The sequence below is a fragment of the Rhinatrema bivittatum genome, chromosome 7, assembly GCF_901001135.1.
Source record: "Rhinatrema bivittatum chromosome 7, aRhiBiv1.1, whole genome shotgun sequence".
Lineage (NCBI taxonomy): Eukaryota > Metazoa > Chordata > Amphibia > Gymnophiona > Rhinatrematidae > Rhinatrema > Rhinatrema bivittatum.
In genome coordinates this window covers 22,883,988-23,172,345 of record NC_042621.1, presented here as the reverse complement: position 1 = coordinate 23,172,345, position 288,358 = coordinate 22,883,988, and positions in this window count along the sequence as shown.

The window sequence follows — 288,358 nt, the reverse complement described above, 5'->3', positions numbered from 1 at the left end:
GGGGTGTTGTGATCTTCCTGCACACAGTGCCCTATTCCTGATACTGGGGGTGTTGTGATCTTCCTGCACACAGTGCCCTATTCCTGATACCGGGGGTGTTGTGATCTTCTTGCACACATCCCGATATCAGGGATAGGGCACTGCATGCAGGAAGATCACAACACTCCTGGTATTAATAGGGATAGGGCACTGCATGCAGGAAGATCACAACACTCCTGGTATTAATAGGGATAGGGCACTGCATGCAGGAAGATCACAACACCCCTGGTATCAGGGATAGGGCACTGTGTGCAGGAAGATCACAATACCCCGGAGGAGTGAGGGTCAGGCAGCTCCCCCCTGTCTGTGAAGCCAGCCTCTCACTAGTAATGCAGGGAGGGAGCTGTCTCAGACTTCACCATCCTCCCCCCCCCCCCTTACCCACACACCATTCACTAGCTGGGACAAGGGGGAAGTCAGGAGTGAGGGTCAGGCAGCTCCCCCCTGTCTGTGAAGCCAGCCTCTCACTAGTAATGCAGGGAGGGAGCTGTCTCAGACTTCACCATCCTCCTCCCCCCCCCCCCACCCACACACCCTTCACTAGCTGGGACATGGGGGAAGTCAGGAGTGAGGGTCAGGCAGCTCCCCCCTGTCTGCGAAGCCAGCCTCTCACTAGTAATGCAGGGAGGGAGCTGTCTCAGACTTCACCATCCTCCCCCCCCCCTCACCCACACACCATTCACTAGCTGGGACATGGGGGAAGTCAGGAGTGAGGGTCAGGCAGCTCCCCCCTGTCTGTGAAGCCAGCCTCTCACTAGTAATGCAGGGAGGGAGCTGTCTCAGACTTCACCATCCTCCCCCCCCCCCCCTCACCCACACACCATTCACTAGCTGGGACATGGGGGAAGTCAGGAGTGAGGGTCAGGCAGCTCCCCCCTGTCTGTGAAGCCAGCCTCTCACTAGTAATGCAGGGAGGGAGCTGTCTCAGACTGGTATCAGGGTTAGGGCACTGTGTGCAGGAAGATCACAACACTCCTGGTATTAATAGGGATAGGGCACTGTAAGAGATGACTGTAGTAGATTGAATAAAGATCTGATGTTTCTGCTCTCCTCACACCAAACAAAAACAACACACAAGCAGAGAAGCCCTTCTTACAAAGCTGAGCTAATGAGTTAAGTAGGAGGAAAAGTAAACATACTGGTGCCAGTGTGGCTACTTAAAAAATACACTTACCAACAATCAATTACATATATTTGAACTGTGTACAGTTCCAGCCAGGACCACCTTTCTAAAATGCACAGTGATTGGCAAATTCAACATGCACTAGCATTTCAGGTGCCTGCTAACAAAAATAATAAACAAACAAGTTCTAGTCACGTGAGTGCTGATCATTACATTACTTTTTTTGTCAAGCTTCCAACTGTTTCCATTTCACATCCCCCCAACCATATTGGTAACATCAATAGATAAGAGCACAGCCAGCCAATAGGAATACATACATACATATTCATTCCTAAGTGACCTTTACTGACCTGGGAAGTGTGAACACTTTGTTTCATTTTCTGTTGGTGTTCGTTAGTTTCCAGTTCCATTTCCCATCCCCCCAACCATCACCTCAGTGGTAACCTTGGTAATATCAATAGATAAGAGGGCAGCCAGCCAATAGGAACACATATTCATTCCTAACTGACCTTCAGTGACCTGGAAAGTGTTTATTTGTATCATTTTCAGTTAGTGCGCACTAAATCGAGTTAGTGCGCACTAACGGGGAGTTAGTGCGCACTAACTCGAGTTAGTGCGCACTAACACGATTTAACGATTTTTAACGATAAATCGTTAGAATTTCTATTGTATCGTGTTCTATAACGATTTAAGACGATATAAACATTATCGGACGATAATTTTAATCGTTGAAAAACGATTCACATCCCTATTCTGTACACTTTCTTTTAACCTTTAACATTGCCATTGAGAATATGCTATATGAACCAAGGATAGACAACTGTAGCTAAAAAAAACAGCAGACAATGGAACTGTCTGAGTACGAAAGGCATTGTCCACTTGCAGTTAAATGTGGCTATTATGTGCTAGTTATTTATTTATTTATTTATTTTTAATTTTTAGTTATCCCAAACTTTGTAGGGCAAGCTGATAAAGCAAGGTCACCAGAAGCAGTAGTATGAATGAATAGAGAACATATATTGGAAAACTGGCTGTTCTTTATGTGCCAAATACAATACATTATAATTAGTATTGAAGGTCCCATAATGCATGTGGATTGGGTTGTTATATATATATCCTTCACTGTCCTCAGTATTTCGACTTGTAGGTAGGTGAATGCAACTTAGTTAGCCAATTTCCTTAATCTAGCTAGTCTTTCCTTCTTTCCATGGTAATAATAACTGAGACATATCTAGAACTTTGTACTTTATTTGCTAGCCTTCACCTTTATAGGTCAAGATTTTTTATGCCTGCCTTAATATGTCATGCCATTAGGCAAATCGGTGGCAAGTGAACTAACCATTTTTTTACATTAGCCCTACCTTTAGAAAACAATGGTCAGGATGACGATTTTAATTACACCTTTTTCATTTGCGTTAAGGCCGTGCAATATGGCTTTATCACTTTGCGGTTTTCGCAAATAGCTATTGACTCTCTGTGGCCAAGGCAGATATGGGCCATTATCGTATAAATGTCCTTACTGCTTGGCAAGGCCTCAGTTTCAATTGAAACTTGTAAAATTTTCACATTGCTATATTATCATCATGCTTCATTTTTTCAATATTATTTATTCATCTATAGCAAAAATGTTACAGAATATTCTTGACCTGATATGTGAGCAATATTCTGTCTTTGCTTGACTGAAACATGATTCACCAATATCTTCACAAGAATAACCTATTGTTTCTTTTCCTAAATTGGGAAGATGGGGTGGAGGTCTGATGATGGGTTACAAAAAAATCTTTGGGTCTTCAGCCCCTCACTGCCTCAAGTACTATTCCTTTTGAAGTCTTGATCGTGAAGTCTCAGTTGTTCAATCAATGGTTTAAATGCTTGATCATGAAGTCTCAGTTGTTTAAACAATGGTTTAAATGCTGCAACTACTATAATTCTTGGAGATTTTAAATCCCATATAGATGAATCCCCAATGTCCGCAACATGCAAAACTTTTATTTAGAGTCATTGAATGCATTAGGATGGGAGAAATTATATAGGGAATGACACATAAAGGTGGTCACACTCTTGATTTAATATTTTTGAATAGAAACATATTGAAATCCAACAATCGTAAATAAGATTTTGCTCACTTCCATGGTCTGATCATAAATTAATTTCAGTTATTGCTGAAATATGGTCACCATCACAATTCTCGTTAAATTCCATTCAAACCATAAGTAGGTGTAAAAGTATCGATATTGAGCAGTTAGACATCGAACTACCTGAATGCTTAGACCAAATTATGTATGAGAATGTTTCTCTGTTATGATCTGGAAAAGAATACGACGAGTGAGGTTATCAAATTTGTGGATGACACAAAATTATTCAGAGTAGTTAAATCACAAGCGGACTGTGATACATTACAGGAGGACCTTGCAAGACTGGAAAATTGGGCATCCAAATGGCAGATGAAATTTAATGTGGACAAGTGCAAGGTGTTGCATATAGGGAAAAATAACTCTTGCTGTAGTTACACGATGTTAGGTTCCATATTAGGAGCTACCACCCAGGAAAAAGATCTAGGCATCATAGTGCATAATACTTTTAAATCGTTGGCTCAGTGTACTGCAGCAGTCAAAAAAGCAAACAGAATGTTAGGAATTATTAGGAAGGGAATAAATAAAACGGAAAATGTCATAATGCCTCTATTTCGCTCCATGGTGAGACCGCATCTTGAATACTGTGTACACTTCTGGTCACCACATCTCAAAAAAGGTATAGTTGCGATGGAGAAGGTACAGAGAAGCGCAACCAAAATGATAAAGGGGATGGAACAGCTCCCCTATGAGGAAAGGCTGAAGAGGTTAGGACTGTTCATCTTGGAGAAGAGACGGCTGAGGGGGGATATGATAGAGGTCTTTAAGATCATGAGAGGTCTTGAACGAGTAGATGTGACTCGGTTATTTACACTTTTGAATAATAGAAGGTCTAGGGGGCATTCCATGAAGTTAGCAAGTAGAACATTTAAGACAAATTGGAGAAAATTCTTTTTCACTCAACACACAATAAAGCTCTGGAATTTGTTGCCAGAAGATGTTGTTAGTGCAGTTAGTGTAGCTGGGTTCAAAAAAGGTTTGGATAAATTCTTGGAGAAGAAGTCCATTAATGGCTATTAATCAAGTTTACTTAGGGAATAGCCACTGCTATTAATTGCATCAGTAGCATGGGTAATTGCCAGGTTCTTGTGGCCTGGTTTGGCCTCTGTTGGAAACAGGATGCTGGGCTTGATGGACCCTTGGTCTGACCTAGCATGGCGGTTTCTTATGTTCTTATGGGGAGGGGGAGAGAGAGAGAGAAGAGAGAGAGAGAGAGAGCCTATCTCTACCTGGGTAACATCAAGCTAGGTTGAGAGAGACCTTCGGAGTGAGTTTCCTCACTCCAAAGGTCTCAAATCTTCACAAGAGTGCACTGTTCTGTTCGTACGTCGCACTCTGAATGTCAAAGTAGCCCCTAACCCCTACACTAATACCTAAACCTCACCTCGAGTAGCTAGGTGGGCCTCATATAGAGGTGTAAATACCTACCTAGTATGCCTAGTATGAGGGCCTTATAGCTAGTCTCTCTCTCTCTCTCTCTCTATTCCAGTGGTTGAAGGAAGTTCACTTTTCCTATCGCATGCAATATTTAGTGCATTTTGATAAATCCAGGCCTATGTTATCAATTGTGCAGTGCAGCAGCGATGAAAAGTTGACTCATCAGGCTAAGTTTTGACTTGCACCTGACATACACCAAAACACTTTCTTTTTTTCTAGCTAAATGCTGCTGCTCAACACTTACTTTTGGATAACTCATGATCACTGAGAATCCCTTTTAGGCAGAAATATACAATTTATCCTTTTTTTAATTTAAATCTGGCTAAATGCCGCCTAAGCTTTTGAATGTGGACCTCATAATATTTAAAGCATTTCGATTCAGCAAACAAAACAAACCAAAATAAATATTAAACAAAGCAAACCTGAATAAACCAACCCTGAAAATGAGAATAAAACAAAATTATGTTTTTTCAGTGCATATTAATTTATTTAAAAAATTGTAACCTGCTGATCTACAATTCTCAGCAAGTAACAGTACAAGATTCATAATAAAATTTTTGACAGAACATGAAACAAATTAACATAAAACATCCCTCTTGATTCCTGTTACACTTATGTGTTGTGTAGCTATCTGGTACACAACACTTAAAGCAATCTTTTTTAAATTAAAGAATTGTTGTTTTGATATTGTTCTTGCTCCTATGGTATCCGCAGCGATTTTATTCATAATGCCTATATGGACTACTGATGGATTACTGATTGTGAATAGTTTTTCAATTTCCTAACACGCTAAGCCATTCTCTTGCATACAGTACTCAATAAGACAGTAACTTTCAAACCAACGCATACGCACATTTGTGCATGTGTGTCGGCCTGCGTCCAGGGATTCAGCTATTGTATAATTTGTGTGCATATATACACAAGTCATGAAATAACCTGGCCATGCACACATGCATCCAGTTTTAAGTGGGCATGCAAATCCTGCATCTACTGCATAAGTTGGGGATTTTAAAAGGGCGCCCACCTGTGCCATTCCTACATTTACCAGTTAATCCACCAGTTTGCCCAGCTAACATCTAGGTCCTACAACCCTCCCTGATTTGATAGCCTACACTCCCCCCAGTTACCCTAGACCCTTTAAACCCCTCAGAAATGGCTCAATCCTTTTATTTTATGACTTACATGCAATCCATAGCAGACATAAAGTTGCGTGGCAGGGGGCCTCAACACATACCGTAGTGTGTAAATATTTACATGTGCATCTCTTGGCCAGGACCAGAGATGCCCATGCCTCACCCATTCCCCACCCACACCCCACCCCTTTCTGGAAATTTTTGAGATGTACACACTACAACATTTGCATGCATATATGGGCGCTTTTAAAAATACGATCAGCGTGCATAAGCCCAAGTTCTTCATCCATGCCCTCATTGCTATGCATGCTGGGCTTTTAAAATCCACCTTTAAAGGAATAGTGTCAAATGTATTTAAATGTATACAATAAGCTGTAGATTTTTTGGAACATTATTAATATGTTACACTTTTAAAAAAGATTATTTGAGGCAGACCACCTCTCTGTTTAAATTCTATTATAAAATAAACTCTTCCTTGCAGACAGATTTGTTTGATTGTCAATCTTCCTATTGAAAATGCGTTCCCTTCACTCTAGCGAAGTGATGCACTTTTGTGAATATACACTAAAATTACAGCAGTAATTGCTCATTTTTAACGGATATTAAGAATATTACAAAATCTATATAATCCACACTTGCAGGGATTTTTCTTTAACTTGTGTGGCTGTTGCTCTGAGTACTGTAACTCATTCCCCATAGACAGTGACACATTTAAAGACAGGATTTACAAATAGTGTAAAAAAAAAGAAAAATCTAATTCCATATCAGTATTAAAAAAAAATCTGGATTACTTTTCATGGTATTGTGCAGTCAGCCATTTTGTGACTGCAGTTGTGCGGTCAAGTTTAGCCAGATAGTGCTGAAAATCCGCACTGACCTGTAAATCAAAAATATGTCCCAGGAGCACTTCTTGTTTTGGCCTTGTTCTTTTCTTTATTTCTTTTTTTTACTTTTATTTATAGACATTTCAACTAAATACAAGATAAATTTGTTACAGAATAAACTGTAAACAGCAAAAAATAGAAATATAAGAACAATTATATAACAAAGAGAAAAATATCCTTTATCAGTATCCCCCCTAATTTTATAGGAATTAGGGAAGAGATAGATACAAGACCAAATTGAGTGAAAACAAACAAGGAAAATAAAGGAAAAATATATGGTGATAGGAGAAAGCTTCCAATTCAAACATAGCATGCCATTACAATGAAGTTACAGACGATGACTAGCATGAGAATCTAAATATCATCATAATTCAGAAGGCTAAAAGTAGAAATATTTCACATTAGAGTGTTTCAAAATACATTTACAGAGATAGCAAAGAACAAATTGTTCACCAAGAGCTAAAGCTTCCTAGTGCATGTCAAGAAATCTCTTTCTTCACATTTGTGTAACTCTAGTAATATTTGGAAAGATCCAGAACTTTTGGCCAAAAAAATAAACTTTGTCTGTTATGGAAAAGAGATCTTAGGATTGAATCTTGATCGTGTGGAAACACACATTTGACCAAAAAGAGTCTCAAAGATTGAAACCTGAGCTTCTGTCATGGTTTCCAATAAAAACAGTCAAATCTATTTCTGTTCTTTGTCTCTGATGACCTGATATCTCATGAAAGTTAGTCGATAGATAATATGCTTAGTGATAGATGGTACAGCATCAACAGGAAATTTCAGAAATTATATATTTTTTTAAAAACTCCACAGGTGATATTAAATCCAAATCAGGAAAATGTAATATTCTTAAGATAATGAAGAGAATTTTCAATATTTTCTAATTTTTTTTCATTTTTCATTTACTATTTTGCTTTTAATTAAATTTACTTGTGCATTTTGTAAGATACCGTACATTTATCCACTCTTCCAATTCTTTCTTTTGAGTGGAAAGTGTAACTTTCATTATCTGAATATAAGAATTAATATCAGAGGTAACATCCACAAGGGAAGAAACTGATTTTTCCCAAGTTAACCAGAGTTGACCAAACCGAATATAAAGTCACAGTACTCAGTGTTTCCAATGCTACTTGGTAAATAGGTCATACAGCAGCTTCAAGCTGGAAGCCTGAAGATGGAATTTGCTTCCAAACTTAAAGGTTAATTTTCAAAGCCCAATGCATGGTGAAAAGCGAAGATATGTGTGTGACTGGACTGCCCATGCATTGTGCGGATCTTCAAAGGCCTGAGCCATGCTCCTATCTCCCGGTAAGGGCATTGTGAAGGAGCTTTTAAAAAGAGGTGGGCCAGAGGAGGGGTGTGGGTGAGCCAGGACAGTGCAATTAGGCAGTGTCCTGCACAAGCATGCACTGGGATCCGACGGGCCTTCCTTAACCTGCTGCTGCTATGGACCTCGAGTAAGTATAAAACAAAAAATTCTAGGTTAAGTTAGAGGGATTTTAGGGGTTGGAGCTAGTTGGGTAAAAGGGACGCAGGTTAGGCAGGGGGTTTAGGAAATCTGCTCCTTTACTGGAGCGCCCTGGGAAGGAACTGGAGAAAAGGCCTATTGCATCGCTGTACGAATCTACTAAAATCCCCCCCTACTTACGCATGTGATATAAAATCAGGCACGCATGTGTGTGCAGGTAGGAAAGTTTATAACATGCACATGTTTACAAGCACATGTTATAAAACCGGCCCATCCCTGTGTGCACAATGGCAACTGCGCACACATGGATGCCCATGCATGGGTCATACCTTTGCATAAATGCCCCCTGCTGGAATTGAGAACTGTACCCAGCAATTTATAAATGATCTGGAAAGGAATACTACGAGTGAGGTAACCAAATCAAATACACCACCTTACTTGGTACACATGCAGTATGAACTTTAGGTACAAATTCTGCAACCTTTCAAAAGGTAAATCAATATTTATATGCGACTGTTGACAAACAGTACACAAACCACATGGAAAATGCCCCTTTATACCAGAGATCGACTCTGCACAATTGCATACAAAATAGGAATGCACTACTTGGTCTCTAATACTAGGACCTTTCTGGAATGCTATTAATGGTCTCTCTGAAAAGGACAGGTGCAGTTGTAAAACATGCCAATTTTTATAAATACTCCTAACTACACGGTATATAGAGGGAGAGAAAGATAACAAACGTCCATTTTGGAGCTGGTTTAGCACGCTGGACCTTTAATAATGTTTATTATTCCAACGGGCTCTTTTCATAGCTCTCTTCAACACCGGTGGAGGATAACCTCCAACAAGAAATTTGATAAACCTCATGTTGGCCTTAATGTTATACTCCTGTACTGTTGAACATAGCTTTCTAAGGAATAAAAATTGGCCAAAGGGGTTACTGCCGTTTAACCATTACGAGATCATGCAGAGCTGATCTCTGGTGTAAAGGGACATTTTCCATGTGGTTTGTGTACTGTTTGTCAACAGTCACAAACAAATATTGATATACCGGTGCAATATGTATCCTATACAGCAACATCGGTATATGAAAGTTAAAAATAAATAATAATAAATAATAAATACCTATTAAAAGGTTGCAGAATTTGTAAACATACTACCTGTGTATCAGGTAAGGTGGAGTATTTGATTTGGTGTCCGTGCCAATTGATGTATAAAGGCAAGACTATGCACACGCTTAAAACGCATATAGACAAACGCAAATAGAAGTGCCATTAGTCCAACATTGGGCCTCATTTTCCAAGCCGCTCACACGCAAAAAGGGACCTTTCGCACGCGAAAAGTCCCTTATCGCATGTGATAACAGGATGGGGGTGGAGTAGGGGCGGAGTCAGCCCCGGAAGAGGAGGAGTCGGGGCGTCATCGGGGCCGACTCTGCGCCGACGCCGCAGACAGCGAAAAGGTAGGTGCATTTTCACTGCCTATTTCGCTCCCAATAGCTACACCTCCTATGGTGGCGCTACTGGGTGCGAAACCGGCAGTGATCGCACCGCGACGGTGCGATCGCTGCCGGCTAGTGCAGGCCGGCCCCCCGCCCCTCATCTTCTAAAGTATCGCAGGCCTGCGATACTTTAGAAAATGAGGCCCATTGTCTCTCTTTTTATCATTCATTTGAAGATTTGAGGTATACAGTTTTACAACAAATTAAGGGGTCGATTTTTAAAACCGTGTGCACATCCATGTGCATGCAGTTCCCGGTGTGAACACATGGATGTGCCGATTTTATAACATGTGTGTGCCAGCACATACATGTTATAAAATCAATGTCCGTGCACACATGCATGCCAGATTTTAACATCCGTGAGCACATGTGCAGGTGGACCTTGACTCACACGTGCAGGTGGACCGCGACTCGCACAATTATGCACGGCAACACCATCGGCCTTCTCCAGTGCCCTCCCAGTCCTCTCCAATTAAAGAGCAAATTGGGTAGGAACCCCTACCCCCCTGCCTAACCTTCCTTCCCTTTCCCCTCTCTACCCCAACCCCTAACACCTACCTAGATACACCAAATTTTTTTATTACAGTACTTACTGCTCCTCCAGAGCAGAAATATTTTCCATGCATTGGCCGGCTACTGGTGCACACTTCCCCAGGATGGCAGCTAATGGCCACTGTCCTGGCCGGCCTCTGTCCTGCCCGGCCTGTCCCTCCCTGCCCAGACCACACCCCCAGACTGCCCCTTTCTCAGGGCCTGGCATTTCTGCTCTTGGTACACTATCAAGTTAATTTTCAAAGGACTGTGTGCGTAAAAAACAGGGGTTACACACGTGGCCGGGACTGTTCTAAAATACGCACAGCATGCGCCAGGCCTGGCCACGTGCGTAACCCCTGTTTCTTACGCACACAGTCCTTTGAAAATTAACTTGATAGTGTACCAAGTGAGGTGGCGATTATAATCTATGTTTGCTTCAAGCTGAGCAATGTTGGATATTTTCTTTACAAAACGATCACCCAAAGGGTCTGAGCAAGGAGATTGATTGGTCTGTTTATATGTGAAATTGATGGCATTTTCAGTTGCATCTCGTTTTGGGGAGTGAATGGTTAAAAGTTTTGCCGAACATTTCTGATTGGTCTAGTGCAGGACACATATGGTGATTTAAATACTGTTGTGCGAGGGAGTGAGCTAGAGCATAGCATAACTGCCATCGTCTCTTAACATTTTCAAAGTTCTATTTTTCTCCCTTCTTTTCATTTCCTCAAGTCTTCCTTCCATGGTCCATTTTGTATCCCTCTTCCCTTTCAGATCTCCCAGTTCCCTAATGTTTGTCCTCATGATGATACAAGCAGAATATCAGATAAGGAAACGAACCGCCAATATTGTCTCTTTATATTTTTGAAATTTTCATAGTACTGTGTATACGTTTTATATAAGTTTACTTTTTAACAAAAACTATTCATAAATGGAGTGAAATGACCAATCATTTGATAACAATGCTGTTAGAAGTTCATGAACTATCAACAATATCATATATTTAGAAAATCATGTACTAATGATTTTGCTGTTTGTTTCTAGTTCTAGAAAAAAATCTTCACAATTGATGTTATGGAGTATTTTCTCCCAGGATGATTACATAGATTGTCATCACTTCCAGAACCATTTTTTGGAACAAATAACTTTCACTCAATTTATGAATAATTTTTGTTAAAAGGAGTTAATTTATATAAAAATTGTATAGAGTAATTATCAAACATTTTAAAATATTCAGAGATACTGTATTAGTGTGTTATCCTTTTATTGGTTTTGGAATTAACTGTATTTGCCTTTTTGCATAAAAACAGAATATGCAATATGAGACCTTACCTATGCTACTACTGAAAGAAACTTGTGAACGCTCTCTGAATTTTTCAAATTTGAAATCTAGAAGAATATGTGCACATACACTGGACATGATTTACATACAAATGAGTTGAAAGAGCACAAGTTTGAAATGTATGAGCAGTAAAATCAATTGGTTTGAAGCTTTGATGATTGAAACTGTTGCCTTCAAGTTTCAAATGTATGCTAATGCAACCTCTTTGTGTGTATACTACTTCATGTACAATATGAATATGAGAGATTTGAAAAGCCCAGCACGCAGCAAAATCAGGAGATACACGCACGAGTCAGGCTCGTGCACAGCCACAGGATTCTGAAAGCCACCCAGTTGCGCACATATTTCCCACTGTTCTCACATCTCAAACGTTTTCAAAAAGGTATGGGGCATGAGCATGGTCTGGGCAGGACATTAGCATTTCATGGCATGGACAAGAGATGTGTGGATAAATACGTGCCTCGGTGCATGCCCAGATCCCCTGCTACATACGTTTACTTCTGCTAGGGATGAGATAAAAGTTAAAAAATAAAAAGAAAGCCATTTCTCAAGGGTTTAAAGGGTCTGGGGTAACTAGGGGGAGTGCAGACTATCAAACCAGGGGAGGAGGGGAGGGGGGGGGGGGTCTGGAGGTCGCATCTGTTAACTGGACGAACTTGTGGACAAACTGGTGAAACTGACAATGGTGTGGACGCGCGCCCCTTTTAAAATTTCCTGACTTATGTGGTAAAAGTTGAATTTATGTGCATAGGTGTGCACCAATTTAAAATTGGGTGCACATTTGCATTTGGGGCTTTTTTATTACATGGTTATTTATTTATTTGGAGCTTTTTATATACTGAGGTTTAGCGATAGCCTTCACCCCGGTTTACATTAGAACATAAATTATACATAGAACAATTTCATTAAACATGGTTGTAACATGTGTGCATATATGTGTGTAAGTTATAAAATGGCTGTGTATTTGAGCACATGTGCCAAAGTTTGAAAGTTACCGTCCCTGTGTGCACATATTTTTCTGTGTAGCTAGGTGCATTTTGTATATGTACCAAGGATACTCTTTTACAGATCGAAGGGCATAGATTACATATCCTAAACTGGATATTTATTTATTTATTTATTTAAGTTTTTTTATATACCAACATTCAGGACGATAGTCCCATCATGCTGGTTCACAAGAAACAGGGGTGTAATAATAATAAAACTTTACAATTTGAACAATAGTGCAGAAAAAGCAGTTACATATAACAAGGAAATCAATAACTTGGAGTGAGAAGGAAAATGAAGATCAGATAATTATATATAAGTATAGATAGCATTGAATAAATAACATTTATTAACGTTATAGATAGTATAGAAGCCTGGAGAGAATTTGCTAAATTGATAACATTTGCATGTAGGGAAGAATGGGTGATCTGGAAGGTTTTATGGTACTGGATTCTTATATTTTTGTGAATTTAGCTTCACTCTCCAAGTCAACTTCCTTCCTCCTTTTTGTTTTTTTTAGTGTTCCTCTCCTCACTGATATTTACATTACTAATAGGAATTCTGAAGAAGCTAAGAGTCTGTATGCCTAGCTATTCTTATTGATCCAAGCATGAGGTGAGTTAAGGAAAAATGTACTTTAGTTTTTGATAGATTTTTTAAAGGTAAATTATAAATGCTTCTGAAAGATGAATGAATGGACAGAAGCTAGGGAAGAAGCCTTTGTTTGACACTATTGCTTACTGGTTTTAAACTTTTGTTAATTCAAATGCAGACAAGAAATCTGAGACATGGCAAACTAGTTATGATGACCAAACTGTTCTGTCAATGGAGACAAGCTGAGCCAATCCAGAGTTTACCTTATTGCCTACATGAATCTGTAGGTCTGATTTCTCTATTGAGTTTCCTAAGAAAAGCAGGATTACACCTGTAGGCAGGACTATCTCAACTTGTTCCCCCCACCATGACAAAGAGCTCAATAGTTTCCCTCTGAAAAATTATAAATTAACTTGTGTACTTTGCAACATTCATTGTGTTAATATTCTAAAAATGTTGAAATGTTACATATATTTTGAATGTTTTCAGTGACTGAACTGGAAGAAAAGATACAGTAAGTAACTGGCACAGTGCCACAATTGTAATTAAAATGCAAAGTTATACTTCTGCACATCAAGGAATATTTGGTTCATTGCAAAAAAAAAAAAACTGACCTTGAGAATTTAGTTACCTTTGGCCAAGAAATACCATCACTAATTTTGTATATTAGCTGTAAAGTTGACATATTTTTATTTATTATTTTATTTTATTTTGAAACTTTTAATATACCGACATTCATAGGACATATCACGCCGGTTTACAAAAAAACGGAAGCAGGCAGAAAATACAAAAAACAGGGAGGGGATAGGGGGAGCAGGTAAGAAAGGGAGAGAGAGGGGCAGGGCAAGAACAGCGAGAAAGGATAGGGCAGGTAGCGAGAGAGTATATACAAACTATGGGGATTATTTGCTAAAGCTATCGCACGCTTGCACTACCAGCGCAAGCGTGCGATAGCTAAAAGGCTTAGCGCACGCGTGTGAAAGCAACATCAGGGCGGAGTCGGCCCCGGAAGAGGAAGAGTCGGGGCGGCACCGGGGCCGACTCTGCGAACACAGCGCGGACAGCGAAACGGTAAGCTTCCGTATCACTGCCTATTCCGCGCCGAATAACTACACCTTTTATGGTGTAGTTATTCGGCGCGACGCCGGCAGCAATCGCACCGCGGAGGTGCGATCGCTGCCGGCTAGCGTAGGACCGCCCCCCGCTTCGCCCCCCCATTACCACCGGGATTCACTATACTTTGCGGCATTAGTGAATCCAGGCCTATGTGAAATTAGTTTGTGCCTTAATCTTCCATTTGAAACATGACTAACAATATTTAGGATACATTAAGCAAATAAACATTACAATTGCTTTTGTAATTTATATGGCAAAACAGCAAGTATAATATATATCTAAAAGTGATAAAGTTAAAAAAATGTTTGTTTTAAAAAGTATAATTTTACCTGTTGGTAAATGAAACATGTCTTCTGTCTCTGAGGGTGCCCTTGGCATGGGAAATGCTGGACCTAACACAGCTGATGTGGATGGGCAGGTGGAAGACTGGCCCTTCAGCAGACTGGAGAGAAATATAATGGAAGCTGCTGAAGTGATTAGAGCGACTTCTTTCATTTTCTGGCTGTGGTGTCCTGAATTTTATGGGCCCCATTACTGGGAGGATGAAGTATAATGCTGCCATGGGAGAGCGGAGTGAGATAGTGCATTGCCTTCCTGCAGCTTCAGCAGTTCTCTGAGAAAGGAGAGGTCCGATGTGAGAACAGAATGCTGCTGCTGCTTCTCTTATTTACAGTAGCAGCATGGAAGAGTTATGGCCGGCCTTTGCCACATCAGCAGGACTTGGGAAGGCATCCAGAGGCTTTGAAGAAGGTGGTAGAGTGAAGGCCAGATTAGTAGTGATCACAAAGGGCCGGATTTTAAAAGCCCTACACGTGCCGGACCTATTTTAAAAAGGCCCAGTGATGCGCATAAAGCCCTGGGACGCGTGTAAGTCCCGGGGCTTGCAAAAAGGGGCAGTCTGAGGGTGGGGCATGGGCGGGGTTGTCCGGGGCGGACCGGGGGCAGGGCCAGAGGCCTCCACATGGCCACTGTGATGGGGATTGCCCACCGCTGACTGCTGAAGTAAGTTTTGTAACAAAAGAAAAATTGTCAAAAAGGTAGGGGGGGAAGGGCGAGGGAGGTAGGGGAAGGGAAGGGAAGGTGGGGTGGGGGGTAGGGAAGTTCCCTCCAAGGCCGCTCCGATTTTGGAGCCCCTTGGGAGGGAGCGGGGGAAGGCAGTGCGGCTCAGCACGGGGTCAGCACGCGTAAGGTGCACAATTGTGCACCCCCTTCCGCGCGCCGACTCCCGATTTTATAACTTGCGCGTGCCTGCGGGCTCAAGTTATAAAATCGGGCGTACATGTGTGCGCGCCAGGTAGCGCGCGCACATGTACGCCCGCACGCACCCTTTTAAAATCTACCCCCAAGTGACATCATGACCTAGAAGTACAAGGGTCATGGCCCCACCATCAAAAAGCAAAATATATATAAAAATTAACTACAATAAGGTAGCATATGAAGAGTGACTGAGAGCCTCAAGCAAGTAAAAAACAAAAAAATACAGAAAGCAGACCAAAAAATGTAGCCAGTGTTGCCATGGGGATTTTAGATTTACATAATGTAAATGGGGCAAAATAAGTGACAGGGGGTCCTGAGCAAGGCCCCTGCCACCTTTAAAAAGCCCAAAGACATTAATTTTCTATTCCAGGGAACCTTTGAAGAAAGTGTGACATAGGACAGTTTCAGTCTTAGAATAAAAAATCATGCCAGATTTTACATGCAATCACTGAAAGTTTGAAAGGTTACCATGGAGACAAGTAAAGAAGTATAGGAACACCAGGGGTGTACTGAGATCAGTTCTTCTAGGGGGTTTTAGGGTCATTTCAATGAATTTTAAAAACATCAAGATAAAATAGAGAAAGTGTGCATCTGTAACAGGATGAGAGGAATGAATGAGAGTTATATAAGGGGAAAAAAAGGTATTTAAAGGACACTACTTTATTGATGTCAGAGTAGTAAGGATGCAGAAAGGAAAAAAAAAAAAGTAGCTATTACAATTTTTACAGTTGGAGAGGTTTGGTAGGCAAGGCACAGAGCAGAAATGCAGTGCTGTGGTTCTGCCATGGTGGCAGTCAAAAGAGTTGTAAAAGTAACTAATATCAAGGGAATAATTGGAAACAGCCTATTAGAGTGTGTTTGAAAGTGTGAGAAAGAGTTTAAGGGGTAGATTTTAAAAGATTGCACACACATGGATGCGTGATTTTAAAACATGCGTGCGCTTGCGCGCACGCATGTTATAAAATGCCGGCTCAGCACACATAAGGGGAGGAGGATTTTTGCTGTTATGCATGGTGACGCATCGGGGTCTTCCCCAGTTCTCTCCCAGTCCACTCCAATTAAGGAGCGGACTGGGAGGGAACTTCCCAACCTCCTAGTCTGACCTCCCTTCCCCTATCCTGCCCTCCCCTATCCTAAACCTCCCCAAATGCATTGTCTTACCTTTTGCGCCTGCTTCAAGCAGGCACACGATCCCCTGGCACAGCGGCAAATGGCCACTGTGCTGGGCACCTCTAGCCCTGCCCTGCCCCTGGACTGCCCTGCCCCCGAACCGCCCCACCCCTCCCCCTAGACTGCCCCTTTCACCAACCCCGGGACTTACACGCATCCCAGTTGTTTACGTGAGTGGCCGGGCCTTTGAAAATTGGCCCGGCGCGTGTAAGGCCCGGCCACACACGTAAACCTTTTAAAATCTACCCCTAAACGATTAAATTCTCCAATATTAAAAAATGGTAAGTATAACAAAGATAATCCTGTGCTGAGACATGGGAATTTAAATCAGCTCTTTTATAACTGTGGCCAAGATTGAATGTGAATTTTTTTTTTTTTTCATTTCTGTGTCTAAAGTTAATCTTTCCATCTATGTTAAGCAATCCTATCTAAGAAAAATAAGCTTTTGAACCAGAGTAGGAATTATTAAAGAAATATTCCAACAGCTCCTTTAATCACTAAAGACAGAGAACATAGATTATCCTTTTATTTCCATGATAAGTTCACCAAGATGTTAGTGTTATGGTTGCCAGCCGCGGCGGTCAGCGACCAGGACTGGCTGTCATGGCCGCCGGCTCGGCGGTCCGCGACCGGGGCCGAGTGCTTACCCGCAGCTTCGGGCCATCTCTGAGGCTCCTGCTGGAGCAGGCAGCCTCCTTCATCGCTCTCCTCGCGGCCGTTGCCACTGCTGAGGCTGGCCGCATGGCTCCTGCACGGTCGGGCTGACTCCTCCCCCTCCGGGTGTGATTAGAGCTGCGCACATGGCTGAAGATTATATTTAAAGGGGCCACAACAGGATGTTGTCGTGGCTCCTTCCTGAGACTCCTCCCTCGGCTCAGGTATTTAAGGCAAGGTCTGCTCCTCAGACCTTGCCTTGGTATTGAGGCTTTTAGTCTGGTTGGTTCCTGAGCTCCAAGTTCCTGATTCCCGCTTCCTGGTCTTGTTCTTTTTCTTCCATCCTGCTTTGGCTCTCCTCTCTCATTGGACTGATTCTTCTGGATTGAGTCTTGGACCGGCTTCTGAACATTCTCCTGGCTTGACTCTGGACCGGCTTCTGACCATTCTCCTGGCTTGACTCTGGACTGGCTTCCGAACATTCTCCTGGCTTGACTCTGGACCAGCTTCTGACCATTCTCCTGGCTTGCTACTGGACCGGCCTGCGACCCTTCTCCTGGCTTGGACCTTGGACCAGCTTCTGACCCTTCACCTAACTTGGACCATTGGACCAGCTTTGCAACCATTCTTCGGCCTCCACTCCTGGACTGATGTATGACCCACTGGAGGCGCCAGCTGTCTGAAATCCATGACTTTCAGTCTTCAGCAATTCTCCTAAGTCCAAGTGGCCCGGGTCCCTACGGGCTCCTCTTGGGGGAACCATGAGCTTCCAGTGGCGAAGTACTCGTTCAACTGCTGATACACCTGGCCTTGCCTTCCGATGATAGGGACCTAAGAGGGTTGATTCTCTCCTAGGTAGTGCTAACTCTACCTCAGACCAAGGGTCCACCACCAGATCCGTAACAGTTAGGATATACATCAGGGGACATATTACAATTCTGGAAGAATCATAGGGACAAAGTAGTCAGCATCTCTCCCTTTTATTTAATTAAAGCATAGTTGTAGGTTCCCAAAAGCAACAGAAGACAAGAAGTAAAAAAACATTAACAGTGCTAGACAATGGAGATAACTCATCCTAGCAGCAAGAGATGACACTCTCAAGCAGTGTAGATAGATCAAAGTGAAGTGTGCACATCTACAAAACCAAAGATAGCTAAAGAAATGTACAGACAAAGGACAAAAACACTCAAACAAGACAAAAACACACAAAATCAACTAAACTAAAGAAACAAACATATCAAGACTAAATCAAGGAATACTGCTGATGAACCATCTGGAAATTTAAACACGTGAAGAAAATCAATACAATCAATACCTAATATTACACTTTGAATAATCTCTAAACACAATTGTAAAAATAGAAAAGAAAAAGAACAGTATTTATTTAATAAAGTGCTGGTAATTCTTTTGAGAGAATTGGATCTAAAAGAAAACAGAAAAATGCTTTAATTTTTGTAATATCTAATTGGTTTGACAAATAAATACTACTAATAATATTTAAAATTCAGAAAATCCATGAGATTAATTCAGTTGATTATTAACTCTATTTTTACCTCTCTGTGTCAGAAGATGAAACTGAGTGGGATATAGATCATTTTACTTAATTTAAATTCAGTAGGAAAGAGGCCATCAATTGGATTCACCTGTGAATACCATCTCAAACCCTATTACACATTTGCTACTGATAGCAAGAAGTCCACTACATTGGAGAAGGCTGATTGGATTGACAACAAAATGAACAGTTTTGTAAATGTTAGTAAACTCTTTGAGTTTCATATACAGAGATGCATGAGAATTTTTAAATCAGAAGTTAAAACATCAATTTTTAAAAGATGTCATATACATATAACTGCAAGGAAAGTGAAGAAGATTTATGGGCCGTCCCAAAAAAAGATGACGGTACAATCATTTTTACTGGAGTGGTGTACAGGCCTCTGACTCAAACAGAAGAACTGGACAGAGATCTGATCAAAGACATTATAAAGGTGGGAAAGAAGGTGGAAGTGTTGATTGTTGGTGACTTTAATCTGCTGGACGTGGACTGGAGAATCCCTTCTGTAGAATCTAACAGTAGAGAGATAGTGGATGCCCTGCAAGGGACTCTGTTCAAACAAATGGTAATGGACCCCACAAGGGAGGGAGTTATTCTTGACCTAGTGCTCACTAATGAGGATAATGACTCTAATGTCCATTTGGGTGCCCACCTCAGCACCAGTGATCATCAAACAGTATGGATAGGATCTTGAGAACAGACTTTGTAGAAATGGGGAAATATCTGGAAGCAGAACTTGAAGACTGGGAGAAAATGGGAGAGGTCGAACAAAACCGGGCCTAAATAAAAGGAACAATTACAAAAGCAACAGATCTATATGTCAGAAAAGTAAACAAAAGTAAGAGAAATATGAATCCAATCTGGTTCACAAAGGAGGTGGCTGATGTAATAAAAACAAAAAAAGCAGCTTTTAAGAAATATAAAGAATCCCAAATAGTGGAATACAGGGAGGATTATCTGGCAAAACTGAGGGAGATGAAATAAGTAATCAAGAAAGCAAAAAATCAGGCAGAGGAAAGGATTGCCAAGGAGATAAAGCGAGGTGACAAAACATTTTTCAGATATATCATAGTGGTATAGTGAAATTGAAAGGGTTAAGGATCAATGGTTGGAGAGAGATGATGAATTAGCAGAAATATTAAACAAATACTTCAGTTCAGTGTTCACTAAAGAAGACCCTGGAGAAGGACAGTCACTTGTTATCAAGACTGTAAAAGGGGGTGGAGTAGACAAAACTCCATTTATGGGAGATAATGTATGGGAAGAGCTAAGAAAACTGAAAGTGGACAAAGCCATAGGGCCTGATGAGGTTCACCCCAGAATACTGAGGGAACTCAGAGATGTGCTGGTGGGTCCATTGTGTGACCTTGTTCAATAGATCTTTGGAAAAGGGTGTAGTACCTAGTGGCTGGAGAAGAGAAGTGGTGGTCTCACTTCACAAGGGAGGGAGCAGAGAAGAGGCTGGAAACTACAGGCCAGTTAGCATCACCTCGGTGGTGGAAAAATTAATGGAGACTCTGCTGAAGGATAGGATAGTGAACTATCTACAATCTGGTGGGTTGCTTAATCAGAAGCAGCATGGACTCACCAGGGAAAGGTCCTGTCAGATGAATCTAAATGATTTCTTTGATTGGGTGACTAGAGAAATGGATCAGGGAAGAGCACTCAATGTAATTTACTTGGATTTTAGTAAATCTTTTGATACGATCTCACACAGAAGACTCATCAACAAAATGAGAAGCTTGGGAGTCAGCTCCAAGGTTTTGGCATGGATTACAAACTTGTTGATAGATAGAAGACAATAGGTGATGGTAAATGGAACATACTCTGAAGAGAGTATGGTGCTGTGGAATGCCACAGGGATCAGTGTTGGGACCAGTTCTGTTCAACATCTTCGTGAGCGACATTGCAGAAGGGATAGAAGGTAAAGTTTGTCTATTTTCGGATGATACTAAGATCTGCAACAGAGTTGACATGCCGGAAGGAGTACAGAGAATGAGACAGGATTTAAAGAAGCTGGAAGATTGGTTTAAGATATGGCAGCTGGGATTCAATGCCAAGAAATGCAGAATCATGCATCTAGGATGTGGTAATCTGAAAGAACTATATGCATTGGGGGGGGGGGGGGTGAAGGGCTGATGTACACGGAGTAGGAGAGAGACCTTGGAGTGATAGTGTCTAACAACATGAAGTCGACGAAGCAGTGTGACACGGTGATAGCCAAAGCCAGAAGAATGTGCGACCCTAGCACCTTCTTGCTAACAAGAACCCAATTGGTTTTCATGACTCGGCTGTCTGCCGGCAAGGAAAACCTATGCCAAGTTTATCAGCATCATTTTTCCTGACCAGTGGGAAGCCATCATGAAAACCAACGTCGATAGACCCGGCATCGGTTTTCCTTACCGGTAGATGGCAATCACGAAAATCAACGCCGGGTTTATCGGCATCGGTTTTTGTGACTCAGCTGTCCACCGCTAAGGAAAACTGATACCAATAAACTCAGCGTTGGTTTTCATGATGGCTGTCCGCTGGTAAGGAAAACTGCCGCTGAGGGTTCAGGAAGCAAACACTTGTCAGTTGAGCATCCGTTTCCTGAACCTGACTGTCTATTTTTTTTTTTTAACTTTTTTTATTTCTTTAATTTTTCATCCTACTTAATATCACAACAATATTAAGTAGGAGGCAGTACTTGTTTTAGGTGCGCTCAGCAATTAACGCCTGCTCCAGGCAGGCATTAATAGATGACAGTTAAATGTGCATCCAAGATGCACATTTATTTTTGAATCGGGAGTGAATGCCTAATTGCCTCAGTCTCATGCATTTGCATGTGATGAGCACTATTAGATTCATTCCACATTGGATGCGCGTTTAATATGCACTAATCCCCTTATTGCATTAGAGGATTGATTAGCGCCTATTCTACCTGCGTCCAACTGCGAGTTAAGTGTGCTCAGCTGAGCACACTGTATTGCATTGGCCCCTAAGGATGTGGAAAGAATGCTAATCAAACTGAAAATAAATCAGTTTGAAGATAAGGAGTGTGTTGCAGTGGTCTGCAGATTCATAATGCAAGAATCAATACATAGATGTTTGCAGATGATATTCAAGAATTTAATGAGTGACAATTATTTAATTGTTTGCAGTACATTTCACAATTCCTCTACATAGAGATAAGATATGCCAAACTGGGTCAGAACAAGGGTCCATCAAGCCTAGTATCCTGTTACCAACAATGGCCAATCCAAGTCACAAGTACCTAGTAGGGATGTGAATCATTTTCCATATCGTCTTAACGATAGAAATCGTGTGGCAGGAGAAGAAAATCGTGTTTGGCACGATTATTTCATTGAAAAATCGTTAAAAATCGTTTTTTCCGATTAGTGCGCACTAACTCGAGTTAGTGCGCACTAACTCCCCGTTAGTGCGCACTAACTCGAGTTAGTGCGCACTAACTCAAAATGATACAAATAGACACTTTCCAGGTCACTGAAGGTCAGTTAGGAATGAATATGTGTTCCTATTGGCTGGCAGCCCTCTTATCTATTGATGTTACCAAGGTTTCCACTGAGGTGATGGTTGGGGGGATGGGAAATGGAACTGGAAACTCATGAACACCAACAGAAAATGAAACAAAGTGTTCACACTTCCCAGGTCAGTAAAGGTCACTTAGGAATGAATATGTATTCCTATTGGCTGGCTGTGCTCTTATCTATTGATGTTACCAAGGTTACCACTGAGGTAATGGTTGGGGGGATGTGAAATGGAAACAGTTGGAAGCTTGACATGTGATGATCAGCACTCACGTGACTAGAACTTCTTTGTTTATTATTTTTGTTAGCAGGCACCTGAAATGCTAGTGCATGTTGAATTTGCCAATCACTGTGCATTTTAGAAAGGTGGTCCTGGCTGGAACTGTACACAGTTCAAATATATGTAATTGATTGTTGGTAAGTGTATTTTTTAAGTAGCCACACTGGCACAAGTATGTTTACTTTTCCTCCTACTTAACTCACTAGCTCAGCTTTGTAAGAAGGGCTTCTCTGCTTGAGTGAGGGTCAGGCAGCTCCCCCCTGTCTGTGAAGCCAGCCTCTCACTAGTAATGCAGGGAGGGAGCTGTCTCAGACTTCACCATCCTCCCCCCCCCCCTCACCCACACACCATTCACTAGCTGGGACATGGGGGAAGTCAGGAGTGAGGGTCAGGCAGCTCCCCCCTGTCTGTGAAGCCAGCCTCTCACTAGTAATGCAGGGAGGGAGCTGTCTCAGACTTCACCATCCTCCCCCCCTCACCCACACACCATTCACTAGCTGGGACATGGGGGAAGTCAGGAGTGAGGGTCAGGCAGCTCCCCCCTGTCTGTGAAGCCAGCCTCTCACTAGTAATGCAGGGAGGGAGCTGTCTCAGACTTCACCATCCTCCTCCCCCCCTCCTCACCCACACACCATTCACTAGCTGGGACATGGGGGAAGTCAGGAGTGAGGGTCAGGCAGCTCCCCCCTGTCTGTGAAGCCAGCCTCTCACTAGTAATGCAGGGAGGGAGCTGTCTCAGACTTCACCATCCTCCCCCCCCCCCCCCTCACCCACACACCATTTACTAGCTGGGACATGGGGGAAGTCAGGAGTGAGGGTCAGGCAGCTCCCCCCTGTCTTTGAAGCCAGCCTCTCACTAGTAATGCAGGGAGGGAGCTGTCTCAGACTTCACCATCCTCCCCCCCCCCCCCCCCTCACCCACACACCATTCACTAGCTGGGACATGGGGGAAGTCAGGAGTGAGGGTCAGGCAGCTCCCCCCTGTCTGTAATGCACGGAGGGAGCTGTCTCAGACTTCACCATCCTCCTCCCCCCCCCCCTCACCCACACACCATTCACTAGCTGGGACATGGGGGAAGTCAGGAGTGAGGGTCAGGCAGCTCCCCCCTGTCTGTGAAGCCAGCCTCTCACTAGTAATGCAGGGAGGGAGCTGTCTCAGACTGGTATCAGGGTTAGGGCACTGTGTGCAGGAAGATCAGAACACTCCTGGTATTAATAGGGATAGGGCACTGTAAGAGATGACTGTAGTAGATTGAATAAAGATCTGATGTTTCTGCTCTCCTCACACCAAACAAAAACACACAAGCAGAGAAGCCCTTCTTACAAAGCTGAGCTAGTGAGTTAAGTAGGAGGAAAAGTAAACATACTTGTGCCAGTGTGGCTACTTAAAAAATACACTTACCAACAATCAATTACATATATTTGAACTGTGTACAGTTCCAGCCAGGACCACCTTTCTAAAATGCACAGTGATTGGCAAATTCAACATGCACTAGCATTTCAGGTGCCTGCTAACAAAAATAATAAACAAACAAGTTCTAGTCACGTGAGTGCTGATCATTACATTACTTTTTTTGTCAAGCTTCCAACTGTTTCCATTTCACATCCCTCCAACCATTACCTCAGTGTTAGCCTTGGTAACATCAATAGATAAGAGCACAGCCAGCCAATAGGAATACATACATACATATTCATTCCTAAGTGACCTTTACTGACCTGGGAAGTGTGAACACTTTGTTTCATTTTTTGTTGGTGTTCGTTAGTTTCCAGTTCCATTTCCCATCCCCCCAACCATCACCTCAGTGGTAACCTTGGTAACATCAATAGATAAGAGGGCAGCCAGCCAATAGGAACACATATTCATTCCTAACTGACCTTCAGTGACCTGGAAAGTGTTTATTTGTATCATTTTCAGTTAGTGCGCACTAAATCGAGTTAGTGCGCACTAACGGGGAGTTAGTGCGCACTAACTCGATTTAGTGCGCACTAACACGATTTAACGATTTTTAACGATAAATCATTAGAATTTCTATTGTATCGTGTTCTATAACGATTTAAGACGATATAAACATTATCGGACGATAATTTTAATCGTTGAAAAACGATTCACATCCCTAGTACCTAGTACCCAAACATTACATAATTCACCAAGTTACTATTGCTTATTAATTAATAGCAGTTTATGGATTTTTCCACTAGAAACTTATCTAAACCTTTTTTTGAACCCAGCTATGGTTATGGCCGCTACACTAACGGCCATAATCACATCCTCTGGCAATGAATTCCAGAGCTTAACTATGCACTGAGTGAAAAATAATTGTCTTTTATTTGTTCAAGTCCTTTCATAATTTTGTTAGACCTCTATCATATCCCCCCTCAGTCGTCTCTTCTCCAAACTGAACAGCCCTAACTTCTTTAGCCTTTCCTCATAGGACAGCCATTCCATGCCCCTTATCAATATGGTCGCCCTTCTCTGCACTTTCTCCAGTGTAACTGTATCTTTTTTTGAGATGCAGTGACCAGAATTGCACACAGTATTCAAGGTATGGTCTCACCATGGAGCGATACAGAGGCATTATGACATCCATCCTTTTATTTGCCATTCCCTTCCTAATAATTCCTAACATTCAGTTTGCTTTTTTGATCACCACAGCACACTGAGCCGACGATTTCAATGTATTATCCATTATGACGCCTAGATCTCTTTCCTGGGTGGTAACTCCTAAGATAGAACCAAACTTTGTATAAATACATCAAGAGTTATTTTTCTCTATATGCATCATTTTGCACTTGTCCACATTAAATTTCATCTGCCATTTGGAAGCCCAATCTTCCGGTCTCGCAAGGCCCTCTTGCAATTCATAACAATCTGCTTGAGATTTAACTATTCTGCATAATTTTGTGTCATCCACAAATCTGATCACCCCACTCATTTTACCCCTTTAGAACATAAGAACATGCCATACTGGGTCAGACCAAGGGTCCATCAAGCCCAGCATCCTGTTTCCAACAGTGGCCAATCCAGGCTATAAGAACCTGGCATGTACCCAAAAACTAAGTCTATTCCATGTTGCTGTTGCTAGTAATAGCAGTGGCTATTTTCTAACTCAACTTAATTAATAGCAGGTAATGGACTTCTCCTCCAAGAACTTATCCAATCCTTTTTTAAACACAGCTATACTAACTGCACTAACCACATCCTCTGGCAACAAATTCCAGAGTTTAATTGTGCGTTGAGTAAAAAAAGAACTTTCTCAGATTAGTTTTAAATGTGCCACATGCTAACTTCATGGAGTGCCCCCTAGTCTTTCTATTATCCAAAAGAGTAAATAACTGATTCACATCTACCCATTCTAGACCTCTCATTTTAAACACCTCTATCATATCCCCCCTCAGCCGTCTCTTCTCCAAGCTGAAAAGTCCTAACCTCTTTAGTCTTTCCTCATAGGGGAGCTGTTCCATTCCCCTTATCATTTTGGTAGCCCTTCTCTGTACCTTCTCCATCTCAATTATATCTTTTTTGAGATGTGGGGACCAGAATTGTACACAGTATTCAAGGTGCGGTCTCACCATGGAGCGATACAGAGGCATTATGACATTTTCCGTTTTATTCACCATTCCCTTTCTAATAATTCCCAACATTCTGTTTGCTTTTTTGACTGCTGCAGCACACTGAACTAACAATTTCAATGTGTTATCCACTATGATGCCTAGATCTCTTTCTTGGGTTGTAGCACCTAATATGGAACCTAACATTTTGTAACTATAGCATGGGTTATTTTTCCCTATATGCATCACCTTGCACTTATCCACATTAAATTTCATCTGCCATTTGGATGCCCAATGTTCCAGTCTCACAAGGACTTCCTGCAATTTATCACAATCTGCTTGTGATTTAACTACTCTGAACAATTTTGTATCATCTGCAAATCTGATTATCTCATTCGTTGTATTTCTTTCCAGATCATTTATAAATATATTGAAAAGTAAGGGTCCCAATACAGATCCCTGAGGCACTCCACTGCCCACTCCCTTCCACTGAGAAAATTGTCCATTTAATCCTACTCTCTGTTTCCTTTTAGCCAGTTTGCAATCCACGAAAGGACATCACCACTATAAAAGACCCTAACCTGCCTTTAGTTGTGGCCTTCGGATCGGGTTCCACAGTCGTCTGTGTCGTTCTCTTTGGTCCAGGTCCTCTGTTGTCTTCTCCTGCTTTGACGGCTCCATCTCCATTTTCCCTATGTCCCTATGTCCCTATATCTCCAGTGGTCTCCGCGTTCCTTATGTCCTTCGTCCATATCTCCATTTGTTTTCGTGTTCCTGATGTCCTTCATCTGTACCTCCAGTTGTCTTCATGTTCCTGATGTTCAATGTTCCTTCCTGATGCATTTGGCTTCACCTCGGCCTCCAGCTCCTTGGTCCCTTGATGTCCACTTTCTCGGTATGCCATTTGTCATGGTCCGTGACCAGCCCATGGGTGGGCTGTGTAGGGTGCTTCAAGGTACAAGGCCATCTTCTCCTCCACAGTGCAAGCCTCCAGAACACTTCTGCTTGTATCCTAAGTCTTGAACCCTGAGTTGGTTGAGTATCCTGTATCTTGAGTCCTGAGCTTGTATCCTATTCCTGTCTTTGGAGCCCCTTGCATTGGCAACCGTCCATGTCTAAGAATGTTTGAACTTGCTCCATTCAGCATGGTACGCGACCAGCCTCAGGTGGCTGTGTAGGGCATGCCCCGTTGCAGGCCTCTTCGGGATCTTTGCCATTTTTCAGTCTCCTCTGTCTGGCTTGCCGCTTAATGCCATTACACAGCGGCAGGTTTGAAAGAGCTTGGAACAGTCGGAGGACTGTTCATTAACCAACATTGCATTGCTGGTCTTCTTGGGGTGTGCAGGTCCGGTAGAGGGTCAGACCTTCAGTCTCCTTGTCTACGCTCCAGCCTTCTTCTGTTGCTTGTTTGCTCGTGCTTGCATTGGCTCACCTCTCACTGTGTTCTCGGTGCTCCTCCCCGAGTGGCGTGGTGATCCAAGGGCTCACATCTCCCGTCAGAAGCGACCTCGCCTCTGCGCTCGCAACAGTATCCGAAGGCCATGAGCTCGGTGAGCTGTGCCTGACAGGCTCCAGTTTCTTGGATATTTTGTTTGGACTTGATTTTTGACTGGACATTTTTACTTCAGTTTCTGGACTTTCTTCAACTTGCTTTTGCCCAGAGAATTTTTTCACCTTAGTTCCTGGACTCTCTGATTATTTGATTTTTGCCCAGAATTTTGCTCTCAGTTTCCTGTACAGTTAGTACTATGCTTTAACTAATTTTTTTTTTCCATTAGCTTTGTGTCTCTCTTTACATGATTGTGTACACTGGCTTTTAACACTGCAGTATGATTTTGAATGACTCCCCCTGTGAAATTAGAATATAATAAGAAGATATTTATTTTTATTAACCCTATTTTGCTAGTTTGATTTTGAAAGAATTGTATGTATTTTATTATTTTAACTGATTATAGTATAATTTTATGCTATATTATTCATAGGGTTATTTTATTTTATTTTATGATATTTTATTTGATTTTAGAACATGTCGTTAAAGACTGTCCATTGTTTTATTGTAAACCGACATGAAGTGTATACAATATGTTCGGTATATAAAAATGCCTAAATAAATAAATAAATAAATACAGCTGTCTGGTTCCCACGACCTGCAGGAGGTGCCTGCATCCAGACCATCTCAGAGTTCAATTCATCCTGGAACTTTCACAACCAGCAGGAAGCACCTGCCACTGTTCCAGAGTTCATCTCCGTTCTTCCCACTACAACGTGGTCCAGCTTCCTGGGTTCCATACAACCTGCAGGAGGCGCCTGCACCCAGCTTCCACATCTAGCATCCAGTATCTTCAACGACCAGAGTTCTCAAGCATCAGAGAGTACGTTTCATTAAAGCGTACTCCACATCACACCCCAGTCTTTGGTTCTTATGACCAGCAGGAGGCACCTGCATCCTTGACCTGTCTTCGTCTCCTTGCTTCTGACTTCGCTTCTGCTTGCATTGTCCTGGTGCTCAGGAGTCATCTCAGCCTGAAATTTCTCTCCACATCTACCCTGGTGACTCCAGCCATGGATTTTATGCCAGCTCTCCAGACATCATCTTCCTGTGCTTCATTTTCCTGGCATCTCACGGCGTACCACATTGAATCTACTGTTTAATCCAGCTTCCACTCTATGCAAGTGGATCCTACCCAGGATCACTATCGCGAGCTATCCTGCACCCATGAGCTCACCACCATGAGTCTTCCAGCGTTCTTCATGCAGCGTTCCAAGCCATCAATCAGGATTGGAAGTTCCTGATTCCCTGCCATCCACTCTGTAATACAGCCTTGCTGCCAAGCTAAGGACTGCACTATCACCTTTCCACGGTTCAGTATGCCGGGACAGCTGTGTTATTCACTGTCTTGATGGGATACTGTCTTCCATGAGAACCATGTGGTTATCTTTAGTCCATCTTCTGAGGAAGCCTTCCATACAACTCAGCAAAGTAACTGAGTATTCTCCACTCCACTCCACTCCAGTGTCTTCCACCCTCAAGGGCTCCTCCCAGAGGGTTCTCGGGCTTCTAATGGTGAAGATTCTGTAGGCCTCCCACCTACAACCTCCGCTGAGGGCCTTCCCTCGGTATTGAATTCACCATCTTCTTTAGACAAAAGTTGCCTCCAGGATCAACTCTCCATCATCTGAGCTATGTGCATCAGACTTCCATTCAAGTCTACCTGATACCACTGCTATCCAAAAGCAGTTGGCGCTAGTAAGTTTGTCTACTTACTCTCCTGGAGTTCCATCTTCACAGCTATAGAATCCAGCTTGAAGTCTGACTCGTCTTTTTCTGGCTACCACTGTGAAGAGGATGCTTGTCTACTTGCCACGCTTGCTCTGACTACCTTGAACCAAGAATCGGTCCTCATGTCAAGTTACTACTCGTCTATGCCTCTTGCTCATCTTAGACCTCTGGTTCTTGATCTTGGCCACCTTGATCAATTGAACGAGATGCAAGCCTGTTGTCCTGAAATCCTAAAATCCTGTGCCCTGCTTGTTTTATGTCTTCAGTGTCTTGTCTACATCGCCTGGATCTTCGATATTCTTCACTATGTCTTCAGCAATAGTATTACCATCGCTGCAGTTCCTCGCCAAGAATCTTCCAACGTCTGTCCTTGGACCCTTGATCTCCCCCTGTCAGTATGGACTGATACCTTGTCTCCTCTAAGCTGTGGATAATAGGCTTGAGGAGGGGGTCTTTAAGGAGGGGGAACTGTTACGATTCCTGCTCGCGGAGCCCATTGTTGTGACCGTCGCTGCTCGACGTCTCCGCTGCGCCCACCTTACCTCTTTTGCGACTCACTCTTTGGTTGATGGAAGTTTGGTTGCTGTGGCATCATCTTGCCGACCTCCTCCGGTGTCCCCGGACTGGCTAGACGCTGCCTTCCGCCATGTTCTCCTGAAGCCTAAGGGCGCGCACGTGGCGTGGCCCCCTACTCAAGTACCAGCTGTGTCGCGAACCTCAAGGGCATCCCCCTGAGATGATGTCATCCTCACCGGATATTTAAGGTCTTTGTTTTTGCTAGCTATTCGAGTTAGCAAGGGATTCCTCCAGGTTTCGCTGCAGATGGGATTCGCCTCTGCATACCTTGCTACTCTGCCTCCTTGGACTTTACCAGGGGTACCCGCTCCTCGGGGGCCTCGCTCTCTCTCTTGCTTTTCAGGTCGCAGTCTAGAACCGGTACTCACTCCTCGAGGGCCCACGTTCCCGGACCTGCTAACGAATACTACTTCTGCCAGGAAGTCACTGCTGCCTACAACACCAGTGAGTTACCATCTCTCTCTCAGAGCTTTCCCTGGAACCAGGTACTCGCTCCTCGAGGGTCTACTTCATTCCAGTCTTTGAGCTGCTTCAAGAGACTATTGTGTGAGTGTTACCATCAAGGTTCTGTTCCTGAATTCTGCATACTCTGCCTACTCACTATGGGGTAGATTTTCAGAGCCCTGCTCGCCTAAATCCGCCCAAAACCGGGCGGATTTAGGCGAGCAGGGCCCTGCGCGCCGGGAAGCCTATTTTACATAGGCCTCCCGGCGCGCGCAGAGCCCCGGGACTCGCGTAAGTCCCGGGGTTCTCGGAGGGGGGCGTGTCGGGGGCGTGTCGGGGGGCGGGCCCGGTCGTCGCGGCGTTCCGGGGGCGTGTCGGCAGCGTTTTGGGGGCGGGTACGGGGCGTGGCCGCGCCCTCCGTACCCGCCCCCAGGTCACGGCCCGGCGCGCAGCAGGCCCGCTGGCGCGCGGGGATTTACGTCTCCCTCCGGGAGGCGTAAATCCCCCGACAACGGTAAGGGGGGGGGTGTAGACAGGGCTGGGTGGGTGGGTTAGGTAGGGGAAGGGAGGGTAAGGTGAGGGGAGGGCAAAGGAAAGTTCCCTCCGAGGCCGTTCCGATTTCGGAGCGGCCTTGGAGGGAACGGGGGGAGGCAGCGCGGCTCGGCGCGCGCAGGCTATACAAAATCGATAGCCTTGCGCGCGCCGATCCAGGATTTTAGTGGATACGCGCGGCTCCGCGCGTATCTACTAAAATCCAGCGTACTTTTGTTTGCGCCTGGAGCGCAAACAAAAGTAGGCTGTTCGCGCTCGTCTGAAAATCTACCCCTATATTCAGTTTATCTCAGCTCAGCCATCCTGGGATCACTGTTCCAGTGCCTGAGGGACTACAGCCCAGCCGGGCTCTTCCAGCTCACTACTGCCACCTCTGGTGGTTCACTATACAATTTAATAAAAGATCTAGTGTGTGTCTGTCTCCCAACTCTGAGCCTGACCGGTGGCCCCTCTCGGGATCTTCCCCTGGGGGCGTGGTCATCTGCCACCCGCCCAAGGATCCACCCACAATTATCACAAATAATAACACCCATCCTGCGAACAGGCTTCTCACCTTTTTTCAGTTGTGCAGCCTTCCTCGACGCGGCTGGGGGGCCGTCAGGGCTCGAACACCACCGGATTCCACCCACCTGGCCTGGGGCCACTGCTTTCGATGCTGCACTGGGAGCCTCCATAGTGGGCCGTTGCTGCCACCATCTTCATGTGGTGTGGAGGCCGTGCCCACCAGCTCCTCTTGCAGCGAGGAGCCGCCATTGAAGTCCCTCCTGAGTGGCAACGGGAGGCCGCTGCCGCTCTGATGACATCCCACGGCCTGGAGGCCACCCCAAAGCCTGCCTGTCTGTCTGCGTCAGCGTGCAGGGAGAGTGCCGCTGTCCATGGTGCTGCTTCTTCCTGTGTTCTGCCTCTAGGCATGGGCACATGCCTTGTTGCTATATTTAAAGGGAACGTAGCTGGATATGTCCCGGATCCCACCCTTCCTGCTTCAGCCCTATAAAGGGCCCTGCTTGCCTTCAGTCGGGGCGTTCAGATCAGGTTCCACAGTCGTCTGTGTCCTTCTCTTCGGTCCAGGTACTCCGTGGTCTTCTTCTGCTTTGACAGCTCCGTCTCCGTGTTCCCGATGTCCTTCATCCATATCTCCAGTGGTCTCCACATTCCTGATGTCCTTCGTCCATATATCCAGTTGTCTCCGCATTCCTGATGTCCTTGGTCTGTACCTCCAGTTGTCTACATGTTCCTGATGTTCAATGTTCCTTCCTGAAGTTCCTGATGTTCAATGTTCCTTCCTGAAGGACCTTCACCTCTGCTTCCAGCTCCTTGATCCCTTGATGTCCACTTTCTCGGCATGCCATTGTCATGGTCCATGACCAGCCCATGGGTGGGCTGTGTAGGGCGCTTCAAGGTACAAGGCCATCTTCTCCTCCGCAGTGCAAGCCTCCAGAAGACTTCTGCTTGTATTCTAAGTCTTGAACCCCAAGTTGGTTGAGTATCCTGTATCTTGAATCCTGAGCTTCTATCCTGTTCCTCTGTTTAGAGCCCCTTGCATTTGTGACCGTCCATGTCTAAGACTCTGTTTGAACCTGCTCTGTTCAGCGTGGTCCGTGACCAGCCTCAGGCGGCTGTGTAGGGTGTGCCTTGGTGCAGGTCTCTTCGAGATCTTCGCCATGTTCCAGTCTCATCTACTCCACACCTCATCTAGAGCCTGCTTCAAACCCAGTATGGTCCACAACCAGCCCAGCGGGTGGGCTGTGTAGGTCGCACTGCGTCACAGCCTCAACCCAGTACTTGATCTTGCTCCTGTATACTTTTGTCTGCAGTACTTTGCTCCTGAACCTTCATCCCAAAGTCCAAGAGTCTTCGCCTATGTCTACGTCCAAGAGTCTTCGCCTATGTCTTCGTCCAAGAGTCTTCCATGTTCGAAGACCTCCGTCTGCCCTTGTCCTCTGTCCAGCCTGCTGCCTATTGCCGTTACTCAGCGGCAGGTCTGAAAGGGCTTGGAACTGTCAGAGGACTGTTCATTGACCAACATTGCATTTCTGGTCTTCTTGTGGTGTGCAGGTCTGGTAGAGGACCTTGTCTTCACTCCAGCCTTCTTCTGTTTCTTGTTTGCCTGTGCTTGCCTTGTTTCACCTCTCGCTGTGCTCTCGGGGATCCTCCCTGAGTGGTGTGGTGATACAAGGGCTCACTTCTCCCATCAGAAGTGACCGCACTTCCGCACTCGCAACACTCTAGATTCTGATTAACAGAAGTATCTCGACTCTTCTTCCACACAGCTTTCTAAATTTCACTAGTCTACGTGGGTATGACCAAGCGTCCAATACACACTCGACTCACAGAACATAAGTGCTGCCTTAATACTGGCAGATTGGAGGAACCGCTTGTAGCCCATTTTAAAGAATTCAACCATGTTTATACTGACATTAAACGGACAGTGTTAGAAATTCTACCGGCACACTGGAGAAGAGGAGATAGAGTAAAATGCTTCTGACAGAGTGAACAAAAATAGATCTTTCAACTCCAATCAGTGGCCCATAATGGACTCAATAAAGAAATCGAATGGATTCACTTCATGTGAGTAACAGCTCATCACTACACATTAGCTGGCAGGTGAAGTATGTAAATCACATATAAACAGTCTTGTTTTCGCACTCAGACATGCTGAAACACTAACAAAAGGAAATGGCTGTAGGGTCAGGTAAGTCGAGACATCTTTGTATTGTTATGGACTAATGATTAAAAAGATCCGCAGCGGTAAAAATTACAAGTTACATACTTGCAAACCATGAGTAGTATGAAGAGTCAATATATACAAAGATAAGATAAAGTGATTTATTTAGAAACCACAAAAATAATAAAAGACTTGGTTGATACAACATGATTTATTAAAGATTTCAATTACCCCAAAATTGACTAGCAAATGTATCATCGGGACATGCTAGAGAGATAAAGTTCCTGGATGGAATAAATGATAGTTTTATGGAGCAACTGTTTCAGGAACCGATGAGAAAAGGAACAATTTTAGATGTAATTCTCAGTGGAGCACAGGATTAGGTGAGAGAGGTAACGGTGGCGGGGCCACTTGGCAATAGCGATCATAATATGATCAAATTTGAATTAATGACTGGAAGGGAGACAGTAAGCAAATCCACAGCTCTAGTGCTAAACTTTCAAAAGGGAAACTTTGATAAAATGAGAAAATAGTTAGAAATAAACTGAAAGGAGCAGCTACAAAGGTAAAAAGTGTGCAAGAGGCATGGACATTGTTAAAAAAATACCATCCTAGAAGCACAGTCCAGATGTATTCCACAAATTGGGAAAGGTGGAAGGAAGGCAAAACAATTACTGGCATGGTTAAAAGGTGAGGTGAGAGGCTATTTTAGCCAAAAGATCTTCATTCAAAAATTGGAAGAAGGATCCAACAGAAGAAAATAGGATAAAGCATAAGCATTGGCAAGTGAAATGTAAGACATTGACAAGACTGGCTAAGAGAGAATTTGAAAGAAGTTGGCCGTAGAGGTAAAAACTCACAGTAAAAACTTTTTAAAATATATCCGAAGCAAAAAGCCTGTGAGGGAGTCAGTTGGACCGTTAGGTGATTGAGGGGTTAAAGGGGCACTTAAAGAAGATAAGGCAATCATGGAAAGATTAAACAATTTCTTTGCTTGGGTGTTTACTGAAGAGGATATTGGGGAGATACCCATTCCGGAGAAGGTTTTCATGGGTAATGATTCAGATGGATTGAACCAAATCACTGTGAATCTAGATGATGTGGAGGCCTGATTGACAAACTGAAGAGTAGTAAATCACCTGGACTGGATGGTATACACCCCAAGGTTCTGAAGGAACGAAAAAATGAAATTTCAGATCCATTAGTAAAAAGTTGTAAACTATCATTAAAATCATCCATTGTACCTGGAGGGTGGCTAATGTAACGCCAATATTTAAATAGGGCTCCAGGGGCGATCCGGGAAACTACAGATCGGTTAACCTGACTTCAGTGCCAGAAAAAATAGTGGAAAGTATTCTAAATATCAAAATCACAGAACATATAGAAAAACATGGTTAAATGGAACAAAGTCAGCATGGCTTTACCCAAGGCAAGTGTTGCCTCACAAATCTGCTTCACTTTTTTGAAGGGGTTAAAAAAACATGTAGATAAAGGTGAACTGGTAGAAATAGTGTATTTGGATTTTCAGAAGGTATTTGACAAGGTTCCTCATTAGAGGCTCCTAGGAAAAGTAAAATGTCATGGGATAGGTAGCGATGTCTTTTCATAGATTACAAACTGGTTAAAAGACAGGAAACAGAGAGTTGGATTAAATAAATGGTCAATTTTCTCAGTGGAAATGGGTAAACAGTGGAGTGCCTCAGGGGTCAGTACTTGGACCCGTGCTTTTCAATATATTTATAAATGATCTGGAAAGGAATATGATGAGTGAGGTAATCAAATTTGCAGATGATACAAAATTATTCAAAGTAGTTAAATCACAAGCGGAGTGTGATAAATTGCAGGAAGACCTTGTGAGACTGGAAAATTGGGCATCCAAATGGCAGATTAAATTTAATGTGGATAAGTGCAAGCTGATACATACAGGGAAAAATAACCATGCTATAGTTACACAATATTAGGTTCCATATTAGGAGCTACCAACCAGGAAAGAGATCTAGGTGTCATAGTGGATACTACATTGAAATTGTGGGTTCAGTGTGCTGCGGCAGTGAAAAAAGCAAACAAAATGTTGGGAATTATTAGGAAGGGAATGGTGAATAAAACAAAAAATGTCATAATGCCTCTGTATCGCTCTATGGTGAGACCGCACCTTGAATACTGTGTACAATTCTGGTCACCGCATCTCAAAAAAGATATAGTTATGATGGAGAAGGTACAGAGAAGGGCAACCAAAATGATAAAGGGGATGGAACAGCTCCCCTATGAGGAAAGACTAAAGTAGTTAGGACTATTCAGCTTGGAGAAGAGACGACTGAGGGGGGATATGATAGAGGTGTTTAAAATCATGAGAGTTCTAGAACAGGTAAAAGTGAATCGGTTACTTACTCTTTCGTATAACAGAAGGACTAGGGGGCACTCCATGATGTTAGCTTGTAGCACATTTAAAAGTAATTGGATAAATCCACTCACCAAACCGAAATCTCTGTTCAGCTAACAAAGGTCTAATAAAAATTCCACCTGCTTGTCACAAACTTACCTCAACTCAGAAGAGAGCCATATCCCTAGGAAGCCTCGAACTATGGAACTCCCTCCCAACCAAACTGAGAACACAACAAAATTTAAAAACCTTCAAAAAAGAACTAAAAACTTGGATGTTCACCAAAGCCTACCAAAATACCCTATAACTCTGTGCTGCAATTTCCCTCCCTACCGGCCCGCATAAACATGCAGAATCAACCCAAAGCATGTAATTTAACCTTTGCAATTTAACAACCAAACTAACGACTAAGAGATAACTATGTTAACAAGCATATGAATTTTTTGAACACTGTTAAACATCGAAACTTTGTAAACCATTGTGATGGCGAAACCGAACGACGGTATATAAAACTCGATAAATAAATAAAAAAGTTCTTTTTCACTCAATGCATAATGTAACTTTGGAATTTGTTGCCAAGGGATGTGTTTAGTGCAGTTTGTGTAGCTGGTTTTAAAAAAAAGTTTGGATAAGTTCTTGGAGGAGAAGTCCATTACCTGCTATTATTTAAGTTGACTTAGAAAATAGCCACTGCTATTACTAGAATCAGTAGCATTGGATAAACTTAGTCTTTGGGTACTTGCCAGGTTCTTCTGGCCTGGATTGGCCACTGTTGGAAACAGGATGCTGGGCTTCATGGACCCTTGGTCTGACCCAGTATGGCATGTTCTTATGTTCTTAAATATAGTTGGAAGAGCCCTGGTTAAGATTAGTGAATGAGTTAAAGCAAAAAAAAATCAATTATGCAACAGGAAAGGATTTTTTTAACAGTTGAGATCAGCAGCAGAAAAACTTGTTAAAAGTACACACAAAGATAGAGAGAAAAGTATATAGCTAAATATATTTAGAAAAAGCACTTACCAGTTGGAATGCTGAAATCTTCTGTATCAAGCTGCTGAGGGCACACAGAAGATTGCTGGGTTTCAGAGGTCAGGAATTAAAAAAATAGATCTTGGGTCTTCTGTGGGCAGCTATACAGTTCTAGAGGACAGGCCGAATCAGCTTGGGGAGGGTGGGTGGGAGATCTAATTGTGTGCACTCATGTGAAGGGAAGAGACAGTCTCTGGCTCACTTTCTCTGGTACTGACTGGTGGATTTCAAGTGTTCTTGTGAAAATGTAGCAGAATGCAATTTTTCTTTAAGATCTCACTTGTGCATGAATATGTGGTATAAGGAGATATGAGAAATCTTTACATTATTTCTTCCAGACTGGGCAGTTATTTGAATATAGTCTTGGAAGAAGTCTGGGTGGTGGAGTTCCTTAACTTTTTCCTTTAGGTTCTGCAACTGATTGATGTTACTGGTCGAGAGAAAAAGTTAAACCTTATGGAAAAGAATAGATAGGATAATCACATTGAACAACAACTAGATGTGGAGTGTATATTATTCGATATATAGTCTACTACTCAAATGTTCCTCTCTCCTTACTCTCTTCCATCCTCCAAGTTCCAGTAAGCCTCATTCATTGTAACTCACCTCTTCTCTTAACTCTATTAGTAGCTTCCTAGCTATGATTAAGTAAATGTTAATTTACTCTTGTTCGATGTGAACCAATGTGATATGACAGGCGTCCTGAATGTCAGTATAGAAAAGAATTAAATAAATAAATAATAAATAAATAAAAGAGTATGGTATAAATTATTGGAAAGTTTAAGAATAAAATTTCAATTGGGTATGCTACTGTGTATCTCCTTTACGATGTGTGTGAAAGGAATCCTTTGGAGGGAGTATTCTTAGGACTATAGAAGGTTGAGTTTGAAATTTGTATGGCTTGAGGGACCTACAAGAATATTGAGATTCCCAGAATGCCTCTCCTCAAGAAAATGGCTTTTCAGGGACTTTTTCCCTCAAGATGAAAGGTCTAAGGCAGGAATAGTGTTTTTCCTTATAGTGAAACAACTATGGTATTAGACCTTGGCCCTGAAGATGGAGGAATGAATTGAGGTCCCACAGTACATGGAAGGTCTGGGAAGTGAAGAAGTTTGGAGGGGTGCGAGCTTGGATAGTCAGAGAGATAGTTGTAAAAGCCTGAAGAAGGCATCTGACAGGAATCAAATGTCAATCTAGACCAGTGATGGCGACCTCCAGACGTCGAGTGCTGAAAATGGGCCAGGTTTTTAGGATATCCACAATGAATATGCATGAGATAGATTTCCATACATGGAAGCAGTTCATGCAAATCTTTCTCATACATATTCATTGTAGATATCCTGAAAACCTGGCCTGTTTATGGCATTTGAGTAGTGGAGTTCTCCATCACTGCTATAGACTAACCAATTTATTAAAACATGAGCTTTTGAGGACAGAGTCCTCATCATTTTTGTGAACCCTACAGAGAGATTGGTGTTCTACCCTAAAGAGACATCAGACAATTCTCACACTGTATGTGTCCTGGCTGGGTGGTCATACAAGTATATAGTTTTATTGTTCTAACTACCAACATTAAGGAGCAACAAATGCAAACAATCGACAGACTGTGTGCATTATAGAAATCGGGTATGCTGAAAGTCAATTTTATATGGAAATACAGTACAAAATGTTACATTAATCAAGCTGTGTTTATGGAATAAAATATAGCTGCAAAATACAAGATTTTGGTTGAATATTTCTATTTCACACTACCGTATTAGTCACCTGAATACAATAATGAACTGTTCAATAAAAATATCTTGACAAATCAAAAATTGCAATTTAGCATATGTGTATTTTTAGCTAATTTTCCACATTTCTAGCTGAGTTAGGACTCATACAAATCAATGTTTTTAACATAAAAATATTCAGCAATTTGTTTCTACCAGTCAGTTAATAACAGGGGTTAGAAAATTATGTTTTCACTTGGTCCAGAGGTTGCTCATTTTATTCATGTATTTCCAGAGGCAACAGAGAGTCTCAGTAGATCATTATGTCAGCAAAGATCCAGGAATTACCCTATATATTAGGGTTCACATAATGCATTAAACTAAGGTATACTGCAGGGAAATTAATTGCTAAGGAAAATTTCAGATAAATAGCATATACTCCTTTAGGTAACTCAATAATTTGTATTATTTTTGAATGGAAAAGAATCTAGTTTACCTTATCCATTTTAACATTAATGTATTATTTTCTTACACAGTAAAATACCATATTAACAGCAGATGAAGACCAAAATGACCCATTCAGTCTTCCCAGTTAAGATTCATTCACTTTTGGTAGATGGACATATATATTCCCAAACTAGCCCCAAACCAACTTCCTCCACCATAATGTCTATCTGACCTCTCAACCCTTTTCATACAATTCTCCTACATATCTGACCCAAGCATGCCCCAAATCATTTATACATTGAGGCCTTCACTATAGTAAAATTGCATATCAGGCTTTGATATCATCAGCTGTGCTTCTTACAAGACCCAATACTTAAGCCAAACAACAAGGCTCCTGTAAGGAAGGTGGACCCTTGAGCCGAGATGAGGTTGTTGCCACCACCAAGGGGAAGCCCCTGGTGGCCCTTGTCATTGGGAGGCGGTTCCGAGAAAGCAAACTCAACAGGACCTTCACCTATGCCAGCCCACGTTCCCCGCAGGTTGAGACCTTGGGTGCCGGGGTTGGCAGGACTTAGGTGCAAGTCTCTTAGACGACAGGCGGTAGACATGTCGGACGTACCAAGGGTCGAGGCAGGCAGCAGGCTACACAAGATGGAGGTCAGGCCGAGGTCTGGGCAGGCAGTGGAAAAGCAGGAATGATGGACCAGGCTCAAGATCAGGGCAGGCAGCGGACAAGTAGAAACCAGGAGACGAGCAGGGTCAGAGCCAGAAGATCAATCCAAAAGAGCAGGAACAAGGAGGAGCTGAAATAGGACTAGGGCTGAGCAGAAGCAGGAGCAGGATCCGGAACAGGAGACAGAAGAATCACAGGATCATGGGATCAGTATGCAGGCAACACGCACTCACCAGGATGGGATCAGTATGCAGGCAACACGCACTCACCTTGCCATTTCCTCCTTTTGCCAAGGCAAGGAGGAAATGGCAAGGCAGGGTATTTATACCTGCCTTGCCTGACGTCATCATCCCGGGCCGTGGGGAACTTTCCCGTCGTTGGCCCTTTAAATTGAGCCCAGGCACATGTACGCGTGCCTAGGGGGCCCAGGGATTGCAGCGGCATCGGCGGTGTCAGGAGTGCCATGAGCAGGCCGCAATGGCGACGAATCTCACTGGGACGTGGCAGTGGTGGGGGGACACTGGAATGGGCATCCTGCCCACGCAGGTAAGGAGACCCGGCCTGCTCCCTGAGGGCTGGGGCACTTAACAGTACCCCCTCTTCTATGCCTCCTCTGAGAAGGTCCGGGATTTCCTGGATGGGAGGCATGGAAGTGCCGGAGTAAGTTCTTATCTAGTATATTGGTGGCCAGCTCCCAGGTGTTTTCGTCGGGGCCAAAGCCCTCCCAAGTAATCAGATATTCCCATCACCTGTGATGGCATCTTACATCTAAGATCTCCTTCACTTGGTACACTTGCTCCTCCTCTGCTGCCAGATGCTAAGGTTTCGAGGGTCACTGGTGAGGCCATGACAGTACCAGCGGTTTGAGGAGAGACACATGGAATGAGTTATGTATCTTCAAGGATGATGGGAATCTTACATGGTAGGTGACTGGATCAAGGTCTTCGATGATGGTAAAAGGGCCGATGTATCGAGGAGCCAATCGCATTGAGGGCACCCGCAGGCAGATGTGGTGAGTTCTTAGCCACACTTGGTCCCCGGAGCTGAAGAGAGGCTCCGGTCTCCCATGTTTGTCACTTGTTCTCTTAGCTTGGTCCACTGCTTCACCGAGGTTCATTTGAGCATGAGTCCAGAGGGCCAGCAACTGCTGGGCGGAGAGCTGCGCTGCCAGAGAAGGAATTGAAAGTGGGGTAGGAAGCAGTGGCATCGGTTGTCTCTGATAGATGATTAAGAATGGAGAGGCTCCGGTCGCAGAGTGAGTATGGGAATTGAAGGAGAACTCTGCCCAGGGGAGAGGAGTGGACCAGTCATCCTGTCTGTCATTTAAAAAGGAGTGGAGGAATACCTTCAGGGTGCGGTTAATGCACTCCGTTTGGCCATTGCCTTGAGGATGGTAGGAAGTGGTGAAATCAATGTGAATCCCAAATGTCTTGCAGAGCGAGTGCCAGTTTGTTTGCTGTGAATTGAACTCCGCAATCAGAGGCGATATGTTTTGGGAATCCGTGGAGGAGGAAGACATGCTGGACAAAGTCTGGTGAGCTTTGTAGCCGAGGGGAGCTTAGGAAGTGGAGTGAAATGGACCATCTTTGAAAACCTGTCGACCACTACCCAGATGACATGGTGGCCATCCAAAGGGGGTAGGTCAACTATGAAGTCTGTTGACAGGTGTGTCCATGGCTCCTCAGGAATGGGTAGAGGCTGGAGTAGGCACCAGGGCCGCCCTGCCAAGAGTTTCTGTCTGTTGCAAGTGGACAGGAGTCTACATAAGCCTTGATGTCCTGTTCCACATGTGGCCACTAGTAGTAGCGCTGCAGAAGCTCCAAGGTGCAGACTCTTTAAGGGTGTCCTGCAGTGAGAGAGTCGTGGGCCCAACTTAGGTCTTTCTGCCTGAGATGAATGGTTTGTGTTGCGACTAAGAGTACCCTCGCTGGGTCAATAATGTGGTCAGGCTTCATGGGAGTATGCCCTGTGTCATACTCCCATGAACATGCGTGCATCGGCACGCATGTTCTTAGCTGCCGGACGGTAGTGGAGGACGGTCAAACCGGCTAAATAACAGAGCCCACGGGCCTGACTAGGGTTCAGCTGTTGGGCTTGGCTAAGGTTTTCAAGGTTTTTATGGTCTGTGAAGATGGTGATGATGTGCTGTGCACCATCGAGCCATTGCCGCCACTCCTCAAATGCCATTTTGATGGTGAGATGTTTCTTATCCCCAATACCGTAGTTTTTCTCGGCTGGGATGAACTTGCAAGAGAAGTAGGAGCATGGCAGCAGCGTTACCTTCATGGAGTGCTGGTTTAATACAGCTCCAATGGCTGAGTCAGAAGCATCAACCTCTACCATGAAGGGACGTGAAGGGTCAGGATGATGAAGGCACGTGTCCTGTAAGAAGGTGCGCATGAGTTCCTTGAAAGCGGTAGTAGCTTCAGGTGGCCATTTCTTGGGGTATGCCCCCTTTTTGGTTAGCGCAGCGAGTGGGGCCACTGTGTGAGTGTAGTTAGGGATGAATTGTTGGTAGAAATTGGAGAACCCCAGGAAGTGCCAATTCTGGATGCTAGCGACCTTCTCGGGATCCATGTGGAAACCAGTAGTGGAAGCAATTAAGCCCAGGAACAGGAGAGATTCCCGTTTGAAGAGACATTTCTCTAGTTTTGCGAATAGTTTGTGATCATGGAGGCATTGAAGTACCCGTCAAACCTCATGGTGATGGGACAGGAGGTCTTTGGTAAAGATTAAAACATCATCGAGGTAGACAATAACACTGGTGAAGATCATGTCATGAAAGACCTCATTCAGTAAATATTGGAAGATCGCTGGCGCATTACAAAGGCTGAAAGCCATCTCTAGATATTCATAGTGGCAGTCCCTGGTATTAAAGGCGGTCTTCCACTCATCCCTGGGACTTATGCGGACAAAATTATAGGCCCCTCTGAGGTCTACTTTGGTAAAGAGTTGAGCCCCTTGTAAATAGTCCAATAGTTTCGGGATCAGAGGTAGCAGGTACCAGTCCTTTTTGGTGATAGCATTCAGGCCTCAAAAGTCTATACAGGGGTGCAGGGAGCTATTCTTCTTTGCGACGAAAAAGAAGCTGGCTCTGGCCAGCAAGGTGGAGAGTCAGATGAAACCCCTTTCCAGGTTTTTCCAGACGTATTCCGTCATGACTTTGGTTTCAGGTGAGGATAAGGGGTAAACTCGCCCCCTTGGTGGAATCGTGCCCGGAAGGAGGTCAATAGTGCAGTCAAAGGGGCGGAGCTCCGGTAAAGTCTCTGCCTTTTCTTTAGAGAAGACATCCCCAAAATCGGCATACTGAGGTGGTAGAGACAGTGCAGTGGTAGCCACGGGTAGAACTGGCTGGGACACTCTTCGAAGACAGGACGTGTGGCACGTGGGGCCCCAAGCGGTTACCTGTAAGGTCCCCCATTGATGTGAAGGGAATATTCCTGAAACCATGGTAAGCCCAAAACCACTGGATGTATGACCTTTTCAAAGATGAAGAAGGTGAGCTCCTCTTCATGAAGGATCCCAGTGCAAAGTTTCACCGGAGCCATCGTATGGGTGATCCTGATGGGCAGGGCATCTCCATGAATAGATGAGAAAGTCAATGGGGGCTGCCTAGGTGGCATTGGCAGGCCTAGTTGACAGAAGAACTGAGCCATAATAAAATTTCTGCCAGCACCAAGGTGGCGAAATCCCCATGGGCATGGCAAATCATCACTGGAACAGTACATTGGGGAGCAGGGTGGCTGCAGCCCAGGGTTGACCACTGACAACTAGGCTCTGGCATTTCCTGGTCTCTCGGGGCACTGGGCCAACATGTGACCCTTACCGTCACAGTACAAGCATAGCCCCAAGGTGCGCCAATGCAGTATCTCTTTGGGGGAGAGTCGGCTGCAGCCGAGCTGCATAGCCTTTCCCTGACTTTGGCAGAAGATGGAGGCACCACAGGCCTGGAGAAGGACGGGGCCAAGACCATGGGTCTGTGGACAGATCGTAGCTCACACAGGCGTTGCTGCAGCCGCTGGTCAATGTGGCTGGCGAGGTCGATTAGGACCTCCAGGCCCTCAGGCAGTTCTCGGGTGGCCAGCTCATCCATGACTTGAGTAGACAGCCCTTCCAAGAAAATACTGTGGCTATCTTCTTGCCACCTGAGTTCAGATGCCTGGGTACGAAACTCCACAACATAGTCAGCCAATGGCATAGGTGGAGGAGTTCAGAAGCCGCAGTGGATTGTCGTCCTGTTTCGTCAAAGACTTGAATACTTGCACAAAGCGTGGAAGATCCTGGAGCAGGGAGTTGCCTCGCTCCCAGAGAGGGGAGGCCCAGGCCAGAGCTTTGCCATCTAGAAGCAACAAAATACAGGTTGTTTTGATGCTGTCGCTGGTGAACTGGGCAGGCTGGAGGGAGAAGTGCATGAAATAGTGGTTTAAAAAAACAAGACACTGCCGGGAATCTCCCAAGTAGCGGGGAGGTGCTGAAAGGTGAAGAGCTGCCACCGGCAGAATGGATGCTGGAATGGGAGCTGGAGGAGTGCTGGGCATTGTGGTGATGTCCAAGAGAGGTGGCCAGGCATTCCACGGTTGCTGCGAGCATGTCCAGGCATTGCTGTTGTTGCTGCTGCAACCTCTGGGTCAGTCTGGGAATAGCCTGCAGGTCAGACAGGTCTGCTGGGTCCATGGCCTCGGCAAACTGTAAGGAAGGTGGACCCTTGAGTTGAGACGAGGTTTTTGCCACCACCAAGGGGAGGCCCCTGGTAGTCCTCATTGTCAGGAGGTGGTTCCAAGAGAGCGAACCCAACAGGACCTTCACCTATACCAGCCCATGTTCCATGCGGGTTGACCCTTGGGTGCCAGAGCCGGCAGGACTTAGATGCGGGTCTCTCAGATGGTAGGCGGTAGACAGGTCGGACGTACCAAAGGTCAAGGCAGGCAGCAGATTACACAAGATGGAGGTCAGGCCGAGGTCTGGGCAGGCAGCATACAAGCAGGAACGGTTTGCCAAAGTAATTATCCTCTCTCTAGCTGAAGGTACCATCTCTAGTCCAGTAAAGAAAGCTGTTGTGCACCCACTTCTAAAAAAAACATCACTCAAGCATGCTGATCTTAATAACTACCGACCTATTTCATCTTTACTTCACCTTGCTAAACTTCTTGAATCTGCTGTCTTATCCCAGCTGACTGAACATTTAGAGAGACACGAAGTCCTTGACACACACCAATAGGGATTTTGTTGCTCCCTTAGCACTGAAATTCTTTTGCTCACTGATTTTCTTAGAAGAGGCCTTGACAATGGCCAGCAATTCATCCTAATTTCTCTTGACATATTTGCTGTCTTCGACACCACAGATCATAACACTGGCATTTCAGGGAATGTCCTTAAATGGTTTTCCTTTTATCTCTCTTATCATTCCCAACTCTCTCTGCTACTCTATTTAACATATTTCTTACTCCAATCTGTAAAATTCTGGCCACTAACAGACTGCCACAAACTTTGTGCAGATGATATACAGTTTGTGCTCCAAATTTGCTCTGTATGGCAGGAAACTCAAGAGTTACTTAACATCTGCTTTTCAACCATCAAAAAATGGCAAAATTTCAACAAACTTGTCCTTAATAAGGCCAAAACCGAATTTATAGGAATTCATAGTCCTTATGCATCCCTTAAGGATATGTCCATAACCCTTGACAACTCTTCTTTTGTCATCAAAACTCAAATTAAAAGTTTTGGTATCATTCTTGACAATACTCTCTCTTTCCATCCACCGATCAAACATGTCATATCACAAAGTTTCTATAGACTCCAAGTTCCTGTTCTTTCAAGTCTCAAGAAACACCTTCACCCCCCTGATTTTCACACAGTTTTGCAAGCCTCTATTTTCCCCATCATAAACTACTGTAATAGCTTATACTTGGGGATCCCATCTGTTACTCTGCATTCACTACAGTTGCTTTTAAATTCAGCAGCCGGCTAAATCTCAGGCCTGAGAAGGAGTGATCACATTACTCCCATACTGATCAAGCTTCACTGGCCATCTGTTTAGGAAAGGATCAAATATAAAACGAGAATGTTGATTTTTAAGCTTTGAAATGACCACTCATGTGTCTGAGCCAATGCAATTTTAACATTTTATCAGCCAACTAGAACTTTGCATTCATCTCAAAGAGGGCTCTAGAAATTCCCTCCCCATGAGATACACAATTACACGCCACTCGTAAGAGCACCTTTTTCAGTTGCTGGACCAACTCTTTGAAAATCATTTCCTATTGAACTTAGGCAATGCGACTTATTTTTTTATTTTTTTATTTGAAACATTTTTCTATACCGTCGTTAAGTTAAATACCATCACAACAGTTTACAGAAGTGCACGATAAAGAGAAATATGGGTGGTATAGATTACAAATTACTTGTGTGCCATCATAGTGCGGTAACAATGTAAAATAATAAACTAGGTGTGTAAGTTAAACCTCATTGTTAGGAACAAATTAGGCAGTTTGATTTTAACATTAATATGCTTATGTAGGTTACTAAAAACTTCTAGCTTGGTGCATCCTTATCGCTCAACTATTTTTCTCCTTTTCTTTATCTTTATAAAATGCTTGTTTAAAAAGCCAGGTTTTCAGATTAGTTTTGAATAATTTCAGATTTGTCTGTAGTCTTATTTCGAGTGGCATGGTATTCCAGAGTACAGGACCAGCCAGTGACAGTGCTCTTTCCCTTACTTGTGTGAGATGTGCTGATTTGACAGAGGGGACAGTTAGTAGAGCTTTATTTGCAGATCTCAGGTTTCTTTGTGGTACATGCACACGCAGTGCCGTGTTAAGCCAGTCGGCTTTATCATCGTGGGTTAGTTTATGGATTATACAAAGTGCTTTATATTGTATTCTTTGTTCAATTGGAAGCCAGTGGAGTTCAGCAAGTGTTCCTGTAATATGGTCACTCTTTTTTTTGCCTGTCAAAACTCTGGCAGAGGAATTTTGCAATATTTGCAGAGGCCGAATTGTAGATTGAGGTAGTCCTAAAAGCAGGGAGTTACAATAATCTGTGCTAGCGAATATCATTGCTTGTAGAACTGTGCGAAAATTGTTAATCGTTAATAGAGGTTTTAGTCTTCTTAGGATCATTAGTTTTGCATAACCTTTTTATTTTCATGTTTAGCTCAGGGTGCTGGACTCGTGGACCCTTGGGCCGATCGGAGTCGGAGGAAGAACTGCTGGATGTGGTTGCTGTAGCGACCCCGACCGGGAGGCGGCGAGGACAGGCTGGTGGCTGGCCGACGGTGGAACTCTGGGAGCCCTATGCGACCAAGGGCTTTGGCAAGGAGAGAGGTGAAGATGGTGCTGGCACTGTGTCGAGAGAACCTTCGCCCTGGAAGCCGATCCTCCCCCGAGAGGAGCTCGTAGGAGTTCGGCCGCTGAGACTTAGGAGATTCACCCTGGAAGCCGGAGTCTCCCCAGGAGGAGCCCGTAGAGACCCGGCCGCTGGGACTTAGGAGGGCCCGCGGGGCCTGGTCAGCTGGAGTCCAAGATTGAGTGCCGACAGGTCGTTGCTCGCCAGTCCAGAGCCAGGAACCAAAGGATCACCGTACGCCAGTCCTAGGTCAGGAGCCAGAGAATCAAAGTAAGCCGGTCCGGGGTCAGAAGCCAGAGGGTCAACGAAAGCCGGTCCGGGGTCAGAAGCCAGAGGGTCAACGAAAGCCGGTCCGGGGTCAGAAGCCAGCGAATCAATGTAGCCGGTCCGAGGTCAGAAGCCAGAGAAAACCAAATGCCAGTCCGGGGTCAGGAGCCAAGAATGAACGAAAGCCAATCCGAGTCAGGAACCAAGAGGAACACCGCAGTCAGGAACAGCAACTGGAGACAGGAACAAACCTGGGAACCTCGTTGCAAGGCGACGTTCAGGTACAGCTGCAGGGCTAAAGTACCCTGGATGCGTCTGATGTCATCAGGGGGCGTCCCCAAGGTTTCCCGCGCTGGCCCCTTTAAATTATTGAGTGAGACGCGCGCGCGTCTAGGGGGCGGGGCTTAGCGCCGCGAGGCGCCGGCTGCTCCAGCGAGGCAGGGAAGCGGCAGCAGAAGCAGCTGTAGGCCCGGGCGAGCTGGGGAGACGCCGGGCCTGCGGCCACCGGCGTCCCTGGGGGCCCGGGGAGCGCGGGACCCGTGCCAACCCGCGAGCAGGTGAGTGGCGATTCCGGGGGCGACCCGGAATCGCAACACAGGGTCAATTATTACTCCTAGATCCCTAACTTTTGTTGCTAACTCGGTGGTTTGAATATTTTTGATTGTGAACGTTGGTTGTGTGTGGAGAGTGTTTTTACTTTCAAGGTGTAAGAATTCAGTTTTGTCAATGTTTATTACCAATTCCATCTGGTTTAGGAGCTGTTTGATTATTTCTAGGTACATATTGGCTAGTTTCATTGTTTCTTCAATGGTGTTTGGAATGGGTAACAGTAATTGTATATCATCTGCCTAAATGTAATGTATGATTCCCAGTCCTGCTAGTAAGTGACATACTGGGAGGAGGTAGATGTTAAAGAGTGTTGCAGATAGGGCTGATCCCTGTGGGACACCAGTTAGCAGTTTGACTTTGTCTGAAAGTGCATTTTTGATTTGTACCTGAAAACATCTATTGTTTAAGTATGACTCGAACCATTTTAGTGTTTTGTTAGTGAGTCCTATTTCTTTCAGTCTATTGATTAGTATTCTGTAATTTACAGTGTCAAATGCTGCAGAGAGATCTAATAGAACCAGAATGTAGTGTGTTCCTGATCGAATCATCTTAAGATATCATCTGATAGAGCTAATAACAACGTTTCTGTACTATAGTGTTTGCGGAGTCCATGTTGTGCTGGATATAGTATGTTGTTATTTTCAAGGTGGTTCGATAGTTGTTTTTGAACTGATTTTTCGATTAGTTTGGCTATTAGGGCTAAGTTGGAGACTGGTCTGTAGTTGCTGATTTAAGGGGACTTAAGAATTTTAGAAAAGAGATTAAAACCTTTCTTTTTAAGCTAGCTTATTTTTAGTTGTTCAATTTATTTCACTTGTTTCTCACAATTTTTTTATTAAGACTGGTCTTGTTCTTGTCATTTAACATTATTTCTATGTTTTAAATGTTTTAAATTTTTATTCTATGCTTTTAGTTATTTTTGTTTTCATGATTTTGTATATGTTTTTTTATGATTATGTACATTACTCTGTTCATCGCCTAGGCCTTTCCGTGTTAGGTGATCCACAAATCCTAATAAATGTAAATGTAAATGCATGTCAGTTTGAAAGTTACCATCTAAGACAGCGGTGGGACACAGGCATTCTGGGGCAGGAACACTTGCCTTGCTTACTTAGCCGGATAAATGCTGATATTCAGCATTATCTGGTTTAGCTAGGCACATAAGTCTAGGACTGCTATTCGATTGTCCTAAAGTTAGTTGGATAAACTTTTCCAGCTAATTATAACATAGTTGAGTATATTCAGCGGTGCAGTCATGATGTTGAATATCTTGGTCCAATTAGCCATATAAATTTATCCAGCTAACATGTAACCAGATAGGAGCTGAATATTGGACCCCTTTTGACTAATCCATCTAGCACTGTTCTTGCTAGTAGATGACATATTAAGTTATATTTCAATGAAGCCTGAAAAAAGGGAATCATGGTAAATTCAAAACTTAGGATGACAAACAAAACAAGAAAATCATCCCAAAGATATTCTGACAAAAGGGTTCTGTTTCAGAAATAAGAACATAAGATTGCCATACTTGGTTAGACCAAGGTTCCAACAGTGGGAAATCCAGGTCATAAGTACCTGGCAGAATCCCAAACATTAACACCCCATGTCATTAACATCCCATGTCATTAACACCCAGGGGTATATAGTGGCTTTTCCCCAAGTATATCTGGTTAATAACAGTTTATGGACGTATTTATTTATTTATTTAAACGCATTGTGTGCCAATCAAACCAAGGTTCTTGGTGGCTTCCAAGAAATACAATCATAAAGTAAAGCATTCAAAACATTAAAACAATTCAACATATACAAAATAGACAGAGTAAAAATATCTGACATCTAAGCCTTTGATTTAGAAGAAGGCTAGCCTGAACAGGTGAGGCTTCAGAGATTTTTTGAACAAATTGCTACTTTCCTGTTTTCAGACTTACCGGAAGTCAATTTCATATAATAACCCTAGCTACCAAGAGCATGCACTCTCTACATTCTACTAATGCGTTAACTTAATAAGTTTCTAGAAGTTCTCTGTTAATCCGTTCATCTGTAATAAGTTGTTAAACTGTAAACCGGAGTGAAGGCAGCTTGCTATACCTCGGTATATAAATGATCCTAAACAAATAAATAAATAAATAAATAAATACTAGACTATCTTAAAACTGGGAATATCTATGAGACATTGTCCTTCCAATCTGAAGTTCTTGACTGGATGTTAAAATTTCAGGAATCATCTAGGGTAAATCGTTATTTAAAGCATTATGTATGATTGTGAGAGTCATACTATTTTCAGAATTCGAAAGAGCCAGTGGATAGATTTTAGAATGGTTTAATATGATATAATTTTGATGTGTCTGTGACAATGCAAGCTGCAGAATTTTGTATTGCTTGCAAGACTTTGATAGTATAAGCTAGTAGGCCTAGAAAATCAGATTTGCAATAACTGATGCTGGAAAATAGCAATAGCTGCACTGCAGTCTGAAAATAAGATTGGTCAAGAAAGGGTTTGAGATGCCTTAACATTCAGAGTTTCCAATAAGCCATATGAATTAAAAATATAGTATGAGATGTGAAATTTAAAGAATAGTCAAGAGTAACTCCAAGATTTTGGGTATAAATAGGTATGCCATGCCTGAGAAAGTAGAACAGTGGGATACAGGTTCTCATTTTTACTACTAAGGTAGAATATGTCTGTTTTATAGAGATTTAAAGATAATCTATTACAAGTAAACCAACTTTTATTTGCAGAACATTAAAAAGAGTAGTCCCAAGATCTGGGTAACATTGGAAATAAAACTGAACATCGTCTGCGTAAATAAAATAGAGACACAACCCAGAAAGTTTTCAGAGAGGATGCAAGTAAATGTTAAAAAGTACAGTGGAGAGGGAAGAACTTTATGGTATGCTAGTGTTTAAATAAAACCAGTCTGAAGTAATTGATTCTACTTTGACTTGTTGAGTTCTGTTTGTCAAAAGACAATTTACTACCAACACCCCGATCTCCACTTGGGCAAGGTGGGTACACAATATGTCATGATGTAAGGTGTCGCATATTGATGAAAGATATAAGAGGACCAGCAGAAAGCTTGATCCTCCATCAAACCCTTGTTGAAAAGAATCAACACCTGATCTTAAAAACAATTCAGTGCTGTCTTTTTTCAGAAGAAAAATTGGAAGTTATCCAAGAGGTTAAGATCATCTAAATAATCTTGAAGTTGTTTCAGGAGAACAACTTCAATGACTTTATCAAGAAAAGGTAAAGACAAAATTGATCTATAATTAAAAGGCAAATTAAAGTCAGTAGAAGGATTTTTTTTTTAATAGAGGTTTAATCAAGGCTTGTTTAAGTAAAGAGGGTAAGTATCCTGAAGGCAGGTTTTTTATCCTTTTATTGAGTGGAACACAGATGTCGTCTATAAGAACTCTCATAATAGCAGTGCTATAGGGATATTAAAGAAAGGTTGTAGAATTCATTCTTTATCAACAGAAGTAATTTCCTCTTCATTACTGATTAAAAAGAGGACAAAAAGAGAGTGGAGATGTCTAGTTGCAGGTCACCTGGCATAGGAAGATTTACTCAGAAACAAGATCGATTTTATTTTGAAAATAATTTGCAAAATCACTTGGGATATGTTAGTAGCAGAGATGTTGAAATCTATCCCAGAATTAGTCAATCTAAAGGCTGTAAAAAATAATTCTTTAGAATTATTTATGGCAGATTGAATGAATCTTCCATAGTATTTTTTTTTTTTTTTTGCTTTGAAAGCAGTATTTCTATAGGAGTTTATCATCTCTAAAAATCAACTTGTTTGAGTCAGATGGATGTTTATGCCAATGGTGTTCTGTCCTACATACAAGCAAGGGCTTTGTGCTTTGCCAATTTAAAACAAGGGGATTTAGAGGCCCTTTTGGTTGAAATAAGTTTAAAAGAGGCGATAATATCAAGGGTGGTCTGAAGCGAGTTATTTCACTCAGAGATACAAAAAGGACGATCTTGGAAGTCCATGGCAAGAACCTTTGGAATTCAGGGGTCACAAAGTTTATCAGTGTCAATTGAGCCTCTTTTAAGCAAGGGTTTACTAGCAGAGCAGCAATGCTCTGGTGATACAAGAACTTTGATTTGAAAACATAGAAGAATATGATCTCTTCTTTATTTCAACGATTTTCGGATGGTCCTACAAGCCATTATTCTATCAAAAGTCGACTATTGCAATTCGCTTCTCTTTGGCCTTCCATATTCATCCATCAAACCCCTCCAAATGCTACAGAACTCTGCAGCCAGAATCCTTACCAATACGAATAAAAGAGATCACATCACCCCCATTCTCAAGCTCCTCCACTGGCTGCCTATAAAGCAAAGGATCCTATATAAAGTACTCACCGTAATTCATAAATCCATTCACAATATCTCTCCTCTTCAATTATGTAACCAACTACGCCCTCACTCCTCCTCTAGACCCATCAGAGGAGCATATAAAGGCACACTCTATGTACCTTCAACAAAATCCTCGCATCATAAACGTGCCATATCTACAGCAGGCCCCATTCAATGGAATGCGCTCCCACCAGACATTCGGCTTGAGTTCTGCCACTCTTCATTCAAAAAAAAACTTAAAACCTGGCTCTTTAGCCAAGCTTTTCCAGGACCATGATCATCATTTTTTCCCCTCCAACCAGCAAGAACATATCTTCTTCACAAACCCCCATTTTCCATACCACTACCTACTTCGGTATCTAATCTCTTGCTGCAGGACACTTGAGACTTTCTCACTTATACGTTATAATTTTTATGCTCAATAAGACCTGTCAACTTAATTGTTTAAGTCTTTTTTTTTTTTTTTCTCCTTTATCTTTTGGTCATCAATGTTACAACGTTATTGTTAAATTTTGAACTTATGTACACTGTTCCAAGTTTCATAACCTTGTTCTATGTAATGCCTTTTGGCAATTTTCATGTTCTGTTTCAATGTAAACCGATGTGATCTTTATTTCATATAGGAACACCGGTATATAAAAATCTAAAAATAAATAAATAAATGATCACTCCGTTCTGTATCTCGACATGACAGATGGGAAACTATGAGCTACCAATGGATTGAATGATAAAAACTAAGCTTAAAGTATGGCAATGGAATGAGTAGGTCCTTCTATCAATTGGCCTCAACCAAGTGAATGCATTGGTGAGGGAAAATTGTCACAGATAGGAGATAAAGAACATTTCTCAACATGTAAATAAGTCTCCTAACACCAAAACATTATTAAATTCTTCTCTGCTTTCTAAGTGGGTATACTTCTTGGAAGCTGACCTGGTGGACAAAAAATAGACAAACCCTTCAACCTTTATTGTTAATAAACAATACATGATGTGAAGAATCAATGTTGAATTAAGGCCCAGAATCTGTTTGGCAAGGATAAGAAGACCACAACTGCTTTTTATAGTTCTTGGACATAATTAGTTTATAAGAATCATTGAGTCCAGTATCATTGATTCTGTGACGCAAAAAAGATCTGGATGAGTGTCCAAATTAAAATCATGAATCAGTTCTATTTTGTTACTAATGGAACTTGCATTAATGAGACAAACTAAAAAAAACTAATGAGGAAAGGTAAATCAATGGGATATTCGATTTGGTACTTGGAATCACGTGAGAGTGCTATGGTAAACCAGTCTTACATTTAACATGTGTGAGTTAACTTAACAACCTTGTCCAATTATGACAGGAATATAATGGTTCAGAACTTCCATGTTTCAATGAATGAAGGAACAGTACCTGGAGATGAGGAGAAGGAAGGACACTCACCTTGAAGAACAGAATAGTGTTGAAAAGTAGCAGGTTGTACCACTCAGTGAACACATGAAAGGGCAAGCCCATTGTTGATACCCTTCAATGTGCGCTAAAGACATGTGCTCTTCCATCTGCAGGGATTAAGTGGCCCTCATGAATGATGTTATCAGGGGGCAGAGACACAGTCCATTGACACATGGAGGAGCTGGAATGAGACTAGAGGTAACAAGGTGAAGAGCAGGCAGGTAGCAGGCAATAACAGAATCAATGGTGTTAATGATGCTGAGGTGGAGAAAGAGCAGCAGCAAATGCTAGTCTCTGGCGTGCAAAGCTGTAGCTATCCTATGGCCGATGTGGCCTCATCTAAGGGTGCCATCACATGAAAACTATGAGACTCCAGCCTCCTCTTCTCTCCCCCTGCCCTGGCAGTGAATAGCTGCGTAGCCCACGGACTCTCAAAAATCATCGATCTCCTCTCTCCGGGTCAATGAAGAACAATGCGGCACACACTTCTGACCCCTCTCTGTCCCTCCCTGGTTATGAAAAGTAGCATTGCAGTGCCCTTAGCAAAAAATGTTAGCCTCCTTATCCCCTGCCTCCCTGCCCAGGTAGTGCTGAGCAGTGTGGCCCCAGGGATGCAAAAAGCATCGGTCTTTTACTCCCTTTCCCTGCCTGGCAGTGAAAGGCAGCATGACTAGCAGGGCCTCAAGTAGCAATAATGAGCAGCAGCAGCAGCAGCAGCAGCAGTGTAGCCTGTGGGATGCCAAGAAGCATTGGCCTCCCTCCCTATGCTTCAGCATACCTGAAGGCTAGATGAGAGAGAGGAAGTCTATGAGAGTGTGTGTGTCTCATTGAACATGTGTGAGAGAGCCTATTTGTGTGTGTGTGTGTGTGTGTGTGTGTGCGTGTGTATGACTGAGCATATGAGAGAGAGGTAGGAGCATGTAAGTTTTTGAGCATGTGAGAGAGGTGTTACAATGCTGCTCGCAGAGCCCATCCCGCGAGCAGCCTCTCACCTTGCCTCGGTCCGGCTGGCGCCTGACCACCGGCCTGATGCCACCACTGCTGCCGCCAGACCTTGCTCTTGCGCAGCCTGGACTGCCATGCTGCTGCAACGTTGGATTGTCGCTGCCACGCTAATGCAGCCTGGCCACTGCCAACGCCATGCTACACGGCAGGAGGGGCCGCTGCCATTCTTTGCAGCACAGAAGCCGCTCTTCTTACCTCCTCTTCACAGCGGGAGTGCCACCGCCGTGGACTCTGCCTCATGTGGCTGGGAAGCCGCTGCTGTCGGCCACTCCTACATGGCCCAGATACCCGGGAGCCGCTGTCTTTTCATCTTCATGTGGTAAGGAAGCCGGCGCCGATGCTCCTCTTCACAGCCCTAGTGCCCACCGCCGACTGTCTCCACCTCCCGGTCCTCTAGGCATGCGCCTCAGCACCTTATTTAAAGGGCCAGCAGTGGGAAAAGCCTGCGGCCCAACTGGATGACCTCATCAGCCTGCTCCTTCACCAGCCCTATAATAGGGCTCTCTTCCACTTCCTCAGGGACTTCAAATCAGATCCTCATGGTCATCCATGCTTCTTCTGTCCGACAAGGTCTCCCGTGGTCTGCTTCTGTCCAGATGGTTCCGTGTTTTGTGTCTGATGTTCCTTGTCTCCTTCATCTGATGTTCCTGGAAGCATTGGCAGCCTCATTTGAGTGACTGAATGCCCGCTTGGATTCCCATCTGGTGGACTTCGCCGAATTGAATTCCATTCCCGGTCTAGTCCTGAAACTTCAGAGTCTCTAGGCGACCCTTGACGTAGTAGTGGCAGATGTGAATTGTCTTGCCGCCTCTCAAGACTCCCTGCCTCAGTTCAATGCACCCTTACTGTCCTTGGCGGTTTCTGCACTGATTCCCGATCCTGGATGGGCAGTCATTTCCTTGTCAGCACCGCCTTGCTACTCGGGAGACCCCAAACAATGTTAGGGGTTTCTAAACCAATGTCAGATGTATTTCACTCTACAGTTTGCACTTTTCCCAAATGATTTAGTTGACAACATTTGCCCTGACCTGTTAGATGGCAACGCCCTGGCCTGGGTTTCTCCACTGTGGGAACATTCTGATCCTCTGCTGTCTAACCTTCCACAGTTTATGGCCATCTTTAAACACATTTTTGATGAACCTGGTAGGCTCCCCTCGATGGGCTCCGATTTGTTGCAGTTAAAGCAAGGGGCTCACTCCTTGACCAATTATGCAATTGAGTTCCTCACGTTGACCACAGAGCTGAACTGGCAGGGAAAAAGACTACATGCCAATTTTTTTTGGAAGGGTTGGCACCCAGACAAATACGAACTCGCTTCATGGGAGATGCCTGCACCCCTTGAAGGTCTAATTAACCTAACTGGGAAATTGGACCGGCGACTTCAGGAATGGGCCCAAGAAAACTGGTCTACATTGAGGAACTGCCCGAGGACCCCACCTACCTCCGTTGGGAACCGTTCACTGCTCTTGGAAAACTCCACCAAAGAACCTATGCAACTGGGCTGTACCCACATTTCGGAGGAAGAAAAGTTTCACCACCGCCAGCTCGGTCTTTGCCTGTATTATGGAAACCACGGCCATAATTGTCTTCAATGTCTTGAGAAAAAGGAACCTTCATCACGTAGTGGAGACATGTAAAAACTAGGCATCAGTTTTTACCATCTCCACTACAATAAAGAGTTGAAAAAGATCTTGGCATCTATCCTTTTGCTTTCCTAATGGCTTTTCTAGATTGCCTACCTTTTTGTTTTTTGCGTCTGGAGATAATTTTATCCAGCAAGACCTCATGGAAAAATACAGAATTTCCACCTGCTCCTTGACCTCACCACTGGCTGTGCCTCTGTCCATGGGGACTTCCTGCCCAGATTGCTGACTCAGGTTACACATCCTTTGACATTAAGGGTGGGACCTGATCACACTGAACTCATTAACTTTTACGTTCTTCCCAAAGCTGTGAACCCAGTTATACTAGGCCTGCCGTAGCTCCAAAAACATCCTGGATGGAATAAATGATAGCTTTATGGAGCAATTAGTTCAGGAACCAACGAGAGAGGGAGCAATTTTAGATCTAATTCTCAGTGGAGCTTAGGACTTGGTGAGAGAGGTAAAGGTGGTGGGGCCACTTGGCAATAGTGATCAAAATATGATCAAATTTGATTTAATGACGAAGAGGAACAGTATGCAAATCCTCGGCTCTCGTGCTAAACTTTCAAAAGGGAAACTTTGATAAAATGAGAAAAATTGTTAGAAAAAAACTGAAAGGAGCAGCTACAAAAGTAAAAAATGTGCAAGAGGCTTGATCATTGTTAAAAAATACCATTCTAGAAGCACAGTCCAGATGTATTCCACACATTAAGAAAGGTGGAAAGAAGGCAAAATGATTACCGCATGGTTAAAAGGGGAGGTGAAAGAAGCTATTTTAGCCAAAAGATCTTCATTCAAAAATTGGAAGTAGGATCCAACAGAAGAAAATAGGATAATGCATAAATGTTGGCAAGTTAAAAGTAAGACATTGATAAGACAGGCTAAGAGAGAATTTGAAAAGAAGTTGGCCGTAGAGGCAAAAACTCACAGTAAAAACTTTTTTAAATATATCCGAAGCAGAAAGCCTGTGAGGGAGTCAGTTGGACCGTTAGATGATCGAGGGGTTAAAGGGGCACTTGAAGATAAGGCCATTGCAGAAAGATTAAATGATTTCTTTGCTTTGGTGTTTACTGAAGAGGATGTCGGGGAGGTACCCATACTGGAGAAGGTTTTCATGGGCAATGATTCAGATGGACTGAATCAAATCACGGTGAACCTAGAAGATGTGGTAGACCTGATTGACAAACGGACGAGCAGTAAATCACCTGGACTGGATGGTATACACCCCAGAGTTCTGAACGAACTAAAAAATGAAATTTCAGACCTATTAGTAAAAATTTGTAACCTATCATTAAAATCATCCATTGTGCCTGAAGACTGGAGGATAGTTAATGTAACCCCAATATTTAAAAAAGGACCCCATGGGCGATCTGGGAAACTACAGACCGGTTAGCCTGACTTCAGTGCCAGGAAAAATAGTGGAAAGTATTCTAAACATCACAGAACATATAGAAAGACATGGTTTAGTGGAACAAAGTCAGCATGGCTTTACCCAAGGCAAGTCTTGCCTCACAAATCTGCTTCACTTTTTTGAAGGAGTTAATAAACATGTGGATAAAGGTGAACCAGTAGATGTAGTATACTTGGATTTTTAGAAGGCGTTTGACAAAGTTCCTCATGAGAGGCTTCTAGGAAAAGTAAAAAGTCATGGGATAGGTGGCGATGTCCTTTCGTGGATTGCAAACTGGCTAAAAGACAGGAAACAGAGAGTAGGAATAAATGGACAATTTTCTCAGTGGAAGGGAGTGAGCAGTGGAGTGCCTCAGGGATCTGTATTGGGACCCTTACTTTTCAATATATTTATAAATGATCTGGAAAGAAATACGACAAGTGAGATAATCAAATTTGCAGATGATACAAAATTGTTCAGAGTAGTGAAATCACAAGCAGATTGTGATAAATTGCAGGAAGACCTTGTGAGGCTGGAAAATTGGGCATCAAAATGGCAGATGAAATTTAATGTGGATAAGTGCAAGGTGATGCATATAGGGAAAAATAACCCATGCTATAGTTACACAATGTTAGGTTCTATATTAGGTGCTACAACCCAAGAAAGAGATTTAGGCATCATAGTGGATAACACATTGAAATCATCGGTTCAGTGTGCTGCGGCAGTCAAAAAAGCAAACAGAATGTTGGGAATTATTAGAAAGGGAATGGTGAATAAAACGGAAAATGTCATAATGCCTCTGTATCGCTCCATGGTGAGACCGCACCTTGAATACTGTGTACAATTCTGGTTGCCGCATCTAAAAAAAGATATAATTGCGATGGAGAAGGTACAGAGAAGGGCTACCAAAATGATAAGGGGAATGGAACATCTCCCCTATGAGGAAAGACTAAAGAGGTTAGGACTTTTCAGCTTGGAGAAGAGACGGCTGAGCGGGGATATGATAGAGGTGTTTAAAATCATGAGAGGTCTAGAACGGGTAGATGTGAATCGGTTACTTACTCTTTCTGATAATAGAAAGACTAGGGGGCACTCCATGAAGTTAGCATGTGGCACATTTAAAACTAATCGGAGAAAGTTCTTTTTTACTCATTGCACAATTAAACTCTGGAATTTGTTGCCAGAGGATGTGGTTAGTGCAGTTAGTATAGGTGTGTTTAAAAAAGGATTGGATAAGTTCTTGGAGGAGAAGTCCATTACCTGCTATTAAGTTGACTTAGAAATAGCCACTGCTATTACTAGCAACGGTAACATGGAATAGACTTAGTTTTTGGGTACTTGCCAGGTTCTTATGGCCTGGATTGGCCACTGTTGGAAACATGATGCTGGGCTTGATGGACCCTTGGTCTGACCCAGTATGGCATGTTCTTATGTTCTTAACATCAGCCACAGTTCAATTGGGCTTCAGCTGGCCTTATTCAGTGGGGTCCACAATGCTCAGAAACCTGTATGGAACTGGCGGAACCTCCCCACTCTCTGATCATGGCTACCGCTCTGCCTAACCATCCGAGTCCAAGTAAGAAGTCACAGGAGACTCAGACCAATTTCAACTTACTCCACCAGAATCTTTTAAGGACTGTCTTCACACAGCTGAAGGAGCAACTGTCACATAGCACGGTCGAATACGAAGTCTTTGAAAGGGAACACAAACTATGAAAGGATTTGTGTCCCTCCTGTCCTTTAAAGATGAAGAAATCCAGAGTCTACATGTCCTCCTACAGCAAATGGATGTACCCGAAGATGGGGACACCCCATGTCCCTACCTACAAAGCTCCCAGGAAGGGGGCCTTGAGGAGGTGGTACTGTTAAGTTCGCCAGCCATGGGACCCGTGGCCGGTTTCCCTCACCTTCTGTCATTCCCAGGGACAGGCTCCGGCTCCTTCATGCATGGGGGGAGCGCCTCTAGCGCTGCCTCCCTTGCAGCGGCCCTGCCGATGGTCAGCGTCTTTGCAGCACGGCACAGACGACATCGCCGCTTTCTCGGCCGGCCCACCTTCCTAGGCGCGCGCGCGCCCCTCACTGGGACACTTAAAGGGCCTGCGGCACGCTGAGGCTGCCAGTCTTACTCTCAGTGAAGTCACCTAGCCCGGTATTTAAGGCTGGGTCTAGTTGTTTGTAGTTGCCTTTGCAACAGGTTCCTTCTCCTTGTTGTCTCCTGGCCTCCCGTTCCTGATTTCTGTTTCCTAGATTGCCAAGCCTGACCTCTGCTTTGTCTGACTACGCCTGCCTTCTCCAAGCCAGACCTCTGCTTCATCTGACTACACCTGCCTTCTCCAGGCCTGACCTCTGCTTCGCCTGACCTCGCCTGCCTTCTCCGTGCCTTGACCATTGCTTCATCTGACTACGCCTGCTATCTCCGTGCCCTGATCACCGCTATGTATGACTATGCTTTAGTCTTTTAAAGTCCATAATTCCATAGTCCGGATTCCAGAATTCCATAGTCCGGATTCCTGTCTGTCAAGTGACGCCTCAGATCTTATCCTCTGGACGTGGGCTGGTAAGGCCTTCCATTGCTTGGACCCCTTTAGTCTTCCTTGGTTTCCTGGGGCCCAAGTTCATGAATCATATCCCGTCCGGAATAGAACTATGCCATCTACCAGCTACTGCCTCTAGACTGAACAACTTTCTCTCTAACTACCTTGAGGCCTGCCTTAGTCCTGCTGGCCTCGGAACCAAAAGGGTCAACCCGAGGGGAACATGGGCTGGTATAGGTGAAGCTCCAGTGGCCTCTAACTTCAGCCCACTTCGCCTGCTGATGGTGGGGTCCCATGGGTCCTCGCCTGTGTGTTGTGTCAACCCCGCCTCAGCCCAAGGGTCCACCTCCAATGCAAAACTGGTGTGCCACTGTCTTGGTCCGTGACCAGCCCATGGGGAGCTGTGTATGGTGCTTTGTGGCTCAAGGCCTGTCTTCACATCTGCAGTACAAGTCTCCAGAAGGCCCATGTTTTTAGTTCTGAGGTCTGTTCCTCAATCCAAGTTCTGAGTCTTGAATCCTGTTCTCAGTCTTCAGAGTACCTTGTTCCTGCTTCTGTCCATGCTCTTGACTCAAGCCAGGACCTGCTCCACTTCAGTGTGGTTCACGACCAGCCATGGGTGGCTGTGTAGAATGCGCTTCGGTGCAGGTCTCTCCTGAATCTTCAACTTCTTTCCAGTTCCAAGTCTTCACTTTCAAGCCTGGAGTCTGCTTCACTTTCGGCGTGGTCTGCAACCAGCCATGGGCGGCTGTGTAGGGCGTACTGTGATGCAGTACTCACCCTATACTCATGCCTGAATCCTTAATCCTTCCCTGAGTCTTCCAAGTATCCTGAATCCTTGCCTGAGTCTTCCAAGTATTCTGAAACCTTGTCTGAGTCTTCCTTCGAGCCCTCGTCCGAGTCTTCTAAGTATTCTGAAACCTTGTCCGCGTCTTCTAAGTTCCTTGAGTCCTTGTCTGAGTTTTACAACTTCCTTGAGCCCTTGTCTGAGTCTTCCAAGTTCCTCGAGCCCTCATCTGAGTCTTCCAAATTCCTCGAGTCCTAGCCTAAGTCTTCCAAGTATCCTGGATCCTCGTCTGAGTCTTCTAAGTTTCTGATTTCCATGTCTTGTCCTGTTCCTGCCCTCAGCCTCCATCTGGCCTCACACACTCGTCGTACTTAAGCGGCAGGTCTGGAAGGGCTACCAAGTGACTGGAGGGCTACTCTTGAGACCAGCATTGCGTTGCTGGGTCTCACCGGTGCATGCACATCTAGTGGAGCTCTGAGCCTGCCTAGTTCCAGTTCCTCGATGATCCAAGTCTTGATCCTGGTCCAAACTTGTTTCAGCTCCAGCCCATATCTGAACACTCTCACCTTCCATGGTGTGTGTCTTGGGGCTCCTCCTTGAGCCACACCATGGCCCAAGGGCTCACAATCCCTCTTAAGCAAGCAATTGCAGCTCCATGCTCGCAGCAAGAGGTATGAGCTTATTAACAAGCCTATGTGTATATGTGAATGATTGAATATATTAGGGAGTGCCTATGAGTGGGTGTTTATGTATGACTGAGCATGTGAGAGAGAGGTATGTGTGTGTGTGTGTGTGTGTGACTGAGCATGAAAGAGAATGAATGAGCATATGTATGCTTGTTTATATTTGAGCATGAGAGAATGAAGAGTGGATATGATTGAGTATATGTGAGAGAGCATATGAGCATATGTGAATGACTGAGCCTGTGACAGAGTATGAGCCAGTATGTGTATGTGTATATGTGTATATGGAAAAAGGAAAAAGACATAGAAAAAGTCGTAAACAAATAACTATCTGAATACCTGGAAGAAAATGATATTCTCGCCCCAACACAATGTGGCTTCCGCAAGGTTATAAACACGGAATCATTACTATCTTCGCTCTCTGACACTATCCTCCCAAACTTGGAAAAGGGACAACCTTACCTACTCGCTCTTCTGGATCTATCCATGGCCTTCGACACCGTGAACCATACGATCTTATTACAGCATCTGGCAGACATTGGGATTAAAGGATCTGCTCTCAATTGGATCAAATCCTTCCTCGAAAACAGGTTTTACAAGGTGAGGATCAACAATAAAGAATCACACCCAGTCAGATCCAACTTGGGAGTTCCCCAAGGATCATCTCTCTCACCCACTCTATTCAACATCTACCTCCTCCCGCTCTGCCACTTACTCACTAACCTAAAGTTAACTCACTACCTCTATGCGGATGACATCCAGATTCTCATCCCTATCACTGAGTCGCTTCAAAAAACCTGGTCCCATTGGAATAGCTGCCTTCAAGCAATCAACCGACTTCTCTCAAGCCTCAACCTCGTCCTCAATACCAACAAGACTGAGATCCTTCTAATAGCTCAGGCCAACAACAACAATCTTCTCAACTCCTCAAGTTCTTCCCAACTAGCCAAAACATCAATTAATCATTCATCACATGTAAGAGATCTGGGGGTCCTGCTCGACGACCAACTTAACCTTAAAAAATTTGTAAATAACACCACCAAAGATTGCTTCTTCAAATTGCAGGTGCTAAGAAAATTAAAACCACTCCTACACCTCCGTGACTTCCGCCTAGTACTACAATCTATCATTTTGTCTAAAGTGGATTACTGCAATTCTCTCCTTCTTGGTCTACCCGCCAACACAATTAAACCTTTACAGATGATCCAGAATGCCACCAGGATTCTCACAAACGCCAACAAAAGAGAACACATTACCCCTATCCTTCAGAACCTTCAAATTCAGGATTCTCTTTAAAGCCCTCATGATGATCCACAAGGCCCTGCATAATATCTCCCCCCTCAATCTATCCTTCCAACTACTGCCGCAGACCTGAGACAGACCCATCAGAAGACCATACAAAGACACGCTGTATACCCCACCTGCAAAAACATCTTTAAGGAAGCGCGCCCTTTCCACAGCTGGGCCTCCCCTTTGGAACTCGCTCCCACCGGACCTTCGCCAAGAACCCTGCCCTCTGGTTTTCAAAAAGAAATTGAAAACCTGGCTCTTCAGCTAGGCCTTTTCAGATTGATAAGTCCTTGCATTGAGGCTCCCCCGGTTTATGTCCAGCTATAGGCCTGATGTGCGTTTCCAAGCACCCTTTTCCTTACCGGCACTCCACATATCTCTCAAATCTTTAACTACTCCGTGAGACAAAGACTATATTAATGCCTTAACCTAGCCGTGGATCTACACGCAGCTAGAAATCACTTAGTCCCTCTATGAATTCTTTTAAGTGAATCTTTCTTAATGCACTTTTTTGTGGATCTCTTCCTGCGGGTCAAATTAGTTCACCCGGCTATCCTAAAGAGTATTTGGAAGTTTCATCAAGTATTGCCCTATATTGTCCATTCATTTTATAGTAGACTTCTAATGTTCCACATGTTTATTGCTTCTGCTTGTCCATTGCACCTTGTTCATTGTTCCGCTTGTTCATTGTACCACGTTTCATTGTATCCGCCATTTTGGCGACCGTTAAATTTTATGTAAACTGGTAAGATATGTATCCTATACAGGAACATCGGTATATAAAAGTAAAAATAAATAAATAAATACATAAATAAATAAATAAATATGATTTATCATGTGACAGAGATTGAATGAGTATGTGTGTGTGTGTGGATGATTGAGCATGAGAGTGAGAGCGAACAAGCGTGTGTGTGTGTATACAGTTAAGCATGAGAGAGCAAACAAACATGTATGTGTGAATATAATTGAGTATGTGTGAGAGAAAGCATGGAGAAAGTTTGTATGCAACAACCCCCTCTTCTCTCCCTGCTAATCCATGACAATCTCAGATCAGGTATGGACAGCAGTGGATTTTTTAAATCCTTTTTTAGTTATTGGGTGATTTTTGATGTATCAACTGTTTTGAAATATTTTTTTGACTTTTGGAGATGGATAAAGATATGTTTTTAATTATTGGATGTTCTATCCATCAGCTGTTTTGAAATGAATGGCCCTTTCCATGTAAAATCTGAATAATTTTTAATTGTGTGTGGGGAGGGCATGACTAGGAGGGGGTGACACCTAGTGGTTGGATTGGGGTCCCATGACTGCAGGGTTCTGAAGGGCTCCCTGGTACATGGCTCCGAGCCCAGAACTGAAACTGCAATGAATGGATTAAAGGAAGCTGAGGGGAAAAAAAGATCCCCAAGAGTTGTGAATGAAGGTTCCTGGAACCAGGATCTCTCTACTAGTTCTGATTAAGTTGGAAGCCCAAACAAGTCGGAAGAAACTTCTGGGTGAAAATAAAACTCAAAGCCCCTTCCATTTAAGTCTCCCAGCTCATGGTGTCGTGTGTTGTGCTCAGGATGAGGGAACACTTTTTCACTTGGCCATAGGTGCCACATGGTCTGACTAGGGCTCTGCTGGCTTCACTGTGGGGATTTAGTAGCTCTCAAGAATGATGCAATCAGGGGGTAGAGACACAGTCCATGTCCCAAGGTAGGAGCTAGAATGAGCCTGGAAGTAGTAAGGTGGAGAGCAGGCAGGTAAGCAGACTAGCAGTAACATTGCCACTGGTGTTAATCACACTGAGGTGGAGACAGAGCAGCAGCAGCAAACGCTTCTCCAAGAACTTATCCAATCTTTTTTAAAACCAGCTATGCTATCAGCCTTTACCACATCTCTGGAATTCCAGAGTTTAATTGTGTGTCGAGTGAAAAAGAATGTTTCCAATTTGTTTTAAATGTGCTACTTACTAACTTCATGAAGTGTCTTCTAGTTTGCTTTATTGGAAAGAGTAGCTAATTCACATTTACCTTTCTCACTCATGATTTTATAGTCCTGTTTCTTATCTCCCCTGAGCTGCCTCTTCTCCAAGCTGAACAGCCCTAATCTCTTTAGCTTTTCCTCATAGGCGAGCCATTCCATTCCAGTTATCATTTTGGTCACTCTTCACTGTAACTTTTCCAGTTCAGCTATATATTTTTTATAGATGTGTTAATCAGAATTGCACACAGTACTCTAATTATGGTCTCACCAATGAATGATACACAAGTATTTCCATTCCTTTCCTAATAATTCCTAACATTCTGTTCGATTTTTTTTTTTTTTACCACAGTCATACTCTGAGCTGAGGATTTCAAAGTATTGTCCACGATGACACCCAAATTATTTTTCTGGGTTTTAACTCCTAATATGGAACTTAACATCATGTTACTGTGGTTTATTTTCCCTATGTGCATTACTTTGCACTTGTTCACATTAGATTTCATCTGCCATTTGGATTCCCAATCTCCCACTCTCACAAGGTCTTTCTGCAATTTCTCACAATACACTTGTGATTTCACTACTCTGAATAATTTTGTGTCAAAGGCAAATTTGATCATCTCACTTGTTGAACCCTTTTCCAGATCATTTATAAATATATTGAAAGGCACCTGTCCCAGTACAGATCCCTGAGGTACTCCACTGTTTTTACTTTCCTCCTACTTTCTGTTTCTTACCTTTTAACCAGTTTGCAATCCACAATAAGACATTTCCTCCTATCCCATAACATTTTAATTATCTCAGAAGTCTCTCAAGGGAGACTTTGTGAAATGCCTTCTGAAAATCCAACTGCACTTTATTTACCGGATCATCTTTATCCACATGTTTATTAATCCCTTCAAAAAATGTAGCAGATTGGTGGGGCAAAACTTTCCTTGGATAAATCCATGCTGACTCTGTCTCATGAACCCATGCCTTTTTAGATGTTCTGTGATTTTATTATTTAGAATAGTTTCAATGATTTTTCCCAGCACTGAAGTCAGGATCACCAATCTATAATTTCCCAAATCATCCCTGGAGCCCTTTTCAAATATCAGCGTCATATTGGCCATTAGGGATGTGAATCATTTTTTGACGATTTAAAATATCGTCCGATATATTTTAAATCGTCAAAAATCGTTAGGGCCACGATACAATACCAATTCCCCCGATTTATCGTCAAAAAATCGTAAATCGGGGGAAGGGGGAGGGCAGGAAAACTGGCACACTAAAACCCCCTAAAACCCACCACCGACCCTTTAAATTAAATCCCGCACCCTCCCGAACCCCCCCCCCCCCCCAAATGCCTTAAATTACCCTGGGGTCCAGCGGCGGTCCATAGCTAAATTGGGGGAAGGGGGAGGGCAGGAAAACCGGCACACTAAATCCCCCTAAAACCCACCCCGACCCCTTAAATTAAATCCCCCCCCCTCCCGAACCCCCCCAAATGCCTTAAAGTACCCTGGGGTCCAGCGGCGGTCCGAAACGGGCTCCTGCTGTTGAAGCGTGTTGTCTTCAGCCGGCGCCATTTTGCAAAATGGCCGCCGCAAAATGGCGGCGGCCATAGACCAACACGATTCGACTGCAGGAGGTCACTTCCGGACCCCCGCTGGACTTTTGGCAAGTCTTGTGGGGGTCAGGAGGCCCCCCCCAAGCTGGCCAAAAGTCTCTGGGGGTCCAGCGGGCGTCCGGGAGCGATCTCCTGCCGCGAATCGTTTTCCGTACGGATAATGGTGCCAGCCATACGCGTATGGCCGGCGCCATTTTCCGTACGGAAAATGGCGCTGGCAGGAGATCGACTGCAGGAGGTCATTCAGTGGAGGTCCGGAACCCTCGCTGAATGACCTCCTGCAGTCGATCTCCTGCCGGTGCCATTTTCCGTACGGAAAACGATTTGCGGCAGGAGATCGCTCCCGGACGCCCGCTGGACCCCCAGAGACTTTTGGCCAGCTTGGGGGGGGCCTTCTGACCCCCACAAGACTTGCCAAAAGTCCAGCGGGGGTCCGGAAGCGACCTCCTGTAGTCGAATCGTGTTGGTCTATGGCCGCCGCCATTTTGCGGCGGCCATTTTGCAAAATGGCGCCGGCTGAAGACAACACGCTTCAACAGCAGGAGCCCGTTTCGGACCGCCGCTGGACCCCAGGGTACTTTAAGGCATTTGGGGGGGTTCGGGAGGGGGGGGATTTAATTTAAAGGGTCGGGGTGGGTTTTAGGGGGATTTAGTGTGCCGGTTTTTGGCCCGTTTCGGACCGCCGCTGGACCCCAGGGTACTTTAAGGCATTTGGGGGGGGGATTTAATTTAAAGGGTCGGGGGTGGGTTTTAGGGGGATTTAGTGTGCCGGTTTTCCTGCCCTCCCCCTTCCCCCGATTTAGCTATGGACCGCCGCTGGATCCCAGGGTAATTTAAGGCATTTGGGGGTGGGGGATTTAATTTAAAGGGTCGGGGGTGGGTTTTAGGGGGTTTTAGTGTGCCGGTTCACAATTTTAACGATTTTCACGATATTCTAAACACCCAAACGGCAACGATACGATTCCCTCCCCCTCCCAGCCGAAATCGATCGTTAAGACGATCGAGGACACGATTCACATCTCTATTGGCCATCCTCTAATCTTCAGGTACAATAGACAATTTTAATGATAGGTTACAAATTACTATAATAGATTTGCAATTTCATTATTGAGTTCCTTCAGAACTCTGGTGTATAAATCATCTGGTCCAGGTGATTTGCGACTATCATTCAGGTTCACTATGATTTGTTTTGGTTCTTCTGAATCATCACCATCCAATACTGTTTCTGGCATAGGAATCTCTCCAACATCCTCTTCAGTTAACACAGAAGCAAAGCATTTAAAGTTTCATGATGGCCTTATCTTTCCTAAGTGTCCCTTTAACCCCCTCAATTATCTAAGGATCCAAACAATGCTCTCACAGGCTTCCTTTGGATAAATTTATCCTTTGGATAAATTTTAAAAAAATCCATTATGAGTTTTTGCCCCTACAACCAGCTTCTTTTCAAATTTTCTTTTTGCCTGCCTTATCAATGTTTTATATTTAACTTGCAAATGTTTATGTTTTTTCTTATTTTCTTCAGTTTTTTCCTTTTCCTAAAAAGACCTTTTTGTAAAAAAAGAAAAAATTCTAAATACCTATGCATTTCCTATAAATCAAATGATAGACAAACTATACTTTTGGCACATGTAAATGAATCAAAGAAATGATGAATGGATGAAGGTTTGAAAAGCGTGAATAAAACAGAAAAAACCCACATTTATTAAAATGAGCTATTACTAATACGTTTGATATATATTATGGTTTGTTAGGAATTTGAGAAAGTCTACTGTCTTTTAATTATAGCTAATATCAGTACTTACAAGTAAAATATATTTTCTTGTTTAGTTCACTAGCTATGCTAACTTGCCTTAGAATTGTTATCCATATATCTCAGCTTACTGTAACTCTCCTTCAATTTTCCATGTTGAGTATCAACTTTTAGGTTGCAGACAGGGAGGAAACTGGGGATGACTCTGATGCCGCGCAAATATAGGAAAAATGAACCCCACCTTGCGTGCGCCGCCCCTGATTTTGTAACACGCGCACCGGCGTGCAGATTTTATAAAATTGCGCATCCATGTGTGTGCACACATGGACGTGTGCACATATTTTTTTTAATTCTACCCCATTGTGACTGAATACTCTTTATTAATTATTCTGAATTAAAACAAAGACTAAAGTACATTGGGGTAGATTTCAAAACATACGCGCGGGTGTACATGTGCACACTACCCGGCGCGCACACATGTACGCTCAATTTTTTAACATGTGAGTGCAGGCGTGTGCATGTTATAAAATCGGGGGTCGACACCTGCAAGGGGTACACAATTGTGCACCTTGTGCACGCCGAACTGTGATGCCTTCCTCCTTTCCCTAACCCCCCCACACACAATCTTCCCTTCCCTTCCCCTATCACCCCCACCCTTTCCCCCTACTTTTTTTTTTTTTTTCTTGTTGAAAACTTACTTCAGCCCTGGGGCTGAAATAAGTTGCGTGTGCCGGCTCACTGCCGGTGAGCAATCCCCGCCACAGCGGAAAATAGCTGCTGTGCCGGGAGCCTCTGACCCCCACCCTGCCTCGCCCCAGACTGCCCCACCCCTGGACCACCTCTTTTTGTAAGCCCAGGGACTTACATGTGTCCCGGGGCTTTCAGCGCATTGCCGGGCCTTTTGAAAGGCGTAACTTCCACAACAAAGATAAGGGGGGGGGGGTTTCGGGCTGCGGGGCAGGACAGGTAAGGGAAGGGAAGGTGGAGGGGGAACAGGGAAAGTCAGCTGCTCTCCACGAGGGCTCGGCGCACGCAAGTTGCACTAGTATGCAACTCCCCTTGCGCGTGCCAATCCCTGATTTTATAACATGCGTGAGGCTGCGCACGCATGTTATAAAATCGGGCGTACATTTGTGCGCACCGAGTAGTGCGCACAAATGTGCTCTGCGTGTGAAACTTTTAAAATCTGCCCCTATGTGTGTATGTGTGTGAAGACGTAGGGACATTTTTACAATTTTCTTTTAAAAATATTGTATATGACTGTTTAGTACTATACTATATTTATTATAATAAAATCTAATAGAAATACTGGGGAAAAAAGTCTTCTTAAAACTACCAATCTACTGCAGCTAAACTCAACAGCAAAGAGACAGGGTCAAGGCCCATCGCTCTCACTTAGAGAGAGATTTTAAAAGTGTTGCTTGCGCAAAAACAGCCACATCCATGCATATGTGAGTCATGAGTGAATTTTAAGAAGAATAAGGAACAGTTCCAAGACTGATGTGTGAGAGAGAACGAGAGAGAGAGGGCTATAATTTTTTACTGATGTCAATTTTACTATAAATACCTCTGAATGTGTCTGTAACAAAACCCTCCCAACCCCAACCCACCTCCTGAAAGCCCACTCCAATTCAAAGTGCCCCTCTAGCATGGTAACTATATATAGAGTATTAGAGAGTGTGGAGAGAGATGAAGAAATGGCAGAAATATTAAACGAATACTTCAGTTCTGTGTTCACTAAAGAAGACCCTGGAGAAGGACTGCCACTAGTTAACAAGAAACTAGAGTGGAATGGAGTAGATGTAACTCCATTTACAGTAGAGAATGTATGGGAAGAGCTGGGGAAACTGAAAGTGGACAAAGCCATGGGGCCTGATGAGGTTCATCCCAGGATACTGAGGGAGCTCAGAGATGTGCTGGTGGGTCCACTGTGTGACCTGTTCAATAAATCCCTAGAAACAGGAGTGGTGCCAAGTGATTGGAGAAGAGCGGTGGTGATCCCGCTTCACAAGAGTGGAAACAAAGAAGAGGCTGGTAACTACAGACCGGTTAGCCTTACCTCGGTGGTGGGAAAAGTAATGAAGTTGATGTTAAAAGAAGAAATAGTGAACTATCTACAGTCGGAAGAATTGCTGGACCAGAGGCAGCATGGATTCACCAGGGGAAGATCCTGTCAGACAAATCTGATAGACTTTTTTGACTGGGTAACCAAGAAATTGGATCAAGGAAGAACACTCAATGTCATCTACTTGGACTTCAGCAAAGCTTTTGATACGGTTCCGCACAGGAGACTGGTGAATAAAATAAGAAGCTTAGGAGTGAGTGCTAAGGTGGTGGCCTGGATTGCAAACTGGTTGATGGACAGAAGACAATGTGTGATGGTAAATGGAACTTACTTTGAAGAGAGAGAGCGGTGTTGAGCAGAATGCCGCAAGGATCGGTGTTGGGACCGGTCCTGTTCAATATCTTTGTGAGCGACATTGCAGAAGGGATAGAAGGCATGGTTTGTCTTTTTGCGGATGACACTAAGATCTGCAACAGAGTAGACATGCCGGAAGGCGTGCAGAGAATGAGACGGGATTTAAGTAAACTGGAAGAGTGGTCAAAGATATGGCAACTGAGATTCAATGCCAAGAAGTGCAGAGTCATGCATATGGGGTGTGGAAATACGAAAGAACTGTATTCAATGGGGGGAGGACTGATGTGCATGGAGAGAGACCTTGGGGGTGATAGTGTCTAATGATCTGAAGTCGGCAAAACAATGTGACAAGACAATAGCTAAAGCCAGAAGAATACACATGGTTAATGCGACTCCAACATTGCTCTATGCTTCAATGACAAGAGGAAATGTGGAAAAAAGGATTTGCATCCACATAAAAGCAGGGGAGTAGCTTGCTTGTTACGGTGGTTACTACCCCAAAACCAAAAATGCCTGATACTTCACTTTCAATTCATATATATCCAGCATAGCTCTGTGCTTCAATGGCAGGGGGAATGAAGAAAAGATGTTTTATATTCAGACATCTATCAACAAGGACTGAATTACATAGTCTGGGTAAAACAAATAAGCATGGGTGTAGCTTGCTTGTTACGGCATTTACTACCCCAAATCAAGCCTGATACTTCACTTAGAACACATATCCAGCACAGCTCACTGCTTCAACGGCATGGGGAATGAAGAAAAGATGATTTATATTCAAACAACCAACAAGGACCAAATTGAACAGGCTGGGTAAACAAGCATGGGAGTAGCTTGCTTATTACGGCGGTTACTACCCCAAACCAATTAGCTGGATATTTCACTTAGATGCAGCTCCAGCACTGCTATCTATGATGGCAGGGGGTGGAAGGGAAATAGAACCAAAAAATTATTTAAAGGGACAAGAGTAACAGAAAAGTATGAGAAAAAAAAAGTGTAAAACCTTGCTGGGCAGACTGGATGGACCGTTTAGTCTTCTTCTGCCGTCATTTCTATGTTTCTATGTTTCTATATCAGACTGATCCTATACAGTCTCTCTCTCTCTCTCACATAAAGGCTATAGAATTTTAAATGGTACGCGTATATTTTATAAATGAAGTATGTTTTTGTATGGGCGCATGAATATTCCTTTTACAATTTACCTGTTTTCCCTTGAGAAATTCACATAGATTTCTCAGAGGATTGGAAGGTTTAAATGTTTGATACCTTGTTGCCATGTGATTTAGTTTGAGCCTAGAAATATGCATATTGAGGCCTGTACAGATAGTATATACTATAATTAAATATAATCATTGCTATTAAGTAGCATTAATAAACAACATTATTGTCTAATATGGCTCTCATTAGTGAAGGGTCTCCAAGTGTCATGGATACTTTCATACAGCCTATAGCACAATATTCCTTAGGGGCTTATTACAAAGCATTTTTCCCCTAGACACAAAATGGGAGAAAACCTTTAGTAAATAACCCTCAAGTTTGGTAACTTAGGCATTTCATTATGCTGCCAATCTACTTAGATTCACACAAATTTAATAGAGTTCAAACCCTTTTACTGGTAGCATGATTCCAGAATGTTTTGTATTATCCAGAACCCATTAACCTCAAATGATCTTTCTGATAAGGTATTTAGAGAACACAAATTATTTGTATAGAATACAACAGACAGTTTACACATTGAAAGAGAGAATACCCATGTTAATATCAGAATGTTATACAATACTGGGGTATTCACAAGACAAGCGTTTTGCTGTGAGATAATTTCTCTCTCAAAATTTAAGAAACTGCTTGATCAGTTATTTATAACTATATGTACAAATAAATATACAAATGCATTCAAGGAACTGATCCTTAAACAATACAGGTGTAAAATTATTTCAAATTATGATCTCAATAGTATGAACATTTTAAGAAAAAGCAGAAATTGCTTGGAGGCTGACAAATGCTCTCTCAGCAGGCTAAACTAGAGGTTTCTATTAAATAACATAAAATAAAATGTTTGCCTGTTATTGAAATTCCATTTCAGACCAAAGTTAACAAACTGATGGTTTAGATTTTTCTACCTTGGAAATTATTAAAATGCTTTGCATTCTTGAAGGCTTTTTATTTTCTTAAATATATAAATATATAAAGTGTAGCCCGATTCAGTTTAGCAATAACAACTTCTCCCTCTGCGAAGGCCATTAAGAAATAACAAAGTATTGGATGTGGTAGTTCTTTGTAATTTTAGCCCACTGGGAGTTTTATATAACTGTTCATGTAGGAATGCAGAAGGAAGAACAAATAAAGGTCAACAAGAAATCCTCTAACCAAGAAATGTTTCCTAAATGCAATACAGAACGACAAGGTAATGGAGCATGCACAAGTATTTAATGTATAGTCATATATATTTATTTAACACACTCTCTCACCTCTCATACTTGGCTCAATGCTGGAACTATATGAATCATATAGTACCTGATTCACTAAGGGTTTTTCCCATAGACCCAAACCCCTAGATTCATCATTCTGTTATGAGTCATGAAAAAAAAAGGGGTGGAGGGTGATAGTGGGCAGCCGGCCACACTGCACACTATCATCCACATAGCACCATGGGAAAAGGTGTAGTTATTTGACGCGGTGCTGCCGGTGTTAATGTGAAAAACATTATCACTCGCAGCGCTGCCAGGAGAGAAGTCCTCCCAAACTCCACCCACTCTTCTCCCCTTCAGCTAATTTTAATAATACCGCACGCGATACTGGCACATTGCAAAACAATGAATGACCCTGAAAATGAGTGAAAAGCCTTAATAATTCTTGCCCTATTATAGATAGATAGATAGATAGATAGATAGACAGATACATAAGTATAATAAGACAGTGAATTATAGCAGATAAAGACTATAAGAACATCCATTCTGGATCAGACCATTCTGGATCAGACCAAGGTCTCTTGAAGCCAGCATCCTGTGACAGTGGACAGGTCACAAGTACCTGGGAGATCCTATAAAGAAGATCAAATTCCTGTTACTCACTGCCAGGGATGACAATAGCTTTCTTTAGTCTATCTGACTAGTAATCTGTTATGGACTTTTTTACCAGCAACTGTTCCAAACTTCTTTTAAACCCTGCTGTACTAGTCAATTTCATCACATCCTCTGGTGGCAGAGTCCACATTTTGATAGTGCATTGGATGAAAAAGTACTTTCTAAAATATAATCTGCCATTCAGTTGCCAAGACTCTTGTTCTTTCAAGGTAGTTCTGCAGCTCCTTGCAATCCTTCAATATTTTCTGGCTGCACATCCTTATCAAAATTTCTAAAAGATTAGTAAGATAAGATTTCCGCTTGCTAAAACCATGTTGATTCTTCCACATTAAGCATGACCATATGGCTAATGATATTAGGGCAGATTTTTAAAGCTCTACACGCGTAAATCTCAGCCTTTACATGCGTTACCTGGCCGTACGCGCACTGGGTGAATCTTCCAAGAGGCCCGGCCACGTGTGTAAAGGCCGGGACATGCTCAAATGCTGGGAGCAGGCCGGAGGGCATGTTTTGGGTGGGGTGGGGGTGGGCCGGGACAGAGCCATTGTTCGCTGTCCCGGAGCCTTGCATGCCGGTCAGCTGCCGGCACGCACAAGTTACTTCAGGTCGGGCCCTGAAGTAGCTTGTTAAAAAAAAAAAAGGTAAAAAGATTTAAAATTGAGCTTTTTAGAGGGTGGGGAGGAGAGGGGAAGGGGAAGGGAGGTTAGGGTAGGGGGGTAGGAAAGTTCCCTCCCAGTCTGCGCCTAAATTTGAGCAGACAGGGAGGAAACTGTGGATGGCTCCGATGCCGCGCAAATATAGGAAAAATGAACCCCACCTTGCGTGTGCCGCCCCTGATTTTGTAAAATGCGCACCGGCGTGCAGATTTTATAAAATTGCGCATCCATGTGTGTGCACACATGGACGTGCGCACATATTTTTTTTAAATCTACCCCATTGTTTTTGTCTGCCCAGCAAGGTATTCATGGTTGTAATTTTTGTTCCATGCAGGTTACACATATTTAGAAATATTGCCACATGTTACCACAGTAATTAATTTTTATCCTCTTATTATCAGGTATCCTATTTATACCATGCCCTGTTGGATTTCATTACCATTTTTTTCTTCATCACCTCTTCCGAGAGAGCATTCAAGGTATCACCTATCCTTTTCATGAAAAACTATTTCCTGATGTTCTTGATGTTACCACCATGGAGTTTCACTTTTAGTTCTACAGCTTCCTTTTCATTTGAAAAGCTTTGTCTCTTGTGCCTTTTTAATACCTTTCAGATACTTAAAGGTCTATATCATATTCCCCCACCCCCCTATTTACAATATATAGGTCCTCAAGTCTTCTCTCAAGCAACCACAAAAATATTTTGAGCCAATCTGCAGCAACAATAGTACCGCAAGCTCAGACACTTGAAATTGGACATGCAAATTGCAGCATGTCAAAGCAGTGTGGGCGGGACATGCCAGTACAAGGCTACCATTGATTGGCTGTGTAACGTACTGCTGGCATTAATGCTTCTTGTGCAGTAGATGAAGATGGGGAGAGAAGACACAGCAAAACCAGCAAAAAAAAAAAATGCAGGCCACAGAGCTGCCAGGGAAAACCAGGTAAGGATGGTAGTTCCTGGAACTCCCAAACACATTGCCATGTCTTTGGATTTGAGGGTGAAGGGGCATGGTTATCGACCCTTAAGGATGAAGGCCTTGGAGGCACAGAGTGCTCAAATATGTTTTATTATAACCCATATCCATATACCATGTCTGAGTGTCTTCCTCTGCTTTAGGGTCTCTTGGGGAAAGGGGGTTATGCTTATACCCCAAATCTGGTATTTTTGCAAGAGAAGGGATTGAGAGGAAAAGGGTGAGAAATAGGATAGATGGAAGGAAATAGAGAGGGAATGAAAGTAAGCAGAAGTGAGTGAAGAAAGTACACATACACATATAGATATCTATATATATATAAACCCCATCCTGACATCCATCCTTCACTCTCTATTCCCCCTTCTTCCCTAGGTAGGCAGATATTAGGGAAAGGGAGATAGGTAGGGAGCAAAGTTACTGGGCGTGTGGCAGGTTTGCCAACTCAGGAGAAATCTAGAAATACAATTATTTATTTATTTTATTTATTTATCGAGTTTTATATACCGTCATTCGGTTTCGCCATCATCACATCATTACTGACACTATCTGGCATACCCCTACACACCTGGGTATCCTGCCTCTATCTCCCCCTTCCCCAGTATTTCATATCACCAAGAGGACCAGATGTGGTTCTCCTCCTTGAAACATACTGTTCAGCAAATAACTCTGAAGGACTCTGTCCCTGCCAAACCCCAACCCCACCTCCTACTAGCTCAGCAAACTCTGAGGAGCATCCCTTTACCCTTTTAGTGATCTGTTATGTCTTATATGGCCATTTTCTTAGCATAGTAAATGGCGGCAGATAAAGACCAAAATGGTACATCTAGTCTGCTCAGGAAGGTTTTTTTTTTGGGAGGGGTAGTAACTGCTGCTCCGTGCAGGTTATCTCCAGGCTTTCTCTTAAGTTTGATAATTTATCCTATTCACCTTCATTGTGGAAATCCTAAAATCCTGACTGGCTGTGAGGCGACTCCTGCAAGCCAGGTTTGGGAAGCCCGCTCTAGGTGAAATACAATGATTTTTATTCTCAGCCACAACTTTCCAAAACCTGGAATGAACTAAATTCTCCTTGATTATGCACTATAACTGAAAACATATACATTGTATTACAATGTATGAAATGTACTGTGTCTTAAAGAGCTGAACGCTAGGGCATGTATGGTGATAGCCCAAAAATAATCTCTTAGTTTATAATCTGGGAAAATCATCCTTTATGGTAAATCAGACATTGTTCTTTTCTAAATATTATTTCTTAAATATTTCAATTTATATATCCATGAAATGCATTTTCTATTTCACATTTTAGACAAGCAATCTTAATGAGACTTTTCTTTTCTCAATTTTATGTTTTTAGTAGAAACAAATCTATTATGACCAAGCAAAAATTAATTTTCTGAATTTGGAAATATAACTTCTCAATGGAATGATGGTTCCTCAGTTCTAGAAATAGTTCCATGGAACTTTCTCACTGTGGGTATGTTTCAATGGTCAGGTACTAATATCATTGAACAAGGATGGGGTGAGAACTTAAAAATAATATTGCACATATTTTGAACAGCCTGACGTCAATTTTTTTTAACTTCTTCTGCATTAAAAGAACTGAGATGTGGATATTTTAAGTGCTCTAAATAGCAAGACAGACTGGTGTCCTCCTCCTTGCAATCTGCCTTCCTCAGGCATATCCTAATATATAAAATCTCAATTTGAGCCAATTTACATTTTTTGGGACTTCATTATGATATTTTGGAGCAATGAGCATAGTCTTCTTTAAAATGCACATCTAAAGCACCAATCTCACAAATTATCTATAGGACTTATGAAGAACTTATCTGGATATATCAGATAAATTAGATCATGGGATAAAAATCATGAACTCTATGCCTTTCAGAAACTTAGCGAGTAATATGAAACAAATCTCTAATCCAGAAATCAACAGCACATACAGTGGAATTTGCCTAATCAGATCACTATGCATGAAGGACACATTTACTAGGGATGTGAATCGTTTTTTAACTATTTAAATTATTGTCCGATAATTTTAAAATCGTCATTAATCGGTAAGGGACTCGATACAATAGGAATTCCCTCGATTTATCGTGAAAAATCGTTAAATCGAGTATGGGAATTATTTGGGGGGAGGGCGGGAAAACCGGCACACCAAAACAACCCCTAAACCCACCCTGACCCTTTAAAAACCAATCATTTACCCTCCCCCACCCTCCCGAACCCCCCCAAAATGTTAAATTACCTGGTGGTCCAGTGTGTGTGGGGGGGGGGGGGCCCGGCGCGATCTCCTGCTTTCGGGCCATCGGTGCCATTTTGGCTACCACTGATAAAAATGGCGCCAATGGCCCAATAAAAAAAAACCCACCCCGACCCTTTACAAATTACCCCTTTGCTTCTCCCACCCTCCCGACCCCCCCAAAAACCTTTTACTAGAGATGTGAATCGTGTCCTCGATCGTCTTAACGATCGATTTCGGCTGGGAGGGGGAGGGAATCGTATTGTTGCCGTTTGGGGGGGTAAAATATCGTGAAAAATCGTGAAAAATCGAAAAAAACGTAAAATCGCAAAACCGGCACATTAAAACCCCCTAAAACCCACCCCCGACCCTTTAAATTAAATCCCCCACCCCCAAATGACTTAAATAACCTGCGGGTCCAGTGGCGGTCCGGAACGGCAGCGGTCCGGAACGGGCTCCTGCTACTGAATCTTGTTGTCTTCAGCCGGCGCCATTTTCCAAAATGGCGCCGAAAAATGGCGGCGGCCATAGACGAACACGATTGGACGGCAGGAGGTCCTTCCGGACCCCCGCTGGACTTTTGGCAAGTCTTGTGGGGGTCAGGAGGCCCCCCCCAAGCTGGCCAAAAGTTCCTGGAGGTCCAGCGGGGGTCAGGGAGCGATTTCCCGCCGCGAATCGTTTTCGTACGGAAAATGGCGCCGGCAGGAGATCGACTGCAGGAGGTCGTTCAGCGAGGGTTCCGGCGCCTCGCTGAACGACCTCCTGCAGTCGATCTCCTGCCGGCGCCATTTTCCGTACAAAAACGATTCGCGGTGGGAAATCGCTCCCTGACCCCCGCTGGACCTCCAGGAACTTTTGGCCAGCTTGGGGGGGCCTCCTGACCCCCACAAGACTTGCCAAAAGTCCAGCGGGGGTCCGGAAGGACCTCCTGCCGTCCATTCGTGTTCGTCTATGGCCGCCGCCATTTTTCGGCGCCATTTTGGAAAATGGCGCCGGCTGAAGACAACAAGATTCAGTAGCAGGAGCCCGTTCCGGACCGCTGCCGTTCCGGACCGCCGCTGGACCCGCAGGTTATTTAAGTCATTTGGGGGGGGGTTCGGGAGGGTGGGGGATTTAATTTAAAGGGTTGGGGGTGGGTTTTAGGGGGTTTTAGTGTGCCGGCTCACGATTCTAACGATTTATAACGATAAATCGTTAGAATCTCTATTGTATTGTGTTCCATAACGGTTTAAGACGATATTAAAATTATCGGATGATAATTTTAATCGTCCTAAAACGATTCACATCCCTACCTTTTACATGTACCTGGTGGTCTAGCGGGGGGTCCGGGAGCCATCCCTTCAATCATACCCTCGGTGCCGGTGCTGGACTGGTTTCAAAATGGCCTTTGCCCTCACCATGTCACAGGGAGCGACCGTCGCTCCCTGTGACAAAGTGAGGGCAAAGGCGATCGACTGCCAGTATGGCAGTCGATCACATCTCTAACGATCCGATATTTTTCTCCCTCCATCCGAACCTGATGATTAAAACGATCGGGCACACGATTCACATCTCTAACATTTACAAACAGTATATTGTTTGGCTGTTATCTCTTTAGTGATTTTTTTTAAGTATGAATTCCATATCCTTAACTCATGGGTTATTTTATACCAAATGTATTATTAAATAAATATATAGTATAATTCATATCTACTTGTTTTACAGTACATTTAATATTAGTTTCAGATCAGATTGGATTTGTTTTTGGGGGCAGAAGGGGATTTGTCAGATCGGAAGCCTCTGTAGCTCAATTTGCACGGGTATTGGTGCTTCAATATAAGTTTATTATTAGAAAAGACAATAACAGTCTATAGAATATTCCTTGATTTATGATGCACTGCAGGTAGGAAACAGGACAGGTAACACTCATGGCTTGGGTAAAGCTTAATTCCAGTTCATGTATCCAGTCCAAGTCAGTTCCACAGTAATTTCTCTTTATAGACAAAGACAATGTTTGAAACACAACTTCCACTGAAAAGCTTTAACACAAGACATCAAGACTTAAATTCACATGACATACTATCACAGTAGTGAACACAGGGAGAAGAGCTCACTGATTACAATACCTTGGCCTCCTAGCCATTGAAATGCTAAGAACCCTTTCCAAGTATTCCAGCATCCCTTGAGAATCCAATCTGGATTCTCAAGGGTGGGGCCATATGCCAGGCTTTCTAGACTTTGAGCTTGTTTTCCCCAGGGCTAATCTGTGGCTCCATGCATAGTGCTTCAGCATTGGACAAAGCATACCTCAATTCAAGGCCAGGTATAACACCTTTTGCCCTAACAGGATTGTATTATTCATCTTTATTGCTTTTTAAACCAGTGGTTCTCAAAAGATGTGTTGCGACACACCAGTGTGTCGCCACGCACATGCAGGTATATCACGACACTTCCTGGTCCCCTGCTGGCCCAGCTGCTCTCCCTGCCCCTACAAAATAGGAACTTATCTTCCACCCGGGCTTAAAATGATGATACCCTGGGCGGAATGCAGCAGGAGAGCCATGGTCTCTTCTTCCTGCCCCCAGCAGCCTGGAAGAGGAAGTAGTATGCAGCAGCCACGTGCGAGGGAAGAAGAGACCATGCAAGTACAGGCAGCATCGCCCTGAAAAAAAGAGGCACGGTCTGAAGAATGAGCAGCGTGGCACGGAGCAAAAGGAGCCCCTGCGGCCGATGGGATTCATTTCTTGAGGCTGCGAAGGCTGTAAGTGGAGGAGGCTGCCGCTAGTTTGGTTGGGGGAGACATAGACACTGAGTGACTGAGCCAGTCACTCAGTCTCTATGTTTGAGATCCTGTGTGTGTGAGACAGCATGTATATAAGTTTGTGATTAAAAACCTGTTTGTGTGAGAGTATGTGTGTGTGATTGAGATCCTTTGTGTGTGAGAAAGATAGCATGACATGACTGAGAACCTGTATGTGGGTGATAGGTGTATGTATGATTAAGAGCCTGTGCATGTAAGTAAGAGAGAGCATGTGTGTCTCTGTGTGATTGAGAGCTGGTGTAGGTGAGAGAGCATGTGAATATGTGATTGAGAGCCTGTGTATAAGTGAGAGAAAGAGAGAGCATGTATGTACGTGTGTGATTGAAAGCCTGTGTGTAGACAGATAGCATGTGTGTAAATGTGTGATTAAGAGCCTATTTAAGTGAGAGAGAAAAAGCATGTGTATATGTGCATGATTGAGAGCCTATGTAAGTAAGAGATAGAGCATGTGTATATGTGTGTGATTGAGAGCCAGTGTGTGAGAGAGAGCTTGTGTGAGACTGAGAGGAGAAAGTTGCAAATAACCATTCCTCCTCCTGTTAATTCAAAACAATATCAGGGCACCTGGATATCAAATTTTCCCAGGTATGCAGAGCAAATCATTTTTTAACCCTTATTATTTTTCATTATTGGGTAGGGATGTGAATCGGGCTTTGGACGATTGAAAATATCGTACTATATTTTCAAAATCGTCAGAAATCGGGGGCTCCCCCAAAATGATAGGAAAACCCCATGATATTGTTCGTGGGGGTTCTCTTATCGTTTTGGGGGATGGCGGGAAAAACGGCACACAAAAATAACTCCTAAACCCACCCCGACCCTTTAAAACTAATCCCTTAGCTTCCCCCACCCTCCCGACCCCCAAAAAACTTTTTACAGGTACCTGGTGGTCCAGTGGGGGTCCTGGGAGCGATCTCCCACTCCCGGGCCGTCAGCTGCCACTAATCAAAATGGCGCCGATGGCCCTTTGCCCTTACCATGTGACAGGGTATCCATGCCATTGGCCGGCCCCTGTCACATGGTAGGCGCACTGGATGGCCCGCGCCATTTTTAAAGATGGCGCCGGCCATCCAGTGCTCCCTCCATGTGACAGGGGGTGAGGGGGCTGTTCCACGGGTCTGCCATGGACGGCTCGCGTTTCACAGAATTCTTGACCCCACTCATCTTTTTTTTTCCCTTGCTGAGTGTGTGTGTGGATGTTAAGAAAACTCCCAAAAAGGAGAATGCAACATCAAAAAGTATGTTTTATGAATCCATGAGCAGGATGTGTTCTTTTGTGTTGTGCACTTGCTCTGTTGGGGAGGAAGAGGGGATGTAGGTATCTTGTGTTGGGGGGTGGGGGAGCATTCAGTGGAGAAGGCATGGATAAAGGTGGAGGCCAGAATGACTGCAGAGTATATGTAAAGGTGGGGAGTGCATGTGAGAGTGTCCTTTATTGTGATGGGTGGGATGGATGGATGTATATCGTGGAACAGGTAGTATGTGTTGTTGGGGTGGTGAAGGATTGTGAGTAGTGTGTGTGTGTGTCTGAGCATTTTCCCCCCTTGCACTCTCCATGTTCTTCCTCTACTTCTCACCCCCACCCCCACACGTGTGAGAATGGTGTGTTTGAGTGTAAATAGAGGATGTGTAAGTAGGTAGGATGCCAACACCCAACCCAACCCTCTTCCCCCATTTTCCATCCACCTTCCCTCTCCTCCCCTGTCTGTGTGTGTGTGTACTCTTTCCCCTTTTCTCCCACTGCACTCTCCATTCCCTCTCCCTCTTTCCCCCATATGTGTATGTGCAGGTAAGTATTGTGTTATGGGGAGTTTTGGGTGATGTACTCTTTCTCCCCTGCACAGAAACCCCCTCCCTCTCTGTATGTGGGGGTGAAAGGGTATGTGTGTGTATTTGTTATGGGATTGGTGTCAGTGGCATTAGGGGTGAGTTGGAGTGTCTGTGCATGTTGAGGGAGGGTGAGCTGTGTATGTGTATGTGTATGTGTATATGTATGTGTGTGTGTGTGTGTGTGTGTATTCTTCACCTCAGGCTTTCAATTTTGCCCCTCCAGTCCTCTCCTCCCCCATGTATGAGTGGAGGGAGGCAGAACATGGCAGGGGATTTCTATGTTTGTTTTATGGAATTGTTGTGACTGGTGTGTGCATGTGTCGGAGACTGACTGGAAATGACTGTGCTTGTGTGTGTGTAAGGATATGTATAGGGGTGAGGTGAGTCAGGGATTGATGGGAGATGTGTATTGTGGGTATGTAGATATAGGGGAATGAATATATGGGTGGAAGCTGTACATTTCCCCCTTGCACTCTCTACTTTTATCCCATCTCCTCATCCTCTAGTGTGGGTATATATGTATTGTGGACAACAGGGTATGTATTGGGGAGGAAGTAGTGAGGGATGAGTCATGTGGAGACGAGCACTTCCCTCTTCTCTCACTCATGTGTATGTGTGTATATGTGTGTGTACAGTTGGGGGGTGTAGGGATGAGTATGTAAGGGGAAAGTGGGGATTAGAGGTGTGAGGGTGGGTATGGAGAGAGGCAAAGTGTGTGTGGGGGGGGGGGAAAGGATTGAGGTGAAGTGTAGGAGAGACAAATTGTGGTGGATGTGTGTGTGTGTGTGTCTGTATGTATAGGAGAAGAGTTGGGGTGAGTGAGTATGTAAAGGTATAGGTGGGAGAAGCTGAGGTGGATGGGTGTGGGGGGTGAGGAGTTGTGGAGGAAGCAGTTGGTAGGCCTGGGTATGTGAGGGTAGTTTGGCTGGCTGAGGGAGAATAAGGATGTGTGTGTGTACATGAGGGGCAGTGCGGGTGGGGGTGGGTTGGGTAGGAGTATTTGCACTCCTTCCACTGCTCTCTGCTTCCCATCTTGTGCTGGTGGGGCCGGGAAACTCCCACCAGCTATTCTGTTGTGTACGCTGCTGCTCCTCTTTTTTTTCTAGTGTGCTGGTTGGACCCAGGAAACCGCTGGTACCACTACTGGCTGGCCCCATGACACGAGATCTTTGCTCCTCAGCATTGCCAATAGCCACTTCCACTTTTCTAGGTGAGGTCAATATGCCGCGCATGTGCAGATGTGATGCAATGATTACCATGAGCCCTTAATATTTGTATCTATCTATCTATCTATCTATCTATCCATCCATCTACCTATAGATAAATTCAATGAAAATCATTGTCCACACTTTTTCAATCAACTATAAAAACAAGAACATAAAAAGTACAGATCAAATGGCCAAGATTAGAAATAAGATCAAGAAGGCAAAACAAGAAAATAAATTCTAGAATATTTCACAAGATTTGAAAGTTAATGTTACAGTTGTGATACCAAACTGCTATCCAAAATCACTGGGTGAAGAATTCAAATACATTTTTTGTTCATGATTGCCAAAAGAGATGTTTTCACATATACACTCTATATGGTAATTCTGGCTGGATTGCCAAGAACTTCTGCTTGAGAATATATTAAATGGCCTCTCCGAGTTGTGGGCATGCACTCATGTAACCCCAATACTGGCACAGCTCTAAATTAGATACAGCTGGTTACACCCTGCATGCTACCATCAAGCATATCACAGAAAATTCAGCGCTTGGCACTCCATTCTAAAACAACCTTCTACGCCTCCAAGATGCTGCTTTAATGTCGCGCCGAAGTGAAAGGATGCTGCCCAGCACGAGCCAGAATACAACATGCTGAAAAAAATGCCATCAAAAGCTCTCATAATTCACAGAATACAATACACATTAAAATTCTGATACCTCATTCTCTTCAAAATGATTATACCAAGGACAGTGAATGCCCCCAAATTAATCCATCATTCTGACAGATTCTAATGAGTGGGAAAATGGCAGAAATGATCCTTTTTTATTAGAAATTTCAAACTGTAATATGATCATTCTGGGAGAGATAACCGGAAAAGAATCTGTTTGAAGGGCAGATTCTTCAGTGACTTATAAAACAATGACAGGAGATTGAACATTGTTTTCATTTTTGAAGTGGGGAAACATTCTGGTCTGTTATTGTTTAACAAGAACAGGATATGGCTGTTAGCTTTATTTTGCCGCATGGCCAGCATTGGAAATATCCAACATGTGGTGTAACAGTGGCACCCAGTGGCTAATCTAATGCATTAGAAGTGTATTCATTTCCAAAACAGATGGAGTTCCTGTGAGGCAAATGCCCAAATATGATGCATTAAAAGATGTCAAGATCTATTATAAAATGTAAACTACTGCAGATTTGCACCCATGGCACTTCCAAATCCCAGGCCCGGAATATTCTTACTGAAAAGGAAACATACAAGTTCTACTCAATCACTATGAAGCTGCAAGTACTACTGGATCATTATAACAGGCATGTTTTTACAGTTTTTTGGATTACCTCTGATAAAAATCTGACTTTGCTGCTAATCCACCATACTGCTGGTGGCTAAGATTGACATGCCTTTTTATATTCCCTTGGTAGCTGTGTCTTGCTTGCATCTACTGATCTTAAAACTGTTTCTGAAAGTCGGGGCTCATTTAAGATCCCAGAATAATGCTGCTTGGTGTGCTTGTAAAATCTCCAAAATTAAATGCTAAAGTGCCTTCTTTTTTACATTTTTAGGGGAAAGTCAGATCTTGCGAAGGGTGGGAAGTTGAAAGCAAGTGCCATGGCAGTGTATGCTTTCTCACCATGGCCAATTTACTGAACCTAAAGCGAGTCTCAAGATATCGCCGTTAAGGGCGAGACAGTAATCTAATCTGTTCTGGCTCTTGAGACTAGCAGCTACAATAAAGTCACAGTTATTATGACGGTGGTTTTAGTGGTAAAAGCACTTACCTGCTGGGAGCAAGACTGATCACTGAATAATATTGTTGCCAAATGACCATCAGAAACCAATAAAGAATGGTCAATAGAGACCTGTAAAGTGTATAAACTAATGACCTGGAGGCAAAAGCCTCTGTATTCTTGTACCTGTCCATTTTGGAATACTTTTTATGTCTGCATATTTAGCTGTTCTACGGCAACAAATAAATCCCTAGAGAAATTGAGTTTGATGCCCTCTAGAATCACTGTGTGGCTGTGTGCTGCTGTAAAATTCATGATTTGTCGACATGAACCAAAAGCAAAAAGAAAGGTGAAACAAAGGCAAAAAAGAAATTATAATACTATCCCCTACAAGAATGAAAATGAAATGAAAAGCTAATGGTAGAAATTGTTGCAACGGCTGTCTTACTCACCCCCTGTCGAGGCCATGAACCTCACCCCGTGGACGTGGGCCGAGGAAGCCGCCACCGATGCCTTCTCAGCAACCTGACGCCGACGCCGGCACACCTTCCCCCATGGGATCCCTTAGGCAGGCGCGGCTCGCCTCAATCTTTAAAGGGGCCATGGCGGGAAACTCACCCATGGCCCCATCTGATTAATTCACCAGGAGGCCCTATATAAGAGCAGCTCAACCCTCCCAGAAACGCCTCAACAACGGCTCTGCTCTGCGTGGGTGGGTGTGCTCCTGCTTCAGTTCCTGATCCAGCTCCCACTTCAGCTCCTGATCCAGCTCCCACTTCAGCTCCTGATCCAGCTCCCACTTCAGTTCCTGTCCCAGCTCCAGTTCCTTTTTCAGCCCCTGCTCTGGCTCCCTTCTTCTCCTCTGCCTGCTTTTCTGGTTTGACCTCAGCTCATGTCCTGGACTCCTCTGCTTGCTACCTGACCTGACCTCGGCTTGTCTCCTGGATTCCTCTGCTTGCTGCTGGCCCTGACTCTGGCCTGTCTGACTCTGCCTTCATCGAACGTCTGCCTGGAACCTTCGCATGGAGGCCCGCGCCTAAGTCCAGCTGGCCCCGGCACCCAAGGGCTCAACCCGCGAGGTTCGAGGGCTGGTAGTGATGAAGGTCCCGCATGCCAGGGTTCGCCCCCAGTAGGTAGCATCAACCCCACCTTGGCCCAAGGGTCCATACCGCAACGGCAATAAATTAAATGACATAACTTAGATGCAGATATCATTAGGCCTAGTGCATTCTTTGCTGCGTTTTATGGACCCTAAACAACGCATCTGTTTTTATTCCCCATTAATCAAATCAGACCCTTCATTGAATTTTGCACTGGTCATGGGAAGGACAATTTTCCAAGTCATTTACCTGGGTAAAAATGACTAGGCTGTGAATTGCCTTTCTTTGCCTGAAAAAAAGATTAAAAAAAAAACTGAAAAAGAAAAAGAAAAGTACACTTCCATAGTGTGTGCATGTACTTTTAGCTGGACAGCAAGGACTTCTTCCCAGAAGTGTGCTTAAGTCTGGGAAGGAAAATAGTGCACACATTTGATATTCAGAAGTGAATTTTGCCCAACACTTTTCACTTTTTTTTACAGGCAATTTTCAGTTAAGATAGGCAATGCAGAATCCTCCCACTATGCTCTCTCTCAGGGAGTCCCTCAAGGACTCTATTCAACATCTACTCTATTCAACATCTATCTCACCCCCCTCTGCCAGCTCTTATCAGACCTTGGCCTCAAATTCTATCTTTACACGGACGACGTGCAAATCACCATACCCATTCAGGGCTCATTAACAAAGGCTCTGGAATACTGGGGGAACTGCCTCGCAGTAATCAACACCTTACTTACAGACCTCCACCTGGCTTTAAACACGTCCAAAACAGAATTACTCCTCATATCCCAACATCTCCCCATCAAACCCGCCATTGCTAACGATCCTGCCTATAACACCCTTCCAGCACTGCAGTATGCCAGAAACCTCGGGGTTCAGATCGACTAGCAACTGAACCTCAAGAATCACATCAACACAATCCTCAAGGAGGGTTTTTACAAACTCAATGTTATGAAGAAACTAAAACCCTTACTGCACCCCAGTGATTTCCGCACCGTCTTCCAAGCCACACTCTCCTCCAAACTGGACTATTGTAATTCCCTCTTCCTTGTTTTAAAGATTATGAACTAGCAAAATACAAATGATAAGCTCATCAAATAACAAAGTAACATAGTATATGACAGTAGATAATGACCAAAATGGTCCATCTAGTCTGCCCAGCAAGTTTTTATTTTTATTTTATTTTACATTTTTTAAGGGTAGTAGTGACTCCCACACTTTGCAGGCTAGCCCAAAGCCTTCATTTTCAGTTTTTATTTTATTTTTCCTGGAAATGTCAGTGTTATAAAAAAATTCTGAGGAAAATTAGCTTTTCCATTGATTTTTCCCCTGCTTGTTATAAGTCATTTTTATTATAACATTGAAATTTCCAGAAAAAATAAAATAAAAACTGAAACAAAGGTCCCTAAATATACAGTTCACTTTTCATTATATTTCACACAAATGAGTTTGAAATGAATGACATTTGAGCTTCTAATTCTGTTTATTTTTTTTTTAATTTATATCCTGCACAGTCTGACATATTTAACAGGTAACAAGCATCACATACAAATAACATTTACAAAGAAACAACTAAATAAAACAATCTTTAAAATACAAACATAAAAGTAACATACCAAAATCATAATCCATCTAATATATTTGATGTTTGTAAAAGGAAAAGTTAATCTACTTGGTTCAATACAGGTATCACAAACCTTAAATAATCTAATGTGTTTGAATAAATTAATTCAAATGTTTAGGAAAGGTAAAAAAGAACTAAATTAAAACGTTCTGGGTCCAATATTCAAAGAGATACAGTTATATAAGTTATCTGGATATTACTAATCTAGTTAACATAGAAGGGATATTCAGCTGCATGGCTATGCTGCTGAATATAACTAGATAAGTTCTAGTTATCCAGATAAGTTATATATAGATAACTTAAGACCTGTGTTACGCTCACCGCCCACAGCATCCCCGCGATGCGGTCCTCTCACCTCTCTACACAAGCTTCAGATCTATGAAAAATAATTTCAACCCTTTACATTTCTTATCTCATGCAGAAGCCAAGACAATTTGTATGTAATCTTTGTGTTTCAATAATTGCTCATCACATTTTCTGAAATGCGTCTCTTGGACAAATGCTATATCCACTCTCATCCATTTCAATTCTTTAAACAAAAGCTTTCTTTTAGAAGGCTCTGCACATTCAAAGATTTTATCCTTTTAGTCACCATTTTCCAATATACCCCATAAAATTCCCCCTTATCCCATAACCATACACCGCCTCCAAATTCCCTTCACAACCACCTTTCCCATGAATTCCATTCACAAACCTACCCAATCTAATGTCACTCCCAACTTCCATCTTCCCCCAACAATTTACCTTTCCTTATAAATACCCTTCCCCCTCTCTCTATAATAAAAACCTTAGTCTTATTTCTGCTTTCTGGCAGAAACAAAGAAGAGTGACTCCATCTCTCACATGTAACCCAATCTTTAAATCAAACCTGTTATGCATTAACCTACTGCACTATTTCATTTTCATTTCATTTATTAAAATGTATTAATCTCCTAACACAAATAGGCCTAGGCAATATATAATGCATACATACATAATAAAAACATGTAATTAACATATACATAACACACAATCTTTATTTTCACAGAAACTAAAATAACCAATACCATATAAAGGTACTTAGGTATACATTAGCTCTAGATTGTATCTCCTATACCTCGCAGCTTAATATAAGCATTATTCTCACTTACATTTCTCTATCATACATTATAAGCACGAAGGAGCAAATACTCTTTTAATAGATATTTAAATTTTTTTATTTCATCTAAAGACCGGAGTTCAAATGGAATAAGATTCCACTGAGCTGGTGCAGCGATGGAAAAAGAGGTCTCCCTAGTACAGAACAAGTGTGCTTGTTGAATCGATGGAATTTCTAGAAGATTCAACTGGGACGATCTTAAGCCTCTTACAGGTTTATAAATCCATAATAAAGCGTTTAGCCAATATGAAGAATCTGAAGCAAGAAGCTTAAAGAAAATCATAACAATTTTGAATACAATACGATCAGTTACTGGTAACCAATTAAGTCTACACAATATGGTCGAAATGTGCTCAAAACGCTTTGAATGTGAAACAAGCCTTGTAGCTGAGTTCAACAAGAGTTGTATCAAATGTAACGTCACTTTAGGTAATCCAATGTAAAGACTATTACAATAATCTACATGCGGGAAGATAATCACTCATACCACTGTAAGAAAATCATAATCATACAGCAAATGCCGTAAACCTGCAAGCAGCTGAAGTTTAAAAAAGCCAGTTTTAATGAGAGATCTGATCTGAGGTTTAAACGAAAGTGTTGAATCAAGTAACACCCCCAAGCTCATGATAGACTCAGACCAAGATATAAAGATCACCAGAAAGACAAAATCATATAGTATTGTCCCATATCTTCATGTAGATGACCCACAGTTCAAGTGATTTGTTGTTTTTTCCCTGGTCCCATTTATTGCCAGCAAGAGAAAGCCTGTTTGATTGAAGCAGATAACTCTGCAGCCTTTTTTGTAGTCTCTTGGGATAGGTCAGCTACATCCAACCTTGCTGTTTTCATGGCTGCTACCTCCTCCACCATCTTTTTGGCCCTGTAGCTGATGCCACTAACAGTAAATAAAATACGAAAAGGAAAGAGCCATCTGTATCTAACATTCTCTTTTCTCAGTTTATTGGTGACTTCTTTCATTTCTACTAGTCACTTCAATGTGGCACGCACAAGGTCACTGTAAATGGCCAATATATGTCCTCAACAGGAAAATGTGCCCTGTATCTTAGCCCTGGAAATATTTTCTTTGATAGGGAAATCTTTTAAACATGCCTCTACGTCCCTGGATAGATTACCCCTTTGCAGGCTCAGCACCTGATGTGCACATTCCATTGAAATTAGAGTAGCAACTTGTCCCTCTGAGTTGTTAACATTCAAATGAGCCTGGAAAACCTGCTATGTCATCATCATGGCATCTTCATAGTCCTCTCCCTCAGCTTATGAGCCGAATGTTGTTCCACCTGGATCTGTTTTTTAGATCCTCCATTTTGTCAATTATCTCTATATGTTGTTTCTGTACTGAGCTTAGCTCCTTTCTCAGTTCTTTTATATACCTGGCCTGATCGTCCAACAGTTGTTCAACCTCATGTACTCTGCTGCCAAGTTCCATCATCTCCCCTCTCATCTCTGATACCATTTCCATTATTTCACTTTTAACTGCCAGAATGTCTTGGCATAGTTCTAGAAGCCAGATTTGCATTTCTTTCTGAATGATGGACTGTTCTCTCATCTCCATTTTCTCATCTGGCATGCTCTCTTCATCTTATTCTGACAGTGAGGGCTTCTGCACGGCCTGCAACCGGCTCATGTGTATCCCCGCCTCACCCTACAGCTTAAATAGTTGCTTGCCTTCCAGAGTTTTCTTGCGGGTTGCCATTTTTCTCATTCATAAACAGCTGGGATATTACAAATTGTAGTCATGTTTACTTTTTAATCATAACAAATGGGAGCAAGCAGATTAGGCTTCCATCTCAGGAGGTGACATCACTTCCTCTCCCTTTTTCAGCTATCATGTTTCTATTTTAATATAAATCCTTACTTATCTGGTTAAGTGGCACTGAATATTGACCTTATAACTTTTCATGGAAAATAACGTGTTTAGAGTTGGAAATATTATTGACTTGTGTTATATTCTGATCCCACCTAAAACATGCCCCTGGGAATGCTTCCCCAAATTATGGGTAAAACTGCATGCATTGAGGAGCAACAAGCATACTTTGAACCATATTGAAGGAGGGCAAATTTCAAACAACAATTTGCATATTGAAATAATTGCCATTTACCTGCATCAATGGCTTTAAAAGAATTGTCATCATTTTGTGTTAGAGCTGTATATTTACATATTATTTCCCTTCCAGTCATTAGTTCAGATTTGATCATGTTATGATCTCCAAGTGGCCCCACCACCATTACATCTCACACCAAATCCTGCATTCCACTAAGAATTAAATCTAAAATAGCTCCCTCTCTCTTTGGTACCTGAACCAATTGCTCCTTGAAGCAGTCGTTTATTCCATCCATGAACTTTATGTCTCTAGAATGTCCTGATGTAATATTTACCAAGTCAATACTGGGGTAATTGAAATCTCATTAACATAATAAGGGTAAGTATATAATCAATTTCAGATACACCTAAATACATACATTCAAAAAATGTTTATTGATTTAAACATGCCAATGATGTTCAAATTTTAATACCGATCCAAAAGTCCATTGACCAAACTCTAAAGCTCTGGGACATATACCAATCCACCATTGAAAAGGTATTAACCCAAATGAATCTTTCCCTAAATACTAAAAAAACTGAAATCCTATACATCTCCCCTAAATTAAGCAAGACAAAAGAGCTTGATATTCAAGAAGTGGCCAAAAACTACCCCATCTCCCTAGAAGTACGAGATCTAGGGATTCTTATAGATTGCAAATTCTCCTTGAAATCCTGTGTTAAAAACATCAGACGCGATGAGTTACTTCAAATTAAAAGATTAAAACCCCTCCTATTCCCTAAAGACTTTAGAACTGTCGTACAGGCACTTGTCTTATCAAGATTAGACTACTGTAACTCACTATTCTTAGGCCTTCCAGCAAATATAACAAGACCATTGCAACTTCTGCAAAACTCTGCAGCTACACTCTTGACAGGTACTAGAAGATCTGAAGATATCACCCCAATATTAAAAGAACTTCATTGGCTGCCGGTCAGATACAGGGCCCAGCATAAAATCTTATCACTAATACACAAAACCCTCTACAATGAAAAAAATTGAATGGCTAACCTCTTCACTTCACTTCTATACCCCCTCAAGAACCACCAGATCAACCGGAATAGGGATGCTACCAATTCCTTCCCCCCAAATTGCCCACCTAAATAATGTAAGAGAAAGATCTATCTCTATTGCTTTTTAAACAAGCCTTCCAAGAGCTGTTAGCATAATTATCTTACACTTCTGATTTAATAACAAGGTAATGTATATTTTTATTTTTATTATACTATCTCTACCCTAACTATACTACCTCTCTAAATGTTTACATTTTGATTATTTAGCATACTATTTAGTTTGCTATGTTAATTATATTATGAAATAATGTATTTACTTCTTTCTTCTTTGGAAATGCAAATAATTTTAAATGATTAATTGCTAACTACAGTAAACCGATTTGATATGCTTGCATGAAAAGTCAGTATATAAAAATTATTAAATAAAATAAATAAATAAAAATAAAACTTATATACTGATTTATATCAACAATCAACCATATACTAACAAAAGTACAAAACAATTTATTTATCCAACATTTATATAACAAAAAATAAAGAGTATCATACACATATAAGACATACAAACAAAATAAAAATATATTACCATATATCACACATAACTAAACACACATCCACATACACACAATAATTAAAAAATGAAGAATACAATCTAAATAAATGCAGTTCTGCAACAATCTCATAAGCTCTCTCTAATGCATGAATTCTTCTTGGAAAGGCGACCAATTCACAACATAGGTCTTCATATGAGAAATCATCACTAGATTTTCATCCTAAATTGTAGAGTGGACCTGCATTAAGAAAGAAATCTCGACCGGGTCCCAAGTTTAGACTCAAAAACAAGGCTGCTTCAGGGGAACAACTAAGAACAACGTATGCCAAAAAACAAAGGTAATATCAATCAAAAGAGATATTTTGAATACACTCCTGCATCAGCACTGTCAGTTGGCATCAGATTTCACTGTTCACCTCAAAAATACCAAGACATACCTTCTATCAGATAGGTACATTCATGCTGCCACAAAGAGCGATAAACCAGCATTGTGTAGAAACTGTCCGGGATATTAAAACCACTCTATATCAAAGGATAAAATCCATTGGAGGCACTTCCACATCATCACTACCCGCCGACAGCTGGACTCACTTCAGCGGACACAAAACCTTGTAAAACCAAAATTAAACATAAAAGCCATTACTCCTTCAAAGTTCTTCAAGCAACAAGAAGTTTCACAGCATACTGCAGTAGCTGTGGTCAGATTAGTTTGGTGCAGTTTGCAACGCTGTGAAACTAAATGCGTATATATATATATATATATATATATATATATATATATATATATATATATATATATATATATATATATATATATATATAGATAGATAGATAGATATATATAGATATATTTATTTATTTATTTATTTATTTTATTTAAATACTTTTGATATACCGATACTCAAGACTGGTGTCTTATCGTACCGGTTTACATTGAAACAAGGGGTAACCAATTAACTATGAAATAAAATAAAGTTACAAAGAACAAGGGGTTTACAGGATGGGAGAGTAGAGAGCGAAAGCACACAATTAGTATAATAAGTTAAACATAACTAAGTTTAAAATAACGGAGTTTAACATATAAACGAATGTAGCAGGCTTAGACAATGGATTAGTCTTTAGGTCTATAAAGTTGCCGGTGCGAGTGAGGGAGGGGGAGGGAGGGGATCTGTGATGCAAAGGGCCTCATCCTGAATGTTGTTCCCAAGTATTCTGGATCTACTTACAATGCCTACATCCTCTCACAGTCAGGAATTCATGATCACTTCCAGGAAGGGCACATCATGGGGGGCTGGCTACTAGGTAGGAAACAATCTATTGATAACATCATGTCCTAACTAGCCTCACCAGAGGGTGTCCCACATCTCTTGGTAGTCAGTCTGCCCTGGTGTTGAGCTCCAATGCAGCCTAATCTCATAATGTCCAGTCCAACCTAGATGGCCACTGTGGCCACCCCATAGAGTGCAGCGGAGTTGTGATACAACAGGGACTGAGGAGCAGAGAAATCATTGAGAAAACCTTCAGCCTACTGTTGCGGTCTCCACCGCTTCCCCCTTACTAGCTGTAATCAGGGCTCACCTCCGAGGCCGGGAACGCCGCCTCCGCGGCTCTGCTGAGTATTCAGGGCGTCCGCCATTGCTGGGCCGTCTCGCTGCCGCCCCGCGCACACACGGGGACGCGCGTTATGGACGTACGCTCACCGGAAGCCTGACCCCGCCTGAGCTGGCCACGCCACGCCCCAAGCCCAATATAACTGGCGTTCCTCAGTTCTCTCATTGCCTTGCAACGAGGGTCACTACAGTGTGTAGTTCTTAGTTGCATTTCCGTTGTTCTGCTTCAGCTACTGACCTCTGCTTGTTCCTGACTCTGCTTCTGCCTGCCACCAGCCACCGACCTCTGCTCGTTCCTGACTCTGCTTCTGCCTGCTGCCAGCCACCGACCTCTGCTCGTTCCTGACTCTGCTTCTGCCTGCCTCAGTCCACGGCTCTTCAGCCGCAGCTGCTGCGCCCCTGTCCTCCGGACAGCGCCCTACGCAGGCCTGGGCTGGAACTACTGCCAGACTGTCTTGGGTCCTGATACCTTCTACTTCCTGCCAGGCTCTGGCCTACTCTCTGCTGGCTCTCCTATTGCACCCTGCAAGTTCCATTCAGGACATTACTGACTGACCCTGCTCCCGCTTGGTCTGTGCTCCCTGGCCTATTGGCTCTTGCTGCTGGACTCTGTGCTACCCCTTGCCCGGGCCTTCCTAGAGAGACTGACACTGTGCATAAGTCCCAAGGGACTGGGACCCTACGGGCTCCTCCTGGGGGGTTCCCAGTTCCCGGGTGAAGGTCCTACGTGTGTCTCCTAAGTCCCAAGGCTCCAGGACCCAAGGGCTCCTCCTGGGGGGTTCCTGGTTCCCGGGTGAAGATCTGTGCCTGTGGCTCCGCCTCCCGAGCTACTCTACTCAGGGTGGTTCGGCTCAAGGGTCCACTCTCAAAGCGCAGCTTCCCAGACTGCAACACCTACTCAAAACACACTTCTGCTGTCTGGACAAATATGGAGGATGCTTCCTCTACAAACCATCCAAAGTTTGTCAGATCTTCCTAGGCTGCTGTATGCTATAAAACTTGGTCAAAACCAGATGCATGCCTCTTCCAGAGGGACAGTCAGAAAATACAGATGAAGAGGAGGAGGAACAAGAGCTTAGTCAGTAGTAATTGCAAATTGTAAATCAAAACAAATGGGCTATACAGGAAAGGAACACTCCTATACAAAGATATTTTCGTTGGTCATTATAGTGCCTTTATTTACAGTGGTAAGCTTTAGTGCATAAACAAATGCATCTATTGCCTCTTTCAGTCTCTTTGGTAATTGCTGGCTTAGCCGGGGCTTGGAGCTGGGCTCTTTGGACACCCTCCTTCTCAGTGCAGGTCCCTTAGAGGGCGCTGGACCAGACTCCTGAGGAACCTGGCTGCTGGAGGGTCTGCCAGGTCTGGATGGTGCAGCTGGTGGTGGCTGTGGCTACCAGGGGGCAAATCTTGCCAGCAGCACCCTCCAGACAGCTGTCATCTGATGTAGCTCCAGTTGGTTGCCACACAATTCAAGGCGTAGACCTGCCTACTCCTGCAATGCCTCTTGCAAGCTGTGGATCTTTGGCTGCAGGGCCCACACATCCTCCACAAGATTGGCAATCAGGGAGATGAGGAGGCGCTCGACTGGCTGGGCCTCCACCTCTGCCTTGTCCCCACCTTCCTTCTCTGTAGAGGCTTCCATCTCCACTTGCTGTTCTGCCTCCTCTTCCTCCAGTGCCTCCTCTGGCTCCTCCTCCAACTCCTCATGTGGATCATCCACATGTTCCCTCATAGTAGTGGCTGGCTGCCAAGAGGTGTACAGGTGTGAGTAGCATCTCCACTGGAAGGAAGTTCTGGAGCACAATCACTATCTCCACATACAGCAGTGATGAGTAACAAGATGGACATGCTCCTGAAAAAATAAACCATTAAATACATTAGCATTGCAATATTCATTAACACATTTCTGCATACCCCAGGGACCCAGAAAGCATGCCACCACTTAAAATATGGAATACACTTTTCATGTATAGAGAAGACATAAGTGAGGTAGGATGGTGGGACAGGCAATGGTGGTGTTCAGGAGGGAGGGAGAGGCATCTGCCAAGAGACCAGGTGTGCATGTGTTGCTAACCTTTCTTTAGTGGCAACTAGGGCCTATTTAGTGGGCAAATGGCCAGTACTGCTGTTCTACTTTCTCTTAGCAGACTTAAGAAGCCAACCTGCAGGGCTGTTCATCTCCAGGCTTTCAAATCTTCATTCTCCTTCCCTGTATTGCTGGTAGAAGAACAGGAAGGGGGTCATAGTGTGGCTTACAAAGCACAGCACAGAGCACACATATAAAGGGAGGGATTTAGCATAACCTAGAAACAGTTGAGCTCCTGAATGATGCTCTGGCCACTGCTTTACACACTCCTAGCTTGTTGATTTCCTTCTTCTCAGGCTTTCACCTCTGGTCTTGCTGCCTCAGTAATGAACATAGTAATTCATGGGATGGGGGAAGGACAATGATGATGGAGGCTCAGACTAATCAGTACAGAGAAGGCCAGGCCTTATGAAGAGAGAAAGCCCCGTTCTCCTCTCCAGGCCTGAGATCCAGCATTTCTATCCCCTTGCTGCCCTTCTACCAGTCGTCATAAAACATTCAAAGAGTGTGAACAATAATGTCCTAATATTCTAAAAAGTACTATTAACATCCTTCTAATCCCCCCATCGACCTAGCATGTAAGAACAAAACTATGCTAGATGTCAGTTCATGAACACATTATGCTAGGCCTACCTGTTTTAAAATACTTTTCTTAATTATGAGCTGTACTTTACCTAGTCCTCTCCATGCTCACAATTGTTATATGGTAAACTCATGCTAATCATCTAAAAGATCACCTAAGTACATCTCTTACTTAACCACCAAAAAAAGCAGCTCTGTTACACTTACCCACATCTTTTTTGAAAAGTAGGACATGAAGACTCATGTGCTTATGTTTACATCAAACACACAGGCTACCACTCGAAGGCAGTCACAAACTCCAATGCTCCCTCTTCCATATATGAGAAATGGAAAGGACTAGCAGGGTGACATGATTGAAGGTAATCCTGAAAGATAGCTTCACACCTGGATATTGACGTGAAGTGTAATTGTCAGCAACTGTTTTACAATCACTCAGAATGATAGATGGCTCTCCAGTATTTTATACCTCAAATTAGTAAAACGTGTAACTCATACCTACTTACACGTGTACTAATTAAAAATGCATAATAATGCTGTGCAATTTAATTCAAAATACATGCAAGATGTACACGCATAAGAGCCGCCCACGTACACACAATTCTGCACATGATTTATGCTTCTGTATGTGTATCTGTACACGCGCAATGTGCCTTTCCACCCATATAAAGATGGAGTCTATCCCTTCTTTCCTTGTGCCACCATGTCTCAGAGCCAGCCAGGACATATTTGCAAGCCTAAATTTCTCCCAAGGGAGGTTGATATGCTTGTAAAGAAGGTCATGAGGAACTACAGTGTTCTCTATAGCTCTGCCTCCAAAAGAGTGGGCTCTTACCACAACGAGCAACTATGGGGGAAAATCTGGACCAAGATCAATGCTGTTTTTAAAAATAGCTGAAGTGTGGAGGAACTGTGCCACAAGTGGCATGACCTGTGGTCATCTGTCAAGAGGAAGCAAGCCAGGTCACAAGCAGAGCGTATGGACAGCCAAGTAAACTTCATGGCAGAGTTCACCGTGAATGGGGTGGTAGATCTGGGCAGCTCCCAGTAACAACAGCAGCAAGGTCTTTAAGATACGTTGTCTTCCTATATGTCAAGAGATAGCTTTCTACATGCTGTATAGGTTGTGTGTCTGAAGCAGGTCCTTTTTGAATCAAGAAGGATGGCACATGTACCCACATAGAAGAGGATGATCCACCCTTTCGTTACAGTGCCACAGGTCTGTTGTTTCGGCCACTGCACTATATGATTGGTGGATATATATGTTGTATCTAGCATGCTACTATATTTGACCCTCTGTTGCATACTGATCTATATGGTCACATGATCTAGTGGTCAAATTTCCTTTTCACTCCTTGCCCAGATAATTGGACAGTTCTTAAATTGTGTTTGTATTCCATTCCTATTACTTGAATGTTAGAGATGAGCTTGCAGGCCTGCACATCTAGAGGCAAGAAGCTTCCCTTAAAAAGAGTGGCTGCAGATAATTGTTACCCTCAGCAGCTAGCGTTAGGAGGGAAGCTAGGTTTGGAAGAGAAACATGTAACATATTTTCACTCTAGTATCTGAGGTGCTGAAAGAGCCCTTGGGCCTCTGTACTGCACATGGAAATTCCAGAGATACACACACACCTATGATGTGCAACTAAAACTGGTACCATTTTCCCTGTTGCAGTGGGCTGCCAGGAGGAAAAGCCAGGGCCAAGCGGGTTGCAATGTCCTTGGCACTGCATATGCCAGATCCATGACTCTTCACCTGAGAAGGAGGTGGCTCCAGATGCCACTACCATGGGGGAACATGTGAATGAGCCACATGAGGAGTTGGAGAAGGAGCCAGAGGAGGCACCAGCTTCTCCCTCCTTCTGTTGGCACATTTCTTGAAGTTGAAATAAAGTACCTGAACTCATAATACATGTGTAGAGTTTTAAATGTTATGGTCTGTTTTTCCTTTGGATGTTCTTTCTCACTATTTACTCCCTCTCCCAAAATGCCTTCCACCCTTTTCCCATTCCCACTTTTCTCCTCTCACTGCATACTCCCTCTCCCAAAATGCATTTTCCCCTTCTCTCCACTCCCCCTTTCTCCTCTCAGTACTTACTCAAGAAACACAGAAAGGTGAGTTAGTGTATATTTTTTTTTTAAAGTGCAAAACTATTTACAAGTAAAATAAACAATAAAGTAACAGGAGAGGGGGGATATCTAGGGACAAAATGGTATACAAAAGTATAAAAATAAAAATGAGAGTTAGAGAGGGAGGTAGGAGAGTGCTCAGGATGGTGGCATCCTGTGACCTAGGACCCTTATAGCTGACCCCAGGAGCTGTAAGCCCCATAGGTGCTCATCCAGCATCCTGAGCACCCTCCTTTGGTAGGAATGCAAAGCTCTCTGCTCTGCCGCCATCCTCCTGTTATAAATCTCCTCCAGGAGAGGGAGGAGTTAGAAATCTGTTAGCAAACTTGCTAAGGAGTTAGCAATCTGTTATAATCTGGCTGCTGTATACTCCCGTTGAAGGAGGACTTAGCAATCTGATATGGAATCTGCCAAGGGGCTTAGCAATCTGCTAGCACTCACCCCGCCAGGAGGGCGGAGTGAGCGATCTGGAATCAATCAGCTCCTCCCATACGGAGGAGATAGCAATCTGATAGGCTTGGCTTCTGTAGGAGGAGGAGTTTAGCAATCTGTTAGTACTCTGCTTCCCCAGAGGGAAGGAGTAGCAACTGTTATGCTTTGTTCCTGTAGAAAGATGAGCCAGCAACCTGTATGATCCCCACAGGGAGATAGCTATCTGATATGGATTAGCTTCTGCAGAAAGAGGAGTAATGGTCTGATGTGGGTTGGCTCCAACAGAGTGGCAGATGATAATACACTCTATTAGTGTAAGGAGTAACACTTAGTAGAAATAGTGAATCCCTGGGCCGATGGCAGATGACAGTGCCCTCAAGTGGAGATCCTGAGAGGGACCACCGGCTAGGCTGGAGTACTGAGACAAACACAGATAGTTCTTTATAAGACTGGAAGTAGAACCACCAGAGGTGGCAGTAGTTAGTTGATGTGCCCGGCAGGGCTGAAGTCCCTCTGATACTGGAACTACTAGCCTCTGAGTTGCTGAGCTGTAAGGAGAGACTATAGGTAGTGAGTAGACAGGGTATGCTGGATAACCAGTGGTAGATGATACACTCACAATTGTAGATATCTGTAATGTCTTCTATGCAACAGAGAGTCTTCAGTATTCAGGAACAGGAGCTGCAGGCGAGTACTGGTTCCTATAGGCAGTCTGAAATAGAACTCACAATAACTGTGTATGAAATGGCTTCTGGAATAGAAGAGAGGCTAGAAGAGATTTAGGAACATAGGCCCTCATGGAGCGAGTACCGGTTCCTATCTGTTAATCTGTAATAGTAGTCCATAAGATATAGGTATGCAATATCTTCTGAGGAAGAAGAGAGTCTGAGAAAGGTATTAGGAACATAGGTCCTCATGGAGCGAGTACCGGTTCCTATTTGCAATCTGCAATAGTAACTCACGATCTCCGTACCTGCGATAACGTCTTAGACTGAAGGGAGTCTTAGAGATTAGGAATAAGGGCCCTCGTGGAGCGAGTACCGGTTTCTGTCTGTAATAGGATTCACTGTGTTCACGTCTACGGTTGCCTCCAGGCAATAGGAGTCTTCTGAGTCTTCTGGAACGTAGGCCCTCGAGGAGCGAGTACCGGATCCCATCCAACAATCTGAAATCAAGAAGAGAGAGCGGAGCCCCCGAGGAGTGAGTACTCCTGGTAAGTTTGAAAAGGCCGCGCAGTGGAGAAAGATTTCCCCTTGCTGACTCGGATCGTAGTTGCAAGTAGCATGGACTGCCGAAGCAAGTCCCTTTGGAGTTCCTTGCTAACTTGTTTGTAGCTAGCAAACAAAGACCTTTTAAATTGAAAACGGATGACGTCACTACGGGGGTATGCCCCCGAGGTTCGTGCCCTTGCTAGTACAAAGTCTGGAGTGCGCGCGCACGCCCTTACGTCATCAGGAACATGGCGGATCCGTGGCAGCAGGCCAGCCCAGGGATACCGATACCAAGAGGCGGGGAGGCGGCTGCATCTGTCCATCTGAGCCAAAGGGAGTCGCCACAAAGGTAGAGAGGGTGGAGCAAGGCCGAGAATAGGCACAAACCCAACACCCCCTCAGGAAAGCATGAAGCTCACACCTTGTGAGAGGCTCATCATCGGGAGCATTTGCTCCCGATGATGAGCTTCTTGGCTGCTGAACTGGGGGGGGGGGGGGGGGTGGATGAAGCAGAGGGCCATGCATGCCTACCTTGGCCAGCAAAGGCTGGCCAGTCTGTGTCTCTGTATCCCCAACTCCCTGGGCAAAAAAGGGAGGAAGCCCAATGGGAATGGGCTCCAGACCAGCTGTAGGCCCAGGGTTTGCCTTTTCAGAGAGTGGTGGCTTAATCTCTGCTGCTTACCTCCCTTGCTGGTGTTGGAGGAGCATCCTGCAGAGGCTTCCTCCTCCCCTTCATTCTCCATGTAATCATCTTCATCTACAGCAGTGTGTGTGAGAATGATAATTTTGGCTTGAAGATTTACTTATCACCAGCCTCATCCCACTGAACATACAGCAGGTTGAGCCACTTACATTTCCAGGGACACAGCCACTGGGCCTTCTTCTTCAGATCCTCAATTTATAGGAAAGATATAGGATGAAATAATTGTATTTTGTAGCTGGTAATGTGACTACCTTCATAGTGGTCCACTATTTATATCATTATAGGAGGGCCAGCTAATAACTCAAGGTGAGATTTTCATGGTGGTTTAATATTTGGGGGCCAGTTTGACATGCTGAGTAAAATATGTGAACAGCTCAGTACACCTCAATGAAGATTTGATGTCATTTGGAGTGAGGAAAGTCTCACAAACATGAGATTTTCTACAATGTTTTCTTGCCCTAACTTGATGGACTCTATAATCCTAAACCACCACCAAAACCTCACCTTAAGTTATTAGCTGGCCCTCCTATAGTGATATAAATATTTGAATACTGTGATGGCCTCCCAGAAGCTCTCATTCTCTCTCTCTCTCTCTCTCTCTCTCCTCTCTCTACTCCTCACACAGAAATAGCCAAAATGCAATTTACAATCTTTATCACAAATTGCGCTGTGGTCATTTCGGCCATTTCACACAGGTTAATGCCAGGGAAAAAAGTGTAGTTATTTCTGGCATTAAAAGCATGCAATAGGATGAGTTACACTATTGCACAGTGTGAAAATGCCCTTCATTTTAATTAATCCTGCCCAAACCCCTCTCCAATTCTGCCCCGATTAAAAATTAGCATTTGCACAATGCGATAGCGTTAATATCACAGGCGTTATGGCACTAAAGCATGCATTATGGCATTATCATTGGCGTTAATGCCATAACGCATTTTAATGAATGACCAAATATATTTTTTAAAACTGACACGCCCCCACCCCCTCTCCTCGGTCACATATGCAGAACACAGACAGACCCTCACCAAATACAGAATGAAGAGATTAGAAAGTATAAACAGAAACATGCTGAGAAGAACTGAACTGGAACCCACAACAAGCCAGCCTCTTCAAGCAGAGCAACAATGGAAAAACATCATTACCATTCTTAATAAAACATTAAATAATAAAAATCAAGAAAAATAAAACACCAATCATTATAGTAAAATCATATTCGTAAAAATGATAAATATTTCAAACCAGTTAATGAATACAATATCCAAAATTTCCAAAACACCTATAAAATATTTCAAAACATCTGATGAATAAAAAATCCAATAATTAAAAAATGTTCTATTCCCCCCAAAATTAAATATTTCAAAAGTGCAGAAACATCAAATTATACCCAATAGTTAAAACTACCTGGGATCTTTTGATTTCTAGTCACCCTGAGATCATCGTCGATTGGGGAAGGTAGGGCTGTACAAATTGTATCTTCCCTCTCTCTCTCTCTCTCTCTCTCTCACACACACACACACACACACACACACACAATAACACGTTCATTCTCCTACGCACTCTCTCTCTCACATACACAGGCTCTTTCTCCTTCACAGATACATTATGCATGTATATGTGTGTGTTTGTGCCTGTAAGAGCCTATATGTGACCCATAGGCTCACACAAACATTCACAAACACACACGGGATGTGAATCGTTTTAGGACGATTAAAATTATCGTCCGATAATTTTAATATCGTCTTAAACCGTTATGGAACACAATACAATAGAGATTCTAACGGTTTATCGTTATAAATCGTTAGAATCGTGAGCCGGCACACTAAAACCCCCTAAAACCCACCCCCGACCCTTTAAATTAAATCCCCCACCCTCCCGAACCCCCCCCCAAATGACTTAAATAACCTGCGGGTCCAGCGGCGGTCCGGAATGGCAGCGGTCCGGAACGGGCTCCTGCTACTGAATCTTGTTGTCTTCAGCCGGCGCCATTTTCCGTACGAAAACGATTCGCGGCGGGAAATCGCTCCCTGACCCCCGCTGGACCTCCAGGAACTTTTGGCCAGCTTGGGGGGGGCCTCCTGACCCCCACAAGACTTGCCAAAAGTCCAGCGGGGGTCCGGAAGGACCTCCTGCCGTCCAATCGTGTTCGTCTATGGCCGCCGCCATTTTTCGGCGCCATTTTGGAAAATGGCGCCGGCTGAAGACAACAAGATTCAGTAGCAGGAGCCCGTTCCGGACCGCTGCCGTTCCGGACCGCCGCTGGACCCGCAGGTTATTTAAGTCATTTGGGGGGGGGTTCGGGAGGGTGGGGGATTTAATTTAAAGGGTCGGGGGTGGGTTTTAGGGGGTTTTAATGTGCCGGTTTTGCGATTTTACGTTTTTTCGATTTTTCACGATTTTTCACGATTTTTCACGATATTTTACCCCCCCAAACGGCAACAATACGATTCCCTCCCCCTCCCAGCCGAAATCGATCGTTAAGACGATCGAGGACACGATTCACATCTCCACACACAAGTACAGATCATAGGCTCTCACACAGGCAACAGACACACAGGCTCTCTCTCACACACATATATATGTGTTCACACAGATATATAGTCTGTCACACAGACACACACAAACACAAACATAGGTTCACACAGACTCACACAGATGCTCTCAAACATACACATACATATATACATACTCTCACAGACACACACAGGCTCTCACTCACACATATACATGTATTTATTTTATTTATTTAAAAATGTTTCTATACCGCTTTTCCAAACAAGGTTTAGTCAAAAGAGTATATAAAAGATACAAATCATAAAAATAAAATAACATAATTAAAAATTACACAAATCTTGTACTAAAATAAAATACACTAAATATACATACAGGGTCTCCTGTTGTCATTGGGCCATGGTGGGATGAGCTCTATCTCAGCTCCGTGGACCTCCTGTTGTCAATCGCCGTGTTGGCATGAGCTCCACCATGGCTCACCTGCCTTCCTGCTTGGGGGAGGAGTGGAAGTTGTGCACAGTGCACGCACATGTAAATAAAAACACGGGTCTCTTCTTCAGCCACTTGTGGGTTGAGCTCCGCTGACGGCCTATGGCCTCTCTCCTTCTTCAGCTGCTTTATTTATTTATTTTGATTTTTATATTCCGCTTTTCGCACTTCTTTCAGCGCTTCAAAGCGGAATATATTCAGGTACTGATGATACTGCTGGTGGGTTAAGCTCCACTGGTGACCTGCAGCCTCTCTCCTTCTTCAGCTGCCAGCAGGTTAAGCTTTGCCAGTGGACACGTGGCCCCTCCTGCTGCCACCAGCTCGCTGCCCCCCCCCCCAGTTGTGCCGCCCATTGCAAATGCATGGTATCCACACCTGGTTATGCCAGGCCTGAGTATACCTGAACATGTAGCCTCCATGAAGGGCCACGATACCCCAGGTCACTAATCACATATCAGGGCAGTGCAACTAGTGGGAATATCCTTGTGGAGTACAAAGAACCTTGCAACTGGTCCTAATCTATGCCTTCTAGATGCATTCTAAATGGTTTGATATCCCTATCCTGATGGTGAAATTGGGCTGCCTGGCTCATGCTGGCATTTTGACAAGTCACACCCAGGAACAGGAAGTTCCACCCTTGCTTTTGCATGCATGTGCATATAGAACTATGCACACCTGTGTAGAACACATGCAGATCTATGCTAATATACCTGTATATATTGTGCCACAAATATATGTGTAATTTACATCATAAGCACAAATGTGCACAAACGATACAAAATACTTTTACTTTGGCATGTGCGACCACATATACGCATTTCTTCGTGCATGCACACTCCTTTTAAAATGTACCTGTTAGTGCGGATATATACACATATGTGACCAGTTTTGAAAATATGGATTATGCACGAATACTTCATATATGCACGCATATGTTACTATTTATGTGCATACTGGCCAATTTTAAAAGTCTGCGTGTGTAACCTCCATTATGCACAGAAGTCCAGGCCAAGTAAAAGGGGAGGACCATGGGTGGATAAGAGGAGCAGTAAGTATTAAAATAAAAAAGTAGGAGCTAGGTAGGGTTAGGTTAGGGGTTGGGGAGCAGAGGGGAAGAGGGAGGGTTAGGGTTAGTAAAGTTCCCTCCGAACTATGAGGGAACTGGAAAAGGCCTACCAGCGTCGCCGCACATATTTTTTAAAATCCCCCCATTGCTCACATGATAGATACCCTCCCGCACATGCGCATACTGAGTATAAAATTGAGCTTGCATGAGTGTGCATGCATGTTTGTGTGAGGAATAGCCTAGTGGTTACAGCAGTGGACTATGAACCAGGAGACCAGTGTTTGAGTCCTGCTGTCGCTCCTTGTGACCTTGGGCAAGTCACTTTACCCTCCATTGCCTCAGGTACAAAATCTTAGATTGTAAGCCCTCTGGGGATAGAGAAATACCTACAGTACCTGAATGTAAACCGGTGTGATATCTCAATTGGGATTGAATGTTGGTATATTTAATAAAATGCAGATACATGTTATAAAATCAGTGTGTGCTCACCTTTTAAATGCCATCCCATAATGTTTTGAAAATTCACCCCTTACTGAAAAGTCTTTACTTCTTTCCAGAAATTGTGATAATTTATTTGCAGAAGGTGTACATTTGCAGACTATTCCACAAAAATAGGATCATGATAAAAATGAAATGACTACTAGATCTCTGCAAATGAACATCCCTGGCAACTGGAACGTAAGCCAATTCCTCTCTTGTATGGAGTGTAAGTTCCTAGCTGGGATATACACATATAAAACAGTAGTTAAAGCTCATGAATATCCTTGAAAGCAAGCATCAAGATCTTAAATTTACAGCAAATTTCCACTGTTTGCCAATGAAGTGTTATCAATAGACCTCTATAACCAAGCCTTAGGATTAAAGGACTATTTGTGCCTACAAAAGTGGAACTAAAGAATAATTTAAAGGGCCCTTGCTCATTTTACAGAGCTGATGTCAAAATAGATGTCAGTAGAGGACTTTCAATATAAGATGAACTCCTATCCATTTGTTCTACTAATGATGCAATCTTGGTAAGTGTGCCTGTGTGTAACTGATCAAGTGCCACTTAAGATTATATGATCATATTTGTTATTATTAAGGTTTGCATGGAAGGTAGATATTTTTATATATCACAAATCGAAAATTCAAATTTCAATATTTTCTTCCTAGTATTCTCTATCGAAAGGCAACTTGTCTTTTATGTACAAATGTACAAATATGTCCATCCACTGCTTTCTGGATGCCGTTGTTGTCTACAGTCTGTACTTTCAATAGGGTTGAAGTATGGAAGATAAAAGCCAATGTGCTTCAAGTCTTATGCCTCAATAATGATGTTCTTTTTCCATTCCTCTGCCATCATTCCATAGCTCTTGGATAGTTTATTCTCTACTGTGCAATGTAAACATGTGAGTGTATGGCATCCTACAAAGAATGTAATACATAATACGTCTCATACATGGAGAAAGCTGTGATGTGTGTTTGTGAAGGAAATGGTACTCCTTGATGCTAATGGCTAATGAGAAAACACTGAAGGCAAAAAAATGTGCAGTTCAAGGTTAATATGCAAAGTGACTCATTTTAAAACAGGATACTTTTAGCTTTGAACTATTTAACATATAACTGTTTTTAGAGAAAAGGAAATTATTCAAAGGGAAGAAGGAATATCATTTTATCTTCAAGTTTAAATGCCATATTTTTCCATTTTAAATATTTAGGACTGAATTTTCAAAGCCATTTACATGCATAAAACACAGTTTTATGAGAGTAAATGTCTGTTATTAAATTGCCAGGTGCTCAGAGAGCATAACCCAATTTCATTAATGCTTTTGCATGCACTGAGGAGAGGCAATTCGGGGGCTGGCACTAGGACTCATGCACATACTTTTTAATTTTTAAAGAGGGAGGATAATTTCAAACCTATTCATGTTACTGGACTTGCGCACAAAAGTGCTTCCCAGAATTATCCTAGTATTTTACAAACTAAACAGCATATTTCTGCACAGTTTATAAAATAAAGTGTTGTTCATATCAGAAAGTATGCACATATGTTTCAGTAAGCATGAATATTTGAAATTCAAAGCGCTTAGTTTTCCAACTATCTTTATTTATTTTATTCACATGAACATTTTGCCCACTGAGTCCAGTGTACTTGGTGGGTTACAATAAAAATATTCCTAATAAATAAATAAAATGACAATAAATGATACATTAATAACACATGCAAATATGATAAAAATATAAAATATAAGCTACCAGAAAAATAATAAAATTTTAAATGACATTAACATAAAAACAAATATAAAAAAGACATATAACATTAAAACAAGTCTCTCTTATGTTATAAAGAAGTTGGATATAACATTATTTAATCTGAGTAAATGCTTGGCTGAAATAAAAAGTGTTGTGAGTGCAGACAGATGCTCGTGAGTGTGATCCCCTGTGCCTCGACATGACCTACACAACATAGGGACTGACTGCGGTCCACTGGAATTGGGACACTCTTGTCTTGGAACTAGGAGCATACTTGGCTTGGCATAGGAACACTTGGAACCAGGAACTCTTGGATGTCCAGCATGCGCCAGGAATGGAGTCAGAAGATGAGTAGCCACTTACTACTCCAGTACCCCCTCCTCAAAGCACCTCCCTCCAGCCTCTTCTATTGTTTCTGAGGGAATCTAGGTAATCCCTTACCAACAGGGGCTTGAGGGGCAAGCACAGGTTCAGAAGATACTTGATTATGGTACTGAAGCAAAGAACCATTCAGATCAAACTGGACCAAGACATGGCTGCAGTACTTAGATGAAGATGAAGATGCCTACAAGCCATCAACAACTTACTCGCAAGCCTAAATCTTATTCTTAATCAAAACAAAACAGAATACCTAATCATTTCTCAAGATGGAACATACTCACTTCCCAGCACCAACCTCGTTCCTCAACTAACTTTGTCACCACAAGTCAGAAATCTTGGAGTCATACTTGACAACCAAATGAATTATAGAGCTCTCATCAACAATATAGTAAAGGATGGATTCTTCAAATTACAAGTCTTAAAAAGACTTAGACCACTCCTCCATCTCCACGACTTCCGACTGGTTCTACAAGCAATCATTCTCACGAAAATAGATTATTGCAACGCTCTTCTAGTGGGCCTCCCCGCAAACACCTTAAAACCATTACAGATGTTGCAAAACGCTTCGGCAAGGATTCTAACCAAGACTAACAAAAGAGACCACATCTCACCAATCTTAAAAAGCCTATATTGGCTGCCCGTCAATTTCAGAATACACTTCAAAGTGCTCTCAACAATACACAAAGCACTACATAACCTAACACCACTTGAGCTCAAAATCCCTTTACAACTCCACACATCTACTAGACCAGTGAGACAAGCCTACAGAAACAACCTCCAGACTCCACCAATGAAATCAATGTTAAGCAAAAGAGCATTCTCCACAGCTGGTCCCAAACTCTGGAATAGTCTCCTACCAGAACTCAAATCAGTACAATGCCCCATTATTTTCAAAAAAAAACTTAAGACGTGGCTCTTCCATCAAGCTTTTCCATAACATCAGCCTGCTGAATAATATCTGCCAAGGACCCCTCAAGGTTATTTTCATTCATCCTACAAGAGAGCTATATAAGAACTTCAATTTATTTTAAACAACCAACAAGAGAATTACACAAGAACTATCCAAGTCTGGAACTTCTTTGAAACCCCAAAGAATACCCCAAAAATACCACAAGGAATACCAAAAGAATTCTTCTAACCAACTCCAACTCCTTGGCAGTCCAAAACCCAATACCCACCCTCTTGACAGTCCCACGCCATTGTTTAGTGCCTCTACCCACCTTTAGGCTTTGTATATAGTACTTTTTATGTTATCAACCCACATATTTATTTCCAAGTTATTTTCTTCCTGTTCCTTGTAAGACATTTACTTGTCACTGTTGTTATTGTTCAAAATGTAAACCGAATTGATCAGTAATTCTGTTACTGGAAAATCGGTATAGAAATGTTCTAAATAAATAAAAATAAAATAAATAAGATATGACTATAGTACTTGGAAGAAGACATGACTTGAATCAAGGCTGAAAAACAAACAAAAATCTGAATGCAGGCCTCTCCTGTAGGTGATATCTGGGAACAAAACACTGGGAAGGGAACTTCAGATGAATATGGTGAGAACTCAACCATACCCTGTCACCAGGCTGGAACTCAGAAGCTGTCCTTTGGAGAAAATCTGAATTTTTTTTGGCATTCGCAGCCCCTTGTTGTAGCCTTTGGTTCGTGCAGGTCCACAAGGCCTGAAGGACATATGCAGTCGCTTAGGCTGCTGGAGATGGAACTGTGAGGGGTTTTGGTAGAAGAGGCCATGGTTGTCTCCCATATACTAAAGAGAAAGGGGAGGCTCCCATGGTTGCAGCAATGTGAGAGTTATGGGAAAACTCAGCCCACGGGAGCAGTTGGGCCCAGTTGTCTTACTGGTCATTTGGAGTATGAGCATAGAAATAATTTGAGAGAGCAGTTCATACATTCAGCTTGTCTGTTGGCCTGAGGATGGTAGGCTGTAGTCAATCCAACCGATATCCCAAATTTCTGGCATAGGGAACGCAAATAACGGGAAACAAATTGAGGTCCTCTATCTGAGGTGATATGTTTAGGTAATCCGTGGAGTCAGAATTTGTGCAAGAAGAACAAGCATGCTAGTTCAGGTGCAGAGGGCAAGCTAGGAAGCGGGATAAAGTGAGCCATCTTGGAGAACCTGTCCATAACCACCCAGATGGTGGTGTTCCAATTCAATACAGGAAGGTCCACCATGAAACCGGTGGACAGGTGAGTCCAAGGTTCTCTGGGGGCAGATAATGGCTGCAATAGTCCCCAGAGTCAGCCCATGGGTGTCTTTTGTTGAACATATGTGGAGCAAGAATCCACAAAGGCTCGAGTGTCTGAAGACATGTTTGGCCACCAAGGACAGCGTCCGTGCTCATCCAGGATGTCCAGCGACTCAGGAGTCGTGTGCCCACTGTAGTGCCTTTTCACAAAGCCTGCAAGGCACCACTGTCTTCCCCGGAGACACAGTTATGGCAGCCAACAAGTAGATGCAAGCCGGGTCAATAATATGCTGAGGTTCTTCCTGGGAATCTTTGGGTTCAAAAGAACTCGATAAAGTGTCAGCACGTAAATTATTTTCTGCACGACGATAATGTAGATGAAAATTGAACCAGGTGAAAAACAACGCACAGTGGGCCTGGCAGGAATTCAGACACTGGGCATGTCACAGGTGCTCTAGGTTTTTATGATCTGTAAATATTTTACAGCGGTGTTGGGTGCCCTCCAGCCAGAGGCGCCATTCTTCTAGGGCAAGCTTAATTGTGAGGAGCTCGCGATCCCCCATACTGTAATTCCACTCTATGGAGATAAACTTGTGTAAGTAAAAGGAGCATGGATGTAGAGTGCCCTTATGGGAACATTGACTCAGAACTGCCCCTGCTCCTATAGCAGAAGCGTCCACTTTGACGATAAAGGGATGATTTGGTTCCGAGTGGCATAAATAGGATCTGAGTACAAAAGCCTCTTTTAGGGCCTGGAAGGCTGCAATAGCCTCTGGAGACCAGTTTTTAGTGTCATTTCCCTTGCGAGTGAAGGCCGTAAGGGGTGCTGCAACTAGACAATAGTCGATAGTAATTTGTGAAACCTAGAAATCACTGTAATGCCCATAGGATCAGGGCCAATCTTGGATACTCCGCAATTTACTGGGGTCCATGCAGAAACTGTGTCTAGATATAATAAATATACCCTAGGAAGGGTAGGCTCTGCCTTTAGAACAGACACTTGTCTAACTTGGCGTAAAGATGATTGTTGTGCAGGCGCTGAAGCACCATGTGGACATCCAGATGGTGGGTAGCGAGGTGCTTAGAAAAGATGAGTATGCTGTCCAGATAGGCAATGGCTTTCATATACAGCAGTTCACCGAATATCTAATTTATCATGTGTTGAAATACCACAGGGGCATTACAAAGGTCAAATGGTATTACGAGGTATTCGTAATGCCCATCTCTGGTATTGAAAGCAGTTTTCCAAATGTCTTCTGGGTGTGTATATGGATCAGATTGTAGGCTCCTCACATATCTAACTTGGTAAAAATGGTATCCCCTTGGAGGTGATCAAATAGTTCGTTGATCAAGGGCAGAGGGTATTTGTCCTTGCAAGTGATAGCATTTAAGCCACTGTAGTCAATATATGGCCGTAAAGACCCATCCTTTGTGGTAACAAAAAAGAAGCCTGCACTAGAAGGTGATGTGGAGGGATGAATAAACCCTTTAGCCAGGTTTTCATGAATGTAGTCTGACATAGCTTTGGTGCAGAGAGAGGGTAGGTCCTACCCCTGGGTGTCAAAGTTCCAGGCAAGAGGTCGATAGCGCAGTCAAATTCTCAGTGTGGCGGAAGGATATCAGCCTTCTGTTTGGAGAAAACATCCTTGAAATCAATGTATGGCGCGGGAAGGCCTGAGACAGGTGGTTCCACTTTTCTTAACAAGAGCAGTGGCAGGCAGAACTCCACTTGGAGAATTGTAAGGTCTCCCAATTAAACCACGGAGAGTGATGTTGAAGCCAGGGTAACCCTAGCACCACTGGATGAATGGATTTATCCAGTAGAATAATTCTGCTTCTTCCTCGTGCAATGTTCCAGTTTGAAGGCAAACAGGGATGGTGACTTTAGTGATCCTCCCAGGTAATGGGTCGCCATGGATAGAGGCATTAAGCAATGGTTTCTCAATGGTACAAGTAGAGGTGCCCAGGTTTTGGGCCAGATCTCTCACAAGGAAGTTTCCACCAGCTCCTGAATCAACCAAAGCCAAGGTAGGAAAGGAACAAGGGTTCCAGGTCTGAGTAACGGGGAGTGTCAGCTGGGGGGCTGGAGAGGTGGCATCAAAGTTAAGGAGCCCCTACTGAACTCAGGCCAGCAAGCTTCCCAGACAAATGGGACAAGAAGACAGACAATATCCTGCAGCTCCACAATATAGGCATAGGCTAGAATGCCTCCGCCTCTGGCACTCTTCTGGGGTAAGGCGTCCATGTCCCAGCCGCATGTGTTCCTCAAGCTTGTAGGGAGGGGAAGCTCTGCTAGTAGTGAGCCCTTCAGCAGGAGAAGAACGAGAACGTTCCATAGCTGGGCAATGAGGCACTCGGATTTCCTGGTGGTGCTCCTGGAGGCGATGGTCTATGTGACCCATGAGATAGATGAGGCCCTCGAGAGAGGACGGTAGTTCATGGACTGCAAGTTCATCCTTGAGCTGAGTCAACAGGCTATCTAAGTAAATAGATCAGAGGCAATCTTCTTGCCAGCCCAGCTCAGTTGCTAGGGTATGAAATTCAATAGTATATTTGTTGAGTGCTCAGAACTCGCTGTAGCCTGCCTTCCTGGATCATCAAAGGTCTGACGGAAGGTGGCGAAGAAGCGTGGTAACTCTTGAAGAAGAGAGTCTGCTCACTCCAATAAGGGGGAAGCCCAAGCCTGTGCCTTGTCTTTTAGGCAAGAGAGGATGAAAATCACCTTCGTGAGATCATCCTGGAACACGGATGGTTGCAAGGCAAACTGCATATAACACTGATTTATGAAGCCCCTACAAGGTTTTGGGTCCCCATTAAAATGGGGTGGAGCAGGCAGGGAGAGTAAAGCCCTGGCCGGAGTAGCTGGTGCCTGAGAATTGGACGAGACAGGCGTGGAAGCTGCAGAGCTTGGATGAGAGTCCAAGCGAGCATTGAGGCACTCTTTGGATGTAGCCAACACCTCAAAAAACCGCTGCTGTTCCTGGATCTTCAAAGCCAGGCCCAGAATGGCCTGGAGAGCTGATGACTCCGCTGGGTCCATGGCCTTGGCAACCTGTTGCGGAGGTGGACCCTTGACCCGAGGTGGTGTTGGCAACACCATGGGGGAAGCCCCCCACGGGTCCCCACGATTGGGAGGCAGGCCAAGCGTGAAGCAGAGACCAACTGGAGCTTCGCCAGTACCAGTCCTCATTCCCTGCAGGTTGAGCCCTTGGGTACCGGGGCTGGCTGGACTTAGGCAGGCCTTCACATGGTTGATCCTGGAGAAAATGTCCAGAGGCAGAGTGCCAGATGACAACGGAGACAGAGGGTCCCAGAAGGAAGAGACAAGATCCGAGGACAGGTCCAGTCGAGGGTCAAGGGAGGCAGCTAGAGACAAGGTCAGGTCCAAGCAGAGAGTCAAGGCAGGTGGTTAGAGACAAGGTCAGGTCCAACCAGAGAATTGAGGCAGGTGGCTAGAGACAAGGTCAGGTCCAAGCAGAGAGTCAAGGCAGGTGGTTAGAGACAAGGTCAGGTCCAACCAGAGAATTGAGGCAGGTGGCTAGAGACAAGGTCAGGTCCAAGCAGAGAGTTGAGGCAGGCGGCTAGTGGCAAGGTCAGGTCTGAACAGAGGGTTAAATCCAAGGAGGTCCATCAGAAGATAAGCAGGAACAGGAACTGGAGCTGGAACAGGTACAAGAACAGGAGTAGCAACGAAGTGCACAACTGGAAAGCATGAAGACCTGTTGCTAAGGCAAGCTCTGAACGTCTGAGCCTGCCTTATATAGGGAAGTGGTTGATGTAATCATCTGGGGCTGCGGGAGGCTTTCCTGCCAAGGCCCCTTTAAAGTCCAGAGAAGAGCGCATGCCTAAGACTGACGGGCCAGGAAAGAGGAAGTGGCACATGTGGGGGAGGCCCGGTCAGCCCTGGAGGAGGCCTAGCAGCACTGGAGGGTCCTGGGAACACAGAGGGAACAATGGCACGTAGGTGGCTGCCTACCACCACTAAGGAGGTCGGGCTAGGTCCAGGGGCCCGGCATTGGGGGTGAGTGAGCCCTGTCACGGGCCTGCCATAGCCAGGGAGCACAACAACTCTTGGGATATCCTAATTCTAATGCATCATCAGTATTCTTTGAAGATATCTCCCTCCAAACCATGCACTGCTGAGAGACTGTCGGCTTTCCTCTTTGTTCTAGTTTAGAAGCTGCTCTATCTCCTTTTTAATAGTTAGCACCAGCAGCTTGGTTCCACCCTGGTTAAGGTGGAGCCCATCACTTTGGAAAAGACTCCCCCTTCTCCAAAAGGTTCCCCAATACCTTACAAAACTGAATCCCTCTTTTTTGCACCATCATCTCATCCACGCATTGAGATTCCGGAGCTTTGCCTGCCTCTGGAGACCTGTATGTGGAACAGGGAGCATTTCAGAGAATGCTACCCTGGAGTTCTGGATTTCAGCTTTCTACCTAAGAGCCTAAATTTGGCTTCCAGAACCTCCCTCCCATATTTTCCTATATTGTTGTTGCCCATATGTACAATGACAGCTGGCTCCTCCCCAGCACTGTCTAAAATCCTATCTAGGTGACGCGTGAGGTCCGCCACCTTCGGACCAGGTAGGCAAGTTATCAGGTGATCCTCATGTCCACCAGCCACCCAGCTGTCTACATTCCTAATAATTGAATCACCTATTATGATGGCTGACCTAACCCTTCCCTCCTGGGCAGTAGCCCTGGGAGACACATCCTCGATGCGAGAGGACAATGCACCACCTGGAGAGCAAGTCCTTGCTACAGGATCCTTTCCTGCTGCACCAGGTTGATCCTCTCTGATCATGAAACCTTCTTCCTCCAAGGCTGTCTCCCATAAACAATCAGAAATGGGGATGATCCCGTGGCATTGTTCCTATGAGAGTTGTGAAAAAATTCTGCCCAATTGTCCTGAAGCTCATTGTCAAATGCTCTCAGAAAAGTTTTGAGTGTGCAATTCATTCATTCTGCCTGACCGTTTGCTTGTGGGTGATAGGTCATCATAAGTCCAGCTGGATGTTAAATTTCCAGCACAAGGCGCACCAGTAATTGGCCGTAAACTGGACACAATGGTCAGAGGTGATTGTCATGGCAACCCATGTAGCGAAAAATGTGGACAGTAAACAACTTCACCAGTTCTGGTGCAGAGGGGAGGCTTGGGAGAGCGATGAAGTGAGCCAGAAATATGGTCAACAACTACCCAAATAATATGGCAGCCATCAGAAGGAGTGAGGTCCACTATAAAATTTGTGGACAAATGGGTCCACAGATCCTGAGGGCTGGCAATGGCTGCAATAACCCCCACAGATGTCCCACCATGGATTTTTGTTGGGCACGTGTAGGGAAGGAGTGCACATAGACCTTGACATCTCCTTGTATCTGGGGCCACCAATAATATCATTGGAGTAGCACCAGGGTCCGAGCCCGACCAGGGAATCCTGCCACATGAGAGTCATGGGCCAATTCCAAAACTCTCTGGTGATGTTTGTGGGGAACAACCATCTTCCCTGGGGGAACTGTCTCCATAGCAGCCAGAAGAATCCTTTCAAGATCTATGACATGAGCAAGGAGGTCGGGTGTATCCTCTGCTTCAAAAGACCGGGAGAGAGCGTCAACCTGGGTATTCTTGGTACGCAGGTCTGTATTTTACCATGAAATCAAAGCGAGTAAAGAACAGTGACTGACAGGCATTCAGGTGCTGGGCGCGATGGAGATGCTCCAGGATTTTATGGTCGGTATATACAGTGATACGATGTTGTGCTCCCTCCAGCCACTGTCACCACTCTTCCAGGGCCATTTTAATAGCTATTAAAATGGCCCTGGAATTTTCATTCAGAAGGCAAGAACTTATGAGATAAAAAGGAGCATGGGTGGAGATCCCCTGTGTCAGAATGTTGCTTATCATGGCTCCTGCTCCCATGGAGGAGGCATCAACATCTAAAATGAATGGCTACATGGGTTCTGGGTGGCAAAGGCATGGTCCCTGGAAGAAAGTCTATTTCAATTTACTGAAGGCAGTGACCACTTCAGGAGGCCATTCTTTGGTATTTGCCCCTTTCCTGGTTAAGGCGGTGAGGGGAGCCACAATCTTAGAGTAGTTAGGAATAAAATGACGATAGAAATTCACAAACCCCAGGAACCTCTGTAAGGTACAAATTCCAGAGGGCTGGGGCCAGTTCAAGATACAGGTCACCTTCTCTGGATCTATGTAGATGCCGGCACTAGAAATTATATATCCCAGGAAAGGCAAACTTTCCTTCTAAAAGCACATTTCTCCAATTTGGTGAACAGCTTGTTGGTCCGTAGACGTTGAAGGACTTGACAGACATCTCGGTGATGGGTTTGAAGATCCTTTGAAAAGATAAGAATATCGTTGAGGTAGGTCACCACACTGATATGCAAGAGATTCCTGAAGACCTCATTCATCATATTTTGAAATGCTGCAGTGGCATTGCACAGGACAAAGTGCAGGATGAGGTATTTGCAGTAGCCATCCCACATATTAAAGGTGGTCTTCCATTCATCACGGGTCTGATTCAGGTAAGATTGTATGGTCCCCAAAGATCTAACTTTGTAAAACTCTTAGCTCCTTGAAGCCTGTCCAGAAGTTTAGAAATAAGCAGCAAAGGGTAGTGATCCTTTTTAGTTATAGCATTTAGACTTCGGTAGTCTATACAAGGCTGTAGCATGCCGTCCTTCTTGGCCACAATGAAGAATCCATCCCCTGCTGGAGACGTGGAAGGCCAGATGAATCATCTCTCTCGATTCTCCTGAATATATTGAGACATGGCCTTACTTTCAGGAAGGGACAAGGGGTACACTCTCCCTTATTGAAGGGTAGTACCAGGCAGGCAGTAGATTGATGGTACAGTCAAAGGTACCGTGCTTAGGTAAGGCCTTCACCTTCCTCTTAAAGAACACATCTGCATAGGCCATGTACTGTGGGGATAAGCCTAAGGATGTTGAGGCTAGAGTAACCATTGAAGGAGAATTGGCCTGGCGGGTTCCCCAGTCAATGGTGTGAGAGTGGAGCTGTAGCCAGGGCATTCCCCAAAACAATGGGGTGGGCTGCCTTTTCAATGAGGAAGAAAGTTATCTCCTCCACATGCAAAATGCCAGTATGAAGACATAAGGTGCAGTGGTCAAAGTGATCCGACCAGAAAGAGGTTCTCCGTAAATGGAAGAAATAGCTATAGGTGGGTCCCTGGGAACCATAGGCAGGTTTAGGTGAGTCACTAGGTCCTTCAAGATAAAGCTTCCCCCGGTGCCCGGTGCCCGGGCCCTGGAGCCCAGACCCCGGCGCAAGAGTGGATAATTCATGCTGCTCCATGGTGATCTCTACTGGCAGTTGGGTAGCGGGAGTGACATAGTCTAGACTTTTAGACTTGGAAGTTTTCCTATTTCACAGGACATTGTGCTAGCAGATGGCCCTTCCCAGCGCAATAGAAACAAAGCCCTTGGGTGGACGTCTGTGCTTCTCTTCGGACGTGAGGCGACTCCGTCCCAGTTGCATTGGTTTATCAGGTCATGAAGAACTGTGATCTGTTACTGGGCTCAGAGTCAGGGAATGTGAGAATGATGGAGCATGCGTGACCAGCCTTTGTGGAGTCTGTAACTCTCAGGACCGTTGCTGGAGATGACGGTCAATCCTCCCAGCGAGGTCAATGAGGGCATCAAGGGATTCTGGAAGCTCCCTTGCTGCTAACTCGTCCTTTATTTGGGAGGATAGTCCTTCCAGAAAAAATCTCTGAAGACTGTCTTCCCTCCAGTCCAGTTCAGTAGCCAGAGTCCTGAACTCAATAGCATAGTCCATCAATGATCTAGCTCCCTGCTGAAGATGCAGTAACTCGGATCTGGCAGTGGTCAGCCTACCTGGCTCATCGAATACTTGCTTGAATGCTTGAACAAATCACTGAAGGTTCTGAAGGAGAGTGTCTTCTCATTCCCATAAGAGGGAGACCCAGGCCAAGGCCTTCCCATCAAGAAGGGAAAGGATGAACATGGTTTTAATGGGGTTGTTGGAGAATTGTGCCAGCTATAATGTGAAAGGCATGAAACATTGATTCAAGAAACCCTGACACTGTCTGGGATCCCCCACGTTATAGGTGGGACCAGAAGATGGAGGGTGGATGTGGTAGGCATGAGTGCTGGAGCCTCAGGAGGCAATGGGCTAGCAGTGGTGGTCACATCCAGACGGGCACTGAGGTGTTCCATCTTGTCTGCTAACAACTCCAAGAAGTGCTGCTGCTGTTGGATTTTCTGAGCCAAGCCCGGAATTGCCTGGAGCCCTGAAAGATCCTCCATGGCATCAGCAAACTGTTGCAAAGGTGGACCCTTGGACTGAAGACGATGTTGACGCTACCTGCAGGGATGAGCCCTGCAGGTCCTTATCATTGGCTGGCAGAGCTAACCAGTGTAGAGACCCAACAGGATCTTCACCAATACCAGCCCTCGTTCCCTGCAAGTTGAGCCCTTGGGTACCGGGCAGTCTGGACTTAGGCACAGGTCTCTGAAGATGAACAAATCCACGAAGGGCGAAGGCATGAATGGATTCAAAGTTCCTTGGGTCAAGACAGGCAGTGATCCAACAAGTTCAAAGGCATATCAGGAGTCAGGACAGGTGGAAATCCAATGGAATCCTAAAGCATACCAGAAGTTGGGGCAGGCAGAAATCCAATGAAGTCCAGAAGTGTACCAGAAGTCGGGGCAGGCGGCAATCCAACAAAGTCCAGAATGATCCAGTATCATGACCGGAGAAGAAATCCATTAAGGACAAGGACAGGAACACTGAGTCAGGAACACGGTTCAGGCAACTAGCTACTCACAAGGAGCTTGACCTGTTACTGAGGTAAAGCACTGCAGGCAGGGATGGGCTTAAGTAGTCAGAAGGTCAGATGTCATCACAGGGAGCCACAAGAACTTATCCGCCGTGGCCCCTTTAAGTTTCATGGAGAGATGCGCGCGCACGCCTAGGGAGTTTCTGGTGCGACCAGATGTTAGTGGCATGAGCAGCTCTCTGCCGCTGCAAGGGAAGTTGGGGCTGAACCAGGGTAGCACTGGGTAAGTGCGACTGGTCGCGGAGCTCTGTGGCCGGAGCGCACAACAAGTGCACTTTATGTGGGTAAATGGCTTTTGAAAATTGTGATAATAGCAGTTATATTTACACATGTAAATCCTTTTGAAAATTGCCCCTTAAACTGGTAATTTTCAAACCGGTCTGCAGGAGCAATTTGGCTCATGTGTGTCGGTGTGCACCCAGATACATAGCCCTGTTATAACATGTGCTTGCATATGTGCATACACTATAAAATAGCCTGGCTGCATGCACATGCGCAACCAATTTTAAGTGGGCATGCTGCTAGGCATACAAATCCTGATTCTACCATTTAAGTCAGGGTATTTTTTAATGGGCACATGTCCACACCATTGCCAGTTTCACCAGTTCATCACTTCGCCTACATTCTCCCCAGTTACCCTAGACCCTTTAAACCCAGCAGAAATGGCTGGATTAAAGCTTTTTTCAAACTTACACCTCCTCCCTAGCAGAAGTAAACTTACACAGTAGTGACCTGGGTGTGTGTAAGGGCACGTAAGAAATTCCATGCACATCACTTGGCCATGTCCTGAAATGTCCATGCCCCACCCAGACAATGGCCACAACATGCCTCTTTTTCAAATCAAGTGAGATGTACGCACATGGGCAATAACGAGCATCTGGATGGCTTTTAAAATTTGGTCTGTGTGCGTAAGCCTGATTTGTGCACACATTCCTTAATTTATGCGCATGCCAGGCTTTTAAAATTCACCTTAAAATTTCGAGTAACAAGAAATAGAACATGTCTCATCAGGTAATTCATTCCACAAAGTGGAGCCTGCCTCATAAAACATCCATTCTTTTGTTTCATCTAGTGGTACAAGCCGATTCCAACCATCTGATCCATGCACCCTAAGGTTTATGTATTATTAACAATGCCTCTACGCATGGAGGAGTATTTCTACTAGGAGGGAGCTCAATGTATCAGGGTTAACATTTAAAACTTTATTCTCCATTTTATCTAAAGCAAGTGTAGCAAGCACAATGTTGGCGATATATGATCTGATCGTTTTGCTCCTGTAATAAGTTTTGCTGCTGAATTTTGTACTACTTGTAAGCATTTTAGCATTATTGCTGGCACCCCAATGTAGAATGCATTGTAATAATCTAACTTTGATAAAACTAATGTCTGTATTATAGTGCTGAAATCATTTTCTGATAGAAAATGCTTTAAACCACTCAAAGCATATCATTTACCGCATGTGCAAGATGTTTTAACACTAATTTGCTCTTATAGAGACAGATTAGATTCAATTCTTAACCACAGGGGAGATTTGTATTGACTAATCTTCATATTTAAATGTGGTAGGAAGATCTTCAGATAGAAAATAGTTCAATATTATATTTATTTGTTTTTTAGATTTTTAGAGCTAATTTATTATTGTTCATCCATTCTCTGATTAAAGCCAAGACAAAGCCCTTTTGATTTTAATGATTCAGGAATAGAGGAGGTAACTGGCTTAAAAAACTACATATCATCTGCATAAATTGTTTAGCCTACTCTAGATTAGCCAGTAGGCTACAGATAGAGTGAATACATATATATTAAATAAAAGAGTCGGCAGTGCTGATCCTTGTGGAACTGTGGTCATGATGGGGTAACATTTTGAGAAATTTGTACCAACTTTTACTTGAAAGAAACAATTCTTGAGAAAGGATTCAATCCACTTTAAAACATCCAATATTTCTATTTCTTTCAAGCAGGATAATAGGATCTTATGATTTCATTTATGAAATGCTGCTGAGATGTCCACCAGTACAAGAATGTACACGTTGGACATCACAAAGCTGCAATGAAATAAATCTAGCATTGCTAGAAGGAGAGTTTCTATGCTGTGATTTGGACGAAATCCAAACTGATATGGGTTAAGTACTTCATTGTCCTCTAGAAATTGTTGTAATTGCTTTAGAACAGCTTTTTCAATTATTTTTTTTATAAAAAAGGGAGCAAAAAGATTGGTCTGTAGAGCAAAGGATCATTGTAGTCTAGTTTTGAGTTTTTTAAAATCGGTGTGACTGAGTCTATTTTTAATGAATTAGGCAGGGTACCATCTGCTAAAGAAGCAATTACCAAAGACAAGATGAATTCAGTGGAATCCTTACATATATTTTTTAATACAATTATATGCCATGGGGTCAACACCTAGGTTTTTTTTAATAAAGTGAACTATTTCTAGTAACTCAGATTTGGGAACATATTCAAACTCATCCCAGTATGCTGGGCTATCTATAGGGGTCATTTTCTAACCGTATCACATGCGAAAAGGGACTTTTCGCATGTGAAAATTCCCTTTTCGCATGCCATAGCTCGGTAGGGATGGAGTCGGGGCAGAGTCGGGGCCGAAAGAGGAGGAGTCGTGGCAGCGTCGGGGCGGACACGGTGGTAACGTCGCTGGTGGCGATAAGGTAAGATCGTTATTGCCGCCAGTAACGCGCCCAATAGCACCACCTTTCACGGTGGCGCTATTGGGTGTGAAAGCCGGCAGTGATAACACCGCGGTGGTGCGATCGCTGCCGACTTTCGCAGGCCCGCCCCCACCCCCCATTACCACGGGATTCACAAAGCTGTGCGACAATGGAAAATCCTGGCCTATATTTGATAGGATAAGAATTTCATTGGAGAATGAGGTGCTTATATTCTGAATGTTTTGGGAAAAGGATTGAGCAAAAACATCACAGCTAATCCTGATTATCTTATTTGAAAAGGGGAAAAATCTGTGGTTTTTGTCATGCTGAACAGCACTGAAGTGAAGATTAGTAGAGTTACCTGCTGCTTGAATCTTTTTATAATATATATATTTGTTTGCTGTTTTCAGTACATTGTCTACAAGAGTTAAAGTGTTCTGAGATTTATTTAGGTTTGAGTGTGATTTCTGCCATTTCCTTTTGGCTCTTCATAGCTCTCATTTTGCTTTTTTTGTCTCTTTATTAAACTAAGGGATATTAGAGGCAAGTATTGGGATGATTAATTTCATAGGAGCAAGATGGTTCACCGGAAAATGTATCAGTTCACAACCATATGAGTTCTTCTACATTTTGTTTCAGTTGAGAAACTAGACTGGGTAAACCAGCTTCTTAAGTTAGTTATATCCAATGCATATTATTTTCCTATAAAGCTTGTCTATTAGAATGTGGACTTTTTTATGTTGGAAGGTGGGACCTTATATATTTGCAAGAAGGTTTGGTCACTAGTTTTAAAATGATCATTTAAAAAGATCAAGTTTATTGTAAGTCCCTTCTCATGTGTTGGAACATGGACTATTTGGTCAATGGCTAAAACAGACATTGCTGAAATGAACACCTTGCCAGCCTGTGACTGTGGAATCTTATCAGCATGAATATTAAAATCCCCTAGCATTAATGTTAAATTTAAATTAATTTTAGCAGTGACTAAAGTTTCAAGTATTAGGAAACAATCAGATGTTAATAGGCCTGGAGGCAGATATTCCAGGAGTGAGAAGATAATAGTAACATCTCATAGGATTGATTCATATGTATGTCATTCAGTTTCAAGTTTAAGGTTTTTGAAGGCTCTTCTCCTAATACGTGACTGGGGTTGAGAGATTATCTGATAGGTCATTAACAATAATTTGGTCAGATTCATATAACCAGGTCTCTGTGATGGCTACTAAGTCTGGATTATGATCTACAAAAAGGTTATGATATACAAAAAGGTAAAAGATAACAACAGTCTTCCTTTGTACATTAAAAAATAATAGACAAATCAGATAAACATTCCTTTGACTATATAATAGATAGTGATAGGAGTAAGGTTATAATATGAATGAACACGTGAGATATATAGTGATTTTGTAAAGCTGCCATAGCGGCCTTTTCTAGTAATGATAGGATTTGAGTTGGAGTTGGAATCAGCAGTAAAGCACAGGCTAGAAACTTATTTGCAATCAATGGAGTTAGGGGTCTACAGGATCAATAGCAGATGTAGTTCATTGGAATGATTGTCTTCAATGAATAATGCCCTTTATTCAATCCCTTACTCAGGCCCAGGCTTCTTTGCTGCGCTCCTTCATGTACACGATAAGTGTGCATTCACTTTGGCACATCACGCCAAGTCAGCCTCCTCGTCTCTTCATTCCCATATTTGGTGATGTCACTGAAGAGATGGGAGGAGATGAATGTGCTGTGTTGGAGAGGGGGAAGAGATGTTCTGACACTGGCAAAAACTGATATTTCTGTGTTCCATAGGCAGAGTCCTAAGGATGGTAATGGGACAGCTGTCGCAGACAGCACATGAGAAATAGAGTTGAGTCAAGTCAGCCTCCCCAACTCTTCACTCCTGCGTCTGGTTATGTCACCAGAGAGGTGGGGGCAGATGAAAGTCCTCTGTCAGTGAAGAGACAGAAAGGCACCGACATACAGTCCTTAGGACTATACAGTAAATTAGTCTATGAACTCTACACCACAATAAAACATAACTATAATACTATGTGTAATAAAACTACCGGTGTAAGTACCTTGGTACAATTGGTCATGAACTACTTCGCTAAATGACTACGTCTAATGAAATATTGTAACCAAACCTTTGACGGCACCTGTTAGAATGTACTATAGTACACTTTTACCTACATTAAATATGTGCCTACATGTAAACCGTTGCGACGGTATTTAACTTAGCAACATAAGAACATAAGAACATAAGACATTTATTTTATTTATTTATTTATTTAAATTCTTTTAATATACCGATGCTCAAGAACCAGGTCTTATCGTACCGGTTTACAATAAACTAGGGGGAACCAGTTAAACAATGAAAGCAAAAAGTTACATTATAACAGGGAAAGTGGAACTGGGATGTTAGAAAAAGGATAGGTTAAACAATTTCTAACTGGAAGAGCAGGGCATGTAAGTAGGAGCAAGTGCTTACATGGTAAGAATATCTACAAATTTACATAGTGTATTATGATTAAGCAAGTTTTATGAAAGTGCAGTTAAATTGCCATGCTGGGTCAGACCAAGGGTCCATCAAGCCCAGCATCCTGTTTCCAACAGAGGCCAAACCAGGCCACAAGAACCTGGCAATTACCCAAACACCTAGAAGATCCCATGCTACTGATGCACTGATGCAATTAATAGCAGTGGGTATTCCCTAAGTAAACTTGATTAATAGCAGTTAATGGACTTCTCTTCCAAGAACTTATCCAAACCTTTTTTGAACCAAGCTACACTAACTGCACTAACCAAATCCTCTGGCAACAAATTCCAGAGATTTATTGTGCGTTGAGTGAAAAAGAATTTTCTCCGATTAGTCTTAAATGTGCTACTTGCTAACTTCATGGAATGCCCCCTAGTCCTTCTATTATTCGAAAGTGTAAATAACCGAGTCACATCTACTCGTTCAAGACCTCTCATGATCTTAAAGACCTCTATTATATCCCCCCTCAGCCGTCTCTTCTCCAAGCTGAAAAGCCCTAACCTCTTCAGCCTTTCCTCATAGGGGAGCTGTTCCATCCCCTTTATCATTTTGGTTGCCCTTCTCTGTACCTTCTACATTGCAACTATATCTTTTTTGAGATACGGTGTCCAGAATTGTACACAGTATTCAAGGTGTGGTCTCACCATGGAGCGATATAGAGGCATTATGACATTTTCCGTTTTATTAACCATTCCCTTCCTAATAATTCCTAGCATTCTATTTGCTTTTTTGACTGCTGCAGCACACTGAGCCGACGATTTCAATGTATTATCTACTATGACGCCTAGATCTCTTTCTTGGGTGGTAGCTCCTAATATGGAACCTAACATCGTGTAACTACAGCAAGGGTTATTTTTCCCTATATGCAACACCTTGCACTTGTCCACATTAAATTTCATCTGCCATTTGGATGCCCAATCTTCCAGTCTTGCAAGGTCCTCCTGTAATGTATCACAGTCTGCTTGTGATTTAACTACTCTGAATAATTTTGTATCATCCGCAAATTTGATAACGTCACTCGGCGTATTCCTTTCCAGATCATTAATATATATATATATTGAAAAGCACCGGTCCAAGTACAGATCCCTGAGGCACTCCACTGTTTACTCTTTTCCACTGAGAAAATTGACCATTTAGTCCTACTCTCTGTTTCCTGTCTTTTAACCAGTTTGTAATCCACGAAAGGACATCGCCTCCTATCCCATGACTTTTTAGTTTTCGTAGAAGCCTCTCATGAGGGACTTTGTCAAACGCCTTCTGAAAATCCAAATACACTACATCTACCGGTTCACCTTTATCCACATGTTTATTAACCCCTTCAAAAAAATGAAGCAGGTTTGTTAGGCAAGACTTCCCTTGGGTAAATCCATGTTGACTGTGTCCCATTAAATCATGTCTTTCTATATGCTCTACAATTTTGATCTTGAGGATTGTTTCCACTATTTTTCCTGGTACTGAAGTTAGGCTCACTGGTCTCTAGTTACCCGGATCACCCCTGGAGCCTTTTTTAAATATTGGGGTTACATTGGCCACCCTCCAGTCTTCAGGTACAATGGATGATTTTAATGATAGGTTACAAATTTTAACCAATAGGTCAGAAATTTCATTTTTTAGTTCCTTTAGTACCCTAGGATGCATACCATCTGGTCCAGGTGACTTGCTACTCTTAAGTTTGTCAATCTGGCCTACGACATCTTCCAGGTTGACAGTGATTTCGTTCAGTTCGTCTGACTCATCACCCCTGAAAACGGTATAGAAAAGTTTTTTAAATAAATAAATAAATAAATGTTCCAGCTCAGTGGCACCAGCTGATGTTTCTGTGCTCTGTCGGGCAGCATCTGATGGATGGTAAAGGGACAGCTTTATATTGGCCTCAGCGAATGTGCATGCAGGACTTCCACATACACTGTGCCTGTAAATTTTATATGTAAAAAAATATATAACATGTACACATAAAACCCTAATTTATATGCATAGGCATGTTTATTTTAAAATATTCATGTGTAGTTGAAAGCACCAGTTTTCTGATACCTCTGCCAGTTCACCAAGTACATCTCCAGTTTACCGAGATCCTCTAGTATTTCATCTCAAATTCCCCTCACTTCACCCAGACCACCCACCCAAAAATAGCAGACAAGAGACAAGTCCAATTTCACGTACCAGAATCAATTAGCAGGTGTAAAACTGAGTGAATAAGTTGGCTAATGTACTAAGTAAATTTATTATAAAAGAGCAATTCCATGAGTATCTCTTGACCCCGCCCCTGAATATTCCTAGATTGCCCCTTTTCTGTGCCAGTAAATGCACACAAAAAACCAAAAATAAATTCCTAAATAGCATATATACAAAGTCAGGCTACTTGCATGTGCAAATGCTAATTTAAAATGCATAATCAAAAGTAAATGACTTCACCTACACGTTATGTCCTTGATAAATAAAGCAGGTGTAACGTTTTGCACATACTAAGCCCTCATAAGCAGGAAATTTTAAATCTATTTTATTTAGTTGTTTAAAAATCATATTCCGCTAATTGTAAAATATTCAGTGCAGAATGTTTAGTGTGAAATGTATTCACATAAGTATGAGCTACATGCAGATTGCCTCCTTACCTACACAGTTATAAAATTATTTTCATAATTTGTTTCATGTTGTATCTGTGTATGGCATGAACACCAATTTTGACTTTGAGAAGAGACAGTAATGGCTGATAGGTGGCTTCCCTGACTGCAAGGACCGCACTTAATCCTGCTCTAGTTTCCACCTTGAAGGCTGCATGACCATGGCAAGGCAAACCCTATAAAACCCTCCCTCACTCTTAGCTCCGGGCCATTTCATTGAGTCACTCTGGCTCCTTGCTTGGGCCATCCTTTTGCTAGCTTGCCTTGTCTTTGCTTTGTTTGGGTCTCCCGGTGGCCCTTCTTGCCTGGGCATACTGTGCCTTGATCTTGTCCCTTTTAGGTCTCCCAGTGGCTTTCCTTGTCTGTGTATCTCTTGCCCCTGTCCTGTCTAGGCCTCCTGGTGGCCTATCCTGTCTCTGCTTCCCTTGCTTCCTTTCTCTGTGTTCCTTGTCTTGCTCTTGCATTGTCTAGGCCTCTCAGTGACCAATCCTGTCTCTGTGATCCTTGCTTTGCCTTTGTCTTCTCCAGGCCTCCTGGTGGCCTATGTTGCCTATCTTGCCCTTGTCCTGTTTAGATCTTTTGGTGGCCCAGTTTCACCCTTGTTTTACCTTGTTCCTGCCTGTGTGTCTTACTTTGTTTCTTGTTTTACCTAGTCTTCTGCATCCCATGGTCATCATGCCAGAAGCCAGTATGTTCCTAGCCTTACCCATCCCTTTCCTGCCTGCCTTGCTCTTCCTCAATGTTTTGTTTGTCTTTCTACCACAGATCCTTGTCTGTTCTACTACTCCGCTTGAAATCTGACAGCCCTGACCCCTTCCTGTTCTATGACTCTGCCTGAATGTTGTCTGCCCTGATTATGGCCTGCTTTGTCCCTGACAAAGAAGACCTGCCGGCCACCAGAACCTGTGGGCCCAATCCAATGGGTAGGTGGCTGACCAGGCAGAAGACCCTTAAGTCCTATACCTCTCCTGTTTGTGTATTACCTGCAACCGGTTTGCCCAGTCCTGACAAAAACAATGCAGGACCAAATAAATCCTACAGTTTTTTGTTTGAATTAAATTATTCTCAGAAATTAGTGAAATAAAAAACTTGATTAGGTAGAAATGGCTAAGAATATTGGATTGAAATGAGGTTCTGTCCACCTTTATTTTACTGTCTTATATACTTTGAACATGAAGAATAAATATAAAGCCAGCAAGCTGAGTATTAAGTAATCTGAATTACCAATGCTATTTGCATGACATATTGAATTTCCATAATAATGAAACTTGCCAATCATGTGCTTAACTAGTGTAAAATACCTGTTGACTTCTTTTTTTTTTCTCTTTAATTTTGCTGCATGTACAAAAAATGTTCAAGCTTTTCAGTCTGAGCAATATGTATGTATTTCAAACTTTGGCAAATGACTTTCTTAAGGTAGAGCAACACAGTGCAACTTAAATGTAAGAGGTTTTATTCAGCTATTGTTCTACTCTTTTCATTAAAGTAGGATGATCCGATATCTCTATGACAAAAGAAACTGATTGAGCCAGTCAGATTTTATCCCAATTTATTTTCAGAGATGCAGTTTTGATATAACTAAGAATTACAGGACTATATCATTTTGCATGCAATAGAATAATTCCAATAATGGTTCAGCCTGTGCTTTTTAACATTGGAGGTTTCCTATGGTTATCCTGCTTCACAGACCATTTTAATACATTAAATCATTTTATACTACTGATATTTCGCAATAATATGTATTTATATATTTATTTTTTTATTTAAAAGAATTTATTTCCTATGCCCTCCAAAGCTTGGAGTAGGTTACATATAAAAACATACATAATTTGATTCAATACATGCGACTAAGACTAAAAACCAAATTGAACAAAATAAAAAATAAGATAAAATAATAAAAATAAAAATACTTTGGGGAAATAAAATAGTAAAATAAAATAATAAAAATACTTTGGTGATATATCAACGGTGATGAAAAGAAAGGAGAAGAGAAGAGAAGGATAGTCATGATACAGTTCTACTGGAGGTGGACCCTTGGTCTGGTGCAGGATTGGTACGGCCCTCTGGTCAGAGAGCACCTGCCACCATAGGCGGAGCACATGAGGAGACCCACAGGTGCAGCTGAAAAACAGAATACTTCAAAATATCAATATTCAGCTGGAAAAGAGCTCATAAATGGATATATCTAGCAACCGTCATAAATGGCCTCAATGAATTTGTGGCTTATTGATAAAGCCTATGATACTTAAGGCTAGTATAATCATAGGTTGCAGATAGATTTGTTTATGCACCAACCGGTGCGATAAGGCTGGAGCACAATCACTGTATGCTTTAAGTCACTAGTGTGTGCACTTATCTTAAATTGCCACGTAGAGAGAGCTGGCTTGCACGGTATTCCCCTTGCCAATATGGCCGCCGCAGTCTCGTCATCAACCATATTTGGTATTAACAATTAAGGGGGTCCCCTCATGACGTCAATTACCTTTTAGCCCTATCAGCTTTCTGCCACTCTGCCTTGCTGCCATACACCAGATGACTCACTCAACTCCTTGTGGTGTTCTTGCCACTATCATGGTTCCTCAGTGTATTGGTGCTAGTCTTTCTGCTTGCTATGTTCCCTCTTCATTGTGCTGTAGGATGTTGATGCCACTTCTCTTGCCACTTTGCCTGCCATGCTGCCTTCAAGGGTTCATGCATCTGTTATCGGTGCTCTCTTTTGAAGCTGTGGTGTGTTTTTGACACTCTCACTACTGTGCTTTGTGCCTCTGTTAAAGCACTCTTGCCATTTCTGGTGCCCCTTTGACCCTTTAAAGTGCCTTAGGCTATTCATGTCACTTTGGTGTCATTTTGCCACAGCCTAAGTACCTTGGAGCTCTTTTCTAGTTCTGATGATTGCTCCCAGAAGTTTCATCAGAATTGATAAGAAAACTCCAATTCTGCAGCCAAAAATAGGCTGCAAATAATTCCTCCATTGACTTTAAAGGGAAATCGGGAAACAAATAAAACTAATCAACAAATTGTTTTTCCCCCCTTTGAAACAAATGCAATGGATTTGGGTCCCAGTGAAATGAATACTGAATCGAAACAACATTTTTCCTTCTGCACATCCCTAGTGCATCTTAAATACTTCCACACATAACCGTGCACCAATGGTCCCCACCGCATTACTACTTCTTCTATTGCTGTCGTGTAAGTCAAAAAATAAAAAAAATCAGGGATAAACAGTGGGATTTTAAGGGTTGGGTCTAACGGGGAAGAAGGGAGCCTTTAAAACTAGAAGGGTTAATATTTCCTATAACTACACTGGGTGAACTGGGAAGAACTGGGAGAGGAAAATATCTTAGTAAAACACCAATATAAATATTGAATTTGTCCCACAATCAACGAATAAGTCATACAATGAAAAACACGTTGTATCAAGCTCTTATTTTTTTTATGTTTCAAGAAGTGCTTAACTTACATTTCTGCCTAATATTTTTATATTGCATATATTTTTTTGTATTTTACTTCGGACCTTCATACCACCCCGCGGTTGAACAAGTTCACAATTTTCACTTGTATATTCTCCGCTTGGGGTCACCTTTAATCACTGGTCCACTACTCCCTTTTTTGGGAGGGGGGGATATGAAATTTTCTTTTCTTTTTTCTTATAAAAATACGGAAGATGGTACTTCCCTTTCTTGGTGTGACCAGAGTCCACAGTCCGACGTGATATCACGTTTTGCATGCTGCTGCCTCAGGGACTCTTTAGTTTGTTTCAATTGTTGCTGTCACAGGTAGTCTCTGGATATTTATAAACATTTTCATTTCGACTGGAAGGTCCATCATATCTGTCATATCTCTTCTATAAGAAAACTATTTTAGTTTCACATTTGATACAGACACTTACACAGAAACTAATGCACATCGTGGACAACTAACAAGATCTCTTTGATAGAGATGCTTACCAGATGCTGCCACCATTTTCTTTCCTCAGCGTTTAGGTGCTGTCAGGCTGAAAGCAAGTCTAATTTATGTGTGTGGCTCACGGGTATCACGTGGCTATTAACATGCTATCATTAACAGACATTGAAATCACATGAACTGGACCCATTCAATCTCTTTATTTAAACCCTTCAGTGTGTCTTGTGTTAAATCAGTGGATTGTGTAGCCCTATATTCCAACAGAGAATATTTATTTTTGCACAAATCAGCAGAGAGGGAATCAAACCAGCAAACTTTGGTGATAAGACCTACATTAGCATCTGCCTCAGTCAGCCAAGTCATTCGGAAACATTGGGCTATCCTTCAAGAAATTCACCCTTTGTTTAAAGAGCCTTCTTTAGAGGCTCAAATATCAAAGATCACGTGGTTCATGCCAGCTGTTTAATCCTCCGGTTGCAACAGAGACTGTTAAACCATGTTCAAAATGTGTCATTTGCCCATTAAAATCAGCACAAACAACCATCAAAATATTGTCGGGCCAGATAATTACATTACCAAGTGCCATACAACCTTTGTAGTTTACGCAATATTTTGCCCGTGCCACCTTACATATGCGGGAATGATGAAACGTCAAATTTGCACATAAAAGCTGTCTGAAAACAGGTAAAACAGAGGAACCCTTAGTAGTCCATTTTAAGGAGTTCAATCACACATTTGATGACATACGATGGACAGTATTGGAAATAGTCCCACTGCTTTGGAGATGGAGAGTTGGGTGAAGCGGCTTAGACAGCAAGAACAGCGGTGGATCTCTCAATTACAATCAGTTACACTGAAGGGTTTAAATAAAGAGATAGAATGGGTCCAGTTCATGCGATTTCAATGTCTGTTAATTATAGTATGTCAATAGCCACGTGAGACCTGTGAGCCACACACATAAATTAGACTCACTTTCAGTCTGACAGCACTTAAACGCCGAGGAAAGAAAATGGTGGCAGTGTTTTTCATTAGAGGTAAATATCTTCCCACTTACATGGTAAACATGGCATTTGCATGCATATGCACTTGTCTATATAAAATTGAGTGCACATGTACACGTGTATGGCAAATTTTATTACAGTTGAGCATATGTGTATGTATGTTATAAAATGGCTACATCCATTGGCACAAGCTAATATGTGTGCACATGTGTGGCTGCTCGCAGTTGTTAAAATTCACCTCAAAATGTCTAAATTTCAGTTGGCTTTCGCTGTGGTTTTAGTATCAAGTTGGCTGGTACCACTGATTGATTACCTTAGATTGCACTTGGACAGAGGAAGGTCTTCACTGCTGATCTTGTTGGGTTTATCAGCTGGCTTGGCACTATCGATATGAGATTTTGCTATTTAGATGAGTGATTGAAGTGACTGAGGCAGGGTTTTACAGTGATTTAAAAGCTTTTTCCTTTGGTAGACTGCAGTCAGTTTCCTGGAAAGGAAGGACTTCCATTCCAACTTATTTGGGTTGTGGAGTTCTACAAGGGGCTATTTTGTCCCCTGTACATTTTAAAATCTATTTATGCCCTTTATTGAAAATTAAGATTTTTTTTTACTTCAGTCTACAATGTTATGCAAACAATTTACAAATCTATTGTTTTCAGAATGATGAATCTGCAAGTTTTGTTCTGAGGGATAATAGTGTGGCAGAAATCTCTCTAGTTAGGTAAAGATTAATAAATTATATATTAATCGATCCAAGACAGAGATTCTTTGGGTCAGTAAAACAGCCTTAATTGCCTTTAATTTCCAGTTAGTTTTGGAACTGATTAGGCATAATTTATTTTTAAACCCTTTATTTAAAGATCAAGCAGACAAATAAAAAAAAGCATCCATAATACAGATTTTTCTTCTAGCATTGGCATTACATGTTCTTCACATAGTCCCCACATATAACCAATATTGTCCCCATATTTTATCATACTAGGTAGAAGGCAAGCAATAACATGGAAAGCTAAAACACCAGTGAGTTTGTACCTTGTCTCATTTTATTTTATGTCTGTTTTATCTCATTTTAATTTATATATTTTATTTGGTAATATTATTGTTCTTTATTTACATTTTTTATATTTATAATTTTACTTTTCTTGTATTATATGTTGGTTTTATTTCTTGCATGTATAATGTTTCCTCTTTTAATGTTTTATGCCTTGTTAACCGTTGTGATAGAATACTGAATGATAGTATATAAAACCAATAAATAAAGAAATAAATAAATAAGGATAGATTTCTTCTGCAAGGAGGTGGTCATTTTGTCAATTAACACTATTTTGTGCACTTAAGAATACTAGTGGTAGATTGGGGGGGAGGGGAGGAATCAGACTTCCAGTGGGTCGCTATTGTAAAGCTAGCCACATGGATCAATTGGTTGCAAAGCCTGCACTGAAGAAAAGACAAAGCTCCCCTCTCCCACAGTCCCAATAAACATAATGCAGAGGATAAGCAAAACTGAGTATCTAAAATAGTCACTAATTTGGTTTTCTCCTTGCTCAAAAAGAATGTTATAAGAGAACAAGACCACCATACATGTAAGTAAGACCCTTCAGCTGCACTTCCATGCCAGCACACAATGTGGACAATGCATGAGAGAAACTGGAGAAGAACAGAGGGAAACTGTATGTCCTGTACAAGTTTATACATGTTCAACTCTGCGACTACATAGGGAGAGCTTGTGACCAGCCCTCCAGATACATTGTCAATCCTGCATTACCAAGTTCAAAACCAGGACTTCATTCCATTTAGCATGAAGTGGCTCGTGGTCCTCATAAGTCAAGATGATGGCCTTGTCCTTCTCCTCTTCCAAACATCAGAACCTTCTCCACTTGAGAAGGTTGCCTCCTCTGCCATTTCATCCCGTCACTTTTTCCCCAAATAGCCCTAATTCTATCATAAATCTCATGTGACTGTGTTCAAACAAGAATCAAAGAAAAACCAACCACTGACATCTCATAACTAATTAATGTAATTTCTGTTTAGAGAAAGTCTTATCTTTCCATTCGGTCATTCTTAACAATAAAAGTAATACTGGGCCTTTTTTTTCAAATTTCCACCATGGATTGTAATGACCAGTGTGTCACACATGTGAGCGTTGTCCGTCAGGTGTGACACAATGGGAAAAACCTTGAGAGCTACTGTTTCAAACAAGACAACAGTATGAGAAGATATACCTGAGGGTCAATGCTTACAGCAGGACCTCTTGTACATCATGTTAATCTTTCAGCCACAATGCAGGCCTGCATCTAAGCCCTTGAAACAACATGTATGCTAAAGTTAACATCTGCTTAGAGGAAGGTGTTAATTTTTGACATTACCAAGTATGCAGTATATAATATAATATATTTCCCATTCACAAGTTAAAGTTGCATTTACATATGGCATTCCTTTGTTTACACAGGCTTAGAATGTAATTTTATTTTACTCCTTGAACATCCTTTCAGAATGATTTAAGGTGCATACTAACCAGGTCATTCATCAAAATGCATTACGGCCCAAATGAACATTAAATAGGTCTATTGCACGTGATAAACAGTGCAATGCATATTACTATGAAAATTTCATATTTAGTATTCAAGTGGGAGGAGTTTGGGAGGAGTTAATGGACACGAGAATCTGCTAGCATGGAATGTGGTAGAGTAATGCACAGTAACGCAGAATTTAATGTCAGAAAAAACTACTTTTGTTTTGTGGTACGGTGAAAAAAACCATTTTATCGTGCACCTGTGGCCGTTATCGTGGATCGTGGCTATTATCATGGAGATTATCACACGTAATAAAAAGAGGTATTCTATCAGGTCCTTCTTGCCCAATAAAAATACCTGTTCTTACCTGTCCTATCTTCTTAAACTCATAATGTTTGTGGAAAGTTTACTTGTTGGGGGATACTGGATGCTTCAGGAAGCTTGCTGCAGACAACAACAAGAGGAACAAGAACAACCACAAGCACAGGCAAAGGCAGTTCCAACCTCTCCTAGGGATGTTCCTGCAATGCAGCCCGACCCACTGGGCCCTTAGGGAGAGGGTTGGGGTCCATGGCAGCACCTGGCATACAGGAGAAGAGACACAGGGAGCATATCTCTCGTCTATGAATCTCATTGCTTGGAATACATATTAGGGATGTGAATCGTTTTTTGACGATTTAAAATATCGTCCGATATATTTTAAATCGTCAAAAATCGTTAGGGCCATGATACAATACCAATTCCCCCGATTTATCGTCAAAAAATCGTAAATCGGGGGAAGGGGGAGGGCAGGAAAACCGGCACACTAAAACCCCCTAAAACCCACCCCCGACCCTTTAAATTAAATCCCCCACCCTCCCGAACCCCCCCCCCAAATGCATTAAATTACCTGGGAGTCCTCCGTAGCGGCGGTCCGTGGCTAAATCGGGGGAAGGGGGAGAGCACGAAAACCGGCACACTAGATCGTGAGGTCTTCAGCCGGCGCCATTTTTCAAAATGGCCGCCGCAAAATGGCGGCGGCCATAGACAAAAACGATTCGACGCAAGAGGTCGTTCCGGACCCCCGCTGGACTTTTGGCAAGTCTTGTGGGGGTCAGGAGGCCCCCCCAAGCTGGCCAAAAGTTCCTGGGGGTCCAGCGGGGGTCAAGGAGCGATTTCCTGCCGCGAATCGTTTTCCGTACGGAAAATGGTGCCGGCCATACGCGTATGGCCGGCGCCATTGTCCGTACGGAAAATGGCGCCGGCAAGAGATCGACTGCAGGAGGTCGTTCAGCGAGGTCCGGAAATCTCGCTGAACGACCTCGCGAGGGTTCTGGACCTCGCTGAACGACCTCCTGCAGTCGATCTCCTGCCGGCGCCATTGTCCGTACGGACAATGGCGCCGGCCATACGCATATGGCCGGCGCCATTTTCCGTACGGAAAACGATTTGCGGCAGGAAATCGCTCCTTGACCCCCGCTGGACCCCCCAGGAACTTTTGGCCAGCTTGGGGGGGCCTCCTGACCCCCACAAGACTTGCCAAAAGTCCAGCGGGGGTCCGGAACGACCTCTTGCGTCAAATCGTTTTCGTCTAAGGCCGCCGCCATTTTGCGGCGGCCATTTTGAAAAATGGCACCGGCTGAAGACCTCACGATCTAGTGTGCCGGTTTTCGTGCTCTCCCCCTTCCCCCGATTTAGCCACGGACCGCCGCTATGGAGGACTCCCAGGTAATTTAATGCATTTGGGAGGGGGGTTCGGGAGGGTGGGGGATTTAATTTAAAGGGTCGGGGGTGGGTTTTAGGGGGTTTTAGTGTGCCGGCTCACGATTTTAACGATTATGACGATACTTTACACACACAAACGGCAACAATACGATTCCCTCCCCCTCCCAGCCGAAATCGATCGTTAAGACGATCGAGGACACGATTCACATCTCTAATACATATGATTATGTGGTTAGCAAGTATCAGCTCTTGGGCTATCCTGGAATTATATGAAGAAATCTGAAGGTATCTGGACCATGCTATGCCAGGCCTCGCCAAACTATTGGCCAACCTGCATTTCATGGCAAGCCGCTCCTTCCAAATGACAGTAGGAGTCATGGGGGTAAAGTTCAAATCACGTTTTCCCGCTATCTGGACCAGGTCATAACAGTTGTATCTGACTGCATTAATCACGACATAGCATTTCTTTGGGACAGGCAAGACTTGATGGACTTGAACAGAGTCTTTTATGCCTTCGCAAACTTTCCCAATGTTCTGGGAGCTATCGACTGCACTCCCATGGCCATCATCCCACCTTGTGACAGGAAGGAGATCTTCCACAACAGAAAGCTCTTCCACTCTATCAATGTGCAAGAGGTCTGTGACGCTTGAATGCCCATCATCGATACAGTGGCAAGGTACCCAGGGGCCATGCATGGTTCCTTTATACTTAGGCAATCAGACCTGTGTGAAATTTTGAGGACAGCCTCTATGATGATGGTTGGCTTGTAGATAAGAGAGTTACTTCTTTCTCTGTTCCATCTCTGGCTATGTGTTTGTGGCAAATGGCTTGGACATGGTAGGGGGGTTGTGGGGATGCAACAGCACTGCTGATATGACAAGTGGCTTGTATAGTCACGTCTGCAGGCCATTGCCCCAGGGCCTACCTTTTTCTCCCCATGCTGCAGAGGCCTGCTAATCTTGTAAGGGCAAACAATGTCCTTGCCATAAAGCTTGGTGTGTGAGCAGGCACTATACACTTTCTACATGTTCATTTTCAAAAGTGGCCTGTGCCTATCCTCCCCTTTGGAGCAGTTGAAATCTCATTGGTTAATCATAAGCTTGAAGTGTACTGCCAGATCACATGTGACCTGATAGTGATGGGTCAGCCAGGATGTCGGGCACAGTTTGTCTTGGACATCACACAGCTAAACCTGAAGCAGTAGTCTGTGCATTTTGGGAGCCAGGCATATTCCCAGTGTCAGGGCTCACAAATTGGTATCTCTGGAGGACAGAGTAGGCTGGGATGTGCCCAATCAGACCATGAGGCTGCGTTTTTCTGCTAGAAAGGTATGGCAGCCTTTATGCATTGCTTCAAGGTTGGCTGACTGCTATGAGCGAGTAGCCTTAATTTGGTTGTGAGGGCCTGGCATGCAATTGTTGGAATTCTCAGAAGTGATTTAGTAGTCCAGAAGATTTGAGCTAGATTTGGCTACTGCTATCCTAAACAATACTGTCCCAGAACAATGTGGCATGTACTTAGGGTAGAGAAATAGGATTTAGAGGCTCAGGCTAAGCTACAGGCTAGTTTCTATTGTCTTATAGCATATTGGAGTTTGGCAGCCAGATCTCCAACTGACTGTGCTGTGATTGATGCCCTAAATCTGTCATTGCTGCAGGAGATTCTGGCTATGATTGTAGGACCTGACTTCTCACTCCTGTTGCCATCCCCAATACACCAGCGTAGATGAGGTACAATAAGCCCTTATATTCTACCCACTGTGTCATAGAACTTGGCTGTTCACTAAAGCATACCAAAACACCCAATGACTCTATGCTACTTATAAACATGCAGAACCAATCCAATGCACATAATTAACCTGTACAGTTTAAAAAATGAACTATGCTTATAACGACTACGATAACAATGTTAACAAGCACGTGAATTTCTGTACACTCTGTTAAACATCAATACTTTGTAAACTGTTGTGATGGCGAAACCGAACGACAGTATATAAAACTCGATAAATAAATAAATAAATAAAATAAATAACTGCACCAGAATATACAACTCTCTCTCCCATCCACCTACTAGCTCAGGACTGAACATGGAAACAGATACTGGGATTATCGTTCAGCTATGCTCTGGGTGAAAAAGTTCACACCTCAATATTCAAGTTTTTCCAAAAATCTCATCAAGTTTTAACATTATGGGCTACAAAATTAAAATGCATTGCCCTCCTGTAATAGAGATATTAAGATAAATAAAATAATTATTTACCTGGGGTTGGAGCAGGGCTTAAAAGGTAGAAGTTTTTGTTTTTAGGAGAGGAAAGAAAATTGGTCGCCATTTGTCTTGGAGCCTGGGTTTTGTGGCTGCAGTTAATGTTTCTCTTTGCCACTGCAAAGAGACATGCTGCATTTGTTTAAAAAAGAAAAACAGGAGAAAGGGCTGTGATTGCCTCAGAGCTGACCGAGGCATGTTATATTTATTGCATCCTAGCTGCTCAGGAGACCTGTGTGAAGCAGGATGCTCCAAAAGGAAGGGGCCTGATGTGAGGCATCAGGGTTCAACTTGTTACTGCCATGCCGTACTGCTGTTGCTACCGCCGAGACTGCCAAAGCTGAAGAGAAATGCAGGAGGATTAGCCAGCCAGCAGTGATGAGGTGTTTACAATCACCCTCGCTGTTGATGGTATCCTTCTCCCATGCCAATCTGTTCTGATAATGCCTGCCACCTGATCCTCTTCCCGGTCTGATTTGGGCCTGCTGCTGCCACTGCAACCATGGGGGTCTGATGTGATTGGGTAGGTGCCCAATTTATTTTTATTCACTGCTGTCACATTTTTTTTTAAAGAAGAAAATGAGGAATTGGCATTGGGGCCTTGTGGAGGCTCCGATGTTACACATAAATGGGACAGGCCACTACACTGACATCAGCAGATCTCTTGTTGCTCCGAAGGGGAGGGCATATAATTTAGTTAAAATAACAAAAATTATGAACAATTTGACTAAAATGGCAGGGGTGGTCAAGAGAGGAGACTCTGACCACCTGAAGGACCCCCACACACTGACCTCCAGAATGAGTTTTGAGGGGCCTGCTGTACCCATTTAGAGAGGTTACTTATTAAGGGATAAAACTGCTTAAAATTCCTAAAAACATCAGGAAAGTTTAATTTTGTGTGACAGAAGAAATTCTGAGGGCCATGTTCCAGATAAAGTTTAGAGAGGGGAATTTGAAAATTTTAAATTAAAATAATATAATTATTAGCTGTAGAATGACTTTAGAAACTAAAAAATGGCTTGTGTGCATTTTTAAACACAAAAAAATGATTAATGTAAAGAAGAGAGATGTTGGATTTTTAAAACTAAAATAAAATTAATAAATTAAAATCAACGGTACCATCTGGACACCCCTAAAACTAGTGAGCAGATCCAAACATCCCAAAATAAGCTAGGGCTACTATGGTGACTGAAAGAATTCTGCAGCCATCTCTAGGCTTCCCTAGTGACCAATAAGTTGGTTAGCATGACACCACAAAGGTGACTTTAAAAACAGTAGTATTAAAGGAAGAATAAAAGATAAGAAAATTCTTAATAATTTTTGTAATAAACATAGGGCAATAAAAATGCAGACTAACACCTACTTGGTGAATATTATTCACTCAGTCTAATAAAATAACACTGAGTGACATCACCGAGTATTAGAGAATATAGAAAAGAAAAGAACAGTTTAGAATTCAGGGAGTCCAGAGGTAAAAATTGAATGGAACAGAAGCACTGTCTCAGCGCTCTGTCATAGAGGCCTCTATAAAGTAAAAAAAATTACATCAGAAAAGGAAAAGAACAGTAGAATACACATTTTAGGAATGAATGAGTGATATGAATGTGTTAGTTTTAATACTGAATCCAAGCAAGGTAAGGCGGAAGCTTGAGTTGAGTTAAAGGTAATATGCAAGCTGTCACGTGGTATTTATAGACAGCTTTATTAAAGTAAAGAGTGTCCAAAAAGATAACGTGAGCGGCATTAAAAAAATATATACTTGGTACAAAAATAAATAAATAAATGCCAAGAATATAGAGTCACGCTCTGCACACTGTCGCTCTAGTCTCAGCATTCAGAGTGGGTGACATCCCTGTATCAGCAAAACCCTGTTGGTGAGAAGTCACTGAAGTCACTGAAGCAGAGGACACTTCTGCCTTGCTGGAATAGATGCCATAGAGAGTACTCAAATTTAGAAATATAATATTTATAAAGAGTGCTTGAAAAAAGATTGGCAGACATTTCTGTTTTTTTCCAATAGATAGGGCACTATTATCATTTTATTTACAAAATAGTTAAACAATAAGCTGATGAGGTTGGCGGAAGATGGTCGAGGGATGGAGTTAGTTTTTCTTTGTTGTGTTATTTAATGATAAATAGTATGGAGAAGATAACAGAAGACAAGAAGAAAAGAAGAATAGAAGAAGATGTAACAACACCTAGATAAGTGTGTGCACACACCTACATCATTCAAAAAGGCAATAATAACAATAACAAAGACTGGGGCCGATGCAATACAGTGCGCTCAGTCGAGCGCACTGTATAACCGGCAGTCAGATGCAGGTTGAATAGGTGCTAATCAATCCCCTAATGCAATAAGGGGATTAGCGCCTATTCAATGCGCGTCCAATGCGGAGTGAGTCTAATAGTGCTAATAACATGCAAATGCATGTGATTGAGGCTATTAGCATTCACTCCAGATGCAAAAAGAAATGTGTGTTTAGGTAGCACATCTAGCGCTCAGTAATTAACGCCTGCCTGGAGCAAACAACCCTAGCGCCTCCTTACTAATGCAACCCCCTAATTTAAATATTGAATGGCATCTCCCTTGGGGGTGCCTGGACTGTGTTAAGAAAGCGGGTGCTGACTGTTCAGCACCCACTTTCTATGCAAATTTATTGCATCGGCCCCATTGAGAGAAGAAAAGAATAAAAAAAAGACTCCTAAATAGACATAGACAACAGAAAAGAAAAAGACAGATAACAAGGAATCTGCTTACTACTTACCTGCAGTTCAGGAATGCTAGGCAAGTTATTTTTTAAGCATGTGAAATACATAAGAAAAAAAACACAAAGACTTAAGGAAAACATTATTATAGAGTCAATACAGTACAGCTTTTTGCATTTTTTTTTAATTTAAGTACAGGAATAATATTGTAAAGATACTTATCTGATAGGATTTTGTGAGATTGTTGGAAATAGAATGTAAGCTCTGAATCATAATAGAGTTAGAAATAACAATAGTTTTCAAAAATTTGCTTTAAAATAGTCTGAATGAAAACAAAAGTTGTGTTATAAATAGTAAAATATTTAAGAAAAAAAGGATAATACCTTATTTGTTTTTCATGTATTTAACCCTGCTTTTCCATTCTACCTCCGAGGGATTGTTCGGGTGGAATTTTTCCCATTAGTCCTGGTAAGGTGCCCCGAAAGGAAAGAGGATATTCCTCTTAGCCACCTCACTTGCAAAAGAGAATTTCTATATGAGACATCTTAAAAAAAAAACACCAAACAAGAAACCCAGTCTCACCACGAAGCAGGTAAAAGATTCATTAAATTCCAAACCTGTGAGAGAGAAATAGGAAGACTAGCAATAGAAGCAACTCTGCACCATCCTTCAAAGAGAGCCTTGAGTGTGAATTATCTCTGTCCAGCCAGGCCCTAAGACAAGCTAGCTTAGCCAACAAGTAATAGCCAACCCAGAAAACAAAAGACAGATAGTCAGTCTGTTTAGCACAAAACTACTCTAGTGTAATTTGTCCATCTCTGGATCTAGTCAAACATTCCAATTTCTCACTGCTACTATCAGTCAATTGGTAAATTTACCATCTCTCTCATCAGGTGTGAATAATATTTTTTGAATGCATAGACATTCACATTGGCTACATCTTGATCATATAGGGGTAGATTTTAAAAGGTTGCGCGTGGGCGTACATGTGCGCGCGCTACTCAGCGCGCGCACATGTACACCCAATTGTATAACTTGCGCGTGCAGGTGCACGCAAGTTATCAAATCCGGGGTCGGCGTGCGCAAGGGGGTGCACAATTGTGCACTTTGCGTGCACCGAGCGGTGCAGCCTTCCCCCGTTCCCTCCCAGGCCGCTCTGAAATTGGAGAGGCCTCAGAGGGAATTTCCCTACCCCCCCCCACCCCACCGTCCCTTCCTTTACCTCCCTCGCCATTTCCCCCCTACCTTTTTCGTCTTCTTTTGTTTGTTTTACAACTTACTTCGGCCCCAGGGCCGAAGTAAGCTGCGCGCGCCGGCCAACTGCCAGCGCGCGATCCCCAGCCCAGCGGCCATGCAAAGGCCTCTGGCCATGCCCCACCCTGCCCCCGGACCGCCCAGCGCACAAAAGGCCTGTTACGCGCATAACCTTTTGAATATCTGGCCCATAATGTCTCCTCAATAAAAATATACCTCTCTTCGGGGTCCTTAAGTGTTTTACTGAGCTTAAAAGGCAAAGATTTATGCATAAAAGTACAGGTGCCCCTACTTCTGGTATTGTTGGATGAATAATAATAGACCTGGCCAACCCTTTCCCAACATAACTTGTTATGCTCTATATGTTTTTGGGTACTTGCCAGGTTCTTGTGGCCTGGATTGGCCACTGTTGGAAACAGAATTCTGGGCTTGATGGACTCTTGGTCTGACCCAGTATGTCAAGTTCTTATGTTCTTATGTCAGCAACGTGCGTATGCTGTTGCTTAAGATAATGTAAAATTCTCTTTCTCTTAATAGGGAAGGAGATACCTTGAACATTAAAGGAAAGAAAATTTACCAGTGATCCAGTTGTCATTCTTCAAAATTGATAACTCTAAGTACAATGTCCATGATATCCAAAGTAATGAAATATTTGAAAAATGTACCATTGCTTATATAGGAGAAACATTGTATCAAATGTAAAAGTTTTTTTAAACCCCTAACAGAACAATCCCCTCCCCCCCCCAACTGAGTCCGTTCCCAGCCCGCAACATCTCACCCTGCAGACATAGAAGTGATAGGCCGAGATTGCCAACCTCCCACCTATCCCATCCATTGCCCTGAAAACATTATCCCAAACATCCCCCCTCAACAAAATCAAGCATCCCACCCAGACAGGAGCACATCTGGGGCCTGGGCTCTGCTACGCGGTTCTTGGTGCTTCCCAAGTCACCCAAAACCCCACTTTCCCTTACCGTCGCATCAAACCTCATCCCCTTCCTACCTGACCAGACTTTCCCCACAAGAAAGTAGTACAACAATGATAAAATGCCCAAATTGCGTTTTTCACAAACAAAGCATAAAGATAAGCAATGTGCATGCAACCTATGCATTAAGATCTGAGAGGGACAGCAGTGATGCACCAGGGAAATGTTCTAGCAGGCTTTTCCCAGCAGGCGAGGAGATGGTCATCCAGTCCCTCCTCTGCCACCAAACATAGGTCCAGCCATGCAACATCACAACATTGCTACTGCATCACTGCTGCATACAGAAAAGTATCAAGAGGAAGACCAGACAGCACGCCAGGGTGAAAACGTGAATCCAGCTCTGTCAGCCATAGTGCCCATGTAGCAGCACCAACTTTTCCAGCAGCAGCTCGCTAAGGCATAAGAAAAGGTAGAATTGATGGTGGTAGAAATAAAAATAGAAATACAAAAATGCCTTGCCCCCCCCCCCCCCATCATGGCCAGATTTAGAGATAGGCAACATTAGACATGTGACTTGAGTGCCAAATTCTGAAGGTGCCCAAAAATTGGCACTCCCTTTACTTCTCTCTGCTTTCTAGGGGGAAGGAAAGAGGGATCTCCTTGCCCTAAGTGCTCTGGATATAGGTGTTGCTATCTTAAATCTGGCCCATTTTCTACCTCAGTGCCCTCAACCATCTAGAAACCACCCACTTTTAAAAAACGGTGAACCAAAATAGACACCCCCAAAACTCAAGTTCACCAAGGAAGGGTCACAGAGCCTTGTGTAGAAAATATCAGCGCAAGCTTCCTGTCCTGGATATAAAGCCATGAGTGAGAACCAACAGTATCTGTAAAAGTTAATCCCTGGTCAGTCAGTTATTGTCGCTGAGAGCATGGCTCTCAGATCAGTACAAATCCTATGCAGCCGAATCCAAAAAACTCTGCACTTCCATGGGAGACTCAAAAATCTGCTGCCAATTACTGCTGGACTCCTTCAGTTTGGAGGGATATATCAATGCAAATCTAAAGCCTTGCTGTCACAATGCTCTTTCTACTGCAGCACAAACTGCCCTTTTTTTCTGGACTGCCATAGAAAAATCTTGAAAAAAATAGATGTGGTATTGCTTGTACATGACTTCCCTTCGTGTCCTTGCTGCATCTAAACAGCACCCCCACCCCTCGTGGCAAATACCTTCTTCCACTGTTCTGGCTGAGGCTGGTGGGGTGTTAAAAGTTGCTATGTTGCAAGGACTCTAGATGGAATCTCTCTGTTCGATGCCCTCTTCCCCACCAGGGCTCCTGCACAGGAATGGTGTCCAGAACCCACCCAGCAAAGTCTCCCAGGGGCAGCGAGGGGAAGTAGGGAGAAATTTAGGATAACCATCCTGAGGGAGGATGTTACCTGAAGTATTTTGGAAATAATTGCTGATAAACAAGTTTGACAAGTTTATCTTTACCAAAAGGAAAATTATTAGAAGCAATCTTATTTATTTATTTATTTAACAGTTTTTTATACCGACCTTCATAGTAAGTAACCATATCAGATCGGTTTACATTTAACAAAGGGTGTAACTGAAGTAACAATTCAGGTAAACAATAGATAACAATAAATAGGAATAAGTCAAGTTACAATCAACAAGGAATCAAGAACTTGGAAGCTTAAAACAAGCTGGAAGGAATTAAACAATAATTGTATTGTTTAATCTTATTTATTTTATTTATTTATTTATTAATTTCTATACCGGCTTTCACGACCAAAGGTTGCATCAAGTCGGTTTACATTTAACAAGTCGTGTAATAAACATAGAACTAGGGTAATTGAACTGGTGCAGAAAATAATAGTTACAATGAACAAGGAAATTACCAACTGGGATAGGAGGAGAAAAGAGAAAAGGGACAGGAATATTTACATAGTAAAACGCATTTACAGTGAATATTTACATAGTAAGCAATAAAGGATCTGTGTCAAGAGGATGTCAAGAGCTAAATGTAGTCAAGGACGGGGAGGGGTATGGGCTGGTTGGGTTTACACTAGGATAGAGGGAAGAGGGAGGTTAGGGGTGACAGATGGTGGTTGAAAGGGAACCTGGATCAATCTGAACTCTGGTAGGCTTTTTTGAAAAGCCAGGTTTTTAGTCTTTTCCTAAAAGTAGGTAGGCATGGTTCCTGGCGAAGCTCTGAAGGGATGGAGTTCCATAGGCGCGGTCCTGCTGTGGATAGAGCTCTGTCTTCGAGAGATTTGTGTTGGAATGTTTTGGCTTTTGGAACATGAAGTGATTCTTTGTAGTGTTCTCTAGTTGGTCTGACAGAGGTGTGTTTCTTGAGTGGTATTTGTAGATTTAATGGTGCGAGTTGATGTATGACTTTGAAAATGATGGTTATAGATTTGTACATGATTCTGTAGTGAATGGGAAGCCAATGAAGGGTTTTCAAGATGGGGGTGATGTGGTCGAATTTTCTAGAGTTGGTCAGAATTCTGGCGGCTGTATTCTGCACCATCTGAAGGGGTTTTGTATGAGCGGCAGGGAGACCTAGTAGAATAGAATTACAGTAATCCAGCTTTGAGAAGATTATTGCTTGAAGAATTGTTCTAAAGTGAGTGGAACAGTGGTCTGATTCTTTTGAGGATGTATAACTTGTGAAAACAGTCCTTGGTTGTTTGGTTTATGAATGATTTAAGGTTTAGGCGGTTATCGATGATTGCTCCTAGGTCTCTTACGTGCGAGGTTTGCAGGTTGGCTGGTAGGTTTGTGGTGATGTTGTTGTTTTCGGGTGCTATAATGAGGAATTCTATTTTTGAGGCATTTAGAATAAGGTTAAGACTGTTGAGGAGGAGTTTGATTTCAGTCAGGCATTTGTTCCAGAATTCTAATGTGTTTATAATGGATTTTTTTATGGGGATTACGATCTGTACGTCGTCTGCGAATAGGAAGTGTTTCAAGTTTAGTTTAGTGAGGAGGTGGCAGAGTGGGAGCAAGTATATATTGAAAAGGGTGGGGGAAAGAGAGGAGCCCTGTGGAACCCCTAGTGAAGATGGATGGTACTGAGATTCTTTGTTGTGGATTTTAACCTTATATCCTCTGTTTTCCAGAAAGGTTTTGAACCAGTTCTGTGCAATGCCTTGCACTCCGATGTTTGCCAATTGGTTTAGTAGAATGTGGTGGTTGACCGTGTCGAATGCCGCCGAAAAGTCAAGTAGAATTAGAAGGTAGGCGTGTCCTTTGTCTAAGCCGGTTAGGAGGAAGTCTGTGAGGGAGAGTAGAAGCGTTTCCGTGCTTGCTGCTCTGCGAAATCCAAATTGGTTGGGGGACAGTATTTGGTGATCCTCAAGGTAGTTGGATAATTGTGTGTTTACTAGTTTCTCCATGACTTTTGCTATGAACGGGAGGTTGGAGATGGGGCGGAAATTACTGGGATCATTGGTGTTAAGGTTTGGTTTTTTGAGTAGAGGTTTGATCGATGCCATTTTGAGGTCCTCTGGGTAGATACCCTGGGCTAGGGAGCAATTAATTATGTCAGCTAGGGTTTTGGAAATAGTGTCTGGGATTAGCAGGAGAATTTTTGTGGGGATTTGGTCGAATGGGTGAGTTGATGGTTTCATTTTCTTCAGAGCCTTTTGAATTTCCACAGTAGAGATGGGATCGAAGTAGTTGAGCGTAGAGTTTTTGTTTGGGTGGAGATATGAGGAATTGAGTGATGGATTATGGTTTGGTGTCAACTGTTTGAGCAGGTCGGAGATTTTTCTATTGAAGTAGTGAGCCAGTTCGTCTGCTTTAGTCTGTGCTGTGTCCATAGGGATGTCTGGTGCCAAGGTTTTTGTGAGATTGGAAACGTAGTTGAACAAAGCTTTCGAGTCAAATATGAGGTGGTGAATCTTACTGGAGTAGTAGTCCCTTTTGGATTTCAGTGTACTGTTTTTGTAGAGGTGGAGGGTGCGTTTGTATTCAGCTAGTGATGCAGGTGACGGGGATTTTCTCCATTTTTTTTCCTTCTGTCGTAGAGACTGTTTAAGTTTTCGTAGTTCCTCATTGAACCAAGGTTGCCTCTTTGTTGCCTTGTGTTTAATATGTTTTGTTGTTAGAGGACATAGTGTGTTTGCTATAGATTCAGTTATTTTAGACCAGGATAATATGGCTGCGTTGGGAGTGGTGGTGTCGATGCTGGATAGATCTGGGGCTAGGCACTTTGCGAGTTGCTCAGAGGGGCATGTTTTTCTGTATAGGAATGATTGAGGTGGGAGGGGGGGTTGGTTATAGGTCGGTTTTGACAATGAGAACGCAGCGGAGATAATAGAATGGTCTGACCATGGAACTTTGTTGCATTCCGGGTGTTTTGGGAGGTCAATACCGGTGTTAGTAAAGATAAGGTCCAATGTATGACCCGCTTTGTGGGTAGGTTCGTTAATTTGTTGTTTGAAACCCAAGGCTGTCATGGCCATTAGGAAGGCTTCGCAGTTGGGGGAGAGAGGAGACTTATCCACGTGTAGATTAAAGTCTCCCAGGATAATGGCTGGTGAGTCTAAGTTTAGATGGGTTGCTATGATTTCCAGGATAGGGGAGGTATTGGATTCTAGGATGCTTGGGGGGGGCGTAGACTAAGAGAATTTGCAGAGATTCGGATTTAAAGAGGCCTATTTCTATTTTAGTTGATGAGATGATTGGTTGATGAGTACATCTCAGTGATTTTTTTACTGCAAGGAAAATACCTCCGCCTCTTTTTTTTTTCCTTGGAATGGAGAAGAGGTCGTAGCTTTGAGTGGGTAGTTGGTTTAGGAGGGCGATGTCTGATGTTTTGAGCCATGTTTCAGTTATGGCGCAGAAGTCTGGATTATTGTCTTGAAGAAGGTCGTTAAGTATCAGCATTTTGTTAGTGAGAGATTGAGCGTTGAAAAGGATGATGGTGAACAGTGTGAGTCCTAGAAATTGGGTGGTCGGTGAGATCATGATTGGAATGAGTGATTTGTATGTGCGTGGCCGGTTGATCATGGTAGGAACGATGGTGAATTGAGGTGGCATGTTATAGAGGTGGTTGATTGCAGAGGGTGTGTTGCGGGGTATTCTTCTAGATGAGGAGTTGTCCTTGAGTGTGTAATGTTGGGGTGAATGTCCTCACAGCTATGTAAATTGGTCCTCGGGGTCCTTAAGGTGTACAAGATTTCTTTTTGGTTCTTCTTTTTATCTATCTTCTATTTCCAATACGTCGTCTTTCTGCGCTCAGGTGAGGGTTTTGGATGGATGAGTCTGGTTGTGGCTGGGTAGTTGTTGTCTGCAGCTGAGTGGGTACTGATTGTAGTTGACTGGGTCCTGGATGCAGTAGAGTTGATTGTTGGATGGTGTTGAAAATGTCCTGGATGTGGCTGAATTGGGTATTGGACGTTGATGGGTTGTTACTGACTGCAGTTGGATGTGTCCTGGGATCTGGGGGGACTTGCATACAGCTGGCTGAGTGGGGGATGGATGTGGTTGTGTGTTTGGTGGTTTGGGCGAGGTTAATAGAAGTACCCAGGGGACCCAGGAGACAATAGGGCCTGGGTATGTCGGGGGCGAGAGGTCTCGCAGTCGCAGTTGGCCTAGATAGGGTTGATCCTGGGTGGGAAAGCTATAACCGTCGGTCAGATGGGGTGGGCTTTCTCAGGGGCTGCACGAAGGGGCGCACAAAGGGGCAGGCCCCTTTGTCACGCTCCTTTGGCGCGCGACGCCGGCGCGCGGCGCCCTAGAGCTTGCCGGCCCTTTGAATCGATTCGGGTCACGTTTAGTCGCGTTGTCGTGACGTCACCGGGGCGACTTCGCTGGGTTTGTGGGGCGTCGGTCTGCGGCCGTCGGCAGGAGGAGTGGCAGTCCCCGAGGACTCCTCCCTTGCTGGATTCGGGTGGCACTGGGCGGCGGGAGGGCCCGTACCGGTCGGCTGTCGTCGCAGCGGAGGAGGAGGAATGCGGAAGACGGACACCCCGATTCCCTCGAGGTCGGCGCGGGGGCCCACGGAGGTAGGGCAAGAACTAAGGCCTTACCCCGATGGGCTCAAGCGCCGGCTGCGCGGGCCTCTCTCCCAGCTCTTGAAGGTGTCTCCGGGGCTCAGCTTCCTCAGCGTGGTCAAAGGTAAGAGGGCGTCTAAGGGCTCGCCGGCTCTTTAAATCGAATCGGGTCGCGCTGGCGTGACGTCACCGGCGCGACTTCGCTGGGTTTGTGGGGCGTCGGTCTGCGGCCGTCGGCAGGAGGAGTGGCAGTCCCCGAGGACTCCTCCCTTGCTGGATTTGGGTGGCGCTGGGCGGCGGGAGGGCCCGTACCGGTCGGCTGTCGTCGCAGTGGAGGAGGAGGAATGCGGAAGACGGACACCCCGATTCCCTCGAGGTCGGCGCGGGGGCCCACGGAGGTAGGGCGAGAACTAAGGCCTATTAAACAATACAATTATTCAAGTTCCTTAGCATGTATCTTTGGAATAATAATTCCAAAAAACGTTTGTCAACCATAGACAAGTAAACAACAATTAGAAATTGTAAATACTTTCCACATTTTTTTTTCTGTTGGCAGTACAAAAACAGTATTAAGAATTCATTTTGCATATTTCCAAGAACCTTCTGTTGGATTCAACTCTAAGGGGGTTATTTACTAAAGGCTTATCGCACGCGATATGGCCGTATCGCGTGCGATAAGCCTCTATCGCACACAAAAAGGCCCTTTTCGCGTGCGATAGCATGCTAATTCGAGTGAGGGTGGAGTTGGGGTGGCGAGGGGGCAGACTCGGCAGTGTCTTTGCTGGCGGCGATAAGGTTAGTAACGTTATCGTCGCCAGTAGCGCGCTGAATAGCGCTACCTTTCATGGTGGCGCTATTCGGTGCAAAAGGCGACAGCAAAGACACCACGGTGGTGCGAAGGCTGCCGGCTTTCGCAGGCCCGACCCCCCCTTTGCCCCCCCTGCCCCCCGTTTTCACAGGATTCATCATTCTGCGAAAGAATGATGAATCCAGGCCTTAGTCAGATAAGTATTACTTTTATTCTTTTTGTGTTGGTCTTCACTTTACTTTGTTTAACCTTCAGATCTGTATCATAAGAAATTAAGACTTTGGGATACTTTTTCTCTTGTTCCAGACTCTTCTAAAAACCAAGAATCCCTCTTATGATAAGTTCTCCCTTTTTTCTTTTAATTTTACTGTCCACTTTCAGTGTTGTCTGTCCTTTGGTATTACTTTCACAGTAAAAAATACAAAAAGGGTAATCAATATCATACCATTTACATATCAGTATCCAGAAATACAAAAAGTGGTGTATTTTTGAATTTACATTTGCAAATCCCACTATAAATCCATACAATACATAACACATAAATTTAAAAAAAACAACACAATAATACCAAAGTCCAACTGGGGACACCCACCCAAATAAAAATCCCAATACATATAAAACCCCACATTATATTTCAAAATTTATCAACACATATAACCAAGAGATGCTTTATTTAACAGACTACTTTCATAATATCCGCTACACAACTCAAGCATTTTTATAGACTTGCTCCCCACACTAAGTCCAATCTCAGAAAATGCCAGCATGTGCATATTGTCTTTTCAACTCAATATGAAGTCTGCTGTTTTAAATACCAAGATGAAATCACCTCACCACAGGATTGACATCTCTCCTCCCACAACTCCAAAACGAGCGATTAGAGGCATTCACTTGCGTAACACCAACGCATGCGTACATCCACAAAACAGCTCCATGTTTAACACAGTGACCTTTGTGTTACTTTCCAATTGATTTTGCTAGTCTGGCCAAACCGAAGGTGTGATTTCCTTTTGTAGGTGTATGCAAACACTTATCTGGGATTCAAGCTCAGTCAGTTATGATGCAAACTCAGATGCAATGGTCTCTGGCACAACAACTGTCTCCTCCAGGTGATGAGTCCTGAGATTGCTGGAATCCAGAACTCTATCCAGAAGGGGTACCTATTACCTAACGATACCAAATCAAAAACAAAGTGTTATGCTTCCCGGCCGCAGTAGGCTCATCTGGGCCTACTCACCCCAGGAACCCAGCTGTCAGTTCCGGTTCAACTTGGCTCAAGGTGGTGGGCAGCCACCTCTGACCCCGAGATGCCTGCAGCCTCCTCTGCCATTTCAGACTCCTCTGCGGTTCCTTCCTGTGCCCAGTGGGCCTCCCCATGTGGACCGCAGAGAGACGCCACCATCCTGCCTCCTCCAAGCCCCGTCTTAGGTGCGCGCTCGACTCCTGTCCATTTAAAGGGGATGCGGTGGGAAAATAGCCCGTGGCTCCAAATGATGACATCACTGGGCCTCTTTATATAAGGCAGGCCCCAGCCACTTGTTCCCTGCCTTGGCAACAGGCCTTCACAATTGCTCGTGTGCTCGTTGCCCATCGTTCCTGGTTCCTGCTCCCGACTCCATTCCTGGTTCCTGTTCCTGTTTGCTCCTTGGTCTCCTCCTTGTTCCCTTGGCTTTGACGCCTGTTTTGTTGGACTATGCTTGGACTGATCCTCTGGCTTTGACCCCTGCTTCGGACTACACTTGTACTGATCCTCTGGTTTTGAACCCTGCTTCATTGGACTACGCTTGGATTGATCCTGTGCTTTGACCCCTGCTTCATTGGACTATGATTGGACTGATCCTCTGACTTTGACCCCTGCTTCATTAGACTAATGGCTTTGACCCTTGCTCTGCTTCCTGGTACCTTGCTTTCTTAGCCGCCTGACCTGTCTCCAGCTAGCCTTGATCTTCTCTACGGTATCCTTTGGACTTGGCCTTTAAGGCTTCGGCCTATTGCTACCTGGATGCCTCCAGTCTTGCCTTGTTCTTTTCGGCATCCAGGTCTCTGGAACCCTGCCTCATCCGGACCATCCTCGGTCCTCTGCTGGTCCCTGGCATACCCTTATTTTCCACCTACTGGGAGTCGTCATATGGAGGCCCGCCTAAGACCAGCCGGCCCCGCCACCCAAGGGCTCAGCCAGCGGGGAAAGAGGGCTAGTATTGGCGAAGCTCCAGCTGGCCTCCATCTCCAGTTGGCCTCCGGTGGGGACCCATAGGGCTTGCCCTGTGGGTAGAATCAAAACCACCTTGGGCCAAGGGTCTACCACCAGCACAACACAAAGACTACCTCCCTGGCACTGAGTTAACTTCCACAAGCTAAAAGCTTTCTGCTGTGGGCGTCCGGTGGCTTGGTGAAACTGTTTTATCTAGCTAAAGAAAATAAATTGATAATCAGGAAGTCTATGTCTTTAATTTCAGAGGAACAGCAGTTACTGTATGCACAAAATATCCCAATCCTCTCTAATTAGAACAGGCAATAAACAATTACCACATTCCTGTTCAATTGTTTCTACTATTAACTCCTCTGTCCCTTCTTTTTTCCTTCGAGGCAAAGGAATCTCTCTGGAATCTGGAATCTAATCTTTTCTTTCTTACTTTCTTTCAAATCTCCCAGGGACACAGGAACTCAGTAAACAGCAGGTTTCTGGCTGTTCCCCTTAGGGTACAGGCTAGCTTTACCACAAATATGTTTGGGGGGGCTTGGCAGAGCTGAGCACCTTCAGACCTGCCCTCTACTAAATTCTTCTGCCTTCTGCTTAATTCCTCACATGGAAAATCTCTTTCTCTCAGAGAAAATCCTTGCTCCACTGATGTCACTATAAAGTAGTGCCACTTTTAAAAATCATTACTTTCCTTAGAACTGCCACTCTCAGCCTTCTTGGTGACAGGACAATGGTGTCAGCCACTTCTATTTAATTTTCCTTACATTTTTAAAATAGCTGCATTGTCACAAAACATAGTTCTAAGGGCTAGTCATCTTACATTTTAGTGCTCCTAAGCTAGGCAAATTACTGACAAAAGCCACAAGGCTAGCCCACATGCTTTTGAGCTGTACAAGACACACACAGGGAGCCTTCAGGAAAACCTTAACTGGATTTATGCTTAGACTGGAGTCCCAGCACAGGGGCTCACCCTGGCCAGATAAACACACCAAATGATGGGGACTAGCACTGGTCACCCCATCACTCAATCTAGTCTGAACATTTACTTTTAAACAATTTTTCCTGGGAGCTATATGGACTTGCTTACCGGGATCCATCTTCTCTCCAGGATCCACTCTCCTACAGCCAAGAAGCAGAGGCTTGCTGCTGTCCCTGCTGTGCTTTAATATGCCTCTATCACTCCAAGTAGCTGGTCACGAAGGGGCTGTAGTAGCTTGTCACTGCTGCAGGAGCTTTGTAAGTGCCCTCTGCTGCTTGTTTTTCCCCCTTGCCTTTATTTTAATCTGTCTTAGTTGTGTTTTACTTTGATCTCTTTTATTTTTTACTTTTGTGCCTGCCCTTGAGGTGCTGATATAACCTGGCCTCTAAAAGCCCAAGCTATGATGTCATAGTTGCTGGGCTGCTATCGTGACACTAATCAGCAGCTCTATTCCATCTCTCGGCTTTAAACAGCTGATATCGGGGGAGAGACAGTTCCAAAACAAAAGAGCAGCATGCTGTCTCTGCCAAGCTGTGCCAACCACTGCTTCCTGTAGCACAGGTAATTTTTATTTAATAATACAGTATTAGTTTACCTGACTTTGACCAGATAATGATGTAACTGCATAATTTTAAAAAGGAGATAGAGCAGCTTTTAAACTAGAACAAGGGGGAAGCCGACAGTCACTCAGCAGTGCATGGTTCGGAGAAATGTATCCTTGAAGGATACTAATGAAACAGGAGAGTTATGGCACCCCAACAGAGAGGTTCCATTAAAAGCAAACATAGTCCATGTGCCTATATGTAAAAAATCACCAAAGCTAATGATTTCCGAATTATCTCAAACAACTGAAAAGCAGGTTGTTAAAGCAAACAAAAAACACACTTTGAAATGTCTGTATGCTAATTTATTTATTTATTTTTAATTTTTATATACCGATGTTCCTGTATAATATACATATCACACCGGTTTACAAGGAACTAAAACTGTCGCCTCTGGGGCGGCATACATTGGAACAAATAACAATAAGGAACTTACAGAGAACAGAAAGGCCTAATTAAACTGCAATATAGAACTATTCTGAAACATATGTATTTATTTAGCATTTTATATACCGAGGTATAGCAGAGTTGCCTTCACTCCGGTTTACATACAGAAACAACATGTTACATTGAACGATGTATGAAGTTTACAATTTAAAATTAACGATAAAAGACATAACAATGAGAATGAATAACAAGATAATACAGGATAGAACCCTGAATAGATGAACATAGATCTCATGAAGCATTGAAGGGCATCTGTATCATTGAAACAGGGAGATTGAAAAATAGCAGAATATATAAAAGTATTTTAAAGTCATTGAGTGCTATCTTTAAAAGATTGGCTGAGTAGCCAGGATTTTAGGTCTTTTTTGAAGGATTTTAAGTTTTCTTGATTGGTAACGAATTGAGGTAACAAATTCCAGAGCTTACGGCCGATGATGGAAAAGGCTCTGTTTCTGGTGGAGGATAATTTAGCCTGTGGAAGTGAGGGAATCACTAGATTAATTTTGCTGGCAGTTCTTGTAGTTCGTTGAGAGCAATGAATGTGAATGATGTCATCAAAGGCAGAGTAGTCGGCTTTGTATATTGATTTGTGGAGTATGGTGAGAATTTTGAATTCTGCTCTTTTTTCAATAGGGAGCCACTGTAATTGGTTGAGAACAGGTGTAATGTGATCAGCTTTTCTTTTGCCTGTTAGTACTCTGGCTGCAGCATTCTGAAGAAGGGGATAGGGGATCGGGGTCTATAATGTCATTGTAATCCTCGGGTCTTAGCTCTCCGGGAATGCTTGGGCAAAAAGCCAAGTCTTTAGCTTCTTTTTGAATGTCATATGGCACGGTTCTAGGTGAAGGTCCGGAGGGAGCAAATTCCAGAGTGGAGGACCCGCCGTGGAAAGCGCGCGTTTCCTCAGCGAGGTTTTTGCCGGCTGGGTGAGTAGCATGTTCTTGTACGCACTTCTAGTCGGTCTCTTGGTGATGTGCTGCTGGAGTTGAAAAGTTAGGTATGCCAGAAGTCTAAGAAGTAAGATGGGAGAGTTAGAGTGTATATCAGCAAATGATGAGATTGACATAATTGGCATTCAGAGACTTGGTGGAAGGAGGATAACCAATGGGATAGTGCTATATCAGGGTACAAATTATATCGCAATGATAGAGGGGATCAACTTGGTGGGGGTGTGGCACTTTATGTCCAGGAGGGTATAGAGTCCAACAGGATAAAGATCATACAAGATACTAAATGCTCAGTAGAATCTATATGGGTAGAAATCCCATGCGTGTTGGGTAAGAGTATAGTGATAGGAGTATACTACCGTCCACCTGGAAAAAATGGTCAGACAGATGATGAAATGCTAAGAGAAATCAGGGAAGCAAACCAATTTGGCAGTGTAAAAATAATGGGAGATTTCAATTACCCCAATATTGACTGGGTAAATGTAACATCAGGACTTGCTAGAGACATAAAGTTCCTGGATGCAATAAATGATTGCTTCATGGAGCAAATGGTTCAGGAACCAACAAGATCGGGAGCTATTTTAGATTTAATTCTTAGTGGAATGCAGGATTTGGTGAGAGAGGTAACAGTGGTGGGGCCACTTGGCAACAGTGATCATAACATGATAAAATTTAAACTAATAACTGGAAGGGGGACAATAAGTAAATCTGCAGCTCTAACACTAAATTTTCAAAAGGGAAACTTTGGTAAAATGAGAAAAATAGTTAGAAAAAAAACTGAAAGGTGCAGCTGCAAAGGTTAAAAGTGTTCAATAGGCTTGGATATTGTTTAAAAATACAATCCTAGAGGCACAGTCCATATGTATTCCATGCATTAAGAAAGGTGGAAGAAAGGCAAAACGATTACCGTCATGGTTAAAAGGTGAGGCAAAAGAGGCTATTTTAACCAAAAAACTTCTTTAAAAATTGGAAGAAGGATCCATCTGAAGAAAATAGGATAAAGCATAAGCATTGTCAAGTTAAGTGTAAAACATTGATAAGACAGGTGGAAAGAATTTGAAATGAAGTTGGCCATAAAGGCAAAAACTCATAATAAAAACTTTTTTAAATATATCCAAAGCAAGAAACCTGTGAGGGAGTTGGTTGGACTATTAGATGACCGAGGGGTTAAAGGGGCTCTTAGGGAAGATAAGGCCATTGCAGAAAGACTAAATGAATTATTTGCCTCTGTGTTTACTAATGAGGATGTTGGGGAGATACTAATTCCAGAGATGGTTTTCAGGGGTGATGAGTCAGACGAACTGAACGAAATCACTGTGAACCTGGAAGATGTAGAAGGCCAGTTTGACAATCTAAAGAGTAGCAAATCACCTGGACCGGATGGTATGCATCCTAGGGTACTGAAAGAACTCAAAACTGATATTTCTGATCTATTAGTTAAAATGTGTAACCTATCATTAAAATCATCCATTGTACCTGAAGACTGGAGGGTGGCCAATGTAACCCCATTATTTAAAAAAGGCTCCAGGGGCAATCCAGGTAACTATAGACCAGTGAGCCTGACTTCAGTGCTGGGGAAAATAGTGGAAACTATTCTCAAGATCAAAATCGTAGAGCATATAGAAAGACATGATTTAATGGAACACAGTCAACATGGATTTACCCAAGTGAAGTTTTGCCTAACAAATCTGCTTCATTTTTTTGAAGGGGTTAATAAACATGTTGATAAAGGTGAACCGGTAGATGTAGTGTATTTGGATTTTCAGAAGACATTTGACAAAGTCCCTCACGAGAGACTTCTACAAAAACTAAAAAGTCATGGGATAGGAGGCGATATCCTTTCATGGATTACAAACTAGTTAAAAGACAGGAAACAGAGAGTAGGATTAAATGATCAATTTTCTCAGTGGAAAAGGGTAAACAGTGGAGTGCCTCAGGGATCTGTACTTGGACCGGTGCTTTTCAATATATATATATAAATGATCTGGAAAGGAATACGAAGAGTGAAGTTATCAAATTTGCGGATGATACAAAATTATTCAGAGTAGTTAAATCACAAGCAGACTGTGATACATTACAGGAGGACCTTGCAAGACTGGAAGATTGGGCATCTAAATGGCAGATGAAATTTAATGTGGACAAGTGCAAGGTGTTGCATAGAGGGAAAAATAGCCCTTGCTGTAGTTAAACGATGTTAGGTTTCATATTAGGAGCTACCATCCAGGAAAAAGATCTAGGCATCATAGTGGATAATACTTTAAAATCGTCGGCTCAGTGTGCTGCAGCATTCAAAAAAGCAAACAGAATGTTAGGAATTATTAGGAAGGGAATGGTTAATAGAATGGAAAATGTCATAATGCTTCTATATCGCTCCATGGTGAGACCGCACCTTGAATACTGTGTACAATTATGGTCGCAGCATCTCAAAAATGATATAGTTGCAATGGAGAAGGTACAGAGAAAGGCAACCAAAATGATAAAGGGGATGTAACAGCTCCCCTATGAGGAAAGGCTGAAGAGGTTAGGGCTGTTCTGCTTGGAGAAGAGACAGCTGAGGGGGGATATGATAGAGGTCTTTAAGATCATGAGAGGTCTTGAACAAGTAGATGTGACTCAGTTATTTACATTTAAGACTAATCGGAGAAAATTGTTTTCACTCAATGCACAATAAAGCTCTGGAATTTGTTGCCACAGGATGTGGTTAGTGTAGTTAGTGCAGCTGGGTTAAAAAAAGGTTTGGATAAGTTCTTGAAGGAGAACTCCATTAACGGCTATTATTCAAGTTTACTTGGTGAATAGCCACTGATATTAATTGCATCAGTAGCATGGGATCTTCTTAGTGTTTGGGTAATTGCCAGGTTCTTGTGGCCTGGTTTGGCTTCTGTTGGAAACAGGATGCTGGGCTTGATGGACCCTTGGTCTGACCCAGCATGTCAATTTCTTATGTTCTTATGTTCTTATGATAGTGTGGGGTCATCCATTAAGGTCCATGGCAGGGCTAATGCTCTGAGGGCTCTCTCTGTTTGCATTGTATTGTTCTCAACCATAATGCACAGTGTTTCAGGGAGCAACCAGGAGAAGATTGCCCTCAGATTTACACCTTCTTCCCCCTTTGGAAAACTCACAATACTTACATTCTTATGTCTTCCTTGACTCTCAATTTCATCCAGTTTCTCAGATATGCTTGTTCTCCTTTCCAGAGTCTCGATCAGGCTTCAGGAACCTGTAAGAGACCCTTCTACTTCCTCCATGTGCAGCATCATTGCCTCTTTTTGAGTAAAGATTTCCTGCACAGCGGCAGCTAGAGCAGCAACCTTCTCCACTATGAATCTCAACTGTTCATTAATGAAAGAGGTAAGTTTAGTTGAAAAGGCATCAAATATTTTTGAAGGGTTTTTGCTCAGTCCATCGTGGTAGATAGAGGCTTGGTCCTCCCACGTGCCAGGATTCTCAACCCTGAGGGGTTTTTTTTTTTAAAATCAATCTTTATTGCTTTCCAAGCACGTTTCCCAAATATCAGACAGGAACATTTTAGGGAGGTTTTTAACTGGTTTGCTCGTTATCCACACAGACTTGGCCTCAGAAAATAGACTAATTCACTCCATATCTGGGGAACTCACCTCTCACATGTCTGCACTGGGTCAGCACATCATATAACCTCCCAAAAAACCTGGCAAGGGTAGTTTTCTTTCTTTTTTTTTTTGCTCTGTTATATTCTGCGTTAAACTTATACAGGTTAGAGATGTGAATCGTGTGATCGATCGTCTTAACGATCTATTTCGGCTGGGAGGGGGAGGGAATCGCATCGTCGCAGTTTGGGTTTTTTAAATATTGTGTATATCGTGTAAATCGTGTAAATCGAAAACCGGCACACTAAAACATCCCTAAAACCCACCCCAAGCCTTTAAAATAAATCCCCCACCCTCCCGAACCCCCCCAAAATGCCTTAAATTACCTGGGGTCCAGTGGGAGGGGAAGGGGGAGGGCGGGAAAACTGGCACACTAAAACAATCCTAAAACCCACCCCGAACCTTTAAAATAAATTCCCCACCCTCCCGAACCCCCCCAAAATGCCTTAAATTACCTGGGGTCCAGAGGAAGGGGCCCGGTGTGATCTTTTACTCTCGGACCTCCGTGCGTTGTAGAAATGGCGCCGGCGCTACCTTTGATCTGTCATATGACAGGTCAAAGGTAGCGCCAGCGCCATTTTGTTTTTTTGTCCACCGACGTCAGGAGCATAGGAGATCGCTCCCAGACCCCCGCTGGACCCCCAGGGACTTTTGGCCAGCTTAGGGGGGGCCTCCTGACCCCCACAAGACTTGCCAAAAGTCCAGCGGGGGTCCGGGAGTGATCTCCTACCGCGAATCATTTTCCGTACGGAAAATGGCGCCGGCCATACGCCATTTTCCGTACGGAAAAATGATTCGACTGCAGGAGGTCGTTCCGGACCCACGCTGGACTATTGGCAAGTCTTGTGGGGTCAGGAGGCCCCCCCAAGCTGGCCAAAGTCCCTGGGGGTCCAGCGGGGGTCCGGAACGACCTCCTGCAGTCAAATCGTTTTTCCGTACGGAAAAACGATTCGCGGTAGGAGATCACTCCCGGACCCCCGCTGGACTTTTGGCAAGTCTTGTGGGGGTCAGGAGGCCCCCCCAAGCTGGCCAAAGGTTCCTGGGGGTCCAGCGGGGGTCCGGCAGAGATCTCCTACGCTCCTGACGTCGGGGGACAAAAAAACAAAATGGCGCCGGCGCTACCTTTGACCTGTCATATGACAGGTCAAAGGTAGCGCCGGCGCCATTTCTACAACACACGGAGGTCCGAGAGTAAAAGATCACACCGGGACCCTTCCTCTGGACCCCAGGTAATTTAAGGCATTTTGGGGGGGTTCGGGAGGGTGGGGGATTTATTTTAAAGGGTCGGGGTGGGTTTTAGGGTTGTTTTAGTGTGCCGGTTTTCCCGCCCTCCCCCTTCCCCTCCCCCTTCCCCCGATTTACGATTTTTTAACGATAAATCGGTGGAATTGTTATTGTATCGCGGCTCTAACGATTTTTGACGATTTAAAATATATCGGACGATATTTTAAATCGTCAAAAAAGATTCACATCCCTAATACAGGTAATCTTATTCAGATACCTTTAATAAGGTGTAAAGTTATCTGGATATTGTTGCTGGAATAACTTTAGCTAAGTATATTTTAGGGATGTGCAGACAAAAAGTTTATGTTCATAAGTCCATAAGTCGAAAAGGGGGGTCAATTTCGGTCAATATGGACATATGGAGAATTCCATAAGTTGAGTCTATGTCCATACGTGCACCGGTTCCCTAAATAAAAATTTAAACCCCTCACCCTCCTTAATCCCCCCCCAAGACTTACCAAAATTCCCTGGTGGTCAAGCGGGGAGTCAGAAGCCATTCCTCTATTCCTTTGCGAGGAGCACGTGACGTCCGCGTCACGTCGGAGTGACGCGGCCGTCACGTGGTCCACCGCGGTTCCGCTCCCGGACCCCTCGTTGGACACAAACGGAACTTTTGGCCAGCTTGGGGAGGTCAGGCGGAACCGCGGTGGACCACGTGACGGCCGCGTCATCGACATAACGCGGCCGTCACGTGGTCCACCGCGGTTCCGCTCCCGGACCCCTCATTGGACACAAACGGAACTTTTGGCCAGCTTGGGGGGGCCTCCTGACCTCCCCAAGCTGGCCAAAAGTTCCGTTTGTGTCCAACGAGGGGTCCGGGAGCGGAACCGCGGTGGACCACGTGACGGCCGCGTCACTCCGACGTGACGCGGACGTCACGTGCTCCTCGTAAAGGAATAGAATAATGGCTTCCTGACTCCCCGCTGGTCCACCAGGGAGTTTTGGTAAGTCTTGGGGGGGATTAAGGAGGGTGAGGGGTTTAAATTTTTATTTAGGATCAACGATCGCGATTTCCAACGTATTCAACATAGCTATGTTGAATAAGTTGGAAATCCGATCATTTTCGCCTCATCACTTTTTTAAGTTAAAAAAAAAATAAGTAGCGTTTTACATATAAGTTCAAAACGAATGCACACCCCTAGTATATCCCTCACTCCACTACCTCCCACCCCACATTCCCCCCTCCCTTCCCTCACCACCCCTCCCTCCTTTATTCCTAAATTACTTTACCAACAAGTCCCTAATCCTAAATATATTTTATCAACAACACATTCATGTACATATGTTATTCCTATAACCTTTTGTTCCATGTACTACTGTTATAATATGTTATAATTGTTTTTTGGTTACCATGTTATATTGTAAAATAGGGCGGACTACGCCCTATTCTCTTGGTTATCTGGAAACCGATGTGATATCTCGATTGAATGTCGGTATATAAAAGAAATAAATAATAATAATAATAGTATATTTAATGGGAGACTTGTCCCAGTGAATATCCATGACCAGTTATCCAGCTAACTTTAGCTGGATGGCTTGTCCACACCTCACTTTTCTGAACATTGTCCTATCTGAGGTCAATATTCCAAGACATTTAGATAGATAACTTGTAAGCTATACAGCCAAATGCAGAGGTCTGAATATCCCAAACATTTACCTGGCTGAATGTTAGGAATTGTTTCATTTCTGAAATGTAAAAAAGGCATTAGCTCTTCCCCAGCAATGTAGGGAGATGCATTAAAGGGCAGACAGCTTAAACACATTTTCTTAATGCTGGAAATTTAACTCCTGGGTCAGTGCACGAGTTTATTTTATTTTATGTGTATTCCACCTTTTAGCCACTTCAAAGCGGATTACATTCAGGTACTGTAGATATTCTCTGTCTCCAGAGGGCTCACAATCTGTCAGCTCGATGCAGAGAGGTGTATTCAGAAAATTAAACACTCATTTTAACCCACACTTGAATGCTCATTTTGTGAGGCTGATGCAGCGAGGAATTTTACACTCACAGAATGAGCATTCAAAACTGTGAGTACTGCATAGAAACTCCATGCACATGAGGGCATTCAGCAGTAATCTCAGATGCAGAGAGGTGCACTTGGCCTTACCTTGGTTTGCTTAGCACTGGAGTTAAGTTTTCAAAACTACTGCACTGGCACTTAAAACTCATTCGTTTTATTTTATTTTTTGTAATATCTTTTTATTGAAGCTTATGCAATTATTACAGTCATGAAATGTAACAAATGATAGTGTTAACAAAAATAATGATAATAATTCATCTGTCAATTACATTATTTATTTATTTATTTATTTATTTATAGTTTTTTATATACCGCAGAACGTAATACACCTCACCTCGGTTTACGGCAAACAGTAATTCAGCCAAAGGCTTTACAATAAACATCAGAGGAATAAGTAATGTGCTAAATTAACAGCAAAACTAGAAGTATACATATCAAATATATATGAGTAATGAGAGGAATGGGAGTAGGTGGGAAAGGGAAAGGTAAGGAAGTATACAAGAATCAAGAGTAAGTTGAGAAGCGAAGTATGTAATTGCATAATTTATATCTATCAGAGGAAGGCCTTTCGAAACAGCCAGGTTTTTAAGTTCTGCTTAAATTTTCGGTGGCAGGGTTCTTGGCGCAGATCAGTGGGCATACTGTTCCATATTTTGGTTCCTGCTATAATGAGGGAACGTTTTTTTGTGGATGTAAGTTTGGTTAGTTTAGGAGAAGGGATCGGTAGTTGAGATCTGATTGGACGGTTTGTTTTTTGGAAATACAGGTGCTCAGGAAACCATTGCATGTTTTGGTTGTAAATGGCCTTATGAATCAGTCATTGATTTGTAGATGATCCTGGATGCAACAGGTAGCCAGTGAAGTGATTCAAGCACAGGAGTGATGTGCTCGTAGCGGTGCGTGTTGGTGATGATGCGTGCCGCTGCATTTTGAAGCATTTGTAATGGCTGCAATGTGTTTTTTGGTAGGCCTAATAGCAAAGCATTGCAGTAGTCAAGTTTTGATAGAATTGTGGCTTGTAGAACCGTGCGGAAGTCGTATGGGTGTAGTAGAGGTCTAATACGCTTTAGTGTGTTAAGCTTAAAAAATCCGTTTTTAACAGTGTTAGCGATGAATTTTTTAAAGGTAAAGTTGTTGTCTAATATAACGCCAAGGCTGCGGACTTGCTGTGCCTCCGGAGGGTAGCCTTGGGGTAGGATTGTTGTGTTCAGTGTGGAGTTGTTTGCAGGTGATATGAAGAGGAGTTCAGTCTTGTTAGTATTAATAGCTAGAAAGTTGTCGGTGAGGAGTTTTTTTATTTCCGTGAGGGCTGCATTCCAAGTGTTCAGAGCATTTGAAAGAGAGTTTTTTATAGGTATGAGAATCTGCACATCATCCGCGTAAATAAAGTGTTGGAAACCCAGTTTAGATAGGAGGCGACATAATGGAGTGAGATAAATATTAAACAGTGTTGACGAAAGTGCAGATCCTTGGGGTACTCCTTGTGTGAGGCTTCTAGGTTTAGATTCACATTGACCACTTTTTACACTGTAACTCCTGTTGTTCAGGTATGATTGGAACCAAAGTAGTGCAGTGCCGGAAATACCTATTTCAGAAAGGCGTGTGATAATTGTGTTGTGATTAACAGTGTCAAAGGCAGCAGATATATCCAGTAGGGCAAGTATGTATGCATGGCCAGAGTCAAGGGCTTTCAGGAGTGATTCTGATAGTGATAGGAGGAGGGTTTCTGTGCTGTGGAGATTTCTGAATCCATATTGTGATGGGAAGAGTAATTGATGTTCGTCAAGATATTCGGAAAGTTGTTTATTGACAATTCTTTCCATAATTTTGGAAAGGAAGGGGAGGTTCGAAACTGGCTGATAGTTCACTGGGTCCGAGGAGTCTAGGTTTGATTTTTTAAGAGTCGGTTTTATGATGGCATGTTTAAGTTGTGAAGGTACTGTACCCAGTGTGATCGATTTGTTGAGTATCTTTGCTATGGGTTTCGCTATGATAGAGCGGAAAGATAGAAGTGTTTTTGTGGGCATAGTGTCTGAGGGATGTAGAGCTGGTTTAATTTTCTTTAGTATTGATTCTACTTCTATTTGAGATGTATTTTCAAGAATGTTGAGCTTTGCTTCACATTTTCTTTCTCTGTTTGTGGTTGGTGGTGGTTGTATGGTGGAAGTAAACAAGGTAGTTGGAGATTGTTTGTTGTTGAGGGTGCAGTTGGTCATTGTTGATGAGTAGGGTAGACTTGGTGAATTAAAGCGAGACATGATAGATTGTATTTTGTTGCTGAAGTAAGTGGCAAGTTGTTCACATTTTGATTCGTCCTTGTTGTTTGAGTTTGTATTGACTGGAGCAATAACGAGGCTTTTTACGTATTGGAATAGTGCGTGAGGATTAAATTGATATTGGTGGATTTTTTCTGCATAATAGTCCTTCTTTACTTTATCAGTAGTTTGGCGGTAGTGGTGGAGTAAAGCCTTGAATTTTTGAAGAGTTGTTATATTTTGGTTTCTGCGCCACTCCTTTTCAGATTTGCGGAGCTCCATTTTTATTGATTTTAATTCCGGTGTGTACCATGGTTTTTTATTGATCTTTTCTATGTTGATTTCTTTGGTTTGTATGGGGCAAAGCTTATCTGCTATATTGCTTGTAATTTGAAACCAAGATGAGGCGGCAGTGTCTGCATCATTGAAGTCTAATTCTTTTAAATCTTCAGATAGTGCATTCATGATGTCTTCCATCTGTCCCTGTTTTCGGAAGGAAATCGTTTTTTTGCCGAGAGATGTAGGTGGGGGATGTTTAATAGTGCAACATGTATCAATTCGGTAGTGGTCTGACCAAGGTATTGGGGTACAGAGGGGGAGGTCTGTTTGAATGATCGAATTGGTAAATTTAACATCAAGTGTATGGCCAGCTTTGTGTGTAGGACTTGTCACTGCTTGTTGAAATCCTAGTGCATTTAATGAAGTCATGGATGCTTCGCAGGCTGGAGATAGATAGTAAACACCAGAAACAGTGTTCGATAAACAGACACTACCAAATGTGAGAGGAACATATAACAATGCTGGTATTCTACCAGTAAGATTACATAATCCATATTTTTCTTTATCTAGGCCCTCCCCAAACTGCCTCCCTCCCTCCCCCCTCCTTTCCGAAGTGCATTGGAATCACTGTACTATTGACCTCAGCTAATTGTTCCTTCATAGGCCAAAGCAAGACAATCTGGTCTTGTGGTTAAATCAGTTACCGATCCTTAAGCCCATCAGTCTCTTTACAGAAGCTATATCGTTTTTGAAGTTATTTACGTGCAGATTATAGCAGTTTACATGTTCCTATCCTGGCCTGCTGGGCTCAAAGCCATGAAGCTGTCTCTAATCTCCCTGGTCTGGTGTTGTGTGAATCGGTCCCAGAGTTTTTTAGTCTCAGTCCATTTACTAACAGCAGATTTCCCAGCCATCATGTAATCTAAGGTAGCTAGCTTGAGCATTTTATAATTCCAATGTTGGAATGCAGAGGCCTCTGAGGTGAGCCAAACTGACAAAATTGTTTGCTTGGCCATTAAGATGGTTTTGTCCAAGAAGATTTTTTGAACTTTATTGATTGTCGCTTGCTTACCATGATATAGGCCAAAAAGCCAAATTCTTGGGTCTTCTGAAATGTCTTGAGCATATAGTGCTGAGCAAAAGGCTTGTATTTGAGACCAGAATGTTGTGATTTTTGGGCAAGACCAGAAACAGTGAAGATAATCACCCTCGGAGATCTCGCATTTTAGACATATTGGGGATTGACAAATCTTCACTTGGAAGGCCTTCATTTTGGTATAGTAAAATTGCCAAATGAACTTGAGAAGCAGTTCCCTTAAATTGGAGTTTCCTGATACCCTTGGTATCAGCTACTTATGAGCCATGGATAATGCTAGAGAAGGATATCTGGCCCATCTCTCCGTCAACGCTGGGTAAACCTCATTATGAAGGTGCCCAGTTAATATTTTAGTGAATTTTGAGCATGAAACCTTAACAGATCGAGGATTCAAGAACAAGACCTCTAATTGTCTTGTTTTAGCGGATGGGAAACTATGCAGGCCTAAAGTTACTACATAATGCCGAAGTTGTAGATAGGCATAAAACTCGGAATTAGGCAGACTGTATTCTCGCTGTAAATCATGGAAACTAGGGATGTGAATCGTGTGATCGATCATCTTAACGATCGATTTTGGCTGAGGGGGGGGGGAAATCTGATCGTCTTAGTTTTTTTTTGGTTAAAAAATCATTTTATCGGGGGAGGGCGGGAAAACCGGCACACCAAAACAACCCTAAAACCCAACCTGACCCTTTAAAACAAATCCCCCACCCTCCCGAACCCCCCCCCCAAAATGTTTTAAATTACCTGGGGTCCAGTGGGGGGGTCCCGGCGTGATCTCCCACTCTCTGGCCATGGCTGCGTTAATAGAAATGGCGCCGGTGGCCCTTTGCCCTTATCATGTGACAGGGCAAAGGTAGCACCGTGTCATTTTGGTTCCTGGCTCCCGATGTCACGAGTGCAGGAGATTGCTCCCGGACCCCCGCTGGACCCCCAGGGACTTTTGGCCAGCTTGGGGGGGCCTCCTGACCCCCACAAGACTTGCCAAAAGTCCAGCGGGGGTCCGGGAGCGACCTCCTGCACGCGGGCCGTATTGCCAATATTCAAAATGGCGCCGGCGCTATCTTTGCCCTCACTATGTCATACGGGCTGACGTCGCCCGTATGATTTACAATTTTTTGACGATAAATCGGGGGAATTGCTATTGTATCGCGGCTCTAACGATTTTTGATGATTTAAAATATATCTGACGATTGTTTTAAATCATCAAAAAACGATTCACATCTCTAATGGAAACTATACAATAGACTAGGAGTGCTGGTGAATAATTGACCTATATGTACCAATCCTTTCTCTTCCCAATTGCAAAAGGCTTTATTCTCAATCCCAGGTTGAAAATGAGGGTTACCATAAATAGTTAGTAGTGGGGTTAGAGATTAACCTATTGTAAGTAACTTGCAAAGATGTGCCCAAGCTTGACGCCCTGAGGCTAAAATTAGAAATTTTCTATAAGGCACCGGGATAAAGGAAATGGGAATTTGAACTAGGGCTGATAAGGAGTATCCTTGTTGCCATGTCCGTAAATGGGTAATTGGTAAAAAATAAGACGAACCAGAAAATCAGTCTTTCAAGTGCCTCATCATACATACTAGATTGTATTTCTGGAAGTCCACACACTCCAGTCCTCCGTTTGACAAGGTTCACACAGCTGACACAATGCTAATCTGGCTTTCCTTCCCTGCCAAATGTACTATCTAAGGGTTTTATTAATTTCCCGAAGCTCCCTCTTATTTAACCATAGGGAAGCATTTGTAATAAATACAGCTACCTGGGAATTTAATTCATTTTAAATAAGTGAAATCTGCCCGTTAAGAAGATAGGTAGATGAGACCACTGTCTTAAGCGGGTTTCTATTTTTTGCAGCATGGGGTGTATATTGCACTGATATATTTTGTCGATATCAGGTGGGATAAGGACCCCGAGGTATTTAAGGTTAGTGTCTGTCCAACGGAGCAGAAAAGGTGACCCCCAGTTTTGTTGAAGATTCCCGTGTACCACCATTGCCTCCGACTTATCCCTGTTAATCTTAAGGCCCGAAAAGAGCCCAAACTTAGCTTGATGGACAAGTACTTTTGCTAAAGAAATTCAGGGGTTCGGTTAAAAAAATTAGAATATCATTGGCAAATGCCGCTATTTTGAAGGTATGTTGCCCACTTCAGGACACCTAATTTCTCTATCTTCCGCAATGGTCCTCAAAAGAGGGTCAATGGAAAGGATATATAACAATGGGGAGAGGGGGCATCCTTGTCTTACCCCTCGTTGAGGAGTAAAGGTGTCAGATGTGTTTCCATTGACCAAGAGGTGGGAGGATGTATTCATGTAGAGAAGGGAAATATAAGTTACCACTTCACCCAATAGACCAAATCGGGTGAGGGCTGAAAATAGATATGGCCAAGAAACTCGCTCAAAGGCTTTTTCAGAGTTAAAACTCACTGCGAGTGGAGGAGGAAGTGACATCACCTGCACAATGGCTGCATGATTGGAGAGCTCCTGGTCCCCCGGCGAGAAAAGCTACATTTAACAGGCGAAAAACATGGCAAAATAGAGCCTGATCTGGTGGCTGAAGTAGAGCACATCTCCCGACGACCAGACATTGTATTTGCGGGGTGCCCCAATAATTTTTCTGCACAGCAGCGCCTATTCGGGCACGGCAGCTCTATAATCTGATGGTAGCCAATCTGAGAAACCTGTCCCTCCCACTAAGAAAAATTAATCAAATTAATCATACCAGTGATTCCTGCAGCAAAATAGATCAGGCTTCGGGGTCAGAAGCAGAAGCAGAGCTAACTTCCCGACAGCAAACTGCAGCACCTGCAAACTAGGTGTGAGGTTGGAAACCCGCCTAATCCAGCCTTAGCACTATAGGCCACAGGACATGTGGCTCCCGGCTCCCAACTAGGGCATACAAAGACCAGCAAGGAACCGAAAAGCAGCCCTAAAATGGACGGTCACTGCGGCAATTTGGGGACAGGTGTAGGAGCAGATATAACTCCCCTTCATCTGATGTCTAAACCGAGCCACCCAGTAGATCTCCGGCAGTTTTCCTACGAGGCAGCAGATCCACAAAAACTCACCAGCTCTCGGGACAAAATGGCATCCAGAGCAGCGCTGGAAAAATCTGCTCAGGCTGGTGCCGTGGCCCAAGGGCTCACATCCTACCTTAGATGGGACCGCGCCTTCGCGCTCCTAACTGGGCTTGAGGGTGTTCTCCGCAACAGGATCTGAAGGCCATGAGCTCGGTGAGCTGTGCCTATGACGGGCTCAAGTTTTTGGACATTTTGTTAGGCCTTCATTTTGCCCTGGAAATTTTTGCTTCTGTTCCAGTCACTTTTCAACTGCTCCTTGCCCAGAGAATTTTTTCCTTGGTTCCTGGACTCTCTGACAACTTGATTTTTGCCCTGAATTTTTTATCCCAATTTCCTGGACATTTAATTCCTTGTTTCTAGCCACTTATTTTTCTTTTGTTGCTTGTTTCTCCTCTACAGCTGTCTGGATCCCACGTCCTGCAGGAGTCGCCTGTAGGGATGTGCAGAGCAAAAGTTTATGTTCATAAGTCCATAAGTCGAAAGGGGGGGTCATTTGCGGTCAATATGGACATATGGAGAATTCCATAAGTTGAGTCTATGTCCATATGTGCAAATAAAAATTTAAACCCCTCACCCTCCTAAATCCCCCCCCCCAAGACTTACCAAAATTCCCTGGTGGTCCAGTGGGGAGTCAGGAAGCCATTCCTCCCAGTGGTTTTGCGAGGAGCACGTGACGTCCGCGTCACGTCGATGACGAGGCCGTCACGTGGTCCACCGGGGTTCCGCTCCCGGACCCCTCGTTTTGAACAAACTGAACTTTTGGCCAGCTTGGGGGGGTCAGGAGGCCCTCCCAAGCTGGCCAAAAGTTCAGTTTGTGTCCTACGAGGGGTCCGGGAGCGGAACCCCGGTGGACCATGTGACGGCCGCGTCATCAACGTGACGCGGCCGTAACGTGCTCCTCGCAAAGGACTAGAGGAATGGCTTCCTGACTCTCCGCTGGACCACCAGGGAGTTTTGGTAAGTCTTGGGGGGGATTAAGGAGGGTGAGGGGTTTAAATTTTTATTTAGGATCAACGATCGCGATTTCCAACGTATTCAACATAGCTATGTTGAATAAGTTGGAAATCCGATCGTTTTCGCCTCATCACTTTTTTAAGTTAAAAAAAAAAAAGTTGCGTTTTACATTTAAGTTCAAAACGAATGCACACCCCTAGTCGCCTGCATCCAGATCATCTCCAAGTCCAACCCATCCTGGAACCTTCATGACCTGCAGGAGGTGCCTGTCATTGTTCCAGAGATCATCTCCGTTCTTCCCACTACGATGTGGGTTCTTCCCCCTGGGTTCCTTATGACCTGCTTGAAGCGCCTGCACCCAGGTTCCACATCCAGCGTCCAGCATCTTCAACGTCAAGAGTCTTCGAGCATCAGGGAGTACGTTCCATTGAAGTGTACTCCACATCAACACTCCGGGTCTTTGGGTTTATACTTATTTATTTATTTATTTATCTATTTATTTATTTACTTATTTATTTATTTGACGTGTTTTGTATACCGTCATTCGGTTTCGCCATCTGAACAGTTTACAGAATCATGCAGCAGGTTATAACAGTATCATCACAGTGTCTTATCATGTATGTTGATTACATATAGGAGCCATTACTTGCAAGGCTAATTACATGTAATAGTTATTTCTTGTAAGGCCAAATACATACATACAATAAAAGTATTACATATGGGAAAGGTATTACATACTCGCTGTTGTTATATATCAGATTGGGTTAATAGGATGGGGAGGAGTGTGTATAGGTTGGTTGGGTGAGATATTATATATTTGGATCTGTAACAACAGGGGGTTTAACAATACAAAGTGTCTTTAGATGAAGTGATGTATATTATGTAAGGTTGGTTGGGTAATCCATTGTTAAGAATTCTAGACCTGTCTTCATCTCCTTGATCCCAACTCAGTCCCTGTTTGCACTGTCCTGGTGCATGCTCTGGGGTCATCTTCAGCCTGAAGCTTCTCTCCGTGTCTGCAAGTGGTGACCCCAGCCACAGATTCCATGCCAGTTCTTCACAGATGTCACCTTCCTGTTCTTCTCCTTCATGGTGTCAACGCGGTGAGTCACTTTGAATCCACAGCTTAATTCCAGCCCTTGCTCCGTGCAAGTGGATTCTAACCAGTATCATCATCGCGAGCCATCTTGTATCCAGACAACTCGCCACCATGTTTCCTCCAGTGTTCTGCACGCAGCATTCCAAGTCACTAGAATCAGGATTTGGAAGGTCCTGATTCCCCATCATCTGCTCTTCAGTACTGTCTCATCGTCAGGCTAAGTACTGCAACTACCACCTTCCAACTGGTCCAGTATACCTGCACTGCCGTGCTATTCATCCTCATCTTGTCTTCCTTGAGACTACATGGTGATTCAACTTTACTATCCTTGATCCATGAAAAACCATGCAGTTATCTTCAGTTCATCACACTAGAAAGCTTTCCGTATAGCTTTACGAGGTCATTGAGTATTTGCCAACTCCTGCGTCTTCCACCATTGACTTACTTCTGCAGGGATTGTTATGCTTCTGTAAGGATGTGAAACCTGGGCCGAGGTGAGAGATGTCTCTGCCCACAGGGAGGAGCCCTGTGGGCCTCACCATCAGCAGGCACGGTCTCAGTAGCACAGGACACAGCTGTTAGGCAGAGACTTTATTATGAAGGATGGAAGGCAGAGCCCGCTGAGCGGGAAATGCAAATAAATGCAGTTCTGAGCAATGGGGTATACCCAGGGTGATACCACTGATGTAGAGGTCCGGTAGTGGCCCACAGAGCGGGGTATGCCAGGAAGTCCCTTCGGACGAGTAAAGGTATCTCAGATGTGCAGATTCAGTAGTGGCCCACAGAGCGGGGTATGCCAGGAAGTCCCTGAAGATGAATAGAGATTACCTCAGCAATGCAGATCCAGTAGTGGCCCGCAGAGCGGGGTACGCTGAGGATGTCTGTACTGAAGATGGTACTAGTGAGGTAGTCAGAGGTGCAAGAACCTGGAAGTGGATCTCGTAGCTGGAACGTCACTACCCAGTGACACAGGGTATGCAGGAACAACTTCTACTGAAGAAGGGACAGTAGTGGCCCAGAGCATGGGGTACACCATAGAGAAGCTTCAGTAAACTGGTATCGTTGAGTCTGTAGAATATACCCACAAGAGGTAGCTCCACTAGAGTGTCCCGAGAAGTGGGACAGATAGAAGTCCAAGGCAGGAAGGCCCTCCGAGGAGCAGATAGCCAGGAACATGGAAGGGCCCCGAGGAGCAGGTACCCAGAGCGTCCTTATGCCAGGGGAAAATCTGGAACTGAAGTTCAAGAATGGAGCAGATTCAACAACAAGGGAACTCCTTGCTAACTCGTAAGAGCAATGGGCCGGTCAGCTTAAGTACAGCAGCGAGTTGACGTCATCTGGAGGGGACGCCCCCGAGGTTTCTGCCATGATGTGTACAAAGGAGGCCCTTGTGCGAGCACGCACCTCTTAGGTGATTCTGGAAATAAGATGGCAGTCGGCAGCACCCACGCCATCCTGGGGACGCCGGGGAGATTGGAGTTGGCTGGCGGAGGCTGCCATTCTTCCTAGGATTGACGGTGCAGGGGGAAAAAAGAGGTGAGCTTGAGAGGTTGCAGCCATCTGCGACTGACGGGCATAGCAGGGATGTTCACTATCAGTTGCACTTGACCGTCCACCTGTGGGGATTCACTGCCTATCCTTTGGAATCCTTCATCTTCACAGTCATCTGGGTAATCCTCTTCAACAAAACAGTCCCTTGCATAAGTGCCGCAGCAACACCTACTGACCATCAAGTTCCTTTGAGAACAACTTCACCACCTTGTGAGAACCTGTAGTAATTCATGGATTTCCCAAGATGCAACTCTCTCTTTACCAAGCTATAGAGACTTCTCTCATCTGGCCTTGCAAGCCTGGAAGCAGCAATCTGGAGTTTCTTCATACTTGTTTTCTTTAGCCTTGAATCAACCATCTTCATAAGGCAAAAGTTGCATCTAGGATCAACTCTCCACTGACTGTGCAATGCTCATTAGACTTCTTAATTTCATCTGAGTCCTCCTGATACTGCTGCCTCCGTTAACATTCAGGCTGGCCAATCGCATATCAGATTAATATATACCAGAGTTGATGAATGTTACTAGGCAATGTGTCAAATACTAAAAAGCTGTGAACCTCCCAGCCTAAGTTCACAGATAATGTAGAATGTTCACATTCACAGTTTAGGGAGAACCAGAAAGAGTTTGTTTTAAGGAACATAGCTTACCCCTCCTTCCTCTTTGCACCCAGAAGAACCCAAACCGAATTACATACTATACCCCTACCCCCTTTAAAACCCCTTCCCCCCAACTTCTTACTTGCCCGTAAAAAACATTCCAGTAAATTACTGCCTCTAAACATTCAGAGGAGGTATTGAGGGCACGTTATCAATGTGCTTCGGCACCATCCACCCACATACTGAGGATTGCTTGTATATAGATACAAATATAATGGTGATATAGATCTTACATTTTAAAGCCATTTCCATGACATAAAATATTAGTGACACATACTGTCATCTGGAATATCCTCTCTGGTAAAGGGGTATTGGCCCTGCAAGAGTGCACAGACACATTACTTATTTCAACAGTCTGTTTACCCAACTCCCGAGATATCATAATAAAAAGAGCGAGAAGAGAGAAAAGAAAAATGGGGGCAGATAAAAAGGGATAGGAAGCGCCGCAACACCCTCTATAATTTCTTTAGTCCTTGCATTGATGGGGGTGTCGCCATGAGTCCCAATCTGAGCAAATCTAACCAGGCTATAGGGACATCTTAACCACTCACTTGAAGCCATTCGTGGCGGGACTCCCATCATGTTACGTAGCTTCCGCTCCCATCGGACTCCCCTGGATGGCGGGTCTGCTTACTCACGACTGAGTCCGAGTTGTCCATAGCCAGAGCTGCATAGCAAATTCCACATTCGGTAATCCCCTTTTGGTAAACTGCCATTGTTTACGGCCCCGAGTGTCTCGTTTACGTCACCTTTTGCTTTCAATAAACTTTATCGCTTACCAGTAACACAAATGAACAAAAGTTTATAATGCACAGCAATTAACTTGTATGGTAACAAAGGAATTAACGTTCTTCCTTGTGGACTTTAAGAAGGATTAAATCTTCTTAGTTCAGAAAAAAAAAAGGAAGAAAAAACTCTTGGAAATTCAGTCTCCTTTTAGCCCCACGGCGAAAGATTTAGCTTTCTCTATTTCTGAAAACAAATATATGTTCTTCGCATGCCAAACTTTCTGATTCACAGGATATGGCAATTGAAAGCATATACTCCTTCTGTATAGATCTGAACATATCAAGCTGAACAGTTTCCTTCTCTGCATTAGCTGCGCCAAAAAGTCCTGGAACATACGGAGAGGAGCAGACTGGTATGTGAAGTTTGTATGTGATCTGAAAGCTTGCATCAGCTGCTGTTTTGGGGACCAATTCAAAATTTTTGCGATGATAATACGCAATCTTTTGTCCCCTTCTTTCCTTTTACCTAATCAATGGGCTCGCTCAATACTTCCCTTCCAACTCGGGTAATGCTAGAGCCTCAGGTAGCCAGGTTTCTAAGAATTGCTCCAGATTTCTTTCCTCTATGGCTTCAGGGAGTCCAGCTATCTGAATATTATTGTGTTGTGCCCTGTTCTCGAGATCTTTGATCTTTTCTGCTTGATCTACCACCTTTTTTTTCAAGAGCAGAGAGTTCCATTGTTAGCGATATGTTTTCATCCTCCAAGCATGAAGTGCGGCCCTCCACGTGGTCGATGCATGGCGTATTTCCTTGATAAGAGTTCTTAAATTCTTGAAATTGAGAGGATAGATCATTAAATCTCGAATCCAGAGCTTTGACCACAGCATTAGTCACTTGAGCTGTAAGGTCGTTTTGTGGATCCATTTGTGGGTCTACCTGTTGGGGAGATGAGGGACTGTGTCCTGGTGCCAGTGCCATCTTATCTGTAGCGTCTTTGGTCTTCTCTTTCTCCTTTCTTTCCCCTCTCAGGGGCTTATTATTGTGAGATTTTAACAATAATTTGTCGATAGACATGTAGTTCACCTTCTCTTCAAAAAGATTTGTTCCACTCATCAGGATGCCGTAGATTCCAGTTGATTTTGGGAGGATGGTGCCTACAGCTGAAGCAGGAAATGTCCGTTCAGCTTCACCACATCACGTGACCCCCCCAAACTCATTAGTTTTAAAGGGGGGGGGAAGTTATTGCTGACTGGAAGAAGCGAGCACTTATCCAGCTATCTAGCTGCAGTTCACCACAATGTAGCCAGATAAGTATTGACTTATCTGACTAAGTGGAAGTGGCTAACCGCACCAGATAGCTGGATAAGTCAATACTTATCCGGCTAAGTGATGGCAGCTACCACATAGCCGGTTAGGTGCTCTCTCCTCCCAGTCAGCATTAACTTATAGGGATGTGAATCGTTTTTTGACGATTTAAAATATCGTCCCATATATTTTAAATCGTCAAAAATCGTTAGGGCCACGATACAATACCAATTCCCCCGATTTATTGTCAAAAAATCGTAAATCGGGGGAAGGGGATGGCAGGAAAACCAGCACACTAAAACCCCCTAAAACCCACCCCCGACCCTTTAAATTAAATCCCCCACCCTCCTGAACCCCCCCCAAATGCCTTAAATTACCTGGGGGTCCAGGGACGGTCTGGAACGGCAGCGGTCCGGAACGGCCTCCTGCAATTGAATCGTGTTGTCTTCAGCCGGCGCCATTTTGCAAAATGGCGGCGGCCATAGACCAACACGATTCGACATGGCGCCATACGCGTATGGCCGGCGCCATTTTCCGTACGGAAAACGATTCGCGGCAGGAGATCATTTTCCGGACCCCCGCTGGACCCCCAGGGACTTTTGGCCAGCTTGGGGGGGGCCTCCTGACCCCCACAAGACTTGCCAAAAGTCCAGCGGGGGTCCGGAACGACCTCCTGCAGTCGAATCGTGTTGGTCTATGGCCACCGCAATTTTGTGCCGCCATTTTGCAAAATGGCGCCGGCTGAAGACAACACGATTCAATTGCAGGAGGCCGTTCTGGACCGCTGCCGTTCCGGACCGCCGCTGGACCCCCAGGTAATTTAAGGCATTTGGGGGGGGGGTTCGGGAGGGTGGGGGATTTAATTTAAAGGGTCGGGGGTGGGTTTTAGGGGGTTTTAGTGTGCCGGCTCACGATTTTCACGATTTTCATGACACTTTAAACACCCAAACGGCAACAATACGATTCCCTCCCCCTCCCAGCCGAAATCGATCGTTAAGACGATCGAGGACACGATTCACATCTCTATTAACTTAATGTTCCACTTTTTAAAACTTGTTTATGGGTTTTATTTTTAAGCTTTTTTTTATGGGTTTTAGTGCTAGCAATAACAGATCAGCAATAATCTCCCACCCCCCTGTGATTTTTTAAATTCCTGATGCATTAGCATAGCATTAGTTTACTGCATCAGGGAGCTAATCAATTTATAATCTGTGCATTAAAGTCCAACACACAGGTGCTTAAAGCACAGACTACTGCATCGACCTGTATATTTGTACCTGAGGTATTAGAGAGAGTAAAGTTGCCCAAGGTCACAAGAAGCAGCAATGGGATTTGAATCCTGACTTCCTTGGTTCATAGCCTACTGCTCTAACTACTAGGCTACTTCTCCAATGTGAGTAAAACTTAATTCACATTTCCGGTGGCCATGTTATATTGCTGTGCCCATTGTGATAGCATCTGCCACAGGGTTTCCCAAACTTTATCCAATGTGACCCAATTTTAGCACTTAAAATGTCACATGACCCCAAAAGATGACCAAAACAAATTAGCAGATACGTGATCCCCCTCCAACAGTGATCCCGTCTCACCCTCCCTGCGCTCCATCTGATCTTGTCTCTCAATTTTCAGCCTCTCCAGATCTCTCTCTTTCAGACCGATTCAATATAGTGCACTTGGCCAAGCGCATAGCTTTACATGTGCTTGGCCAAGTGCACATCCAAACCACACATAGCTAATAGCGCTCATCACATGTAAATTTTATTTATTTATTTATTTATTTATTTTACTATTTTCTATACCGGCTTTCATGACCAAGGGTCGCATCAAACCGGTTTACATTTAACAAGTCGTGCATTGAACAGAGAACTCGAGCAACTAAAACTGGTGCAGGAATTGTAGTTACAATAAACAAGGAAGTATACAACTGGGAGAAGAGGAAGAAGAAGAAAAGAGAATGATTGATAAAAACACATTTACAAAGAATATTTACAAAATATGCAATATTAAATCCAAGTCTGAATGAAGTCGTGGACTGAATGAAGTCGTGGATGAAGTAGATGATAGAGCGATGGTATTTACACTGGGATTATGGGATGACGGTAATATGGGATGAAGAAATTATGGGATGATTGGCCGGCGCCATCTTTAAAGATGGCGCCGGCCATCCAGTGCTCCTACCATGTGACAGGGGCTGGCCAATGGCATGGATACCCTGTCACATGGTAAGGGCAAAGAGCCATCGGTGCCATTTTTTTTTAGCGCATCTGATGGCCTGGGAACAGGAGATCGCTCCCCGCGGCCTCCCTGGACCACCAGGATTGTGTAAAAAGTTTGGGGGGGGTGTCGGGAGAGTGGGGGAGGCTAAGGGGGTAATTTTAAAGGGTCGGGGTGGGTTTTTTTTTATTGGCGCGGGCCTCACTAAAAAAAATTAGTGATCTGAATTGGAATCGGAACCGATCCCAATTCACATCTCTAACGATCAGATTCCCCCCCCCCCCCCCAGCTGAACCCGATTGTTAAAACGATCGGGCACACGATTCACATCCCTATCAAGGGCTGACCCAAAAAAAAAAATCCTACTTTCTGTGATTCCTCCTTTAGTATCCTAGTGATACTAAATAGCAGGAACCACAGAAAGCAGAATAATGTCTCACTCAAGAGCTTAACAACAACAAAAACAAAAAAATCCAGAAAGCAACATCCCCAAGGTCTGGCCCAAACAGAGCCCATGTTGGCAGTAAGTGAAGGAATGAATACATTAATGTTAAGTGTCGGGTACTTGATATTAATTTATTCACTCCTTCATTTCCTGCTAATTGGTACATTCACTGACAAGTATCAGTGAAAAGGATCAATCAGGAACAGCCCTATTGGTAGTGGGGAGGGAGCTCTGGCCAGGGTGTTCTAGATGCACAGCCACTTCTCCTGGGTGCACGATGCAGAGCGCTAGGGATTAGGGGTGTGAATCGTGTGATCAATCATCTTAACGATCAATTTTGGCTGGGGGGGGAGGGAAATCTTATCGTCGTGTTTTTATTTTTTTTAAAATCGTAAATCGGGGGAGGGCGGGAAAACCGGCACACCAAAAAACCCTAAAACCCACCCCGAACCTTTAAAACAAATCCCCCACCCTCCCGAACCCCCACAAAATGTTTTAAATTACCTGGGGTCCAGTGGGGGGGTACCGACGTGATCTCCCTCTCTCTGGCCACGACTGCGTTGAGAGAAATGGCGCCGGACCCCCGCTGGACCCCAGGGACTTTTGGCCAGCTTGGGAGGGCCTCCTGACCCCCACAAAACTTGCCAAAAGTCGCTCCCGGACCCCCGCTGGACTTTTGGCAAGTCTTGTGGGGGTCAGGAGGCCCCCCCAAGCTGGCCAAAAGTCCCTGGGGGTCCAGCGGGGGTCTGGGGGCGATCTCCTGGACGCGTGACGTCGGGAACCAGGAACCAAAATGGCGCTGGCGCTACCTTTGCCCTGTCACATGATAAGGGCAAAGGGCCACCGGCGCCATTTCTCTCAACGCAGTCATGGCCAAAGAGAGGGAGATCGTGTCGGGACCCCCCCACTGGACCCCAGGTAATTTAAAACATTTTGGGGGGGTTCGGGAGGGTGGGGGATTTTTTTAAAGGTTCGGGGTGGGTTTTAGGGTTTTTTTGGTGTGCCGGTTTTCCCGTGCCCTATTTAACGATACAATACAAATGCCCCTGACGATAAATCGGGGGCATTTGTATTGTATCGTGCACTCTAACGATTTTGGACGATTTTAAAATTATCTGACGATAATTTTAATCGTTCAAAAACGATTCACATCCCTACTAGGGATGCACAAATTACCCATTGCACATCTCACTTAGCAAGCAGCTCATTTGCTTACTGCATCGAGCGCCTAGGACAGGTAGATATGCACACATTTAAAAAACGTGCGCCCAGTTTGGATGCACATTTTTAGCACTGATATTGCATCAACCTGATAACCTGTGTCAGTCCAACTGAACTCCCTCTTACATCTGCCAGTTGCTCACCTTCCCAGTCTATCCCCTTTCTCTCACCTCCTCAACCCTTTATGCATCCCTCCAGCTGTTCCTCTCTCACCCCAAAATCCAAATAACTCTCTAACCCTTTGCTATTCCCTCCTTCTCATCAAAAGAACAATGTGAAGGAAATATTTAAAAAAACAAAACAAATCAATAAACATGTACCCATATGCTTTTCAATGTCTTTTGTGTGATATTTATTCCAAATATGAAGTTCAACAACATAACTTTTTATTATCACTGAGTCCTGTATGAACTTTTAGGCATTATGTTCCCCTGACATAGCCATGTTTTGCCATGTGGCTTCTTCGGGAGGGACCATAGCTGTCAAATAACACAAAATATAAGAAATATAAAAATATATATGGACTACAGTGTATAAGTAAGCTTACAAATTAAAAGATTATATAGCATCTTATTATAAAATAAACAAACAGCGAGCACATGCCCGGACAGCATTTCAGACCAGCATACACCACAGTGATATATGCAAGACAGCGTTTGACAGAACCAGTTTAAAGCACTCAGAGAACGGTGCAAAAAGGTCACATGAACACCAGGGACCAATCATAGGTAAGACATCAAATTCACATAAAAACAGACCAGTCAATCTTTCTCTTAAGACCAAAGGGTTATAGAGTCTGTAACTTAAAAATCCAGCATTGTTCTTTTTGCAGAAACACCCGATCCCTGTTGTCATAACATGGGAGAGGGGGAACCCAATCAGTGGCTCAAAATCTGAGATCAAATGGTTCCCTCCCTCTCACTATATTCTCCATCACTTCTCATTCTCATCCTCCATATCCTCTCAACCTCTCAACTTCATCTCTTCCCCTCCAATTCTTCTCTCACATAGCCCCAGCTGATTCTCTCACACCCAGTTCCTCTCATTCACCCCTCAGTTAATCTTCTGTCATTCCCCCCATCTCTCATCCTCCACAGCCAATCCCTCTCCATCTGATCCATCCCTCCTGAATTTGATCTCTCCCCTCTCCTCGAAACATCCTGTTAGGATTTGTGGGTTTTGTGGGACCTTGGCCCAAAGTGAGGGTTGGTACCACCTGTGGGGAGAAAATCCACAGCTCCCCATCGTCGGGAGGTGAGGTCAGCTGTGATAGGAGATTCAGTAGTGTAGAGGAGTAGAGTGTCCTGCATCACAGCCACGTGAACATAGGTGCAGTAATGGGAGTACTGTGGGGGATCCCAAGGAGCAGGGAGAGAGGCAGAGTTCAAGGAAAACCCACAGTATACTCGCTGAACTGGAGAGGCACGCATCAGGCAGGAACCTCAGAGAGAGAGAGCGCTGGGCAGGCCCCGAGGAGCGGGGAGCACAAGACAGGAACTTCTGGAGGTCCGCAGCAGAGAATGACCTGAGGCGTGGGGCTGCACAGCAAGAGAGGCTCTGGTGGGTTATGTAGGCCAACCCACGGAGCGGGGAAGCCCAGGTGAATCTCTGCAGTAGTGACGAAAGCAACCCCAGGGAGTGGGGCTGCACACAATGGAATCTCTGCCAGAAAAATGAAGGCACTACCCAAAGGAGCGGGGGTGCCGAGTAAAGTCACTGAAACAGAATATAAGCACTGCCCCGAGGAGTGGGGAAGCGCAGGCGCAGTCTCTGTTGTAGAACGTAGGCGCTATCCGAGGAGCGGAAAGCACAGGTACTGTCACAGGTGTAGAACATAGGCACTGCCCCGAGGAACGGGGAAGCGCGGGTTCAGACTTCAAGCAGAAGGTGGTTCCGAGGGACAACCCTGAGGAGCAGGGAAGCTGGTAGGCAGGAGCTCTGGGAGGTGCAGGGCTATCCCGAGGAGTGAGAGAAGCCTGGAGATAAGGTCTCCCACTAGAATACAGTAGGGACCCTGAGGAGCAGGTACCCGAGCAGAGTCCAGAGGCAAATAGAACCGATACAGGAACCACGGGTCCGAGGAGCCAGGAGTAGGTATCAGTAGCGAAGGAACTCATTGCCAAGTCAGCTAGCAAGGGGCGAAGGTGGTGCTTAAGAATCCCAACCTAGTGATTTCATCAGTCGGGGACGCCCCTGAGATTCCCGCCATTGGGTCTTCAAAGAAATGCCTGGTGTCACGCACGCTCGCCTAGGAAGGCCCAGAGTTGGCGTGGGTGGTGGCGGCGGCATCCCAGGCCACCATGAGGAGTCCTGGGAACCTGGAGGGATGTGGCGGTAGCGGCTAGCCTCAGCCGCGAGTAGGCCCGGAGAAGAGAGCAGGGCAGTACATGACGTGAGTTGCTTCAGTCGCAGCCATCTGCGACCGACGGTCATAGCACATCCTCTGTGCACTCACAGACTACACCTAAGTGTGCTTGATGTACAGTGGGAACTGCAGATAAGTCTTTATTCGCTGATCTTAATGTTCTTTCGGGGGTATGTACATGAAGGGCGGCACACAGCCATAAAGTGGTATTGTTTTAAGTAATTTTATGAATGATCAATATTTTTATATTGAATTCTAAAGCATACTGGTAACAAATGCAACATGAAGAGAGTGGGACTAAAATGATCATCTCTTGAACAACCAGTTGACTCAAGCAGCAGAGCTTTGTAATAATTGGAGAGTTCTTATTACCCAATCTGGTAAACGCAACATTAGAGAATTGCAATAGTCTATCATAGAAAATAATAATTGCTGTAATACAGTTCTAAAGTCAATGGGTTCGAAAACAGTTTTAATCTGTGTAGCTTTCATAGTTTGTTATAACCAGTTCTTATAAAATCACAAATGTCTGTTCTCATGTTGATGTTTTTGACTAATAATACTCCAAAGTTGCCTACACAGGAAGGTATGGAAATGGTGTGATTACCAAACATGAACTTGGGTAACTCTTCAGTGATAGATCGTCATGTTAGTAAATAACTTCAGTTTTTGAGATATTAGGAAGTTATGGAATAGCTATTTATCAATGATAAATAGATTAATTTTCAGGCATTTGAGAACATTATTAATTGAATTGGTTACTGGAAAGAAAAACTGAATTTGTATATATGAAAGTTTAATCCCAGGCCACCAAGTAGCCTACACAATGGAGATAGAGATAGATGATCCAATTTTAAAAGGGCCATGTGCATACATTTCTGGGCTTACGTGGGTGGCTGGGACTTGTGCGTGCCACGCACATTTTACAATGGGCCCGCCTACGTGCGTAACGAAGTGCCTGGCCTGCTGAAAGGGGCGGCCCAGGGGCATGGGCTGGGCAGGGAGGGGTGGGGCGAGGCGGGAGCCAGGACAGCGCCATTAGCCGTTGTCCCGGGGAAGCATGCGCCAGCAGCCGGCCAGCATGAAGAAGATTCTTCTGCTCTGGAGGAGCAGTAAATATTAAAATAAAAAATTTGGGGCTAGGTAGGGTTAGGTTAAGGGTTGGGGAGGAGAGGAGAGGGGAAAAGGTAGGAAAGGTAGGGTTAGGGTTAGGGGACAGGCCGATTGCATTGTTGCAAGTAGGTTATAAAATGCCTCCCCCCAAGCGCCCGAGTCACAGGCAGCCTACACATGCGTGCCGGATTTTAAAATCCGGTGCTCATGTGCGCATGGCTATCGAATTTTAGAACGTGAGCGTGCCGGTATACACATGTTATAAAATTGGTGCATCTACCAAGGGCTGAGAAAAAAAGATTGAGATGTGATATTTGGATCATAAGAAATAAAAATAAAACTCTGGGCAGCATGTTCATCTTTATCCTTTCAATTCTGTCTAATCATGAAAATAGTAAAACAAAATATTATTTGGGCAAGTCTTCAAGTTGAAATATATTTTAAAAAAATTTAATTTGAAACTGCACAAAAAGTATTATGTTACAGTGACTGCTAGCCACAGCAGGAAGCCAGCATTGTCAGTATCAGTGATGATTATCTTAGTACAGAGGATAACCCACGCCGTCCTCTGAGAAGCCATAGACCTCTCATAAGGTACAGCCTCTGCTATGATTTTCTCTATATCACCAATTTTAACTGCTAACAGCTACTGAATTCAGTGCAGCTGATCCTTTTAGGTGCAGACACATCATCAATGGAACTGAACCTTTCCTTGGCAGTACCAACTCTACCAACCACTTCTTTCAGCTTCATGTTTGCAGATCCAACCTCGTCCTGCTGAATTTGAAAGAAATGCTCCTGCAAAGAGGCTTTGCCTGACACTGTTTCTTCTAAGATTGATAGTTGACAGGTTAATCAGAGAAGCTTCCTTTTGCAAAAAACATGCTTTTAAGTCAGAAAGTACAGGGCCACTGCAGAGTAGGTGCCATCTTGAGTTGCTAGGAACTTGACTGAGTCTACTTCTGAAACTTAGTACTGCAGAAACTACTTCAAATGGTTCCTTGGTGTCTGACTTAGTTGCCATGGCTTAAATGTGAACAGTTAAACAGAAACAGAAAAATAAATAATGCAAGCCACAGGGAGAGGAGTGACCTGAAGTACATCTGCTCTTCACCAGCTCATCACACTTCCCCTAAAGTAGGCTATGTTCTAAGATACAATAGTCGCACACTGACTGTGACAATCGTAACTTGCTTTCTAGGCACGTAGTATTGTTAAGAAAGATTTTCACATAATCAAAGTCTGATATTTCTAGAGAGATCAAAAGAGACTGTGAAGTGGAGAGCAGGTGCTGTAGACATCTTAAAGGATCTGAGAATGCAATTAACCAGCAAATGAGCCTTGGAAAACCTGGTCTTCCTGAACAGATGAGCACAATAAAAGCTACTGAGAGATGAGATGGCCAAAGCACACTAATAACAGCAGAGAGCAGATAGGCATCTGCCCTGTATCTTGACCTTTAGGAATACAGAGCAGATCAGCTATAAAACAGAGAAAAGATTAGACACAATTATGTAAATATGTGAGCTTCATGGAAAAGATTAAAGCATTTACTGATTGCTTTTACACAAGCTCAATTAAGCAGAATACAACTGGCCTTTCTTTCTTCTGTCCCTATAAATTAATACTTGGGATAGGTAGTCCTGAATGAAAACAGTAAAAAAAAATACTCTTGAAAAATGAAGGAAAACACATGTCTTGTTTTGTTTCTTTTATGCTTTAATTACTTTTTTTTGGTGGATTCAAAGGCATCTAGTCTTATTGAAATTACTTAAAGAAAAATCCTCTGTTCTCATGTAGCATTTTATACTATAGAAGCAAAGCCTGAAACGGACCAGCATGCATAACCAGCGCTTCTCACTGTACAAAGATGTGAAAATAACCGGGTAGAACCCATGTTTTAAGAAGGCATAGAGAATGGGATGACTCAGTAAACGTGCAGGGATGCACAATCTTTCATATTTAGCACTGGATGAAATCCATTTCAACCTGAAGTCACTGCCATGTGAAAAGGTTTGATAGCTTATATGAAATGAACCTGCAGATTGCACTCAACCTCTCCAGTAAATGTGTCTTCATCAATTAGGGGACAGAATGCACTAAAGGTCAGCATGCAGTCTAAAGCTTTTTAGCATTCACAAAAATTAGCATGCTAATGCACTAAAAAGGTAATTTTCAAAGGAGTTATGCACATAAATGTCGTAGCAATTTTCAAAAGGCATTTACTTGAGTAAAGTGCACTTACACAAGTAAATCCTATGGACAATTCAATGGTATATATTGTAGCAAGTTTCAAAAACCCATTTATTTGAGTAACATGCATTTTTACATGTGTAAAACACAATTTTAAGCGTGTAAATGCTTTTTAAAATCAGGCCCTTAAACTTTAGCATGCATGCTAAACCAGACGCAGGATACATTAACAGGTATGTGCGAAAAACTATTGCCTACACACATGTAAGTGAAAGAACATTTTTGTCTCGACTGGGGAACCAATTGGATATGGGGATTTCTCCCACGGGGCAGTACAGGATTTCAAGGCAGGGAAAAGCAGGGTCTTCTACCTGACCAGCCACTAGGGATGTGCAGAAGGAATAGGTGGGCCCGATATTTAATCGGAGCCCACGGGTTACCTGGGGGAGGGCCGGACTGCCGGGCGAGTCGCGTGACGTCATCGGGGCGCGCCGCGAAGCGCGTCGCGTCCCGATGACGTCGGGGCATGATCCAGCCCCAGTGGGGGCGTTCCGGGGCTAGCATCAGAGGGAGGGGCGGCGCCGATGGGAAATGCCGCCCCTCCAAGGGGCGTTCCGGTTGCCGGCGTCATCGCCCCCGATGACGCCGAAGCCCGGATCCCGCCCCTTTGGGGGCGTTCCTGCGGCCGGCGTCATCCGAAGGGGCCGGCTCGGCCTGATGACGTCGGCCGGGGTTTAAAGGGCCGGTGCCTCGAGGCAGCCGGCCCTTTTTCCCTGGAGAGCCGTTTCTTCTCCAGCAATAACTATGTCTGAGAGCGGGTGTTCACAGACTCTTGTATCCTTTTCGTTTGCTGTCTTGCTCTAATCCAGTTCTGGTGTGGACTGTGATTAAGGAGCAGGAGGATGTTGATCCCAAGAGGAGGATTCTATGGGGGTAAGCTGCTTGCATGAGGGGAGCCTGGAGCAGGTGTTTGAAAGCAAAACAGCTTTGATGGCTCCTAACTTTCTGTTGCATCCCTGATGCTTATTTGCGGCTGTGATGTTTGTGTTTTAAAGCAGCAGTTTCCTCCGGCATGGCCCAGGTGTCTGGGCTGGAAGCCTGCTTCCTTTCACTCCAGGATGTGAGCATGCTGGAGCCTGGGGTAATGCAGAGAGCTGTAGATATATGCACTCATTTGTACTTTGCTATTCACGTGGCACGATTAACCCATAGCAAGGGATAGCTGCCTGTTTCACTTTGCTTTGTTTAAAGTGACCTTCTGGGGCCTTGGGCAGTGGTAGAGTTATAAGATAAGGTGGTACCAGAGAGGTACATCTATTTCAAACAAAGGACTCACAGTAGATCCTAACTGGGGTGTAATTATTTGTTTATTATTTTTATATACCAACATTCGATCGGAGATATCACATCGGTTTACATTCGGGTGCTGTGGGTTTTTCCCTATCGCCAGAGGGCTTGCAGTCTGGGTTTTGTGCCTGAGGCAATGGAGGGTGGGGTGACTTGCCCGGGATCACAGGGGGTGACGGCGAGACTCGAATCCTGGTCCGTGGCCCACTGCTCTGACCACTAGGCTATTCCTCCATGAAGTTAGGAAAGCTGCCCTGCTTCTATTTTTCCTGGATTGGGGGGGGGGGGGGGGATGTCTCCAACTGGCATGATCCATTGAAAGCAAGGACAGTGGGGTGAGCTGCCTCCCAGAACCCTATTCCTGATCCTGTAGGGCTATTGTTTGAGAGTGAGATTCCAACTCCCCGCTTTCTTGTAAACAAATTATGGGTGGTGATCAGCCCTTGCAGCATTCAGCTGTATAGGTCTCAGTTGTTGATCAAACCAGTCCTCCATGGTTGCTTAATAAAGCAGTGATTTGTGCTGGGTACCTGCTTTCTTACCCTTAATGGGCTGTGTGGACGGGCACATGTCAACAATATTGTTGTTGCCTATCTGGTTGGTGGATAAGATGGTTGGGAAGTATCTGGGGTATGGGGAGAGGTTTATTCTAGCCCCCCTCTTCCTGCCTTCCACTACATCCCATCCCGGTTCAGCAGGATTTATTTTTATTTATTTATTTATTTATTTAAGGTTTTTATATACCGGCAATCATGAAAACATATCTTGCTGGTTTACATAAAACGGGAGTGCAGTATATACAACAAACTAGAACTGTGGTGACCGAAGGTACAGTTACATTTAACAAGGGTAGCAGAACTTGGAGCTAGCATCAGAGGGAGGGGCGGCGCCGATGGGAAACGCCGCCCCTCCAAGGGGCGGCGTTTGCCTGGTGTGTCTTTCTTTTGTTCCCTGCTAATTCAGAACTATGCTGGGGATTTTCAAGAGCTCAGGTCTCTGCATGGGCCTCGTGTATGTAGGTATTGGTTCCTTCACACAGATGTGGCGGAAAGGAGCTGCTATGTTTGCTTCAGGCACTCCTATGCTGCATCCCACCCCTTATCTTTCGTGCCTCTTACAATGGCAACACCAGCAATGGGCAGTGTGGAGGGGGCATATCCGCAGCATTGCTGAGTGACCTGTGAAGTGGGTAGACCGGGCATATTGCAATGTTAATAAACATGGAAAGCTGTTGAGTTCCTTGCCTGCCTTGTTAAATCTGAGGCAAAAGTAAAGCTTTATAGCCTATACCCCTTGTTTTTCCCTCTGCTCTGGCGTCACCCCAATATGAGTAATTGAGGTGGGCCACTTCAGGCTGGTGTTCGAATTTCCCAAATTGTTGGGACAGAAGGGCTGCTAATACTCCAACCCAGGCAGTGTGGTGTTGGCCCATTATAAAATCATTATCTCTCCTAGTCTGGTGAATCCTCCGCCCAGGCGCTGGGTTTCAGGGTAGGGTACACTCAAGAGGGATAGAGGAGATATGATAGACATTTAAATATCTCCAAAATGTCTTTGCACAAGTGGCATTCCTCTTTCAAAGGCAAGGTGGCTCTAGAATGAAAGGTTAGGGGATGAGGGGGAAAGGGGATAGACTTGGGAGTGGATTAAGGATATATTTCTTTACGGTGGAAGTAGGGGATCCATAGAGCAGCCTCCCTGTGGAAACCAAAACAGTATCAGAATTCAAGGAAACATGGGAGAAGGACAGAGGATTTCTGAGGGAGTGGTAGGGATTGTAAAGCTGAATAGTTGGTGTGGATGGACTTTCTAGATTTGGCCACATGTCTATTCCCAGCTCTCAGGGGGGGAGGGGATGCGAGGAGTAGCATTAGCCTAGGCGTGCCAGGGAGTGATCTGCTACTGCTTAACTTCTATATAGCATTTCCAGATGTGAGGTGCTGCCGTGAGCTAGTAATCTGTTCTCAAAAACGAATTGGAAATAAATACCGTACATGCAGATGGGATTGCTGAATGGGTTTGGAAGAAGTGGTAGCCCCCCTGCACACACACACCCACACTCTTGCAGGTTGCTATAGGAGGAATTGCCACAGGTGATTTGTCCTTCCTTGGCATGGGCATACATAGTGTAGCTCCCTCAGCATATTTGCTAGTGGGATGTAATCTCATATAGTAACGGGGCTGGGGATGTAGCCACAGCTGTGTGGACATGGTCTGGAACTTGAAAGCGTTGTATGCTCCTTCAGCTGTAAGCCTGAAACTCATACCACATCACAGAGGAGTGCTGTGCTGCGTGGGGTGGTCAGAGGTGGCAACTTTCTTGGCACTCAGGGTCTCTGTGGGCCACAAGCCCATGACAAAAAATGCTAGCAGGAAACAGGAGAGCTCTCCTTCCAGTCTGAGCTCCAGTGATATTCACAGCAGTAGTGCCGTCTGCATTCCAGTGGAGGTGAGGGGCAGGGTTAGTACTTTCTTCATGGCTGAACTCGCACGATAGTCACCTGTGGGGCATCCTTGGGCAGTCTGACTTGGCAATTACAGTTGAGCTTCAGTATCCTGAAAATATTCAGATTGATTACAACCTGTCATACCCCAAGCATCACCAATGAGTAAATTTGTCCACCTTGAGGCATCCTTGACTCATTATGCCACTGTTAGTGTGCCTTTTGCATGGAAAATGGTTGTTTTCCAGTCTACCTACTAATTGTTGGCCTCACATGCAAATACCTTGTAGCCAAACTGTAGCATAATGTTGCCGGGCAGGTATTGCACTAAGTAGGCAGTCATTTAGAGCTGAATAGGTTAAATGGCTTCAGACCTGCCTGCTGTCGTCCTTTTGAAATGCTTTGTCAGTCTCTCCTGTTACAACTGTCAGGGTAATCACAGCTTCCATCAGGAAAATACTGTACACATGGGTTTTCTGATCTCATATGATCTGACATGTCAGATTATATAAGATGGGTTTGCTGGGCAAACTGTTGGGCACCTTACTTCCTTAAACTATTAATTTCCTCCTTGAGTGTTTCCTGTTTCCAGGTCCTGACACAGGAGTGTGCAGCAGTCTACTTGTCTTCACTACTGGAGGGGGAGAGCCAATCAGCTCAGATCCTTCATGTGCAAAGCATCCTTACTGGTCGGTGAGGATGCTGGGTCCAGCCCTTCTTTGGAAGACTCGTCCGCTAAGCCGCAAACGGTTTGGATCGTGGGGCATTCCTTCGTTCATTGGGCAGCGCAGAGGGCGCAACAGCGCAAGCACGGCGTACACCTCGGTTTGGCCCCGCGGGGAGTGCAGGTTACATGGATGGGAAAGTGAGGGATGCGGTGGCGGCAACTACTGCCTATGATTCGAGTCAGGAGGGAAGAGCTGGCAGCCCCAGACATGTTAATAGTGCACCTGGGAGGCAACGATTTGGGCACATGGACCTGCAGGCAGCTGTTGCAAGAGGCAAGAAGGGACTTGCGCGAGTTGCAGACATGGTTCCCAGGTGTGGTATTATGTTGGTCAGACATTATTCCCCGGATAAAATTTGCTAAGACCAAGTTATGGGGAAGGTGCCCCAAGAAGCTCAATAGGCAGTTGGGGGCCTGGTTGGAGCACCTGGGAGGCTGTCAGATGCGTCATCAGTGGGCAGACGAGCAGTGTGAGGGCTTCTATCGGGCGGATAAGATACACCTTTCGGACATTGGGTACGATTTGTTTATTAACGACATAACTGAAGCAATTGAGGCGCAGGTAGAGAAGCACTGGGGCCGCAGCTAAAAAACCCTGTTACTTGTTGGGGGGGCCCCGAGCAAGTGTAGACACTGCTCGGCGCCGGTGGCGGGTACCCGGGCCAATAGGACTTAGGGTAAAGGGATCAGCCGCGGGCTGACAAGCAGATTGCCGGAAGAAAAGGGGGACCACGCCCGGAGGCAGGGCCCCCCTGCTTACTACGCGGCAGGGGGCCGGTGAACGGAAGTCGCCTTGCTTGGAGCGCGGCAGGCGGCGTGGGGTGGGCGTGCTCCCGGCAGAACGTGTGGCAATAAATAGATATATATATGTATTGGCCCGGGGTGGTGGGTTGTTATGATTACATTGTGTGCTGTTATGGTTAAATAAAAGCTGCGGCCAGTTTTACCCAAAGATACGTTTTGAGTGGTTATTAAGCACTGCAGGTGGGCGAGCGCCCGGGAACAAAGGAAGTCACGAGTCCCAGAGTCAATGGATTCGTCCGATCTGGTATTCATATTTGTCGGGTCCCAAATACGTTTCATTCGTTTAAGGGGGACCCAATCCGTTGATACGTTTTATTCGTTTTCCGATTCCCATTAAAATCAATGGGGGAAGTATTTGCAGCCTATTTTTGGCTGCAGAATTGGAGTTTTCTTATCAATTCTGATGAAACTTCTGGGGAGCAATCATCAGAACGAGAAAAGAGCTCCAAGGTACTTAGACTGTGGCAAAGTGGCACCAAAGTGGCATGAATAGCCAAAGGCACTGTAAAGGGGGAAAGGGGTACCAGAAGGGGAAAGGGGTACCAGAATTGGCAAGAGTGCTTTAACAGAGGCACAAAGCACAGTAGCAAGAGTGTCAAAAACACACCACAGCTTCAAAAGGGAGCATCGATAACAGATGCATGAACCCTCGAAGGCAGCACGACATGCAATGCGGCAAGACAAGTGGCATCAACATCCTACAGCAAAATGAAGGGGGAACATAGCAAGCAGAAAGACTAGCACCAACACACTGAGGAACCATGATAGTGGCAAGAACACCACAAGGAGTTGAGTGAGTCATCTGGTGTATGGCAGCAAGGCAGAGTGGCAGAAAGCTGATAGGGGTAAGACAAGCTAGCAGAGCAGAGGTAGTCTGGTCCCTGTGGTTTTGATAAGGACAAAACAGGCTGGCAGAGCCGAAGTAGTCAGGTCCCTGTGGTTTTGATAGGGGCAAGACAGGCTGGCCCCAGGGAAAGTTCCCTTTCCTTTGCGCAGGAAAGGGCTCCCCGGAATGGCCGAGGCAGAGGAGAGTGCATGTGAACAGCAGTTCAACATGGGTCAACAGGTACTAAGAGATAGGCCGGCTACCCCATCGAGAGTTCCCTTTCCTTTGAGCAGGAAAGGGCTCCCTGGAATGGGTTGGCCCCTAGAGTGTAGCACGAGCCTTCAAAGCATGGAGACATGGAGCAGGGTGCCATATGAACAGTGGTTCAACATGGGTCAACAGGTACTAAGAGATAGGCTGCAATACCGGGGAGAGTTCCCTTTCCTTTGAGCAGGGAAGGGCTCCCCGGAATGGGTTGACCCCTAGAGTGGAGCACGAGCTGTTACGGGCGCGTCCGCCACGCCGCTGACGGGCCGAGGGTATGGGCGCCCTCGGGTGCAATCGTAGGCGCGAGGAGCACGGACATCTCTAAAGCAGGTGGTGTGAGCCCTTGGGCCACGGCGAGAGCTAGGGAGGAGCCCCAGCCACACCGTGGGAGGTGAGCCGGCACTGGCATGGTGAGCCAGGCGGGTACTGAAGCAGGGGTTAAGGAGCGGAGTCTGACCCTCAGCCGGACCTGCACGCCCATGACAACCAGCAACGCAATGTTGGTTGATGAACGGTCCTCCGACTGTTCCAGGCCCTTTCGGACCTGCCGCTGGGTAACGGCAAAGGGCGGCAGGCCGGACAGAGGACGAGGGCAGACAGAGTCCTTAGTGCACGGAAGACATCATAGGCGAAGGCTAGTGCAGACATCATAGACAAGACTGGTGCAGAGACATCAGAGGCAAGGGCTGGTGCAGAGACATCAGAGGCAAGGGCTGGGAGGAGACATGGGCACTGTCCCTCAGGGTGCCCTACTCAGCCCACCCGCAGGACTGAGTCACGGACCACCCTGTCCCATACGCGCCCTAGACAGCCCAGGAAGGCTGGTCGCGGACCACGCTGAGAGCGGGAGAGCACTAGGAAGACGAAGCGGAAGATTACTGCAATCCAGGCAGTCAAGGCAGGAACGCTGCACTCCGGGCAGCTCAAGGCAGGAACGCTGCACTCCAGGCAGCTCTAGGCAGGAACATCTGGGAAAGTCAGGAACTGGATCAGGCACTGGATCAGGAACAGACATCAGGCACGCAGTGGATCAGGAACAGACATCAGGCAACATCAAGAGCAGACATCAAGGCAGAGACAGGACAAGGAGCCATCAAAGCAAGGCAGACCACGGAGGACCTGGATCGGGAGAGGTTACAGGCAACTGTAGAACCCAATCCGAAGGCAGACATCAGGACTGGAAACAAGGAACAAGAAGACACTGAACACGAAGCCATCAAAACACAGGAGACCATGGTGGACCTGGATCGGGAGAGGTCACAGGCAACTGTGGAGCCCAATCCGAAGGCAGACATCAGGACTGGAAACAAGGAACAAGAAGACATTGAACACGAAGCCATCAAGACACAACAGACCATGGTGGACCTGGATCGGGAGAGGTCACAGGCAACTGTAGAACCCAATCCGAAGGCCAGTAGCAAGTGAAATGAGAGTCCTTTTATACTGCAGGATGTAGGCAACTCCCTGGGAGGAGTTTGCCAGGACCGCCCCTAGCTGGCCCTATAACTGAGGTAGAGAGCTGCGGGCCGGCCCCTAGGGAGAAGGGCGTGGCCAAACAGGAAGTCCAAACGCAGCCAAGCAAGCCACAGGCAGGCCTCAGGAACAGCTAGGCCTCCCAGGCCCTGGAGCAAGTCCTGGATGGTGTATAGGCGAGGCCCTGGCTTCGGAGCGGCCTCCGGAGGGAAGGTAAGCTACCTCCTGTAGCGCAGCAACAGGGGGGATCGTAACACGAGCCTTCAAAGCATGGTGACATGGAGGAGGTCTCACTGTGAACAGCGGTTCAACATGGGTCAACAGGGAATAAGAGATAGGCTGGCTACCCCAGGGAGAGTTTCCTTTCCTTTGAGCAGGGAAGGGCTCCCCAGAATGTGTTGGCCCCTAGAGTGTATAATGGTACAAATTGTTAGGATTTAAGCATGTGCAAACAGATCATGACTTCATGAGCAAGATGGAGGAGGTTCTCTGCTCTACCCATCAACGTCGGCCCATCGGGGCCAGGGGAGGTGGACTCGGGACAAGCCTCCCGCGAGGCCTCCGAGGTGGTCCCTTAAAAAAATTAAAACCAGCACCACTGAAAGGAAAAAAAAAAAAAAACGGTACGGCGGTGAACATAAACAAAGGAACCTAAAGGAAAAAAAAAAGAAAAGGAACCGGTAAGCCCGCCCCGGAAGCCCCGACGGCTCTCGCTGCTCCCTAGAGCCCCATAAAGGGCTCAGGCGGATCCAGGCATTGCGCGCCTGGCATCGCGCGCCTAAGGAGCGCGACAAAGGGGCCCGCCCCTTTGTGCGCCCCTTAGTGCGCACCAGATCTTTGAAGCAGAAGCCACTCACGCTATCATCGACCGGTATTCCACCCGCTCTTAACCTAAGCGCTCCTTCAGCAGCTCTCCTCAAACACTCGCCCAGCCATTCCAGCATTCATCCAACCTCTCCGGCTCTCATTCCAGCCACTCCAGCATTCATCCAACCTCTCCAGCTCTCATTCCAGCCACACCAGCATTCATCCAGCCTCTCCAGCTCTCATTCCAGCCACTCTAGCATTCATCCAACCTCTCCAGCTCTCGTCCAGCATCTCCAGCTCTCATTCTAGCCACTCCAGCATTCATCCAACCTCTCCAGCTCTCGTCCAGCCTCTCCAGCTCTCATTCCAGCCACTCCAGCATTCATCCAGCCTCTCCAGCTCTCATTCCAGCTACTCCAGCATTCATCCAACCTCTCCAGCTCTCATCCAGCATCTCCAGCTCTCATTCCAGCCATTCCAGCATTCATCCAACCTCTCTAGCTCTCGTCCAGCCTCTCCAGCTCTCATTCCAGCCACTCCAACATTCATCCAGCCTCTCCAGCTCTCATTCCAGCCACTCCAGCATTCATCCAACCTCTCCAGCTCTCGTCCAGCATCTCCAGCTCTCATTCCAGCCACTCCAGCATTCATCCAACCTCTCCAGCTCTTGTCCAGCCTCTCCAGCTCTCATTCCAGCCACTCCAGCCACTCCAGCATTCATCCAGTTCTCCAGCTCTCATTCCAGCCACTCCAGCATTCATCCAACCTCTCCAGCTCTCGTCCAGCCTCTCCAGCTCTCATTCCAGCCACTCCAGCATTCATCCAGCCTCTCCAGCTCTCATTCCAGCCACTCCAGCATTCATCCAGCCTCTCCAGCTCCCGCCCAGCCTCTCCAGCTCTCATTCCAGCCACTCCAGCATTCATCCAGCCTCTCCAGCTCTCATTCCAGCCACTCCAGCATTCATCCAACCTCTCCAGCTCTCGTCCAACATCTCCAGCTCTCATTCCAGCCACTCCAGCATTCATCCAACCTCTCCAGCTCTTGTCCAGCCTCTCCAGCTCTCATTCCAGCCACTCCAGCCACTCCAGCATTCATCCAGTTCTCCAGCTCTCATTCCAGCCACTCCAGCATTCATCCAACCTCTCCAGCTCTCGTCCAGCCTCTCCAGCTCTCATTCCAGCCACTCCAGCATTCATCCAGCCTCTCCAGCTCTCATTCCAGCCACTCCAGCATTCATCCAGCCTCTCTAGCTCTCATTCCAGCCACTCCAGCATTCATCCAGCCTCTCTAGCTCCCGCCCAGCCTCTCCATCTCTCATTCCAGCCACTCCAGCTTTCATTCTGCCTCTCTAGCTCTCATCCAGCAACCCCAGCATCCTTTCCAGCCACTCCAGCATCCTTTCCAGCCACTCCAGCATCCACTGCCAGCCACTCCAGCTCTCATCCAGCCTCTCTAGTGCTCATCCAGCCTCTCTAGCTCTCATCCAGCCACTCCAGCATCCATTCCTTCCTGCCCCTATTTCATATCATCGGCAGTCCATCCTCTCACCTCTACCTTCCCCAACCTACCCCCCACTGCCTCTAACTATCATCCCAACTCTTACAACAATCAATATGATACAAACCTTCCCTATCCCTATTATCCCACACTCTTCCCTCAACAGAGTTAATTCACCCTTATTCAAGCTTCAATGTTCTAAGAGATCTCTGATCCCCATCATGATTTCCCCTCTAACCCAATTCCTAGGCCTATCTTTAATCACACTAACCCTCCTCAACTCCCAATCCCTGTCAAAAAAATCTCACTTGCTCAATGATTACCTACTGGACACCCAACTGGACCTGTGTGCTATCACTGAAACATGGTTGAAAAACACGGATACACCCCTAATCAACCAATTACCAACACAACTATATGACTTTTTCTCTATCCCAAGAACTAAAAAAAGAGGGGGAGGATTACTGCTAGCCACAAAAAAAGAACTAAGACTAGCCCAGCACGCAATTAAAACTTCGACCAAACTTGAAATCGGACTATTCAAATCTACCCAGCTCCAAATCTGTCTCATCTACGCCCCGCCTGGGCTCCTAGACTCTGACCCATCGCCTCTCATAGAACTTGTAGCTAAACACATCAATACCAACTCACCAGTGATCCTGCTAGGAGTCTTCAACATTCATGCTGACTCCCCATCTCCCTCTGCCAACTGTGAAGCCCTCCTCTCTTCCTTCCTCGCCATGGGCTTCAAACAAATAATTAACAAACCCACGCACAAAGCAGGACACACGCAAGACTTAATATTCACAAATGATCCGATCTTGCCCACTTCTCTTCCTTCCTGTGCCCCCATCCCCTGGTCAGATCACTCGATGATAGAAACTGAACTATCCATAAAGAAAAAAACGACCTTCAACATCCCTAAATCCTCGATCCAATTCAGAAAACCATGCTCCATGGAAGCCCTCAGCAACACTCTCACCAAGGACCTAACTAACCTGAACCTCACAAATTCGGACACCGCCATGAACTCTTGGCTAACTATCACTCGCTCAGCAGCTGATAAAATATGCCCCTTGACATCCAAAAATATCAATCCTGCCTGTACTAACAAAAAACCCTGGTTCTCATCAGAATTAAGAAAACTCAAACAAGACCTACAACATAAAGAACAACACTGGCGGAAGGATCCCACCTCCACCGCACTGGCCTCCTACAAAACCACAATGAGCTACTATAGGGCCACCATTCTTCAGGGATTTCTACGCCAAAAAAATACACGGTTTCCTATACGACCCAAAAACACTATTCTCATATGTTGCAGCACTCACCACCCCTATTCCGCCAATCATCCCAGAAGAAGAAGCACAAAACAAATCCTCTTCGACAATAAAATAAAATATTTACTCATTCCGCCGACATCTTCCAACCCCACTCTAAACTCCCAGACTCCACCTGACCAAAACCACGCCCCATCGATACACAAACTGTCACTAGAATCTTTTGATCCTACATCATCCTTGGAAATCAAATCTATCATCAAGAAAATGAAGCCCTCATCGCACCCAATAGACCAAATCCTGACCAAATTCATTCTCACAATCCCAAACATCATCGCCAAACCTCTGGCCGACATCATAAACTGTTCCCTCACTCACAGAACAGTCCCAGACGCTTTAAAAACAGCTTCTCTGAAACCATTACTAAAAAAACCTAACTTGGACCCATCCAACCCTATAAATTTCCACCCCATTGCCAACCTACCTTTCATAGCCAAGCTAATGAAAAAAATGGTCAATACTCGACTCACAGACCACCTCGACTCCCACGACATTCTATACCCATCACAATTCGGTTTCAGGAAATGCAGAAACACAGAATCTCTCCTACTCTCATTAACGGACAACATCCTGATGGGCCTCGACAAAGGTCAATCATACTTGCTAGCTCTGCTAGACATCTTGGCAGCATTCAACACAGTTAACCACACAATCCTCATCAACCGTCTGATGGAAATAGGCATCTCAGTTTCTGCACTCCTCTGGTTAAAATCCTTTCTAAGCGACAGGTATTACAAAGTAAAAATAATCAACAAAGAGTCTCACCCTGTAGCGTCAAGCAAGGAGTTCCCCAGGGTTCCTTGCTCTCGCCAACCCTATTCAACATATATCTTCTCCCCCTATGCCAACTACTCAATAACCTCAACCTCACCTACTTCATTTATGCGGACGACGTGCAGATCCTAATCCCCATCAAGGATCCCGTTTCTGACACTCTAAACTATTGGAATAGCTGCCTTCACGCCATTAACCTCCCCCTCACAAGCCTCAGCCTTGTTCTTAATATGTCCAAGACGGAACTGCTGGTCATTTCCCCCAATGATAATAATCCACTAGCCAACACTACTAATACACCATTAGTAAATCAAGTGAGAGACCTAGGAGCCATCCTAGACTCCAGAATGAACCTTAAAAAATTCATTAACAACACCACTAAAGAAGGCTTTTACAAACTACAGGTCCTAAAACAGTTAAAGACCTCTCCTACACTTCCATGACTACCGCTCGGTCCTTCAAGCCATACTATTCTCAAACATTGATTATTGTAATGCGCTGCTGCTTGGTCTCCCGGCCTCTTCTACCAAACCTCTTCAAATGCTACAAAACGCTGCAGCCAGGATACTCACAAACTCTCGCCATATGGACTACATCACACCGATTCTAAAAATACTTCACTGACTACCCATCTGCTACAGAATTCTCTTCAAGACACTGACCATCATTCACAAAACCATATTTCAGCAATCCTCTCTCCAGCTCACCATACCCCTCAAACCACATTCCTCAGCAAGACCTACCAGATCTGCATACAGAGACTCCCTCCAGGTTCCCCCGAACAAATCCGCTATACACATCGCCATTGAAAAACGAGCGCTATCAACTGCCGGTCTGCATCACTGGAATTCTCTCCCGCCAGATCTCTGCCAAGAACATTGTCATATCACATTCAGAAAAAAATTAAAAACATGGCTGTTCGCCCAAGCATATCCTTGAAGAAGCCTTATGGTAATCCACACGGACCAACACCCCACGGTTGCGTCCTCTTTCCGCCGCACAAAGGAACTGTTTTGCTGCTAACTGCGCTCTCATATAACTTGTCTAATCGACTCCACTGTGTAAATTGTATATAATTCTTACCATGTAAGCAATTACTCTCTGCTTACATGCACTGCTCTCCAGTTAGAAATTGTTAATCTATCCCTTTTTTTCTAACAGCCTTGTTCCACATTCCCTGTTGTAATGTAACTTTCGCTTTCAGTGTTAACTGGTTTACCCCCTAGTTTATTGTAAACCGGTATGGTAAGACCTGGTCTTGAGCATCGGTATATTAAAATAATTTAAATAAATAAATAAATAAAATAAATACCCTGAAACTAAAAGAAAATTGTTTGTTTTATTTAAGGATCCATGCTGTGAAGGATTTGTATTTTGAATTGCTGGAGACTGAGGTTTCCATTTGCACTGAGGGTTCAGCCTCTAGGACCAAAAGAATTGCTGATGTCATCTCCCACCCAAATCTACAATATCGACCTATGTTGACTTTGTACCTTACACTGCCTCTCTAAACTATGGGACAGAGGATGAACTAGAGTGCAACTACCACCTTTTCTATAGTACTAGAAGAAACATTAATGTTGCCACCTAAGAAAGATTTAGGGAACATGGCCCCCATATTATGAAGGTCATGAAAACTATTGAGCATATGAAATGCACAAGCTCCAAACATCTTAATTCAGCTTTTTATGTTTGTACATTCCAAATGTGGATGGACAGGCACAGCAATTGTGGATAAAGGTCAAGCCCTTTTAGGGACATAAAGCCTGGACGGACAGGCACAGCATTCGAGGCCAAACTCTCGTAGGGACATAAAGCCTGAATGGACAGGCATAGCATTCGAGGATAAAAGTCAAGCACTTTTAGGGACATAAATCCTGGATGGACAGGCACAGCATTCAAGGTCAAACTCTCATAGGACATAAAGCCTAGACGGACAGGCACAGCATTTGAGGGTACAGGCAAAGCACTTGTAGGGACATAAGACCTGGATGTACAGTCACAGCATTTGAGGACAAAGGTCAGGTCCTCATAGGGGTGTAAAGCCTGGATGAACAGGCACAGCATTAGAGGATACAGGTCAAGCCCTCATAGGGACATAAGGCCTGGACGAACAGGCAGAGCATACAGATCAAGCCCTCATAGGAACATAAAGCCTGGATGAACAGGCACAGCATTAGATGATACAGGTCAAGGCCTCGTAGGAACGTAAATCCTGGACGAACAGGCACATCATTAGAGGATACAGGTCAAGCCCTCGTAGGGACATAAGGCCTGGACGAACAGGCACAGCATTAGAGGATACAGGTCAAGCCCTCTTGGGGACATAAGGCCTGGACGGTCAGGCACAGCATTTAAGGATAGAGGTCAGGCCCTCAGAGGGGCATAAAGCTTGGACGAACAGGCACATCATTAGAGGATACAGGTCAAGCCCTCGTAGGATGTAAGGCCTGGATGAACAGGTGCAGCATTAGAGGATACAGGCCAAGGCCTCGTAGGGACATAAGGCCTGGACGAACAGGCACAGCATTAGAGGATACAGGTCAAGCTCTCATAGGACATAAGGCCTGGATGAGCAGGCACAGCATTAGAGGATACAGGTCAAGCTCTCATAGGAACATAAGGACTGGACAGACAGGCACAGCATTCGAGGATAGAGGTCAGGCCCACGTAGGGGCATAAAGCCTGGATGAACAGGCACAGCATTAGAGGATACAGGTCAAGCCCTCGTAGTGACGTAAGGCCTGGATGGCAGGCACAGCCTTCGAGGATAGAGTTCAGGCCCTCATAGGGACGTAAAGCCTAGACAAACAGGCACATGATTAGAGGATTCAGGTCAAGCCCTCATAGGAACGTAAAGCCTGGACGAACAGGCATAGCATTAGAGGATACAGGTCAAGCCCTCATAGGGACGTGAGGCCTGGACAAACAGGCACATCATTAGAGGATACAGTTCAAGCCCTCATAGGGACATAAGGCCTGGACGGACAGGCACAGCATTCGAGGATAGAGGTAAGGCCCTCAAAGGGATATAAAGCCTGGATGAACAGGCACAGCATTCGAGGATTTCCTTTGCTCAGGTATGTTGTGATTTGATATGTCACTTCTTCTTGAACTGGTTTACTGCCAGAATAAAATGGCATCTTTTTCATTTCTGAAAGATAATTCAACAGAGGATGCTTTTAGAGCAATAGAGACTGCGATTTGTGAAGCAAGAACTGAGCTGGAGATTATTTGTGAATACCCAGAAGCTATTAACTGTGCTTATGCACTTCAGCAGTGAAATTAGAAATACCAGAACAAAACTCAGACCGGCACAGAGTTTCAGGTCAGGCCCTTGTAGGGATGTACGGCCTGGGCAGTGGACTGACAGGCACAGTGTTTCAGGTCAGGCCCTTGAAGGGACGTACGGCCTGGACAGTGGACATACAGGCACAGCGTTTTATTCATCTTGCCATTCACAGGGAAAATTTGGAAAACCAATAAAAGGCAGGTTTATTTTCAAAAATAAACGCCTTCAGTGTTGAGGGCTCATGATATCCCCTGTCATTGAAAATACACGTTCACTGGGCAAGCTGGTTGGTGGACATGACAGATATCACTGAACCACTTTGGCTTGGTGTGGCCAGACAGTGGACTTGTGTGCCCAATATTCCAGCGTATCTGTCTACTTGTCCTCTGTAGGCTCTGAGAAATACCGTGTCACTGACAGTTGTACTGGTGTCTCCTTTGCTTGGGTGGCCTCAGTGTCACTCATGCCAGCTGCTTTCTCTCTAGCCTGTAGCACAAAAGATGAATCTTTATGGGCAACATGCCTTTGGCGTACTGAAGTGGAGGAGGAGGAGGTACTAGCTGTCATTGACAGAGTGCTGCTCCTGCTTGGGTTAGCACAACTCTCTGATGTGCCAGCTGCTGTTTCCTCCTGTGCTTCATGCCTAATCTGTCTCTGCCTTTGGTGCTCCTGTTCACGGACTTTTGCTAACAGCAGGTCCTTCATGAATAGGAGACAATCGTACTGTAGGGCGAGTTTCCCTTTCACATGGGGATCACAGACTGTGGCGAGCATGTATGTGTGCTCTTCTGTTAAAGGCCGTAATCTCTCTTGCACCTGCTGCTGCAAAACATCCAGACAATGCAACACCTCATCTGTCATTCCCTCTTCCTGTTTAAAGGCCTCCAAATTTTCATCAGGAAATTAACAATAGGGATAATGTCAGCCAAGGTGGCACTTCTGGAACTCAGCTCCTCCATGGCATCCTTGAAAGGCTGCAGGATGTTTACCAGCTGACTCATGACTAACCAATTATGATACCCTAGGGGATTCTGCACACCTATGTCTATTGAACCAGAAAGTTCATGAAGGGGTGTCTGCAGCTCCACTAATCTCTGCAGCATCATAAAAACATAAGAACATAAGAAAATGCCATAGTGGGTCAGACCAAGGGTCCATCAAGCCCAGCATCCTGTTTCCAACAGTGGCCAATCCAGGCCATAAGAACCTGGCAAGTACCGGGTGGCAATGTCTTGAATGAGACGCTTGAATGAGTCTGCTTTTGTTGGAGAACCTGCCACGCCTTCACACTTCTGTGGAAGTGTGCTGCTATGTTCCTGCACTTCTGTATTAAGTTGTGCAGGTATCCATTCTCTTGGTGCTTGGACTCCAACCCCAGAGCTGACTTCACTACCAGGTGCAGAGTGTGTGCAAAACATTGTATGTTGTTAAAGCGCCCCTCGGTTATTGCCTTAACCATGTTTGCACCATTGTCTGTGACAAAGAACCCTGCCTGAGGATTCCTGTCTCGCTGGTGTAGTTGCTAATCCTCCAGCATCTGTCTGATGCATGCTAGAATATTGGCTGCGGTATGGGCCTGGTCCATCAGGTAGGTGTGCAGTAAAGCCCACCTCCACCCTGATACTTGTTCACTAATAGACCTGCTGCCTGCCCCTGCCTCAGCCAGGTCCCACCAGTGTGCTGTCAGGGAGAGGTAAGAGTGTGCAGCATTCATGGTGGTCCAGATATCGCAGGTGAAATGCACACTCCCCTCTGCCTTAGCTAGCAGCACTTGGATGCGACTGCGACACTGCTTGTACAGGCTGGGGATGACCTTTCTGCTAAATGTGGTTCTGGAAAGGACTTTGTAATTTGGAACTACGACCTTCAGAAAATGCTTGAAACCCACATTCTCCACTATCTGCAAGGGCTGGTCATCAAGGGCAATCATTTCCCCAATGCTCCTGGTTACAACGTTTGAGGCTGCCTGCCTCCTACCTGGGATAACGTTACCGCACTCCACTCCATTTCTTCCATGGTGGGTTGTCGCTTCTGCCACATGTCAAGGAGTTGCTGGCCTGCCACCTGACTGCTAGAAGGAGATGAGGGTGTGGGGTGGCTGCTCCTTTTCAACCACTTTACGCTACTTGGAAGGGGTCCCCTAACTGGTACTGCCACCATCCCCAGATGGCAGTACTGTTGTTGAGTGTTGCCTCTTCATATGATGCATCGTCAAAATTAGATAGATGTCCCATTTGCTTGCCTCTACTAATAGCCCTGCCACAGTAATTACACCGAGCAAAACGTGAGTCCTCCGTCACTTTAAAGTCGTTCCAGATCGCAGATGTCTTTTGTAAACCTCCCTTCTGTATAGCCTTGGGGGTGGATGCTGGCACTGGAGCTGAAGTAGTGGGTGCACCCTCAGAACTAATGCCAGGGACATCAGTCACACTCTGTGCCTGCGCTGACTGATCTTCTTCCTCCTCACCATCATCAGTTTCATCTCTCTCCTGCTGCACTGAAGTGAAGGCTAAGACAGGACTAACAAATCCTCCTAAAACTTTGTCAGCTTTTACTGCTTCCGTTTCTGATGAGAATCCCACACAAATTGATTCTTAATCTGAATCAGAAGCAAACAGTGCCTGCGCTATATTGTCAACACTAAGTCGAAACTGCTGTCCCACTGCTGCTTTTGGGTGTTGACATTTTGTCTGGCATGACTCAGCATCCCCTTCCCTCACCTCCAAAACTACAGGGTCAGAAACAGGTGGTGGCAATGCATCATGTTTAGATTTCATTTTTTTCCAGATGGAACTGCCTGCCCCTCCAGAGATTTTAGATTGGAACACTTCCTTTTTTAAATTTAATGGGGGACTGGCACTAGTGCCTTTTGAAGTGCCTCCTCTGCCAGTCCCAATCGCTCGACCACATCTAGCTTTCCCTGACATAATGGATTTAATGTCACTGCCTACTAGGGATTTCAATTAAAATAATTATTTCCAAAAGAGGCCCACTGGGGATTTGGTTTCACAGACCACTACTGTCCCAATATACTTGAGTCTGCAAAACTGGTTGCCCACGGGCACCGTGCCTTGATATACACTAATGTAATGTGTGTGCACACAACAAAGTGGTAACTACAAAAGAGATGCACTGGGGATTTGGCTTCACAGACCACTAATGTAATGTGTGTGCACACACCAAGCTTGTAAGTACAAAAGAGGCCCACTGGGGATTTGGCTTCACAGACACCCACTGTCCCAATATACTTGAGTCTGCAAAACTATCCAGTGCCCAATGCCACTTATGCCCAGTGCAGAGAGACTGAGTGAGTTCAATTAAAAAAATGCAGTTAACAAAAATGCTGGAATTGTTGGCACAGCAGAAAAATTGATGAAATATATTTTTCAATGGAAATTCTAGCAAACTAGCTAGAAATTGAATATATCTCTCCCACCCACAACACCCAAATTGTGCTCGCAACCTACCCCAGGGGGTGAATTAAGCAGCAAAATGCTACTGCTAGCAGCTTTTCTCCATGGCACAGAGAGACCGTCTCAGATCAACTAAAAAAAGTGCTTAAAAAAAACAGGGCTAGCTGGCACTGCAGCCAAATGCAGAACAAAAATATTTTTCTAAGTAGCTAGCCTAGCTAGCAATTGAATACAGATTTGAGAACTCAGACTACCTCTGAGTACAGCCACCTTCCTCAGAGTCCACCTCCCCATACCACCCCTGCAAAGAAAGTGCATGGCACGCCGCGTGCTTAAGTATATATAGTGCTGGGTCATCAGCAAAAGCATCACCAACCACTGAGTAAGAACACGATTGGCTGCATTGCAAAGATTCTTATTGCTGATACGTTGCATTCTAGTCTCCTTTCCAACCTGTCTGACCCACTCTGACAGGACTGTGAGGTCACTGATGACTCACAGTAAAGGGCTGGTTTTTGGCTATGGATACATCCAAATGACGTTCTCCGATTTCAAATGGCCGCTAAGAAATCACTGTGAGTGTGTAGCGCCAAATGTATGGAACTGATGATATGTTATATTCGTGGGGAATCATGATATGTTTTGCAACTGCACGAATACAAAGAATATGGACATTAGAGATGTGTATCGTGTGATCGATCGTCTTAACGATCAATTTCGGCTGGGGGGGGGAGGGAATCAAATCGTCGCGGTTTTGTTTTTTTAAATATCGTGTAAATCGGGGAGGGCGGGAAAACCGGCACACTAAAACATCCCTAAAACCCACCCCGACCCTTTAAAATAAGTCCCCCACCCTCCCGAATGTCTTAAATTACCTGGGGTCCAGTGGGGGGGTCCTGTTGTGATCTTCCACTCTCGGGCCACGGGTGCGCTGATAGAAAAATGGCACCGGCGCTACCTTTGCCCTGACATATGACAGGGCAAAGGTAGCGCTGGCGCCATTTTGGTTCCTATCCCCCCGACGTCACGAGCGTAGGAGATCGCTCCCGGACCCCTGCTGGACCCCCAGGGACTTTTGGCCAGCTTGGGGGGCCTCCTGACCCCCACAAGTCTTGCCAAAAGTCCAGCGGGGGTCCGGAAACGACCTCCTGCACTCGAATCGTGTTGCTGTACGGCTGGCGCCATTTTGCAAAATGGCGCCGGCCATATGGCCATATTGCCATACGGCAAAATGGCGCCGGCCGTACGGCAACACGATTCGAGTGCAGGAGGTCGTTCCCGGACCCCTGTTGGACTTTTGGCAAGACTTGTGGGGGTCAGGAGGCCCCCCAAGCTGGCCAAAAGTCCCTGGGGGTCCAGCGGGGGTCCGGGAGCGATCTCCTACGCTCGTGACGTCGGGGGATAGGAACCAAAATGGCGCCGGCGCTACCTTTGCCCTGTCATATGACAGGGCAAAGGTAGCGCCGGTGCCATTTTTCTATCAACGCACCCGTGGCCCGAGAGTGGAAGATCACAATGGGACCCCCCCACTGGACCCCAGGTAATTTAAGACATTTGGGGGGGGGGGGGGGTTTCGGGAGGGTGGGGGATTTATTTTAAAGGGTCGGGGTGGGTTTTAGGGATGTTTTATTGTGCCGGTTTTCCTACCCTCCCCCTTCCCCTCCCCCTTCCCCCGATTTACGATTTTTTACGATAAATCGGGGGAATTCCTATTAAATATCGACTCTAATGATTTTTGACGATTTAAAATATATCGGACGATATTTTAAATCGTCAAAAAACGATTCACATCCCTAATGGACATATACTTTGCGGATTGCCAATACGTTGCAAACAAATGCACACTCCTACCAGCCACCTTCCCCTTTGGTTGAGCCCACAGATTCTGGCAGCTGGCAGGACTTTGTCTGGAGCTGGAGACAAGCTGGGTCTAAAGGCAGGGCAGGTGCTAGAGACCACCAAGTTTTGGGAGAGGCAAGGCTAAATAGGGCTGGCCTTGCTGAGTCACGGGATCATCGAGGAGGTGGCTGGAATGGGAGAAAGCATGGCTCTGTGAGGTCCTCTTCTGGTGAAGAAGTTGTCTAGCAGCTAAAATCGATATGGCACTCCCCTCTTTTATGATCCCCTCCTCCTGGGTCATATTTGCCATGGGGTTGTAGACAGAAGATTGGGTGTTCCTCAAGGCAAAGGTAGGAATAGCTCTATTGCCAGCAGGTATTGTTTTCAGAGAAGTCATGGAGTGCATAGTCTATGATTTGGATGTTGTAAATGGGATCTTGGGCTGTGCAGCATGAGCAGCAAACACTGGAATTGCTAGCACAAGGTCTGCCTGGCGTGGAGTCTCTGTAACAGGATGTGCCTGATGCAGAGTCACTGAAGCAGGGTCTGACTGGTGTACAGTTGCTGGAATGGGGTCTGTCTGGTATAAATTCATTGGACTGGAGTCCATCTGGAGTGGAGTTGTTTCAGGGACCAGCTATACTTGCTGTAGGGGTGTAGCATGGACTGGTCTATCTGATTGTGGAGATAGAGCAGAAAGAGCACTGGTCAAGGGTATGGCAGGTCTCTCCAGTCACTAGAAGAAAGTAGCTGGGAGTTACTGGGAATAGATTCTTGGATTCCACAGCCTGTAGCTAGGTCCTTGGTGCTGCAGCAGAGAAAGCAGCCCGGAACACAGTACTGGGTGTTGGGACAGGCCCAGCCTGGGGTACAAATTTGGCTATGATAGGCATCATCTGTAGACAGGTCCTTGGTGCTGCTGCTGTAGAAAAAGTGGACACAGTATGGGCTAAGGTCACAATACAAGCTGCAGGCAGAGCTTGAACCCAAGTCTTAGGAAGATTTGCTTTGGCAAACTGGAACAGATTCTGAGATGCAGGACTGGAATTAACTTTAGAACCTGGTTTAATTGAGCAAGGTGGAGAATGCACATGCTTGTAGTTAGTGCAGATCTTATTAAGGCTGTTTGAGCCTGAGAGCAGCAATCTTTTTTTTTTTTTAATTTATTGTTTATAAATTTAACAGTTTTCAAGAAATACACATCTTGATTGAAATCAGAGATACATAGAGTCAAACAATATATCTCAATACAGGAAAAAAAAATAGAGAGTTAAGCAACATCTCTGTTAGTCAAAGTCCTCAACATGTGATCCAGTACCTCAGCCTCAGGTACATATTTTTAAAAAGAAAAGAAATAGAATCTGCTGTATGAAGAACTATTCATTGCTTATTACGGACCTAAGTGTCCAACTATCACTCAATCAGGAGCCGATGCAATACAGTGCATGCTATTACTCATTCACTCCGCATTCAAAAAAGAAGTGTGCTCCTCAGACGCACATTTAGCTCTCAAATATTAATGCTAGACTGGAGCAGGCATTAATAGCTGAGCACATGTAAAAGTAGTACAGAATAGCAGAAAAAAATGTTTTTCTGTACTTCTTTTTTTTTTTTAACTTAAGAGAAAAAATAGCTTGGCAGACGGCCGGTTATGAAAACCGATGCCGACTTTACTGGCGTCGGTTTTCGTAACCGGCAGCCGTGGCGGGGTCGCTTTAGCAAGGAAGCACTAAGGTGACATCACGCAAGCAACCCTAGCGCCTCCTTGCTAATGCAACCCCCTAATTTGTTTATAGCATGGCGCCCCCCTTGCGGGCGCCATGTACATGTTAAGAAAGTGGGCAATGAAAAGTCAGCGCCCGCTTTCCGCGTTTGATATAGCATCGGCTCCTCAGTTATAACTGGAGAAGATCTGGTTACTGGTACAATCTTATCAGACAGAAAAGAAGAGAGCTGATTAGGTTGAAAAAAAATATAGGAAAAACCTTGATATTTTACTATACATTTACAAGGAAATTTTAATATGAATAGGGCCCCAATCTCAGAAACCCTAGGTCTCATTAATAAAAAATGTTTCCTTCTTTTCTGGGTAATCCGAGACAAATCTGGAAAGATACTGCTTTTGTAGTCCATAAAAGTTTCAAAATGATGGTTTCTTATCCGCCTCTAGAAGAAATGACACAACCAGAGTTGCATGAACAATCTTAATGATTTTGGATGGTTTCAAGTATTTCTGTAAGGTTTAGTCGTGGCGTCACAATTGGTATAAGAACTTGCACTCCTTTCTGATCTTTGGAATCCTCTAAGCGGAGGAATTTAGTACAGTCTAGAAGATAAAGGTAATGTCTGTTCTGGAACTTTCAAGCATATATTTCTTCCACATATCCTTTGCAGGGATTAAATGATCCCTAGGGAAATTTATAAACCGTAAATTTTTCCCCTTCATTGAATTTTCCAAGTTTTCCAACCTTGCAGACAGCAACTGATTTTCCTTAATCAACGATGCATGAAATACTTCAATGGTGTTCTTATGAGATAGAATATGTCTTGGAATTGCTTCTATGAGGTCTAGTTTTTTAACAAATATGTTTACTTCTTATCTGTAAGTTGTGTAATTAGAATGTATGTTCAAAACTTTAATATTTCATTTTGCAAATATTAAAAAAAAAAAAAAAGAATATCTCTTTCCATATTACTTTCATGGATATCCATATTCCCTAAGTAGGTATAAACTGGGGCCATTTGTTTAAGAATATTCGAATTGAGAGTCTGAATGGCTTCTCATATTGAATCTAAGGAGATCACTGTTGGTCTATCCAGATCTGTTTTGATGACTTCAGGCACTACTAATGTTCTTCCAGCTGCCAGCTGAGAAGTACTGCTTCTGGTCTGTTTCCCGCCCTCTGATGTTGGCAAGGAATGTTCAGGGGCTAACTCTGATGTTCTTGCCTCCATTTGCCTGCTCAAAGTCCGACCAACATCAGGTGTTGTGGACGTGCAGGACTGGGCAATTGGCCTCCTTTCCGTGGGATTCGCCAGGGCTGTCCCTTCTTCCAGGGAGAGAGTTGTATGTAGTTCAAGGGAGGTGTTGGGTAAAACTTCCACCTGATCACCTCCCAGTGAAACTGCTCCCAGTTCTCCCATTCTCCGCTGCACATAGGCGTCCATCTGGCCTGTTATAGAAACATAAGATGTGGGCTGGGTTTCTCGCTCTTTAGTCCACAGCTTTCTTACTGGTTGAGGCATATTAAAGCAAAAAAAAGTACAACAATCCACACAGAACAGCATCACACACATCCAGTAGGTTCAGCCATCTTGAATCTCTCCTATCCTGAGAGAGAAATCTGACTAGGAATTCCTGCAACCTAACACAGAAGCACAAGAGCAATGACAGTACCGGATTCTGAACATAAGAACAAGCCATACTAGGTCAGACCAAGGGTCCATCAAGCCCAGCATCCTGTTTCCAACAGTGGCCAATCCAGGCCATAAGAACTTGACAAGTACCCAAAAACTAAGTCTATTCCATGTTACTGTTGCTAGTAATAGCAGTGGTTATTATCTAAGTTAACTTAATTAATAGCAGGTAATGGACTTCTTCTCCAAGAAATTATCCAATCCTTTTTTAAACACGGATATACTAACTGCACTAACCACATCTTCTGGCAACAAATTCCAGAGTTTAATTGTGCGTTGAGTGAAAAATAACTTTCTCCGATTAATTTTAAAACTTTCTCCGATTAGTTTTCTGTAGCATGATCCATCTTTGCAGATATGGGTTTCTGATGACCTGTGCTGGTCTTGACTGTGATCAAATTAGCTGTGGATTTAAGGGAAGCTGGTGTACTAACAGACCTACAGGCCAATACAGGCCGTTACAGGCTGATACAGGCTGATACAGTACAGTGCTCTCCAATGGAATTTGTTTCCCTATGGACACTCTACCTGGGTAACATCAAGCTAGGTGGAGAGAACTTTGCACAAATCTTATCTTTGGGTGAGTTTCCTCTCTCCGTAGGTTATCAAATCTTCACAAGAGACAACTGTTCTCTTCATACGTCTCACGTTGAATGTCAAAATGGCCCTTAACCACCTACTAATATCTAAACCTCACCTCGAGTTACTAGGTGGGCCTCCCATAGGGATACAAATACCTATCTAGGGAGAGGACATTATGGCTAGTCTCTCTCTCTCTCTCTCTCTCGTTAATGGGGCATTTCACATGCAAAAACATCAGTGCATTTTGATAAATGACCCCCTTCGCTGAACCAACACACACCAGTGAGACTGAGCAATGCACGTCTCAGGAGTAGCCCTCCGGCCACTCGGTGGTCCTTCCAAACCTGCCGCGGGGGGGGGCGATGAGTATGTGAGGTCAGTTGGAGGCAGAGAGCTGGAAACAAAGGAACTGGAACAGAAGACGCCAGACACTTGGGAGACATGGAAAGAGGATTTGGACTGAGGACTCAGATGAAGACTTGAAGTATCAGTAGATTCAGGATACTTGGAAGACTCAGAATACTTGGACAAGACTTGACTCTAGGAACTTGGACGAGATGAGGGCTCCTGGAACTAGGACAGCACTGTCCCTCAGGTGCCCTACACAGCCCACTGTGACTGGTCATGGACCATCCTGACCCGCTGCACGCCCTACACAACCTGAAAGACTGGTTGCGGACCACGCGGTGAGTGGGACATGCACAGAAAGATCCAGCCGTAAGGGGACTCCAGACACCGAATGAGACAGATTTACTCCCAGGAAGGATGGCTGGAGACGAAGTCTGGCAGATGGCAAGGCTGCTAGAGGATTCATCAGGAACAGGACTGGAACAAAGGACATCGGGTACACAGGAGACTGGTACCTCTGGACACAAGGACATCTGGACATCAGGGACATCTGGATACAGACGAGGAACACCAGGGCTTCTGGAAGAGGGACCCGAGGACTGGAATATACCACGAAGAAGGTCCAATGAGGGATGAGACCCGGAACATCAGACAGCGATTATCAGGTACAAGAAGAACATGGAACACATAGCCATCTGGACAGGAGCAGACCACGGAGGACCTTGACTGGAGAAGAGGAGACATGGACGACCATGGAATCTGGTTCAAAGGCCCTGAGAAACTGAAGCAAGGCCTTTATATAGGTCTGAACCAGGAAGTGCAGAGATGACATCATCCGGTGGGGCTGTGGCATGTTTCCTGCTGCTGGTCTTTTAAATGAGAAAAAGAGGCACGCACCCATGCCTAGGAGGACCCCAGAGGAAACAAGGAGGACTAAAGCCTATGGCGGCTTCCTGCCGCGATGGAGCTAAGCTGGAGGCGGCATCCATGCCGCGAAGATGAAGCCCTGATGGTGGTGCTTGGGCCGCGTGGATGGAGGGAGCGGCGACAGCAGCATTAGGCCGTGAAGATGGAGTCCGGCAGCAGCTCTTCCTGCGAAGAGGGAAGGAGCAACAGCATCCTCCTGCCGCCTGAGGGAATCCCAGTGGGGAGTTCCCTGCTGTGCGGACGGAGTCAATGGTGGCAGCTGCAGCCGGAAAGAGGGACATCAGCTGTAGCGGCAGTGGCCATGAGGGAGGTCCCTGGAATGGAGCTAGGCCACAGGAAGTGAGGAGCAGTGTTGGCCGGCATGGCAGTGAGTGAGGGCCTGTCCGCGGGATGGGGTCCACGGGCAGGATCATAACACCTGTAAAATGTTTTTAGAAGCAATGGAAGCTTTTTGTATTGAAAGTCCTCTCATAAAGCAGGCCACACTAGACCTAATATTCACTAAGACAAGTAATTGCCTAATCAATACTTCACACACGAAATTGCTCTGGTCTGATCACCAATTAATAAAAGCAGAAATAGCCATCTCCAACCAAATGCATAACAGTGTAGATAATAAGCATACTTTTACCTTCAGGAAAAAGATAGAGATGGAAGTACTTGCTGAAGCAGTAGAAAATAAGCTCCATGAAATAAATCAAACCAACTCCACTTTGGTATTTGATTCCTGGGATAGGATAGTGAATGACATAGCTGAAAACTATAGTCCTGTCCAGACAAAAACTATTAACAAAGATAGGAATAACCCCAAACATAAGAAGCCCTGGTACAATGAGGAATTACAAAGCACTAAACGGAACCTTAGAAAATTAGAAAAACAATGGCAGAAATGCCCATCTGCTAAATCCCTAGGAAAATATAAATCTTTCCTTACAAAATACTGTACACTAACCAATGAAGCAAAAAAAGAATGCCATGCTAAACAGATTCACATGGTTATATTCAATTCTAAACTGCTCTTTGAGATTGTTAAACATTAAATTAAAGATCAAACATCTTCCTGTTATCGGAACCGGTTGCTTTAGGCCGCAGCCTGCTCCCTCCACCTACAGCCACGACTGCCCACTGCTTGCTAGCCCCGGAAGTCTCGCGGCCGTGGGGCGCCAGGGTAGCTATGCTCTCCACGCTCCGGGCTCCTGTCAGGCCTCTGGCGCAGCTGCTCCTTCCCGGCCATGCACTCCTTCCACACAGGAACCCCACCAGGCCTCCAACGCTGCTACTCCTTCCCAGCCGCATCCTCCCTCTGTGCTGGGCCTATGCCAGGCCCCCAATGCTGCTGCTCCATCTCGGCCTGGACGCAGTGGTGCCTGGTCCGGTCCCACAGGGTGCCCCATGCTCCTAGGTGCGCTCATGCGGCCTTTGACATCATTTAAGGGAATCACTATGGGATGTGCTAGGGCTCCTCCCTCTTGACCCAGGACTATTTAAGGCAAGGCCTTCCTGCAAGCCCTCGCCTTGGCTACTCGGCTCCTGCTTGTGATCCTGATAGTCCTGTTCCTGTATTCTTGCCTTTGAGATTTGCTGCCTGCCAAGACCTCTGCTTGTACCTGACCTCCAAGATATGCTGCCTACCAAGACCTCTGCTTGTACCTGACCTCTGAGAACCGTCATCTGCCTTGCCTTGCCAGCTCCTGCCTTCTACTCATCCTTGCCTGCTAAGAGCTACACCTGTACCCGGACTCAGTCTCCTGAGGCCCCACGTGTCCAGCCGGCCATGGTACCCAAGGGTTCAACCTGAGGGGAACATGGGCTGGTAGTGGTGAAGCATCAACGGGGTCTCAGGCTTCCAATTGGCCTCGCCTGCCAAAGGTGGAGACCTGTGGGGCTCTTCTCCACAGGTGGTACCAACTTCCCCTTGGCCAAAGGATCCACGCTCCATAACACTTCCATCTTGAGAAATTACAACCTCACAAAGGCCTCTTGCAATGAATATGCAACAGCATTCTTAGACAAAATCGATAAATTGAAAAAAAAACAACAACTGCCTATCTATTCTCCAACAAAAGCACTTGAAGACCAAAAGGACATGGTTAAGTGGTCAACATTTGACAGAGTATCAAAGACGGAAATTAGTCAAATCATTGCTAAAATTAAACCAACATCTCGTCCATGTGACCCTATTCCAGCCAGTTCCTAGAAGCAAGAACACTGTTATCACTCCGACAAACACTACGTTAATTAATCATTCAATATCAGAAGGAATCATACCACATGGATTAAAACAAGCAGTAATAAAGCTGATACTAAAAAAATAAGACAGGTAGAACTGATGTTGGGACAACTATCGTCCAATAGCCAACTTGCCGTTTCTAGCAAATGCTCTTGAGAAAGTAGTATTATCCCAACTAATAAATCACTATGAAGATCAACATATTCTCTTCCAAAATCAATTTGGATTTAGGAAACATCGCTGAACTTGAGCCGGCTAGAGTTCGTAGAGGATCTGCTGAAGGAAGGCCTGCAGCGGGACTCATAGCTGGGAGGCGAAACAGGACCAGGAGAACTGACAGGACCTTCTCCTTTACCAACCCACATTCCCCGAAGGTTGAGCCTTTGGGTGCCGGGGCCTACAGGACTTAGGTGGAGGTCTCCTGGTGAATCCGGTGAGTGGTCCCAGTCGAGGCAGGCAGCGGAACAGGGGAGACGGAGACATTCCAGAGGTCGTGACAGGCAGCAGAGGTGCAAGAGAGGGGTCAAGCCAAAAGTCGGGGCAGGCAGCAGACTAGTGGAGACCGGAGACAAGCCAAGGATCAGGACATGCAGCAGACAAGAAATACCAGAGGACGAGCTGAAGTCAGGAGCCAGGGATTCCGCAACCAGCTGAGAAGAGCAGAAGATGAGTTGGGGAGCCAACCGCGGACCCCCGCGGTCCAGGTTCTAAATAACTGATGCATTACTCCTCTCATTAACGGACTCAGTTTTACAAGGGTTTGATGCTGATGAAACATTGTCTTGTGCTAATTGACTTAACAGCCATCTTTGACACAGTGAACCATACCCTATTATGCCATCAGATGAGAAGCATTGGGATCGATGACAGGGTTCTCAGCTGGTTCATTTCTAACAGAATATTCCAAGTCAAACTGGGCAACCTCATATTTGACACTTTCCAGTGTGATATAGGTGACCCTGAAGGCTCAGCCCTCTCAGCAACACTATTCAACATTTACATGCTCCCACTATTTAAATTACTAATGAATCTTGGTATAACTTTCTTCTTGTATGTTGAAGACATGTGGTTTTGCATCCCACTTACCAGATCATTCGAAAATACAGCTTCAATAATCACTACATACATGAAAGCAATACAATAAGAACTATCACAACTTAAACTGACACTAAACCCTAAAAAGACTGAAATTATTTGGCTGAGTTTAAACACATCAATAGTTAAACTACCTACCCTAGACCTGGGTAATTATCAAATTAATCCCTCAAATCAAGTATGGGATTTAGGAGTACAGATAGGCGAGAATCTCACAATGAAAATATCCATCAGGAAATTAATTAAGACAGGTTACACCAAGTTGTGTATGCTACATCGGTTGAAACCATTATTAACTTTTATTTATTTCCATACTGTACTACAAACTAATCATCTCAAATCTTGACTATTGTAACTCTTTACTACTAGGTCCTCCAGCAATTCACCTAAAACCACTACAACTATTACAAAATGCTGCAGCAGGACTATTACTAGGATCTAGGAAACGTGATCACATCACACCCTCGCTGATGTCACTGCACTGGCTGCCAGTACAATCCAGAATCTACTATAAAGTACTAATGATAATATTCACCATTTATTCTAATAACACTGGCTTGTTAGGAGTGACACTACAACCTTTCAATCCTCAGAAAACACTAAGATCTCAAAATAAAGGTCTATTGACTATTCCCACAATATAGAGCACACATCTGATGCAAATAAGAGATTGAGTGTTTTCTATTGCGGGTCCAAAGCTCTGGAATTCCTTGCCTGAGACATTATGGATTTTAACAGACAGAAAGATTTAAATGTGAATTTAAAACATGGCTATTCAAAAACACATAATTTAACTTAAAAACATTTGAATGTAGAGAGCCACAAAGATAAAGACAAAATATAATAATCAAATTATGAAGAATAAATCAAATGAGAGAATGAAAGATTCTCAAAACAACCCACTGATGAAAATGTGAAAATTATCATTTTGATTTAATTACCCGTACACTTTGCCTTATGTACTAGATCAATTACTAAATTGCACTAGAAATTTTCACTTGATAGATATTAATGCCTGCCTATGAATACCACCTCTATAACCAATCTAGGGCCTAGATTTATCATTTTGCTATACATTTTGCACAAATAGCATCTGCGATAAAAAAAGGGATGTGGTTAGGGTAATTTTTGAGTTACTGCAACACATGCTATTTTAACTTAAATTTATCACACCCATGGTATTAATTTTATTTAAAATCTTTTCTATGCCGTCATTAAGTTAATTACCATCACAATGGTTTACATCAAGGCATATATAAAATTATAAAGATAGATAATACATTATCGAGATGCCAAAAAAAAGAGCGGTAACATTGTTCTTTAATATAGAAAGACTATTTGTTGATTTGTTTGTCTTAGCTTGATAAGTCTCTAGTACAGTTCATTTATCATGTTTATCAATCTAAGGTGCATTAGTTGTGAGAAAAAAAGGAAAACCTAACAATTAAAAAGACATCTTTTCGGTGCTATGTTCAGATCTTTAATTGGATTCTCCTTTCTCTTTATAAAATGCCTGTTTAAAAAGCCAGGTTTTGAGGCTTACCTTGAAAAGTTTGAAATTCCTCTGCAGACTCACCAGTAGCATCGAGTTCCACAGATAGTGCTCTCTCCCTTACTTGTGTAAGTCTGGCTGATTTAACAGATGGGATAGTCAGTAGTGCCTTGTTGGCTGACCTCAGATTTCTGTGTGGTACTGTGTTTAGCCATTCCGCTTTTTCATCATGAATTAGTAAGAACATAAGAACATAAGAAAATGCCATACTGGGTCAGACCAAGGGGCCATCAAGCCCAGCATCCTGTTTCCAACAGTGGCCAATCCAGGCCATAAGAACCTGGCAAGTACCCAAAAACAAAGTCTAGTCCATGTTACCATTGCTAATGGCAGTGGCTATTCTCTAAGTGAACTTAATAGCAGGTAATGGACTTCTCCTCCAAGAACTTATCCAATCTTTTTTTAAACACAGCTATACTAACTGCTTTGGCTGCTGTATTGTGCATGGTGCTTTGTAGTGTTCCCTTTGTTGGTATTTTCCCTTCACAAGTTGAGAAGTGCCCAGAGAACCATACCCATCTCTTTATATGGCTTGCATATAAGTTAACTATTTATACCACTGTAGGAGGCTCAACAAGTAACTTGAGGTGAGATTTTGATGGTGGTCTAGGGTTTTGGGGCCAGTTTAACATTTACAAAGAGACGTACAAACAGCTTAGTACATATCAGTGAACATTTGATGTGATTTGGAATGAAGAAAGGTATTAAAATATGAGATTTCTTCAATGTACTCACACCCTAGCTTGATGGACTCTCTAGTTAGGTGCTATGAAACTATTTATTTAGAACCTTTTATATACCGGTATTAGTGGGGACATTATACCGGTTTACATTTGAACAGAAGGATTGAAATTACATGATAACAGGGAGAGTGAACTGGGAATGGGATAACAAGGAGCAGCGTGGAAGGAAAGATTAACGTAACAGTAACAAGCATAAGTTAACAGTATAATTAATTCTTTAATATAAGGAAGTTGCGTTCACCAAGAGGCGGTGCAGAGATGGGGTGGAAAGGGAATCTATTCTGGATAGGCCTGTTTGAATGGTTTGAACTATGTTTGAACTATGGTGAGAGTACATTGTAGAAATCTCATCTTTGTGTACCTTTCCTCATTCCAAATCATCAAATGTTCACTGATGGTGTATTGTGCTGTTAGTACGTCTCACTATGAATGTAAAACTGACCCCAAAACCCTAGACCACCACCAAAACCTCACCTCTAGTTACTTGTACAGTAGTAAGGCTAAGGCAAGGTCAGCATGTGTAAGCAGCCAAGGTGAATCGAACAGGCACTGAGTTGTGGGAGAGTAAGAGGTAAATAGAGATGGCCTTGCTGAGTTATGGGACCATTGAAGAGGTGGCTAGCATGGGAGAAAGTGTGGCTCTGTGAGAACCTCTGCAGGTGGGGAGGCTCCCTAGCAGCCAGAATTATTACAATCATATGCAAATAGTGCCCAGTACTTGCAAATGTAAAAAATTAGTTATTGATCTATGATTAGAGCCCGTGATATTTTCTTCTTATAAACAGCTAACCTTAGCAAGTTATTGTGTTTTCAAAGATTGTACTGCAACATTAGACCTATGTACCACACTTTGAACTCTTTCTACTGAAAAAGCCTGATACAAATGATGATGATGATGATGATGATGATGATGATGATGAAATTAGTTGTTAGTTGACATATGGAAAATGATAGCATGTTCTTATTCACCTGATAGTCCAGGGATAGGCAGTTTTGGTCGTGGAGTGCCAGTAACAGGTCTAGTTTTCAAGATACCCTCAATGAATATGTATGAGATATATTTTCATACAATGAAATCTATGCATGCAAATATAACCCATACATAATCATTGTGGATATCCTGGAAACCAGATTTGTTTATGGCCCTCCAGGACCAAAGTTGCCTATCCTGTGCTAATCAGTGTGTGCTTGCCAGGTCTAAAATATAAAATCTGCCTCAGACCAGGCCACATGCTATTTGAAGGCTTTAGCTACCAGCATGCATTGTGGCGGAAAGACGAAGGTGATGCAGCATTTCACAACACAGGAAGCACAGGATTTTCCTGGTTATAATAAATCGACAAGTTTATATAGAATGGCATGATTCTGAAGATCACTGCTGTTATTGATGTGGTTAGTTCAGCCAAAAACTACTACAGGCATTCTGAGTCTTGAGTCAGAACAGTGACCTACGTGATGAGAGCTTACTTGAAATCAACAATTCTTTTTGTTTAACTGCAGAGCTCTTCTTGGAGATCTTTAATGCTTTGCCAGATTTCATTACCCTGCTGTTTCCACTCTAAAAAGGGCTGGCACTATTTTGGGGGAACCCTGCCTGATTTTCTGTTATCATGTGGTCCCCAACATCTTCATATTGCCTGCAGAGACCACCACCAAGTTTAAGGTCAGGCATTCTTCCAACACGAGAGGGGGATCATAGAGGGGCAATGGTCAGATACCAATGCCCTCCAGAGTCAGGGCTAGCATATTGCCCTCCCTGTTCTCAATGGGTTGGATATTAGGGATGTGAATCGGGCTTCGGACGATTGAAAATATCATTCGATATTTTCAAAATCATCAGAAATCGGGGGCTGCCCCAAAACGATAGGAAAACCCCACAATATTGTTTGTGAGGGTTCTCTTATCATTTTGGGGGAGGACAGGAAAAACGGCACACAAAAATAACCCCTAAACCCACCCCAACCCATTAAAACTAATCCCTTAGCTTCCCCCACCCTCCTGACCCCCCAAAAAACATTTTACAGGTACCTGGTGGTCCAGTGGGGGTCCCAGGAGCGATTTCCCGCTCTTGGGCCGTCGGCTGCCACTAATAAAATGACGCCGATGGCCTTTGCCCTTACCATGTGACAAGGTATCCGTGCCATTGGCCGGCCCCTGTCACATGGTAGGAGCACTGCATGGCCCGCGCCATTTTTAAAGATGGTGCCGGCCATCCAGTGCTCCCTCTATGTGACAGGGGCCGGCCAATGGCATGGATACCCTGTCACATGGTAAGGGCAAAGGCCATCGGCGCCATTTTTATTAGTGGCAGCTGACGGCTCGAGAGCGGGAGATCGCTCCAGGGACCCCCACTGGACCACCAGGTACCTGTAAAATATTTTTTGGGGGGTCGGGAGAGTGGGGGAAGCTAAGGGATTAGTTTTAAAGGGTCGAGGTGGGTTTTTTGTTTATCGGCTCGGGCGCAGCCGATAAACAAAACCGCGATCGGGCCGGCCGGAAAAAACCCCACGATGTGAATCGGAACCGGAATCCGAACCGATTCCGGTTCCGATTCACATCTCTATTGGATATGGCAGGGTGAATTGCATTGGGGGAATCAGATGGAGGAGATGTGGCTGATGAAGCAGGAGATGTTATGGGATATATAAAATATAGGACAGAGAAAAGACAGAAGAGATGGAAGGAGCAATATAGAGAAAGGAGAGGCACTAAAACAGTGATGAGCAATTCAAATTTCCTTGTGTGGGTGTATATATATATATGTATATATCGAGAGAGAGAGATTTAGATAGATGAGACAAATGAATCTCATGTACAAAGTCTACAGAGTAACAATGATTTTTTTGATATTGTATGCTTAATCATGTAGTATATAAAGCACGACGGTATCATGATTTCAAATAAAGGGCCATCTTGCAAGTTCTTATCCATCATAGGATTGTGCACAAACATTTCACTGCATGTGTTCATGGTCTCAGAATAGTCTGAATACCATTTACTTTTTGCATGGAAAAGTTTAAAAACTGCATGCATAAATGAGATATACATATCTGACTAAAACTCAGGAGTATTTAGCTACATTAGAGAATGAAAATTTGCATCAGTTTATATCAACAGAAGCAGAAAGGAATACCAGTGAACTGTGATACTGCAGAACATTTCTAGGAGTAAATAAAATAAATTCATCCCTCACTCGTAATGTGAAGGATTAGACATTGGCTGACAGTTTGCCCGCACTGTAGGGTCTTAATACAGAAGACTTTGATTCCCAATTCAGGTGCTCACCTTTAGTACATGTAGCCCTGCCACATCAATGGAATTGCTTTGTTACTCTGCCTCTATCTCCTGTTTTGGAATTTCTGTCTCAATCTCACGTTCTGCCAATCATACAGTCCCTATGCTAGTCCAGTGCAACTAATAAGGTGTTCAAATCCTCCTTTTTTGTTCTGGCACAAGAAACACTGCTGAAATCCTACATGCTGTTCTCCACATTAATTTAACAAACATACTTATAAGAACACTCTGAACCAGGAGGCATTCATAAATCATAGTAATCATGTTTTCTAATTATTTATTTATTAGGACAGGGGATAAGTGCACCTGGCAACATTTACATTTGTAATTAGTAGAGACGGCACACTCACACAGAAGTGTTATTTCTGCTATTCTTCTTGGTATCTAAAACAAGAAAAAATAAACCTGCAGGGTTTTTTTTTATTTTGCCACAAGTAAATGCTTAGCTGAAAACCCAAGCTAAAATGGGCATGAATTAAACGGAAAGCAAATATGAATATGTGTTCTGATTATGCTGGTATTATCTTTAAATCAGTTGCTCTATTAAGTATTATACATTCAATTTGTACTGTCATCTGATTTACAATCATCCTTGATTGAATTGATATTGCTGCCTTTTTTGCATGTTAAAATCTTGTCTTAAGCAGGTATAATCTTGAAATGCAGAAATATTTTTTTTTCCTTTTTTATTATATATATATATACTCATAAATTTACAACATAGGGAGCAATTTTCAAACTCTCTCCACTGGGGCAAACTACAAGTGCTTTTTACTGTCTGACTTTGCACCAATTTTCAAAGCAAAAGTAGGTGAGTGCTTTTGCTTTTAAACTAGCGCCTGCAGATTATTGTACCTGTTTTCTTTGGAGCTAATTTTCAAAAGAGCTATGGGGCACATTTTAAAACATACGCGCGGGCGTATATTTGTGCGTGCAACCCGGTGCGCACAAATGTATGCCCAATTTTATAACATGCGTGCACAGCTGTGCGCATGTTATAAAATCAGGGGTCTGCGCACAAGGGGGTGCACACTAGTGCAAATTGCGCGTGCCGAGCCCTCGGGGAGCCCCGATGGCTTTCCCCATTTCATCCAAGGCCACTCCAAAATCGGAGCGGCCTCGGAGGGAACTTTCCTTCCTCCCCCACCTTTCCCCTCGCTTCCCCTCCTTGTCCTGCCCCCAGCCCTAAATAAAATCCCCCTGTTCCTTTGTTTTGGAAGTTACGCCTGCAAGAGGCAGGCGTAACTTGCGTGCGCCAGCCAAGTGCCGGTGCACGATTCCCCAGCCATGCCTCCCAGACCACCCCCAGAATGCCACACCATGCCCCTGGACCACCATGCCATGCCCCCGGACCGTCTGCCCCATCCCCATCCCGCCCCTTTCCTACCCCCTGCCCACCCATTCAGAAAAGCCCCAGGACATATGTACATCCAGGGGCTTTACCCGCGTCATCAGGCCTTTTGAAAATAGGCCTGGAACGCGTAACGCCCCTTCATGTGTAAATCCACCTTGATTTACGAGCGTAGAGCTTTTAAAATCTGCCCCCAAAAGTGAAAATGTCACATATTATCATAGTAATCTTGAAAGGCACATTTATGTGGGTAAAGTGCATTTTCATGCTTAAAACCCAGTTTTAAGTTTGTAAATCCTTTTTAAAATTTCCTCCAAAAATGTTAATTTTCAAAGGATTTACCCACTTAACTGTGTTTTACATGTGTAAACATACTTCACACATGTAAATGGTCTTTTGAAAATGTCTGCTCTATATGTCATTGAAATGTAAATAGGTTTTATGTGTGTAAGTAACATGGATTAATGGCTTTTGAAAATTGCTATGATAGCATAAGAACATAAGAACATAAGAAAATGCCATACTGGGTCAGACCAAGGGTCCATCAAGCCCAGCATCCTGCTTCCAACAGTGGCCAATCCAGGCCACAAGAACCTGGCAAGTACCCAAAAACTAAGTCTATTCCATGTTACCATTGCAAATGGCAGTGGCTATTCTCTAAGTGGTAGATTTTTTTAAAAAGCACGTTCGCATACTTTTGTTTGCGCACCAGGCGCAAACAAAAGTACGCTGGATTTTATAAGATACGCGCGTAGCCGCGCGTATCTTCTAAAATCCTGGATCGGCGCGCGCAAGGCTGCCGATTTTGGGCAGCCGGCGCGCACCGAGCCGCGCAGCCTGTCACCGTTCCCTCCGAGGCCGCTCCGAAATCGGAGCGGCCTCGGAGGGAACTTTCTTTCGCCCTCCCCTCACCTTCCCCTCCCTTCCCCTACCTAACCCACCCCCCCGGCCCTATCTAAACTCCCCCTACCTTTATTCACGGATTTACGCCTCCCGGAGGGAGACGTAAATCCACGCGTGCCGAGACTCAACCCGGGGCGGTTCCGGAGGGCGCGGCCACGCCCCCGAAATGCCCTGGGCCGAAACCACGCCCTCGGTCCCGCCCCCAAAATGTTGCGCTTCGCCCCTGAAACGCCGCGTCATCAGGTCCCGCCCCCGACACGCCCCTTCCAAAAACCCCGGGACCTACGCGCGTCCCGGGGCTCTGCGCGCGCCGGCGGCCTATGGAAAATAGGCGCGCCGGCACGCAAAGCCCTGCTCGCGTAAATCCACCCGGATTTACGCGAGCAGGGCTTTTAAAATCCACCCGTAAGTGAACTTAATAGCAGGTAATGGACTTCTCCTCCAAGAACTTATCCAATCCTTTTTTAAACACAGCTATACTAACTGCACTAACCACATCCTCTGACAACAAATTCCAGAGTTTAATTGTGCGTTGAGTAAAAAAGAACTTTCTCTGATTAGTTTTAAATGTGCCCCATGCTAACTTCATGGAGTGCCCCCTAGTCTTTCTACTATCCGAAAGAGTAAATAACCGATTCACATCTACCCGTTCTAGACCTCTCATGATTTTAAACACCTCTATCATATCCCCCCTCAGTCGTCTCTTCTCCAAGCTGAAAAGTCCTAACCTCTTTAGTCTTTCCTCATAGGGGAGTTGTTCCATTCCCCTTATCATTTTGGTAGCCCTTCTCTGTACCTTCTCCATCGCAATTATATCTTTTTTGAGATGCGGCGACCAGAATTGTACACAGTATTCAAGGTGCGGTCTCACCATGGAGCGATACAGAGGTATTATGACATTTTCCGTTTTATTCACCATTCACTTTCTAATAATTCCCAACATTCTGTTTGCTTTTTTGACTGCCGCAGCACACTGAACCGACAATTTCAATGTGTTATCCACTATGACACCTAGATCTGTTTCTTGGGTTGTAGCACCTAATATGGAACCCAACATTGTGTAATTATAGCATGGGTTATTTTTCCCTATATGCATCACCTTGCACTTATCCACATTAAATTTCATCTGCCATTTGGATGCCCAATTTTCCAGTCTCACAAGGTCTTCCTGCAATTTATCACAATCTGCTTGTGATTTAACTGCTCTGAACAATGTTACATTTACACATGTTACTCCTTTGAAAATTACTTCCTTCAATTTAAAAATTCAATCTATAAGTATTGTTTTCCTCTCTTGACTTGTACACATCCTTGGGGACCTCTCCTGAAAATTTGTCTAACAGTATGCATGTTCTTATAATGTGTGCACTTTTAGACACATTGATTAAAGACAATTTTTAGACAGTCAGTTTACACACCTCAATCACAATTTACCCACATAAATGGCTTTACAAAGTGTTTACATTAATTCAAGATAAATTTTGAAAGGAAAATGGTATAAAAATAAATACAAAGAAAATTAGTCAAGAAATAGCTATAATTGTGATCAAATATCAAATAGCCACAGTTGGGAGCAGCAGAAATCAATACAAAAGGAGATTAACTAATAAAGGAAAAAAGAAAAATAATAATAATAATAAGAAAAGTTAAATTTGCAACCAAAAATTTCAATTAAATTAATATTCACATAGAAACCTTAAGATGGAGAATCAGCAAGGAGGTGATTCTATTTCTACAGCATCCCTAAGGAATGCTTTCAAATGCAACAGATCAGAAAATATGTACTGAATATTCAAATATTTAATAATACATTTACTTGCAAAGTGGATAAAAATAGTCCTCAAGGAAATAATTTCCTGACAGATAATCAGTTTCCTTTTTTCCTGAGTAGCTGTATTAACATCAGAAAATATACACATTTTCAAATCACAGAACAAAACATTTATGTTCCCCAAAAAAGTCTTGAGTATTCAGTCTGGTTCAAAAGTAAATGTTGCAACCATTGTTACCCTAGAAAGGAATTCTTCCTCAGTTCTCGCTAATATAGTGCAGGAGTTTCTACTCTTAACCAATAAACCTTGATTCTTTTGATGCAATTCCAACATTACTCTCTGTTTCAATAGCAGGGGGAAAAGGAGAGTTGAATTCAGACAGCAAGCAATGAGGACCCTGACTTTTACGATCTGGGGAACTGATCATGGGGGTAACCTGCACAGAGCAGCAGTTACTCCCCTTAACAGAAGGCATGGGATTACTACCCTTAACCAATAATCCTTGATGCTTTTGATGAAACTGCAAAATCACTCTGCTTTAGTGGAGAGAGAGGGGGTGGAGGGAAAGAGGAATTTGGATTCAGAGACAACCAACATTTATTTCATTTATTTATTTAGTAACTTTTATATACCGATGAACGTTGGGAACATCTCGTCGGTTTACATATAACAGAACTGAGCAACAGGCTTTACAATTTTTGCGTAATTAGATAATTAAATAAGGAACATTCAGAGCATACAAATAACAGATTAGATTATATAAGTAAAATTATAAAAGTGTGATACATGAAAGAGGTTATCTAAACGGGGGTGGGGGGGTGGGGAGGGGGAGATTCTGATATATAGGGGTGGGGAGGGGGAGATTCTGATATATAGGAGGGTATCCACAATTAAAGGAGGTATATATACACGTGATTGGGAACAAATTTTTTATATATAAGTTTTTTATATACAATATGTAGTCCTGATAAATTCACTTTATGGGGGGTGAGGGGGAAGAGGTAGTTTAGAGTAGAGGGAGGGGGTGAAAAGGAGGTGGAAAATAGGTGGGGGGAGAGGGAGGGGGAGAGGTTAGGAGTTGTAGGGGGGTGGGGTTAGAGTGGTTGTGTGAAAATAAGGGGTAGAAGTAATTGAGGAGCTAGGATTGGAGACCCAGGTCTGCGGGGGGGGGGGGGGGGGGTGAGAGTGTATGTGTGTATATTAGGTATAAGAGTGTTTGAAGAACCAGGTCTTCAGGTTTTGCCTGAATATTTTTGGGCAAGTTTCTTGGCGGAGGGAGGTAGGTAGCTTGTTCCAAAGAAGCGGGCCTGCTAGGGATAGGGCTCTTTCGTTTGTGGTGCGGAGTTTAGTAAGCTTAGGTGAGGGGGTGTGTAATGTAGCTAGATATTGTTTTCTGGTGGGTCTATTGCTGTTGTGAAATGAGAAGTGTTCTTTGTACCAGTGCATGTTCTGGTTGTGAAGAGATTTGTGTATTAGGGTGAGGGCTTTGAAGGCAATTCTAGATGCTACGGGTAACCAATGTAAATGTTTGAGAACCGGAGTTATGTGATCATTTTTGTGGGTGTTGGTGAGTATTCGGGCGGCTGCATTCTGGAGGAGTTGTAAAGGCTGTATGGTGTTTTTAGGCAAGCCTAATAACAGGGAGTTGCAGTAATCTATTTTCGTTAATATGAGGGCTTGTAATATGGTGCGGAAGTCATTGAGATGTAGGAGAGGTTTAAGTCTTTTTAGGGTGTGCAGTTTGTAGAAGCAGTCTTTGAGGGTATTATTGATGAATTTCTTGCAGTTGAGGTGACAGTCAATGGATACGCCGAGGCTCCGAACATGGGTGGGAAAGGTGAGGTTAGTAGTAGGAACATTGTTGTGTGTGATAGTGGGGGTCATAAAAATGGTGGGGGTGATATTAGGGGGTGATATGTGGATGAGTTCCGTTTTAGTAGCGTTGAGGGCGAGGAAGTTGTTGGATAAGAGGCTGCTTATTTCAGAGAGGGCGGATTTCCAAATTTCCATAGCTTTGTGTATTGAGTCTTTAATAGGAATAAGTATCTGCACATCATCGGCATATATGAAGTGCGGAAGGTCAAGTTTAGCAAGAAGATGGCAGAGGGGGAGGAGATATATATTGAAAAGAGTAGAGGATAGAGATGAGCCTTGGGGTACTCCTTGAGCGAGGTTGTGTGGTTTGGAGGTGGAGTTACCCATTTGCACGCTAAACTGTCTATCAGCTAGGTATGAGTGGAACCATTGTAGGGCCAGGCCTGAGATGCCAATGCTGCTTAGACGTTCTAGTAGGATTTGATGTTTAATGGTGTCGAATGCAGCGGAGATGTCTAGGAGAATAAGGATGTATGAGAGACCTTTGTCAAGACCTTTTAAGATTTGGTCGGAGAGTGAAATGAGTAAGGTCTCTGTGCTATGGTGTTTGCGAAAGCCAAACTGTGAGGGGGAAAGGATGTTGTTTTCATCCAAGTAGTCTGATAGCTGTTTGTTTATGGCTTTCTCAAGGACTTTAGTGATTAGGGGCAGGTTGGAGATAGGTCGGAAATTGGTGAGATCAGAGGGGTCGAGGGAGGGCTTTTTCAGTATGGGTTTAACAATGGCATGTTTAAGGTTTTTTGGAATAGTGCCAAGTTCAATGGACTTGTTTATGATGTTTGATATGGGTTTAGCGATGATCCCGGGGATGGAGAGGAGATGTTTTGTAGGAATGGTGTCTGTAGGGTGTGTAGAGGGTCTGATTTTTTTAGGATGGATTCGATTTCTAGGGATGAGGTGGTGTCAAATGATGAGAGATTAGAAGTAGATTGGGGTTGTGTTGTATCGTATGTTTGCTTGAGGGGGAAACGCGCCATGATGTTGCTGATTTTATTATGGAAGAATAAGGCAAGTTCTTCACATTTTGTCTGGTTGTCTATGTCTGGTATGGATGGTGTGCAAGGTTTAGTTAAGTTGTTAACTAGTTGGAATAGGGCTCTAGGGTTGAATTGTAGGTGGTGTATGCGTTGTGAGTGGAAGTCTCTTTTGGTTTTATCGATAGCAACTCGGTAGGAGTGCATGTAGGATTTGAATTTATTTAGTTGGGTGGTGGAGGGGTCTTTGAGCCATGCTCTTTCGAGCTTTTTTAGATTTGATTTCATGTTTTTTAGTTCTGGCGTATACCAGGGTTGTTTGTGTCTTTGGGACATGTCAATTGTGCGTTCCTGTATGGGGTAGATCTTGTTGGCTATCGTGTTGGTGATGTGGTTCCATGATGTGAGTGCCGAGTCAACATCTGTTAAGTCAAGCGAATTGATATCGTCAGACATGGCTGCTATTAATTCTTCTTGTTTGCAGTTGCGTCTAAAGTGAATGACTTTTTTACCTTGGGAGGGAAGATGTGTTTTAATTACAGAGCATGTTGCGTCGATGCGATAGTGGTCGGACCAGGGGATGGGTGTGCATGAGTGTGTGTTGGTATGGATTTGTGAGTTGGTGAAGAGGAGATCGAGGGTGTGGCCTGCTTTGTGAGTGGGATGGGTGATGGTTTGTGTGAAACCAAGTGCATCTAATGCAGTTAGTAGGGAGTCACAGGCGGGTGAGGTGGGGATGTTATCGACGTGGAGATTGAAGTCTCCAAGGATGATAGTAGGAACTTGTATGTTAATGTTTTTGGATATGTGTTCGATCAGTGGGGAGGGGTTAGTCTCGAGGAGACCTGGTGGGGCATACACTAGGCAAATTTGGAGGTTGTGAGAGTGAAAAAAGCTGATTTCTAGTCTAGGGAGTGCAGGAATAGGCTTTCTGGTTAGTTTGAAACTCTTTTTGGCTGCTAGGAGGAGGCCGCCTCCTCGTTTCTTAAGCCGTGGTATGGAGAATATGTCATATTTTTGGAGAGGGAGTTGGTTCAGTAGTGTTGTGTCTGTATCTTTTAGCCATGTTTCTGTGATGGCTAGGATGTCGGGGTTGTCGTCCAGTAGAATGTCATTGATGAGGTGGGTTTTTTTGATGATAGATTGCGCATTGATTAGGAGTATGGTGAAGGTGGTGAGGCCTAGTATTTGGGTGAGTGGTGTGGCCATGATGGGGATGAGGTTTCTATGGTGTGTTTCTTGTGTTTTGGTGTGAGGGGGTCTTGGTGGGAGGGGGTAGTGTTTGATGGATGTAATAGGGTAGGTGTGCATGGTAGGTGGTGTGTTGAGTGTGATGGGGTGGTTGGACAATTATAGAGAGGTTGGAGTGTGCAATGGGTGGGGAAAGGGGAGGAGGAGTGGAGAGGAGCAGAGAGGAGTGGAGTAGTAGAGAGGGGGTAGAGGGGGGCGTCTAGAAGGATAAGTGAACTTATTGTCACTGGGTAGGCCTCGGGGTTCACATTGGTTCTCTAAGGCAGCGGTCGTAGTGTAGATTGATGTATGCCTCCAGGTATCCAAATGGGTCAGGCCGCTGATTGCAGTGGAGGTGGTGAGCATCAATTGTCTGGCTGTATGGAAGTGGAGTGGTCAAGCGCTAGTGTGGGTATGCATTAGTAGTGCTTACCAGCGTCCTGATGACATTATTGCAGCTGGGGGAACTTAGGGGAAGGTGCTAGGTTGGTCTCAGTGATGGTTGTCGCCGTTCCGGTGGTTGCGATGCAAAGGAGTCTTGTAGTAGTCTTGTATTGTTGTGGTAGTTGTGGCAGAGTAGTGAAGGGTTCAGGCGTCACTTCAGGGCTGCACGAAGGGGCGCACAAAGGGGCAGGCCCCTTTGTCGCGCACCTTCGGCGCGCGACGCTCGGCGCGCGACGCCGTGGACTGCAGGGCCTTTTAAATCCTGCCGGTCCCTGGTCGCTGACGTCACCCCTGCGCCCGGCTGGGCGGGCCTCGGTGCGTCGAGTCGCTGGGGGTGGGGGCTCGCAGCCCTGCGGTCGGAGGCAGGCCGTTTCGCGGCGGAGGCAGGCCGATTCTAGCCGGAGAAGGGCCGGATCGCGGTGAGCGCTGAGGGGCTATCAGGTAAGTTAGGTCGGGATCGAGGAAGGCTGGTGGCCGGCGTGGGAGCCCGGTTGGGGAGGCGGAACAAAGAGGCCTTACCCCGACGGGCTTTCAGCGCCGGCTGCGCAGGCCCAGTTCACCGCCGATCCCGTAGAGAAAGGAAGACGCCGGGGACTGCAGGGCCTTTTAAATCCTGCCGGTCCCTGGTCGCTGACGTCACCCCTGCGCCCGGCTGGGCGGGCCTCGGTGCGTCGAGTCGCTGGGGGCTCGCAGCCCTGCGGTCGGAGGCAGGCCGTTTCGCGGCGGAGGCAGGCCGATTCTAGCCGGAGAAGGGCCGGATCGCGGTGAGCGCTGAGGGGCTATCAGGTAAGTTAGTTCGGGATCGAGGAAGGCTGGTGGCCGGCGTGGGAGCCTGGTTGGGGAGGTGGAACAAAGAGGCCTTACCCCGACGGGCTTTCAGCGCCGGCTGCGCAGGCCCAGTTCACCGCCGATCCCGTAGAGAAAGGAAGACGCCGGGGACTGCAGGGCCTTTTAAATCCTGCCGGTCCCTGGTCGCTGACGTCACCCCTGCGCCCGGCTGGGCGGGCCTCGGTGCGTCGAGTCGCTGGGGGTGGGGGCTCGCAGCCCTGCGGTCGGAGGCAGGCCGTTTCACGGCGGAGGCAGGCCGATTCTAGCCGGAGAAGGGCCGGATCGCGGTGAGCGCTGAGGGGCTATCAGGTAAGTTAGTTCGGGATCGAGGAAGGCTGGTGGCCGGCGTGGGAGCCCGGTTGGGGAGGCGGAACAAAGAGGCCTTACCCCGACGGGCTTTCAGTGCCGGCTGCGCAGGCCCAGTTCACCGCCGATCCCGTAGAGAAAGGAAGACGCCGGGGACTGCAGGGCCTTTTAAATCCTGCCGGTCCCTGGTCGCTGACGTCACCCCTGCGCCCGGCTGGGCGGGCCTCGGTGCGTCGAGTCGCTGGGGGTGGGGGCTCGCAGCCCTGCGGTCGGAGGCAGGCCGTTTCGCGGCGGAGGCAGGCCGATTCTAGCCGGAGAAGGGCCGGATCGCGGTGAGCGCTGAGGGGCTATCAGGTAAGTTAGTTCGGGATCGAGGAAGGCTGGTGGCCGGCGTGGGAGCCCGGTTGGGGAGGCGGAACAAAGAGGCCTTACCCCGACGGGCTTTCAGCGCCGGCTGCGCAGGCCCAGGTCACAACCTTTTTTTTTTACAATCTCTGGTATTATGTGCAAACATTAGGCAAAAAACACAGGACTGCTTCTACAGCCATAAGCAAAGAAAGTCAAGTAGCACTCCCACTGACTGATACAGGGGGGTAACCTGCATAGTGTGGCAGATGCTACCAAGGGAAGCTTGCTGGGCAGACTGGATGGACCATTGGTCCTTTTCTGCCATCATTGCTATGTTTCTATGAGTTAGATTAGGAACCTAAAGGTTATATCAACAGTTTGCAAATCAGAAAAGCCAGGGTTCAAATTCCACTGATGCTTCTTGTGAACTTGGGCAACTTACTTTACCCTTCATTGCTTCTGATATGAACTAAGATCATAAAGTACCTGGGGACTTGCCTTAAGCTACCAATGAAAAGCAAAGAGCAACATTTTAATAACTAAATACATAGTGGTGACATTTAAGCTATCAAGATTACAATTTCTTCAAGTCTTTCATTAACAAGCCACAGAGTTCAACTGAAATGGGCCAGTAAGGTGCTTCTTCCTCTTCCCCCGCCCCTGCTGTTCGAAGACCTTCAGGACTTGGACTCCTTCTTTGCCTCACACCTCATTCCCTTTCTAGCCCATCAATCTCCCTTTCCCCTAACCAATGGCAGAAGGAGATGCACTGACCTCTTCCCTGCTTGAATCCTGAGTTGGAAATGCACAAATGTAAGCTATTAGATTTAGCCTCCTTGTAAAACCAGGAAAGCTAAATTTAGCCTCCTTGTACCAGTACATTTTTACAGGCTTTGATCTAGTCTGTGACAGTGTAGTCAATCAGAGAATTGATGCTGAAACCAGACAGGGCTGGTGCGATGGTAATGGGTGTCCTAGGCAACTTCTGCCTTGCACCAATCTCCCCCCCCCCCCCCCCCCGTTTGCACTGCTCCCGCTGGCCTTGGACCTGATTCCTCCTATTTCATTTGTGCCACTCACTGTATGCTTCTCAGGGCCTCCAGCAGCTCGTGCTGCTCATGACCCAACAAATCTCTACTCCACTTTGCCACGAGTGACTCTGCTTGTGGCATCACCTGGCTACTCTTTGGCGCCCACTAAGGGTCATACCATAGTGACCTTCTAATGGACGCACTGGCCCCAGAAGCCAGGAGTGGCCTGTGTGTAGAAAAGACAAGGTTGGCAGCTTGAGCCCTAAGATGCTGGTGGCTGGCAGGATTTGGATAGGACAACAGGAGAAATAAGGCACACACTAAGGCAATTTAGAACCTAAACCTGGAGAAATGAAGGTGCCAACAGAAACATGGCAGGATCAATGCAGAAAAACCTGGAGACACAAAGGCACCCATAGAAGCAGTGTAGAACCACTGCAGGAGAAATAGATACTCAAAGCAAACTAGAACCAAACAGGAGTACTGGATAATGAAGCAAGATAGGAACAAATAGTAATATGAAACAAGACTGCATACAAGACCAAACATAAAACCATGAAGTAGGACCAGATGTAAGACCAAGCTCTGGCAAAGTGCAAACTGGAAGCCAGGAATATGTATGCATCCATAGAGGAACAAGATGGTTGCCAACAGGAAATAAGTCATAAAGCCAGGAGAACTAACCAAACAAAAAAAAACAAAACAGTGGAGGAGTAGCCTAGTGGTTAGAGGAGGAAAATGTGAACCAGAAAAGCCAGCCTTCAAATCCTCCTGACAGTCCTTGTGGCCTTTGGCAAGTCACTTTACTCTTTATTGCCACAGGTACAAACAGGAAGTATAACTTTCAAAATTGGTTGTATGTGCCCATTTACACCTGTATATGGGTATGCGTAAAGTTGATACTGTATTTTATAACCAGTACATATGCATGCACAAATGCTCATGTGGAAGTTCTAATCCCAGACAGGGCAAAATGAGCAGTGATAAAACCTATCCTAAAAAATAAAACCAGCAGTATTGACAATTGGGAAAACTATCGACCTATATCAAACCTGCCCTTTCTATTCAAAATTCTTGAAAAAGCCATATTATCACTAGAAGACTAGGAAGATGACTACCACATTTTACATCTAAATCAATTTGTATTCAGAAAAAAATCGCTCTACTGAGACTTTTCTTGTATCCTTAACAGACCCCATACTACAAGGATTTAATTATGACAAATCCTATTTCCTGATGCTAATTGACCTCTCAGCAGCCTTCAACACTGTTGACCATACACTTCTAAGCCATCAGCTGAGAAAAATCGGAATTGACGGCATTGTATTGATGTGGTTCACCTCCTTCTTATCAAAAGGACATTCCAAGTCAAAATGGGCAACCACATGTCTGACACCTTCCCGATCGACGCTGGTGTCCCCTAGGGTTTGGCACTATCCACAACTCAATTCAACATCTACATGCTTTCACTCTAAATTACTATCCGATATAGGAATCGCCTTCTACCTATATTTGTTGATGACAATCAGTTCTACATACCATGCACCATTTCTGTTGAAAATACAGTACAGACACTGGCATAACACAGGAAGGCCATTCAACATGAACTATCCAATCTCAAACTATCTATAAACACTAAAAAAACTGAAATCATTCTAAGAAGAAATCCTCCAACAATGCCCCCGCAGACATTTGACCTAGGAAACTTCAATATCACACTCTCAGACAAAGTGCGGGAGTTAAGAATACAGATTGATGAGAACCTAACAATGGAAAAACACATAAATAAATTAATCAAATCAGGCTATGCTAAACTGTGATTACTACATAGACTGAAACCACTACTGACTCATGTAGACTTCTGCACAGTACTACAAACCCTCATTTTTTCAGACTACTTCATCTCTCTTCTAATCTGAGCTCCTAAAGGTCTTATTAAAAAAAAACTACAACTTTTACAAAATGCTGCAGCTAGACTCCTAATAGGATCCAGGAAATTTGATCACATCTTGCAATCACTGCACTGGCTACCGATACAATCCCAAATCCATTACAAAGTCTTAACATTAATACATTCTTGCCTCTATTATGACAACACTTGCCTGGCAGGGGTGGTGCTACTACCATACATGCTACAGAGATCACTAAGATCTCATAATAAAGGATTACTAACAGTGCCATCAGTACAGAATAAACACCAGACAAAAATAAGAGACCCTGTCGGGCGGATTTTCAAAGCCCTGCTCGCGTAAATCCGCCTGGATTTACGCGAGCAGGGCCTTGCGCGCCTATTTTCCATAGGCCGCCGGCGCGCACAGAACCCCATGACGCACGTAGGTCCCGGGGTTTTTGGAAGGGGGCGTGTCGGGGGGCGGGACCCGATGACGTGGCATTTTGGGGGCGGGGCCTGGGGCGTGGTTTCTGGCTGGGGCGTTCCGGGGGCGTGGCCGCACCCTCCGGAACCGCTCCTGGGTCCGGGAGGCGTAAATCCATGGATAAAGGTGGGGGGGGGGGGTTAGATAGGGCCAGGGGGTGGGTTAGGTAGAGGAAGGGAGGGGAAGGTGAAGAGAGGGCGAAAAAGAGTTCCCTCCGAGGCCGCTCCGATTTCGGAGCGGCCTCGGAGGGAACGGAGGCAGGCTGTGCGGCTTGGTGCGTGCCGGCTGCCCAAAATCGGCAGCCTTGCGCGCGCCGATCCAGGATTTTAGAGGATACACGCGGCTATGCGCGTATCTTATAAAATCCAGCGTACTTTTGTTTGCGCCTGCTGCGCAAACAAAAGTACGCGATCGCGCAGTTTTTAAAAATCTACCCCTGTTTTCTCCATAGCAGGCCCTATACTTTGGTACTCTTCGCCTGAGACTCTATGTCTGACAACTGAAACAAAAAAATTCAAATGTGACCTTAAAATGTGGTTATTTCAAAATACATATAACATAACTTAACCTTTTCTTAAATCAGTACTTGTTCCTACATGGACAAATTCATTACGAACATAACTAAAGAACTCATTGCAACTCACCCCAAATCAATATTTCCAAAACCTCTTCTCTCAACCCCTTACCTTATATCCTTACACCAACTTGTGTTAAAAGTAGTACCTCATTCTCACTATCTCATCCATGTACATCTCACCACCCCTGACCACCCTACTCAATGTACGTGTCTTTCACTAAAATGTGTGCTATATGAACACATCAAGTGAATGTAATTGGCTACCTATGATATTTTTGTTATGATGTAAACCATTGTGATCTTCACTTGGAGCACTGGTATATAAAATGGCTAAATAAATAAATAAAGTTTGGATTTATCAAGAAAAGTAGCGGGACTTATTCAGATAAGTTCCAATTTATCCAGCCAAATAGTGGTAGCTGGATAAGTCCAAAAAGTGCTACTTTACCATCTAAGTGGCACTTTTTGGACTTATCTGGAATATAGCTGGGTAAGTCTAAAAAGAGGTGCTACTTATCCGGACAAGTTCAAATTAGTTCAAGTTAGCTAGTTAAGCGAGGATTTAGCTGAATGAATGATATAACTGCATATTTGTACTTCAAATTTTAAAGGGATACATGAGTAGATTTTATACATATTATTTAGAAGCATTTATTCCCATATATCATCTTTTATATGCATAAGTCATGAAAGGACTAGAATGGGTAAATGTGAACTGGTTATTTACTCTTTCAGATAATACAAGGACGAGAAGTCACTCCATGAAGTTATCAAGTAGCACATTTAAAACAAATCAGAGAATCGACTAAGCCGGAGGTAGTAACGCTAGACTCTCTTTGGACTTTGTCTTCGGCGATGGCAAAATCTTTAACAAATTGCACCAAGAAAATTAATGATTTGGCAACTCAAATAGAAATCATGAATAAGAACTATGAGGTTAACAAACAGGAAGCATTAGTGAAGTTTAAGGACGTTGAAAAAGAAGTACAACAAATAAAGAAAGTTCAATCAACAATTATTTAAGACTGTGGGGCCTTAAACCGTAAGGTTGAAAATATTGAGAATGCACTGAGACATTTAAACCTAAGAATTTTAAATTTTCCCAGGATGATGGGGGAAATTCATCATATGACGATTAAATGATACTTCGCAGAAGTATTAGAGATTTCCTCAGATAAAACCCCACCCCTGGAAAAAGTTTATTTTCTTCCTGTGCGTAAAACTCAAAACCAGTAGGTTTCTCCTAATTTAGGGGACAACCTTACTGTTTTTTTGGAAACTTCCTATGAAATAACTGAGAGGTCTACATTATTAATCTCTTTTTTCAACGAGAAAGATCTAGGAGATATAATGCAGGCGTATTTTAAGAAACCTAATGCTGAGTTTATGGGTTCCTGCATTAGGATATTTCCAGACCTCACGAAATCAACTCAAGTGAAAAGGAAAAATTTTCTTGCCTTAAAACAAGAAACATTAGATGTGGGAGCAACATTTTTCCTTCGCTTTGCTTGTAAATGCGTTGTGAAGTACAATAAAGATAGTTATGTATTTTTCCAACCGGAGCAATTGAAAGACTTTGTTGATGCGAAAAAAGTTTCAAAGTTATTGAGTAGCGAATAAAAATCTGTGATATAGTATTAGCCGGAATAGAGAAGCCATTATTACCTAAAAGTTATTTTACTTTAATATCTCCTTGAATTTGCTGTTACTCCTTCCCCCTCTAGAGTTTGGAGTCTAAAGGGTTATCTGGAGAAAACTGAAAAGCTTTGTTTATTTGGTTTAATTTCATGATGTAATGTTTTTTCTTTCTATTTGCTGTTTTCTCATGTGATGTACCATTTTTCTTGTAACAAAGTGGATACTTTGTAAAAAATTTGGAAAATTAATAAAGTTAAAAAAAAATCAGAGAAAATTATTTATCATTCAATGCACAATTAAGCTCTGGAATTCATTGACAGATGATGTGGTTAAAGCAGTTCGTGTAGCTGGGTTTAAAAAAAGGTTTGGACAAGTTTCTGGAGAAGAAATCCATAAACTGCTATTTATCAAATTGATTAAGGAAAAAGTCACTGCTTATTAGTAGCATTGGATTTATTTACTCTTTGGGTATTTTTCAGGTACTTGTATTCTGGATAGGCCATGGTTAGAAACAGGATGTGGGGCTTGATGGACCCTCAGTCTGACCCAGTATGGCAACTTCATATGTTCTTAGGGCTTTTCTAATGTATGCAGCAATGAAATAATCAAGTTTACTAATTATTTATTTATTATTTATTTATAGCTTTTATATACCGTGGTTCAATTAACAGGATTAATTATCACTACGGTTTACATTACAACCAGCAAAAAACATCAGACACAGTCTTGTCTTACATAGAACATAGAACAGGGTAGCTAAACCTGGATAACATAACTAGGGTGAACGCAGGTATAGCAACATGGGTAGACATAACTTGGGCGAAAGCTGGGAACCTATATAGGGAACTTATATAGGGAGGGACTAAGCTAACCTCCTTGTGGGGACATTAACATGATGATTCGGACTGAAACCATGTTGGAAATGAGTGGTTATGGGAAAGCTTGGCCAAACAACAAAGTCTTAAGTCTCTTCTTGAAGGTGATTGGACATTGTTCAAGTCTTAGATCAGGAGGAAGCAGGTTCCAGTGCTTGGGGCCCGAGGCGGACATAGCTCTTTTTCTGAAGGAAGTCTTGATGGTAGGTGTTTGCAGAGTGCCTCTCTGGGCTAGTCTTAGAGGACGGGTGGAGGTGTGGGGTTGCAAAGGTATTGTAAGATCCAGTGGTGTGATGTTGTGTATGGCCTTGTGAGTGACTGATAATAGTTTGTGAAGGATTCTAAACTTAATAGGGAGCCAGTGTAATTTCTTTAATATTGGAGTAATGTGATCCCTCTTGTTGGATTTTGTGAGAATCCTAGCAGTTGCGTTCTGTAGCAACTGGAGGGGCCTGAGTGCGATATCAGGCAGGCCGTGAAGAAGTGTATTGCAATAGTCAATTTTAGAGAAAATGATGGATTGTAGGACTGACCTGAAATCGTGGAAATGGAGGAGGGGTCTTAGCCTTTTTAGAACTTGGAGTTTAAAGTAACACTCCTTTACCGTGTTGTTGATGAAGCCTGTGAAGGTCATTTGGCTTCACAGGTTAGTCTACCAGTTCATTCAGTCAGTCTGCAGCTCATGAAGTCCATCCTGGTTCTTCTACCTGAAGTTCCCCCATTCCATTTTTATACTTTTAAGATGTTTTAGGGATCTGAATTATTTTAAAATTAATGAGAAAAATGCAACAAATAAAGTACATTCATTTCATTTGGGGGACCCCAAAACAAATTGGGAGCACCTGAATGAAACACACCTTATTCAATGCATTCATGTTTTAAATAAATGCATCAGGCTATATGCCTAGACCTGAGGCCGGGGACTCACCTAGGGCACAAGCCAAAGCCCAAAGCAGGGGAGGCGGCCTATGACTGAGCTATGACTATGACTGGACTATGACTATGACTATGACTGGAGCTGAGGCTCCAAGGAGGAAGACTAAGAACCAATGTCAGGAAGAATTTCTTCACGGAGAGAGTGGTGGATGCCTGGAATGCCCTTCCGGAGGAAGTGGTGAAGTCCAAAACTGTGAAGCACTTCAAAGGGGCATGGGATAAATATTGTGGATCCATCAGGTCCAGAGGACGCATATAAAGAGCAGGTAGTAAAATACTGCACGGAGCGGCAGTAGCCACAGAGGCATTCACGGAGCGGGATGCCAGTGGCCAGTGGTAGGTGTCCACCTTCATGGAGCGGAAGGATGTAGGGCTGTCATCTCCCAATTAAATAAAAAACAAAAACAAAAAACAAAACAGGGATGGGATCCATCAGGTCTAGAGGACACATATAAAGAGCAGGTAGTAAAATACTGCACGGAGCGGCAGTAGCCACAGAGGCATTCACGGAGCGGGATGCCAGTGGCCAGTGGTAGGTGTCCATATAAAGAGCAGGTAGTAAAATACTGCACAGAGCGGCAGTAGCCACAGAGGCATTCACGGAGCGGGATGCCAGTGGCCAGTGGTAGGTGTCCACCTTCACGGAGCGGAAGGATGGAGGGCTGTCATCTCCCAATTAAATAAATAATGAAAAAACCCAGGGATGGGATCCATCAGTTCTAGAGGACGCATATAAAGAGCAGGTAGTAAAACACTGCATGGAGCGGCAGTAGCCACAGAGGCATTAACGGAGCGGGATGCCAGTGGCCGGTGGTAGGTGTCCACCTTCACAGAGTAGAAGGATGAAGGGCATCCATCTCCCAATTAAAAAAAGAAAAGAAAAAAAGAAAAAAAAACAGGGATGGGTTCATGGGCTTATAGGTATTACCAATTATTAGGCTTTTCAATATTTGATGATAGTTAATGTGACTTTCAAGGCATTCTTCACTTTCGGTGCATGTCCGGCATGACTCCTTGCTTCAATGACAGGGGAAAAGAAAAACTGATACTTCACACATTTCCAGCATTGCCCTCTGCTTCATGGCAGAGAGCTATGCTGCCGCTTACCCAACTAATCAAACTTAATATTTCACTTGGAAGCAGCTCCAGCACTGCTCTCTACATTAATGGTGGGGGTGAAAAGGGAATTAGAACATAAGGTTACTAAGAGCCAAGAGAAACAGTTAAGTATGAGAACAAATGTGTGAAGCTTGCTGGGCAGACTGGATGGACCGGTTGGTCTTCTTCTGCCGTCATTTCTATGTTTCTATGTTTATATGTAATGCTTGCACCTTAGCATAGGCCAGGGCACAAAGCAGTAGCTACAGCCTAGGCATCAGCATGTTGCCATGATCTTGGTCTGGGCCTGGTTGACACTGGGACCTCAGCCAAGACCCCAGAAAAATTAAAACAAATTTACCTGATCCATTGGGTATCCGACAAAGGCTAGATCCTTATGCTTGGGCCTCGACCTGATGCAGACCCACCAACGGGGCCTGGTTCAAAGGCTTGTCTTCTGATGCCTGGGCCTTGGCTTAAGCTGGGTCCTGGGCCCAGGCCCATGCCCAATGCCATGGCCCAGCACATAGGCTGGGTCCTGACACCAGGGCCTCAGTCTGGACCCAGACTTGACACCCAGGTCCCAAACTTGACACTCAGGCCCAACTTGAAGGCCAGATTCTGATGCCAGTGCACTGGTCTAAGCCGGAGCAAGGACCCAGGCCCAATGATGGGATCCAAAGTATACCATACATCTAAATGGTGCTGTCTACTGGAGTGAGTGCATCGGGGTTAATTGACTCCTGCATGACCAGTGGACAGCATCATCTGGCATAGCAGAGTTGAACAAAGAAGCAGAAGAGTATCTCTGAAGCCTGGGCTCTTGCCCTAGGTCTGACCCTGGTCTGAGGCCCAGGCAACGGGATCTAGCATCTGGAATCAGGCTTGTGTTCACGCCAAGGCCCCACCCCAGCGTCAGGATCTGGTATCGGGTCTGGTCTCAGCATCAAGCCTATCTCTCGGTCAAGGCCCTGGAATAGGGACCTGGCCTCCAGGCCAGGCTGTGGCATTGGGTCTAGGCCCAGGATGTAGCCTAGGCAAAGGCTTGTTCTCGGGCCTTGGTCTGGGCTGAGCCCAGGCTTTAGGTCATATCCTGGTGTCAGGCCTGGGTCCAGGTTGAGGCCCTAGTGTCAGGACATTTTTTCCAGCCAGACTGCAACATCAAGTCTGGGCCCAGGCCCTGGATTTGTCTGAGGCAAAGGTCATAGTGACCTACTGCAACCTCAGCCTATGCAAGGCCAAGGCTTTGGCCTGGGTATAGGCCTGAATGGTGGATCCCCACAGGATGGGGTAAGTAGAGGCCATGGAGAATCCTGGCCCCAGAATTTTTCCGGGTGGGTAGAAAGGATGGGTGTGGGGCCGGAAGACCCTATTTTCATTTCTTCTTCATTTTTGTTTTTGTTTTTCTGTTCGATTCATTTTTTTCACACAAATAAAATGAATCAAATATTCCATGAACCAAAATTTATTTGAAAGAAAACTCCCGAAAACAAACAAAAAACAAAAATGAATTTGTTATCTTTACACACCCCTAAGAAGTTTATGATCAATGCCAGATAATGACTTTGAGGCAGATTTTAAAAGCCCTACGCGCCGGGCCTATTTTCAAAAGGCCCGGCAGCGCGTGTAAAGCCCCGGGATGCATGTAAGTCCCAGAGCTTTACTGAATGGGCAGGCAGGGGACGGGGCAGAGGGGGATGGTCGCAGGCAGAGTTGAGGCCTCCAGCAAAGCGGCCTTTGCAGCTGTAATGGGGGATTGCACGCCGGCCAGCAACCTACGCCTGCCCAGGGGCAGGTGCAACTTATAGAATAAAGGTTAGGGGGGGGTTTAGGTAGGGCTGGGCGGCGGGTTAGGGAGAGTAAGGAAGGGGAATGAGGGGAGGGAACGGGGAAAGCCAGCAGGGCTCCCCAAGGGCTCAGCTTGCGTGTGCACCCTCTTGCGCGCGCCGACCCAGGATTTTAGAACATGCGCGCGGCTGCGCGTGCATATTATAAAATCGGGCGTACATTTGTGTGCACTGGGTTGCGTGCACAAATGTACACCCATGCGTAGGTATTAAAATCCAGCCCAATGTGTAAATATACGCAAGTAAAAGACTTGTAAGTGTTACTTTGGCAGTTTGCAAAAAAAGAACATAAGAACATAAGAAATTGCCATACAGGGTCAGACCAAGGGTCCATCAAGCCCAGCATCCTGTTTCCAACAGTGGTCAGTCCAGGCTACAAGTACCTGGCAAGTATCCAAAAACTAAGTATATCCCATGCTGCTGATGCCAGTAATAGCAGTGGCTATTTTCTAAGTCAACTTGATTAATAGCAGGTAATAGACTTCTCCTCCAAGAAGACTTATCCAATCCTTTTATAAACCCAGCTACACTAACTGCACCAACCACTTCCTCTGGCAACAAGTTCCAGAGTTTAATTGTGCGTTGAGTGAAAAAGAATTTTCTCCGATTAGTTTTAAATGTGCTACTTGCTAACTTCATGGCTTGCCTCCTGGTCCTTCTGTTATCCAAAAGAGTAAACTTTTAACCTACCTGCGCTTCCTCGGAGGCTTGAATAATTTTACTTTGCTCTTTGTTTTGCAGCTCTCTCCTAGGTCCCCCGATCCCGGAAGTCCCGCGGTGCTCCTCCCCCCTCACGGATGTTGATGCTGATGTAGGAGCATTGATGAGCCCAGTGAGGATTTAAAAGCACCTGCAGTTGACCGGAGGCTGCGCGTGCCAGTGTCACATGCCTAAGGAGCGCAACCAAGGGGCATGCTCCTTGGTTTTGCCCCTTAGTTTTTTCACTTAGATTTCCCCTAAAACATACAAAAGACTATGCTAAGATGCCCCTTAGTTTTTTTCCCCTAAAACATATAAAAGATATACTAAATGCCAACATGGAACCTAAACACATTCCTTCCATCATCCCCCTCACTAGTCAAAAACAAACAACATTTAAGAAAAAGCTTCCAAAGCCACGAAGACATCTAATCTCGATCCCTTTAATTACTAAAAACAAATTACTTAGTCTCACTCTTACTTCACTACTCCTGGTTAATGCACAATCCTTAGTCAAGAAAATGCCTGTCCTTAACGATCTTCTCGTAGACAACAACCCTGATATATGTGGAATCTCCGAAACCTGGTTTAAAAAATCAATGTTCTATTAAATCAATTACCAAAAAATAAATATATTATATCTATTCCTAGGCTAAATAAAAGAGGTGGTGTTATAATGATACTTTCAAAGAAAAAATTACACCTAGAAATACAGAAAATTAATTCACCACCCAAATTTGAAATTGCTCTCTTAAAATCCCATTGTTTGCAAATTTGTTTAATCTACGCACCCCCAAACTTATTAGTTCCATTTCCCCCTCCCCCCCACACCCCTCTTCTATCCACCCAACCACCCACCCAGACTCATTCCTCCCCCTCTACCCCCTTCCACCCTCCACCCCTTCCTCACCCCCCCAACCTCCCATCTCTCTCTAACCTAGCCCCCCCTATTCCCCCTGATCCTCCCCACCACCCCCTCACCTTGTATATAGAATGTACATAATAGAATGTATATAGAATGTATATAACTCCTGCTTCTTGTAAATAAACCACCTTATCTCCCTCCTCTGTTCCCAGCATACTCATATAGTTCCAAGTTACTTCCCTGCCCCTTCCCTCCCCTCCCCCCCCCCCCCAGTTATATCATCAGTTACAATGTAAAGCCCTGTTGGCTGAATTTGTGTTGTCTGGAAACCGATGTGATGTCTCGTGCGAATGTCGGTATAGAAAAATGTTAAATAAATAAATAAATAAATAAATAAATAAATAAACTCAATGTCTCTCCATTTATTGAATTCTTTGTTAGTAATCTAAAACTCAAAATTCCAACCATCATATTTGGCGACTTTAACTTGCATGTTAATAAAGACCCATTATCTCACAACTGTGAGGCCTTCTTAAATTCAGTGTCAGCATTAGGATTTCAACAAATAGTGAATCAATCAACTCACAAAGCAGGACACACATTAGACGTGATATTCATCAACTCATATATTCGATATCCCTCTCCGTCCTACTATTAACTCGATCCCGTGGTCAGATCATAAACTAATTACTGGTGATATTAATGTCCAATACTCAACCATAGTACCCCCAGCCACTAAGACCAAAATAGAATACAGGAAACCATGTCAGTTAGATACCCTAACTGATCATCTCTCTAAAACTTTGAAGGACTTAGATATATCAAACAGTAATAACATAATTAATTCATAGTTCTCTCTGACAAAAAAAGGAGCTGATAATTGCTGCCCACTTATCAAAAAAGATATTTCTATTCATAAGAAACAACACACCCCATGGTACACCAATGAATTAAGAACACTAAAAACAACACTAAGAAAAGCTGAGAGACAATGGAGATAGTTAATGTGTCTATTGAAGGAGACAAACTATAAATCTATCTTACATAAATACAATTAATCCATCAATAAAGCAAAGAAAGAATTTTATTCTAACAAAATACATAAATTTCAATATAACCTGAGTTCTGTTTTCATATGTAAAAGATCTGACCAATCCCATTGAAACTCCCACATCAAACAGTTCTTTTAATTGTAATACAATTGCACAATATTTCAAGGAAAATACTTTAAACATACTAAAAAACATCTCTTCATAGAATTCAAACCAAATTGTACTGCCAAGCAACCCTAAAGATCATATAACCTCCTTTGAAACAATTTCATCTGTTGAAATTGAAAGTATAATAAAAAAAATGAATCCAGCTAGTCACCCAGTTGACCATATTTCAATAAAGCTATTAAAAACAGTCACCAATATAGTCTCCAGACCTATTGCCAATATAAGTAATTTATCTATTACTGAAGCGAATGTCCCACACATTTTAAAAGCCGCAATAGTTAAACAATCATGAAGAAACCACAATCCAATTCACATGATCTATCAAATTTAAGACCTATTTCTAATTTACCATGTATTTCAAAAATTCTTGAGAAAGTAATTAACAATCAACTAACAGATTATCTTGAAATGCATAGTACCCTATTTCCGGCACAACATGGATTCAGAAAATATTTTAGTACTGAGAACCTATTAACTTCATTACAAGATATTATCCTCAGAGGAGCCGATAACAGCCAAACTTACTTTCTGATCATGCTAGATATTTCAGCAGCATTTGATACAGTTCATCATAAAATCCTCCTAGATAGACTAAACAAAATAGGTATTAAAGACTCGGTGCTGAAATGGTTTGACTTACTTAGAATAGAACCTTTAAAGTGAAATTTCTTGATAATGAATCTCAAGCAATTGCTCTCCGGTATGGAGTACCCCACGGATCCTCTCTGTCTGCGACCCTTTTTAATATTTATATGCTTCCATTGTGCAGAATTCTCTCCAGCTTCAGTCTAACACATTTTATCTATGCTGACGATGTACAAATTTTAATTCCGATCGAAAAATCAATCGACCTAACTCTTAAGCTCTGGGATATATATCAAGCCGCCATTGAAAAAGTATAACCTGAATTAATCTTTCCTTGAATATAAAAAAACCTGAAATTCTATATATCTTACTTAAATAAAGCAAGGCAAAGGAACTTGAAATTCAAGAAGCTGCTAAAAATTACCCCAATCTCCCTGGAAGTACGAGATCTAGGGATCTTCCTAGATTGCAAATTCACAATGAAAACTTGCATTAAAAAAATCATTAACGATGGTTATTTTAAATTAAATGTCCTTAAAAGATTAAAACCTCTTCTATTCCCAAAAGATTTTAGAACAGTTTTACAGGCACTTGTTTTGTTGAGATTAGACTACTGTAATTCGTTATTTTAGGCCTACCAGCAAAGGTTACAAGACCATTACAACTTCTGCAGAAATTAGCAGCTAGACTTTTGACAGGAACTGGAAGATCTGATCATATTACCCCAATATTAAAGGACCTTCGCTGGTTGCCTATTAAATACAGAGCTCAGCATAAAATCCTATCCCTAATTCATAAAACACTCTACAATGAAAAGATTGAATGGTTAACTTCATCATTACATTTCCATATCCCTTCAAGAATTACTAGATGTAACCCATTCCTTCCCCTAAGACTGCACATCTAAATAATGTGAGAGAGGACTATTTCTATTGCTGGGCCCCAACTGTGGAACTCTATACCACAAGAAAGATTGGAGGCAGACATTAAATTATTTAAAAAGTGCATTAAAACATGGCTATTCAAACAAGCCTTCCAAGAGTTGTTAACTTAATGATTTTAGCCTACTGATTATATACCAAGGTAATGTATATTGATTATTTTATTATCTCTGCTCTTACTAAACTGCCTCTGTCTAAATTTTATAGAAACATATATAGAAATGATGGCAGAAGAAGACCAAATGGCCCATCCATTCTGCCCAGCAAGCTTTGCACATTTTTTTTTCTCATACTTATCTGATACTCTTGGCTCTTAGTAACCTTTTGGTTCTATTTCCCTTCCACCCCCACCATTAATGCAGAGAGCAGTGTTGGAGCTGCATCTATGTGAAATATGTAGCTTAATTAGTTAGGGGTAGTAACTGCCGCAATAAGCAAGTACACCGATGCTTATTTGTTTTCCCAGACTATGTAATTCAGTCTTTGCTTCATTCTCCTTGCCGTTGAAGCAGAGAGTTATGCTGGACATGCATTGAAAGTGAAGCATCAGACTTTCTCCCCTGCCGTTGAAGCAGAAAGCCATGCTAGTTATGCATGAAGCATCAGTCTTTCTCCCCTGCCGTTAAAGCAGAGAGCTATGCTGGATATGCGTAAAGTATCAGTCTTTCTCCCCTGCCATTGAAGCAGAGAGCTATGCTGGATATGCATTGAAGTATCAGGCTTATTTGGTTTGGGGTAGTAACCGCTGTAACAAGCAAGCTACTCCCTGCTTTTTTATGAATGCAAATCCTTTTTTCCACATTCATTCACGTCCTCTAGACTTTATGGATCCACAGTGTTTATGCCACGCCCCTTTGAAGTCCTTCACAGTTCTGGTCTTCACCACTTCCTCCGGAAGGGCATTCCAAGCATCCACCACCCTCTCTGTGAAGAAATACTTCCTGACATTGGTTCCGAGTCTTCCTCCCTGGAGCTTCAAATCATGACCCCTGGTTCTGCTGATTTTTTTCCGACGGAAAATGATTATTTAGTTTACTATTTTATTTTATTTATATTATAAAACTATGTATTTACTTCCTTTTCTCTTTTGGAAATGCAAATATTTTTAAATGAATATTTGTTAGATAATGTAAACCGATTTGATATGTTCTCATGAAACATCGGTATATAAAAATTATTAAATAAATTAATAACCGATTCACATTTACCCATTCTAGACCTCTCATAATTTTAAACACCTCTATTATATCCCCTCTCAGCCATCTCTTCTCCAAGATGAACAGCCCTAACCTCTTTAGTCTTTCCTCATAGGGGAGCTTTTCCAGCCCTTTTATCATTTTGGTTGCCCTTCTCTGTACCTTCTCCATTACAACTATATCTTTTTTGAGATGCAGCGACCAGAATTGTAGACAGTATTCAAGGTGTGGTCTCACCATTCCCTTCCTAATAATTCCTAATATTCTGTTTTCTTTTTTGACTGCCGCAGGACACTGAGCCAACAATTTCAATGTGATGTTCCCAACGAACATCAGTATATAAAAACTGTTAAATAAATAAATAAATGTTAAATAAATTATCCACTATAACGCCTACATCTCTTTCCTGGGTGGCAGCTCCTAATATGGAACCTAAAATCGTGTAACTACAGCATGGGTTATTTTTCCCTATATGCAACACCTTCCACTTATCCACATTAAATTTAATCTGCCATTTGAATGCCCAATTTTCCAGTCTCACAAGGTCCTCCTTATGTACTATTTTATGTATGCAGTTGCTATTTTTTCATGCACTCTACTTTTGAAAATTCACCTTTTAGATTGTAAGCCCTCTGGGGTAAGGGAAATATCTACAGAACCTGAATGTAATCTATTCTGAAGTGTCACAAAAGGTAGAATAGTAAAAAAACAAACCCCTAAACAATAAACATGATGGCCACCAGCAGGTGGACCAAAGATATGGGAGAACTGAATAGATAGTCCAGGGGGCACACGGAGGTCCTCTTCTGGTGGAAGGCAAGAACTAGCCATCAAGCATCATGTAGTCAGCTAGGTCCTTAATTAGCTGAGTAGATCCCTTGGGAAAATTTCCCCAAAACATTTGGGCCTCAGGCCTTCTGAGATTTATTATAATTTGGATATAATCTGGAAACATTTGGCACATGGTATTTTTTCCTTATACAAATAAAAGTGGTGTTCTGCTTCAGGAATAGTCGTTCCTATCCTAAGGAGGTTTATGCCCATTCATAACTCTTTTGCATATCTCTGAATGTCACAGTATCTTTGTTCCCACCAAAGCAAATAGTGGTTAAATTGATTTGCTTGATGCAGCTATCAATTTTTGTTTTCAGTAGCAACAACCACCCAGAATGTCATTTTATAATTATTCATTAATGGCATTTTCTCTTCCTTGGCATGTTCAGTATCATGAACATTACTGAGATATAAAACATCTGGCACCTCACCAAGCTTGAGTGGCTGGGAAAAGCTTACACATTCCTCAGAGAGTGAGCAACATCTGTTTGACGAACAATGGAGAATAAACCTTTAATAAACTAATTTTAGTAGCAAACAATAGTTTGTAAACACTTAATATTAATTTCACACAATTATATTGCTATTATGCTACACTATTGCAGTGGATTATTTATCAGCCATGATCAAATCTTGGTTCAGTATGACATAGAATGAATACAATTGATAGATGGACAGGAGAAATTTTGGCCCAAGATTCATCCAGACATCACATGAAATAGTAAGAACAATTTTCAAAACTGAGTGGGAAGGTGAAATATCCATGGACACTTTCCATTTCAGAATTGCCCAAGGGAAAAAGTACCCTCAGAGATATGTACCTGCTTTATTTTGAAAATACAAAACTACTCATGTTGTCTCCCCCCAGCCAGACCGCACCATGGGAATGCAAGTTGTGGAGAAAGCCCTTACTTTTACCCACATACATGGCAGGCAATTTTTAAATCTATCCTTTACCCATGTAAGTGCTTTCGAAAACTGCTGTCAAAAAAATAAAAGATTGAGCTATTTTCCTAGAAATCAATCATTAGTGGGTGTGAACAGACATTTTGTTCATTTGTTTGTTGTTTCATTTTTTTTTCAAATTCATTTTTTTTTCATTTCTTTTTGTTGAAACCAACCAGGAACAAAATAAAAAAAAAAATTAAAATGAATAATATAACAAAACAAAACAAAAAAATGACCAGTAACTTTGGAGAAAAAAAATGCTCTCTCTCCCCTCTGATTCCCCTCCTCCCTCCACTCTTCAAACCCTCTGGCCATATTTATCTTTTTCTTCACGGAGCAGGTGTGAGCTCGTTGTTCCTGTCCTGTTGGCGAAAGGCATAGAAATGGCAGCAGAAGAGTGAGATTGGTTCTATTGTTAAATTTTTCTGTACAAAATGGCATGTGCCTGGAGTCCGGGCATAGCCATTGCCATTTTGGAGAAAATAAATTAGCAATGGTTCCAGCCTCGGTCTCCTGGTGAAAAAGAAAATTAAGGTAATTGGATTGGGGGGGGGGGGGGTGGAGATTATAGGGGAGGTCTGGGAAGGTTTTTTATTTTGTATCATTGGTAACAACATAAAAAAAAATATGTTTGTTAAATTTAAAAAATACATTTAAATGACACTGGACATTTTGTTAATAAACTTTTCTATTACATTTAAAACAAATGAACATCCCTAGAAATATATATGCTTATTAAACTGCTGCTGTTTTTCCTGATCTCTGTCTATTCATTTCTGACTGTTGTAGGTTAGGTGATCATGGTAGTACCACAATGCCTGTGATATTGCCTTTTACAGCCCACATTACCTGGTCTTCCCCCATCCAGGTATTAGTCAGACCTGATTCTACTTAGCATCTCAGATCTAGCAAGGCCATGCCAGCATCGCTAGGATATTACAGACCAGTGATATTCAATTTCAGTCTTTAAGGGTCGCACCTCTTTAGGGTTTGTCGGTTTTCAGGATATTCCTGAATGTGCATGAAATAGATTTGCATGTACACTGCATCAATTGATTGCAAATCTATCTCATGCATTTTAATTAGGGGTAACCTCACTGACCTGTTTGTGGCCCTTGAGGACTGGAAATGAATACCACTGTAGTAGACTGTATTGCATCTTAACCCCAAAGATTAGAGTATGGATATATTTAAGACTATAAAAGTATTATATATATAGTAGATATAAGAAGTCCTGGGGATCTATGGTGATATGGATGTGCACTGTATTCTAGGGCAGTGGTTCTCAACCCAGTCCTTGGGACACACCTGGCTAGTCAGGTTTTCAGGATATCACAATGAATAAGCATGAGGTAGATCTGCATGCACTGCCTCCATTGTATGCAAATCTATCTCATTCATTGTGCATGTCTTGAAAACCTGACTGGCCAGGTGTGTCCCAGGACTGGGTTCAGAACCCCTGTTGTAGACCATCATATTTGTTGCTATAGTGATGCTGTGCTAATATCAACACTGTTTTGATATCTTTCTATTACATTATATTTCATCTTCAAACGATATTTTAAGGCAAATCAATTATAGTAACTGGACAGTTCTGAAAAATGTATCTGTAAGTGTCAGACAACAGATGTTAAGTAGCCTATTGGAATTCAATGTGTTTGTAAATAAAATTATGAACCTATAAACTTTCTCCATGCATAGCACTGTTTATTCACACTGTTAAATTATAACCAATATTTCATACACTTTGTTCTAGATAAATTGCTGCTGATACTTTTACCTATTCATTTACATTTCTATGCTATGTAAACTTCCCTGGTGCAGACAGCGCTATAAACTAGTGGCAAAAGTAGTAGGGAAATGATATATGGTTGCGATATATTATGTGCATTCCTTGGCAGCACTTTCAAATGGATAACAGTATTATTAAAAAGTGAAATGTGCTAAAATAAAGTTGAGTCAAGGTCTTTACCTCAAATGAACCATGTTAAGTGATAGGAAAAGATATTCAAAATGTTTATGTATCAGGTAATCTTTGCCCTTTGTTGTGCACACCTTCAGAAATACAATTCTTATGTGTAGATGTCTACATATGTATAGGCCCCCTCCTTCACTATAGAGGGAGGTCATGCTGCAGCACTGCTGAGACCTGAGACAACTTATTGCAGTCCCAAGGGTTCATTCTGAATGGAGGAAAGCAAATCTTCAGAGCCCTTTGGGAAAGGAGCAATAATCTCCACAATAATTCCTCTTTACACAAGTGATGTTGATCCAAACAAATAAGAACATAAGAACATAAGAAAATGCCATACTGGGTCAGACCAAGGGTCCATCAAGCCCAGCATCCTGTTTCCAACAGTGGCCAATCCAGGCCATAAGAACCTGGCAAGTACCCAAAAACTAAGTCTATTCCATGTTACCATTGCTAATGGCAGTGGCTATTCTCTAAGTGAACTTAATAGCAGGTAAATTTGTTTATTTATTTATTTAGATTCTTTAGAATGAAAATTTCTTCAGAATTGAAAATCTAACACCGTGCACATTGTACAGGTAGGAAAATGCAATTATGTAGGTATTCCCGCAAAGTGTGAAAAGTTAACGCACTTTGTGGTAATACCTATGCGACATGCTAAGATAATGCACATTGTGATAAATAGGCTATTGTTGTGGAGCACTAGGAGAGCGGTCCCACTTACCAAGAGGTGTGTGTTCTTGGGCCACGGCTCGACCTCAGAGGAACTCCGAAGAGGTGCGAGGCATGCCCGAGCATGGGCTGGACGGGACCGAAGCTGGACTGAAGACTGGAGATACAGACCCTCCTCCGGACCTGCACGCTTCGGAAGACTAACAACGCAATCATGGTCTTATGAACAACAGTCCTCCGACCGTTCCAAGCCCTTTCGGACCTGCCGCAGGGTATGGCAAGAAGCGGCAGGCCAGATGGAGGCTAGGGCAGCGAAGACCAGAACATGGAGATTCAGACGAGACTCAGGGACGAGGTACTTGGATGCACAGACGTAGACTCAGGCACAGACGTAGACTCAGGAACGAGGTACTTGGATGCACAGACGAGACTTTGGGGTATATGGACAATGGCGCGATCTCTCAGGGCGCCCTACTCAGCCAGTACTACTGGTCTGGTCACAGAACACCCTGTCCTACATCTGCGGGAGCGGAACCAGCGCAGGAAGGAACGAGGTACTTGGCTTTCAGAAGATTCAGGAACAAGGTACTTAGCTTTCAGAAGACTCAGGAACAAGGCACTTAGCTTTCAGAAGACTCAGGAACAAGGTACAAGGCTTGCATCATAAAGCGCCCTACTCAGCCCGCCCGTGGGGCTGGTCGCTGACCACGACATGGCTTGCTGTGAGGTACCAAGCTTGCAGAAGACTCAGGAACAAGGTACTTGGCTTTCAGAAGACTCAAGAACAAGGTACTTAGCTTTCATATGACTCAGGAACAAGGTACAAGGCTTGCATCATGAAGCGCCCTACTCAGCCCGCCCGTGGGGCTGCTCGTGGACCACGACATGGCTTGCTGCGGGGTACCAAGCCTGAAGAAGACTCAGGAACAAGGTACTTAGCTTTCATAAGACTCAGGAACAAGGTACAAGGCTTGCATCATGAAGCGCCCTACTCAGCCCGCCCGTGGGGCTGGTCGTTGACCACGACATGGCTTGCTGTGAGGTACCAAGCTTGCAGAAGACTCAGGAACAAGGTACTTGGCTTTCAGAAGACTCAAGAACAAGGTACTTAGCTTTCATAAGACTCAGGAACAAGGTACAAGGCTTGCATCATGAAGCGCCCTACTCAGCCTGACCGTGGGGCTGGTCGCGGACCATGACATGGCTTGCTGCGGGGTACTAAGCGTACAGAAGACTCAGGAACGAGGAACCAGGGGTTCAGGAGAGCAAGACAGGATCACGGACTTCAGGATCAGGAGAAGCAACATCAGAGCTGGGTCATGGACATCAGGAACAAACATCTGGACTGGAACACAGATACTGGATCAGGAGACAGACCTTAGGGCTGGAACACGGAAATCTGGAACAGCAGATGAACATCAGGACTGGAACGTAGACAAAAAGACAAGATGAGGAGCTCCTTCGAAGAACAGGAAACACAGGACCTTGAAGAAGTGCTGGAACAAGGACGACTCCTGGAGCGAAGGACAGCAGGTTCCCAGGAGTGACCAACTCCTTGCGAAGGCAAAGCTGGAATGGACGCTGAGCCCTTTTGTAGGGCTGAAGAGGACAACGCCCAGGGAGGGGTCAGCAGGGGGCCACACCTGGCTGGCCCTTGAAAAGGAGGAGAGAGGCGCGCGCCCACGCCTAAGGAGAGCTGGATGAAGAGAACTGGAAGCTGGTGGCGTCCTCAGCCATGTGGAAGGCCCAAGGAAGCCAGGCAGGCAGCGGAGCAGCCCTGCTCCGAAGCTGGAGAGATGGCAGGCTGCAGGAGCGGCTCCCAGCCGCGAAGACTGAAGCAGGAAGGAGACTGCAGGCACCGGCAGGGACAGCCTCCCTGCCGGCTGAAGACCCCAGGAGTGATGCAGTGCGTCGGGGAGAGGCAGGAGCGGCGACGAAGGTCCCTGCTGCGAAGAAGAGCTCGCGGGGGGGGCAGCCCTGCCGCGCAGGGCAAGTAAGAACGCGGCCTCAGTGCCGCGGAGGACGGCGATAGCAGCGGCTTTCTGCACCGAACAGCTGGGGATCCGTGGGGCGAGTCGGTGGACTGACCGGCTGCGAAGGTAAGAGCCTGCCCACGCTCCTCGCAGGCAGGATCACAACAGGCTATTACCAGAAAACATGCCCTTTTTCATATCGCATGCGATATTTACTGCCTTTTGAGAAATCTAGGCCTAAGTTAGATGTCTAATACTGAAAATGAATACCAATTACTTAACTTCCCTTCCCCACCATTGTCACCCACTTTTAGGTACAGTACCTAATCAATTTAGACCCCTAAATTTAGGTGCTCATCCCGTCAGTTTTCAAAGGGGCTGATTTAGATACTTAACTTCCAAAGTTAGGCACCTAAACCCTTTGAACATTGACCCCATAGCTTACAGCAGTGTAATGATTAGGGATGTACATTTGTCCCGGTTTGGCCACCCCGAAAAACAAAGCGTATTTTCCCAAAATTTCAGGAAAATTCGTTTTCGGGGTTAGTGCGCACTAATCCCAAATTTCGGGGTGGCGGAAAAAAATCGGCCTGAACCGCAGGAAAACAAAATTTCCTGTGGCGGGCCGATAATGAAGGCGGAACTGAAAGGTTCGGCCGAATCGCATCTCAAGTAATGATTACCATTAAGTGGTGTATGATAGGGCATGATTCATTAAGCTTTTTTACCCTTTAGATTCCAAATTGGAGAAAAAATCTTCAGGATATTAGGCCCCTGGAACAGTACAGGGGCAGGGTGGGGCAAGGAAATAAGCTGGTGTTTAAAACAACAGTCTAAGGCTGATGGAAGCTAGGCTTGAAATCCCCCAGATGCACCTTGGGCAAGTCTATTCTTTCTCCATTGCCTCTGTTACAAATTTGGTGGATAATTTACCTAACATTTTTCCCATAGATAAAGAAAAGAATAAAAATGGTTCTTATATTTTCACCCTTCTGGGGCAAGCAAATACCAACCTGAACTGTAACTTAGGGCCTGAATCAGCTAGGAATTTTCCCATAGACACAGAATGGGAGAAAAGCCTTAGCAAATCAGCAGTTAATGTCTTGGATTTGGAAAGACAAGTAAGAAAGTCTAAAATCCAAATTATAACAGGAAAAAAATGCTTGACCATTTTTCTTTTCCTTTTTATGGCAAGGGCGGGCGGGAGTAGGATTGCACCCATTTTCTCCTTTGCACTTTGCATTTCCAGTTCAATCAGAGCTAAGGCTGGGATCTGCTGCCATGAGATTTTATTTGCAATTCTTCAGGGATTTTTCTCCTTATTTTCATATCCCTTCCTAACCCAACTCACACCAATCATTGCAGAAATAGTCCTAGGGCTGGTAGTCATGCATCAGGGTTCATTTCCAGAAACCTGATATCAGGGTCCCTAAATCAGCAATCTCTCATTTTTGGATTCAATTACAGCCCATGCAATTCAGGTACAGTAGGTGGGTCCCTATTAGAAATGCTTCATTTAAAGATATCAGTTCAGGCTTTGGATCGGGCGATCTGTGGAAAATCTCGTTTTCCCACGGTTTGGGGGGGGGGGGGGGGGGGTTTCGGCAATTTTTGATGAAGTGCGTTAGTGCACACTAATGGGCCTTACTGCGCACTAACATCCAGTTACTGCGCACTATCTCAGCATTAGTGCGTAGTACACTAGCTAGATGTTAATGCACATCCCTAGTCCCTATCCCTGAGAAGGCTTATAATCTGAATTGGTACCTGGGCGGGGGGGCAGAGAGAGTTGGAATCTCAGTGGGAGAATCTGAATCTTAGCTCTCTGGTTCTTACACACTCTCTAACCATGAGGTCACTCTTCCATTGCAGGTTAAATATATAACATGCACATAATGGGCCAGATTTTATCACATGCGCGCGGGCATAGATTTGTGCGCGCAACCCAGCACTCACAAATCTACACCCAATTTTATAACATGCGTGCGCAGCCACGTGCATGTTATAAAATTTGAGGTCAGCGTGCACAAGGGGGTGCACACTTGTGCACTTTGCGCGTGCCGAGCCCTAGGGGAGCCCCGATGGCTTTCCCCGTTCCCTCCGAGGCCGCTCTGAAATTGGAGCGGCCTTGGAGGGAAGTTTTCTTCCGCCCCCCCTTTCCCCTCCCTTCCCCTATCTAACCCACCCCCCAGCCCTACCTAAATCCCCCCTACCTTTATTTTGTTATTTACACCTGCCTCTGGGCAGGCGTAATTTGCATACGCCGGCTGAGTGCCAGCGCGTGAATCCCCAGCACGGCTGCTGTGCCGGAGGCCTCGGTCCTGCCTCCGGACCACCACTGGACCGCCCCCGGACTAGCGCCCCGCGCCCACCCGGCCCCCTTCCCACCCTTTTTTCAAAGCCCTGGGACATACGTGCATCCCGGGGCTTGCGCACGTCGCCGAGCCTATGCAAAATAGGCTCGGCGCACGCAGGGACAGGTTTTCGGGGTTATGGGCGTAGGTTACACGCGTAACCCTTTGAAAATCTGCCCCAATATGTTTGGAAATCAGGGAGTTTGTTGATTATAAAGGTATTTATCTCTCTTTCTGTTCATCTACCTAGGTTAAGTTACTTATTTTATATTTAATTACAATTGCAGGTTAGAATCAAAGCATTTTGTGCATTGAAATGTCTTTGGCCACTAGTTCCTCTGGAAACATGCCAAACACTCATAGGAAAAGATGAAAGCAGATGAGAAATTCCCTGCTTAGGACTGATCACCGCTATATTAGGAATCCTTGCCAGCAAATGAAACCACTTTAGAAAATGAGGGGCCTCCATGGAATAACCATAAAAATGAAAATCCATCATCCCAGCCACTGTCATCAAATACTTTCTTTGAAATTTATCAACAGCACACTTCTTACTGACATAAACATGTCAGAAGGAGTCCATATTCCAATTCTATTACATGTAAATAACTTTTCTTGCTGTATTGTATAAAACAAGCCTGCTACTGGTTCATAAAGAGATAGTCATGTTTATAGTGACAATGCCAATAGTAATAATACAAGATTATTAATTTTCTGAGGTAAAGAAAGTGCACAGCCTCAAACATCAACAACTCTTCTCCAATGATGAACATTTTTCCTGTGTTTGATGCTTTCTTGTAATGCTTTTGACATCATCATTTATTGGTGCAGAAACAAACAGAAGGACCTTGCTGAGCTTAGAAGTATCATTTAGGTTCAGGAAACTTCATTTGAAAGGCAAAGATTTTATGGGTGGATTTGAAGTATTAGAAAGTTTACAGCTAGCTGGAAGTGTGAAAGATCTGTTCTCTGAGGAAGACACACAAAATCAGTAAATACTGCAAATTCAATTTCTCTTTCCTAAGTATCCTAGGAAATGGCCAGTGATAAACCAGGCCTAAGATGAGCATCTTCCATGGCATCACACAGATTCAAAAGGTCCCAGTAGGACCTTCCATCACTACATCACTATCTGACAAAACTGCAATCATTTCAAAATGAACAAAATGTAGTTGCAAAGCAAAACGCATCTGTTATAATACATGCATATGTGATATAACCAGATTATAAAATACTATGGTAAGTACACATGCGGCCATGTATGCATGTACATGCTGCGGCACACAATTGTTTGAAAGTTATCCTCCCTGACAATATAGATGTGCATTTGTTTGAAACAATTGGTTAAAATGCAATGGATAAGACTGTTTTAGTTTCCTTTGTAGACTCCCAAAACAAACGGATGGCGCCCACCTATTAAATTAAAATTGTAGTTTCATTTAAGTTTCTCATTCTAGTCTATAGCCCATTGAAAAGTGCTGCAGTGAGACTAATAAGTATAGCAACCAAAACATTCTTGAGTAAGGTACTGGCCAGAACAAAGCCGAGGCAGGAGAAGAGGGCAAGTAGACTGCAAGGTGAAGCTGCTCTGCTCCTGATTATACACATTGGGGGACTTGATACCTCTCACCTTACTATCATATGCAAAGAATCTCCACATTAGGGGTCTTGATGCAACTCTGCCTTATTGCTATACAATGTATGCTACACTTGGGGGTCTTGCTGCCACAGTTCCTAGTTGAATTGCCCCTGATGCTACACGGGAATCATGCTAACAGTTTGTCTTGCTGCTAGACTCCTTAAGCTACTCTTCGGGGGTCTTGCTGCCACTCTTCCTTGATGCATTACTTTAAGGGATTTGCTGCTACAATGCTTTGCTGCCATTCATCTGATGTACCACCTTGGATGTATTACAACAGTGCTTTGCTGCCATTCATCTGATGTACCACCTTGGATGTATTACAACAGCTCAGTCTTGCTTCCATACCCCAGTCTCTAATATTCGGGGTCTTGCTACCCCTTTGTTTTGCTACTCTGCTCCTGACACTACACATTGGGTGGCTTGTTGTCAATCTTCCTTGCTGCTTCACATTCTGTTCTACACCTAGAATTCCATCTGCCACTCTAGCTTGCCGCCACAATCCAGATTATGCACCCCAGGGGGTTCTTGCTGCCACTCTGCCTTGCTGCTATACCGCTTATGCTACAACTTGGGAGCTTTTCTTCCACACCGTCTTGCTGCCGTCCATGTCCCTGATGCTAGGGATGTGCAGAAGAAAAAAATTCATTTCAGTTCATTTATTTGTTTCATTGGAACCCCAATTTGTTTCATTAGATTCAAATAAAAAAAATATTAATTTATTAGTTTGATTCGTTTTTCGTTTGCCTTTAAAGTCAATGGGGGAAGTATTGCAGCCTATTCTTGGCTGCAGAATTGGGGTTTTCTTATCAATTCAGATGACACTTCTGAGGAGCAATCAACAGAAGGGGAAAATAGCTCCAAGGTACTTAGACTGTGGCAAAGTGGTACCAAAGTGGCATGAATAGCCTAAGGCTCCATAAAGGGGCAAAGGGGTACCAGGAGTGGCAATAGTTCCTTAACAGAGGTGCAAAGCAGCAGCGAGAATGTAAAAAATACCCCACAGCTTCAAAAGAAAGCACCAATAACAGATGCATGAACCCTCGAATGCAGCATGAGAGGCAAAGTGGCATGACAAGGGGCATCAATATCCTACAGCACAATGAAGGGGGAACATAGCAAGCAAAAAAAGTGACAGAAAGAATAGCATTAACACACTGAGGAACAATGATAGTGGCAAGAACACCACAAAGAGTAGAGTCGTCTGATGTCTGGTGTATGGCGGCAAGGCAGAGGTGCAGAAAGTTGATAGGGGCAAGACAGGCTGGCAGAGTGGAGGTAGTCAGGTCCCTGTGGTGTTGACAGGGGCATGAAAGGCAAGCACAGTGGAGGCTATCAGGTCCCTGTGGTATTGATAGGGGCATGACAGCAGACACAGTGGAGGTAGTCAGGTCCCTCTGGTGTTTATTTATTTTATTTATTTATTTATTTTTAACTTTTCTATACTGACGTTCCTGTAACAGATACAAATCACATCGGTTTACAATGTAACGCAAAATTTGCTCATGGGCGATACAATGAACAGAGGAGACAGTTAACAATGGATCGGGTCATAGCAATGCATAACAGAAACCTAACATGTCATCTCAAAACTGATGAGATGATAACTGAGAAAAACGAGTAGAGACAAAGTACTGGACTGAGGAGTCTTACTAAAGTGAAAGCCAGAATGAATCGGGCAGATGGAGAGGGAAGGTTAGGTGTCAGGGAAGGCTTGGCTGAATAGCCAAGTCTTGAGGTTTTTTTTGAAAGTCATTGGGCACGGCTCTTGCCTGAGGTCCGGAGGCAATGCGTTCCATTGATGGGAGCCTGCTGTCGATATGGCACACTTCCTTAAGGATGTTTTCGCTTGCGGGGCATAAAGAGTGTCTTTATAGGCACTTCTGATTGGTCTAGATGAGGTATGTGGTCTTAGTTGTATAGAAGTGTTGAGGGATGATAGGTTGTGTTTCACTTTATGTATGATTGTGAGGACTTTGAAGAGAATTCTGGATTTGATGGGTAGCCAGTGGAGATACTGAAGGGTGGGGGTGATATGTTCCCTTTGTTTGGTATTGGTGAGAATCCTGGCTGCTGAGTTCTGGACCATTTGGAGGGGTTTGATATAGCTGGCTGGGAGACCGAGAAGGAGGGAGTTGCAATAGTCCAATTTTGGAAGGATGATGGATTGCAGCACCAACCTGAAGTCCTGGAAGTGAAGGAGAGGTTTTAGGTTTCTGAGGACTTGCTGTTTGAAGAAGCACTCCTTAGTGGTGGTGTTCACAAACTTCTTAAGGTTCAGCTGGTTATCTAGGATCACGCCCAAGTCTCGGAAAGCTGGAGAATGTTTAATACTTGAATTGGCTGATTGGGGAGAGGACAATGAGATATGAGGCGTGTCGGGGTCTTCTTGAGAGATGATAAGGATCTCAGTCTTGTCTGTGTTCAGGACCAGGTTGAGAGTGGAGAGAAGGTGGTTAATTGCTTGAAGACAGTTGTTCCAGTGGTTAAGAGTTTTTTGTAGAGATTCTGTAATCGGGATAAGTATTTGGACGTCGTCCGCGTACAAGTATTGGGATAGTTTTAGCTTCGTAAGTAGGTGGCAGAGTGATAGAAGGTAGATGTTAAATAGTGTAGGTGATAGGGAAGATCCTTGGGGTATGCCTAGGTTGGAGCGGATGAGGGGAGATTCTTTATTGTTAATCCTGACTTTGTATCGCTCCATGGTGAGACCGCACCTTGAATACTGTGTACAATTCTGGTCGCCGCATCTCAAAAAAGATATAATTGCGATGGAGAAGGTACAGAGAAGGGCTACCAAAATGATAAGGGGAATGGAATGGCTCCCCTATGAGGAAAGACTAAAGAGGTTAGGACTTTTCAGCTTGGAGAAGAGACGACTGAGGGGGGATATGATAGAGGTGTTTAAAATCATGAGAGGTCTAGAACGGGTAGATGTGAATCGGTTATTTACTCTTTCGGATAGTAGAAAGACTAGGGGGCACTCCATGAAGTTAGCATGGGGCACATTTAAAATTAATCGAAGAAAGTTCTTTTTTACTCAACGCACAATTAAACTCTGGAATTTGTTGCCAGAGGATGTGGTTAGTGCAGTTAGTATAGCTGTGTTTAAAAAAGGATTGGATAAGTTCTTGGAGGAGAAGTCCATTACCTGCTATTAAGTTCACTTAGAGAATAGCCACTGCCATTAGCAATGGTAACATGGAATAGACTTAGTTTTTGGGTACTTGCCAGGTTCTTATGGCCTGGATTGGCCACTGTTGGAAACAGGATGCTGGGCTTGATGGACCCTTGGTCTGACCCAGTATGGCATTTTCTTATGTTCTTATGTTCTTAAAGCACCTGTTGGACAGGAAGGATCTGAACCAACTGAGAGTAGGGCCCTTGATGCCTATATGTCTTGAAGTCATTCTAAGAGGATAGCATGGTTCACCGTGTCAAAAGCGGCTGATAGATCGAGGAGCGCAAGAAGGTAGGTTTGTCCTTTTCCCATGTTTATTAGGATGGTGTCTACTAGGGATAGAAGAAGTGTTTCTGTGCTAAAGGTTTTACGGAAACCATATTGAGCGGGGAAGAGAATGTTATGTTCCTCCAAGTATTCCGATAGCTGTTTGTTAGCTATTATTTCCATGATTTTTGCAATTATGGGAAGGTTAGCTATTGGGCGGAAGTTGGCTGGGTCCGTTGCAGATAAGTTAGGTTTTTTTAGGATAGGTTAGAGTATGGCGAGCTTTAGTTGGTCAGGCACTAGGCCAGTCAGGCACCAGGCCGGCGGCCTATGGAAAATAGGCGCGCCGGCGCACAAGGCCCTGCTCACATAAATCCGGGCGGATTTACGCGAGCAGGGCTTTTAAAATCCGCCCGAATATTCTCTCACTACACTCCCTCTCTACTATAGAGTTACATGCTATGCTCTCACATATACTCTTTCTCTCTCACACATACACAGGCTTTCTCTCCCTCACAGACATATTATTGGGCGGATTTTAAAAGCCCTGCTCGCGTAAATCCGGGTGGATTTACGCGAGCAGGGCCTTGCGCACCGGCGCGCCTATTTTCCATAGGCCACCGGTGCGCGCAGAGCCCCGGGACGCGCGTAGGTCCCGGGGTTTTTCGAAGTGGGCGTGTCGGGGGCGGGACCGGATGACGCGGCGTTTCGGGGGCGGGGCGTGGCGTTTCGGGGGCGGGACCGGGGGCATGGTCCAGGCCTCCGGACCAGCCCCCGGGTCGGAAGACGGCGCGCCAGCAGTCCGCTGGCGCGCGTAGATTTACGTCTGCTTCTCGCAGGTGTAAATCTAGGAACAAAGGTAAGGGGGGGGGGTTAGATAGTGCCGGGGGGGGTGGGTTAGGTAGGGGAAGGGAGGGGAAGGTGAGGGGAGGGCGAAAGGAAGTTCCCTCCGAGGCCGCTTCGATTTCGGAGAGGCATTGGAGGGAACGGAGGCAGTCTGCGTGGCTCGGCGTGCGCAGGCTGCCCAAAATCGGCAGCCTTGCACGCACCAATCCAGGATTTTAGAGGATATGCATGGCTATGCGCGTATCATATAAAATCCAGCGTACTTTTGTTTGCGCCTGCTGCGCAAACAAAAGTACGCGATCGCGCTTTTTAAAAAAATCCCCATTGTGTTTTATTGTGTGTTTGAGAGAGTGAGAAGATAAATTTTGTGCAGTCATTCCTCCCCCAATTTACGACAATCTCAGAGTACAGAGAGCAGAAGATTGTGTAATTATTATTAGTTTTAATTATTGGGAGTTATTTGATGCTTCTGCTGTTTTGAAATATTTTATTTTTGTGTGGAAACTAAAGCATTTTTTAATTATTCAATTTTTCATTCATCAGATATTTTGAAATTTTTTACTAGTGTTTAGGAAATATTTTATATTCTTTTTAATTGTTTTTAAATATTTATTCCTTTTATAAATATGATTTTACTAATATGATTAATGAAATTTATATCTCTTCATCTTATTATTTGTTTTATGAAGAATGGTAATATTTCTATTTTCTCATTGTTGCTCTGCATATAGAGGCTGGCTTGTTGAGGGTTCCAGTTCATTTCTTCTCTGCATGTTTCTATTTATACTTTCTGGTCTCTTTATTTTGTATTTCGTCAGGGTCTGTCTGTATTCTCATATGTGATGAAGATAAGGTATTTTGCTGGCATATAGCTTCTATGAAACTACAAACTTAAAAACTTAAAATACAGGCATGAAAACTAAAAATAAAATAGACAAACATCTGGTCTGAATTCCACTGTATAATCAGGGCTAATATCAAATCCGTTCGGTACTTCTGCCTATGATGCTATAGCTCCAAAATGTCTCAGAAATAGCCAGGTCTTTAAACTTTTCTTAAATTTGGGAGTAGATAATTCAACTCTCAGTGCTTCTGGCATATTATTCCATAGGATAGGTCCGCCTATGGAGATGGTTTGGACTCTAGTCTCACCTATGTGTGCTGCTTTGATTGAAGGAATTTCCAGCAGCCTCTTATTCTGTGATCGTAAAGATCGCGAGGGCATGTACATTCTTAATGCTGTATCATGCCATGGGGTGTTTACCTGATTGATTAATTTATGAATAAGCATAAGGGTTTTGTATTCAACTCTTAATGATATAGGAGGCCAGTGCAATTTAGCAGGGACTGGGGCAATATGATCGAACCAGATAATAAGCAAGCTGCTGAATTTTGTAACAGCTGCAACTGGTGTAGCATTGAATCAGGAACACCAAGCAAGAGGGAGTTACAGTAATATAAATATGCCAGAAGCAAAGATTGAACAAAAATTCTAAAGTATCAGGGCTCTAGCAGGGGTTTAAGCCTCTTCAACAAGAGGATCTTATAGAATCCAGTTTGAATTGTTTGTTTAAATGCATTAGACATTGAGAGCCTAGAGTCTAACGTGATCCCGAGATCTCTTACAAATGAAGTTTTTATTGTGTGACCCTTTAAGGAAATTTCAAGGTTTATAGGGGATATCTTTTGTTCTAGATAAAAACAAGATTTTCAATTTAGAAAGATTCAGTACCAATCAATTATGAGACATCTATCATTAAATTGCCTCAAGATAGATTTTCAAATAGTCCATCGCAGAGGCAATTGTACCCCTTATTGAAACCAAAATTGAATGTCATCCACATAGATTAGAAAAAGAGCCCCAGGCCTGCCAATAGTTTACACAGTGGAATTAGGTATATGTTAAATAAAGTCACTGATAGGGCAGAGCCCTGCGGGACCCCTGTAGGGACCTTGATCCAGTTCGAAGAATGTTTTCCAATAGGAATTTGTTGGAATCTATCATTAAGATATGACATAAACCATTTTAATGGTTGACCACCAATACGGAGTGATTTCAAACGATTAATCAAAATTTTATGAACCAATGAGTCAAATACAGCTGACATGTCCAACAATACTAATAAGTAAACCTGATCACCATCAAAACCTCTCAGCACTGAATCAATGATGGCTAACAATAATGACTTGGTGATACTATGATTGATTTGGAAGTAATAACGAGTTATTTTCCAAAATATTTTATAACTGAATTTTTTTTTTATCAATTTGGCAGTAAATGGAGGGATGAAATTGCCCTATAATTATTAGCGGGCAAATTTTAAAAGCCTTGCTCGCATAAATACGCCGGGATTTACGCGAGCAGGGCCTTGCGCACCGGCGCACCTATTTTTCATAGGCCGCCGGCGCGCACAGAGCCCCGGGACGCACGTAGGTCCTGGGGTTTTGGAAGGGGACATGTTGGGGGTGTGTCGGGGGGCGGGGCCCGATGACACTGCCTTTCGGGGGCGGGGCGTGGCGTTTCGGGGGTGGCACCAAGGGCATGGCACTGGCCCGGGGGCGTGGTCCAGGCCTCCGGACCAGCCCCCGGGTCGGAGGACGGCGCGCCAGCAGTCCGCAGGCGTAAATCTACGGACAAAGGTAAGGGAGGGGTTTAGATAGGACCGGGGGGGTGGGTTAAGTAGAGGAAGGGAGGAGAAGGTGAGGGGAGGGCGAAAGAGAGTTCCCTCCGAGGCCGCTCCGATTTCGGAGCGGCCTCGGAGGGAACGGAGGCAGGCTGCGCGGCTCGGCGCGCACCGGCTGCCCAAAATCGGCAGCCTTGCGCGCGCCGATCCAGGATTTTAGAGGATACGCGCGGCTATGCACGTATCTTATAAAATCCAGCGTTCGCACTGTTTTTAAAAATCTACCCCTAGGTGAACATGGATAAAGATTCCAATTTTTCAATAACGGCCTGACAGTGGTTTGTTTAATTGAGCTTGGAGGGTTTGTTTTGTTTTCCTAACAGGAGGTGTATTGGTGTTGTAGGGTGTGGTGTAATATGTGCAGTGTTGCTTTTTCATAGATAAGATTGTTGCAGTTGTTTTGGAATGGGAGTTTTAGTATATTGTACTAGCAATTCCATTTCTTTATGGCTTTCAGAGTGCCAAGCTCACAGTAACAAAAAATGTCTAATTCCATAGGTCTTCCAAGTATCCTTTTTTGCAGGCTTTTCTGGTTGGCACCACAGCAGTGAACGTAAATATCATATGTAAGAGATATTTTTGCCCAAGAAAACTGAACTTTTAAATGTTCTTTTTCATGTAAAATAAATTCATAATTTAATTGTGCGTATGTGTAGAGAAAGTGGGGGGAGGGGTGGCAAATGTGCAAGGCTGCAAGGATTGCCTAGAATCACTAATACCCTTTCCTATGTTCTGCAGGCGGGTGTCAGAGAATGAATGAATTGTGTGTGTGTGTGTGGGGGGGGGGGGGGGGGGGGGCAGCACAGTAATTGTTCACACAGGAGGACAGCAGAAAAGCTAGCACCAGCCCTGGATATCAGTGGCCTCTTTTTAAAGCCTTAGGGTGTTCTGGACACTCTTGCTGCTGCTTTGCTCCTGAGAAGGTGCCTAGGAGAGCTCCTGCCACTGCTGGTACCCTTCTGCCCCTTTGTGGTACCTTAGGCTATATATGCCACTTTTGGTGTCACTTTGCCACAGTCTTGGTACCTTGGAGTTCTTTTCCCACTTCTGATGTTTTCTTCCCACAAGCTTCATTATCATTTATCTGGAAACCCCAATTTTGAAGCTCAAAATATACTCCATTTACTTTAATGGGAAATAAATGAAATTAATAAAACGAGCAATTTGTTTTTTAATTTGGAACTATTGAAATGAATGGAAGTGACCTACAAAAGAAAAGAAGAAATCAAAACAAAAATGCTGTCTCTGCACGTAAAACATGAGTTTATGTACATAAATGGCTTGTTATGAAATTGTTCGTTGTTTGTGCATGTAAAACTATGCATACTTTCTGGGGAAGATTTTAAAAGGGTTACACGCGTAAGTTATGGGTGTAACCCTTAAACCAATCCCCCCCTGCGCGTGCCGAGCCTATTTTGCATAGGGTCGGTGGCTCGCACAAGCCCCAGGACGTGCATATGTCCCGAGGCTTGCACAAATGGGTGGGGAGTGGCCAGGGCCATGGTCTGGGGGCGTGTCTGGGGGGCGTGGTGGTGGTCCGGGGCGTGGCCGAATGCCCCGACACAGCGGCCTGTGTTGGGACCTGCAGTGCTGGCAGACAGCTGGCATGCACAAGTCTGGCAGGCGTAACTCAACAAAATAAGGTGGGGGGGATTTAGGTAGGGCTGGGGGGTGGGTTAGATAGGGGAAGAAAGGGAAAGGTGGGGGGGAACAAAAAAAAAGTTCCCTCCAAGGCCGCTCCGATTTTGGAGCGGCCTTGGAGGGAACAGGAAAAGCCATCGGGCCTCCCCTAGGGCTCGGCACACGCAAGGTGCACATGTGTGCACCCCGTTGCACGCGCCGACCCATATTTTATAATATGTGTGAGGCAGCGCGCGCAATAGGGGTGTGCATTTGTTTGCAACGTATTGGCAATCTGCAACGTATAGGGCCATATTCGTTGTATTCGTGGGGAAGCAAAAGGTATCGCGATTCCCACGAATACAACGAATCTTCACCGAATTATTCGGCCATCTAAAGTAGCAAATTTAAACAAACCCCCCACCCTCCTGACCCCCCCCCCCAAGACTTGCCGAAACTCCCTGGTGGTCCAGCGGGAGGGTACGGGAGCCATTTACTGCACTGACGCCGTCGGCTGCCAGTATTCAAAATGGCGCCGATAGCCTCTGTACATAGTAAGGGCAAAGGCTATCGGTGTCATTTTGAATACCGGCAGCCGACAGCCCAAGTGCAGGAGGTCGCTCCCGGACCTCCGCTGGACCATCAGGGACTTTTGACAAGTCTTTGGGGACCATCCTGACCCCCACAAGACTTGCCAAAAGTCCCTGGTGGTCCAGCGGGGGTTCTGGAGTGACCTCCTGCACTCGGGCCCTTGGCTGCCAGTATTCAAAATGACGCCGATAGCCTTTGCCCTTATTATGTCACAGGGGCTACTAGTGCCATTGGTCGGCCCCTGTGACATAGTAAGGGCAAAGGATATTGGCGCCATTTTAAATACTGGCAGCCAACAGCCCGACTGCAGGAGGTCGCTCCAGAATCCACGCTGGACCACCAGGGACTTTTTGCAAGTCTTGTGGGGGTCAGGATGGTCCCTCAAGACTTGCCAAAAGTCCCTGGTGGTCCAGCGGGGGTTCAGGAGCGACCTCCTGCCCTCGGGCTTTCAGCTGCCAGTAATCAAAATGGCGCCAATAGATTTTGCCCTTACTATGTCACAGGGGCTACCGGAGCCATTTGTTAGCCCCTGTCACATGGTAGGAGCACAAGATGACACCAGCCATCCAGTGCTCCTACCATGTGACAGGGGCCAACCAATGGCATTGGTAGGCCCTGTGACATAGTAAGGTCAAAGGCTATCGGCACCATTTTGAATACCAGCAACTGATGGTGTGAGTGCAGTAGAAGGCTCTCAGACCCCCTGCTGTACCATCAGGGAGTTTTGGTAAGTCTTGGGGGGGTCAGGAGAGTGTGGGGGGTTGTAAATTAAATTTTAGCTGGGAAATGAATACGAATGAACGCATGAACGGATCGGGGGCCCCTCTTGCCGAATGCAAAGTATCTGCTCCCCGACAAATAATTCTGAATGCAACATATGCAGTCCCTCTGCACATCCCTAGCATGCATGTTATAAAATCGGGTGTACATTTGTGTGCGCCGGGTAGTGCGCACAAATGTACACCCCGTGCATAATTTTAAAAATCTGCCCCTATGTGCATAAACAATTATACATACTTTATGTGCACAAAAAGAGGTGTTCTGGGGGAGAGGAGGAAATTAGGTGATGTTTAGATTCATACATAACTTTTGATTTTAAAAAGCATGCACAACATTTTCCATGCATAAGCTATGCTTAAGTTTGCTTTGAAAAGTGGTGTAGCAGAGGTGCGTAGCTGCCCGATGTTATAAAATTATGCTCCCTAAGGGGGTTATTTTCCAACCCTATCATACGTGAAAAGGGACTTTTCGCTTGCGTTCGCTAGATTGGGGCAGAGTCGGGGCGGCTTTGGCACAGGAAGTGGAGGAGTCGGGGCGGTGTTGGGGTGGATGCTGAGGAAACTTCACTGGAGGCGATAAGGTAAGACCGCTTATTGCTGCCAGTAGCGCGCCCAATAGCACCACCTTTCACGATGGCGCTATTGGGTGCGAAAGCCGGTGTAGGATTCGTGGACCCTTGGGCCGGTCGGAACCAGAGGAGCAGTTGCTGTAGGTGGTGGCAGCAATGGCCCCGACCGGGAGGCAGCAAGGACGGGTTCGGAACTGGCTGAAGGATGAACTCTGGAAGCCCTATGCGACCAAGGGCTTTGGCGAGGAGAGTGGAGACGACGGAGCTGGTCTTAATGGTGGGAAGAGCATCACCCTGGAAGCCGATCCTCCCCCGAGAGGAGCTCGTAGGAGTTCGGCCGCTGGGACTTAGGAGATTCACCCTGGAAGCCGGAGTCCCCCCAGGAGGAGCCCGTAGGGACCCGGCCGCTGGGACTTAGGAGGGCCCGCGAGGGCCGAGGCTGTTGAGGTCCAAGTGCCGAAGAGTTGTCGCTCGCCAGTCCAGAGTCAGGAACCAATGGATCACCGGAAGAAGGTCCGAGGTCAAGAGCCGAAGCGTCAACGTAAGCCGGTCCGGGGTCAGAAGCCAGAGAGTCAACGTAAGCCGGTCCGGGGTCAGAAGCCAGAGAGTCGTCGTAAGCCAGTCCAGAGTCGAGAGCCAGGGAACGTCGTAAGCCAATCCGGGATCAGGAAGCACGAAGAACAAGAGGACACGAGAACGCAGCAACAGGAAGCAGGAATACCTGGAAACCTCGTTGCAAGGCGGTGTTCTGGTCTAGCTGCAGGGCTTAAGTACCCTGCAGCGTCTGATGTCATCAAAGGGGCGTCCCCAAGGTTTCCCGCGCTGGCCCCTTTAAATCCAGGCCTCAGATGCGCGCGCGCGTCTAGGGGGCGGGGCCAGACGCAGAAGGACGCCGGCTGCTCCGGCGGGGCAGCCACGAGGCCGCAGAGGGCCCTGCAGGCCCGGGGGAAGCTGCCCGACGTTGGGGCTGCGGCAGCGGGGACCCCCGGAGGCCTGGGGAACACAGAGCGGTGCCGGAGCCACGAGCAGGTAGGCGGCGATCCCGGGACCGACCCGGGATCGCAACAGTACCCCTCCTCCTACGCCCCCTTCCGGGGGGCCGGGGCTTCTCCGGGTACCGGGTATGGAACTGGCGAAGGAGGTCCTTATCCAGGATGTGGGATGAGGGCTCCCACGAATTCTCCTCAGGACCATAACCCTCCCAAGAGAGAAGGTACTCCCAGCGATGCTGACGGAAGCGGACGTCCAAGACCTCTTTCACCGTGTACGTGGTCCCAGGATCCGAAGCAACCTTGGAAGGCTCCGGAGGCAGAGGGTGAAAGCGCGAGAGGACCACCGGTTTGAGGAGAGAAACATGGAAGACGATGCGGAGCGTAGAGGGAAGGCGTAAACGGTAGGAAACTGCGCCAATACGTTCAGCCACCTGGAAGGGACCGATGTAACGAGGAGCCAGCCTCATGGACGGGAGCCTGAGCTGGATGTTCCGAGTACTGAGCCATACTCTGGAACCGGGCAAAAGCACAGGAGCGGGTCGCCGGGACTTGTCTGCGTACGCCTTGAAGCGTGCGGCGGTATGGCGGAGCTTCTCTTGAGTGGAGAGCCAAAGCTGCTGAATTTGACTGGCCGTCAATTGCGCTGCGGGCGAGGGCGTAGGAACAGGCAGCGGGAGAGGTGGCTTGGGTACTTTCCCATATACCATCTTGAAGGGAGGCTGTTGCGTGGCGGAGTGTCGATGGCGGTTGTAAGAGAACTCCTCCCAGGGAAGAAGAGTAGCCCAGTTGTCCTGCTGTTCCCTTACGAAGGCTCGCAGGAACATCTTCAGGGTTCGGTTCGTGCGCTCTACTTGGCCGTTGCCCTGAGGGTGAAACGCCGTGGTCAAGTCTACTTGAACCCCAAATTTCTGACAGAGCGCCTGCCAGTATTTCGCCGTAAATTGGGGTCCCCTGTCTGAAGCGATGTGTTGCGGTAAGCCATGCAGGCTAACTCCGGAGCCGTAGGCAACTTGGCTAGGGGCACGAAATGGGCCATCTTCGAAAAGCGGTCAATGGTGACCCAAACCACTGTTTTCCCCTGGGAGGGCGGCAGCTCTACCACAAAGTCCGTGGAGATATGCGTCCAGGGTTCCGTAGGTATCGGGAGAGGTTGGAGAAGACCCCAGGGACGTCCTGGTAACGGCTTTTGCTGAGCGCAGGTGGGGCATGACTGGACATACAGGCGGACGGCTTCCTTCACTCGTGGCCACCAATAAAACTCGGTTAAAAGTTCCAGCGTCCAGGCGATTTCAGGATGACCCGCAGTTAGGGAGTCGTGTGCCCAAGCTAGCACCTTTTTCCTTGAGTGGAGAGGAACCACCGTCCTACCAACGGGTACTAGGTCGGTGGCTGCCAACTGGACTTTCGCCGGGTCTACTATGTACTGGGGAGGCTCAGAAGAATCTTCTATTTCAGTGGTGCGGGAGAGAGCGTCAGCCTTAATATTTTTGGATGCTGGTCGGTACCGGAGCGAGAAATTGAACCGGCTAAAAAAGAGGGACCAGCTTGCCTGCCTGGGGTTGAGCCTTTGTGCTTGAGATAGATACGCCAGGTTCTTGTGATCGGTATAAACCACAATTGGGTGTTGAGCCCCTTCCAACCACTGGCGCCATTCCTCGAAGGCCAACTTAATGGCCAGTAGCTCCTTGTCCCCGATACCATAGTTCCTCTCGGCAGGCGAGAATTTCCGAGAGAAATAGGAACACGGCTGGAGCTTACCCATACTAGAAATCTGGGATAGTACGGCCCCTACGGCCACACTGGAGGCATCCACTTCTACCACAAACGGGCGTGCGGGATCCGGATGTCGGAGACAAGTGTCCTGAAGGAAGGCCTCCTTTAGGGTCTGGAAGGCCTGTATGGCGGTGGGAGGCCAGTTTCGGGCATCGGCACCCTTGCGTGTGAGGGCCGTAAGGGGGGCCACCAAGCTGGAATACTGCGGGATGAAGTGGCGGTAAAAGTTGGCGAAGCCCAGGAAGCGTTGGAGCGCCTTAACACCCAGGGGTTGGGGCCACTTCCGGATCGCTGCGACTTTCTCGGGGTCCATACGGAAACCGGTCGATGAGACGATGTACCCTAGGAAGGGCAAGGATTCCTTTTCAAACTGGCATTTCTCCAGCTTGGTGTACAGCCGGTTCTCTCGTAGCTTCAGCAGCACCTGGCGTACGTGTTGGCGATGTTCCTCCAAGTTCTGGGAGAAGATTAGGACGTCGTCGAGGTAGACAATTACCGACGTGTATAGTAGGTCGCGCAATACCTCATTCATTAAGTTCTGAAACACGGCCGGGGCGTTGCAGAGTCCAAATGGCATGACGAGGTACTCGTAATGGCCGTCTCTGGTGTTAAAGGCGGTCTTCCACTCGTCTCCTGGTCGAATTCGTACGAGGTTGTACGCCCCTCTAAGGTCCAACTTGGAGAAGATGCGAGACCCCTGTAACAGATCCAGGAGCTCTGGAATGAGGGGTAAGGGATAGCGGTCCCGTCGGGTGATCTGATTCAGGCCCCGGTAGTCAATACAGGGCCGCAGGGACCCATCCTTCTTGGCTACAAAGAAGAAGCCGGCCCCTGCCGGGGATTTCGACGGGCGTATGAATCCTCGGTCAAGATTCTCTTTGATGTAGGCCGACATGGCCTTGGTCTCAGGCAGAGACAGGGGGTAAACTCTGCCACGAGGAGGTGTGGTATCCGGCAGCAGATCAATCGCACAGTCGAAAGGGCGATGTTCCGGGAGCAACTCAGCCTTTTCTTTCGAGAAGACATCCTTGAAGGCCTGGTACGGAGGCGGTACCGTCAGCGGGGCTGTAAGGAGTGGAAGCATCTGAAGCGGGCAGGCAGGGAGGCAAGTGTGGAGGCAGGCTGGCCCCCACGACGTAATCTGAAGCGAGTGCCAGTCTATGACTGGCGAGTGTTTTCTTAGCCAGGGCAGTCCGAGGATGAGGGGGTGAATAGATCTCTCCAGGATGAGGAAAGAGATCTCCTCTTTATGAAGGAGCCCGACCTGTAGCTGAAGAGGGCTCGTACGAGTGGTGATGGAGCCAGGAAGGGGAACCCCCTGGATAGACGATACTCGCAACGGAGGCTCCTGCGGCAAGACTTCGAGGTGCAATTGTTGTACCAGGTCCCGGAGGATAAAATTCCCTGCAGAGCCCGAGTCTATTAGTGCCTGGGTGTCGAACCCTCCTCCCGGAAGCGAGAGCTTAGCTGGAACCGTGCATGGGGAGTCTGGAGAGATACTGCCTAGAGTCAACTCCCCTCTTGACTCTAGGTTCTGGCGTTTCCCGGACGCTCGGTACAGCGTGCCAGGAAATGCCCGTTACCACCACAGTAGAGACATAGTCCCTGGGAACGTCGGCGCCTTCGTTCCTCGGCCGAGAGAGGGCCCCGACCCAGCTGCATGGGTTCTTCAGACGGGGAGGCAGCTGCCGCGGTCGGAGGGGTACGAACCCGGGGTGGTGTGGTTCGACGGGCGGAAGGCCCCTGGGTGGACCTTCGCTCTCGGAACCGACGCTGGATGCGCCGATCCACACGTCCAGCCAGCTCGATGAGTTCCTGTAAATCGTCTGGAAGGTCCCGGGCTGCAAGTTCATCCTGGAGCCGAGGGGACAGGCCCTCCAGAAAAATGCCATGCAAGCTATCTTCGCCCCAGGCCAGCTCGGTGGCCAGGGTCTGGAATTCCATCGCAAATTCCTCTAGGGGGCGATTACCTTGCTTCAGCTGGAGCAGTTCAGAGGCGGCGGTGGAGGCCCAAGAAGGCTCATCAAAGATCCTCCGGAATGCCTTGACAAACTGCACAAGGTTATTTAGGCGAGGATCTTGACGTTCCCAAAGGGAGGAAGCCCAAGTCAGCGGTTTCCCATCGAGAAGGGAAATGATGTAGGTCGTCTTCGCTCGGTCCGTGGTGAATTGTGCGGGCAAGAGGTCGAAACAAATGTTACAATGATTGAGGAATCCCCGACATGCCTTGGGGTTTCCAGAGTACCTGGGAGGTGCTGGCATCTGTACCGGGACAGGAGAACCATGGTAGACCTGAGACGTGGAGGCTGTGGGGTGAGCCACGGAGGTCCCATCTACGCGATCCGCCAGGCGTTGTACGGCAGTCATCAACGAATCAAGACAGGACTGCTGTTGCTGTAGTTTCTGGGCGATACCCGGAATGGCTTTTAGGCCAGCGAGGTCCGCCGGGTCCATGGCCTTGCAATCTGTAGGATTCGTGGACCCTTGGGCCGGTCGGAACCAGAGGAGCAGTTGCTGTAGGTGGTGGCAGCAATGGCCCCGACCGGGAGGCGGCAAGGACGGGTTCGGAACTGGCCGAAGGATGAACTCTGGAAGCCCTATGCGACCAAGGGCTTTGGCGAGGAGAGTGGAGACGACGGAGCTGGTCTTAATGGTGGGAAGAGCTTCGCCCTGGAAGCCGATCCTCCCCCGAGAGGAGCTCGTAGGAGTTCGGCCGCTGGGACTTAGGAGATTCACCCTGGAAGCCGGAGTCCCCCCAGGAGGAGCCCGTAGGGACCCGGCCGCTGGGACTTAGGAGGGCCCACGAGGGCCGAGGCTGTTGAGGTCCAAGTGCCGAAGAGTTGTCGCTCGCCAGTCCAGAGTCAGGAACCAATGGATCACCGGAAGCCGGTCCGAGGTCAAGAGCCGAAGCGTCAACGTAAGCCGGTCCGGGGTCAGAAGCCAGAGAGTCAACGTAAGCCGGTCCGGGGTCAGAAGCCAGAGAGTCGTCGTAAGCCAGTCCAGAGTCGAGAGCCAGGGAACGTCGTAAGCCAATCCGGGATCAGGAAGCACGAAGAACAAGAGGACACGAGAACACAGCAACAGGAAGCAGGAATACCTGGAAACCTCGTTGCAAGGTGGTGTTCTGGTCTAGCTGCAGGGCTTAAGTACCCTGCAGCGTCTGATGTCATCAAAGGGGTGTCCCCGAGGTTTCCCGCGCTGGCCCCTTTAAATCCAGGCCTCAGACGCGCGCGCGCGTCTAGGGGGCGGGGCCAGACGCAGAAGGACGCCGGCTGCTCCGGCGGGGCAACCACGAGGCCGCAGAGGGCCCTGCAGGCCCGGGGGAAGCTGCCCGATGTTGGGGCTGCGGCAGCGGGGACCCCCGGAGGCCTGGGGAACACGGAGCGGTGCCGGAGCCGCGAGCAGGTAGGCGGCGATCCCGGGACCGACCCGGGATCGCAACAGTCGGCAGGATAACACTGCGGTGGTGCGATCGCTGCTGGGTTTCGCAGGGCTGCCCCCTGCTTCGCTCCCCCGCCCCCCGTTACAGCGCAATTCAGGAAGGTGTGCGAAGATAGAAAATCCAGTCCAAAGATAGGAGCCCTTTAAAACCCCCAAATGTGTTCAAATCTTATGAGGAACAATTTGTTTTCTGCTGCTTCAGTGGCTCTTGAAGGAAAGTCGGGAAGTAGGGAAGTAGGTCCTTCTGTACCGGCTCAGTGAAGCAGGTAGATAGAAAATATCTTCTTTGTAGCTAGAAAAGAATCTGTAGCCAAAACTCACAGAATTCTTTCTTTGAGCTGACTGAGCAGTAGTAAGGGTTGGTTTTTCAGTATGTTACAGGTTGGGAAAATGTGATGATACTCATGCATTATTTCAGTCATTTATTACTTCCTTCTAGCTCCCCTGCCAACTGCACTGTCAGAAAAATATGTTCCTCTGACAAGGTGCAAGAAACCATTAAGAGTGTATTTTTGATTTTTGACATCTGAGTTATCCATTCCCCCATGGTTGTGTATAATTTAAAGCATGCATTTAATTGCCAATGAAAACGCCAAGGTGCACCATTGTGTACAAAAATGACAGAGAAAAATAAGTATATTGTTTGTGATACATGCATCGTAATCCTAAGTGCTAGGGTATCACCCCAGCATTAATTCTTTATCTAATTACTTACTTCTGCTCTCCCTCCCTTGTTTGGTGATTTAAGTGGAAAATTTCCCTGGAGCTATAGCATTTGAAATGAATAGATAGTAATGTGTTGATGGAAAATGAAACAAAGTGTGCACCATATATATATATTAAAAAAAAAACCTTCTTCTTCAGTGACTATGATCCAAAGTCAGTACTTCCAAGCAAGATCATGACCTTTAAACTGTGGCCTTCAGTAACACTGGGGCGGATTTTAAAAGCCCTGCTCGCGTAAATCCGCATGGATTTACGCGAGCAGGGCCTTGCGCGCCAGTGCGCCTATTTTCCATAGGCCAGCCGGCGCGCGCAGAGCCCCGGCTGGCGTAAGTCCCGGGACTCGCGTAAGTCCCGAGGTTTTTTGTCGGGGGCATGTCCAGGGGCGGGGCCGATCGACGCTGCATTTTGGGGGTGGGACATGGCTTTTCGGGGGAGGGCCTGGGGGCGTGGTTTCGGCCTGGGGCGGTCCGGGGGCGTGGCCGCGCCCTCCGGAAACGCCCCCGGGTCGCGTCTCGGCGCACCAGCGGCCCGCTGGCACGCGCGGATTTACTTCTCCCTCCAGGAGGCGTAAATCTGCTGACAAAGGTAGGGGGGGGGTTTAGATAGGGCCGGGGGGGGGTGGGTTAGGTAGAGGAAGGGAGGGGAAGGTGAGGGGAGGGAACGGAGGCAGGCTGCACGGCTCGGTGTGCACCGGCTGCCTAAAATCGGCAGCCTTGCGCGCGCCGATCCTGGATTTTAGCAGATACGCGTGGCTAAGCGCGTATCTACTAAAATCCAGCGTACTTTTGTTTGCGACTGATGCGCCAACAAAAGTACGCGAACGCGCATTTTTTAAAAATCTACCCCACTATGTTGGCAGGTAATATTTGGACCCTTATTTGGTTAGTACATATACACTGAAAGTTAGATGTGGCATGTTGTCTTACATTTTTTGTTAACTAAAAATAATCCCAATGGAAAAATTGGCTTTTGGTCACATTATTACCGAGGTGATGTTCCGAACATGCCGCGGTATATAAAAATAAATAAATAAATACATTCATATTTAATATCACATTATACCACATCATCTTTGAGGTAAAATATTCTGTACACCTGCTATTACTGTATGTCAATAGTATAGTTAAAATAACTCCTTCAGTATTCATTTTTGAAGTGTTCTTTGAGAGTGATCATCTATGTTCATACACTATATATTTTTGGCCATGTATATGTCCATATGCTATCTGTTTTTGTGATTACTGCATGTCCCTTAGTACTAGGGCTGGATTATATTGTAAGGATTCTAACCTGGATGATCCCAGACCATAGTTTATAGCATGATGTCACTTAATAAGTTGTCACTTAACATGAGTTGGATTCAGATCCAACATAAGGTCTCTCAAAATCTCATGCAATTTATAAAGAACTCAATAATGTAGTTTTGACATTTTTTTATTATTATTTTCACTGGTCACTTTTGATATTTTCTCGGGGACAGTAACTTTCAAACAGCCACGCAGCATACATGTACACACGTATACAGGCTCGAGCCCAGAGACACGGATTTTTTATAACATACACAACTATGTGTGCATATGACATAACATCCGCTGTATGCAGATAAATGTGCACACAATTTTATATGGATGCATCCGTGCAAATACCGGCTCTACCACCTAAGTAGGGGGGATTTTATTAGTTATGTGCACCAACACAATGGCACTTTTTCCAAGTTTGCTCCCAGTTCGCCCAGTTAACAGATCGGATTTCCTAACCCCACCTGTTATTTATACTCCCTTTTACCCTTTTAATGCTGATCCTTAAAACCCTTCTGACTAGCCTAGTTTTTTTATAATTTAAATACTTACACATATACCATATGTACCATATTTAGCAGAAGTAAAGTTATATGGTAGGGGACCCCGGTGCATGCTTGTGTAAATACTCATGTGCACATTTCAAAGTCACTTCCAGGAATGCTCATGTCCTGCCCATGCTCCACCCAGACCACACTCATGCCCTGCCTCTTTTAAGTTTTTTATTTGGGTGCATAGTGGGAGATATGTGCATACCCATGCGCTTTTTAATTCTGTGCGGTGTGCACCGGCCCGAGACATGTGCTTATCTCCTGGCTTTTGCATGTGAAGGGCTTTTAAAATCAAGCTTTGTGTCTGAAGATTCCTGAATAGATCTCAAATGTATTACAGTTATGTTAATGTCTGGTTAAAAACTACAATCTAATTTGTTAAAATTTAATATTGACAAAATATTTGGATGTAGATTGAAAATGTAAACATTTAGCGTAAGAAAAAGAATTTAATGCAGAAAGGGTATAAGATGATCACATTTGTGGATGATACAAAATTATTCAAAGTTGTTAAATCCAAGATGATTGTGAGAAATTACAACTGCAGTAGGGATGCACCCACAGAAACTGCGGCAGGGTAGCATCCACAGAACCTCCGCATTGCCAGCACCTCCAGACATTGCTGTTTCATAGGCCTGAGTGCACGCCACAGCACTGGCTTTGTAAGACTGGGAAATTGGATATTTAAATGCAACTGACATTTATGGGCTGATGCAATAAGAAGCATGTTAACATGGGAACTTGTATTGAGCACCCATTTTCTAACATGCACACAACTCTGTCTCCTGGGCTCCTGATGCAATATTTTAATGAGCTGCTGCATTAAAAAGGACACACTAGGGAAGAATTATGTGTCCCTAGTGCTCAAATGCATCAGGCACCCAGGAGACATGCTGGGCATCCACAATTACATCAAGAATATATTTTTTTACTCAACGCATAATTAAACTTTGGAATTCATTGCCAGAAGATGTAAAAGCTGATAGTAGGGATGTGCAGAGGGACGCCATACGTTGCATTCATGATTCAGATTCGTCGGGGAGCAGATACGTTGCATTCGGTCGTATGGCGCCGGCCAGCCAGTGCTCCTACCATGTGACATGGGCCGGCCAATGGCACGGATACCCTGTCACATGGTAAGGGCAAAGGGCCATCGGCGCCATCTTTATGATTAGCAGCCAACAGCCCGAGAACGGGAGATTGCTCCTGGGATCACCACTAGACCACCAGGTAATTTAAAAATGTTTTGGGGGGGATCGGGAGGGTGGGAGAAGCTAAGGGGTCATCTTCAAAGGGTCAGGTGGTTTTTTTTTTTAATCGGGCCATCGGCACCATTTTTGAGTGGCAGCCAAAATGGCGCCGATGGCCCGAGAGCGGGAGATCGGTCCCCGCGCCCCCACTGGACCACCAGGTACTCGTAAAAAGTTTTGGGGGGGTTCGGGGGTGGGGGAAGGTAAGGGATTAGTTTTATAGGGTCAGGGGTGGGTTTAGGGGTTGTTTTGGTGTGCCGGTTTTCCCACCCTCCCCCCAAATATCTCCCGTTAGTGGACACTAGTGGGAGTAACAATTTTTGACGATAAATCGTGAAAATTTCTATTGTATCGTGCACTGTACCGATTTTTGACGATTTAAAAAATATTGGACAATTTTTTTAAATCGTCAAAAAACGATTCACATCCCTACTTTTTATATCTGACTATAATGAAAAGAAATCAATTGTATACAGAAGCAATTATACACAGAAGCCTACTATAATCACTTTAGTATTAATCAGGAACAAATTTATTTGCCCAGGTAATAGTCTCCAAGCTGTGCGCTGCTGTAGTGCTTGCAATGGAGGTGCTGGTTTGCACAGACAGTTACTTTTCTCTAGTTCTGAGATAGCCACACCCCAAGCTAGTTACAACTGGACCTTTCTGGAATTTAGTTGGTCCTTTGTTATTCAATCAGTGTTACACTTCCCTATATCCCATCCCAGGTAGCAGGAGTTCTGTTTATCCAAACATCATCTCCTGCTGCCGTGAGGCCCATCTTGCAGCTCTTACTATGATATCATCCCCGCAACAGCAGGACATGATATTCAGATAAGCACAACTCCTGCTGCCACCTACCCCACAACTTGGCAGGTTGCCAAAAAGAGGAAGAGGAAGCGGAGGCAGCCAGTGGATTCCGTCTTGCTGACAGCTGAAGATAGGAGAAGAATTCAATGGTTGCCAGTGGATCCCAAGCTGCTGGAGGCTAAAAAGAGGAAGAGGATGCAATGGCCACCATGGACCTCATCCTGCTGGCAGCCAAGGAAAGGAGGAGGATGAGATGGCCACCAGCGGACCTCGTCAGGCCTTATGCGTGGCTTGGTGAGAGCCTGGGTGGTGGCTTGGTGACTGCCTGTGTGTGGGGGAGGTGACTGCTTATGTGTGTGTGTATATGTGTGTGTGTGTGTGTGTGTGTGGATGAGGACTTGGGTGTGAGGCTGGAGCCAGGCTGTGTGTGTGTGTGTGTGTGTGTGTGTGTGAGTGTGTCAGAGAAAGAAAGAGCCTGTATGATGGGTTATGTGTTTGTGTGTGTGTATGTGTGCAAGAAATAGAGACAGAGAAGGTGTGACCAAGAGGGGAACCAGCAATCACTGGGGGAGGGGGCATGGGGAACATTAAGGGGGTGGGGGTGCTAAAGTAAGAATCCGCCCCGGGTGCAAAATACTTTTGGTATGCCACTGGCCGCCATGTGGAAAAATGCCAGGACCAGGATACCCCTGGCCCATACTTACCCATGTGGAAGGGGATCCACTGGAAAGGCCTAGGTCCAGGCCAAAGCTTCATCCTTGCGCAAGTCTAGGCCAAAGTAGGTTACTGTTGGGACTGAGCCCAGGCCCAGGCATAGACAAGTCTCTGGATGAGCCGCTGTATTGGGCCTGAACCTGGGCATTGGTCTAGACTAAGACCCAAGCATCAGGACCTGGTTTCCTGATTTAGCCCCAGTATTAGACCTGGGCCTGGGCCTTAGTCTAGATTGAGATCTAGGTTCGGGACCTTGCCTGGTCGGGGTTTTGGATCTCCAAAAGATCAAGTAAGTAGAGGTCAGGAAATGTTCCTACCCGGAAAAAGTTTTCAGGAGGGCCTGGCTTTAGCTGAGGTCCCAGCATCGGGCTGAGACCCTAGTGTCATACTCGGGTGTAGGCCATCACCTCTGCTTTGGGCCTTGGTCTGTTTCCTAGGCAAGGCTCCAACTTTGTTCCTAGACATATGCTCGAGGGGATATTCTTTTTAAGTGAATGGAATGGGTAGTATTTGTTTAATTTGGGGACCCTGCATTTGCTTTGGAGCCCCCTGTAAGAAATAAATTGGACCTTATTCATGGCATTTTTAAAATTCAGTTAAAATAAATGCATATCCCTACCAGGCACCTCTGGACTGCTCTTGGAACACCCCTCACTTATCCAGAAAAATTCTAGTTGGATAATTGTTATCTGGCTGGAATTTAGCTGGATACCTGGTCAAATTTTAATATAACTGGATAAATTCTTCGTTATCCAACTAAATGCATTTGAATATTGATCTTCATGTATCAGTTTGTTCACCAAAAGGCTGATTACTAACCTTCAGTATTTGTTTTATGCACAATTTTGCTACAGCTGCTAATGAGTTCAGTGCTCATTTGCATCTATAGTAAAATTAAGTGAATTTGGCTGCCTCTTGGTAGTAAATATTCAGAAGACTTCTTAGAGGCCTGAATTTGTGTTTGAAGGATTGGGGAGCAGAGGGTGATGATATATATTGCATAAGAACAGAGGAAGTTCCTATGTTAATGCAGAGTACCTACGTCTTGAATGAGGTGAAGTTAAATTTCTTCCTTAAATGATCTGTTAACCCTCATAAATATTAACGCTGGATAGTACATTTAGCATTACCATCTAATAAAGTTATTTGAATACATTTTTGTAGGCTCATTTGCAATACCAATGCTGTTACAATTGGTGAACCTGTAATAATGCAAATGTACAACGAAATTGCCTAATTCAGAACAGTTCAGGAGAACCGAAAAACTATTGAATTATTTCCAACATTTTGGAAAAAAATCATTTTGGGGTTATTGCGCGCTAAATCCCGATAGTGTGCACTAACATGGAAGAGTTAGCGCACACTAACGGGGAGTTAGACTGTACTAACTCCCGTTAGTGCGCACTTACCCAAAAATCGGGGCCCCTGAAAAAAAAAACCCCGAACCACAGGAAAAAGAAAATCCCGAAGGGGGACCCCGAAATGAAACCCGACTCGATATACCAACCTGAAGCATATCTCTAGCAAACAGTGCATGTCTATGTGCCTACCACATGGAAATTTACTATCTCCCATGTTAATGTGTTTTTAACGTGGGAATTAATGGTAATAGCAATTACTTCATAGACTTAAGTGGACAAATAATGTCAATTTCCTTTCCTCCTGTTTGTCAGAAGATCTGCAAAGAAGCAGAACTTCTTTCCTTTTTTTTTCATGTGTTTCTTTTTGAGAGAAATACTTTTTATTTAGCAAATAAAAGAGTGATGAAAAGGCTTTGTGCAATAGCAGTAAATAGAGCAACATGTCTGAATGAATGAATGAATGAATGGAAGCTAAAGGGTGCTGCTGAAGAAGCAGCAGTTGCATGATCATTTATTTATTTATTTATTTTATGTATTTAGAAGCTTTTTTATACCGATATTAGTGGGTACATCATATTGGTTTACATCAAACTGAAGGTAGAAATTACATTAAAACAAGGAGGGGGGAATGGGATTGCAGATAATAAAAACTAGAGAAATAGCGAAAGAAAAGCGAGAAAAATAAACTGCTGAGGATTAACATGATAACATAATAACATGAATATTAGAAGTTTAGAAACAAAATATCTGTGGCTGTGGGTTTATGGTGTAAGGGTCCTAATCTGGGTATGCCTGTTTGAAGAGCCAGGTCTTTAACTTTTTCTTGAATTTGATGTTGCAAGGCTCGAGGCAGAGGTTTATAGGTAATGTGTTCCAGCGGGTGGTGCCTGCAATGGACAGGGCTTGATCCCTTGTGGAGGAGAGGTGTGCCTTCTTGAGGGAAGGGATATGGAGCGTGCCATTACGGGTTGTTCTTGTGGGGCAGCTGGATTGAATGAAATGGAATGGCTCGTCAAGCCAGCTGGAGTTGTGTGATCATTGTATAAAAGCATACCTAAGCTGCCAGTAAATTTAATTTAAAGAACTTTAAGCACTATGTGCTAGCACTGGAATGCAATGAACTAAATCTGGCCAGTCAGATTGATAAGAAAATGTAATTTACTCTCTTGTACCAAACCAATCTGAAAGAAATTCTTTCAGGAGTTAATTTTTCTATACTTATTTTTGAACAAGGTGCTAGGGCTAACATTGGGCTGGATTTTCTAAGTTCGCAGAACTTAGAAAATCCGGTGGTCACAGGGGGCGGGGTGGTGAAATGGGGAGGCGATCCTTCGCTAGCCGGTAGCGATCGCACCGCCGCGGTACGATCGCTGCCGGCTAGCGCCGAATAACTACACCATAAAAGGTATAGTTATTGGGCGCGAAATAGGCAGTGAAAAGGCTCCTTACCTTTTCACTGTCTGCGCCATCCTCGCAGAGTCGGCCCCAGTGATGCCCCGACTCCTCCCGAGGCTGACTCTGCCCCGATGTAGGTAGCGGAGGCGTGCGCTACCTTAGCTAGCTATCGCAGGCTTGCACTGTTAGCGCAAGCCTGAGATAGCCTTAGAAAATAAGGCCCAAAGTCTTTTGGCCAACAAAAGTAACATTATTTTCACTACCTTTGTGGAACTCCAGGCATTGCTGCTCAAAGACCCTTTGAAATAATTGTGGTACTGTATACTTCATTTTCTTTAGTACATTAACTATTTCATTTTGATTGCATATTACATGGTAAAGTTTGTCAACCTTGGCAACTCAGATTAATTTGAGTAAACTAAAACTGTCATTAAATCTTTAAGTTTGCCATCTAATTATAGGTGGAAAAAGTTGAGTTTATAACATCATTATACAACCTAGTGTATAATAAATTACTCACCAAGGCCCTTGAGAATCTCTGTGCATAATTTACTAAAACAAATTGATTTTAACAGAAGAGTTATCAATTTACACAGGTAGGGATTGCTTTTCTTGGGGTGATAAATTCAATTTTAGTTTCTTTGTTTGAATGAATTCAGTCCAGCAATATATCACTGCAAGGATTGAACGGGAACTATGTTTTCATAATGTAGACACATAAACAATTTCATTGATGTATTTTTTTAAGTTATATAGTAAGAAGGTATCTACTGCAATGTGAAAAGAATTGTTCTATCTCTTTCTACATCACAGACCCCTATGGAAGAGGTTACCTTTATTCCAGAGGGATGGGGGGACCATTTTGTTTTGGTTTTTGTTGTTGGTTTTTTACCCACTGACCAAGCAAAAAGTATGACCTTAGAAAAATCTAAAATAGTGTTAGGAACCAAATTACGCAACCTAGGCTTTTACCTTGACCCCGAGCTTAGCATCCAACAACATATCTCACAAAAAATGCAGGAAGGATATTATAAATTATTGGTACTCAGACGATCAAAACCACTTCTTAACCAAACAGAATTTCGAACAGTGCTCCAAGCTTTAGTGTTTACGATTATAGATTACTGTAACTCCTTATATTTAGGTCTCCCTCAAACAATATTAAGACTGCTTCAAATTTTACAGAATTCAGCGGCTAGAGTTTTAACAGGAATAAACAAAAGAGAACATATTACTCCTGTGCTTACAGCACTTCATTGGCTGCCAATAGATGCAAGAGTCAAATATAAAACACTTTGATTCATAAAGCTATTTATGTCGAACAGATTGACTGGCTGAATGCAATGTTACGTATACACACCCCCCAATGTAATTTATGTTCCGCTAATAAAGGACTCCTGTTCCCTCTGTGGCAAGTGCCAAATGAACAACTGTCAGAGAAAGAGCTGTCTTGTTGGCAGGTCCAAAATTATGGAATTCTATGCCGCCCGAATTGAAGCTACAAAGAGATATGAAACTGTTTAAAAAGGTGCTGAAAACGTGGCTTTTTAATCAAGCTTTTGATACAGAATTGAGCAAGTGATTTTTATTTTTATTTTAATTGATTTTTATTCTTTATTTTAATTTATTTATTTTAAGTGAGTTTTTTTCCCTTATGAACTAATTAGATTCTTTTTATTTGTTTTATTTTATGACTAAATTGTATTTAAATTGAAAATTTGATTTATGTAATATTTATTTATTTATTTATTTATTTATTTATTTATTTAACATCTTTTCTATACCATCATTCAGTATATTACCATCACAACGGTTTACATAGAGGAACATATAGTAAATTGTACATGCATCTGTTCCTATTATTAGTAATGGAGGAGCCTGATAAGCTCGGTAACATAGTTTCACAATAATGGCTATATGTTCAGTGTTGTCTAATCTAACCTGCGACTACAATAAAGATGGTTAGATTATACATTCAATTAAGAGGTGTAGTAAACAAATATGTCTGTTTTCTAGATTTTGTACAAATATAAACCATTGTGAAGGTTGAAAAACTATACATCGGTATATAAAACTGGATAAATAAATAAATAAATAATATTTATCTCAGTTCAGTCAACAAAACAAACACTAAATGAACCAACATCCAAATAAAAAAATACCCCTGAAGTAAAAAAATGAAACAAAACAATATTTTTTCCTTGCACATCCCTAGGATCTTAGCAGCTGACTAAGGACTTTGCCATTTAGACCAAAACTTTTGAAAACTTACTAACCTGAGCAACTAAATTTAACCATCCTCCCAAGATCCTCCCTCTTACCTTCACCCCACCCAAAACCTCCAAAACTGAGTCTGGAGGGGGATATAGCCTTATTTTCTCCCAGCTTGTGTTATGGAGTCTCAATTTAGTGGACCCTTGCACCGACCTGCAAGAGACTGGGAAAGGTGTTCAATGTCTCTGGTAGGCTACAGGCCAGGAGGCAGATGTTCAGGCAGGACGCAGAGGTGCTCTTCACCCTGGAAGTTGGTACTCCCCCGGGAGGAGCCCGTAGGAGCCCAGCCACTGGGATTTAGGTGGCTTCACCCTTGGAAGCCGAAGCCCCCCCCCGGGAAGAGCCCATAGGGGCCTGGCCGCTGGGACTTAGGCGGGTTGATGATCGGGACTGAGAACTGGAACCAGACTAGAACAGTAGACAGGAACTGTAGCAAGACTTGGATACTGGAACCAGGCAAGAACTGTAGCAGGACTTGGGTACTGGAACCAGGCAGGAACTCTAGCAAGACTCGGGTACTGGAACCAGGCAGGAACTGTAGCAGGACTTGGGTACTGGAACCAGGCAGGAACTCTAGCAAGACTCAGGTACTGGAACCAGGCAGGAACTGTAGCAGGACTTGGGTACTGGAACCAGGCAGGAACTCTAGCAAGACTCGGGTACTGGAACCAGGCAGGAACTGTAGCAGGAAAGCAGGAACCAAGCAGGTACTGTAGCAGGCAAGCAGGAACCAGGCAGGTACTGTAGCAGGCAAGCAGGAACGGAGTGAGTACCAAGGCAGCTCACTCCGGGGCACGAAGCAACAGGGAACCAGAAGGTAAACCCGTTGCAAGGCAAAGACTGAGTGTCCACGCTTATCAAGGCCGCGGTGTCTGACATTAGGAACTGGGCGTAGTCACCACTGGCGGGAAACGGCCTAGAAAAGCGCCCAAGTGGCGTGCGCGCGTGCCTAGAAGCAGGGCGTCCATGGGAGGCTTCCCGGCAGCGCGGTCCCCATGGGGACACCACCGAATAGGCCGTAAACTAGGCCACCAGAAGCGGGAACAGGTCCAGGAACACGGCGGTAAGGGTCTGGTCACGGCACTCGCAGCCAGAACCGTAACAGTACCTCCCCTCTTACGCCCCCTCTTAGCCGGTCCCGGTTTACTTGGGTGGTCCAGATGGAACTGCCGTAATAAGCTCTTGTCGAGGATGTTATGGGCAGGTTCCCATGAATTATCCTCGGGTCCGCAACCCTCCCAGGCAAGCAAGTACTCCCATCGTCGTTGATGGAACCGAACGTCCAAGATCTCACATACTTGATATGTAATATCGTCCGGTACTGAAGGATCCGATGGTTCAGGAGCCCGGGAGTGGTATCTCAACAAAACAAGAGGCTTCAGCAATGACACATGGAACACGTCATGTATGCGCATAGAGGAGGGTAGGCATAGTCGGTACGAGACTTTTCCCACTCATTCGGCGACTCGGAAAGGCCCACAGAATCTCGGGGCTAGTCTTTGAGACGGGATTCGTAGCTGTAGATTTTTAGTACTAAGCCAGACGCGATCTCCTGGAAGGAAGATAGGCGCTGGCTGACGATGTCTATCCGCCCATTTCTTGGTGTACTGGGCGGCTTTACGGAGCCTTCCCTGGATCGAAGTCCATAGGGAAAGAAGTTGTTGGGCTGAAAGTTGTACTGCCGGGAGTGCACTAGGTTCAGGCGAAGGCAAGGGCGGTTGAAGTTGCTTCCCATAGACAACGAGGAAAGGTGAACTTCCAGTAGCAGCATGCGTATGATTATTATACGAGAACTCTGCCCACGGGAGTAACTTGGCCCAATTATCTTGCCGTTCATTCACGAACAAACGGAGAAAGGTCTTTAAGGTTCGGTTAGTCCGTTCCGTTTGCCCATTACTCTGGGGATGGAACACAGACGAAAGACTAAGTTGTACACTGAAGCGTTTGCAAAGTGCTTTCCAATATCGAGCAGTAAACTGTGGTCCTCGATCTGAGACTATATCCTGCGGAAGACCATGAAGTCTAAAGATATGCTGAGCGAAGAGATTAGCTAAGTCAGGTGCAGAAGGCAACTTTGGCAAGGGGACAAAATGCGCCATCTTGGAGAATTGGTCACCCAAATGACCGAATTACCTCCTGAGACGGGAAGGTCCACGACAAAGTCGGTGGAGATGTGTCCAAGGCTCCACCGGGATGGGTAGTGGTTGTAACAGGCTCCTGGGCCTCCCGATGAGTGGCTTCTGAACAGCGCAGGTAGGGCAAGAGCCCACAAAGGCTTGGATGTCCTGTCTCACCATCGGCCACCAGTAGAATCGGTTCAACAAGTCTAAGGTCCCTTTACAGCCAGAATGGCCCCCAGTGAGGGAGTCATGGGCCCAAGTAAGGACTGCTCTCCGGGAGCGGCATGGAATGACGGTCTTTCCTTGGGAGGACACCAAGGTTGCTGCAAGGCTCACTTTCACGGGATCCAAGATGTACTGGGGAATGTCAGAAGTCTCTTCAATCTTGGAGGAGCGCGAGAGCGCGTCAGCTCGAACATTCTTAGAGCTGAGTCGGTAGCGTAGAGTAAAGTTAAACCGATCAAAAAACAGCGACCACCGGGCTTGCCTCAGGTTCAGGTGTTGGGCTTGCTTCAAGAATGCTAAGTTTTTGTGGTCAGTGTAAATCGTAACCGGATGGTTGGCCCCCTCCAACCACTGTCTCCATTCCTCCAGGGCAAGTTTCACGGCTAGCAACTCTTTATCACCAACACAGTAGTTGCTCTCTGTCGGCGAGAATTTCTTCAAGAAATATGAACAGGGTAGCAATTGTCCAGAATCAGAGTACTGGCTCAGGACGGCCCCCATGGCCACATTGGAGGCATCGACTTCCACCACAAAGGGCTGGCTGGGGTCAGGATGATGAAGGCAGTTGTCCAACAAAAACGCTTCCTTGAGGGCCTCGAAGGCTTGGCAGGCGGGAACAGGCCAATCCACCTCATTGGCCCCCTTTCGAGTGAGGGCAGTTAATGGGGCCACAATATGGGAATAGTTAGGAATAAAGTGACGGTAGAAATTGGAAAAGCCGAGGAAGCATTGCAATGCTTTGAGACCCCTCGGCCGGGGCCAATTCTTAATTGCCTCCACTTTCTCAGGATCCATTTGAAAGCCTGTTGCAGAGATTATGTAGCCCAGGAACGGCAGGGACGTCTTCTCGAAACTACATTTTTCAAGTTTCGCGTACAGACAATGCTCCCTAAGTATTTGGAGCACTTGACGGACGTGCTGATGGTGTGAAGGCAGGTCCTGGGAGTAGACTAGCACATCGTCGAGGTAGACAATTACGCAGGTGTTCAGAAGGTCCCGTAACACCTCATTCATAAGTGCTGGAACACCGCCGGAGCATTACATAAGCCGAAAGGCATCACAAGATATTCGTAATGCCCGTCAATGGTATTAAAAGCGGTTTTCCACTCATCTCCGGGACAAATTCTGACTAAGTTGTAAGCACCTCATAAGTCCAACTTTGTGAAAATCTTCAGTCCCTGGAGCCAATCGCGGAGCTCCGTGATTAGCGGGAGCGGGTAACAATCCCACTTGGTAAAGGAATTTAGGCCTCAATAGTCTTTACATGGTCTCAGCGAGCCATCCTTCTTGCTGACAAAGAAGCCTGCCCCTGCAGGCGACTTGGATGGGCGAATAAACCCCTTGGCCAGATTATCTGAAATATACTCGGACATGGCCCTGGTTTCAGGTAATGATAAGAGATATACCCTTCCTCTGGGGGGCATAGTTCCAGGTAGCAGGTCTATAGCGCAGTCATATGGGCGATGCTGCGGAAGGATCTTCGTCTTGGTCTTGGAAAAAACATCCGTGAAGTCCTCATAAGGTGCAGGAGGACCTAGGGCAGAGTGCATCAACGGGAGTCCGGGAACCTTAGGCATTTTCATACAGTTGGCTAGACAGAAAGGGCTCCACTTGACAATCTGTAGGGTATCCTACTGAATCGTGGGCGAGTGCTTCTGTAACCACGGCAACCCTAGCACCACAGGGTGGACAGCCTTATCCAACACTAGGAAGGCTATCTCCTCCGAATGGATCGCCCCGGTGCGGACAGTAATGGGTGCCATGGACATCAGGATAGGTCCTGGAAAGAGCATCCACTGGATGGAGGTAATTCATAATGGGACCTCCCGTCTATGCGTAGGAATTCTCAACTGGGAGACTAAGTCCTGCAGGATGAAATTACTCCCTGCTCCAGAATCCAGGAATGCAATTGTCTCAACAGACCCTCTAGGGTATTCCAAGGTAACAGGCACGGTACATTGAGGAGCCGTAGCACAGCCTAGGAGGAGCTCCTCCCGACCTCCTAGGTTTTGGCATTTTCCGCACGCTCCTGGAAGCGTGCCAAGAAGTGGCCCTTCTGGCCACAATACATACACAATTTCAACGAACGGCAACATTGCCTCTCTTCAGCAGAGAACGGGGCCCGTCCCAGCTGCATGGGTTCGCAGGTGGGAGCGTCTGGGCGAGAAGTCTTAGGAGAAGATGCGGATCTCGCCGACACAGAAGCAGGGCTTTGGCGGGAGGAGTCCTGCTCTTTGGCCCGTTGTTGTAGGCGACAGTCAATGCGGGCAGCAATCTCTATCAAGGTGTTGAGGTCCTCCGGCAGATCTCGGGCAGAAAT